Here is a 288,358-nt window from a genome sequence, read left to right as displayed (position 1 = left end):
AAAACATATTTAAGAGAACTGTTTTTGTGATGCCTTTTTTTGAAAATAACATTTAAAAATGATGTTTCTCAAAAATAAAAAGTCTTTCATAAGCAACTTTTTTGTTTAAAAAGAAACAGCTAAAAAAAGCTTTTAATATTTTGTTTTAAAAATTACATTTCTTGTGTCATTTAGAATCTACATTTATACAGATTAATCTTGAGCAAAAAGTAAACCACTCACACCTTCTGAAGGCTGACTTTCATTACTAGACCCAGATGGAATAATTTAGATGTTGACATAATAAAAAAGGGTTTATAAATAGCTCCACATAATTCACAAAAGGTGAAGTCTTTCAACTTACTAAGTCAATTAGAATAAAGCCAGAACTTCATTTTTTATTGTCTTTTGCTTGTATGATAGAAGCAAATTGATTAATATAAAACAAGTAGAGAAAGGTATTTAATAATTTTAAAAATACATTTTGGGTTATATCCAAGGGTTGGTTAAGGGAGTATAATCTCCTCTATCCTCTAAATTTATATCTATATTTCTCATAATGAAAATTGATTATCAAAGTGAAGACCATAAGCATCACAATATTATGAATCATTAGAAAAGGTTATACAATGTCCATTATCATTGTGTTTACTAAGGCAGGAAAGAATACTAAGACTTTGCAAATACATTCTACAACAATGACTGAAAGTTCACAAAGCCTCCGGTTAACCACAATGTTTATTTTATTAGAATAATATGTTACCTAAGGATCCTAATTAAGCCTAATTTTATTAAGCCCATTCTGCAGAGTACTTGAAAGATGAAATGCACCATGAAAATGGTAACATATCCCTTACCATTTGTTTCTGACTTTGGAAGAAAAGTAATTCTCATGAAAACATGAATAATTCTCAATAAACATGATGGTTTATTATCCTTCCCTCCTTAACCTAAGAGATTAACAACAGATTCCACAATTTTCTTTAAATACTGATGACCACAAAGTCTTGAAAAAAATCTGTGCCTTCTCACACTTCACCAAAAATACCACGGCCTTCACTTTAAACATTTCAGTGACTTAGTAAGCACATCTGTTCATTGAGGTGTTATCAGTATTGTTCCACAATATTAATTTATTCAATCAATATTAATTAAAAGACATTCACTTGCTTGACACTTCAGTAAACTTTCACAAAGCAAGCTTAAGTGCTTAAGGAGAAACATACGTGATCTCTCATCTCATGGAGGAAAACAGATCCCAGCAGTGAGATAAACATAAACAATTATACAATTGCAGCTCTGACAATGGCTATATTGTCAGTTTCAGTGGTCAAAAACTCTGTTACAGGAAGATTTGACCTAGCCAGGAAGTCCAATAAGACCTCCCTAAAAAATAGTATACAAGATTCAGCTGAGAAATGAGTAGAGGCAAACTTGACTATGGGGGAAAGAAAAAACATTCTTGGTAGAGATCATGGCATATGCAAAATCCCCATGGCAGGAGAGTATAGGTAATCAAGGAATTGAAAGAAGTCCAAGTGGTGGCTCTAGGGAAGAATTTAAGGAAGACAGGGTGAGAAAGGACCTGGAGAGGTTGACAGAGTTCATATTATTTATAGTCATAGGTCATTTTATCCCTCTATCCTGAGGTTCTTTAACAAAAGGTCATTCATTTAAGAGAAATGGTAAGCTGTTGAAAGGTTTTAAACAGCAAGTGCAGATTATATGAGCAGATCAGCATTTCAAAAATATCCTCCTACTATTAGGTTGGAGAATGAACAACTCTCATGCCATTTCCCTCATCACCTTCCAAAATTTATTATTCTCTGGAGGCCTCTTGGCTCTAAGAAGCACCAAGAATTTCAGTAACATCTCTCATTAAAACTGAGAGATCTACTTCTCCTCAAATGGTTGGGGTATTATTGGAGACACAATGACATGAGGACACATTCCTCACTCCCCCTAGTTTATGTCCTAGAAGTCTCACTTCTGACATCATCTCCATAGTCTGACTTAAGACATATCATTTCAAAATATTTTTTTTGATTTTTATTTATTTATGATAGTCACAGAGAGAGAAAGAGAGGCAGAGACACAGGCAGAGAGAAGCAGGCTCCATGTACCGGGAGCCCGATGTGGGAATCGATCCTGGGTCTCCAGGATCGTGCCCTAGGCCAAAGGCAGGCGCCAACCCGCTGCGCCACCCAGGGATCCCAAGACATATCATTTCAAAGCTCAACCTATTTCTACCACAAATTTCTTCTTGTGTCCTTGCCCTCTACTGTAATTCAAATGTCAATATTCTCTTACTTTCTTTATCAATACCCTTTATTCTCTCTCATTTATAAAGCATTTAGGTCCATATAATCATGTGGCTTTCACTTCTAATTGTGCCTTTCATCGTGCCTTTCACCATACCTGGGATGCTGATACATTTAACAGAATTTATTTTATTTGCTTTATATTATAATTATGTCTGTGCTACACTATTGGTCTCAGACCACGAGCTCCTAGAGGGAAGGGGACATGAAGCCTGGAGAATTTTTTTGTGGTGTAAATTTAAAAGCTTAGAAAATTATTTTTAAGATGAGAAGCTATTCAAGTATGGGTAATATAATGTATAGTATTGCCTGTATATTTATTAGAAGGACAAAATTATGTAACCATTTATTATATTTCTCAATTTTACAATTTTCTTCTTGATAATATCTGTGTGTTTTTATTATTTTTTTACATTCCACTAGGAATTTATTGTTTCAGGTTTGCATGTCTTTTTCTATAGCAAAATGGCATCCTCAATGGTGTAATCCTTCTAGACTTTCATAATGTTCTCTTTTGGGGTTCTCTTCCATAGCATTGATAATCTAGGCATAAAATACCATTTGTATTGAGCCTGAAAGGTCCTTATGATCCCCTGATCTAGAGGCTCAATTAGAGACATTGTGTTTGGTGGCAAATAGACCACTTCAATGCCATTCGTGTTAAACATATGGGGTTCTGGGTGGCCAGGAGCATTTTCTAAAAAAAATTTAAAAGATAAAAAACTTTAAAAGGCAGTGTCTGGGGTGCCTTGGTGGCTCAACTGGTTGAGTGTACAACTCTTGGTTCCAGGTTAGGTCATGATCACAGGGTCATGGGATTGAGCCCCTAGGTTGGCTCCATGCTTGGTGGGGAGTCTGCTTGATATTCTCTCTCTCCCTCTCTCTCTGCCCCTCTCCCTGCTCATGCTCACTCTCTCAAATTAATTAATTAATTAATTAATTAATTAATTATTTTTGAAAAGGCAGTGTCCTACTGACAAGGTATTTCCTCATTGCAGGGACAAAGTATCACTGTTTTCAATACAGAAAAAAAGTGTTCTCACTGTTTGGGTTACTATTTTCTTCTTGATTTATTACGTGTGTCCAGACCTAGATTAAAATAGATTAAAAGATGAACTTCATCATGCAGCATTGACCTGAATTGCTAGTGCCTCTCTTCCAAGGATACTCACACCAACTCCACTTTAGCCCACAGCCACCCATACACCTGTTATCATCAGGATTTGTCCACTGCTGGATTCATAAATTCTCACTCTCAGAGCACAACTTCCTACCCAACCAGATCTCTTGCAGTTATTCTCCCCGTCCATGCTTGCCCCTGTAAGTGACTGAAATGTCCAGATCCCAACCCCTCTCCTTTCCTCTACCTATCAGTACCTTCCTATTTTCACTTTCTTCTCATCTGGTTTCTATTCCATGGTCCGCTATTTCCACCTGCATTAATTACATGTAAATCTCATAGGAAATGTTAACTTAACAGGTTCACAACTGAGATCATCTTTATGCCAAGACACACTCCTCTTCCTACAGTCTAGCAAATGGCATCACTATTCATTCTGTTGTCCTGGCCAGAAACTAAGTGCCATCCCTAAATATTCCCTCTCCCTCACTTCACACAGGGAGTCCTTTACCCAGTTGATTTTATCTTCTAATATCTTTCAAATCCAGCTTTTCCTTCCTCCTGCTACTACCTTAGCTGAGCCCTGGATCATAATCTTCAGGGATTGCTGCAAAAGATTTTGAAGTAGTTTCCCTATTTTCAGTCCTGTCTCGCTCCAGGCAATTCTCCAGACTGCAGCAAGATTGACCTTTCAAAAATACAAATCTGATGATGTTAAATTCCTTCCTATTCCTATGAAGCCTACATGACTTCCCACTGCCCTTCCAATAAATTTGAAATTCTTTAGCATGGCTTGTGAGCCCTTTCAAGATCTTGCACAGCTTACTTCACAGGCTAGTGTCCCTCTGATCCACATCACCCACTTAATTTCTAGGTTTTAGTCCTATTGAACTTTCAGACTCTCCAAATTCCCACAATTTAAAAAAACAAAACAAAACAAAACTCCAGGGTCATACCATCTTCAGTTGTTTCTTGGGATTAGAACATTTCCTTTTTCCTGTCCTTTCCACCTTCAGGTCCCTAATTATTTCTCCTTCTTAAGATCCAAGTATAGTTTTGTTTCCTCTTCTTTAGGCCATTAAGTCTGATTTAGAGGTCCCTCTCATATGTTTTAATGTACACTAAATCTTACCAAGGACTTCACATGGAATTATATTTGCTAGTTTTCCTCATCACCCCCTACACAACTCACCCTGGAAATGGTCCCCACTGACTTGCCATGCATCTATTCCAATAAATTTTCCATCAAACCATCTTCATCTATTTTTGTATTTCTAGATGAAATTCCTTGTGTTACCTCCAAACCCATTTTCTGAAATAATGTTTAAAAAGTGCTTTAAATATTTTAGATCCCATAGGAAATATATTATATAAATTTAGAAAGTATATATAAAGCTCATCTTTGAGGTATACTTCTTCTGCAAAAATACTTGAATGACAGAATCATAAAATAAGGTAGAGTTCTCTCTTTCTCCAATTAAAGGTATCCAATTATGTTGTAAAATTGCAAGTGCTGTTAAGGTACAAAATATGTGTTTTGATAAGATGGGGTTAACAGGTATACTAAGTTATAAAGTCACCTAGAAGGACAATATTTTAAGTTTCTGTCTTACTGTCAGTGACATCCATTTCAATTTTGCTTAGCTTACAAACTGAAACAAAAAGGAAAGTTTTTTTTTTTCCTAATTGCTCACATAGCAAAGTTTGGAATATGAAAAATCAAGCTGTGTTCTCTCTGGTTCAATATCACCTCAAGTAATAAAGTTTCTGCAATTAGCACTTTACTGACAGTTTGGTTGATGATGCATGAGGCAGAATGGAAGCCAGCTCACTCTTCCATAGCTGTAATATCGTAGCATAGCTAAGGGAAGTGTAAATTTTGAAAGAAAAGCCAGCGGATATGTCTTGAAGACACCCAGGGAGCTAATATGCTGAATAAGAAGGTGACATTTTTTATGTAGTTAACTTTTCTAAGTACATCCAAACCACAACTGCAACTCATGGTTATCAGCATTTTATTCTTAGCAAATGGAGCTTGAATCTTTTAGGTTCTTATAACTCTCCAAATCTTTACAATATACATTTGATGACTTGTAACTTGTATATGCTTTATAATTGTTTCCAAATTACCTGGATCATTTTGACTAAAATTAAAATATTTCCAAAAGTCTATACCACCTCTGTGACCCGGGCCATTGCAAAACAAATTTGTTTCCTTTTCCACTCTTTCTCAGAAACAAAAATAATAATAATCTACCTTTACAAAACCATTGCAGCAGAATATATGCTTAATCGTAAACTAGAAAGTTCTCTGGAAAGTAATTGAAAATGGACTATTTTTAGTCATGTCTTTCTGACCTAATTTTAAATCTACGTACATTATCATCAGAACTATACATGGAATTCACTACAAAACATATGGCACAGTCCCTTAACCTTTCTCCAATTTACTCTTTCTCTAGATTAAAATTTTCCTTTGTGTATCTGTCATGACACTTTATAATAACAATCACCTCACTGATATACAGGTGATCCTAGAATTTCATTTGACTTTCAAACTGTCCTCCCTTTCTTAATTAGATAACATCTGCAAAACTAGCTTTCACACTACAAAGAGGACTTTCATACAAATTGGAACCATGATGAATTTGAAATATCACATGGAGGCACTGCCTGCCGGGATCCTTTTAAGATTCATTTATGTTGAAATACAAAGCTTTACTGTTGCATAGTATTCCAGATAGCACATACTTCCTATAAAATTTAGAATTACATACCTACTCGTAAAAAAATATTCTCCAAAATTAAGAAGACTTTGGTGGAAAAAAGTAAACATATTATGCTAAAGAACTTGGTGCAGTGCACAGCATACCAGAGCCACAAGAAAAGCACTTTAAGTTGGTTTGGTAGGCTTTCACACTTGGTGTTCTAAGGTTTTTCATACACAAGTGTCAATATGCTTTCTCTTTTTTTAGCCAGAGAAATAAGTCAGGCTTAAAAAGCTGTGAAAATTATTTGAAAACTGACTATTTTTACTCATTCTTTGCTGATTTGTTTTTAATTTACATTATCATAAGAAGTCTGTTTTATAATTCACTTCAAGATATTTACTCCAATAATTTAGCTCACTTCTCTTTTTTGTCTAGTTATCATCGCTATCTATTTAAGAGAGTCTGTTAAATCACTTATCAGTGCTATGTCCTACTGGCCAATACATATACCTTAGTCAGAAAACACATTTGAAACTTAAATTTCTATAAAATAAGTCTGTGGACTGCTTTGTCAATTTTTGAAAGTTCAAATTGCAAATAAAATCATTTGATTTAGAATAAACTTCTTTTCTTTTCCCCCGATCTCTACTAAATTTTTCATAGCAGTATCTCAGAAGGAATTATAAATAGAAGTTTAGTTTTGATAACACTTTCCAAGACTTAGGTTTGCAGATTTTTTTACATTATTTATTTATACAGGTATAGAATGCTATAATACAAGACATTTTTTTGAAAAAAATGTACTGAAAGCGAGAGAATTTTTCTATATCCATACCCAACACTGAATAATACTGAAGCAAAGATTTGGTGAATGAGAGGTTTTCTATCTATTATATTTAAGCTACAAAAGTCAATTAAAAATGCTCTATAGTAGTGTTGCTTGTCATCTGGATCACTCAACTTATAGGTATTTTTTTGCATTACTCAATTACATTATGGAGGCTGGGTTCTGCACAGATCATTCTAATGGTTATATATAAAGCACTTGAAGTCTATTATTTTATAATAGGCAATACCTCGATGAATAATGAATTGGACTCATCTTTCTTATGTGACTCTAAAGGTCAAACCACACCACCTGAATATTTTTATCCTCTATGAATATTTCCATTTAAGAGTTTATTTAAAAGAATTTTTAAATCTTCTCATTATGTCTTAACAGCATGATATCATACTCTACTTTTTGACTTCTCCATTTGATATAGAATAAAATTGCATCATATGGTCAAAGCACATTTATTTAAAGTCTTCAATTTAGAAACTTTCCAGAATCAAACTGAGTCAATCTATGCTTTAAAAGTCCCTCACAAAAAGAATCCTACATAAATTACTATATGTTTAAAGGTTTCTGATTTTAATCTAATAACTGAAATATCAAAACTACATTTTAATTCAGGCATCTGCACATCACTAACAGGTGTTCTCATCAGATTTAGGAACCCTGCAGCAAAATTTATCAGTGTCAAAATGCTAAAATCCTAAATTTAGTGCAAGAATCCCTTTCAAATGGCATTTTTATTTTGATATCTTAACCTACTTTGAATCCCCTGAGCATCTTGTCTATTTTTATTAGTAGATTTTGCTGGGTTTTTTTAACTTTTCAAAGGCTCTTTAAATTATCTTAAAGTCATATATTTACCAGAAGAAAGCAGGTGTCTTTTTAGAGTGTAGATGCTTAAGTCGCTCATAAAATTAATTTCCTCAGGTTGGAAGAAGGTTTTTAAACTCTAATTTGAAAACCTTAATCTGGCATTCTGAAAACACTGTATCAGCATTCAGATATAATAAAAATGGAAACATAACAGCATAATAAATTTAATTTGCTCTAGTATAGCACAAGTGTAGGGCATTTTTGCATAATAAACTAGAGTTTTTAGAGTAAAACACAGAACAACAGTGTTTCTGTTTGGGGGGACCTATTGCCACAATATGCCTTGATGATGCTACCCTGCTCATCAATTCAGTTTCATTTCCTGCTAACACCTGGATATAGTGGCCTATGCTCTAGACGGACAGAGGTACTTGACATTCAATGAATGAATTCAATAAATGTTTCTATTTTAAATAAACAGCCTATAAAATAAACAAATTTAAAATAGCAATTGTCCCAGAAACTGGAATGTATTTTGTTCTGTACCCATTGCATTTGAGGTTTTCTTACTTTTATGTAATTAGAATGCAATATCTTATATTGAACAATAAAATTATACTGTACATAATTTAATCTTTGGTGATTCAGAAGGCACTTTAAGCTATTACAGTTTCTCAGAGTCAACACTGGGTACTTTATAATTTTTTATTGCACTGGTAAAACATGGAGATATTGATTAATGGAGATTTCCAGTAGATACAATGTTTTATAAACTGTCTTTACTATATCTTTTCTTTTTTTTTTTTTACTATATCTTTTCTTAACATAGAAATAGTAAAAACACAATGAACTTCAGGCATCTCACTTTAATTTTCCAAAAATAAACTGAGCACTTTGCCCTTAAATCTCCTCCTCCTCCTTCATTTTGACCCCATATCTCTAAGTACCTAGTCTCCAAACCTCAAAATATCAGGGTTGTCCTTATCTGCTTTTCTTTTCTCATTCTCTGAACCCAAGTGGTTACCAAAACCTATACCTGCTACCACTTAAAAGACATTTGCAACCATTTTTTTTATTGGATTGTCCACTGTGTCTCATCTAAGTTTACTTCAACTAGAAATAAAAAGGGTTTAATGTATTGCATGTGTAATACTTGCAGACTTTAGGTGAAATGCTGAACATTCACTATTTATTAAAAACTTTAAAAGAGCTATAATTTTTATTCTCACTTAAGAGATGAGTTTATCAAGGGAGAGATAAGTTTAGTAATTTGTCCAATTTCAGAGAGCTAGATATTTATAGAATTGGAAGCTGCTCTTAACTTTTATAATCTACTGCAACAACCACCAAACTGTGACCTTCTCATTCAGAGAAAACTCCTGACTTTTGGCATGGTACCTAACTCTTTAATGAGACTTCTCCTTTCTCATCTCAACTGACATACTATACTCCATGTATCTGATACACCTGTAAAGAAACTTTTTTTTCCAAATCCAGAAAATATCACCAACTTCCAGGGCTGTATCAATGCACAGGCTCTTTTGTTCACTTCCTTTTGTCAAAATTCTAGTCATTTCTCAACATTCAGTTGAAATGTGAATTCTAACACTGTAACTTCCAGACTTTAGAAGGCATAATTTAAGTGCTCACCGGAGAGGAGCATACAGCATAGTGACACGCAAACCAGACTTTCTGGGTTTGAAACATCACTATAGTATCAACCAGTGTTTTGACCTCAGGAAAGTCACTGAAACTCTCTCTCTCTTTATATATATATTATATATTATATATTATATATATTATATATATAAATAATAACTGATATTATAGGTTATATATATTATAAATAGTAGGTTATATATATAAATAATCTGTAATATATATTAATTACATGTGAGGAAACTAAAATATATGTTATTAGTTTCTAATAATATTAATAAAATCAAGGTCTATTATAGCACTAACTTCATATGGTTATCATTAGCATTCAGTCAATTAATATATGTAAAAAACATAGAACAGTACCTGACACAGTCTAAGCCATCTCTAAAGGTTTGCTGCTACCATTTATTCATTTCCACACCTCATTTCCAAAGTAGTTGGAAAGATATACAAAATTTACATATGGTATAATAAAAAAACATGGATTATGAGTTCAATAATTATAAACACATATGAAAAGAAAATGTAAAATAGTATTTATATGTTCTGAAAGAAAAGATTAATGCAATCAACTATATGTAAATTTTAACTGTTTTTATACTCAACAAAATTTATACTAAAACAAACCAGAAAAGTGTATTTGCAGCATATATCATAGGTAAGGGTTTAAAACCCACATCAAGGATGCGTGGGTGGCTCAGCAGTTGAGCATCTGCCTTTGGCTCAGGGTGTGATCCCAGAATGACAAGATTGAGTCTCACATTGGGCTCCTTGCAGGGAGTCTACTTCTCACTCTGCCTATGTCTCTGCCTCTCTGTGTGTGCGTCTCTCATGAATAAATAAAATCTTAAAAAAAAATCTTAAAAAAATAAAATAAAATCCACATCAGGTAGAGAACTCCTACAAATAAATATAATTTTAAAACAAAAGAATAACCAAAAATAATCAAAGATAAATAATATGCAAATATCTAGGGAAGATTTAAAGTACATATTTAAGTGATAATATTGACCCTTAAATGAGGTACATTTATAAAGACCATCATTGATTTTATCCTAGCAAGAGTTACAAAGTAGTCAATCTTATGGTGTAAATTGGAATGTTAAATGTAGAATCTATCAAAACTTTGGAATTGGATATATCTTTTGTGTGTCTTACACACACACACACACACACACACATACACACACACTTCATACGTTTGAATCAGGATCCTAGCTGCTGCTCCAATCTTGTGTAACTTCCTATTGTTCTTCCTGTCTCTCTCTTATTGTATAACTCTCATGTTGCCTTTCTTCCTGTCATTTAAACACACATAATGCTCTGTTTTTTCAGGGTCTTTATATTTGCTATTACCTTGTCAGAATTCTGTACCTTCGATTATTTGCAAAACTCACTTCATTTCTTTCAGGTATTTTATTGAACTATTACTTTCTCAAAGATGTCTTTCCTAAATACCCTAGATAAACAATACCCCTGTTATCTTTATCTCCCTCTTCTGGTTCATTTTTATTTGTGGCTTTTATTAATGTTATCCAGTAGTTTATCTGTTCTCTATTGCCTTTATTTGAATGTAAGTTTCATAAAGACTGTGTTTTGGTCAGAGCTGAATCCTTATCGCCTATAACAATGTATAATATGTAGTAGGTGTTCAATGAATATTTGTTAATCGAGTGAGCAAATCCCCAGGCTTTCTTGCATCCATTGACTGGGATCAAGAAAGAGCATCAAATACCCATACTCCCTACTAACCCATGCTTGCACACCTGTCACCACCATGTGCCTTGAATCCATCAGAATTAATTTCTTTTGTCTTTTATCTTTACATAGTTTCCAAGGCATCTCTCACTTCCTAAATTCAAATCCCCATAATGCTCTGTACACCCCACAGTCATACACCTTTTTATACCTTTCCATCTTCAGATAGTCTTCCATTGTGTTCTCTGGAATTCACAGTTGATCCTTAGAAAAATTCCTTACATCTACACTCACTTTTCTACTGTTTAATTTGCTCTCTTTATCTAATGAAAACTTGGCTCTCTCCCAAAGGTTCTGGTTTCCCTGCAAATCTGTCAGATGATGGCTCTTTTTACTCCCATAACCTTTCGCTTATTGGAGCTGGTTTGGAGATAGGTGAATTTTATTGTTCCACATTGTCCCATTACAAAGCAGTCTCTTTGTCCTCTTTCTTCAAATTTCCTATTTTTGAATCTCATGTATCTGGTCCTATCATCCAGTATCCCTCATTGTTACTTCGCCTTACATTCCTAGACCTATCTCTCCTATTTGGTTCTTGACTTTCAACTCCTGGTTCCTTTTCTCTTTTACACAAGCCCTGTTTTCAATTGCAATTTCAGTACTTCAGGTAGGTCATGATGATACTGTAAATTCTCTGATCCTTGAATTCCATTTACCAATGATCTTGTCCACCTGCTTTCACTACTCTGTCACATTCATTATCAAAAAGTACAAGTCCTCCATAATTTCAGTTACATATGTCCCTCCCTGACCACCATCTCTCTTTTTTTTAAGTAATCTCCGTTCCCAACATGGGGCTCAAACTCTTGACCCCAAGATCAAGAATCACATGCTCCACCAACTGAACCAGCTAGACACCCCTCTGATCACCATCTTTCTTATTTACTTTCTATAGTTCCAAACACCACATGCTCTGATCCCCCTAGAAAGTCTAATCAATTGATTCAACTAACTTTATATACTGTCCCTTGCCCCTTTGGTGTTCTCATCTCTCCCCTTCACCTTATACAATTTAAATTCCATTGGTAATCCTTATAATCACTTCCTGATTACACCTTTAACTGTATGCCTGAGTTTTATTATTTTTGCTTATTTGGCAAGACCACAATTTGGCTAAACCAGATCACTGTTCTCTATGCCTACAACTCTGCAGTTAAACTTATAGGGAAAAATACACAACCATCTTTACTCATCCCAATTTAAAATCATAACCACGAAACTAATGGGATCTCTTAATGCTAGTCAGGCAATCATGCAATTTCCAATTAATTAATTCCTCCACTTTCCTGTTTCAGTTTCACATTTTCTCTTCCTTCTCTATAATTACAATACCTCCTCCCCTAGTCTTTACTTTCAGCTGATAACTGTACATCCAATTTCATGAAGAAGACTGAAATGATGATAAAGATAAAGATAAGATAAAGATAAAGGGGTGCCTAGGTGGTTGAGTCAGTTGAGTGTCTGACTCTTGATTAAGGCTCAGGTCATGTTCTCCTGGTCGTGGGTTCCAGTCATGTGTAGGGCTTCACACTCAGCTGGGAGTCTGCTTGGAATTGTCTCTCTCCCTCTTCCTCTGCCTCTTTCCTCACTCATGCTCTCTAAATGAATAAATAAATAAAATCTTAAAAAAAGAGAGAGAGAGAGAATATCATACATTCCCACTACCACACCTATCCATTTACCATGTATAAACCCATGTTCTCTGTTATTCATCTTGTTGCCAAAGGAGAATTATCTGTACCACAATCTAAAGCCAATTCCTCCTCATATATTCTAGATTCCAGCAGCTCCTATTTACCCAGAAAGCTTTTCCAGCAATGCCCCTTCTCTATTAAAACGTCATTCCCCCCACCTCTATTGGATCATTGTCATTGGCATAGAAATAACCTATTAGTTGTCCTCCAATCTAACTACATTTTCCCACTTCCATTTCCACTACTCTGGTCTGTGCTCCATTATCTTTTTCCTAAATTACTGTAATGGCCTCCTCCCTGGTCTCCCTGCATGATATGTTCCTTGTCCCCAGTATGATCTATTCTCAATATGCCAGTAAGAGAAAACCTTTTAAACAGAAGTCAGGTCATGTGCCTCTTCTTCTTCTTCTTCTTCTTCTTCTTCTTCTTCTTCTTCTTCTTCTTCTTCTTCTTCTTCTTCTTCTTTCTCCTTCTTCTCCTTCTTCTTCTTCTTCTTCTTCTTCTTCTTCTTCTTCTTCTTCTTCTTCTTCTTCTTCTTCCTCCTCCTCCTCCTCCTCCTCCTCCTCCTCCTCCTCCTCCTCCTCCTTCTTCTTCTTCTTCTTCTTCTTCTTCTTCTTCTTCTTCTTCTTCTTCTTCTTCTTCTTCTTCCTTTCTTCTTCTTCTTTTTTTTTTCTGTGCCTCTTCTTCTAACACCTTCCTTGGATCTCCATGTCACTCAAAGTAAACCCTTGAGTTCTCATATGTCCTTCAAGACCTTACATAATCTATTTCCTTTTCTACCCAACAAACTATCTGATGGTCTTGTGACTGCTCTCCTCATTTACTGCTCTGCTTCTGCCACTACAGTTTATTGCTCTTCCTTCCACCTATGTTTCCTTCCCTTAACAGAGTTTTCCTACTTATTATTCCCATGTTGGAAGTGATCTTCTACCAATGGTTAACTTCCTTGGCTCGTTCAAGTCTTTGTCCAAGTGTCACTTTTTCGATGAGTTTAGCCCTAATCCTTTTATTTAGATTGGTAATCCACACTCCCACTTCTTACACTTCAAAGTTACTTACCTTGAAAAAAACAAAAAAACAAAAAACAAAAAACAAACAAACAAACAAAAAAAAACAAAGTTACTTACCTTGCTCTGCTTTTGCTTTTTTTTTTTTTTTTCATAAGATTGGTCAGTTTGCAACAGATTATATAATTTTCTTTTTACTACTTATATTTTTAAATTACCTGTTTCCAACATTAAATTTTAAGCTACAAAAGGGCAAGATCTTTGACTTTCTTGCTCACTGATGAATCACACACATACACACACACACACACACACACACAAAGAAAGAAAGAAAAGAAAATGAAACAAACAAACAAAAAAACCCTAAAACAATTATCAGCCAGAGAGTCACCATCCATTAGTACTTTTTAATTGAAGGGCACCTGAAAGACTCAGTCAGTTAAGTGTCTGCCTTTGATTCGGGTCATGATCCCAGGCTTCTGGGATTGAGCCCCATATCAGGCTCCTGTTTAGTGGGGAGTCTGCTTCTCCCTCTCCTTCTGCTCCCTCCCTGCTTGTGCTCTCTCTGTCTCTATCTCATGCTCTCTCACACATAGTCTTAAATAAATAAATAAATAAAATCTTTAGAAAAATGTTTTTCATTGAAAAAAATGTTTTTTGCTAATATGTGTATAAGGATATTTGGTACACACTTGTTTTAATAGGAAAAAACTGGAAAATATCCACAGTGGAATGATTAAAGGAGGTTTTATTTATTACATGAATATAATATAATTTAAAAAGATGACATGGAAAAAAATTCCCAGACATACAACTTTTTAAAATAAAACATAGAATAAAACCCTGTTAACACATTAAAATTATGCATTTATATTTCTCTCTTTCTATAAACAGCTCTAGAAAGACATACCAAAGTGGTTTGTACCTGTGAATACAATTAGGCAGAACAGAAATTTGATGAGGTAAAGAGAGAAAGGTGAACATAGAAATTTTTATTAATTTTAAATTGTTTGAATTTTTAGACTGATACTTATTCATCTTAAATTTCAATATTTATAAAATTCATAGTGTTCAGGGGTACTTGGGTGGCCCAGCCAGTTAAGCATCTGATTTTTGGTTTCAGTTCAGGTCATGATCTTGGGGTCACGGGATCAAGTCCCATGTCAGATTCTATGCTGGGTGTGGAGTCTGCTTGGGACTGTCTCTCCCTCTCCCTCTGCCCCTCCTCTCCTCAAATAAATAAATCCCTAAAAAATGTATAGTGTTCATAAATTTAAAAAATGAGAAAATTAGGGCAAAGAAAAAATAATATAGAAAAAATAAGATGAAATCAAGAGTGAAATGAATACCCAAATATCCATATAAAATTCTATATACTTTATAAATACATGTCATAAATTTTACTCTGATCTTTTCTGCCAACAATGAAGTTAAGTCATGGTGTCAACATTATTAAAAACAAACTATTCACCGGGACACCTGGGTGGCTCAGCCGTTGGGCATCTGCCTTTGACTCAGGGTGTGATCCTGGGATCCAGGATCGAGTCCCGCATCAGGCTCCTTGCAGGAAGCTTGCTTCTCCCTCTGCCTGTGTCTCTGTCTCTCTCTTTCTCTCTGTCTCTCATGAATAAATTTTAAAAATCTTAAAAAAAAAACCTACTCAGAAGACATACTGAAAACAGTTCCTAGAAACAGTAACTGAAGAAAAGATTCTATTCTGAATTTCTGAGTGACATGTGAACAACTTTAACAATATCTTTATAGAAACTTCAATGCATTTCTTAGAGCTTTTTCTTTTTAAATGTTTTATGGAGACTGACAAAGTGTAGCTCAGTAATACCAATCTTGTAGGTCTTGAGGGTTTGTAGGAGAAGCCTGGCCATGGACCACCAAATAATGTGATCAAGAAACATGGCTGTGATATCACCTTGTTTATTCAAAGAGCTATATTTAAGCAGGAGGGAGAGGGAAATTGGGAAATGTTGGTCGAAAGACACAACGTTTCAGCTACATAAGATGAGTAATTCTGGAGATCTAATGTACAGCTATGGCAACTATAGTTAATGACACTGTATTATATACTTAAAATTTGCTAAGAGCATAGATCTTAAGTGTTTCTATAACATACACACAAACAAAAAGTGCCATGTTTAAAGGGCCTTAACCTATAGCTCATTACTTTGTATTCTGCAAAAAATAGATTCCTTGGTCAAATATTTGAAAAAAAATCTATATCAAATCAAGTTAAATATGTTTCTTTACATTAGGGATTTCCTAGAGCCTTTAATATGCAAATACGTATTATAAATCTTTCAGAGTGGGATAGAAAATATTGTGTTTGTCAAGCAAAATTAAGTTTGGGACTCTATTTTTGAAAGAGCATCTCTCAGGGCTTTGGTTCCATGCAGCACACTTTGGTAGAGCAGTATGAACAGATGTCCCTCATGTTAAGTGAGTCTCTACAAATAGGGTTTTGTTGTCATTGTTCTTTGTTTGTTTTTTTTCAATGAGGCTATTGAATGATAGACCTTCTCTTGATCCTATATTTAATTTTTAGTTCATTATTATATTTTCTATTTTTGTTGAATTCTACTTTTCTTTACTAGTTTCTCTACCACTTGGGAAGTTCATCAAGAATAGTCTTTGTTATTCAGTAACTAATATTACCAGTGCCTAGCACAATGTTTATTGAATATTTATTGAATGAAAAATCTAAAAAAAATTGTTCACAAGAAGAGCAAAAACCCATGGAATATTATTTATAGGTCTAAAGTACTTTCTATACCGCATGGCTTTCTATGTAAAGAGAGTCAAAAGACACTTTTTTTTTTCCCCTCAAATTATACCAACCCAATGTGTCAATTATCATGTTAGAAACTCAGATTGGCAGCTGTAAATTTATTTAATAATAGTTGGGAAAAAATAATTAACATAGTTCAAAACAAAATCTTTTAAAATATAAGATCTGACAAAGAAAATTAAAATATTTCGTGGCGAAAGAAAACATTTGAAAAACTAGTCCAACTCTCTTACTTTACAGAAGAGGAAATTAAGACCAATGGAGTGAAAGAGATTTGTCCACTATTCCATGAATGCTTTAGAGTAGAATAGGTATTAAAATTCCCAATTCCCAATTTCCATGCAGCAGAGTTTTTTTCTCTCTTTTCTAGATCTGTTGTTTTCTAGTTTCATTGTAACAGTCTCTTTCTCCTTCTCTTGTCATTTTTCTTTCATTTGCATAACATGTGACATTCTCTTGCACATATCAAGGACTCTTGCCATCTCAGAGCTGGGAGGCCCCATGAGTTGGCAGTTGGGGAAGCTGCATTTCTGCTCATTTATTGATGGGAAGCACTGCTCCTGACAGAGCTGATTCACAGTGACGGGGCAGACTGGCTGAAAACTGGTAGGAGGACTTGGCAACAGCTCTGGGGCCAAACCAAGGCCACAGGCCATATGTCTGGCTCCTCTGTCATAAACAGACGACCAAGTGTACACATTCCCAGGTGTAATGTCACTGGGACCTTATTTGCAAACATATAAACGAATGACATTCAATTATGTTCAGAGGCAATGTTGTCAAAACCACCAAGGAAACAATTTACTCTCTTACACAGTATGTGATTCAGAGAGTGCATTAGCAAGGTTTCACTGCTTAGTTGTGCAAGATGCATCTGAAGAGGTTCTTTTGCAGCCTGTTGTATAGTATGATACATACACTTAGATAACACACATAGATATGATAATGTTGAGGGTTATTACAGAATTGGCTCCGGTGAAAAGGGTATATATATACACACACACACACATACACACATACATACATACATGTATTTAAATCAGTTATTTCATTATAGGCAATAGCCAATTAAAGGAAGAAAGGTAAGGTTTCTACAACTAAGGAAGTTACCTGCTTACACCAATTGGTGAAAATTTGATGAAAGACTTAAAATTTTGGCTCCATGTAATTCCATTCTTGCTAAATGGACCACATTTTCTATGGTAGAAAAAGAAGATCCCTATTTTATATAGAATGTGGTTACAGAACAAGCAATAATGTTTTTGACTTTATAAGAGGCCTCATAATATCCTTATAATATTCTTAGAAAAAATACCATAAAGCTTAAAGGGCTCATGACTAGTTTTCCTTATTGACACTATTACCAATGCTCATAGAAAACACCCAGAAAATTCAATCAGGGAGGTGAACCAGAGCTTCACATAACAAATAATAATGATGATGATGATGTTCCTTTACATTGGCATTATGTTTTCAGGTATACATAAACTTGAATTATGTCCTTTAATTGTGTGTATTAAATGAAATACAGACTGGACACAGTGCGGAGGCAGCTCCGAGGGAGCATATCATGATTGGAATCATTTTTTAACATTTTCATTTCACAGATTACATAACTGAGATTCAGAGATGTTAAATGAGTTACCCAAGATCAGACCCAACAGTACTAGAATCAAAAGCAGATATGGGGTGAGTCTTCAAAATCCCAGGGCGGAGTATTTTCTCACATGATACTATCTCTCCCATCAGTATCAAAAGGTCTGTCTTGTAGCTGCCACTGCTGTAAGGGTCAGAAAAATAAACAGAACAGGAGAGGCAGGAGGGAGCTGAATTAATAGAAGTCTAAATCCTCGAAAGATGGGCTGTGCTCAGATGACAGAAGAAAAGTGAAGGGAATTCTTACCAAAGCAACAATTTGGATAATCGTTGGAGAATGAACACTAATTGACTGATTTAATTAATATTAAGCACTAATAGATACCAACTGGTGTTCTAAGTACTGTGATTCAGCTTTGAGCAAAAACAACAAGATCCTCAACCTCATGGAGCCTCCATTGTAGATGAAGTAAAATAGACTATAAATAAATAAGCATATTTTTAAAAATCAAATGTTAATGTCTATAAAGTGAATGCATAGGGAGTGATAGAGGCAAGGAGTGTTTTCTCCAAGAGGTCAGTGTAGGCCTTTCCTGAAGATGACCTTTGAGTAGATACTCAAAAAAATACTCATCACAGCAAGTGTCCCTGTGAAGCATTTTCCAATAGATGAGACCAGTCATACAGCTATAGCTTGGGAAGAGCCTTACAAGTGATGGGGTTCAGGGCAGGCTGCCCAAATATGCCACCTTAGCATACTGATTATTTTGAATTAAAGTTACTTAAGAAATAGCCAGTGAAAGAACACTGTGACTCTCCTCTGTCTCTCTGAAAACAGGAAATAAATTCCGCCTGGAGGACAGAATGCATCCTTATTACCAGATACAGGGGGTTCAGGGCTGAGAAGACTGTGTAAACAACCCTTCTTACTTCTTCATTAATTTGCTAAACTAAGCCCAACTTCTTTGTCCTGTCAATTCTTCAAAAATTTATTGTTTCTTTATCCAAAAGGTATAGAAGCTACTTTGGTCACTTCTTTAAGTCTCATACTTTTATGAGTTTCCATATGTATGAAATTAAATTTGTTTTTCTCCTGTTACATTGTCTATGTCAATTTAATTACTAGACCATCTAAAGAACCTAAAAGGGAAGAAAGGGGATCCCTGGGTGGCACAGCAGTTTAGCGCCTGCCTTTGGCCCAGGGCGCAATCCTGAAGACCCGGGATTGAATCCCACATCGGGCTCCCGGTGCATGGAGCCTGCTTCTCCCTCTGCCTGTGTCTCTGTCTCTCTCTCTCTCTCTCTGTGTGACTATCAGGGGTGGTAGAAGGGGAGGAGGGCGGGGGGTGGGAGTGAATGGGTGATGTGCACTGGGGGTTATTCTGTATGTTAGTAAACTGAACACCAATAAAAAATTAATTAAAAAAAATAAATAAATAAATTTTAAAAAAAGGGTGGGGGGGAGAAAGGAAAAGGTTTTTTCCGTACATGGACTACAGTTAAAAATATTTTTTCATCAATATAGTAAGAAGCCATTAAGAAGCTCTGATTTACTTTTTAAAAAGAAAATTTAGCTTCCCTCACAAAAGTCCAGAGGGTGTCATGAATGGAAGCAGGGAGAGCAGAAGGAAGCTGTCAGCATCGTCCAAGAGAAGCACCTGCATTGTGATGGCTGTGATGAGCATGGTGCTGAACGATCAGTCTGGGTATGTATTCTGAAGGAAAGACTGACAAAATTAATTTTTGGTGGATTGGCCAATGTAGGATTTTTGGGGTGAGAGGGAGAGGGTGAAACGGCAGATCAGGGCTACCTCCTAAATGTTTGGCTTGAGTATTTGAACAGATGAGATGAAGAAGACTTTAACTATGTTATATGTAGTCAAGTACATAAGACAGAAAGGTTGTGAGGCTGCCCGGGGCTACTAACAGTATATATACATTAATGAAGTTAGGAAACAACAGCTGCCTCCATTCAGGGCTGTGTGTTCAATGCCACTGGACTCTCTTAGACTGGGCCATGATGAGGCATGGACAGAACTGAAAGAAAGGAGATTGCAACCTAGCCACAGCTTCCCAAGCAACAGCCTTATCTCTTTGGCACTCATTGTTATTGTCTATTGATGAGAGATTTAGCCAGCTTAATAATGCTAAATTTATTTCAGGTTCTAGACTGCTTTTAGGAATCTAATGATTACTAACGTCTCTCCAGGAAAAACAAAACAAAACAAAACAAAACTACACATACATTCAAAACCTAAAGACTGGCTACTAAACATTATCAAAGATTCCTCCAGTTTGAGATGCATGATTCCGTACAATATCAAAAAAAGCCCCAAATCATGCAAAACAACATCGGCCCACTGCAGTGTGGTAGAGAGCTTGTAGCACAATTGGCTCAGGCATGTGAACTGATAGAGGCCGACCACATCTTTGTAGCTGTAATGTCTGGGACATTCAGTTTCTTGTTCATTGCTTATTGAGAAAGAATCAAGAGTCACAGGTGAGTTTTTCACTGCCTCTGACTGGAAATGCCACATGTCCCTTCTAATCATATATTATTTAGCACGATTTAATCATCTCGCACCTGGTCCCTAACTGCAAATGGGATAGAAGACAGAAGTGAACACATTTGGTGGGCATTATATTCTCTTTCAGTATGCCTTCTCCTTACACAGATGTTTTCCTAGATAATGTAAAAATTTTTGGTTAAATAAGTATAGACTTTATCTAAATAATGGAATAGTACGAAACTATCAGAATATTTGTAAAGACCTCTAAGGCATAAAATTATGTGAAAAAGCAAAGTACAAAACAATGTGGATGGCATGCTGCCACTCATTTAAGAAAGATAAAATGAGAATTTAAGTTTGTATCTGCTTGCATGTGTACAGAAAATCTCTAAAGGATAAACTGGAGAAGATAGCAGAAATGATTACCTGGTTATGGTGATAAGGACCATGGATGAAAAAGATAGGTGAGAGAAGGAGACCTTTTACTGGATATCTTTTCGTGCTATTTTGATTTTTTACCTCTATGAGTATATTACCAACTCAAACTATTAAAAGTTGATAAAAGAGTGGGGAATAAAAAAACACGGCTTCATCCTACATCTGATCCTCTTTATTTTCAGTGGTAGAGGGTATAAGAACATGAATGGCTAATTCCGAAGCACTTTTAAAGAATGACAACGTCCGATGGAGTAGGATGTTAATGCATCACCAAACAGCTCAAGCATGGCTTCATTACAGTATAACGTGCATCGTGTCGTGTGTTATTGCTTACTTAACAAATCTCACTCCATCGCATGGATTGACCAAGATAAAGTAGCTAAATATTGCCTGAGATTTCCTGTCTATAGATAAGGCTTCCATTTGTCAGGATAAGAATGAAAACTAAGCAATAGATTGGTAGATTTCCAGCTCATTTTATCGTAGTGTTAATATATAAACCTATAAGAATTTCTGAGCCATAGTTAGATATGGTATTAATCTTACAAAATTACGGACCTGCATGAACAAAGCTTCCCAAGAGGAAATAATTTCTCTTGATAATTTAATTTTGTATACTATTCCAATTTGATATGCATGAAACTCATTATGGTGGTACTATTTTTATTATTAATGGCTTATAGTTTTCAAAGTAAAAACAATATAAAATTGTAGTCAAGAGTATAAAATGTTGAATTAGACAGATACGGATTAAACCCCTACCTCCACTAGTTGTGTTCTTATGAGCTTTTCGCTTACTCTTTCAGAGTTTCCATTTCTTCATCTGTAAACTGGGGATAACATTAACTACTCTAAGTGGTTAACATTAACTACTCTAAGTTGTTGTTAAGAATTAGGTTAGTTTTTTTTTTTTTAAGATTTTATTTGTTTATTCATGAGAGTCAGAGATAAGAGAGGCAGAGACATAGGCAGAGGGAGAAGCATGCTCCCTATGGGGAGCCCTATGTGGAACTTGATCCCAGGACCCTAGGATCATGACCTGACCCAAAGGCAGATGCGCAACCACTGAGCCACCCAGGTGCTTCTAGGCTAGGTATTTAAAATACTTAGCACAACACCTGATATAAGAAAGCATGCTCTGGAACTGGTTGCCATTACTAATATTACACATTGGCCAAATAATCACAATTTAGTAAAATTTATTTGAACTTAATGCTACAAGAAAATTCAGAAATGAGGCAGGTATTATTTCTTTTTCCCAAAATTATAGTGAGACTTTCAGGGTAGATAACAGGTTCCTTTACCCCTACAATAATCTGCAAAGTTAGAAGGAGTTGCAAGATATGAAGGACATGATGGAGCAGCATGATATACAGTAAACAGTGTGGGCTGGAGACTCAAGAAAAACGCTGACATCTGGAAAATGTGGATTGTTGTTCAGATTAATTGAGATATTTTTGGAAATACACTTATCACATTGTAAGCCCTTACTAAATAAAAGTTCTCCGTAGCATTTTTTTGGTAAAACGAGAGGACAGATAATTGAGATCATTAAGTCAAACCACAATTCTAAAAGAGTCTGTCATTTGGGAAATGGTCCATATTTGGGAGAAGTTAGTAGGGAGTAAAAATATTTGAATAATGTGCCATTATAGTTCAATCTTACCATATTATTAAACTTTAATATTTTGTTTTCTAAAATCTTTTCTCAAAGTTTTGAGCTCTATATTATTTTAAACATGTTTCTTCTTTATTTTTAAGCCAGTGTCTCTCAAGGGAAATTTAATTTGTATGTTTCTGATTCTTTTACACTTAACTCATCCAAAAGTTATTTTGTAAGAATTCTTTGATGTCCAGAAAGCCTTATCATTTTTTTATAATATATTCAAGATTTTTTTTCCTTTAGAAAATGGAAATCATGTCTTGCTTAAAGTAAACAAACTAGAACATCCAGTTTGGGGAAGGGTATAAAATCCTCCCTCACCCTTATTTCCTTTCTCTTTATAAGCTTTCTCTGTTAATATCTTGGCTTCCAGCAAGGATCATTCTAATTCAGGAAGGAATTGGAGAGTTTAACCTTCCTTAAGTCAGTAAACTCAATAAATATTTTTTGTTACTTCTGATGTATGGAGAAATATGCAAGTTTCTATGGGTGATAGCAATGAAAATGATACAGAAAAATAAAATACAGTGCATATTCTCAAGGAGTTTATATTCCAGTGGTAGGGATAGGTATATATTAAAGAAATTATAATATTTGGCTGAATAAAACACTCTGAAAGAGGTAAAAGCAAAGTTTTGTATAAATAGTACAAGAATTGTGAATTGAGTCTGAGGAACTAAGGAAAGATTTTCACATAATAGGTGAAATTTAAGACAGCCTTATTAGAATTTCAGAGATCATTAGAATTTCAATAAGTGAAGAAGTTGAAGAAGGTGGTCCTCTCTCAAAGCCACTTGGGCATAACACAGGAATACAGAAAAAAAAAAAACAAACAGCACTTAAAAAGACAAACAGGGAAACAACCTGAATGCTCTTGAGGAGGGCAAATAATACAAATGCAGCATGGGCTTTAGAAGGATAAAGCTGATGGAAATATGAAGGGTGTGGAAGAGATAAGGATGTTGGGAGGTTCAGAGACCAAGTCTACTTGTGACTACTTCAGTAGTTAGAGTGAGTATCAATGAGGACATGAACTATCGTATTAGGAAAGAAAGATGAAGAATGAAGAGGGAAAAATTAATTATGATTCCTGGATTGTTAGTTAATGTGTACATTAGTTAGAATACAGGCCAAACTGACTACAAAAAAAGAAACCTTCAAAATTAAATAAATAAAAAGAAAGAAAAGAAATGTAAAACCAGGGCAGTTCAAACAAGAGAGAATTTTATTTTCTTCTCAAGTAATAGTACAGAAGTAGGGGCATGATCCAGAACAGAGAGGTGACTGCTCCCTAGGGTCATGCACAGGGTTGTTGATATAGTGAAAGCTGGCTTTTAACGAGCCTCTCAATCCAGTTTTTGGAAAGAGGAAGTTGAAACCAAGCAGCTTCCTTTCAGGGAAGTGTCCCTGAAATTGTATGCATTGCATCCATTCATATTCCATTAATCATATGATTCCAAGAGAATTTTCTATTCAGAATCTAAAACTTGGCAGAGTTCAGAGTTTAAGAGATTGTTTCCTATATTTATATCACTAGCAGTGTTTGAAATTATTCTTGGTTATATAAAGAGGTAGGCTATAAATCCCATGGATGGCAAGGTGAAGGGGAGCAAGAAGGATGGAACAAAAATGAGATAAAAGCCCAGATAATGCAGTTTATTTTTCTTGGTTTGAAGCCAGTGGCTTGGTCCTATATGAAGGCTCAGAAGCTAAACAATCACCAAGACATAAGTTTTCAATGCTAGACTGGACCAGTAGAGGCAAGAATCCAGATGGATCCTATATAAACATCAGACTCATTCATCTCACTTACCAATACTGATTTTAAAACTTGTGTTAACTCGGGGTACCTGCATAGCTCAGTCGGTTAAGGATCCGTCTTTGGTTCAGGTCATGGTCCTGGGGTCCTGGGATTGAGCCCCACATTGGGGGGTCCCTGCTCAGTGGGAGCCTGCCCTTCCCTCTTCTTTTGCCCCTCCATCCATCTTGTTCTCTTTCTCTCTCTCAAATAAATAAATTTTTAAAATAAATAAAAAATAAAAATAAAAATTGTGTTACCTATTGGCTTAATGCCTGTCACCTGCATAATATCATAAGCTCCAGGGGGCAGGAACTTTATTTTTTTGTTCAATACTGAATTATCCCAGTATCTAGGGAAGTACCTGATATATTTTAGGAGCCTGATATACATACACACTTTTTTTAATTTATACCTTTAAAAATATCCAACCTACGGAAAAACTGAGAGTAGTATAATAAACGTAAATGTTCACTAATTTTTAACACTTGCCATATTTGCATATTTTTTCTCTTTCTTCATCCTGAATCTACTGAAAGTAAATTGCCGATGTTATAACACTATTCTTAAATAATTCTGGAAGGAAGGAAATAAAGAAGAAAAGAAAGGACAAAGACACCTTCTAGTGATCCTTTTAATTCCTTTACTTTTGAATTTAACAAATCTTTGTGTGTTATCTTTACTTCCAGGATAACTTAGCGAAAATCATTTCTAGTTTGCTCATAGACACTTTTTACAAGATAAACTGAAGTCATTTACATGAATACTATTTTTAAATATTCTACAAAAATATATCAGTTTCAGAATCACTTAAGAAGCTATTATAAACAAAAATTAAATTTTGTGTTTAAATGGATGCATTTTACCCAAAGAATAACTGCTGGTTAAACAAGAAGAGAAAAATGGAAAAAAGGCCAAAATTGTGATAACCTAGTTTTTCTTCACTTTAAGCTTAGAAACAACCTTTGCTGGATGCTTTTGCTTTGAGACGGGTGATTTAAAAATTGAGGTATTTAAACACTGAACTAAGAGAAAAAAAAATCATTTTCAGAAGTTTCAGCAGATCCTATAGAATTTCGCTCTTTTAGAGAAATAGGCCAATAGCATTTTGATGGCATTCAGAGGTGAACCAAGAGGAAGTGATAAAACATCAGTAAATTCAGGACAATATTATAATTAGACTTTAAGAGGTTTGTAGTGGGGAGAAAAATCAAAGGACTTGTAAAAGCACAAAACTGATGTTAGGAAAATAAAGCTATAGTTGGTTTCTTCTATGGTATAAAGAACACTGTCATTCATAAAGGACCTATTAACTTCCCAGGGACCCAGATCTAGTAAATGATAAGATAGAGATAAAAGCTTAATTTCATCTGATTACATTTTTCTCTACCCTAATATAAGCCTCCAATACACCAAGGAAAATACTAAAGAACAGAAGGGAAAGTCCTGTGTTGGGAAGGCTTAAATATTCTGCCCTCAGATTAAATGGAACTATTATATTATATATGAATATTCAATATCAGAATGTCGGCCAACAGATTCATCGATGAACTGCTATAATGCAATACTTGCCTTATTTACACTCAGGGCTCAAAACTTTCATATATATCCATATTGATATACATATGAGTTGCATATACATGTTTTAGCTTTTTATTCAATTTTATCCTTATAATAATCCCACAAAAGAAATAATGAAACTACAAACATGAGCATTTCAAGATAAGGTAACCGAGGAACATCAATATTAAATGATTCATCCAACATCACAGTTTGTTAGTGCTGCTGAGAAGACCATCCATATACCACTGGCCACCGCCTTGTACCTAGGGATTCAGAATTTCCACAATCTTTCTTACTAGTATTAATGGAGAGACCAAGCACAATTAAAATTACAAATAACTACCTTTCTTGGGTGGAGAGGGTGCACAGAGGCCTCAGGCACATTCCAAGACCACACTCCACCCTGAGATCACCTGGCAAACCTTTGCACCTAATCATATTGTCACCATGTCCTGCTTCTGGTACTTTGTATTTCACCTGAAGAAGATGAAGTCTTCAGGGGAAGTTGACATTATGGACAGGTGTTTGAGAAATCCCCCTTATAGTGAAGACCTTCAGCATCTGGGGGTGCTATGAACCCACAGCGGCACCCACAACACATACCAGAAGTACCAGGACCTGACAACTGCAAGCACTGTCATCCAATGCTACTGAGACATGGGCACCCAGTGCTACACACCCGGGCCCCCCAGATTCAGATCATGAAGGTGGAGGAGACTGCAGCCAGAGAGTGATGCCCATCAGCAGTCACACAGTTCCATGACTCCAAGATCAAGTTCCTGCTGCCCCACTGGGTCCTGTGTGGCCAGCACAAGCCATGCTTTACCATCAAGAGACCCAATAATTTCATTTAGTTGTAGAACCTCCCTGTCCCTAAGTCTGACCAAATAAACTTCTTGGGAAAATAAAAATAATAATAATAATAAAGTAAAATAAATATGAAACAAACATCAAGAGAGAGTGGAGGGTGCCTACAATCACTCAGGGTTATTACAAAGATCCTAATTATTACCTAGAATGAACTTTCGTAGTAGTTTTGGAGTCTCTTTGAAAATCTGATGGAATACATGCTCCCTGTTCTCAGAAAATAAAATAAATAAAACAAACAAGCAAAACTGGAAAAAAAAAAAAACAGGAAATAAAAAGTTGGGGCAGATACAGATGGGCCAGTTCATTCACTATAGGTTAAGAAACCCTGGTCTGGGAATATGGGATTGAATCAATGCACTAGCTTGGGAACATAGTAAGAACTGAAAGACTAGTAGATGACAGAGTGTTACAGATGAATTCACAATGAGTCACGAAGGAAAAGGAGACCAATGGCAAGGATGTAGAAGAACCTGGGCCAGAAATATGATATTCCTTCAGTAGCATGACTTAGATAACAATCTGTATCACTCCCTTGGCTCCCCATTTCTTATGGAGACTATACGTGGGCTATTTCACTTACCTGAATATCTAAAATAAACATTCAAAGGAAAAGCAATAAAAAAATAACATAACATAGAAATCAATGAAGAAATCTTAAACATACTTTAAATCTCTCCAAATGAAAAAAGAAAAAAAAACTAGATCTCTAGACTAAAAAGAGAAGATATTTTTATAGTTAATGTAGTTATAACCAGAAATAAATAGAAGTCATACATGTCCATGCATTTTTGTAAAACTTAGTATATACGCTCACACACAATCATGTCTGTGTATGGGTGTGCATGAATGTATAGTATACCATTTATCCATCTTTCCAGCTCTTAATATAATTTTTTTGACAATCTCATTGCCAATAGATTCAGGTACAGTCTCTCAAGGGAAGTGATAGAAAATATAGCTCTTTTTGTAGAATGATAAAATAGACCAGATATTTCGTGTATACAATGTTCAAGTAAATTCCAAGGCAGTAAAATATGGAGATTAAAAAAATAATAAAAACAACTTGCTAAAAAGGTGATGGAATTCTGGAAGCATATTTAACTCATAGGCTATATTTCCATATACCCAATTACTATAAATATGCCCAAAATTTTAGCCCTTAATTAAACTGGAGCTATAAAATAAAAGGCTAGTCATTTTAGAATTTTGCCAGAGTATCTCGGTAAACACGAATATAGTTCTAACCCATCGTGAGATGAAGAACAGGCTGCCTAGCAACCGTTTTAACTAGTTCCCCAGAGGTTCTCAAGAGAAAAATGGGTGCTTGGAGGGGGAGCGTTTGTTTTTGTTTTTGTTCTTATATCAAAGTTTCAGGATCATTTCTAACTAGCTTCTCTAGTCATTTTCCTTCTTGTCTTCGTCATCTGAAAGAAATAATGAAAATGAGGAAGGAAAGAAGGATGAAAGGAAGGAGAGAGAGGGAGAAATGAAAGAAAGAAGATACAGATCAACATAGGCCGTCTGAAACATTCACTCAGGAATTCAAATATAATAATGGAAATAGAAGTCAGGCTCTTCTGTTTATCATATACGAGCATATATATACCTTTTTGTGGAATGCTCACAAATCAAATTCAATGTAATGACATTGGCTTGAGAAACTACAAGTTCATTGAAATGTGTGACAGGAAAGAATATATGTTGGTGGCATTTTTGACCCAGGATTCAAGGGCAACTTTGAAACTCTATGCCTACTTCATGAAGCCATAGATCACAAGGAAGATGTTCTCATAAAGAAAATGTGGCAGGTTAGGTCATTCTCCTCCTTCCAGACTTCCTGGTTAAGTAAAAGCACGCTCATAAAACATTCACAGCATATTTTCATAGGATGTCCTATCATGTAGGTCCTGAAAGGGAGGGGAGAGAAAGTATTTGATGCTGATTCCAGAAATAGTAGCTCTAAGTGTTTCTTTTGAGAAACAGAAAGAGAGACAGGAGACAGAGAGAATGGCCCAGGTTTACTATGTATCTCTTATATAGCCTTTATGAGTTTGGGGGGGAAGAACAAAGGATGGATTTCAGGTTAAATTCCAAAGTTAACTATATGTTAATGAAAATGTAGGGAATAAAAATGATGAGATAAAAAGGTTATAATCTCAAGCAAAGCAGAAGTGGTGGGTCTGGAATATGATGGTTAAAATTATATAAATGAGATGCTTAGGAACATAAATTACCTATCTTCTCACTTTATGCAATGGTTTGCATAGCTTTTTACTTCATTTTAAGACTGTCGCCAATTGGGTTTAGTAAACATCATTTTGCAAACCTACAATAAAAATTGGTTTTTAGAATCATTGTGAGGAATACAGAAACAATGCTCCTTCTAGAACTTATTCTGAGCCCTGGGTTCATTTGCAGTTCTATCATTGACCCCATATGAAACAGAGAACTTATTTGCTGTTTAGTACTTTCTTGAAAAACAAAAGAGAAAGTAGTTCCATTGCTTTGAACTACCTGAGAAAATTGCCATAATTTGCCACTTCACAATGCAAGGCTGGATTTCATAAGTTAGATTCTGACCTCAATGATGAGTTTAAGTGCCAAGACTTATTTTGACACATTATTTTATGTATTTCAGCATCTTATCATCTACTAGGACATTACCAAAACAAAATCTTTTTTGAGGTAGGGAGGCTTTTTCCATTTTCATATTTCTTATATTCTAGTTCTTCATGTTTCCTAAAGGTAAATAATGCATGAGAAAACCTGCAGTACCTTGACTAGCATTTTTCTTTAAATATTAAATATTGCTTTGGAAAATGTTTGAACTACGAATAGTTGTGCACAATAATTTTCTGGTTGGAAATAAAGCCTGATATTTATCCATTTTTCCTTTGATGTCCTAGCATACTAATGCTATATAGAGTGGTTGACTACTGAATTCCTCCCAAAAGTTATGAAACTTACAATTTCATGAAAAAACAAGGATACAGATACTCTTTGAAAGAGTGTTTTACATGTTTAGTAGAAGGTTGTTATTTTTTTGGCAGTGGCTTTGGTTTCTTACTGATGTAGTTTTCACAACTAAGGATAGGCTTGATTTTTTTTTTCAATAAATGTCAATGACAACCTCATATTAAGTCCACTAATACTTAAAGGAAGTGATTCCATGGATAATACCAAAGAGCACTTCATTTAAATTGCTATAAACCTTCCAAAGGACAGTTTAAATTGCTCCTACCTAAGGTAAGTATTTTATTTGAAAGAGTCTACAGCTTTATCCAGATTTTCTACAAAGATTGAGAAAAATCCTCAATTTATACAGTTGAGAACTTGATAATGAGGAAAAAAATTACAGTTGTTTACAAGTAAGCTAAAATAGGTGCAATCACAGATGTCATTGAGGTAAGACATGAGCTGTGTTCTAAAATTGTTCCAATTCATCCAGAATACTCAGTACAACCTGTTTCCTCCTTTAAGGTAAGGTATTCCTTTAATGTCTCACCATTGGGGACTTTTTGTTTTTTTAAAGATTTTATTTATTTATTCATGAGAGACACACACACACACAGAGGCAGAGGGAGAAGCAGATTCCATGCAGGAAGCCTGATGTGGGACTCCATCCCGGGTCTCCAGGATCACGCCTTAGGCTAAAGGCAGGCACTAAACCGCTGAGCGATGCGGGCTGCCCCATTGGGGCATTTTTTCATAGATATCTCATAAACAGCATAGGATGAGTGGTAACAGACTGCATGCTGGAGCCAAACTACCAAACTTATCAACCATCTGATCTGGGAAAAGTTGTTCAATCGTTCTGTGCCTTAGTCTCCTCATCTTTAAATAAGGATAAGAGTAGTACCCACTAAGCAATAAATGGATTCATATACACCAAGAATCAAACAGTGTCCGAAACATTAATCGGACATAACATTAATATTATGTTGATAAAATACTTTATCAGTCTTATAATTTATTGTTTTGGGGTGCACCAAATATAGATTTTAATAGGTCAAGGCAGGGAGAAAAGTCATCATTCAATACCTTTCATTCCTTTAGCAAATATTTATTGATGACGCACATTTGAGTTTTGAGATAGTTAGGAGGATCAACTTGAAACTATTGATGTCATTAAAGATTTCAGAGGCATAGTGAAAGGAACCTATCACTGTTGCCCATGTCCCAGGCCAATCATTTAGGATCTGTGTGTATCTGATAGACAGAATTAAATTTCTTTTGAGAGGAACTATTTTTTTTTTTTTTTGTGGGGAAGTGGCCACATCTTTAAAGACATTTTATAACCAATCAAATCATAGTCAGGGCTCCACTTTAATAATTGAGCCAATTAGAAAATATCAGGTTCTATGAAGGTATAATCTGAAATAATAGTTTAATCACTTTGTATAAATAATGCACTTATTAGGAAATTTGCCAGATATCCTATCTTATGTGCTTTTGGTAAGTAGTTTCGTTGACAGCCCAACAAGAGCTTATTCTGTGTTGGCCTCTGTACTAAGTTAGGCCTAGTTATTCAGAGACGAGCAAGACTAGTTCCTCCTGGCAAGATGCTTACAGTCTCACAGGCGGAGACAGATGAATGCAAAACTAATGTTAATACAAAATTCACTGCTATACTTTTATAAGGTGGTGTTCTGGACTGTACAAAAGGCAGTGAAAATGTCGTTAGCTTAAACAAGGGGTTAGGAAAAAACAAAACAAAACAAAACAAAAAAACAAGGGGTTAGGTCATAAATATTCGAAGAAAAGTTTACCATGTGCTGAGCAGATGAGCATTCTACTGGAATATTCAAAATCCTTCTTAGTCATCCTACAAAGTTTAGGGCCCGTTTAGATACACACAGTCACATCTCTTAATTTGCCACAACCGTATATGTGTGTAACTATGTAAATGTGTCGTGCTCCTCCGACTGGCGAGACCAGGACACCTGCAGACTCTATGTCACCAGTGTGAGCAGAGCTGTAGTGGGGAGGGGAAGGAGGGATGCAGAGGGGGAGCACAGAGAATCTTCAGGGCAGTGAAACTATTCTGTGTGATACAGGAGGGGAGGCAGCACTTTACCTTTACCCTGTTTTTCTTTTTCTTTTTTTTTTTTTTTCTTCTGGGCCTGAGAGTTAAGCTAACATAAAACAGATTAACAGGAGAAAAGCACAGGAACTTGTGCAAATGGAGTGGCCCGGGAGTCCTCTTAAGGAATGAAGACCCAAAGAAGTGGCAAAAACCTACGTGCCTTTATTATTGAGCTACACAAAGAGAGGCGATTATGGAATAATAACTATACAGGAAGCTAAGGGAGGTAAGAATTGTTTCAAAAAAGTTTGTTTTTCAGAATTCTTTGGCTGTGATTCCTCTTCACTGGAGATGGTTGCTTTTCTCCCAGGACAGAGAGGCCATCTTTCACATGGGAATTTGTATCGCCTGTTTTCAAGAAGAAAAGGAAGATTAGAATGCCATTCTGACATCCGCTGTTATTCAGGTGTCTTTAACTTAAGATAATCCTCATGCCAAAGGGGTGTAGTTTGGGATGCCATGATCTGCCACTCTTCAAAACTGTGATGGCAGATACATGTCATCATATATTTGTCCAAACCCATAGAATGTATAAAACCAAGAAGGAACCCTAAGAATAACTATGGACTCTGAGTGATTATGATTACATGGGTCCTCACTTGTAAGAAATGTACTACTCTAGTGGGGGATGAGGATGGGGGTGTATGTATATGTGTAGATAGAACTTTTATGGGAAACCTCTGTACTTCCCTTTCCATTTTACTCTGAACTTAAAACCACTCTAAAAAAATAGTCTACTAATTTAAAAAAAAATGTATGTATAATAACTTCTGAATCTCTCAACCAGACTGTTGCAGTAATCTCCACCCTGTGTTTTACTCATTGGTTTCCCCTCATCCTCTTCATTCTCTTCACTGATTTTCTTTTCTAAAATAGAAATGTCAGATCACTTGTTTAAAAATCCTTAACGTTTAGCTTGCTGTTACTTTTAAGATATGCTCCAAATTCTTCACTGTATTAGTTATCCATAGCTGCATAACTATGTAGCCACAAACTTATTGCCTTAAAACAATACGTTTATTATGTCAAGAATAATACTACGTCATAATAAATATGTTTCTGAGATGCCTTAGCTGTGTCCTTGATTCAAGGTCATCTCAAAGGCTGCAATCAAGGTGTAGGCTGGGGCTGCTATCTCAAGATTTGAACCTTGAATGGGGAAAAATCTATTTCCAGGTTCACCAGGCTATTGGTAGTATTCAGTTCCTGTGGGCTGTTAACCAAATGTCATTCGCAGTTCCTGGTTGGCTGTTGGCTAGGGGCTGCCTCACTTCTCAACATGACTATTTGTTTCCTCTAAGCCAGCAAGGGAATCTTCTGAAAAGATGAATATTACTATCTTATGTAACATAATCATGTATATCCCATCACCTTTGCCAAGTCCTCCTGGTTAGATGCAAGTCCTAGGCCTTGTTTACCCTCAAGAGGAAGAGATTACACAAGGCTGTGAATCCCAGAAGGCAGTCTTAGAGTCTATCTGCCACAGACTCATTAAGTCATCCAAGGTCCTTAAAAGCTACTCTTAAACCTCATCCTTCTCTCTACCCCAGGAGTGCCTATTTTAGTCACACTGGACTGCTTATTTCTCTAGGAATTGTATTGGAGTGCACAAAAATCTATTCTTTTATTGCCTCCATGTTTTTCTCCTGTTGTTTTCTGTGCCTGAATTATGCTTCTACACCCCATTTGGCAAAATCTTACCAAATAACTTGTGCAGACTTCAACTCTAATTAGAACTCTTATGGTCCTATGAGGCTGAATTAACAGCTCCTTCCTCTGTATTCCTACACTTCTCCTTCCCTCTCTCTATCTCTGTCTCCAGCTACTTAATCCTGATTTCATTAAGGCATAGTTTTTAATCCCACTGCATTTTAAGTATACTAAATGTAGATAATGTTCTACCGATCCTGAATCCTCAGCACCTGGCACAAGATCTGCAACTCCTAAGGACTTAAATATTTGCTAATGAAGTAAACAAACATTATGCTAACTTGAAATGTTTGTGAAAATGAATTGTTGAACACTCTGCTGACCAAACTATTGTCAGGGCAATTTGATAATTCAATGCTTTGCTTTAAAAAAAAATTATACCTTTGCATTTCAAACACAACCTTATCTCTTTCCCAAAGTTCTATAAATTAACTGAATTGCTCAGACAAAAATAAATACATAAAATAAAACAAAATTAGCTAAGTACTGTAATCAAGCATAAGCTATTTTTCTGTCTGACATATTTTTTACATTTCATATTTACTGAGGCATAGTAGAAATGTGACTACTTAAATTATATGATAACCTGTTTTCATCCCTATGCTCTAAGAAATTATGAAAAATCATTTACTGTTATTTCACTATTATTTTTAATATTTCAAATCTGTGTTATCAGTGTTTCACATATTAATTTCTTCTCATGATATATGAATACTTCAAAGCTTGAAAAACTTAAATAGCAGATCGAGGTCTTTTTAATTCAGTCTCTTCGAATGAAACTTCTGTATATTTGAACTACAACTGTTCTAGTTTTACAGTAGGCAATGAGCTAAGTAATAAAGATAACAATATTTTTTCTGTTTTGGGGGAATGAAGAAAGTCACATAAGGACAAGTTCCCAGGTAATTGAAATTAATATTCTTTATTGCTAAACTGTTTTTATTTTTATCATTGGGAAGAAAGCATTTCTTAATTGGACTATCCATAGTCTGGCCTCTGGACCAGAGTTTAAGGTAATTTGAATTTTTAAAATAAATATCAATCATAGCACAGTAGCGTGCTATAACTATACTTTTAAAACCTATTACAGGGAATCTAAGCTACAGACCAAAATGACTATGATTTTCTTGTTTATGCCTGTTTTATGTTTCTTTTTAAAATTTGCTTCCTACCTGTCAATCTACCTGCCCCTAGTATTGCCCCCTCCTCCACCTCTTCTTAGAAATTTGGATACATATATCCATTGAGAGTTAATATAACACTGAAATAACTTTAACGCTGATTTTAATGTTATTAGTAATAATAGGGAACATTGAGTTCTTCCTTTGTGCCAAATACTGTTCTAAATCTAAATACTTTTTAAATATGTATAAACTAAATAATCCTTACAAAGACTATGGTGTAAGATAAAACAGTAGAGAAGTAATATTTCACTAAGCAGATGATCTACCTTGTGTAAAATAAACTCTGGGGTAAGAGAGAATGTAGTTAGATGCAGAAACAAGTCCGGAAGAGCTAAAGTGGAAAGTGTCTGGAGAGAAATGGCTAAAAGTAGGAGAAATGGCTTAAAAGATAGGCATGGGATGCCTGGGTGGCTCAGTGGTTTAACACCTGCCTTCAGCCCAGGGCGTGATCCTGAAGACCTGGGATCGAGTCTCGCGTCAGGCTCCCTGCATGGAGCCTGCTTCTCTCTCTGCCTCTCTCTCTCTCTGTCTCTCTGTCTCGAATGAATGAATGAATGAATGAATGAATAAATAAATAAATAAATAAATAAATAAATAAATAAATAAATAAATAATAAATAAAAGGCAGGTCAGATCTTTTAAATATCCCACTCAAATCTCACATTCTAGAAACATTCTGTGATACTAATGAGCACAAATAAAGCATCCTTTTTCTTTTGTTCTTTAAAAAAGATGTTCCTACTTTGTATTATGTTTGGCTATTTCTGTAATTTGCCTTCATTAGTTTGGCATTTTCTCAAGGATCAAACAATATCTTTCTTTTTTTCTTTTATTCTTTCTTTCTTTTTTTTTCAAAATACACTCCAACATCAGTTACAGTCTTTTATGTTATAAATGTGCAATCAGTGTTGCTGAATTTATGCCTGCATTGCTAAGTTGCAATTTGCTGGAAGTATGGTCTTTAGTATAAAATGACTTCCTTGTTTCTTTCCATGTTTCATTTGAGTATGATTATCTTACCTCTTTCCTGCATTCATATTTACTTCTTCCTCCACTTCATGCACCAACTCCCCCCCAACTTCCCACATGCATATTTAATCATATTTTTCATCAGAAAATCTTGCAAACTCCTTCAATTTAATAATATAATCTAGTTATGAAAATTACTCAGTCCAAGAATGCATTGACATTGGATTCTCCTCCAAAGTGAATCTTGTCGGTTTTCTTCTTTAGACATCAGTGTGTATTTTCACTTTAAACATGAGAGTGTGCTGCAGTTTCCTTTGATTTGGTTGCATATTTGCAAAATTAAATGTAAAGCAAATGTAGCTTTGTAAAAATCACTTCTCCCATAAAACAAGATAATGTGAGAGGGGAAGAAACAACATAACAATTAGAAGCAAACTGTCTTAGCAAGGTGATGAATTCTTTGTACAGTAGAAATGTATAATCATCAAAGAGTTTTATCTCTGTCTGAATGCTACATCACATAGGCATGTGTAAATGCCAACACACCTGCCTGAACATTGAGAAAAACACAAAGGCTCCATCATTCATTCTTATACTGGGCTCAGTTTTTACCCTGAGGTGCTGTAGGCACTCATGTAGCACCGCATATTTTAAGACATTCAACACCTTGCATGAGTGTTCCTGCGCCAGAGCAGATTATTCAAAATAATAGCCTGGAGTGGTGCCTGTACACTTCAGAGGACTGCCTAACCCATTGTTTGTTTCAAAAGAGAGGCAGGTCCCTGAGAATAGATATTGCCAATCACATTTCAGTGTTGTACCAAATCCTCTAAGGAAACCAGAAGGTTGAGAGAAAGGTAAGCATTTTCTTGCTAGAACTGCATTAAACATTCTAACCTAGAAAGGGGAAAACCAGGAATAAATAAATAATCCATTGACTATAAAAGAGCATATTGATAATCTAATCAATTGAAGGTAAGAAAAATGTTTCTGCCAACCTAAATTTTTTTTTATTGAAAGAAGAAATCAATGACAAAAAGAAAAGAAGAGAGAATATTTTCCTCTAAGAAATTATACCAGAAAAATATCTACAAGAAATTTCTTCCTTCAGATTGTTTTAGTTTTGCTCCAACAAAAAGCTGCTGTTTAATATTCATAGTTTTTCTTGTAATCAAATTTGAAGAACACAGTGGATGATGTTGTGGGGGTTATGGGAAACTGTTAGTAATGGTACAGTTGAACTAAAGCATCTTCGATGTTTGGCCTTCCACATCTGAAAACATATATTAACTTCACTAGACTAAAACTGCATGACTAGTCAATATGACTCTAAATCAGCATTATTCCTCCTTTCCTCCCAGGAAATGTACACAAACAACAGTAAAAATATGTAAAATTCATTTTCAGAGAACCTAGGAAATATATGATCTACTTCTAAAAGGACATAGAGTTCCTAAAAAGCAGCTAAAGAACTAAATGCATGTGGGAATATTAGAAATAAAGAAGCTTAGAAAATAGGAAAGGGTTTAGTGGTGGCAGACTTCACAATGTACTGGTAAAACTCTGCTTCTCAAGGTTAAGGACTCATCTGAAATTCTAGCCAGATTCCTTGTTTGAAATAAAAAGTGAGAAAAGTAGTGTGAGCACATTTGTAACAAATGCCGTCCCAGAGTTGGTTTGGATGGAAGAAAGAGAGACATCAGGAATCATATAATAGAGCCATACTGATGAGTAGCTGTCCATCTCTGGACAGCAGAGAAGAGAACCTCTAGGTTACACACCCTAGAAGGCTACCCTGCTCCCTTTTCTTTTACAAGAATGAACTCCAAGTAACCAGTGTAGGAAAATTCAAATCATTCAGTAAGAATTAGTAAAAGAAAAATGGAAACTGGCAAAAATTGATACAAAGATACTGCAAGAAAAATGGCAGAAAACAGTGGCAACCAACAAAGGAGAGTCATCAGAAAGAGTACAAAGCTACAGTTTTTAGTATGAAAGACGTCAGGTAATACTATTTCTGTAACCTTGAGAAAATTACTGGAGTTCACATTTCAACCAACCAAGAAATTCCTTTTTTTTTTAAATTTTATTTATTTATTCATGAGAGACACAGAGAGAGAGGCAGAGACATAGACAGAGGGAGAAGCAGGCTCCATGCAGGGACCCCAACGTGGGACTCGATCCCAGGACTCCAGGATCACGCTCTGGGCTGAAGGCAGGCACCAAACTGATGAGCCACCCAGGGATCCCCCAACCAAGAAATTCTATAACTGGAAGTACTGTATAGCAAATGTGTAGTGAAAATTGAATATATTCAAATGAAGAACTAATATTTAAACAAATTTGGAGAATACTGACAGAATTAATGTAAATAGTACCTAAGTACTTAACTGATAATAATTCAGCAATAAGACAACTTATATACAAACTGGGAAAACAAGAAAGAAAGAAGGTAGAAATAGAGTAAATTTCCTAATTGTCTCTTGTGTAATAACTGGAATACTATTCTTTCCATTGTTTGTCCAGATATAATTTGCATAGAGAAAAAGTGTCATTTTTTTCACATTGTTGTGCATTTTGACAAATGCATGCAGTTTTGTAAAGACCATTGTATCAAGAGATGGAACGATTCCAACACACACACATACACGCACACACAAAATCCCCCTCTTGTAACAGCCATTCCTTCTAACTCCATATAGTTTGTAGTGTTTTGAATCTGGCTATTTTTATTTAGCATAAGCCACTTGAGATACACCCATGTAACTTTGTATGTCAACAACAAATTCTTTTTTATTGCTGAATAGTATTCCTTATATGATTCTATCCCAGTTTGGAATAATTTATTCATTATCCAAACCTAGGAAACTTTTATTTGTTTTGAATTATTGGTAAATAATAAAATTGCCATAAAACATTCATGTACAGGTTTGTGTTTGAACAATTTTTTAAAAAATTTCAATTAAATAACTACAAGTGAAATTTCTAGGCAATACGATATCTTTATAAGAAATGCCAATTTTTTTTCCCATTTGTCTGAACCATTTTGTGTTGTCACCAGAAATGAATGGGAGTTTCAGTAGCTCCACACCCTCTCCAACACTTGGTACTGTCAGATTTGCTTGTTTGTTTTTTGTTTTATTTTAAGTTACTCTAGTTTGTGTGAAGTAATATTTCATTTTTGTTATAGTTTGCATTTTCCCAATTCCTAATGATATTGAGCATCTTTTCATGTTCATTTGTCATCTGTATACCATCTCTAAAGTGTTTGAGTCATTTGTCCATTTTTTAAGTTGGGTTGTTTCTTTACTAAGATTCTAGAGTACTTAATAGAATATGGATACAAGTCTTTTATCAAAAAAAAATAATTTGCAAGTGTTTTTTTCCCAATCTGTGGTTTGTCTTTCTAAAAACAGAAGCTACTACTTTTAAGGAGGCCATTTTATCAACTTATTTTCTTTATAATGTTTTTGTGTGGTCAAACAAAAATCTTTGTTTAACTCAAGATCACACAGGCATTGTCCTGTTTATCTTTGAGAAGTTTCATAATTGTAGGTTTTAGAGTTAGTTGTACAATCCATTTTGAGTTATTTATTATGCCATATAAAGAGTGAGGTATTAATTGAAGTTTATTTTATGCATTTGAATATCCAATATTTTCGGTGTCTTTGTTGAACTATTTCTGCACTTTTGTTGAATATCAATTGACTTTATATGTTTGAATGTATTTCTGTATTCCCTATTCTCTTCTATTTTTCTGTAAGTATATCCTTTTCAAGATCACACTGTCTTGGTTACTGTAGCTTTGTAATAAATTCTTAAATTAGGGAATAATGAATCCTTTCAGTTTGTTCTTCTAGTTTGAAACCATATTGGTTTATTAGTCTTACACATAAATTTTAATATTGGCTTCCAGTTTTTGAGGAATACTAGCTGGGATTTTTATTGTAATTCTATTTAATTTGCAGATGGGTTGTGGGACATTTAACATCTTTAACTTTTCTCTGTTCCTTTAGCTCATTTTTTTAACTTTTTTTCATGTTCATGGTTACTTTTCTCATATGAGCCGTTTGAAAGCTTCTTATTGTGTTTGTCACATCTAACGATTCCCATTTAATTATCTCTTAAAGTTTCAACTCTCTGAAGTTACTTATATAATAATGCTTTTTGTTCACCTTCTCCACTCAAGACTTAAACATATTGATCACAGTTGTTTTAAATTGTTTGATAGTTCCAATATCATAGACATATCCAAGTCTGTTTTATTAATTTTTTTTCTCTTGAGAGTGTGTTGGTTTTTCCTCACTTTTTGTTTCTCATAACTTCTTCTTGAGAACTAGACATACTGTATAGGGCAGTAGAGACTATGATAGATAGCATTTATGCCTGAACAATGGAATCACCCCATCCTTTATTATGACGTGAGAGAGTTATTCCCTGTTGTTCCAGTTTAGCTTCAGCACTTGGCATGTACTATGTCAGTGATATCAATGACTGGGACCTTCTAAATGATGTTGCCTTTTCCCTACAGGAGACCTCTAATGGTCTAGGCTTACAATGTGTTTCTGTCTTTCCCTGAGTAGAGTTTTTGTCTGTTCCCTATCCATAGATTCAGTGGGTCCTTCTTTGTTTTATACGCTCCACAGCAGATTAATGCTTTGTTCTATAAATGTGATAGGGGAGTAGAATCTTGACAGGGCTAATGCCTTTTCTTCTACTATAGCTGCTCTTGTTTTTCTTCCACCCTGAAGCCCAATGGAGGTATTCTTGCCTATCTTATCCTGCCCCAAATATTCCTCATGGATCGCCCACCCAACACAAGGGTTCATGAAGGAAACCTTCCTAGTGGTTGAAAATTCTTCTATGTGGTTCTTCTAGCAATTTGGTACTATTACAGTAGCCCATTTTTATGTTAACCTTGAGGAATTCATTAAAAATTTTTATCTGATTTCTTACAGATTTGTAAGAATTAAATTGGGGAAACAAGCCCTTTCATGCTATCTCTCCTTGAAGATCTCTCCCTTAAATGTGTTGAGGTTTTATTATGGTACAATCTATAATCAATAAATTTCCATATGTAGATATAATACTGACAGTATTTTCTCACCGCAATGCAGAGCCAGAGAACAAGCTTAGAAACTATTGACAAAATATGAAAGAAAAAAAATGTTCTATAAATTTAAAAGTCTGTAACATTCTTGAGTCAAAAAGAAATATAAAATAAAAGAATTAAGGGAGCCTGAGTGGTGCAGTTGTTTCAGCATCCGATTCTTGATTCCAGCTTGGATTCTTTTTTTTTTTTTTTTAAGATTTTATTTATTTATTTATTCAGAGACAGAGAGAGAGAGAGATAGAGAGGTAGAGACACAGGCAGAGGGAGAAGCAGGCTCTACGCAGGGAGCCCGACGTGGGACTCAATCCCAGGACTCGAGGATCACGCCCTGGGCTGCAGGTGGTGCTAAAGCGCTGCGCCACCTGGGCTGCCCTCACCTTGTGTTCTGATCTCGGGGTAGTGAGATCAAGTCCTGAATCAGGCTCTGTACTCAGCATGTAGTCTGCATGTCTTTCTCCCTCTGCTCCTCCCTCTGCTGGCATGCTCACTCTTTCTAAATAAATAAATCTTTAAATATATATATATATATATATATATATATATAAAATGAAATAATTACATTTAAAAAGAACGTATTACATATTCAAATGTATGTGGTATTACTAAAAGTGCTTCTAGAGGAAAACTTAGAGCCATAAAAACTAACATCAATGAAAACATAAATGGAAACAAGTGAATCTAGCATTCAACTAAAATTTTTCAAAATAACAATACAACAAAACAAAGAAAATATTAGAGAAGTAATAAATAATCATGGCAGGAAGAATTCCAAAATGGCCTCCCAAGCTTTTCCTCCCTAAACCCTGAGACTGTCAAAATGAGAGCTCTTGCTCTGATTATGTTATATTATTATAAAAAGATTTTGTTTTGTTTTGTATTATTTTGTGGGTGTATTTATAGGAGACTAATCAGTTTTAACTTTTGGTTAATCAAAAGAGAGATTATCTGGGTGTGCCTCTCCTAATTGCAGGAGACCTTTAAACACATTTTCCTTTCTCTGGTAGCAGAAGGGGAATTCAAAGAGTCAAGAATTTGATGTACTGTTACTACCTTTGAAGATGGAGGAAACTGCCCTGGATGGACTTTAGAGTGTCCTTGAGGAGCTGAGAATGACCTCTGGCCAATAAAAATACAAGCAAACAGGAACCTCACGCCTGCAACACCAAGGAACTGAATTTTGCTAACAACCTGAATGGGTTAAGAGAGTGATTCTGTCCCAGAGCCTCCGGAAAACAGCCCAGTCCAGTCCAGCAGACCCCTTGCCTTCAGCCTACAAAACTCTAAGCAGGAAGCCTACCTGAGCCTATCTGGATTTCTGACCTAAAGAGCTTTGAAATAATAAATGATTTTTGCTGTATGGTGCTAAGTTTGTTGCAATTTGTTACATGGCAACAGAAAAGTAATGGAAAGAGAGAATGGAATTTAATGAGTTAGACAATGGAAAAGTAGAATGAATAAATAAATAAGCTGCTACTTTAAAAAGTTTGCAATACAGATAAATCATATATAAACTAAGCAAGAAAAAAAAGGAGGGAGACCAAATTCACATTATGTTGCTTGGGGGAAAATAATAACAGAAATGGAGGAAATCAAAAGAAAGAGAAGATATTACTTTGCAGAACAGAGAAAAGACAACATATATTCATTTTACTGCATATGCTTAAGTAAACTCTGGAAGAATACAGAAGAAATTATTAACTAATTAATGATTAACTATTAACTAAAGCAAGTGAGGCTGCCACTGAAAACTGAGTCAGTGACAGTTGTGGGAGGGAATATACATTTTTAAATATCTGTGTATTTTGTTCTTAAACTATGAGGAATTACTTCCTTTTGAAAAAAGTAGTGATTATAAAAGAAGTAAGTGGAGAAATAAATCTTACAACATAACTAGATTACTTTTTGACCTATACCACTGTTAGTGTGATTTAATTACATATATTTCAATTGATCTCATTTAAAACAAATGTAATTCTTTTTATATAGTTTTCATTACATTAAAGTAAATCTATGACAGGTAATTGTCAAAGCCTACATACCTTCAAACACCTAGGGAGTGTTTTTTTGACAATACTTCTTTTAATTAAACAAGGTGTCCTTTGGAACAGCTAAGATAGAAACATTTAGAAGGCTCTTTTCACTCCTCTGTGGAAAGTGTGGGAAATGAATAATGGACACAGGTAATTAAAATGAGAGTTTTTGAATTACCTAAGATGACATTCAGCAATACCAAGAGGACATCCTAGGGAACATGCAGAAAAATCAAAAGTCTTCTTAATAGGTATGGGAAACAGGACAAGAACAAGAAGGACTCTTTTATTTAGACATGATGATAATGGTATTCCTTCTAGATTTGGTTCCTTGGTAAGAAAGAAGAGCTTCTTGTTATGTGGAAAAGGAAATTATTCTAATAAGATTAATACAGCAGGTTGATACAAATAAGAAAGGAATGCGATTGTCATTGCTTTTGTAACTTTTTATCCTAAAATATATCATGAAGATAGAGGAGGATGTGAATGTCTTTATAATGAATATATGCAGAGACCATATGGTAAAACTGTAGCTCCCAAATGGCATCAATTTCTAGATGGCGCTTTAATTTGGAATATTACTGATAACCTAATTTTGGATCTGTTTCAAATCCATCATTGTGTTTATTTCCAAAAGAATCAAGGGAATGCTTTTTGAGGAAAAAAAAAAAAGAAAGAAAGAAAATCAATCTTCACTCTGATGGTTATTGAATGCATTTAAGAAAAATATGCAAATGATACAGGTTACACGATGTGTAATGATACATGGCATGAGGAAAAAATGATACATGGAATAGTAAGAAATGATGTCTGAGAACATACTGATACATGTTATTTTTTATAATGTTATTTTTTTAATCCAATTTTTTTTTTTAAATGAGGACTCTCTTTGAGAAAATGATTAGGTAAAGGAATAATCGGACATAGTAAGTTCTTGGAGAATATGTGTGCTTATCATGCACACACACACACTCACACACATTATAAGTTTCTTTGTTTTTTTAATAGCCAAAGATGGACGCAGGTAATAAAAAGCCAACTCGTCTCTACTTACAATAAAGCCCTAAAATAAAGAACAAACCTTATTATAAGGACATGAAATTTCCAATGAAAGTATAATTGGCTTGCTGCATTTTAAGACTGCATTACTGAGCTACATTATTGTTGTAACTTTATTACATACATTTAAAATTGAGCTTATTCTAAAGCAGTTTGGATTCTCTGTCTCTTTCTGACTGCTTCATCATTCAGCCTGCCTCTTCACCCCTATCCCTGAAAAGAGCTCCCTTTACTGATTTCTGAAACACTGGGTCAGAGTTTACTCTCAATTTCCAAACAGTGCCACATGGTTTCTCTAGGATTTTCAGTCATAATCATTGCTATATATCATATATGGACCCTCACATTTCTAAAAATTTCTAATTTTGTTAACTATCAGTTCTCAGCTAATAATGCAATGAAGAAGATATCTCCTTGTCATGACTGTTCGGAAACTGGAACATGTTCAAGTATATGAGTGTTCAAAGTCTTCTGACTTTGTTTTGAAATGGCTAGAATCGGTCAGGAAAAACGAGTTTTACCAAACTTGCTGTTATGTGTTATACATATATACTTGTATATTCTTGTTTACATACATACTTATTTACATATATGCTTTTTTACTGTAAAAATTTGTCATGATCATAAAAGAGCTTGATCATTTTCATTTTAGTTCCATGCTGATGAACGATAACCAAAGCAAAACAAAAATGTTCTGCTTGAGGAAGAAATGTTTCATTCTAAGTGTAAAAACTATCCTGAAACAACATTCAAATTTGACATTTGAATTCAACATTCAACAAACACAAAACTTAGGGATTAACAGTTTATGATTCTACTAATCTAAGTTTAGGGTACTCCAGATTTTTTATTCAGACTGTCTGGTCTCAAGTTCTGATCCACTATGTGACCCTCAGCAATTTCTGAACTGTAAAATGAAACAAAAACAAACAAAAAACAAAACATACAAAAAACCCAAAAAGCAAAATACAGAAAAAACACTTCATAGAATTGTTATGAAGATTAAAAGAGATAATACTTGAAAAGTGTTTTGCATAGTGCCTGGCAAATTAATTAGCACACACTTAATGAATGTATTATTATTTTATAAACATAAGAGTCATCTAGAGAAGACCTGAACCCCCATGTCACCTTCAGGAACAATTTCTCCTCCGTTTTTATGTGAAATGGGAAAGGCGGGCTGTGAAGGTGAGCAAAAGAAATAAGACCAAAGAAATAATGTGCACAAAAGCCCGGAGACTTTTCATAGTTAAAGGCTTTGGCGATACAGTTCTATGTAATCTCAACACATCCTTATCCCATGAAAACTTCTCCAATTAAGCTTCACAACTAAAACAAACAACAACAAGAAAAATCATAATTTTCCTCTCTTTTGCCCTTACTCTTTGCAGTCACACCTCTTTAGATATATGAACCTGGATGCCACATCGATTTCCTCAATGCCTTAGGGCTCAATGACAATATGGTTATAACCAAAATGTTCTCCCTATATGCCACTAAATTTCTTAGAAATATTTCGGTCCTTCTCCTCCTTCAACCTACTCGTTACCAATCTAACCCTAGTTTACCTGAGACCTACCTCTTACAACAGCGTTGGATACAGTAACAACTCCCTCTTACTTGATTTCCATAGCCTTCCCTATTTTTACTCCTACCTCTCTGGAGTCTCTCTCCTTGCTGATCTCTTCTGCAATTTTCTTAAATAGTCATGTTCTCTTAGCTTTGTCTAAACCCTCTCTTTCGGCCTGATCCACATCAGTAAGATCTATATTTTCTGCTTAGACTTATCTCCTGAGCTGAGAAGTCTGCCCCAAAGCCTTTTGAAATAGCTGCCTAAATGTTTCAAAGTACCTCAAAGTTAGTGATTTCAAACTGAATTATTTCACCATCCCTTAACCTTTACAATTCCTGCTCTTTTAAATTTCTCCAGCTCATGAAATGGTCACCAGCTGTCTGGCTACTCAGGCAAGAGGCTGAGGAAGCGTCTGTGACTCCTTCCTATACCTTAGAACCAACGTCTAGTCATAAATCACTAAGCCCTATCTCATATCTCATAGTGCCTATATCTACTCCGTTCCATTCCTGGGACTGTCATCATAGTCTAGCCGACAACATTCTACCTGGATTACTGCAAAACTACTTGCTTCCCCTTGCTCCATTCAGGCTTTCTCCATTCATTTCCTACCCTTACTAAAATTGCTACTCTTTAAAAACAAAAATCTCTGAATGTTTTCCCTTAATACAAACTGTCTTATGCCTCTCTGTAGTTCCTAAGATGAAGAACAAAGCCATTTTGCAACTTGACCCTTGCTTACATTTTTCCAGAGTCATCCTTTGCCACTTTCTTACATTTGTTTTGCTGTTTGTGTAATTGCCCTTTCTGTTGTTTCATGGTCTTTTCATAGGTTGTTTTCCCTGTCTGCAGAACTCCCTTTCCTCTAGTCTCTAATCATCAGGCGCCATTGTTGTCTCTCTTAAGTTTAATATCACTTCTTTGGGGTAGGATGGAGATTTTTCTCTCATGAAGGTATGTCACTCCCCACTGTCTCAACCACCTACTGGATGTTCCCATTATACTTCGGAGCAGAGACTACTATTTTATTCTCCCAATGTTCATTATTAATAGGTATATTTTAATTAGTAGAACTCTCATGTTCTAGTATATAAACATGGAAATCCAGCCTACAACGGCATTTCCAGCTTCCCATTCAATTCCGAGAGGCCATGTAATTAAGTTTTATCTATGAGTTGTCAACAGAACTAATGTATGCTACTTTCCAGTTGTGCCCCTAAAATTGAATATGGATCCATACCTCTGGCTTTTTTTCCTTCCTTTCTTTTGATGGGAAGGTAATGAAATCTAAAACAGCCAGCAAGGACTCAGAGATGGAAGCTACATATTGTCCCATGAACCCCAAACTATTTATCTTCTCACATTTGTATGTGGTTTGTATCCCTGTATTTTCGAGTCTTGTCATAGCAGCTTAGCCTGCACTTAATTCATACTATATTTCTTTTATTGTAACCTATATTACATTATATTATGATTTATTTTTAATGTCTATTTAATATCATACTCCATGTTTGAAATACCACAATGTTCTTGATGCTAGATAAAGAGGAATTAATGAATGAATCAATCAATTAAAGGAAATCTATAAGGTAAAGTTGCAGCATGGTGGAAATTGAACCTTAGCAGTCTCCTGATTCTTAGTCCACTACTCTTTACATTTCAAAACATTATTCCCCACAAATAAGTGTCCCGGATAGCTTGAATGCATAACATTGCTAACCCTACCACCTATACAGATATCTAAGAACCTTGTGCTGAATTAAAGTTCCAAATATTTCCTTGCAGAGATTGGATGATCCAAGTAATAGGACCCCTTAAATCAAGGTTCAACTCGGGCCATTTCTTGCTGACATGCTACATTTCCTTTTTGCATTGAGTGAGATTATACAGCACACTGAAATGATACCTTCAGTACTGAATGATTTGGCATTCAAGAGAATTAAAAAAGGCTTTCCTTTATGGTTAAAAAGTAAATTACAAAAAGAGGGATGCTGGCAGGCAATTACTCTATAAGCTATAGAAATGAAAGGGATTTCGCAATGTGAGTGGTTTAGATTCATATAATGTGAAGAGCTGTTGGCAAGTGGGAAATCACTCAGCAATCTAAAGGAAAGCACTGAGGCTATGAATGCAATCTGTCTGTCTCTCTCTCCTTCTCCCTTTCCCTCTCCCTCTTTCTCTCATGCACACTCACACACCCTCACACCCTACATGCACTAAATGCAGATGTTCCCAGGTGAGGATGCTCAAAATGTATTATATTTAAAAACAGCTGAGAATATATATAATCTGCCTATTTGGTATCTAAGAAGATAAATATTATAGAACTAGAACTAAAATAAGATCATCTTTATTCTGATGATATTATGTAATGGAATTTAACATCTAAAATTAGTAAGTATGATGACCTTGGAAATACCTTGCTATGGATTGAATTGTATACCCTCAACATTCATATTTTGAAATCCTAACCCCCACTTACCTCAGAATGTGACCTTATTTGCAATAGGGCCTTTGCAGATGATCAAGTTAAGATGAGGTCATTAGGGTGGGCCCTAATCCAATATGACCAATGCCCTTATAAAAAGGGGATTTGGGGACACAGAGATGCACAGGTGGAAAACATATATGAAGATGAAGACAGATGCATCAGGATGATGCATCTACAAGCCAAAGAATGCCAAAGATTGCCAGCAAACATCCAGAAGCTAAGAGACAAGCCTGGAACAGATGCACCCTTGCAATTCCTGGGAAAGAATCAACCCTGCTGAGATCTCATACTCAGATTTCTACTCTCCAGAACTGTGGGACAATGGATTTCTGTTACTTAAGCCATTCAGTTTGTGGTTCTTATTACAACAGCCCTGGCAAACTAATACAAACCCTGATGACTTTATGATTATTCAAATGCCATCTTTATTTATTTTTTTAATGTCTGAAAAAACTCATGGTCAGCTCAGCAGAGCCTCCCAATGCTATACTCAGCATTACTACCAAAGAAAGAGCATCAAGAAGAGCTAAATATTTTAATTCTGTGCTGGAGGAAGCATGACTATGTAATGGTCAAGGAGCCTAAAAATTATTTTTCAGAGTTGTGACATATCGTTGTGCAGCCTGAACACTGCCCAACCCTAGAGGCTGCATTCCAGGCTGGCAAGGATAAGCTGGCAGCTGATGGTAGTCAGGTTGAGTATCTACTCATCTCAGCCTCACCACAGTCCTAGACACCAAGGCTGAGTACCAGGTTATAAGGCATCAAGTTGTACCCTTGTTCATCTTACAGTAAAACAAGCAAATAAACATATTTCTCTGGTTACATGTCTTAACTAAAGTGGGAAAACAAAATAGACTGACATTTCAAAGAAAGTGAAAGATCAGCATTCTTGTTTGTGTCTCACTGGATCCTGTGTTTTAGTTTGAGAACCCAGCTTAAGGCATTATTCTGCTAAGGTACAGACACTCCTGGGAGGAGCCATTTAAACTTATCAGTCATTAGCACCTCCCTGGGAATGTGCTTATCAAATACACTGCAGCCCTCAGGCAGGTGGTGAGAGCAGGCTTGATTTAAAAAAAAAAGAGAGAGAGAAGGAATGAAAAAGTATCCAGAGCAAGGTGTCTGGAGAAGGCCATCCTGGGATTGACCCCAGATCATGAAGCCTGTTCTTACTGACATTCTTGTAATAACTTTATCTTAAAATTGGAATTATTTCCTTTTCAATATATCAGAAAAATCATAATATTTTTACTGGTCTCCTTAAGCCTCTTGGTTTCAAGCTTCTTCCCTTACCTAGCACATACTCTTAAATAAACATTAGAATTGATTCAGCAATATCATAATCTTTATATCCGAAATTTCATTGCTGTTGTGATATTAGTTCTATAAATTAATTATTGTTCAATAGGAACTCATGTATTTCTCCCAATGCCATGTGTGCATTGAAACAAACATGTTTAAGGAAAGTATAAAGGTACTTATTATGAAAACTGTTAGCATCTGAGTCACCAGTATATTGATCCAAATATGAAACAAGAGGAAAACTCGACCCCAGAATCAAATGATCTAATATGCAACATACTACTTGTGTGGATTTGGCCAAATTATTTAACTTCTCTCAGCCTCAGTTTATCTCTGCCTATATCCCAGTCTTGATTTGAGCATTAAGAATAGTGGATGAGAAGTGATTTGTAAATGACAATGTCTGGTTCTGTAAATACAAAGCATCAAGCATCATTATCAAATCAAGTTTACCACAATTAGGAAACTTCCATGAAGATAATTTTCATGTGTGTGAGTGTGTGTATGTGTGTGTGTACGTGTGCATGCGTGCATGCCTGCACATGTGAGATAACTCAACATTCTGAGTTAGATTTTACTCTCGTGTTTATACATGTGAAAATTGAAGCTGAGAGCAAAGAAATTTGCACAAAGTTATGTGGTTAATAAGGGAAGTCTCAGGCTTCAAAGCCAATTCTAAACAAATTGTCAACACACCAAACAAAAGTTTCAGTGATTCTCATATTCCACAGTAGTACTTAAAAAGGCTAAATAATAAAGAATATCAGACTATATCTGCCACCCCACAATATACTACTTTTGGCATATGGATTATTTTGAGATGAAGGCAATTGAGAAGTAACAGATGCAGAAAGAAGCCTTCTCAGAGCTTTCCTTATCTGACTAAAAGCAGAAACTTTTAAGAGAGGAGAACTGCCTTAATTCTCCTTTCCAGGGGAGTTTTATTGTCACAGTGAATATAGAAAGTTGGCATCCAAGATGAGCCTGCACAGACAAATCTTACTAAAATAAACTTTATCTTCCATTAGTTTTCCCAAACATTTATCTTCTCACAATTTACCACCCCTGGGAGCCCCAAACCCCTTTCTTTTGTCTAGACACAGCTTTATAAATTATTATCAATTATCAAAATGGCATATAAGCTTCCAAGTCTAATTGCTCTTTGGGTTGTCTATTCTTTTCTGTGTAGAAATCATCAATTATATTTGTACACTTTTTCTTCTTGTTATTCTAATTTTTCTTTTTATTCTCTTGTTTGCTAGTTTAATTCACAGCCCCTGGAAATAGAACTTAAGAGGGTAGAGGATATAATTTTCTTCCAGTACAGTGACATTGTATATCATTTGATATAATTATGCTTTTAGAAATATCATTATTGTTCCTTTTTTATGAACAACATTTCCATCATCTTCTTTTTTAAAAAAATATTTTATTTATTTATTCATGAGAAACACACACAGAGAGAGAAGCAGAGACACAGGCAGAGGGAGAAGCAGGCTCCATGCAGGGAGCCTGATGTGGGACTTGATCTCTGGACTCTAGGATCGGATCATGCCCTGGGCTGAAGGCAGGCGCTAAACCTCTGAGCCACCCAGGGATCCCCATCGTCTTGATTCTGACTAGAATTTTATCTTTACATATACTTTTAAGAACACTGTGTCAAAAATGGCCAATACACAACAAACATGTAGATGTATACTTAATTTCAATATAAGTCAAGAAAATGTAAATTAAACCATGATAAAACATTTTTCAGACTGACAAAAAATACAGGAACATTCAAATCTCTCAAGGATGTAGGAAAACAAAACTACTAAATATATTTTTATTGAGGATTAAGTAGAAATGATTTTAGAAATTGGGCAATATGAGGTCAATTACAACAAAATAATCTTCTAATCTGTGTCTAAGCATTCTACTTTGGAGAGTCAGCCCTATAGACATAATAAAATCAAACTCACCTCGATACGTACATAAGAATGTGTGTATGACAATGTAAACTGTTAGTATTGTTTTTTTTTAAGATCGAACAAGCACCGAAACACGTGAGCACGTACCAACCAGGAAAATAGTGGAAATAATATAATTTATAGATCTATGTGATATCCTACAGCTATTTAAAATGTATTAACTTGGAGAATGCCTACAAACTTAAGTGAAAAGGCAAAATAAAAAAAATAATCTGTTTTTCATAATCCTATTTTTATAACAAACTAAAAAAATAAGAAAACACCTTTTCCACCCTGTCTCAGCTTATATACATATGTGTACATATATAAATAGGCAAGAGTAAAAAATTAATCATCAAGTTCTTATAAACTGAGATAAGGCATCAAAGAGAAGATAGAGATTTCTTTCCATAAAAGTCTTTATTTTTAACATAATAGAGCAAACACATTTTATTTGGTGATTTGTAATGAAACAATAAAATTTTGAAAAAGTGGCTGGCTCAGAGTTTTCAGTCTTTGAAGAATAGAAATTTTGAGACAGCCCAGCATATGCCCCATTTAGACCCCTTCTGGGAAATGATATAAAAGCAGAAATTAGAGGTGTCTTGGATGTGTCCTTACATAAGGAAGGCAATACAGTTATAGCAATACCACAACTTAAGAATAGTATTTTTCTCACGGCCTGTGTTGGTTAGTTTTATGCATCAATTTGGCTAGGTAATAGTACCCAGTTATTTAATTAAACATTAATCTAAATGTTGTAGTGAAGGTATTTTGTAGATATGGTTAATATCTACAGTCAGTTGACTTTAAGTAAAGGAAACTACTTCAATAATGTGAGTGGGCATCTTCCAATCAGTTGAAGAACAAAAACTAAGGTTTCCTATAAAAGAAATTCTGCCTCAAGATTGCAGCATTAACTCCTGCCTGAGCTTCAGTCCTACCAACCTCCTCACAATTTTGGACTCTCCAGTCTTCATAATCATGTGAACCAGTTCACTAATGTGTGTGTGTGTGTGTGTGTGTGTGTATGTGTGTCTGAAAGACAGAGAGAGAGAGATACTATTGTTTTTGTTTCTTTGGAGAACCCTGACTGATAGATTACCTAACTTTAAAATGTAGCCTACCTTTTATAAAATTATTAGTCTAAACAGATTTTAAGCATTTATTTAAAATGTTTTAATAGTGAACATCTAAATCAGTTATACATGGACTAAAGTGCTGATTCCTTTTTGTAGTTTTCAGGTAAAGTCTTCTATGGAAGCTAATGCTGTCTATAGTGTGACATCAGCAGCAGCCCTTTTTTTTTTAAGATTTTATTTATTTATTCATGAAAGACACAGACATAAAGAGAAACAGAGACACAGGCAGAAGGAGAAGTAGGCTTCATGCAAGGAGCCCAATGTGGGATTCGATCCTGGTACTCCAGGATCATGCCCAGGCTAAAGGTAGGTGCTAAACTGCTAAGCCACCCAGGGATCCCAGCAGCAGCCCTTGAAACAATCTCCTGGACCTTCAAAGAAGAGATACCCATCTATTAACAGAAACTTCCTGAGTCTCCCCAGAAATGTCAAATAATGTTTTAATAAGGGCAGTAATTTTTATGAGATATTTTTAAAGTGCCTCTATATAAACAATGACCTAAAAGTGAAGAAAAGCAAACAAATGAACAAACAAAAACTTCACAATAAGTCCATTTTAAAATGATTAAGATGACAAATGTCATAAAGTAAGTTAAATATGGGACTAATACTCTGATACTTTTTATGTAATTAGCTTTATCTTTCAACAAATTAGTAAATAAAATAACATAATTGTGAATCAATCTTTCATCAAGTACAGAAATTCCTCTAAGCAAAGATTGAACTAGACAGATAAGATTTTTAAATTTTTGCAATTTCAGTGAAGATTGTAATTTTTTTTCATGTACTCAAAAAGGCCTTAAGCACATAGACCATTATAAATAGTGAATCAGAAAGATTGTTTGACATAGGGTTATCTCCTTTTCATTTATCTCCCTAGACCCATCTCCTCGTGCTAGTGCCCTCTGGCCTTATTTCCATTGGTAATAATCTGTAATTTCTGCCATTTTCTCTTTTCAATACCTCCAAGAGTCAGATTTTCCTTAGGACATATTACCTATTTATAGCCATTTAGAACATTTTACACCAATTGGCACTTTGGAGCTGTATCTGGCGGTGTAACTAGCATTTACAGGGTTTCTGTAGACTTTTATTACATGGTATGACATTAGATTGATGGACTGTCTCAATCTTATTCTCTGTCAATTGTACACTGATCCGTGACAGCATAATGGATATGTGACAGTGTTTGGAAGGGTGAGAACGACTACAATAACATTTTGGGGAGGATGGATATCAGAGTTCCTTTTAATACTCTTCTTAATTTTCCTCTCATACTAAAATCTTAAAAAGCTGCCAACATAGGATATGCCAATTTTCTTTATTAGAAAAAAAACTGGTACCTGTTTTAGACAAACAGTATTAAGTATGATGGCAAAATAGCTGTCGATCATGCTGAACAGGGCTATCAGGCATTCCCTGTAGCAAGGAGACTTCCAAGGACCCTCTTCTTGGAAGGGAATCATGTTATGCTGCAGTCTGGGTCAAAGGTTATTACATCTAGGAAGATATTCTCTGTTGAAGGAGGAGGAGAAGAAGGGCTACTGCTCTCACAGCAGGGAATTACGCAGGACTTGCCTGAGGAGATAGTTGAACCTTCCCCTAAGCAGACATTTGGAGGCTGTGCCAAGGAACATGCTTCTATGACTAGCCAGAGAGCCTTTGAACACACGACAATTTCAAGTTTATTTACTGTTTCAAAGTTCCACCGATGTCCTCCCTTGAGGGGCAGGAAAAAGAGAGCAAAAACATTTTCAGCTCTTTTCTCTCTTCTGAAACGTCATAAATAATACCCTTAAGCCTGTGCCTTTTGGTTTTGTTGGTGAGACAGGTGCCAGGAAGCTTCAGGGTAGTGGCAAAGACAGGAGAAGTTAGTTGAGCTGTTAATAATAAGTGAAAGACACTGAAAGGGAGGAGCTCACTTACCCTTCCTTGGCTTTTGTTTCAGCGGGAACAGGAGTCATTGTTAACAGAGCTCAAACAGGTGGGAGGGCAGCCTGGAGTCTGTGATATGGTAATGAATACAAGACACAGAGACTTGGAAAGGTGCTCAACTCAGCAACGAATAACCAGTCAAGGATGCATGTGCTCTAGTCTTTGTCCAGAGAAGTTCAACTGAAGGTTTGGAAACTGTGTGAATCAGTCTTACTCACTTAAACTTTATTAGGAGCCATGTGATGCTTTTATTTTTGGAGCGAATGCGTATTCTGAATTTTTTATTCATTAAGAGATGTATAATAAAAGATCTTTTATTGCAGTGGGTCGATGCTAAACATGTATGCATATACACAAGTATACACACACCTGCCTAAGGTTCTCTCAGTCTTAAAAGAAGTGAGAACAGTACATAGAGCACAAAGGTAATGAAGGCCCTGAATGTGCCAGTGGATTGGGTCAGAGAACAGGAAAGAGCAGGACTCAAAATCCTTGTCAACACCGGCCAGAGAAGGCTTAACCCAAGCTGTCGAATACTGAGAATCCAGCTGCAGAAGGGTCAAAAGACTATTGCACTCGTGATCATCGCATTCTACTGCTCTCCAGGACTTGTTTCCACTCGCAAACATGTTGACCCCCATCCACATAGGTACAATTCCCCATGGCTCCAAACACAATGGAAATGATCACCATGACTCTAATTCAGGTAGATAATAGAATACCCCACACAAAATAGCTTAAGCAATTAAGAATTGATTTATGTGCTCAAAAAAGTTCAGAGGAAATGCTGGCTGCAGAGAGACTACTCTATAACAGTGTGACCAGATCCTTTCTGCTCTACTTCCCCAGAATTATTTTCAAAATGGCCATCAGCAGCAGGCTGGACTCAGGTTTTCTCTTTAACATCCGATAAAGTTTGTAATAGAATGGGTAAATACAGAAGTCATAGGAAAGAATGGATATATTTTGGATGGAAAGAATGGATATATATATATATATATTTTTTTTTAAGATTTTACTTGTTTATTTGAGAGAGACAGAGCAAAAGAAAGGGGAAGGGCAGAAGGAGAAGGAGAAGCAGACTCCCAGTTGAGCCAGAAGCTCGATGTAGAACTTGATCCCAGAACTCTGGGATTATGACCTGACCTGAAGGCAGATGCCCTGGGTATTTTTTTTTTAAATGTTTCTATCAAAAAAAAAAAAAAAAGAGAGAGAGAGAGAGAGAGAGAGAGAAATGGATACTGGGGGCAATAAGTAAGAAATGTCAGCTGCTGATCCTGTCATTATGCTTCCTCCCACCATTTTGCATTTTAAGTTTCATCCTCCTTCATATCAATGATTAGTTGGCCAATCATTCATTTAGCCAATTAATCAGTCTACGAACAATTATTGAGCACCCACCTCATGGCTTGTGTAATATACTAGGAGTACAGTAATGCATTTCCACTCTTGAGGAACTCTCACTATAGTGAGAAAAATACCAAGTTTAAATTAAAATATCATGCATAAGTGCTGATTATGAGGATATATACAAAACAGTGTGGCAATGTGTCTGTGCAGGAAGATGTCAAAAGAAGGTTTCGCAGAAGCTGGATTTACACTTGGAGCCCCATGGGAGTTCTGCAAGCCAGGGAGCAATTATGGGCACAGGAAGGAACCGGCATGATAAAAGCACCCTGTGTTTCTGAGGAATAGTGAATGGTACACAGTAGCTGGAGGAGAGATTGTAAAGAAAGGAATCATGGAATTTAAACCTATGGAAATGGGCAGGATCTTACAACTTCTAGTCACACCAGCTGACAACTGAGTCTCTGCTCACTCCAGTCATGCTAGACGATGGCAGCCACAGGGAACTGTTCGATAGCGATCCAGAATGGGTCCAGCCTGATGTGGGATTGTTCAACAAATGTTTGCCAACTATCTGCTATGTGCAAAGACCTGGTCTCCACAATCTGACTGCACATGGAGGCTTCCCACCAACTGGAAGTACTCTGAATCATCTCTCGCAAATGTGTCTTCTTTTTTTAAGCCCCTGTTCACTTCCTTTGTTCTTTTCCTTTTAAGATGATCTTGCCTTTTTAGATGACTAAAGATATTCACACCACAAAGGAATTTTTGTATTCACCCAATTTAGTCTTCAATATGTGTCTACCTTTACATTCTTTTTCAAACCCTAGCATCCAATTTCTAATGATATTTTTCTCCTCCTCTTCCCCGGTTCCCAGCTGTCAAGCTCCCCACAGGAATGCTCAGCACTTTCTGATGAAAGATGTTCAGCCAACCTAGTCACTGGTTATTTCAGTGTTAAATATGCTCACGATTATGCCTGAAGGAGCCCGACATGGCAAGACCCTTCCATCTTCTCTTGCCTCCCTGGTGCTTTGCTCCATCATTTATTACTTCCCATTCTTATTATATTCCTCTCCACTGACTCCTGCCCATTGACATTCAAAGATGTTCAGATAATTCATCCTCCCCAAACAAAGGAACATGGAAAAGTATATATTGATTCTAGTCTCTTTTCAAAATCCTTCTTTATGTGAGAGTGGTTTATCGTTGCCCATTTCATATCTTAACTATCCACTCATTCCTTAAACTATTGAAATAAACTTTCTAAACAGGTTTGACCGCATGATTTGTGGGGCCAATATACCAGAGGAAATTATAAGGCCCTTGGTTCACAAAGCAGGAGAAAGATTTCTTTTTCTCTAATTCAAGGTGTCTTTCTCAACCTGTCATAAGGCTTTTTGTCTTTTAATGTCATATTTTCTTGGGCATAGGGATATTCAAAGAATGAGTACAGATCCTCCCAGGTGCCCAGGGTTCTACCTTGAGACTCAGTATACAGGGCATATGCCCAGCCTCAGCCTTCCCTACTTGTGTCTGTACCCAGGAAACCTCTAGGGTGAAGCCCAGCAAGGACAACACTGTAACCAGGCAAAAACCCTACTTAAATGTGTCATCAGCTTCCCCTGATTATTGCAATAGCTTTCTACTCATCTCTCTACATTACATCTCCAGAATATTTCCAACAAAATTATCAGTCATCTTTTTAAACATTTCTGTGTACTGAACCCTCCAGTGACTGATTTCCCTCTCAGTTGGGGTAAAAGCCAAATTCCTTAGAAAGTCTGCTAACACTGTGTGTTTTGGCCCCATGCTATATCTCCCTTTCCTCATCCACTGACTTTCTTCTGCTTCATAAGCCACATTGGCCACTCTGCTATTCCTCAGCCATCCAAACGTGTTCCTGCTTCATGGGGTTTGCCCTTGCTGTTTATGCAAGAAAAAGAATTCTGTTGTCTCACATATGTTAAAGGTTCAGGTTTAACAACCATCAGGCAAGGCTCAATCTTGATATCAAGCAGTAGAATGAGGAATCTGGCTCTCAGTGCTGCAATCAGCTTCTCACTTCTCATTAGTGATCACTCCATTCTTGCCTCTCGCAGGAGCCATTGGCTTATCAACCTAGAACACTGACAGAGTGTCTCTTTACAGTAGGTCCAGAACATTTGTTTGAGAGTTCACATTGAAACTTTTAGGGTTGTATGCCCATCTCAAAAAAAAGAAAAAAAAAAGTGACTAAAGTATTTGATACTTTGACTATCCAGAACTGAATTATGTGCTCACACCTGGAATCCATGGGAAAGGAAAGAGAGTAAGAGACAAGTGCTTCCTGAAAGGAAAATATCTTAGTTCTTAACATAAAATATATGTCAAATGCAGCTATGTAATGGAATATTGTGTTACGATTAAGACTGGTCTTTTGGAGAATATTATATTTAACGGCATAAAAGTCTCATGATATAATATTAAATTTAAAAGTAGGATATTAAATGAGTAAGAATGAGTGAGAGAAAAAAAATGCAAATTCTGGGGGCGCCTGGGTGGCTCAGTGGCTGAGTGTCTGCCTTTAGCTTAGGGCGTGATCACAGGGTCCTAGCATCGAGTCCTGCATCGGTCTCCCCACAGGGAGTCTGCTTCTCCCTCTGCCTATGTCTCTGCCTTTCTCTCTGTATCTCTCATGAATGAATAAATAAATAAAATATTTTTAAAAATGCAAATTCTGGAAAAGAATAAGTATATTAAGAGAATAATCCTTGAATGTAGGAATTATGCAAGGAATTCATTTTATTTCCTAATGTTAATATTTTCTACTATGATCATGTATTTCACAAAAACAGAAATATTCTTAGATGCTTAGATGAACAGATGAGGGTAAGCATAAAATGCAAAGAGTTCCTGAAGATAGCTTTTGTAGTCTTGGCTTTGTGGGTGCTAACCCTGGATTCACCAATGACTACATATAACCTTGTACAAGTGACTTTACTTCTCATACCTTAATTTCTTTATCTGTAAGGTACAAATGATAGTGCCCTCTTCATGAGGAATAATTGATCTCTATAAAGTGGAGCATTCAGCTCCATAGTAAGGACTTAAAAAATGTTATCATCACTAAGGATTAGACCTGGAAAGAGATGGGCAAAAAAGAGAAACATACTTCAACATTTTATGTGAGATTATCCCTTCTTATAGAATGCTCGTCTTATAACTTTTCAAAGTAACTTTTGGGTTTGCCTTTATAACCAGTGGCTGAGTTTGATTGATCCAGGGCAATAAGAACCCCAGCCATGTGAGAAAAAGAACACCCAATGGCTTAATTTTACTTTCCTGCCAAGAATTAATCTAGGGTCTTTATTCAAACACTAAGAATATCAGATTGCTATCATCATATCAGTCATCAGGAGATCAAAAAAGAGATAATATAGGCTATTTAAGCCACGGCTATGGGCATCCTTCAGGTAATTCTACAGAACTCATTCTAGCAAGAATCCTTCCACACACACTTGTTTTTGTTTTTTTTTTTTTTTTTTAATTTGCTTCACAGTGAAGTCTTTGTGGCCCTTGCGTCTACTACCCCAACCATTAAGCAGGTGCCTAATTTTTTAAAGAAAATAATTTTTAACTTGTGCCTATCAGATGAGAAAACAAGAGAGAAAAATGTCACTGGCTGCTGCCTATCAAATAATTGGAGTCCTCCTGAAGAGGCCCTAGATGACACAGCAGCGTTAAATAAAAGATAAAATGGAAACAAGACTCTTTGAATAATACTGCCTGAAAGCAATTTCCTTCTTGAACTAGGGCACTGCGGATCTGAAAGCCACAAATTTTAGAGAATCATGCAGGGCCTGAGACTTTGATTGTATAGTTAATAAAGGATAAAAAAAAAATCTTCATCTCAGGCAGTTGATGACATGCAAAACAAATTCAAGATGTTCAGCGACAAAGTTGCAAGAATTCCAAATAAAAAATGAACAGGAGCTAAGGCTGTTCTTTTAACTGTTCACAAACTTAGACCTATAGAATCAGATGAATTTTTTTTAACCACTACATTGAAGTTTGGGGACAGAGACTTATTTTAGATATTAATTCTCAAGATGCCTGTGTCATCTTTATACTGCCAGAGATTTCACAACAAAAATAAATGCCTAAGGATTTTTAATGTATAAAAAAAAAAAAAGAAAAAGAAAGAAGAAAGAAAGAAAGAAAGAAAGAAAGAAAGAAAGAAAGAAAGAAAGAAAGAAAGAAAGAAGAAAGAAAGAAAGAAAGAAAGAAAGAAAGAAAGAAAGAAAGAAAGAAAGAAAGAAAGAAAGAAAGAAAAATGTTCTCCAACTGGGAGTGTGTTTTAGGAAGACCTCTCCTCCCTTTCTTCTACTCATTCTCTGGAGTCATTGCCTCTGTGTGAAGGAAGCCAGTATATTTGACTTTTAGCTCAAGCCAGTAAGCCCAATGCTCCCTGATAGCTTGTGTTCTTTCCCAGAACTGTAAAATTTGAACTTGAGAGAAAATATATTTTATATTTTTAAATGTAGTCATTCTGTTATAAGCACATTCTTCTGCCAATATTGATGATATTAAAAGGTTAATGACAAAAATATAAGGAATGAGCCAGCCAGTAAGACTCCAGGCAGAAAGAGAATTGTCTGGCCAGATGATATAATTCCAAAAAGATAAAAGGGGTTAAGACTCCATTTAGTCAAGTACAGCAACAGGATACCAAAGCTCTAAAAATTAAGTTTGATGGGTATAAGCAAGAAAGGAGCATACCATAATTTTTAAGAAATGAAAGAGGAAATTTTGGAGACAGGGCACAGAGTTGAACAATGGGATGAGTCTTGCCTTGGTGGCAAGATCTGCGGCCTTTCCTGCCTGATTGTGTCTGTAATTGTCATAATCATTTTAGAAAAATATCTTGAAAACATTCTCTTAATGTATATATTTTTGCCTCTTTTTCTAAATTCTGGGGAAATCCTTAGATGCGACAAAGGTCACTGAACTTTTTTATTTCTATCTAATGAAACTCTTCTTTTATGCTAAATTTCTATCAATGTGAATATTATTTCATGTTTTTAGCAATCACAGAGTGTTTATGTTCTACTCGTTGCATCTTCTTAATGAAGAGAACTTTGCTATAGTCTTGACCTCTTTTTCCCCCAGATTATTTTCAACCAGGATAAGCCAATTGAACTCAGATCCGTTTCTCCTCTGTGCTTCATCAAATCCATAATGGGGGCAGTGGTTGAGGATGAGAAGGGAAGAGTAGAGGCCTTTGCTGTGAAAAATAGTAAATGAGTTTAAAGGTGGTGTCCTCACAACCCTTTTTATCTTGTCAAGTCATTGTTCTTTTTTTTCCTTAGGAATTATTTATGGGTAGAAATCGAGATTTTATTCTACTAATATAATCAGACCATTCAGGGACAGGAATGCAAGATTCTGGACCCTTGGGCAATGATCTTATTTGACTGATACTATCACCTGGTCTGCCCTGTGGAAGTAAAGAAATCTAAAATCTCTTTGCTTAATTTTTCTTGTAAAGAGAAATATGACTAAATGTCTGCCAGCTGATAAGAACTAATGCTGCCATGGGGACAGTTGATGGCTGGAATATTTTAGTTTTAATATGAAATTACATAGACTTCAGGGAAAGACAATCAAAACCATAATAAGATATCACCTCACACCAGGCAGAATGGCTAAAATTAACAAGTCAGGAATTAACAAATGTTGGCAAGGTTGTGGAGAAAGGAGAACCCTTTTACACTGCTGGTGAGAATGTAAGCTGGTGCAGTCACTCTGGAGGACAATATGAAGGTTCCTCAAAAAGTTGAAAATAGAGCTACCCTATGACCAGCAATTGCACTACTGGGTATTTACCCCAAAGATAAAAATGTAGTGGTCAGAAGGAGCATCATTGTAGTGTCAATATTATATATATATATATATTACTCAGCCATCAAAAAGATGCAATCTTACCATTTGCAATGATGTGGTTGGAACTAGAGAGTACCATGCTAAGAGAAATAAGTCAAAGACAATTATCATATGATTTCACTCATATATGAAATTTAAGAAACTAAACAGAGGAGTATAGAGGAAGAGGGAAAATAAAACAAGATAAAATCAGAGAGGGAGACAAACCATAAGAGACCCTTAACCATAGGAAACAAACTGAGGGTTGATGGAGATGAGGTGGGTGGGGGGATAGGGGTAACTGAGTGGTAGGCATTAAGGAGGGCATGTGATGTAATGAACACCAGGTATTATATAAGACTGATGAATCACTGAACTCTACCCCTGAAACTAATAATATACTATATGTTAATTAATTGAATTTAAATAAAATTAAATTTGCAAAAATTACTTAGACTTAATTGTAAATAGGGCTTCAGGTATATATCCAATTTTATCTGTATATGTGTATATATATGTATATACACATATATATACAAACACATATATTAAAATTACATATTTTAATATATAATTAAATCAGTCTTTCAATCTGATTTAGTTTTTTCAAAGTTTCATAAGGAATTTCTTTTGTATGACAGAATGAAAGAATCTATCTTTTCTGTGAATTTCATAGGTAAGTAGTTGAGAGAATTTCCTTTTATAAGAATGACTCATTATGAAAGATCTAGTGGAGGATCCCTGAGCAAAGAACCGTATAGCAGTTACCAGTCTCAGAAAAGGACACTAGATGTTCTGGCCACCACATCTTGATATTGGCATTGCCAAGGAGAACACAAATCAATCAAACACTGGATGGGACAAAGTTTTGCTCACATAGAGAAGAGAGAGCAAGATCAGTTTCCATAGTGGGCATTGATTCCCCTTGGCTAGTGGGTTTCTCCCAGCAGCCCACACAGGATAACTCATGTATCCCTCTTGTATTGCAGTAGAAGGACCCCGTTTTCTTCACGTAGAGGATAGATATAGCAGTGGGGTCGGCCAGGTGTCATAAGAACCACATGCTTAAGCAGAACAAAAGGGGACATACTGAACATGAAACAGCAAAAGATATTCCCACACAAGTTGATAAATCTGGCATAGGCTGTGTAGGCTCTTTTTCACTTTGTAAGGAAGTATTTCAGGCCCCAGATCCATTCTTCTGTGGCTGAGTGGGAGCCAAAAGACACAAGACTGCCTTTCCCAACAAGGATGAAAACAGATCTTCATCCATTAGGTAATCTGTTGCAAGGATAGTTGTCCCCCTGGTTGGGAAGTTTTGGTTATAACTGTGAAGAAATGGAAACATTGTGAAGAGACATGTTAATACAACCTTTTAATGGTCAGAGCCATGCCATAACTATGTTGTATACTCTGATTGATGGGACCAGTTTCTCATCAAAATATCAGGACCATTTTCTTATTCCAGACTTGATTTACTATCAATTTCTTTTCTATCCATGGGCACCAAGATGACTCATAGTTTCTATTTTGAAGGAAGGCTTTGTTATATATGACACTGATTAGAAGGGAGGTCCAAATCCATGCCGCTCAGAATTAGGGTCAGGACAAAGATAGATACTTAAGTATGGGGGAAAGTTAAGTAGCAGATTATTTAAGGTCTTCTAAGGAATATTTTATCCAGTTTCCAGTTGAATTCAAGATTTAAGGCACCAAGTAGTCATGAGAAAAGCTATCTGCAGGAAATTGTATAGGTAGATGATTGCCAGTGGGGAAGTACAAAAAAGGGAATAGGATTTCATAACCAAAGATTAGAATTTAGTAGTAGAACATTTACTCCTGGATTATGTTGGGTTTTTTTCATTTTGTTTTGTTTTGCTTTATTTTTTTGTGGCTACACAATTGGGATTTATTCTCAAGAAAACAACTCAAAAGTTGAATCATCAAGAAATTAGGGCATCAAGACCTGAGTAGAACTAGATGTAAAGCTGATCATGTTTCACCAGTGATTTAGAGTCTCTTAAATTATCCATTTTGGGGACCAGGGTTGATTGTAGAACTTCAGATAAAGAAATGCAGAGAGCATATCAAAAGCAAGGGTGAATGAACTGGGCATGCCAAAATGGCCAAGCAAAATCAGTGTGTGTGTACATTAATTCTTACAAAAACTACTATCCAGTGCTCTCTTCGACAGCACATATACGAAAATTACCATCCTTACTAAATCTTATTTGGTTTAGTTAATATTCTAGATAGGTCCCACATTTTTCTTAATCCTAGAAGCTCAACAAGTACTGAGATTGAGAAAAGAAGAGATTGAAGTTAGGAATTTTCCCGCAGCATCCTTAATCCTAAATGGTCTGTTCTTGATTTAGAGAGACCGTCATCCATTGCCTATCTCATTGATTAAGGAATTCTCCTAGCAAATGATTGTCTCCTCTGAGATTCCAAATCAGCAGAATTCCCTTTCTTCTCTAAAGTTAGAGTCAAAATCCTAACAAAGATCTTAGCACAGGTGATAGGTTGAGTTCTATGAGAAGGAAACTGAGGTTAATTAAACTTTATAGAAGGGAGAAGACAGAAAGATGTAGCAAAAGCAGTAGTTGAGCTATAATCTTGGCCTGATGGCAACTTTTATCAGTGACCAACCCCACAGAGAAACTCTGGAGCAAAGCAACCTGTTAATGTTGTTCTGCACCAGGTAGACTAAAATGACCTGGCGTTTATTTACAACACCCATCAGTCAGTTGGTGTGAGCTGCTTCCATAAGGTCATGACCATGGCCTTGAGCAAGAAGTTGTCTGCAGCTGAAGCCATCCCTGAAAGTGCTGCAACTTGAGCTGACCGGCCAGCGACAGCACTAGCGACTGGGACAAGTTTTCTTTGAAGGCAGCAAGTATTGCCTTGAAGGAGATCTGGAGACAGCATCACAGAGACTACCACAAATTCTCTTTCTGTCATGATAATGGCTGTGTTGAAAAAACAAACAAACAAACAAAAAATGCACATAAGAGTAGGTCTCTAGTTACATCTAAAAATTCACTAAGTAGGGATACCTGGGTGGCTCAGCGGTTGAACATCTGCCTTCAGCTCAGGGCGTGATTCTGGAGTCCTGGCATGGAGTCCTGCATCAGGCTTCCTGCGTGGAGCCTCTTCTCTCTCTGCCTCCGTCTCTGCCTCTCTGTGTGTGTCTCTCATGAATAAATAAATAATAAAATCTTAAAATAAATAAATAAAAATTTAAAAATAAAAATTTACTAATTAAACTATATCATTATTTTCACCTTTCAACTAATATTAATTTCTACATACATTTTCTTCTTTATAAAATAAGGCTCTCTAGGCATTTTTCTCCCAAGTAGTGGTGGCAAAGTCCCTCAGTCATAGAATATATCAGTTTATGGCTATGGACTCGTTTTTTGGTTTAGTTCTTTGTTTTTTTAATGTGGGAGGTGTCAGTTGGGAAAATTTCTAATCAAGAGAGACTTGGGGCAACAGTAAGTGTTGTAGCAGCAGTGTACATATGCACAGTGTACAAATGCACAATGTAAACTTCATGGTTCAAAATCCACTCAAAGTTGTAACAGTTTTAGGGAAAGAAGTTTCAAGACCCAGAATCTAAGAAGGAAGAGTCTCTACTATTCCATATTTCTAGCCTATCTGATGTAAGTTCTACCATTAAAAGACCATTCATTTTATTTTTTAAAAAAATTAATGAGACATTTTCTTTACAACTTAAGATCAGAGCTGGCTTAATACTTCGCAAGTAAAACACCATCAGGTACAAATATTACAAAGGATCTGTGAGCTTTCTAAGTGATCTATATCATGTTGTGCAATTCAAATATACACAATTTATATAAATAAGAAAGAACCATTCACTTTAAATACACTTTTCTGAGCATTCTTATACTTGTGCAGTAGTTGTTGCCAAGGATCCCAGTTGAAGAATGGCTCTGCAGAAACACTCTTTAGAAGAAAAACCTGTCTCCCTGACTAGTGGCATGAAATGTTAAGTGTAGAGAAGTAGGTAAAGAATTGCTCTTCACAGGCCCCCTGGACTGAACTCCTTCACAGAGTCCTCCTGCACCCATGGGGACCATAGGTAAGTCTACACTGCCTAATCCTAGGATCCACATCTGGGAGAACAGACCAAGTTGATCTCATCCAGGACAAGTGACTTTTCTCCTTATTAATTCCTTATTTAGCTGAACTATAAATATTATTAAATATTTGCTTAGGAACAGCCAGAGCACCGTACTGTTCAACAGATGAGGTTGGTGTGTTTTAATTGTATGCACTCTGAACACGCTTAGTTTAGCTCCCCCTCTGTACTCCACATTTTCCTAAATTCCAGTTATTGGAAAGACCTTTTTCCTTACAACTCAAGGCACAGATTTTCTTAATTTTTTTTTTTTTCTGTTGCTGGCGGGGGGTGGGGGGTGGAGGTTGTTTTGGGGGCATGTGTGAGAACAGGAGGATTATGGGGGTGGAATGGGTTATGACACATTTTCATTTGCAGCTGCTACAACTCCCCTGCCTTAATCCAGCCCAGATCTCAGCAGAAACCTAACACCATTCTGGTGACCTTAGAACTGCACCAGTGCCTCACATCACCAAATAAGGTAAGTCGTTTGTTATCTGAGCCATAAATATTTACATCCACTAGTGACAAATGTATAAAGAGTGTGGAGTGACTGTGTAATTTCAGCTGCTCTCCTCAAGCCTGTCAATAGTTTCTCTTATCTCCTGAAAGCCCTAATGACTGATGTGTGCTAGTTGAATAAAAATGTGCTCCTCAGCTTGTTACCCTCCTCTAATTGTTCATTATGACCACATTAGTCACCTCAGAAGTTTTTATTTTCTTTTAAATTTAAGGCCTGTTACGTGAAATTGTTCAGAGTGGCAGACGTTCAGTGGACTCCTGGCCTCCCTCATTCGTTCATATGCTCTATCCCCATTGTTGCCCTAAACCAGGAAATCATCACCATTCCTTCTTCTTTCTTTACTAGCATTAATAGTGACAAAACAATTCCTTTTTTGTTCCATTCCCTCTTGCATATATTTGGCTTGGGAGGCTAAGTCTTAATGATGTGTCTAAGCAGTGTTTAGACATATGCTGATAACTTTCTAAATCAAACAGGTAACCACACCACAGAGTGGTTATGATATTAAAGTATTTTGGAGCAAGCACAGTGAAAACTCTTTCAAATATGAACTGGCCTGAAACTGAGCATGCTAAGGGTAAAGTGGATCCTCTTTTATTCTTCTATCAAGAACTGGACTAGTAAGAAAAAATGGAAAATCAGTAAGATCATGCTGTTGGTCTTCTCAACCAGGCCATTATGCAGAGCTTGTATTTCTATATAAATACTAAAAAAAAGAACCCCAAAGGTTAGATAAAGAGATAAAAATATACTTAATTAATTTGAAAGATGAGAATTAACAATAGCTAAACATTTGGATAATTCAACTTTATTTTTTAATTTACTTTTAGATTTTATTTATTCATGAGAGACAAGGAAAGGGAGGCAGAGACATAGGCAGAGGGAGAAGCAGTCTCCCTACTGGGAGCCTGATGTGGATCTCGATCCCAGGACTCTGGGATCACAACCTGAGCCAAAGGCAGACGCTCAACCACTGAGCCACCCAGGTGCCCCTGGATAATTCAACTTTAAAAGACCTAAGTCGGGCAACCTGGGTGGCTCAGCGGTTTAGCGCCACCGTCAGTCCAGGGTGTGATCCTGGAGACCCAGGATCCAGTCCCACGTCCGGCTCCTTGCATGGAGCCTGTTTCTCCCTCTGCCTGTGTCTGTGCCTCTCTCGCTCTGTGTCTCTCATGAATAAATAAATAAATAAATAATCTTTTAAAAAAAAGACCTAAGTTATTTTTGTTAAAAGGATGAGTGAACTACTGCTGACTAACTACACAAATGCCTTCATCACAAGCATAACCTTTGAGAAAAATAGCTACAGATTTCCCTAAAACGCTGTGATGGCTTGATGGCTAAAATTCAAAGGCTAAATTTTAGATCAGCCCCTGTAGGATTGTTCCTGTAGATAGAATTTGGATTTAGCAAGAACTTTAGCAAACCCTCAGAAACAATGAAGTTGATAACTTGCAGAAATCATACCTGGAAGGAAGACTCAACTCCCAATGCTTTGCAGATAATTTGAGTGTAAAAAATATTAGTTGAACGAATGAATGAGAAGAGAAGTTGAGAAAAACAGGAAAGAAAGGATCTTAAGAGAAAGGGTGATCCTTAAAAATCTTCGTTAGAAAGCGTGTGTCAGGAATTTAGCTCTTCTCATCTTTGTGTGTGTGTGTGTGTGTGTGTGTGTGTGTGTGTTGTGAGTTTGCATAGCAGTGACTGATCAGGATAACACTGGTTTTCATGAGTCAGTGGCTTATAGAAGATTAAGCTAGAATGGACTGCAGAGATGGAGTTCACTTAGGGGGGTTTATGTTTATAACCTTAAAAATTATTTGGAATTCAGTTACCTGAATTAACAACCATGTGCTCAAGATAATTTTCAGTAATACGTTGGCTGCTATTCAGGCTCAGGAACATAACTTGCCTCTAGAACGCAACTCCGTTTTCACCTACTGCTCAGCCCTCTACTTTCTAAATATTCAGTACCCTCTTAATGTTTCCTAGCTGAACAGAGTTCTTGCCTTCCTACCAGGGCTTTATATCCTCCTTGCTCTCAAATTATCTTTTCTTCCCTGCCCAGCAAAGGGCCCATTTCCTAAATTACTTCTTTTCAGCTTGATATTCGTGTGATTATTAAAATAATTGTCACTATGACTTACAGATTTGATCTCCCCAGGATATTTGCTTTTAAAAAGAGGAGTTTGCTAATCCAAATTAATTTCTAATTGTTCAAATATTTATATGAGAAGAGATAGAAATATTTTAATTAGAAGACCTTTTGGTGGCTCCATCTACTCATCCCTCTTTGGACTGGGCACCCACTCCAGCACTTACTCAATTCCACCAAATAGTACAACATACAAATCAACACTGTTCAGTTTCATACGGTCATACTCTCCTATGTTCTTTGGCAAATGTCTTTTCACCACAAAATTCCCAGTGGTTAGAGAATTATGGTTAGACAAATGCAACAAAGCTTAAAGGAGTCAACATTCAAAATAGAAGTTACAAGGGGTGAGAGTGTCCATTGTTGGAGATAATGTTCCATGGAGGCAGACCACCTGAGATCAAGTTATATCACCTTGGGACAGTCATTTAACTGCTTACTCCCCATTTCCTTATCTGTAAAATGGGAAATATGCCATTGCTCTATGGATCTAGGAACTAATGAATGTGAACATGCTGAGAAAAATAAAAATCTCAAATAGAAACCATTGTTATTATCAGCCAGTAGAGAGTTTAAGTAGAATACTTAAGGTATAATCACTATTCTTCAGCCACATCTCCTTTGAAGAACAAATCTTCTGAAAATATGATCAGTATTTCATATTTTTATCAGTTTTAATTATTTTTTTGCCCTTAAAATGCAATTCAGTGTTAAGACTTCAAAATAAATAAGCAAATCATTTTTGTCCATCTTTATTCCACTTCTCAGACTTTTTTTTTAAGTTTGGGAATGAATATTGTGAGATAGTATGTAGAGTATGCAGGGAGACTTAATAAATTGGCCAGAGCACAGAACTCACAAGTCATAGTCAGAAGCCCTCAAAACTAGCCTTGATTATAGTTTTTCAACTATAGACCTTGGGAGTGTCACCAAATCTCACTGAGCCCTGTTTTTCTTATTGTTTCAAAGGAGATAATTCAGCCATTTATTCAAGAAATACCTTAAGCACAGTCTATGGCATCAATGATGGACACATAATTTAAAGTTTAAGTCTGCTCTTTCCCCTGAGGGTTCATCTGCCCTGTCTATCTCATAAGAATTTTTTGAGTATCAAGTTAGATATATAATATGACTTGGCAACTCTAAAGTTGTCTATAAATAGATAAAATTAAGTCTTCATCGTGCAGAGAGCTACTTTTAAGAATGGCAAACAGCAATTTTTAATCTTTAGTGAACATATAACCAAAGGCATAGGTATTCACATATTCAAATAGAGCTTCCCAAGAAGGTCCATGGAGGTTTTGTCTTATTTTTTAAATCAACAAAAGACTTAAATGCCAAAAAAAAGGGGGGGGGAGGGCAAGATAAATAAACACTTGAACTTCGTCCTCTTTTTCCTTTCTATGATCCTCTAAAAGCAAATGTCAGCAACAATAGTTGCGCAGTATATTTGAATAATAATGCTACTCTGTTCTTTATATTATTTGAATGTGTTCTAAAAAGAGTCATCTTAAGTGGTCACTAGCAACTTAAATAAATCCAATTTTAGTTAACTTCTTCGGAACTTATAAGTCATGAGCTAGGCATGCATAATGACAAAATCCTTTCTAAAACTTAATTTAAGATTCATTAAGTAAGCTAGGTTATAACATATGATAATACATTTTCATAGAAAATGAAACTTATGAAAATACATTTTCATAGAATCGGGTTTAAAATCAAAGATTTGGAAATAAATAAAGAGAAAAATTATACTTAGACTAATGAGTGAGCAGGACATGCCTTGAGGCCTTTTGGTCTGAGTCACGTGTTAATGATGAAATTTGATTGTGTGTGGGATTGGCTGTCAGGAGTTACATGTTGCCCCATTTGGAAGGAGGCTGATTTTTTTTTCAGTCAATGTTCCTTCTTCCACTATTGCCTTTGAAAGTCCCCAACAGTTCCAGTTACATGTGCATGGCATATTTCTACTTTGAAATGATTCATTATAGTCTCATACTTATTTCAGACAAGATTTCTACCTGCTTTAATACAATAGAAATGTGTTCTATGTGATTTGAAAAACAAAAGGTGAAATTAAACAAAACAAAACAAAAGAACTGTGGATCAGAGTGTCATGAAGAAAACATATTGCAGATCCTGAAACACCTAATCACATTGCAGCTAGAAGGGTTCTCAAAAGTATCAGTGACACAAGAAATGTCTTTGGGAATATCTTCATTTTTATATATGTTTTTTTTTCATGAAGTGCTTCATTATTCATATATTATGAACTGTTCATAAGATTTGGCATAGATTCTCTCCTCCAGGCACTTTGGTCTCCAGTGACCTGTTAAAATGGTCTTAGCACGTTCACAAGGCTTTTCATTGCAGTCCAGCCTGTTTGTAAAAACGATCCATCAATATCATGTTCAGATGACAGTCTATGTAGAACCTGCCTTTGCTTAAGCAGCCTGTCTAATGCTGAGAGCGTAGAATTCTATCCAGGAATGACATCTTGAATAAGTTTGGGTTGGGGCATATTGCATTCTTCTTCAAGACTATTTTTTTTTCCTTCTCTTCAGACATTTCCTTGCTTTTACAAGGCTATAAAAATAGGAACACATTTTTCTTTCCTTTGAAATTATGTTGGCCCCAGTTTTTCTCTTCTCTGGGGTACGAGATAATTAAATCTGCATGCAAAGAAGGAAATGTTTACAAAGCCATGATTTTGATGTCATGTGCTGTATTCAGCCCAATATCTGTGACAGCCCATCCAACCTCTGCTTGTTGACATCAGCTGAATTATCTGGGCTGACATTTATGGAGGCTATCATTTATAGGACTTTATGGTTGTCTTCCAAAATAATATGCAAAGGAGTTCTCCAAAGGTAGTTTCACAATTGTTACCCATATTCTGACTGATTCCTGTACTTGCAGGAGAAGACATGACTAATTAGACTGAATTAAAAATAGCCCAGAAAGCTGTCAGTGACAGATATGCATTACATGCACTAGCTCTAGTCCAGATGCTGGAGATACAGCAAACTCTTCCTCCCTTTTAGCAGCCCTTAATTGAGCTTCAAGTTGGTTTTGTGTATTTTTGAAAAGTTTTAATGGTTCCAAGAAAAAAAAAAAAAAGGACTCACTTTTTATTCTTTTTAACATTACTACTCCATTAGTAATCTTTTCCTCTCCCAGGGTGGGCTGGCTGACATGCAGCATGTGCCTCTTCCCTAGATGTGATGCTGTTGAAAGGGGTCCCCACCACTTCCTTTCTCCTTCAGCACTCTTCACTGCATGCCCTAAGTCAGCTTATGTTCTTAATAGTAAAAATGCAAACAGACCCCAAAAGGTATGAGTTCATGTGCCAGGGAACTGAGAGGAGGAAGAAATCCAAGAAGAATATAAAAATATTGTTTGCCACACACCCTTGTAATCTATGGCATCTCAACCTTTTATTCTAGGGGGTAGAAGGCTGAAAACAGCTTATTTATTTGTCGTTCTTACAAAGAAGTGATACCAAACTTGGATCCCTTCTTTGTGGCTTGCCTAAGAAAGCATTATTCACCATAGCTGCATCTAATTTTATGAACCTAGATGCCAAGACTTGCATTATATACATTTAGAATATCACCTTATTGTTAATCCTTTCAACAACGCTGTGAGGAATATATTATTATCTCCATTCTACAATCATTGAAACTGAGGCATAAAGTGATTGTTTCCAACCCCTAAGGTAAGAGACCTAAAACACAGAAGAATAAAGACTCTAAGCCTATTATGTTTTCCCCTAAAGGTCCATGATCTTAAATGCTTTATTATATTCCATTCTTAGAGTAACAAAGTGAAGAAAAAAATTTATTTTAAGGGCACCTGGGTGGTTCAGTGGTTGAGCATCTGCCTTTGGCTCAAGTCATGATTCCAGGGTCCTACGATCGAATCACGCATTGGGCTCCCCAGAGGGAGCCTGCTTCTCCCTCTGCCTATGTCTCTGCCTCTCTCTGTGTGTCTCTCATGAATAAGTAAATAAAATCTTTTTAAAAAATCTATTTTAATACCATCCTTTTATAAATCATGAGAGTAAGAGTTGATGAGGTATTCCAGTTCTTTCTCATTTAGTGGCAGAACTAGAACTCCAGTATTCAAGTCACCAAACTTGAGTACATGTTTTGGGCAATAAGTCCTCCAGTAGTAACAGCACATCCTTGAAAAAATAATCCTGTTAAAGTACACTATCTAGATTAAGTTTAGGTTTTACATCTGTTTGCCGTTTTATACCTAAAAACTAATAGGATTTCATCATTGCGCACGTTAAGATCAGAATTCTGAAATTTAAGACTGAAAAAAAAATGAAATTTAAGACTAAAAATCGTGGCCCCCTTCACCTTGAAGCATGTGAACTAATACATCTCTGCTTAAACACTCCTCTCTGTCATATGGCTTTATTCTTATCTTTCTGAATATTCCAGGTGCATTTTCATTATATTAGTAACTCTGGAACGTTTCCCCATTTCTTCTTCCCAATCTTATGACTTATCATTACCAGCATGTTCCAAAGGAGGAAACTGAGGTACCTAGAGATAGAATAAGTTGCTTAACTTATTTAAATTATAACTTCCTTAAAGAAGACAGTATGGTTCTGTAGTAAGATCAGCGAGTTTGAGCACAAGAGAGACCTAAAGTTCAACTCTCAGTTCTGAAAAGCATTAGTTATGCAAATTTAGTTAATTACCTCTACCTCTCTGAACCACAGTTTCCTCATTTGAAAAATTGGGGTAATAAAGCCTAACTCATTGAGTCATAAGGCTCAAAACCGAAAGTGTTAGACCAGCACTCAATACATAGTAGGCTCTCAAAAATGTTTAGTTCCCTTCTATTTTGTATTCCATACAAACACCCAGGAACTGTTTGTTGTCAGCCATAAAATTTTGACTCAAGGATTCATTAACATAGAGAGCAGCCTGAGTAAACCACTTTTTCCCCAGCACTTAAAAATGCTTAGTATCCAGTTGGGGATATGGATTCAAAATGGAATAAAACAACTTGGCAGGAAGATCTCCTCTTTTCACAATTGCTCCCAGCCTTAGTGAGAAAGCAGGCACAGTAAACCATTCCCCTGTTTCTTCAGGAAGAAATATAAATCTGGAATGTCAGATGGTCAGGAAAGAAGAGAGAGGAAGATAAGAGAGCTACCTGATGGAAGGATAAATCTCCACTTGACTTATGCCCAAAGGAAATCTGGGTTAAGTTATTGGGGTTCAGGTCCAAATGCTTTTTTAAAGCATCATCCACAGACACAGCTTCCCCAAACACACTATTTCATCAGATACTAGGAATTGGATTTGGATTATATAGAATTGTTTATCTTCAACTACAATTTTTAACAACCATATAAGCTAAAAATTCAAAACTTCAGTGGATAGTATTTGACAGAAAGATAGGAGGAAAAATATCTAAATCACTAAGCATTGAACTCCCATATATTAAAGCTGTGAATGATATATATTCCCTTATACCTGCCTCCCAGCCAACAACAATAATAATGGCAATGAACTCTTATAGCCTTCTTATAGTGAGTACCATTACCCCTTTCATAGAAGAAGAAATTGAGATTGAGGGAGTGCACTGTGTTTCATAGTCTCAGTGAATGGACTAAACTGTGCCAAAACACTAGAAAACATGTTTTCTTTCTTTTCTGAATCAAAGCATCACTCTGGTTATATGATCTTAATATTCTTAACTTAATATTCTTAACTGCAACCTTTGCTCCTCAGTCTTGAAAACCACAGAAATAAGATAGTTAACCAACTTTTTTTTTTTTTTTTGCTTCCTATGTGAAACCAATGTAAATCTCTTCTTAAAATCCTTATATAAATTTTATTAAGTAAACTTTTTCTGTGTAGGACACATAGGAATATTCAGAATTCATTTTCTAAAGAATTCTCTCACCAGTAATTTGTAGAAGTTGCTGAATTGCTAAACTATATTTAGGACATTACTAAAAATTATGTTGTTTTGAAATGAAATTATTTAAGTGTGAAATTGCTCCCTATCAGTTTCAGTTGGTCAGGTCATCACCAACTATATAGTTTCTCCAGGGCCAAGTTTCCCCCCAAACCCCCAAACTTTGTGATATACATTGAGCTTCAGAGGTGCCCGGAAAATCAATTGAGATCTAAGTCAACTCTTCCTAATAGAGGGTGGCTTGTGCATCCATTAGAATAGGCTACATTATGCTGCCATAGTAACAAATGACTTCAAAAACTCAGTGTTCTAAAAGAATAGATTTTCCAGTTGGGCTACATGAGCAGAACAGTTCAGCAGGAAGGCTACGTTCAGGATAGTCATTCAAGGGACCCCAGATTGCAGATGCTCCTCAACACAGACTGCCACAATTGTCGTGGTAAGTGGAAGGGAACATAGCAAATCACCCACTGGCTCTTGAAGCTTGTACCTGGGGGAGACATACTTCACTTCTGTTCACATTTCATTGGAGAGAGCAAGTCTATGGTATTACAGGTATTCCAACTTCCCTTGACTGATGGGTTTGGTGCCATTGACCTTGCAGGCCCTCTAACAAGGAAAGGTCAAGATCCCTACTTCTGAAGAGTCTAAATACTTTTTGCCAACCCATAGGTGGCAGCCTTTAAATTTCAGCAAGGTGACATGTTTATTTGGCCATGCCTAGGATGTGAACTTGTTTTATCTCTTCCACCAAGCCCACTATGAGAGAAAGCAACTTATTTTATATATTAAGAAAGAAATTTGAAGAAAAAAAAATTTAAAGATGCTTAACTAAATGTCAGTCACTTGGGACTCATGAATTCTTTCTTATTCCATCCATGGCACCTCATTTTGACTAACTTGCATGTAATGAGATAAGCATGAAGACCAAGGTTAGTTTCTACATTCAAGGAAAATATGAAGGTACAATCCGGTAATAATTACTTCAAGTTTGTAACAAACAATTACTAGAATAATTCTCTAAATTTAAATATGTAAAATAATTGTTTCTTAAATGTAAAAAAACAACAACAACAAAACTGTTAAAGCACTGAACCCTTGACTATAAGATAAAATACAAGATAGATTAAAAGAAGTATATTGGTCAAACTGGGTGATCACAACACACACAGAAGTAATGGAATATAAATAAAATTTTGAGAGTGTCAATATAAAATTAACATTTAATATTTGTAACCTTTTAGTAATTTAACTGTTATTCTTTTAAAAAGAGAATAAATATTTATGATATATATCTCAAGAAAAGTGTGCTTATTTTTGTTCAGACTTCATGTATCCGGTTACATTGCCTTTTGGTTCCAAGGCACCCTCATGTCAGGAACACAAAATAAGGACTTTTAATTGCCTAATATGAACACCTAAGGTAACGAAGTGAGAGTTAATGACAAAATAGCTATCATCCCCGTGAGAAGCTTCTATTTCTGTTATTCCCAACATAATAATATTGAATGTCGTGTAATAGTTTTGCCCTTACTCTGTAACACATGTGATTATGTGACAATAACATACCCTTATGTCTAAGGTAGCCTACCCCTTTTTGGATGCAATCCAAGACAAATTCCTGATATTCTTTTTTTTTTTTTTTTTTTTTTTTGGTACAGCTTTTAGCAAGACCTCAACAGATTGACATTTAGATGGTATTTGTCCCAGAAGAGTTGGAATACTTCAGTACCCTTAAAGTCATCATCATTGCCCCACAAAGGGAAATGAATTCACCAAAGGAAATACATACACCAAAGACAATTCTTACAAGTTAATATTACTCCATACCACAGCCCCAAATCCCAACATAGAATTTCTATGAGGTAGACAACCATATGTGCAGATATGATTTGTCCTCGAAATACAAATTATTCTAGAACAATGTTGAAAGCAAGCTCAACTGTCAGCTCTTTTTTTCTCACTAAAACTACACACTAATAATAATAAGAAAAAAATCTCTAATTTAGGTGGGTCTTTGGAAGTGGTAGTGATTGACAGTAGAAGGGGCTCTGAGGGCTTGCTCTTGTCACTGTTTTGACATCCTAAGAGAAGAAATGAACTACTAGATGTTTCTTGGGTGTCTCTTTGGTTAACCTTTAAGATGGAGTTGAATTAACCAATTGGCGAGGGGTGTGTAGATGAACTGTGGCTATAGAAGGAATATGCTATAGTTGTTCTGCACTTCTTAAAATGATTACAAAATAAACAGGCATTTATAGGGGCTGGACAAGGATGGTTATATATTCAGATATATGACCAACAGTGTCTCTACATTACACACACTTAAAAACTTTGCCTTGATTTATTTAAATTAAAAAAGTAATGTTTACAGAATAGCTTGTTTGCAACTCTGGCTTTCTAGACTCAAGAGTATACCAAATATTTGCAGAAATTAACCATGTACTCTTTGCCTCCTAATTGCCAACTGTGAAATTGATCTTTTAATTATTGCCTAAAGCCATATGTATTAAAGTTACACGGCAATATCCTTTAAAACAATTTGGCCAGGCTGCTTGCAACAGTCTTAATTTGAGCATACAAAATAGGCATCTGCTTCCCCCCTACCCAATGTCTACATGTATTAATCACAGTGAGGTTATTTTTTGATAAATCCATTATTTGGATTTATCAAAAGTGTATGTTTCAGACCTAAATGGTATAGCAGAAATACTTATGAGCATTAGATATCCAAATCACATCTTCCAATTTAGACAAATTATTATAGAGGAACTTGATAAATTTATATTACTAACTATTGAGAACTGTTTAAATGTTACTGACTGAAATCAGTTACTTAAATATACAGTATTTCTCATGCTCAAAACTGCCCTAATAAGTACTTACATTTAATCCGTATGTTATGGTAAGGGTCCTGAAACTGGAAAAAATAATTAATTTGCTGAGTCAAACTGCAACACTGAAGTTAGATCCAAATCTGTTTGAATCCCAGGGAACAGCAAGATTATATAATAACTTCAAAACCCACCTCCTTGTCTATCAAATGGAGATTACTGTATGTATTCATATGGATAGCATAATGATCATGTTAAATACTATATCTGAACGAGTTCAATAGCTAAAATCTTCAAGAGGGACTTATAGTCATACTGCTAGTCAATAAATTGGGCATAATAACAGTACTTTTTCCGTAAGTTTTTTCATAAGAATAAAGTGAGGTTAGATATGTCAACTGCCTAGAATTAGACCTAGAATAAGAATAGTAGAAGCTTAATTAAAGGGACACCTGGGTGGCTCAGTGGTTGAGCGTCTGCCTTTGGCTCAGTTCGTGATCCTGGGGTCCTAGGATCAAGTCACTTTGGGCTCCCCGTAGGGAACATGCTTTTCCTTCTGCCTATGTCCCTGCCTCTCTCTGTGTGTCTCTCATGACAGGATGAGCACTGGGTGTTTTACTATATGTTGGCAAATCAAACTCCAATAAAAAAAATATGCAAAAAAGGTGGAAAAAATTTCTAAAAAATAAAAATAAAGAAACTTAATTATTTATTATTAAGTATTAATAGCAAATTTTAAAATACCTGCTATCACTTTATGTAATATCAAACATACTTAATAAAGGATGAGGATGAATTTGCTTAGGATTCCACAGAGTTCAAAGTCTTATTTAGAAGTTTGGTATTACTCTTTATTTTTATTTCTTCATTTTGATTTGAGATTGGAGAACTGATTTTTATCTGCAGGCTTTTTCCAAAACATGCTAGCCTTCTTGATGTAATTTCCTATACATCAATCAGTGTATCATTGGATAATGTGCTGAGGAGTATAGTAACAGCGTCTCAAGAGACAGTGCAAACTCTAAGCGCTCACAGGGGATCTCATTTTGTCATGCTCTTTAAAAATAATCTCTACACTTAATTCCCTGCTGCCATCCATTCTATCAGTTGGAGTTGCAAGTGACACTCAGAGACTAAAATTTTTTGAGTTCTGGTATTTTTATATTCTAATTTCAAAAAACAGATATATATGTGATAAAATTTATGTGCTAGCCTTACTTTTGAGCCAGCTGGTCCAACATGGGGCTTTGGGAAGACTTTAAACTACTAAGCTTAATAAATTCTTTAACCACTTTTTTGCATTTCATTAAATTACACTTGGAAGTGCTTGCTGATTAGCCACTTCAGAGAGACAGTGAAGTTAAAGTTATTAAAATATCTTCAATGCCTTGGAGGAAGTATGTTATTTAGAGAAATAACAAAAACTGAATTGCTTATAATTTTACTCAATGAATGTTGTACCTCACCCTACTTTCCCTCCCTGCAATGCTTCCATAAGTACAAAGAATCTAGGTATTCAGGAAGATTTTGTTTCTTATTCTTGTATATTTTTAGAAATGCTAATGGACCACATTTAAATATAATTTTAAGGGTTCTGAGAATCTGTACTTAAAATTAATTTTAAAATATAGCATATAGCATGTCTCTATTCTTTGGCATGTTTAGACGTGAGAGATACCATATGCACACCAACATGCATTATCAATCAATTTTCAAAAAATTAGAACAAAAAAAAACCTAAGCTGTAGATTTCATGTAGTACAATCTCTCTTTAATGATTCAGAAAGCATTTAAAGACTGAAATGCCATGTGGTCAATATTATGAATATAATTTATCTCTGTAACCCTTCTTTACTACAGATTTTTAGAGGTGCCAAATGAATAGCATACTCCAGTTAATCAACTATAATATTCTTTCCTTTAAGAATTCTAATTTAGAGCAGTTATTCTCAGAATGTCCCCAGACCAGCAATATCAGTATCATCAGAGAGCTTTGGGTCTTTCCTCAGACCTCCTGAATCAGAAATTCTAGGGATGTGGCCCAGCAATGTGTTTTTCAAGCCCTCTGGGTGATTCAGATATAGCTAAATTTGAGAGCCACTGAATTAGAGATTCACTATGGAATAAAAGAAACATGTGCTTATGACCTTGATCCTTTGTGTTATTGACTATAGAGAAATGTCAGGCATTGGGCAGCCCCTTTAAAGTGTGGGCTTAAGCAGCAATAAATTTGGAAGGAGAAATTCTATTTCTACTAGGAGGAGTAGATAGTTATAAGGCTTGAAGAGCCTCATGGGGAATGTTACTCTAGATTAAAATTTTTATGAACTTATAACCACCCATTGATCCCATCACCTCAACTTGGCTTCAGTTTTAGGGCATCCCAGAAAGGTAGGCATACTTAATAGGGCCGTGGTGGTTATGGATTTCACCAGCTGCCTAAGGAGATTCACTTAGATTTCTCCTATTTCTTTTGCATGAAATAAAGAATGAGGAGCCATCTAAGGTTTTTTTAAAATTAGAACTGAGGACAATTCAAATGACTATAGGAAAAAGAAAACATTAATTGAATGTAGAGTTGCCAGATAAAGTACAAGATTCTATATTAAACTGAAATTTTGGATAAACCACAAATGATTTTTTTAGTACAAGCATGCCCCATGCAATATTTGGAGGCATACTTATATTAAAACCAGTATTTTGGGAGTGCCTGGGTGGCTCAGTCAGTTGAACAACTGACTCTTGATTTCCTTCATCTCAGGTCATGATCTTAGGGTTCTGGGATTGAGCTCAGCAGCAGGCTCCAGGCTCAGAAGGGCATCTGTTTGCATTCTTTCTCTCCTTCTCCCTCTGCCCATCACCCTGCTCACATGCACTCTCTCTCCCTCTCTTTCTCTCTCACATAGGTAAATAAATCTTAAAAAAAAAACAAACATGTTTGTTATTTACTTGAAATTTAAATTTAAGACAATTTTCTGTCCTTTTATTTGCTAAATCCAGCAAACTTAACCTTGTGCCTACTATTTCTAGTTAATCCCTTTGATGATCTTTTGGTAGTGTCATATTTATTGCATTTAGTCGAACTAGGTATTTGCTGTTGTGTTGCTAAGTTAATTAACAATTGGTTTTTGTTATTTTGTTTTGTCAAATATATCAATAATATGCAGAGTTTTTATGTATTTATTTGGTAGAGGAAGACAAAATATATATCTAAACAATAATTATATATTTTTCTGTGAATTATTTTCACCTAGAAAATGATCTTGTATCTTATATGACTTTATTTGATATGAAAACTAAATATGATTCCATTTATCTTTCTAGTTTGTAAGAAAGTAGCAAACACAATTATTTTTACAAATCTAACATTATTTCAAATAAATTCTAGAGGTTTAATATTTCCATCATAATTGGTAAACAGTTTTTAAAAGTAAAGAGAATCTTACATTTGAATTATTGCAAGAACACTTTTCATTTAAACCTTATTATAGTGCACAAGACCCTTTTACAGATACTATGTCTTTGATTCTTATCATTTTGTTTTGTGAGATTTGCTGTAAAAGAATATGTTACAGAAATCATGTTTTACCAATAAAAAAATTGAGATGGAGAAATGCTAAGAGATTCTTCTAAGATCATATTCTGGGGGAATTATTCTTTAAAAAATATATATATAAGTTTTTATTTTAATCCTAGTCATCCAGTGCTCATCAGGACAAGTGCATTGTCTAATCCCTGTCACCTATTTCACCCATCCATCACTCCCCTACTCTTGGGAACTATCAGTTGAGATGGTTATGGAGATATGGTGAAGAGTGTCTTTGCTTATATATCTTTCTCTCTCTCTTTTTTCCCCCTTTGCTCAGTTATTTTGTTTCTTAAATTCCACATGTGAGTGAAATTGTATGGTATTTATCCTTCTCTGACTTATTTCACTTAGCATTATACTCTTTAGCTCCATCCATGTCTTTTGCAATTGTAAAACTATTCTTAATGTATGTCTGGTAAAAAATGATATTGTGTACTTCTCCTGAGATTAGCACTTCTGCATACTTATATCATTGACATCTCTTAGACACCCAATGTGGAAAAGAAGCATATTATACTTTGCCCTTTTTACAAATAAATAAATGTAGGCTCAGAAAAATAACTTGCCCAAGTTTATAAGATCATCACATAATAAATGAGAGAGCAGTGACATAAGTATAGTGCTCTATCAACCATGCCATAAGTAGAACCCTGTTGAAGCATAAGTAATGAATCTTTTATTTATTAATTTTGTGAAGTTCAGAAGTTGTTTTATTTTTAGAAACTATAAACCACAATTGTCTTAGGTGTCTTTTTTTCTGTAGTGAAATACCACAATTCATTTAAAACTTAGGAGGAAATAAAATATAGCATAGGACCTTGATTGATAATAAATTCTCTCTGTGACAGTACTGAGTCAGATGACAAAAGGCTAAAGTTAGTCTTTAAATAAAGATCCATAGGTTCATAAGGCCAGAAGAATTAAGATATTACCAAAAATCCATTTAAGTTCTTACTTCTGCATGGGATGTAGAAAGCTAGAAAGAACATTCCTGCCACCCTCACAACAAGAAAAAGCTAAACAATCTATAAAATCATAAGCTTTATAGACCCATCAGAGAGTTGAAGATGCAAGACAACCAACTAGTCAAATCTAAGAAAAGACAGGCTCCTTCAAGGAGATGGGGCATGGAGATTGGCTTGTCTGGGGTAAATAAATAGCATAGGAGGAAAATGGGACCATCATAAAAGGAGGTAATGATTTCATGTAAAATATTTGATCAATTGTTAATGTCGGAGTATGAGCTACCATGAAAATATAGAATTCCTTGCAACTGTAGACAGAAGGAGAGTTGGCAACCAGCCACAGACCCTTCTCCATAGACCTAGACATATATTCACAAGAAAGGATGGGAGCTAGCGGGTAACAGAGACAGCTTCCATTGGTGGTGAAAGCCTTGGAAAGGGGAACAGAGTCTGTGCAGGAGAGGCATGACCCCAAGACTGGATCATTTTCTTCTATTTCCCCTATGAAGCCAAGGTTTTGTGCCATTGAGGGAAGGGCAACAAACCCTCTTTGGGTCTGCACAGGTTAAAAAGCATTGAGACCAGGAGAAGAGGACAGGAAAGAGCCCTCTACACTGGTGGAAAGGCAGGAAATGAGTTTGGGTCCAGACCATTAGAGATGGTCTCACCAGTGGGAGAGTAGCCATAGAAAACTTTCTTCCAGGGATCCCTGGGTGGCTCAGCGGTTTTGCACCTGCCTTTGGCCCAGGGCGTGATCCTGGAGTCCCAGGATCGAGTCCTGCGTCGGGCTCCCGGCATGGAGCCTGCTTCTCCCTCTGCCTCTCTCTCTCTCTCTCTCTCTCTCTATCATGAACAAATAAAAAATAAATAAATTTAAGAAAAAAAAAACTTTCTTCCACCTAAGACCTATTAAAGATACAGGACAGAGTTTGGCTGCCATGGGGAGGAAGAACAGAATCACTGAGAAGACCTCTTCACGGGATATAAAAACACAGGGCTTGACTAAGACAAACTCTGAATCAGAACAGCCAAGAAAACCCTCTGAAAACCCCCACTAGGCTAGCAAGCATGAAGAACAAGTAAATGTAGTCTACTGCTAGAGGAGTTGGAAGAACTTGGAGCTCTCTCTGAGATACACGCCATATGAGACAGTCTAACGTTGATCATAGAACAGAAACATTGAGTAAAATGTTCTGGCAACTTGACCTCCAATCCAAATACAAGGAATCCAAAAGGATTTGATACCTATAGTAGGCTGAAGCTAATAATAGGAATAACAACAGCAACAAAATAAAATCTAGCTCATTTCCTAACTAGATGGACTCAGTCTGCCCACAATAGAGACAAAGCAGAAGAGGCATGCTCATTTGCAGACATAACTACAACTTATCTTAGCCTCTACTGTCCTGTGTGTTATGTCTAGTTTTGGATAAAAAAAAATACATGGCACATGAAAAAGAAAGAAAAAAATATACTATCAGAACTCAATGCATCATCTAGATCAGACTCAGCTATATCCCAGATTTTGAGGTTATCAAACAGAATTTAAATATATGTGCATGTACAAACAACCTTGAAAAGATCGTGCAGAGCAAAGGACAGCCATCTCTCTGCTTGCAAGACGTGTAGAAAAATGGACACCAGTGGAGAATTGCCAACAACATACATTTCTCATTTCTACGTTTTCTTGGTTTCTAGTGATATTTCTCTTGAGTTCCCATTCTGTTCACCACTCGGATTATTTTGCCTGACAGAAGCTACGACCAACTCCATTTGGCCTATGTCATGTAGCAGAATCTGAACCAAAAGCATTTGAAATATCTATACCTTCTTTTGGCCTGGATGATATGCAGAAAGTGTACCAAATAGGCTTGTATAATATTTCTATCAGTGAAAATAAAGAAGAATTATGCCCAGGAATGGTTAGGACAAAATATCAAATTTTCAGAATTGATCTCTGTCCTCATCCTTTTCATTCTATTACCTAGGAAGTGACCTAGGAAGATGATCCCTTTCTGAAGATTACCACATTCAGTGACTAAGCTATTTTTGTAAGGAAGAGGTAAGGAAAGTTGAGTCAGAAATATTTCTTTTTATTTTTTTAAGATTTTATTCATCTACCTTTCACTGAGATGGCGCTGAAGGCTAAGAAGGAAGCCCCTGCCCCTCCCAAAGCCTAAACCAAAGCAAAGGCTTTGAAAGCTAAGAAAGCGGTGCTGAAAGGTGTTCACAATCACACAAAAAAAGAAGATCCATGTCACCTACATTCCGACGACCCAAGACCCTGCATCTCCGAACGCAGCCCAAATATCCTCGAAAGAGCACCCCCAGGAGAAACAAGCTTGATCACTATGCCATCATCAAGTTCCCCCTAACTACTGAGTCAGCCATGAAGAAAATAGAAGACAACAACACACTTGTGTTCATTGTGGATGTCAAGGCCAATAAGCACCAGATCAAACAGGCTGTGAAGAAGCTCTATGACATTGATGTGGCCAAGGTCCACACCTTGATCAGGCATGATGGAGAGAAGAAAGCATATGTTTGACTGGCTCCTGACTATGATGCTTTGGATGTTGCCAACAAAATTGGGATCATCTAAACAGAGTCCAGCCGGCTATAAATCTAAATATAAATTTTTTCACCATAAAAAAAAAGAAAAGATTTTATTCATCCATTCATAAGAGACACAGAGAGAGGCAGAGACACAGGCAGGGGACGAAGCGGGCTCCTTGAGGGGAGCCCAATGTAGGACTCCATCCCAGGACCCCAAGACCACATCCTGAACAGAAAGCAGGCTCTCAATCGCTGAGCCACCCAGGCATCCCAGTCAGAAATATTTCTAAGTTAATTTTTGAAGAAGCTCTTTCAATGCTTAAACTTACCAGATACTTGTGGATGATGCAGAGCTTGCAAGTCCATCAGCTTTGTTGAGTGGATAATCAGACTACAGCTGATTCAGAGAGCTGCAAGCATGATACAGATTAGGATCAAGGACCACAGTAGTGCGGCCAGAGTTGGCTGATTGGACTGGATGAGCAACACAGTGACCTGAAAAACTAAAGACATCAGTAAGGCATCACTGGTAGCCCATAAAAAAGTGAAAGGTCTGACTTAACCCATTTGTCAGGAATGAGTGAAGGCCATGCCCCCTGAGATGTGGTGGCTCTCACCATAAGAACACAGGTCAACTTTATGAAGAGTCACAATTTCTGACATGCACTGGTAGTTTCCATGTCAGAAACACAACCTTTACTTTACTCCAGTCTACAATGATGGATATGTAGCCATACCTGTAGCATGACAGATCTGGGTAGCAATGATGACAATTGGGATATGCAGGATTTAATTCTACTCAGTCTCACTGGAGAATGGAATTTTACCATGGATGTGAGAGACCCATACAGTTTGACCTGTAGCAGTGATTTATTTCTGTAGTTCACAGAACTGCAGAAAAACGGTATGTTCCATTTGTGAGTTTGGAGTTTTCTATAACAGCTACATCATTAGCAACAAGTCAATAAAAATGTAGCAAAGTTCATTAAAGGAAATAGTGGCTAGAGCTGTGACAGTGGCTTTGAATTCCATCCACAAAGTGGTGTGACCACATCCATTATTGATTCTGCATAGCTGACACTGAAGCTGAATGGCTACAGCAGCCCAAGGGACAACATCAAGTTTTGGCCTAGCCCAACCACCAGTGAACCCTGCCCAGACTTTTAGGGGGCCTCTGAGAATTGAAAGCCCCTTGGACCAATGGCTTTTCTTCACATGGAGGAATGGCATATAAAGTTTCTCACAGAGGAATAGTTATCACTTATTCTTATAAAGCCAAGATGCCTCTGAGGCCAGCTGTGTTTTAAATATACCATTTACAATGCAAAGCCAGCTGGGCCTCCCCACCTTGTTAGTTGAGTCCAAGCTGATATGTACTCAAATGGAAATATCAGGCAGGAGTGTCACAAGAGTTCCATGGGTCACGAGTTCAGTTTTGACAAGAGCCCAGTAGCAAGCTAATAGTTGCTTTTCAGGAAGGGTGGTAGCTGTATCAAGGAGGCGATAAGTCCAAACCCTAAAACAACTCTCTTGAGTGGAAGTTGCCTTTCTTTAACAGAAGCCTATAATTGGCAGATTCATTAGTCACAGAGACTTGCAATTCAAAAGGGTCATTAGGGGAGTGGAGCCCCAAATGTACGGAGTGTGCCACAGCTTCCTGGACAGCTTCCAACACAGCCCGTTGTTGGGACTGACCTGTAGCTCAGCCAATATAAAGAATCAAATAGAATGCCCAGAGGAGGCACATACTAATCCCCAAGCAGTCCAATAGAGGGTTTGGACTCAATTTGTTGGTGGGAAACTGAAATAACATTTTTTCCTTGACTGCTGAGGGGATGACATTATGAATCTGCCCAGATAGTCTCAAGAAACTTTACTTGATGACTCATATAATCCCTTATCATTTTTCGAGGGGAAAGAGCTCAGTCTTCCAAGGCTGCTTGCTATGCAAACATGCTTGAAAGATAGCCCAGAAGAAAGGACAGTCAGTGTCTCTGCTTGAAAGAAATACAGAAATATGAGAACCCTTGGAGAATTGTCTCTCAGTACTGTACACTAAAAAGGATGAATTTTATTTCATGTAAATTATACCTGATTTATCAAAAAATCATTTAAACTTTCATTCAAAAAATCAGGCAAGATAGGAGTGTGAGGTAATCTGGAAATTGTTTCTTCTCTGTTGTCAAGAGATTTATTTCCTATGTAAGTTAAAAAAAAAAAAAAACATATAATTGGATTGGAAACAAAACAAACAACAAAGCATGTTCTTAAGTGAAAGGACCTAATAGTATACTAAGCTCTCGAATGCCATTAGCACTAATTCATTAAATTGAGTTCAGTCAGCTCTATATACCTTGAGAAATCTACTGAGATGACTGAATACACCTCCCTTGATATTACAATCACTGATTATTCCCAGAAAAGGCAACATTTATGATGATGCATTTGTTTATAGTCCACAGGATCTTATATACAATCAGGAAGAAATAAGTCTTGAAGAATTCCATGAGAAGAATAAAAGTTCCTATGATTTACTACTCTGAAACTCGGTATTTTGGTAATACAAAAATCAGTTATTCTAGATTATTTCACAGACAAAGGCTTTTTGGGTCTTTGGCCCATAAAAATGATCTGGGCTTCTTAACAAATAGAGATGCCAGACTTCATGCCTACAGATTCTGATTTAATTGGTCTGGGGTGGGGCTCATGCCTTGGGTTTTTTTTTTTTCAAAATTCCTCTAAGTTATTCCAGGGTTATGACCAGAGTTCAGGACCACTGGCCAATGCAACAGAATATGCTGCCATGTTATTCTCTTCAGCGATTTGGTCTGTGAGAAAATTTCTAACACAAACCCTTAGTGTTATTTAACTAAACATTTTTATCTATCACTTTGACTTTAAAATTCAAAATGCTCAAAATATTAATGCATTTCAGCATTTCTTAATTGTGAAGGTGGAGGTGGCAAATCAGAATTAGTTTTTCAAATTAAAATATCCATGCGTCCACCAGGAGATTCTAATATTTGCAAATTAAAATATCCATGCGTCCACCAGGAGAATATGAGTGGGAGAGGGAGAAATATGTAAGAGTTTCCTACATGATTCCGATACTCACTATGACTACTACCACTCCATCTCTTATGAAAAACCACTGATTTATCTCTTTTGCTTCTAACCTGCCAAAGGAGTTAGATATGCTAAAACCATCAGTGGTCACCCTCAAGTCTCTATCTTCTTATTATGTAATCAAATCAATTATTTGGGAAGCCCTAAAATACAAACGTGACAAAGGGAACTCTATTGGCTAAGAGAGACACCACAAATTAAAGAATTTAGGCCCAGAAATAGCCAAATGCTTCCCTACTCTAAGAAATATATAACTAAATTCTACGGACAATCACAAATTTGTGCTTAAATGTAAAACATAAAATTTCTACAATGAAAAAAATACCATATTAGTAAACTAAAAGTATCATATTCTGAAGCCCAGACTTTTCAATAAACTTTCTAAACGAACTCAGATGAATTAGCTAACTCTCTGAACTCTAAACTCTCTAACTCATCACAAAAAATCTTCCATTACTTTGAAACATAAATAATAATAATTAATAATAAAATTTCAAATCTTCCTTTCAATGTATACACTATGCTTATGCCTTGCTTCTAAAGGAAGGTGATCTCTCTAGAGTCTTTTAATTCTTTGCTACCCAAAATATGCTGTATGGACCAGCAGCACCCTATCCCTTCAGGACTTGTTAGAAATCCAGAGTCTCAGGCTCTACCCTAGGCCAACTGAATCAGACTCTTCATTTTAACAGTCTACAAGTGGTTCTTATGCACGTTAAAACTTAAGAAGTACTGTTCTAGTCCATTGTTTTTAAGATGGTCATCTAAACTGCTATCCAGAAACATACAGTAGTGCCTATAAGTTATAAAACAAGTAGCACACAAAATAATCCATTTTAAAGAATTATTTTTAAAAGACATAAGAAATTTAAAAATCTCTTTAGCTCTTTTCTTAAACCATTGAATAAGATCCTTACCATAGAACAGGGTGGGATTTCAGTCTTTCTCTTTGAATGAAGTCAATAGATGATGGAACTGGAGTTAACTTCTTGGTGGAGATGGCAGTGGCAGCATTATGTGTTTTGTTGCTACTCATTTTATCTCTGTTTCCAATTTCTATTTCAGAAAGCGAACATAACAGGCTGCAATTTGCTAACAAGTGCAAGTCCAAAGTGCTCTTGGGGGGAAAAAAAGAACAAAACACAACCATAGCTTCCACCTGTCCTTTTTATTTCATATTAGTGCTACATAATGTTATTTGTCCAGATAATGAACATCAAGGGGAAGAGGTGGGACAGAAAACTTCAAACTTAGTTGTGTCACTTTAAATAAACGGCCTTATATTCTCCAGAATGGTAATTAAAATCAAGCTAATTTCCAAAAGCAGCCCCGATTTAAACAATAACAGTAATATTATAAAATCATAACAGCAATGGCAAAAATATTTAAAGGCCTTATTTGTTCTTACTGGTACATCTGGACATTGCATCATGAGTTTTCCCACTTCTATTAGCATCCTCTGTATCCCCTTCAGTTCATACTGTGACCTCCAGGTGAGAATGCTTTTATATAATTTTTCACACCCAGTTAAGTGATGAATATTATCATGAAAGTAAAACTCTAGACTTTATGTTAAGATCTCTACAGTAAGTATTTTGAGCTGGAGACCATTATGTCATGTACATAACATTTTCACAATCTGGCAGCCAAAAGATTTTTTTTTCTTTTAATAATGCATAAAACACAGAATTTAAAATTTTCCAATTTATATAATTTGGTCTTGGTGGATAATTATGTCACTAATAAACACCATGCCTGAAAGTAACATGTAGAAAATGCATTTAGTAAAACCCTTGGCAAGCTGTGCCAATACGTGGACCATGTATGATGTAAAAGGCCAAGCCCTAATAAAGACCATGCTTTAGAAAGAATGTAGTGCAGATTGGCCTGATATACAGAGAAACAAGTCTGCCCTCTCGAAGTAACACCTTGTGCCAAAACTCATAATATGAGATGCTTGGCTCAATGCCACCAGAGTAGATTCTACCTATAGTCATTGTATTTCTGCAATGGCTTGAGGCCAGTCTCCTAATCTCCATAAATAAATGATTAAAAAATGCAAGCTGTGAAAAGAGAAATTAGAATAACACATTTAATTAAATCACTACTTTGTTTTGTTTGTTTGCTTATTTTTGCCTCCTGTAATCACCTACTTTTTTCTTGTTTCAAAGGAGCAATTTTGCATTATTTGGGTTTGGAAAAGAAAAAAAACAGCTGGACTTTCTTTATGCCTTAACTTAATGATTCTATTTTCCTAAGTCTGTTCCAGTCTGATTGTGGTTTCATGCCCTTATCAATGGTAGGAGAAATAGAAGTTTATGAAATGCTACTCTTTTGGGAAAGGGAAGGGGGCTGGGATGACTCTATCATTACAAAAGGAAATTTCAATAGAATTGGGATCTAGAAAGTTATTGGCCTGAAGGTTACTATATAAATCAAAATTAGATTATTCAGAAAAAGATTAGTGTCAGATTACAGATATAAAGTTTAGCCTGCAATAAGAAAATTGAAAGGACAAAAGAAAGTATTTCTAATAGTGCCTAACACAGCTTGTAATACCTATTATTTATTGATCAAGTGAATGAATGAATAGGAAGAGCAGTATTCCATCATTTTGCATATGTTTTAAATTATAACATATTCCAATTGTACTGGCTAATAAAATTAAATTACAATCTGATGGAAATATCACTTTTTTACCTTATGCTACTTTTTGGCAACTTTTGACACAGTGGACCACATGCTTCTCCCAGTGCCCTTCTCTTTTGGAATCCATAATTCCATCGTTTCCTAATTTTTTGTTTGTTTTATCTCACTAGCTATTCTGAATGCTTTTAGCAAACATTACTCTTCTACTCTATAACTAAATGGTAGTCGCTCTCTGAAAAAATTCCAAATCTATATCTTGTCCATAGCTCTCTTCTAAGCTTGAGTCTTGTAGAACCAAAAGCTCAATTTTCTTACTTAGAGTCCCATTGGTTCACAGGTATTAAAATTCACATATTTATGAAGACTATAAAAATTAGTCTCTTAGTCTTTTCTATTTCATAAAATGGAACCATCACATACACAATTATTTCAGCTGAAAACCTAAGCAGAAACCTATGCTTGGTATCTGCCTTGCTTTACCCCCTCCCCAGTATATAATCCATCAGCAATTACTATCACTTTTAGCTCTGTAATATATCTTAAATCTATATGCACTTTCTCCATCCTTAGTTTCAATCCTAAACCCTTATCATCTTGCTGTGGGGTTACTGCCAAAACCTATGTTTGCATGTCTATTTTCTACCTCCAGTCTACTCTCTCCTAGCAACCAGAGTGGTTATAATTTTCACTAACTTCCTTAAAGCAGTTCCATGGCTTCTCACTAAAGTCAGGAAAAATAAACTCAACTGCTTGACCTTGGGATCTTGCACATACTGCCTCCTTCCACCTCTCCGACCCTAACTCATGTCATTCTCCCCCCTTGGTCCCCAGGTGGCAGCCACTTTGGCCTCCTTTCATGTTGCATGTGCCAAAATATTTCCTTTTTCAAGGTCTTTCATTTCTTGTTCTCTTTGTATTGTATCTCCCTCTACTTTTCCTCTTGACATGGCTGGCTTGTTCCTAAACTTAGGTCCCAAATTACCTCCTTGCCTTCTCAGACCATTCTTTCTATACTACTGCCATGGCACTTTTTTTTTTTTTCCCTACCATGGCTTTTCAACCATCATGGTTACTCTCTGGTTAACATTTCTGATTTGCTTCAAGATATTTATCACAATCCATAAGTATCTTTTTCCTTCCACTTTTCCCCACTTCACTGTAAGCTCTATGAGAATATGAAGCTTGCTTGTCTTGCTTAATGTCCAATGTCTTATAGATTGCAAATGTTCAGTAAATAATGGTTATATAAATAAATGAGGTTGTGAAAGAGTACTTCTCAGTAGTACATTATTTAATTTCACAAATTATCACTCATTTTTTCTTTAACATCTCAAAAGTAGCAGAATGAACACCTTCCTTCCCTCTCTCCCTCCCTCCCTTTCCTTCTTTCTTTCTTTCTTTCTTTCTCTTTCTTTCTTTCTTTCTTTCTTTCTTTCTTTCTTTCTTTCTTTCTTTCTCTTCCTTTCTTTCTTTCTTTCTTTCTTTCTTTCTTTCTTTCTTTCTTTCTTTCTTTCTTTTCTTTCTTTCTTTCTTTCTTTCTTTCTTTCTTTCTTTCTTTCTTTTCTTTGTTCTTTTCCTTCCTTCCTTCTTTCCTTCCTTCCTTCCTTCCTTCCTTCCTTCCTTCCTTCCTTCCTTCCTTCCTTCTTTCCTCCCTAACTGTACCATGTCTAAAAACTTCATATTGTGTGAATTTAGAAGGAATTACTTTCTTCTCTTTGGGATAAGTGGTGGTGGTAATGGTTGGGAATGATTACTTTTATTACATAATTTAGATTGTTTAAATATTGAAGTGTTTAGATAAAAATTTGCAGAGAGCCTCCTTGCTAATTTGGGGGTTCCAGTTGATTATACCTCAAATACCAACTATATAGTAACAAATTATGGTAATACAATTATTATTGTTATTATTTGCCATTTTTTGAGTTCAAGTAGTAAAGTAAGCTCTGTAGAGAGCTATTCAGGAACAACATAGGACTTGATACAAAGAGCTATAGATGATTCAAGGCTTGCTTTTCTACTCCTCCCATATCTCTGGGGTTTTTTTTTTTTTTTTTTTTTTTTTTTTTTTTTTTTTTTCATTTCCTTTCCTTTCCTTACATCCTTGTAAGGCTAAGATATTCTGAGCATCCTCAGTGCTCTCTTCAGCAGATGTTACCATGCATATGCTAATTCAACATACTTCCTTCCTACTCATCCCTACATTCACAACATCTTCAGTGTTTCTAAACAAAAACACTCGAAGTATCCAGATAAAAAATACTGATATATATATATATATATATATATATATATATATATATATATATATAAACTTAGCCACAGGGAACTGCATTTTTTTTTCCTGACAAGTTTTGAATTTCCTATAAAATTGCTGAAGGTCTAAGTTTGAGTTTTCTCAGAGTTTTCATTAGTGTGTGGGTATCAAGAAAGGGAAAGATTTTTATCTGATAAGAAAATAAAACAATATGTGTTCTTACATAATTATTTAAAACTATTCCTTCATGTAGAGAATAACTCATGTGATAAGGAATATACCCAAGCAAATGACTAAAACAACATGAAGCTGTACCTTGAAAACCAGGCTTGAAACACCTCTCAAAATTAGCAATTTTTTCATAAGGTATTTTTATAGTTTTACTCTTCATACCCTGAATTAGCATATTTGTTTATACATTTATTAATTCAACATTTATTAAGCACCATTTTGTTCAATAAAGGGTATACTTTATAAAGTATAAAAGACTCAGGAACTCTCCTCAAAGAGCTTATATTTCAGGTGAATATACCATTCAAAGTTAAACAGGACCATTAACAAGTGAGAAATATAATGATTTCATTTGGATCTTCAAGAAGTAAAAATATCTGATGGATATTTGGCATTAATAGATGGAAGGAATATGATAAGCAAAGTCAGAGATGAATAACCAAGACAAAATGTGCTCAGAAATAAATAGAATAGTTTTCCTGGAAATAAAATATAGAAAAGAGAATAATATGAATAAGATAAAAATAAACTATATACTGAGACCAACTTAAGAAAAACCATTAATGCCAGCAAATTTATATACTTTATTCTATAGGAAATGAAGAATCATTGATAATGCTTAGGGAGGAATAATGCTTGAACTACATGTGTTTTTATAGGATTAAGATGACAGACAAGATTGATTATAGGGAAGTTATTTAGAGAAAAAGAGATCAAATAAGTAACAGAGTATAACAGACAACTGAGATGGTAATTAGGAAGTCAACTGTTAAATGAATAAAAGAGAATAGATGTGATAAATATTACAGATGTAGAATGGATTTGGAAATGAATTAGACATGGATGTAAAGGAAATGGAGATTTTGAACTTGAATGCATGTGGTGATCCATCCCTATAAATGATATTTGACAAGTGAAAAGAAATATACTTGTATGAGGGTGAAGATAATAAAATCATTCAAGGCACGTTATGTATGTAAATATATCCAGTTGACAGATGGTAATGTTGGACTCAAACTGGGATGGTAATTGTGGGAATAGGGGACTAGAAAAAGAATTGCTAGTTCTTAGCTCACTTTCATTTCAGGAGTGCCTCCAAGTGCTATAACTTCTACAGAGCTTTTTGGGGTTCAAGGGTTGCTAGAAATTATTTGGCCCAATTATAAACTAGGAAAGTGCCATTCCTCTTTTATTTTTGGCACTGCCCTAGCCAATAGAAACACTTTATATATCATAATTATCATAAGAAACTCCTAAGACAAGTACTAAAATTATTGGTATTTTACAATTGAAGGTAATAAAATCATAGAGTAAGTAAGTTCCTTATGATCACACAGCTAGTGAAAGGCAAATCTATAATTCCTACTGAAAGTCTTTGGTCTATGTTTAAATCCCACCAGGAATCTTGAGTTTCCCAAAACCAAGACTGTCAGGAGTCATTCCCACCCTGAAAATATTTTTTTTAAGATTATTTATTTATTTATCCATGAGAGACACAGAGAGAGGAAGAGAAGCAGAGACATAGGCAGAGGCAGAATCAGGCTCCCTGCAAGAAGCCAGATGCAGGCTCGATCCTGGATCCCGGGATCACACCCTGAGCCAAAGGCAGACACCCAACTGCTGACCACCAGATGTCCCCACACCCTGAAATTAGTCTCATGGCTCTAAACCTGTTACTAGTTTCATGGAGTGTGAGTTATTGGTTTTCTTTTATCTACCGAGCTTTAGCCTTCACCATCAACTCTGTTTAGTTTTCTAAGTGAGGCTCATTTTACTTTGTGGCATTGGGGCCTACCCCATTCTCTTGGTTGGAAACTGACTTATCCTGGCATAATTTTTCCTGCCTCTTTCCACAACAGATTAGACCTTGATCTTCATAACCCTAGTTAATAGCTTGAGACTTCCTTCAACCCCGTTTAATGATGTTAGAAGCATAGTTCTGTAACTCATCTCACTTTGCTTAGAGATTCTATACCTCCCTCACCAAAGAAAATCCTGTAAAAAACAGACAATTGACTAAAAGAGAGCTGAGTTGCCACCTCCTTCTTTGAGGCCAGATTGTAACTTTGACTAGCTTTATTCTTACTCATGTAACACTTCTGTAGGCCCACCGAAGAGTACAGTTAATTTTGCGTTGTACTGAGTATGACAGAAAACTTAAAGTTGATAGGAAGGTGTTTAATGGCCTTATCCAAGAAATGCCTTTTGGGGCATGTTTCTGCTTAATAAGGGCAATATTTAGAGATACCTGGGTGGCTCCATCAGTTAAGTGTCTGACTCTTGATCTCAGCTCAAGTCTTGATCTCAGGATCATGAGTTCAGACTTAAAAATAACATAAGGGTAATATTTTTCAGCTCAGATACCAAAAAATAAGTATATTTTTCTCTTAAAGAAGCATTCTCATCAGTCTTGCCATTGCTACAGCACTAGGCAAAATACAAAGAAAGATGACTGAAAGACCCACAGAATAGTGTGAGAAGATAATACAGCTTAGGAGAAAAGCAATGGACATTGAAATTTGTTTTATGACCCTATGCAAGCAAATTTCTTCTGTCAGTTTACTTAAATGTAAACTGAAAATAACTATTTTATATGTTTTCTGTGAGACTTAAATGAGATAATTCTTATAAAGTACCAAGTATAGTTCTTAGGGTTTGTAGACTCTAAATAAATGGCAGCCATTATCTTCCTCATCATTACCTTTATTATTAGGCAGAGGTTCAGTCCATGAAAAGTGAAGCTATTTATCAGTGATAAGAACTAGCATCTGGCAATTTCAAAACCATTTGGAAAGGAAACAACCTTCAATATAGATGATAATCATTAAACTTAAAGTTCACTTTAAGCAATCCTAAATGGATAGATGCAGAATTTTCTACAAATAGGAAAAAAAATAAAAAAGAAATACAGAAAAAAATGACATACTGGCATAGAAACTCAGAGAAAAAAAATAACATGACACAGTGAAAAATTCCTGTAGAATTTGAATAATGAAAGGCTGGGAGAAATCTATGTTATATTAATAAGCAAACACACAAAACAACCACAAATTATTTATCAAGGAGTGGAACTAAGGTTATCAGAACCTCACTACAACATATTTTAGTAGATATGATTATGCTTAGATACTTTTATCATTTAGCTCTATACACATTAATTCCCTAGTGTGGATTGATTTATTAATTGCCATAATGTCTTCATGAAGTGCATAGATTGCTACCTGGAGAAGATAGACATTATTTGCTTATTAGATTTTCAGGTTCTTACTGAACAAATTAAGTGGCTGTATCTTTGTTTTGTGTGTGTGTGTGTGTGTGTGTGTGTGTGTTTCTGTATCTTTGTACGATGGACATGCTATTAATTGTTAATCAAATGAGCCCTTCAGAAGACCTTTATACGGTGTTCATAACATTGAGTCACCCAGTTGTTTCTTTAAAAAACGGTATTGATAAGATCTTTTTTTAACTCATAAAAAGTGTATCAATAAGCATACGGTAGGGTAGGCTGAGTAACAAACACTTCAAAATTGTATTGGCTTACAACAATAAAAGTGGTTTCACTGACGCCCGTATTACATGCCAGCTGAGAAGCAGCAATAGCTCTGCTCCATGCGATTTTCACTCCAGGATCCTGGCTAACAATATAATAGTGTCTATCATCAAAAAAGGAAAAGAGATTTGGAGTAATCATGTATTGGTTCTTCTTTTTCCTCCTTTTTTTTTTTTTTATAGTTGACATACAATGTTACATTAGTTTCAGATGTACAACATGATGATTCAACATCTCTATACACTGTGCTATGCTCACAAGTGCAGCTCCCATCTGTCACCATACAACCCTATTAAAATATCATTGACTATATTCCCTATGCTGTGCCTTTTATTCCTATGACTTTTTCATTCTACAACTGGAAGCCTGTATCTCCCACTCCCCTTCACCGATTTTGACATCTCATACCCCTTCCATCTGTCAGCCATCAGTTTGTTCTCTGTATTTACAGGTCTGATTCTGGTTTTTGTTTGTTAATTCAATGTTTTGTTTTTTAGATTTTACATATGAGTGAATTCATATGGCTATTTGTCTTTCTCAGTCTGATATATTTCACTTAGCATGTATTAGTTCTTACAAGTTCTCAGATTTTAACATTTCATTGGCCAAAGCAATGTGTGTGGCCTAGCCAGACAGACATCAGTCAGAATGGGATGTGTAACACTTTCAAAGGGAAAGACAACAAATATTTTTTAACAATACCGCAATCACAGGAAGTAATGTTAGCTTTTGTCCCACTGAAGTGTATATTTTAAATTCTTCTTCCTAGTCACACTTTTTCATGTTCCTATAAACATGCAACATTTTAATGTCCTTTTTCATTAAATATATAGTTGACATCCACAACCTAAGCATTATTTTTCATATTAAATGATTCTTTACATCACTTTTACTTATTTTTTTGGAAGCCTAGAAGCATAGCAGTTGAAGGATAATATCTAGTAGTAGGTTTTCTATGCCTCAAAAATCATCTGTGAACCATCTATGGACCAGATTTTCACTCTATGTGAAAACTTGGTAATTTTACCACACATTTTGGGAAGGGTAAGGTCATAATTCAGTAAAAAACAAAAAAAAAAAGTGTTGATTTCAATGAAGTGAAGAAACAGATAGCATTTCTGACCCTTATTTTTTAAATAAAGTTACTTAATAAAAGGCACACACAGGCAATTTAATGATGGCATTCAGTGTTAAAATTAAGTAACAGAAGAAGTTTACTTTGAGGAACTTAAATATTTTCTTATGTAAGCAGACACTTTGATTAGGTCAAGTCTAGTCCCTTGACATGTCTCCCAGTCTTAGGTGGAAACTTCTCATTCGATCTATGATAGGCATTCCTAGAAGCAGTACCAGGAAAGAAATAGGTGAAAGGCAGGAAACTAGGCCACTAAAGAATAATGCTAGACTTTCTTCTAACTTTTCCAGATCTGTAGTATATATTTGTTTGTAGGGTGAGATCTTGGCAGCAGATTGTTTGTACACGAGAGGGAAAACTATATTAGAATAAGGAATTTTGGGGTCCATATGGTAAACTTCTATTTCCTTTCTTATTGATACCAAATACTGAATTTTGCTCATCCATATAAATGAGAGTAGAATTAATGGAGATTGATTACAGGACAAGTGTATTACACAGCACACACACACACACACACACACACACACAGAGCTCTGTCAAGAAAGCAAAGAGCAGTACTCTGTAAACTGTCCTCCCCACCAAATGTGGTCCTCCACCACTTTTTGCCTGACTACCAAACTAAGAATGTTTTTTATGTATTTAAGGGACTGAAAAATTAAAATAAAAAAAATTTAATGTAATGTGACAATGATATGAAACTCAAATTTCAGTATCTATAAGTGAAGTTTTATTGACACCACTCACTCTTGCTTCTTCTTACATTGTCTATGGCTGCTTTGACAGAGACTATATGGCCAACGAAGTCTAAAATATTTCCTATATGGTCCTTTTCAGGAAAATGGTGCTGACCTCTGACTTACAGTCTTTTTAAAATTAAAATTACTAATCATTTGCAGATAGTTTTCTTTTCATATATATTTGGACAAAATATGGAAAATATCAACTATCTAGTACTTTTATTTTCTAAGAAATTAAATAATTGACTAATTGTGTCCTCTACTATTAAATGTGAAATGTTACTTAAGTTAATGGTTAGGTTAGGAATTGTGGAAAATGAACAATTTAAATGTTTCTTCTCCTTATTCTACCATTTATTTTGGAAAATTCTTCATTATTTTCTGAAACCCAATAATAATAATTATTATTACAATTATAATGATAATTTAGTTATCATTACCTTTATACTTATAGTTACTAAATGGCACTTCTATTGTCATTTTCCTAATAGTTCCCAGGGTTTTTTGTTTGTTTTTTAGCAGCATCTTTCTACCAGGAACACCTTAGTGTCATAGTTTGGTGAATGAATTTCATAAGTTCCTTCTTGAGTGTGCCATAATGAAATGTTAGGTTCTGTGAATCTAGGGTTAGCATAATATAAAAGGGGTAGAGGATAGAAAATACTTATAAAATGTATGAACATTTACCAGTTTTTCCTGCATTCCAGAATGCTATAGGTTTCAGAAGAAGATGTCAAAACAATTATGTATGTATATTCTTCTTTGCGCAATGTATAAAGATATGAAAAATTTTGTAGAATAGATATGACATAATAAGAAATATATATTTGGTCTCTGCTCCTGGTTCTTGACACAGAGCTACTAAATTTTTTGAGTGATAGAATTTCCTGAGTGATACAAGCATCTTTTGTTCCAATGAAACAATTTTTTATGGACTTCCAGGTCACTTCATGATGGGGAGACAGTCACCAAAATACCAGGTTGTGATTCAAAACTTAGAATTTTCAGCTCCACCTCCATCCTCTAGGGAAGGTAGAGGTGCTAGAGATTGAGCTAATAGTTGATCATGCCTATGTGATGAAGCCTTCATATAAATCTGTAAACCGTGAGATTTGGAGAGCGTCTAGTTTGATGAACACCTTGAGGTGTGAGAATGATGGCATGTCTGTAGGGCATTGGAACCTTTGCATCCCTTCCCTGTACCTTGCTCTGTGTACCTCTTCATGTAGCTGTTCATCTTTATACTTCATAATATCCTTTATAATAAACTGGTAAATGCCAGTAAATGTTTCCCTGGGATTTGTGAACCTTTCTAGACAATTATCAAACCTGGGGAGGAGGCTATGGGAAACTTGACTTATAATGGGTAGGTCAGAAGTACAGGTGACAGTCTGGGACTTGTGATTTGAAGTGAGAGGCAGTTTAAAAAATAATTTTGCTGGGTATAGAATTCTAATTCTTTTTTTTTTTTCCTTTCAACATTTCAAGTGTTTCACTCTATCTTCTTGCTTACTTGTTTCTTATGAGAAGTCTATTGTGATTCCTACCCTTGTTCTCCTATGAAAAGTGTTCTTTCTTCCCTTTGGCTCCTTTCAAGATTTTCTCTTTGACTTTGTTTTTCTGTTGTTTGAATATAATATACCAAGGTGTAGATTTTTTAATATTTATTCTCCTTGTTGTTTTTGAGCTTCCTGGATCTATGGCTTAGTGTATGCCATTGTTTTGGAAAATTTTAACCATTATTCCTTCTAATATTTCTTCTATTCTCTTCTATTCTTAGTATTCTAATTACACATATGTTACATCATTTGAAATTGTCCCACAGATCTTGAATATTCTTCTGTTTTCTGTTTTATTCTGTTTTTAAGTTATTATTCATTTTCCTCTTTAACTTTCTCTTTGGGAAGTTTCTATTGACATATTTTCAAGCACACTGGTTCTTTCCTAGGCCACTCCTAGTCTACTGCTGAGCCTATTAAAAACATTATTTGTGTTATGTTGTTTATGATATCTAATATTTTCTTTTGATTCTTTCTTAGATTTGTCTCTCTGCTTACATTATTCTTGTTTTCTTATGATTTGTCAACTTTTTATATTAGAGACCTTAACTTATTAATTATAGTTATTTTAAATATCCTCTCTATTAATTCCAAAACCTACATCATATCTGAGGCTGATCCCAATGCTTTCTTTATATCTTCAAATAGTTTTTTCCCCTTGCCTTTTAGAATACATTTCAATTCTTTGTTGAAAGACAAACATGTCATATTAAATAATAAGACGTGAGGTATATAGGCACTTAGTATGAGGATTTATGTTAATCTGGGTAAGAACAAACATGAAAGTTTGCTGTAGTTGTAGGTTCCAAAGACTTCAGATTTCTCTCTGGTGTTCTTATTTTTATTATATCCTTCTTGTCTTTGGTCTTGAGTACCCCTTCTTAGGGAAAATCTGTATCTCGCAGCTTTTCAGATGTAATCCACTGTATTATATTGGAGCATTCTTAGTGTGATATGGGCGCAAGTAATCTACAATCTTATGGTTAAATATCAGTCTTTTAAAGGTTCTGTATCTCTGGTCTGTGACCTTCACAGGCATTTTTTCCAGTTGAATAGCTTTTTCCTTCTTAAGTGAAACAGAAACACTAGTCAGATAGATAGAAGGGTGAAGTGAACTTCCTCCAGTTGAGATATGGCTCTGGTAAAGTCTGTTTTGTTTAAGAACAGACCTTTGATACGGAGAAATCTCTAGTTGTATTTCATAAAAAGATTAATTTTCCCCTACCAGAGGCAAGAAGTATCTCTCTTGAATCTTCATTATGAGAATCTTGAGGGTTTCCTGGTGGTGAAATCCAACATGGTGTCCCCACTGCCAACATTATAGCATCCAATAGTTTCTTTCTCAAGCTAGTCCATACTCAGGCTCCCGCCAATTGTCATAATTACCATTTAAATATTCATACCAATTCATGGCTCTAGTGGCTTCTAATGTAGTTGTATCTTGCCTGTTTTTTTTTTCCTTACTTTATGTCTCTCCAGATTTGGGGTGTCAGTTTGTCTTGCACCCTCAGTTCCCTGAGGAGTCCAAGAAAAGTTGTCAATTTTCACTTCATCTTTTTTTATTCTTGTAAGGAAAGAAGTGACAACTTCTACACTCTTTACATATCAGTGATGAAAACAAAAGTATCCCACTCCTTTTTTTTTCTTTTTCTTTTTTCTTTTCTTTTTTTTTTTTTGCATAGCTCTTTCTTCTTTAAGATCTCAAGCTCAAACTGCACATATTTAAAATTGTCTTTCTGTCTAAAATAGATACCTTCTAAGATTACCCTGTAGCACATACCTTTGTTTAATAAATAAAAATTTATCATTTTTAGGTTTGGCCTAATTGACAGGAGGAGTCTGATCCCCAAATTAATTTCTGAAATTACAAAGTCTCAGAAAAGTTATGACCAGAATTGAGATTTATAAGATTAAGAAATAAACATTTATTGTGTAAAGTTGTTAACATTTCAAAAAAGACAACTTTTATATGGTTAAAGTGTATGAACTGTACTTCTCAGAAGCACTAGCCAGCTTCTAACCAGTTATATGATTAGCATGTGTTTTACTTAAATAGATGTCAAAAATATACTAACATTATAAATTTTTACAAAATGGAGAGAAGCCAGCAATTAATGGGATTTTCTGATGGATGATAGGAGAGAGACTAAACCGTAGCAAAATTTAGCCAATCTAGAACATACATGAGGGTAAGATGTCAGAGGTAGAGAAGAGAAAAGTAAGAGGTAATGTGTCTGAATATGGTTGACCAATACCAGCATCCCATGGAATCCCTGTGTGCTCTATAATCCTAGCATAGGGTAGATGTGTTTTTAAAAGTAGAAATTTATTTGTAGGTAGGATGAACAATCAAAGATTAGCTGTACACCCCAGATAGCTACTCCCACTCTCATAATTATGGAGGTAATCAAAGATTAATATTCTCTTCATGAAAAATGGAGACAGAAAGAACATGCTGGCATAAATCTTGTGTATAAACCAACAGGAGTTCAACAGTCTTAAAAAGCAATTTAAACTAAAGCACTTCCCAGCTTTGATTTACATTATATAGGCAGCCTGACTATAAAGTTGGCAGTTCTTATTACAAATGTAACTCTACCGTGGTTCAATGAAACATTTTCCTACTTCTAAACCTAAACTTCTTCTTAAAAATAAATTAACATTTTGGTTCTCAATACTGTATTTAGATGCTTTACTTTAGAAGCAATATAATTTCTTTCATTACTCCTCAAACACTATAGACAGCTAAATTTATGTTTATTAAATTTTGTGTAATCATTAATATAAGCTGCAGCAGCCAAGAACCTCAATTTGGATTATTGGCAATTACTTGAAACATTGTAGATAGGATAACAGAAATAAGACTTTCCCTTGGTGACCCTTTTAAAATCAAAGTACCGGTGCTCACAGTCTGGAACTTACCACTTCAAAAGACAACAGAGACAATTAGAGTTGAATTACCCAAGTACAGGGATGGCTGGGTGGCTCAGCACTTGAGCATCTGCCTTTGGCTCAGGGTGTGATCCTGGGGTCCTGGGATCGAGTCCCACATTGGGTTCCCTGCATGGAGTCTGCTTCTTCCTCTGCCTTGTGTCTCTACCTCTCTTTCTGTGTCTCTCGTGAATAAATAAAATCTTTTTTTTAATAAATAAGATCTTTAAAAAATAAAATTACCCAAGTACTATGTTTTTTTTTGTTTTTGTTTTTTTTGTTTGTTTTTTACCACCTTTTTTGAAACAAATTTTTATAACAAATATGGCATACTGGTTAGGAGCATGGATTTCAGTTTCAGCTGGAATCAGGGGTGAATCCCTGACCCCGCTACTTCCTAACAGGTCTTATGAATTCTTCCCTAAGATAAATGCTAACAGTGCTTACCCCACAGGAATATTTTAAGTATGGAAAAAGGTGATGTCATTAATGTGTTAGCACTGGGACTAGAACAGAGTAAGCATTCAAAAAATACTAACATTATTTTAATAATATTCTTTTAACTAGAAGCCCTAAGAATTGTGAGTTTCTTGCTCTCTGGGGAATTGGTCATATAAAATAAAACTAGGTCAGTTTTGCAGGAAAAGTTTACCAAGTAAGTTGATTCTTTAAATTTTTGTCTGTGACATTTTATCATACTATTGGTATGTGTGCGGAGTGGGGGGGTTCCTTTTTGGCAGGATAGCCTCCATTTCTGCTACCATGGATACTCTGTTCATGGGATAAGTGTACTAGCATCAGCATAGCTAAGGACAGAAGCTGGCTGACACCTGGTGGTTGAATCATTCTATCCAGTGGTTGTCCAGCATCTCTTCTGAAGTAGGCACTTCCTACTGTGGATACTGATGCAAGACACAAAAATATATATATACACACATAGTGCCCATCTCTGAATCTCTATCCCCTTCCTCTATCCACTGCCAACACAATTCTGACAATCTTGCCTACTGTAGACCATCTTTGTCTCTAAGCTTCAAGGAGACTTTACAGGCTCTTGTGAGGATACTGGATTCTGAATCACAGAAGATTGCCTTATTTTTTAAATCTCCCCTGCCTTGCCTTATACTTTGAAGCCTCCTTAGTGCAACACTGTGGGAATATTTTCATAAGTAATGTCTTATTTTCTTCCACTACATATTGTAAGTGTTCTTCAGATTTTTGGTGAATAATCCATACCAAGGATGGACCTACCCAATTATGCCAGGGGGAGACTTGATCCCCCTATTGATCTAGAATTGCTGGGAGAGGGGCAAGTACAGAGCCTGAAGAGGGCAAATATCCTGTCAGGCACTGACCTCTCATGGGACTTGTAAATGCTATCCAAGCAAGGGGAACAATGCTTTCCTCCGGCAATGATGAGGCGAGAGATATGCATTGAAAATTCTTAGGCTCATTTACCCATTAAATGTCTCATCCAAGATCGTGAAGTCTCACTTCTCTCCTATCATGGCCCTGACTTTGGCACAGAAGATTTTCTGGGACTATGAATTTAGATTCATTTGAAATTGCACGTCTCCTATGATCAAATGAGGGAACTAAATCCCAGCCTGTTCTGCACATCAGCTGCAGAAGAGGATCTCAAACACTGCCATGAAAGTACTCTGCCTTTACAGCTCTGGATTGATGGTTGGCTGACCTAAGGCTACCATTTCTTTTTCAAGGGTTTTGTGTCAGTTGTGAAAAGTCCATCTGCTCCACAATTCTCATATTCTTAATTTTTTCACGTTCTAGAGCATTAGCTCTTAAACCTTGCACTGCATTAGAATTTCTTGGACAGCTTTTGAAACACAGATTTTGGGACCCCAACCCTTGAGTTTCTGATTCAGTATTCAGTCTGGGAAGGAGCAAGTGCCCATATGATGTTAATGCTGGGGTTGGGGAACCATACTCTGGGAACCAGTGTGCTAGAGCTATTAAAAGCCGGAGCTTTCTCTTCCTTGTTTCTCTTCCTAATTTACCATAAGTGAAAATGTATGTAACTGTGAGGCTAAATCATGCCTGAATTATGACATTCCACTTTCCATCAAAAGTGTGATTCTTGTTTCTCTCTGGTCAGCAAGCAATTCAATTCTAGATTCTAATCTAGAATTAGACTAGAATTAGAACAGGCTGGGGAGAATCTGCTTTCTAATATGTCTACTGTAACTAACAATTTCAGTTTGGATTCCTCCAAAAGCCAACCCTGAGACTAAGATTTGGGTACAAGTAGTTTATTTGGGAGGTATATGGGTCTGTGTCCTGTGAAGACACAGGACTCACACAGAAATTTAAAAACAAAAGGCTTTATATAAAGAAATATTAACTATAAAATGAGATTGGAGTAACAACAATTAGCTACTAAGGAGTAAAAAGAACTATAAAGAATGCAGAAATAGCAGATAAAAGGTGTAGCCTCTATCCCCAATGCTGATGCAGAATGCCAAAGTAAGAATCTCTGGTAGAGGGGCTCCACCCTCCACCACACACACACACACACACACACACACACACGCACTTCTCCCCATGACTAACATCCAGACCTTTTTGAAGGGAATGCACCTAGGTTCCATGAGTTCCCTGAAGCTGGGAAGATGAAGATGTCTGAGTTGTGCTAAGGAGAGCCATCCACAGGGAAATGTTGAACCAATACCACTTCACTACAAAGCTTCTCTGGGGGCTGCCATGGAAAATTATTCATAGGAGGTGCTGTGTTTGAGGCACTTTGTTGCAAAACCATCAGAGAGGTATGCCAGGAGAAGCTAGCTGTTCATGGAGAGTTGACTGCCACTTGGTATGGAAGCTTCATGTGCTGCTGTAGCTCACCTAGTCCAACATTCTGGCATCATGGGGAGAAAACTCCCTTCCTCTCCAGTATGTCTCTCCAGCTCCCTCTACTGAAACTGCTTAATATTATGACAACTGGCCGGGGAGAAATTCTAAAGGGTTCATCTCTATTCTCACAGAGTAGGAGGTAGAAGGTAGATTTGGAGCAAATGAATTGGTAACTGGCATAGGAAACAAAATGTGGGAATGAGAAAGTTAGATGGGGAAAATATAAAATTCACAAAAGTTTCTTTTGTGAGCATGTTACTCTTTTGGGAAATGAGTCCATACCTACTGGGTGTCATCTGATAGGATTTCCAGAACACAACTCAGAGTTGCCTCATAAAAAATGAAGCTGAAGTTCTTCCTTTTTTTTTTTTTTTTTTTTTTTAAGATTTTACTTATTTATTCACGAGAGAGGCAGAGACATAGGTAGAGGGAGAAGCAGGCTCCTTGTGGGGAGCCCGATGCAAGACTCAATCCCCAGGACCCTGGGATCACAAGCTGAGCCAAAGGCAGACGCTCAACGACTTAGCCACCCAGGCATCCCAAAGCTGGGGTTCTTGCTCACAAATTTCCTTTTCTCATTAGTTGAAGTCACTCCCGGGATGCTTCTTGGCTTTTACTTCTGGTCCATCCATGCAAACCAAGGTCAGATCTGTAGCCTGAGAATGATCTCAGTCAGCAAGATAGTTAGCAGTAGGCTCACATGGAAACCCTGTGAAGTCACTACTTGGAAAGCCCAAGCAGACACAGGCAGGCATGACATCAACAGCATTAACTGCATCATCATAAAGCCCTAAAACAATACAAAACAGGACCTACTTCACTCAAAACTAGAATAAGTAGAAAACCAAAGAAGCATATATCTAAAATTCAGGTTAAATAAAACTGTGTAGGCATTTCAGATGGTCTATATAAATTCTACAACTTCTGTCCAAGCTCTAAGACTTTCTGATAATGATAATGGTTAACACAACAAATACTTGTCATGTTCTAGGCCCTGTGCCAACTAATTTGCTTACCTCATTTTTTTACTCACAGTAAAAGAAAAAGTTAGATACTATTATTATTATCACATTGCAGCTAAGGAAACGTTGGTTTAGAAAGTCTAAATTAGTTAGCTGAATCTCCAAAGATAGTAATTGCTGACTCTTACTTACCTCAGCTCCTTAGATTCCTAATCCCACATTCCTGACCACTGGGCTGGGTTCCATTTGTGTTTGCTTTGTACCTTGTACTCACTCAGAAAATGTTAATCAGTGATGATGGTCTTCAAAATGAGAATTCTGGAATTCAATCATCTAAGAAATATTAAGTGACATTCTCAGATACCATGAAAACTGCCAGATTTGTCTCCTTGCTTCTCATCTCTTTAAATTCAAACATTCTGTATACTCAGTCTGAATACTGAATACTCTGCATTCTCAGTATTTTTTAAACACTCGTTTCTTATATCTTCTCTCTGATACAAATGAATGTATTCTGACTCAGTTGTGCAAATCTATTCCCATCCAAAATATTTATCTCCTAAACCATAGAGTGGTCTTTTATTTCTATCTAGTTGCATGCTTCCTTATGTTATTGTTTTATTTTTATTTGTTTTTATTTATTTTTTTAAGATTTTATTTATTTATTTATTCTCCATGTCTCATGAGAGACATGGAGAGAGAGAGATAGAAAGAGGCAGAGACACAGGCAGAGAGAGAAGCAGGCTCCATGCAGGGAGCCCGATGCAGGACTCAGTCCCGGGTCTCCAGGATCACGCCCTGGGCTGAAGGCGGTGCTAAACCTCTGAGCCACCCAGGCTGCCCTGTTTTATTTTTATTTAATGTTATATGTTATGTATCTTTTAATCTCTAAGATAATAAACTCATTAGAGTTGAGAATTCTATATTATGAATCATTCATATTTTCTACTGTCTCCATAATTGTTGAGTCCATATTAATTCAATAAGGGCTATTTGAATAGGCATTATTAAAAGTAGGAATAGCAACAACAAGACATGGACTTTTTGGTCTTAAAGAGAATTAACAAGAAAATCCCATTATCCAAATTCAAAGTGTTTCATTTAATCAAGGTTCTACTGTACTATGCTCCTTCTCTTTTCTGTGTAATTAAAGCCCTCCCAAGCAGATTAAATAAGCAGAAGTAGGGTTTACCTTAATTTTATTTTCTCTCTTAAATTCAACCAGCATTAAACAGAGATGTTCCAATCTCCCAGTCAGAATTAATTTCTTCCTCTTCTAAAACAAGTCTTATAGCCTCTAGATTACAATTGCTCAGTGAACACCACAGAGCACAGATTACCTTCTGTAGGAGTCATCTGTGTACTTACTCCTGTTACTCACTAGATTGTGAGATCCCGGGGTTCAGAAACCCAGTGATTTTAATTTTGAATCCACAGGCAAAGGGATTAGTACATAGAAGCCCTCAATAAGTATATGATGGATCTAGTTTGATTTACTGATGTCTGGAAATATGCCTAACAAGATAATAGTAACTATATGTGACAAGCAAAGCTGTAAATGTTTTTACGCACTTTCCTATTCTTAACTTCTCATCAATATGTAATAAAAATATACAATTTCTATTTTACAAAGGGGGAAACTAAGTTACATAGAAGGTGAAGTTAGGAGTAATAACATTTTGAAACTCCAGCAGCACATTGTGTCCTCTACCATATGTTTTATTTAATCACTCTATTTTGTACTACTACCCAGAGTACCAAATGCTCTTGCCTATCTCGTACTTAAGTATTCTATTTTTATCAGATGAATGCGATGAGGTTCAAAAAGGTTAAAGAAGTTATCCAAGGACAGGCAGTGAAGGTCAAGTTGAAACTCAAGTGTTTTTGACCTCCAGCACCACACACTCCTTCCATGGCTACATACGGCCAAGTCTGAGATACAAACAAATAAAAGGCATGATTCCTGACCTCAGAAAGTTTACAGTCTTATTTATGAATGGACTTGGAAGGCCAGTAGAGTTAGGGAAAGGCAGCTTAGGTGGTTGTTTTTCTTCCTATAAAACAGATTCTCATCCCAAAGGAATCATCTCATTATGGTGATTTTAAAGTAAAGGTCTCAGGTTTTAGTGTGCATAGTGATTACCTACAGCACTAATTAAAATGGCAGATTCCTAAGCTGCATCCTCTTGGCATCTACCATCCATGTGAATACTGACACGGGTCACCTTTTTGGAATCTTGTGGAAAGAGAGGTGATGAGCATTGAGTTCTATACTGAATGCACAGCCACAACAAAAAGCATGAGTGGATAAATTGCCTCCCATCTCCCCAGACTCAAACAGAAAGCAGAAGAAACAGAGCTCTCAAAAAAACAAAACAAAACAAAACACACACACACACAAAAAACAAAACAAAAACAAAACAAAACAAAAAAAACCCAGAAATAATAACAAGCAAAAACACATTTATTTCTTGTGTACAAAGTCAGACTCTTTCATACCAAGTCACAGAGGCTCAACTTTGCAAAGCCTAGCAGGAAAGGGAGCACCATGAGGGCTTCTGAGAACATTGTGCTGCGGAAGACTTGTATGAGCACAAGGTGAGCATCTCTTCAGCTCATCATTGAGATACCAGCCTTAATTAAAGGAAAACGAGAAGGAAGGCTAAGAGGGAGACAGAGAGGTAGAAAGGAGGAGATTGTAGGCAAGCCTGAAAGAAGCAGCAGAAAGGGAGGGAGGACAGAGGAGAAAATGAGATGGTGAGACTGTCAGAAGTGGCAGTAACAGAAAAACAAGAATAGATTTACAGAAAAAGGGAACAATGCCGCGCTCCACTATTATAATCTGGAGAGCCAGAGAGGGCAATTCTACTGCATGCTTTATTAAACTGACTTCTCCATTTCTCCCCAGGCTGGACTGCACAGAGGAAATTCATTAGCTCCATTTAAATGCACACCCCAGAGCCCACCTTCAGTTACCAGCAGAGCACAACACATTTCACATTGGATAAACCGCTCTGACTCTAGAGAATGATTTTTTTTTTAACTTAAATCAACCTTCATGGAACAGTTTGTATTCTTATGATTTTTTCATTATAAGTGAAGAACTACTCTATAGACAAGGACTGGGTAAAGTCATTATACTAAATAATTCATAGTAGAGGATTTTGTTGTAATGAGATCAACAAGGCACTAATGCTCTAGGCCATTGGACTGGGCTTAGGAATAATTTTATTATTGCAAACTTTTTTTCCCATATTGGTTCTTATTGAAATGGAATTTAACTGTACAAATAAACTTACATGTATTTACAACTCACCAATGAATACCAGTTACCCATTGTCAAAACTTTAGAGTCATTTTTAACTACTCATGTGTTATACCCACATCCAATAAATGAGTTCTATTCTCTACTGGTTTTCTTTATTCCTCTTGGATCTTCCAACAGTGTTCTCTCAGACTATCAGTCCTGGACTTCCCCTTAAATGTTGATGATCCTTTGAGACTTTTTTTCTCTGACTATAGACTCCCTGTATTAAGATTGTCCATTCTCATGAATTTAATTACCATTTGTATCCTGATAACATCCACGGTTATGTTTCCAGACCACACCACTCTCCTAAGATTTATTTGTATATTATTAACCATCTACTGGTTATTTTATATGGACGTAAAAAAAACTGATGGCCCCCAAACCAAACTTACCATTCAACTCCCAAGGCACACTTTTATCTCCCCTTGAGTTAGGGACAAATGGGGCTATGCAGGGCTGGGTAGGGAGCCACGGAAGCAGGCTCGCAAAAATTCCAAAGATGCTTAGGTGTAAGGAAACCAGAGATAAAGGAATAAGCCAGACCACCCTGCCCTAGGTGTGGGCAGGGAGGGTGTCTTTTTATGACAGTCATCCATGACCAACAAAGAATAAACGATCCCAAGGAAGAAGTAAGCCACTAAAGATGTTATCACTAGTCCTTAATGGTGATATCAATGGATATGTTAAAAGGATTTAAGTTCCCTGATTAGGCTTCCAATAAAAGACCAACCCTACAAGCCCTCAGTGGCAACCCTGTCAGGACCCTTCTCCCTCCTGAGAGCTTTCTCTGTATCTTTACTTAATAAACTTCTATCCCTTGATTCACTCTCCTGTGTCCACGAGATTCATTCTTGGACTCCGTGAGACAAGAACCAAGCTCTCCTGTATCACCCTTATAATCATTAACTCAGAGAATGACATCACATTCCTCTAAATGGCCATGCCAGATGCTCTTTACTCCATCATCCCTCATTCAAATTACCACCATCGGAGACGTATTTTTTAAAGGTGCCTCCCAACCCTGGGATCCACTCTACAGAGGAGGATATTACAACAGTAACCACAAATTTATTGGAGTGACCTCCTTCTAATCCCATCGACATTAAAGATAGGATGGTGTAAACAAGGGAAGGATTTTTTTCTATGAAAGACCTGTAGAAATCTACTCCTGAGCTTTTGTGAGGAATCCTTGGGGAACTTTCAGAAAAGTCTGAAGTGATACTTTGGGAAGAACAATATCCAGCAAGTAAGTCTGTAGGGGTTTACACCATAATATGTAAGTTATGTCAGTGAAATGGGGCATCATCCTTGAGTCAAAGGCTGGAGAAATTGACTGCATCATTGCAATCAAACACATTTGATTGTGGAAGCAAGGAAGTGTAGGCCATAGAGACAGGGAAAACACCATAAACGAAAGTAAATATGACTTACATACCTTTTCAAATCAGTTTATTTGATTTTAAGGAGAATCTATGCTATTTTTGGAAAGCCTAAATACAAGTTGAAGAGTTATAATAATTGAATTTTTATTTCAGTGATATATAGGGATGGGTTAAAAGAAACAAAGTTTGATAAAATAGGGCGTCCGATGTAATTCGCTTTCAGAAATGGGTGAAAGTACTGCCTCGTTAGTTGCCCAGTAACATTCTGAGAATAAAGGTAGGATTCATCTAGGGAATGGAGAGCTACTGGGAAGCTGACAGGGATGAAACCCATTGTGACAGGCACTTGACCTCCATGAGCAAGTCAAATATTTGGAAATCAGATTTAGACCGGACAGCCTTGGGAAATGCAGCACCCAGGAAACAGGCAGTAAGTCACCTTCCTAATTAAGTGGTTGCTACACCTAACAGATTCTTCACCATCATACATCCTCTCCCACATTGCCAGAGCCCTAGATATTGACCCCAAATACCCACATGCCCTGAAGAGCTCTATCGGAAAGAGTTCTTTCACCAGGTATTCAGAGGAAGCGCTATTCATTATTGACCTTGCATCAAAAAGAGTTTTAACACTTAAAAAAAGAAATGCTAACCACGATTTTTGACATTAGAGACCTATAGATTGAGAAATTTTAGGACTAATCTACAACAGTTCTTCTTTTTTTTTTTTTTTTAAATCTACAACAGTTCTAACTGGGGGCAGGCAGCTTGCACAGCATGAAGTATAAGATGCTGTAATGACTGGCACGCCACGCTCCAGTAGACATGTTTCAGTGGAAGACAATTTCTTTAAGGCTGGTGAAATTTGCAAGCTATGTGAAAATTTATATTTAACGATCCCGTGTGTGGGTGCGCGTGTGTGCACGCGCTTCTTGTGGAGTCAATGAGTCATTTGCCTGAATGCAATCAAAGCAGTTCCAATCATCATTGAAGTTAGAGTCAGAGACTTCTGGAAGGAATGACTTATTTGCAGCCTGTTACCTGTTAGGGAGGGAATTTTCATGGGTTCTCCACCAGGGATCAGAGAAATCCAATGTCCCTGATAGTGTTCGCAACAAGAATTCATCTTACAGATAAAATTTATGAAATAATGAGGAAACCTTATTTCATACTTTCTGTTTGTTGTTGTAATTTCTGACTCCGTAAAGGATGTCCACGGCCATTACTCCCAGGTCCTTGCCACCTTCTTCAAAGATTTCTCTGCCTAATAAACTTCTCTAACAGATAAGGGAAAGTGTTCTGTCCCAAAGTGTTATTTTTTTTTTTTCTGTTACACAATCAGCAGCTATCAAACATCGTGAAATACCCTATATGCTTTTTACCTTTATATCTTTAGATTTCTCAGACTAGAAAATCACTTCTACAATTTTGGCCCTGGAGACCAGAGAGCTGGCAATGTTGCAGATGACAGCATTTCTTGGCTGTGACATCCACATCTGACTGCCTGCATTTCTCCTTTTCCTGAGCTTAATGGGAACCTTGAAGCCATAGTCAAAACACAATAAATGCTGTTCTTAGCCCTCCCTCCTGCCCTGTTGATACTTTTCGTGAATATAATATATTTGTTTCTATTTCTTCTTTCATCCCTTTTCCTTTTTTCTTTTGTGATTACCTGGAGAGTTATTTCTTCTAGTTCCAGAAGAGCAGCTGCTGCTATAAAAGTCCACTGAATTTTATCCCTGTGACAAGGAATCTTACGCTGTCATAAAGATACCTTTAGCATCCCTCTGCATCCTTAGGCACAGAAGAAAGGAATGCATCTGGGAGCACATAGTTGCAAATAGCCTGAGTGTTGCCAAGCATCAGAGAGCTGAGATCTGGCTAGTGGTCAGCCCAGACCCTGGCATTTAGCCAAGGAATGCTGGGAGACCTGGAGGGGATTTAAAGCTATTAATGACCCCAGCCAATGTATTTTTTGCAGTAAAATTAGAATAGTGGTGTCTAGTTGATATCAACATTACATTTCAGGGTTTATTTCCTTTTGCAAAGCTTTTTGAAAGTCCACCAATCACAGCAATTTACCAATTGGTAAGCAATATGATTCCTACAGGTCACCTGGGAATTATTATGCTTAGACAAATTAACACAGAAGCAAAATAAATCATCTGTATAATGCTTCCAAACCACCACTTCACTGTGTCAATGTAGAGTTGATGTAACTTATTGTAGCATGTATTAAAATGCCAATAATTGTCTACTGAATCCCATATTAAAGTCTTTACCATCACTGCTTTTGATTGGCCTCAATCTGGAAACTAGCAGGCCCAACAACACTCTCAAGTCCCCATTTAAAGTGTTCCATGTAGCAGGAGATACTGTGTACCTCCAGATTAAAACTCACTCTCAGAATCCAGTTGCTACCAGAGCAGCCTTGACTTAGTGCTGAGCTCTGACAACAGGGTCTATCAACTCCCCCACCCCAAGCTATTTGATGTGTGATGTTTTTACAACTGAACTCCATTCTTTTTTTGAGTTCTGGTAAATGACCTCATAATCACTTCTTTTTTAATCAGTGTTGTGGGTTTTGTTTTGTTTTGTTTTGTTTTAAAGCATTGTAAACCTCATATGCTTATGGAATCTGCCATTGTGTATGTCTGGATGAGAGATGGGTTCCTAATGGGCATCCAAGGAAAAAAAAAGATATTTTCTGTTTTAAAGTAGAAAAAACAGCTAATGGGAACTCACATGTGATTTAAATTTGTCCCACTTGACTCCTCCTGCCAGGGCATTTGACATAAATGTTCAAAGAAGCATGGGTGATTCAGAATTCATTTAGTCAGAAGTAGCACAAGATCCTTCATAGAGGGTAGTCCCAGCAAAAACCCAACTTCTTCATTCCCACCCATGATGCTCCAAGTTTAATTCATTCAGTTGATTGCAACCAAGAGACAAATCCGAACTTTATTTTTGCAGCCCAGATCCCAAAATCTACTTAGCAAGAAGCCGTTGGCTGCAGAGACAACTTATGATTGTCATCCAGCTGGGAATCTCCCAACCTGCAGAAACCAGCCACTAAAGCAACTATTCCATGTTGGACTCCTGTTGTCAATTCACTGTATTCATGCTTAATGCAATTTGTGTCTGATTTGACCTATGTGCCTGCCCTGGATTCATCCTTCTCCGGAACCACCTGCAACTAGGACAAGTCTTCCAGGACTGATCCTGTTAAAGTGAGTGAAATTTGGTCAGAAAGGGGCTTTTCTCAGCCTGACCCCTTCTTGGGAAACAGATACATTGTCTTCAGAGAATCCACGGTTTCTAAGTGTTGAGATAAATGTGGGAGGTGGGGGCAAAATAGATATTTCAGGAGCCTAAAGGAGGCTGAGCTCCTCAGAGCCAGTCTCAGAGTGGTGTTGCTTCAAAATTATAGGGTTAACTTTCAAAATTGTTAAAGAGTAATCGAGTTTTATTATGAATTTTCTTGGAAGGGCAGTATTAAAAATATATAAAAATGTACACAGTTCATCCCATAGGAAAACTTCCTAATGTTCCCTTTGAAGCTGTTTTCTCACTGCAGCTGCTCCTATTCATTCCATCTTGCTTACTCCATCCCACCTAGCCACCAGGCACAGCCTCTTCCCTCTAGTTACACACTCCAGTCAACAACCTCTCCCAAGGCCTCAGGCAATATCCCCTCCAGTAATCTCTCTGCCCAGTTCATTCCCACTTCCATCCCCAAAAATGATAGCCCCTGAGGCGTTGCAGTCTCTTTTTTTAGTTTGACTTACTTGTTTTTGCTAGGAGTAGCCCCTTGGGAATTCTGGTTCACCTTGGATAAAATACTTGTTGATCACCTGCCATATGCAGGTGTAGCTCCGTTATACATAGAAATTAAGTAAAAATTATAAGAAATTTTTTAAACATTTTGTTTTGTTCTGGTAGATTTAAATTTGAAATGAAAGTTTATTTGAGTGAAATTATTCATGATTTTTATTCTATCCTAATTTTCATCATCGCTGAATTAAGGATTTTATAATAGAAAATTTCAACAACATCTAAAAATGAGAAACAGTTCCCTGCATTTGGGGTTTGCTTAATTCTCCCTTTCTGTAAATCAACTGGAAATTCATATAGCTTCCATCATCAAATAAAATATAATAGGTTATATATGAGGACTGAGAAGCAGGACCATGTAGCATGCTCACTTGGTGAAATGGTTTTAAATGGTTGAGGAACTGGGGAGTTTTGGACCCTGGAAAATATCTAAAAGCTGCTGAAAGAAGAGAGATAGATACTGACTCTGACATAGCCCTCGAGTGGATCTGGATCCGGGAAAAACCAGTAACAAAAAGTTATTTTTGTCAACAAAATAGCCACACAATTTCATAATTTATCAGTACACATGTATAGAACACATGGGAGAGCCTGTCACCTCACTGTTACCTCACAACCTTAGTTCTTGCTCTACAGGCACCCTTGTGAGCCATCTGTTAACAGAACTCACTTAACAGATTATAGAGAGGTCGACTCACTAATGTAGATGGAACTAATTCTGTGGGGCCTCCTGAGCACTTCATAGAAGAAAGAACTGGGATCACCAAGTGTACAAGGAAAACCCAGAAGGAGGCATCCCTTATTCCTTCCCTAATGTACTCTTGGAGCAGCTGACACTGCTCTGTGGTTCCTGGGATTATCTGTTCTGACTAAATCCTGGGGATCGGCCAATGCAACATTAACACGGAAGACACATGGATATTTTGCTCTAGGAATGCAGAATTGTGCAAGAGTCCACGCAGGCAGGGAAAAGAGAAGGTAGGTGTCAAAGACTCGGTGATTGATGTGAAGAAGATGAATTGGGAAGAGGATGAGAGAGAATCTCAAGAGAATCACACCTTGTTACTCAGCCTGTGATGAATAAAGGTCAAAGTGGCACCACCATCTGTAGAGTAAACATCCCTGGGAATGTTATTAAAAGACTATACAGCAGGAGCTGCTTAGGAAAGGAAAATGATTGCTGAGGCTATTCAGGGCAAGAAGAGATGATATGGTGGTGAGCAAAGTAGTTTTTAAACTACTGAGTCAGGGACCACCAAGCATCCGCTGGCATGGAGTGAAGAACTGTATCTTGATAATTACACCCTGCTGGAGAATTCTTAGAAACAGGAAATGTTCTAGGAATTAGGTTTTGAAAAACCAAGTGCACCTCCTGAATAAATTGTTAACCTTACCATAAGCAAGGCTTCCCAAAGAATGATGTGCAGTTTACAGAGCCACAAGCCTATTCCAGATCCTGGATCCTGGATACAGAGTGATACAGCTGAGAGAATGGATCCACTCTCATTAGTAAGTGTCTAAAACTATATACATCGTAACTGTAATTTCTTTCTCTTAAACATGCTCTTTATTATAGAAAAATTCTATATGTATTTACTTAGGGAATTTTAAACTTATTTAACCAAAAATTCTCCAAATATCAAGATATTCATATAGAGATCATAACCCAAACTTAGTGTTGCACGACTTTGGCAATGTTATCTAACCTCTCTGGGGCTCAGTTTTCTTATCTGTAAAATTTGGAAATACAGTGCTTGCCTCACAGATTAACCAAGAATATCCATGTAAAGAATTTTGAATGTGTCAATACCTAGGTATGAGCTCAATAAAATGTTAGGTAGTGCTGTAAAATTTGCCAAGATTCTTATCATTACAATTATTTCACTAGAAAGACCAAATGCAACTATGTAAACATATGTTTCTTGTTTTATTTCATTATAGGACCTGTAGAGTGTGGAGTTTGGGAAGTGATAACCGTGGGCAAATATGCTTTGACATACTTGCCTTTAGTAGAAAGTGTGATATATAGTTAGAGATGACAGTCAGTGATTTATGATCACTATTACCAAAAAATGATACTCCATTAGTTCAAGTCATAGAATTTGGGGCAAAAGGAAAAAATAAAGAAGAAAGAAGAGGCAAAGAGGGAAAGATTAAGAGGAAGAAACAAAGGAGGAAGGAAATGAGAAAGAAAAAGGGGAAGGAAGAAGTTATGTTGTTCTTAGGTTACTGGAAGAATTCAAGAAAATATTACTGATTATCCATCCGTTGGAACTTGAAGAGAAGATTGGGTTTATCTAACATAATAGGATTGCCATTTGCTATGGTCTGAATCTGTCCACCCCAAATTCATGTTGAAATCCTAACTGCCAAAGGTAATAGTAAAGGTGGGGTCTCTAGGAGGGTATTAGGTCTTGAGGGTGGAGCCCTCATGAATGGGATTAGAGATCTCACAAAAGAGATTCCACAGAGCTCTCTAGGCCCTTCTGCCATGTGGAAGTCTGCAACCTGGAAGAGGGCCCTCATTTGACCCTGCCGGTACCATGATCTCAGACTTCTGGCCTCCAGAATTTAGAGGAATATACTTGTGTTGATACACTACTGGGTCTGTGGTATTTTGTTATAGCTGTCTGGATAGACTAGGACACCACTTCTTTCAGAAACTGGAGATACGTGGAGCTGATAATTCTGCCTTTTCTTCACAGTTTGCTCCACTGACAATCACACAGACTTTTCTGCTTTCCAAGCTTCCTCCCAGAGTTGGTAGACTGGCAGCTGGTGAGGAAGAAGTAGTTGGAACTAAGGGCAGGCACTTCAAAGTAGTTATTTTAGGAGACAGCTGCAGGGCCACAGGGTTTTATGGGGTGGGCCTTCACCTCATAAAACTCAAGAAAAAAATAAAAGGAAAGATAAATGTAAAATTTGTGTTCTAAGGGGAAAAAATAAACTGGAGTCAAAGAAAAGCAAGTTTGGGTGGCAATAAAGGAGGAACAGACTAACTAAAGGGGGGAAATGCAGCTTGCAATCTTGAGTACTCCGCAGAATGTTGGCTTGTCTCGTGGAGGAGGGAGGGACAATATACAGACTGAGCTACGCCAGAGGATCATCAATCCAGCCATCACCACTTAAGATACATTTTATATTACTGAAAAAAAAAATTAGTTTTAGTTAAAGTGAGAATTTATAACAACAATTTCTTCAGGGGAAAGACAAAACAAAAGCAAAGCAAAACACAGAAATCCATCTGATCCCAACAGCTGCATCAACAAGAGAACAACATTTAAAACGAATTCTGCAAATGTTAAGAATTTTATTAAAACATTTACCCAGAAACCATGCATAATTTCCTAATGTTGCCCAGAAGTGATTGCCAGACAGATCTTAGAAACCAACATGAGTAGAAATTTTGTTTTGCGTGCAGAGCCAAATCAAGTTGTGTTTAGACAGTCATGTTCTAGAACATGGAGTTCAGTAAATACGACATGAGCACCTAGCATATGCTGAACATTGTAGGAGAAGAGAAGAAAGACGGTCTCACAATGAATCTGTGAATGTGGCAAATGGCACTACAACATCCTACAGGAGCCTCTGAAATCTGAGTGCCATTGCGTCAGTATCCAGAATGTGACAAATCCAAAAGATTTATCAGGACCTGAACTTGGTGTTTTTAGTCACTCTATGTTTAGGCAGATGTTGACCTTCCTGTTATTCTCCCCATAGACTTAGAACTACTCAGCTGTGAATTTTAGAGAATCTCAGTGGAAAGGACCCATATTTTATCATATATAAAATCCTCTCAATTGTAAACTGCAATATTTAACGTTCCTCTCTAAACAAAGCGTGAGAAAAAGTAGAGTAAGGGGAGGAGCGCACATTCTGGAATCTAATAGCTGATTTCTGCAAAATCCATCCTAAATCCTCACTGCAGAAGTAAATAAGACTTAAACCCAACATTCAGAAAAGGACGATTAGGGAAACTTGTAGTTTCAACATTGACACTGGGTGGAGGAAGGGGGAAAGTATCTCTCATGAAAATATGAACTATAGTTCGCCACTTTTGCAGGTATACAGCCTGAATTCACAGTGCTCATGTGGTCCAGAAATCCTCAGGAGAGGATTTAATTTGAAGTGGTCTCGGCTTGATAGTGCCCTCAGGTGACTGGCAAGAACAAACACAAAAGCTTCCCTGGAAGAAGGACAAACCAGAGTTCAATCCAGGATAGTGCAAGTGGTAAAATGCACCCAATGGGAGGGGCATCTTGATTTCAGAGATATGCGAATGTGAATAAAGTGCATCCTAATCTGAAGAAATCTGGCAGCTGGTGTGACATTCTGCTTGGTCAAGCATAGTGGTTTTCATACATGCTCAGTTATATGAAGTCCATGTGTTTTGTTTTTGTTTTTGTCTTCTGTCTTCATTGGACCTGACTTGAGGGGATTTCTTTGTTCTCAGGTGCTGTTCTGATTTGGGTCATCCTGGAGCTTTGGCCTATCACACCTTTATTTGTTTTGAGTGCATCCTACTCTGGTTTTCTAATACTTTCCTGAATTTCTACTTTTTCATTTATTAATTCATTCAAGAATATTTATTCAGATGACTCAGAACTTCAGGAGACAGGTGGGTTCTTGTCTTCATGGAGTTTGAAAACCTACCTACCTAAGGATTTTCAGACTCTAGTAAATATTAAGTTTACCTAGGAAGACTCTTAAGAATGAAGATGTTCATGTCCCATTTTTGGAGGCTCTGCTTCAGAAGGTCAGGGACTGGTTCTTAGTATCTGTGTTTTTAGCAAAGCTACAAGTCAATCTGATGCACACTAATGTTTGAGAACTCTGAGTTAGCTGTATGTGCTCCCATCTCACCTCCAAAATCCCAGAGTGGACTCTGCTTTATTTCTGCACATCACTGCTACTCATGGTCCTGGATCTAAAGAAACAGTTAGAATTAAGACTCCTCCATGAGAATTCATTAAGGCATTGGTTTGACCCAAGCCACCAGAATTACATTATTCTATAATTAGCTAGATTTGATCAACATAATGGTCTCAGCCATGCAATTCCTACTGCATTGTTTGCTCCAACAGCATCTGAATTCTTGGAAAATGGCTCCAATCTTCCACACCCCCATAACACAGAGCCATGCTCTCTGGAATTCCTATTATGTGGTGATTTCTCAATGGGTGTGTATTGAAGTGAATGACTTAGAGTCCCTAGAATATTCTTCAGTCCTTTCTGAGTGATTAGGGAAAAGTTATATCAGAAAATGAGGTACTCTGCTCATAGCAGAGAATTATGGTTCTGTGAGGTGAATTGTATTCTTATTCCCTGAGGGTACATGACTAATTGCTACTGTGCATAGAAAAATCAGAAAATCCCATTTTATAATCATGTCAGACATCAGACACTTTCCTGTTTTGCTTGTTATAAGCAAATTTGCAAAGCATGCCATGTCAAACACCCTGATCATTTTTCAGCTTGATTATTGAAGTAGAAAGAGAGGGAGAATGAGCAAGGTTTCAGAGTTCTAGTCCTGGCTGTGTCACAAACAATCTCTATACTTGGGGCTTCAATAACTACACCTGTAAAATAATGAGACCGACTTACACGTAGTCGAAACCCTCAGGTTTACTATAAAATTCCTATAAATCAACATATGACAAACGCCAAATGCAAGGTAGAGCTATCATTACTAATAATGTCATTAGAATGAAGGAACCAGCTGTTGTAACTTGGTTACTCTCAATAATAGAGATTCAAAATATGACTGGGAGCATATTACTACCAGTTTGCATGCTGAGTGAATCCATGCACCTTCATTCATTTAGCACCTCTGTAGGTTTTCAGGTTAGGAAATAAACCATGATACAACTTTAAACATGACATTGTTCGACACCTCTTGATCAGGATGATCATATAACAGGTTATTAAAAAAGACACACCACCCACTTTCTTGGTGACACCTCCAGTCTTTTATTTTCATTGCTAGCTGTTCGACACACCGTGCTTGTGGCTGAATTCTAAAAAACAAACAAGGGGAAATTGATTGTCAGGCCATGTAGCTCTGCGCTTAAGGGCAAAGCAACTTTTCTGGATCCACCACTTTTCTTCATCTGTGTGATATTGTACGGACCAGAGAGCAGTGTGAATAGGTCCTCAAGGTGATGGCAAACCGGTTGCCCCCGAAGAGCACTCTTAATGACCTTATATTCTATGACAAGAAGGAGATGGCATAAGTCGGCATTTCAAAACATTTCAGAAGTTTCACATTCTATCTTAAAACCAACACAAATCATTTTCCTTCCTGCAATTCCAGGTCTTGAAGACAATTTTTGCAAATTGTCACATGCTTTCCTATTTGGTTTAACTACTTAAGTGTCACTATTATTACTTTTGTCACAGTTATTACTAAAAAAACAAAACCAAAGAGTTCCTCTCTTCAAGTCAATGAGGAAACCCCAAATCTGGGTGTTACACAAACTTTCCCATAGAGGCACTGTTGCCTGGGAGAAAGGGAAGAAGCGTGTTTCACTGCAGTGCTTATTGGAGAGTTTTCCTGATAATATTAATTTCCTAAAAAAGGGCATCCCATCTTGTGCTGGGGAAATTGGAAGCCTGGCACCACAATCCCATAGGGATTGAAACAGCCATCCATAAATCTGCACAGTGTGTCTGATTCTGCCCCCATTGAGCAACTGTAATAGGAGTTCTATAGACACGGCAGGAGCTGAATCAAGACTACCGAGTGAAAGAGGGCTGCTGTCAGCACTGTGTATGCATTAAAGACAGTAGACGGCCGGGCATGCATCCTGGAGCTGTACAGTTTCCCAGTGAGCTAAGTCCTAGATTTTAAAACCATTTGTGTTTATTTACCAATACCTTGCTATGTTATTTATTAAGTTTGTCACTAAACCCTGTTTTGCATACACTAGTACTTGCTCATGCATGCCTTATGAATATAGAAATTAGCATCTCATTAACTTGATAATTAGGCCAATGATAAACAGCTGTTTGGTTGCCGTGTAGGGCAAGATTTCTACCGAAGTTACTTATCTGCCATACACAATAGCGGTGCAATTATTTGTCACACTATCAATTATAGACAAACAACAATAGGAGATAAACTTTTCTTTTACACATTTGCTTTCATTGTAATTAAGATCCAAATTCATGCTCTGCTTTTGGAAAAACAATAATGCAGTGTTGTCTAACAATCTTGATAATGTACATTTTCAGCTTGGCTTTTATATTTCACATGCAGTTCAAACATCTCACGTTGTGCATTCTGCTATAAATGACTATTTCCAAGATGTCTTTAAAAAAAAAAAAAAGGAAAGAAACAACAAAACTCTCCTGTTTCCATTTTATGATGTTGAGAACATTGATCATTGAGAATTTCTCAAGTTGTCTGGTTTTGCTCTATTTTCTATCTACCTCCCCCTCCAAGATTAAAATCTATACTTTGACCTTCCCTTGCTTATAATAGGTTTTGTGCTGAGAGAAATCATCTGAGAGATGTTAGGAGTGCAATGAAAGCTATGAGAATGTTTTCGCGATTGTTTATGCATAGCTCAATCCACATTATTTCTGAAAGAAAGAAAAAAAAGAAAGAAAAAAAGAAAACAATGTGTTTCCCTTCAATCCACATGGATTTAAAACTGGAGATATAATTAAAAAAAAAAAAACCCACAAAAACAAAAAACAAAACCAGAAACTGGTCGTTCCAACTAATAATAAAGGAACTTGGTGCTGTGCTCACAGAAAAGTCATGGAAGATAATTTGAAACTTCAGTTAGCTTCCTGTAGAGAAAAATAACAACCACCAAACTAATGGGTAATCAATGGCCAATTGCTTCAGAAAAGAGGCACCCCACAGAATTCCCTAGAAATTAATGTGCTACATAGGAGGCATTGGGAAATGTCTTAAGACTATCCTAGTGAGCCCACCTTTCTTAACAAATAAGGAAGGTCTAGGGTGCTATTTTTGCTAATAAAGACCTGGAGATGAAATGCTGTCTTCATTTAAGTTTCCCTGTGCAGTTCTCTGAACCACTATATTAAAAACAATCTTCCCCCATGATTTCTAGTGCTGTAGTGGAGTATAGTTTATGTGAAAGTAAATCTGGAAAGATTACCTTTCAAAACTGCCAGATGCTTCGCATTTTCTGGTAGAAATCTGGATTCTAGGTCTGTAATGATATTTCCTGCTGTGCTCAACACTCAATCAGAACGTATGCTTCTTGGAGGGCAATATAAGGATTCCAAGGCTAACTTGGCCGTTTGGCTTTTATATTTTTCCAGTCCAGCTGGGGGGTATAGATTTAAATTTGGGGCCTCCCAAGCTAAACTTCAGAAGAGGTCTTTGTTAATTTTAGAACTCCTGCAGTTGAAGCCCCTCCTTTCACAAACTTTCCCAGGCAATGCAGTTTATGATTATATTTATACCAATGAATAAAACATACCTTAAAAAAAAAACAAAACTAAATTATTGCATTAATGATACAGGAATGTACGGATTCTCATTGCCCCTGGCTGTCCCATGTTTAGATTCAAGTTCCTTCCTCTACCCAGTCTGAATTACATTAATGTCCCCTTCCCCCTCCTCCTTCATCCATCTTGTACATTCTTTAATAGGGTATGGTGGTTCTCAGCACATATTCTGGAGTCTGCACGACCAAGGTTGGAATCTCAGCTCTTTTATGCTAAGCCTGATGGACTTTGGGGAAGATTAACTTAATTTCTCTGATCAGTGATGTGCTCGTCTATAAAATGGGACTAATATTAGCATCTACTTCTAAGAGTTATTGTGAGAATAAGGTGAAATAATACAGAGACAGCATTTAGCACAGTGCTGCACATAGCACACATAGTGGTTCATGTTAGCTGCTTTCCCTAACTGGGGGGCAGCCTTATGGAGAGGCAACATAGAGGTGGGGGTACCTGGGACCTCTTCATTGAGTTAAAATCCCTACTTGAATGCCACCTTGCATAGCTATCAACATCTCTGTGTCTCAGCTTCCTTATTTCAAAAATGGAAATGATAGTAGCACCCACCTCAGGAAGCTATTGTAAAGATTAAGTGAACTAATAATTGGCCAATAATTCTATACATTTTTATTAAATAAACCTATTAAATCCTTGGTCCAACCTCTCGCCTCTCCATCTCCATTTGATCCAGACTCTTCCCTACTCCAGTGTTGTCCATCCTTTTGTCAACAGTGCTCCTCTTAGAACTGTGAGGAATTACCTAAAGAGGCTCTTCCTGTATGGAACAGCATACAATGGTGTCACCTGAACCAGAAGTGCTGGTGAGGCCAGCGGGTCATTGAACGTAAGCAAGCTAGCCTGGAGGTTATGCAATTATGCACTATAGACTGATAGGAGCTACTTTCTCTGGGGATTCTTCTTTTTTAACACAATTTATTCATCCAGGGACCTTCATTGTTCTCCAGCCTTTGACCCTATAAGATACAGCCTAGGTTCCTTACTACTAGGGTGCTTCTTGTGGTACTTCCAGGCTAGACATACTAGGCCTTAGACCTCTAATAAGTCTGGAGCCTTGTGTATTCTCTGCCTCTCCCCTGCTTATAAATTTCACCCAATAAACCTTGTACCATGATATTAGTATCTCTGCCATTTTTGAATGATACTTGTATCATGATTTGTCTTATTTAATATATGGATTGCCTCAAAGCCTGGCACAATCCTCAGGCTATCACAGGTACTCAGTAAACTTTCATGTTTCGATAATCCTAATAAAACTAGTTAGAGTTAAATTTGGTTGTAAATATCAGAAAAAAACAAATAATTATGGTTTAATTAAGAGAATATATTTCCCTCTAAACCTTATAAAAGATGTAACTTAAGGTTGATGTGGTGGCTCACAGTGCAAAGGACCTTGGTTCCTTCTCTCTCATTCCTCTGACTTCGGATCATGGCTTTAGCTCCTGAGATCATCTCATGGTCCAAGAAACTGTTGAAACCGTAGCCACTGTTTTCCCATCACAGAAAAAAGGAGTGAATACCTCACTTGAAGAGAACTCACTGAACACGAGGCACATTTGCAGGCTTTCCACTGGCTAGTGGACCACACATAGCCACAAGGAAGACTAGAAAATAGGGCCCTTGTCCTGGGTACTGATGAGCCCTACAAAAGGTCACAATTTGATGATTAAAAAAGAATGAGAGAGTAGACACTGGGGATGACCATCCTGCTCCGGCCTAGCTGTCATGGCCTTTTAGCTCCTGGTCTAGATCCTTCCCATTTCCCTCTCTTCTTGCTTTTTGTTCACAAAAAGAAATGAATTTGAATTCTGTGATTAAATGTAACTAAAGAAGTCTAAGCAATAAGCAGCGCATCTATGTAACCATGGGCAATTTACCTTATGTTTATTGGTATTCAGAATTGGCAACATAATACCTAGCTCACCTGCTTATGCTTGCTGCGTAGAGTTGTAAAAAGTAAAAATAATAATAGCTAATGTTACATGGTAGGGACCAAGAGATACCTATTTTAATCCTTACAATAATCCTACGGACCAGATTTTTATTACTTACGTATAAAGATAAAGAAACTGAAGAGATTAAGAGCGTGCTTCAGCCATACTGTTCCTGAGGAGCATAGGTAGGATTGGAGTCCAAGGCATTCTAATGCCTACATCCACTATGTAACTTCTTTGCAATGCTTAATAAAAGCTAACTGTTGAAAAGCACTGTAAATCATGCAGACATAGTTCTGCATCCTACACATTTTAATTATCTGATATGTGCTTATTTTTCTTAATGACAATTCTAACTGTTCTTGCAGAGCACAGCTACATATGGAAATCTGACATGGTAATATACACCTTTTAAGAATGAAAGCATAATAAATCATCTTAAAATTTCTCACAATTTTGCTGCTCTTATCATTAGAACACCCTTTATTTGAAGTTTGTGTCTTACAGATCACACAGTGAATTAGAGACATTCTTCTTTCTTTCTTGATTTTCAGCTATACTCTCGCATGGTTAGAATGAGCCAGAAAAGATCATTCAAGTTCTCAGACCTTTGCTTACAAGGACAAGAGCACATGAGGCATAATAATACTGAATTGCCATAATTATTTACTCAGCACTTGCTCAGGCATAAACCATGTTCAAAACTTCCCCATCTCACCCTTTGCTTGGTGTGACCGTATCAAAACCAAAAATGAAAGTAGTGTTCCAGAGGGGGAGAGAAAGGCTCGAGTTTCAAAATAAAGGAGTACAGAATACTCCTGTCTATATTAATATCTTTTGCATGGCGATGGAAAATAAAATGCAGAAAGCAACTACCAGGGCAACCGCTCAACTCAGTCTCCATCCTTCACACTTCAACTCCATACTGGAGGTCTGATAACAGGGTTTGCACGTATGACCCCACAACCCTGGCCATAGGTGACAGGACGTGTCGAGGAGGTTCTTTGGACTAAAACTAGAGCAATTCAATTACTTTTGCCTCAGGAGTTTGTAATTTAGGGATGAAAGGTCATCAATCATTTTAGATTTAGAAATGACTATTTTTCTTTCCACTGTGCAATGAGATGGAGAGAGTTGGACTGTGGACAGTCAAAAGTGAAGCACATGCGTTTAGAGTACCAAAGATACAAGATGAAAAGAAATGCCCTGCATTTCCTAAGGCTACTTGCCTCCTGGTTCCCTCATTTCTTTCCTTTTTGCTTGCATTGGCTTGATTTGATATCTGTTATTAAATGTGATCCAAAGAACCTTAACTAATTCAGGTGGGAAATAGAATACTAAGAAAGGCAAAGTGGGAGAACTTCTATAATCATCTGCTACTGCACAGAAGTGAGGCAGAAAAACTGAGACCCCCAGAGATCTAAGGCAGCCTTGTTGGCCGTACCCCTCCCACCTGTCCCCATTCAGAGTAGAGAAGTTTTCTCACTTGTCAGGCTACTCATGACAGTATCTAATCACCAAAAATCTCTTCTGGAAAGGCGTTCCAGGATCTTTGCCCTGATAAATATTTGAAACAGAACTGTACAAGCTTATAAACAGACTCCCACTATCCACAGTGTGATGGAAACAACAGGACTCCCTGTGTATATCTTTGGGCAGGGAAATCTCCTAGAAGCTATGAAGCCTGAAACCAAAGATTCTTTGGAATATAGTGTATGAAGATGATCTTTTCCTTGGCGCTCTTCCACAAGCCTTCAATCACTCTGTGAAGTAAATTTCTTTCCATATGTTTTTCATTCATTTACATTTAAGATAAAAATTATTGGCTCTGAGAGCCATTTGATGAGTGGTGATTCAGTGATTCTTTTCATTGTGATCTCAGCTCAGTGATGATGCATATCGTCCACAAGATGTTCCAAGAAAGTGGAATCATTACTGATGCCGACTAAAGTCATCACTTGGTAATAATAGACTTGCATAGTTTCTTTTACTCCCCGGCAAAGAAGTCTGAAATAGGATCAATATCTGTTTCATTGCTCTATTTCAAAATCATTTATTGAGTTCATTTACTGACAACCTAACATGCTAACTAGGACAAAGACTCCCATTGTTTATTTTCTGGAAATTATAAGTATATTTTATGCCGATCGCTGCTCCTGAGAACATATTGAGACACGATCCAAATCTCACAATCTAATTTTGGCACCTCTTGCCTTAGTTTAAATTCTAGGAACAGTTTTATTAGATTTATTTTTCATTATTAGAAACAATGGAAAACTTTTTTAATATGGTCACATTTATGCTACACTGAGCTGTTTGTCATGCAATTACTTCAATTCTTCTTCTGACATTACCAGTACGTATCATATTAACATTCAAAATGTAAGTTTAAAGAAAACTTCAAAAAGCAGCCAGTTGATATAAAATATTTGAGTTATTCACTCTGATATCCACCTGCCCATATCCTCTCTTTGATGAAATACAATTTCTCTCTTGCCTTCTCTGGAGCTATATTTGTCTACCTGATGCCAAAATACCAAATCATTGTGATAAGACAGTTCAAAATCAATGAAAAACATCCATTTACCAAGTTCTACAGTGACGTACAGCCCTACACTTTCTTCTTGATTGGGATTCTATATAGGGGAGTTTGCCTGGTTGTAAAGATAAAATAGAGATGGTGTTGGAGAAACTATTTTCATCATTTAAGAAAAAACTATATATTCCTGAGCCTTCACTGAAACTGTCCCACTTGGGTTTTTAGAATGACAAAAGGCATATTTTGCCTCATTTGCCTGTGAAAATATGCCTTTTTGAGTGCATAGAAAACCTATATTATTTGAAGTGCAACTTGATAAGTGTTTCATTTTTTATGAACCCCAGGAAAAGAAATTTATTCCATTTTTACAAATAGTAAAGTTTTTTTTTTTTTATTCTTAGAACCATCTCTTCACTAGAAATTGGGATCATATGCTGACTATTTCCTATGTAGATGAGAATTATTCATAAAAAGTAGCAGAATACAATTTTTCTTATGACAAGTATTAGAGCTAACAGTGAGGTTTCAATAAGTGCTGAGTATTTCACAAATATTATCTCATTTAATCTTTCATAACTGTACATGCCCAATTATTAGCCCCATTTTATAAATTAAAAAAAATACAATTGTAAGGAGTTTAACTTGCCTGTAGTCACCTAGCTGGTAAGAGAAAGAGCTGAGAATCAAGCCCAAGTTTCATCAAAGTCCAAAAGCTTAAGGTGTGAGGGTATATCTATTATAAGTTTTGAAAACCACTATTAAGGAGAAAAGATGCCAGGATGCAAGCCTGACTCTGCCATTTTACTTATAAAGTGGGCTTGAAAAAAGCACGTACTTCTGCATATACCTTTTTGTCTTTCTATAGCACAGGGATAATAATAACTTCTGTGCCTGAGAGGGTCAGAGGAGATAGTTTCTGCAAAGTACTTTGATTTTGCCAGGTGCTCTTCATAGGTACGAAAGAACTATTAAGTTCATCTGCATCTACGGTCTTAGAGCTTTGCATATGAGTTTGCTGTTTAAGGTCACAGATGAGAACCAGTGTGTGTCGGACAGCAGGGCTGTGCCTTCTTTTTGAGTGAGGAGTGATTGGTACTGATTGCTCCAGCTTTTCAAGTCATCTGTAGAAATAGAAAATATTGTGTTTTATCTGAGGAAACAAGATACTGTTTCACAGTATTCACATTCTCATCAATTTCTCTTGAAGAACATATAATTACACAATGGATGGCTCTGAATCCTGAGAGTAAAGAGTAAGAGATGGAATTGCAGAAATCTGTAAGATGTGAGGCGTGCAGTGGAAGATGCATATTTGCATCCACTTCCTTCCCGGAAATGATGGTTTCATTTTCTCTGAAAGAGAAATGGTAATGATAGTTTATGAGAGAAATAGACTGTTCTCTGAAACATCTTGAAGAATATTTTTGCTCAGAATAAAAAGTGATTTGAGAACTGATCCTATAGATCCTAATTCTTTTGTCAACTTAAATGTTTAGAAAAGTTTATTGGATGAGCTAATTTTAGTATTGGCATTCTTTTTCATATATATACATATATGCATATACATATGTGTATATATATATATATATGAAAGAAGGGCAGCATTAGTATTTGGAAAGCCACCTCTTAATGAGCACTTATTATTGTCCCAAGCAAAGACATTCTTTTCCCTCATCTTATTTAATCCTCCCAATGATGTTGTAGGTGTTATTAGATGAAAAGCAGAGGCTTGGAGAGGTCAGTGACCTCCACTCCTTACCTCTGCTAATAACCATATTTGAGAGTCTATTATGTGCCTGACATTTTACATACATTATCTCCAGGCCTCACAACAACACTGCAGTGTAACTAACTAGCATTGTTCTTATTTTGCCGTTGCAGACACTAATTCTCAGAAAACTTGAAAAAAAAAAAAAAAAAAGAAAGAAAGAAACAGAAGTCATACATCTGGTAAGCCACACAGTTAAGAATCCATGCCATGCTGGATTAACCTCAAAGCCCAAATCCACAGATCATGGTGCAGATTATAAGTAGTCAGTAGGTTCACCAGCTATTAGAATTCAGAATTCAGTTCCTCAAGGCATCACCTCATCTTCTCTGTTGTGTAGTGTGCTCCACAATATAGCAGTTCACCAATCAAAGACCAGCTCCAGAGCATCTCTCTTTCGGGTACTAAAACCGTCCGAAAGACCATAACATATAAGTAGAATCACATGCCATAACCTTTGGCATATAGTGTAACCTCATTAAGAGAGTGACATCTCATCACTCGTCACTCTAGAGTATGCCTACCACAGCCAGTACACCAAATAATTTCACTTAGATTAGAAATATCGTATAACCTAAACCCCATTCTTCTGTTTTGTATCATTAAATTTACAAATAGTTGAGGGATCAAAAAAGGATACAATTTTCTTTATAAAATTATGTGGTCAACATAATCTATATTGTTTTTCTTTTTCTTATCACTACTTCCTCACATATCTAGTTCTTGAGAACCATTTTGTACATAAAAGTAAGTGCTCACAAGCATCACTAATTACTGCGGTATTTTATTCTTTCAGTGATATTTTCAGCATTTATACTTCAGTTGACTGATACAATTTACCATATAAAATCCAAAAGGAGATTTTTCATTCAAGTTATATTCAAAATGTTTACCTGTATTTAAAAGTGAATATTTGGATATTAACAATAAATGTAACTGGTTTACCTTGTCCCTACTAACATAGTTACAGTGATTACTTGTAATAGGAAGCTATTGTCTATGATAGGAAGCTATGAAATCACATAAGCATAGATAACTCAGAATTCCAGACATGCCAAATATAATGTTGAAGTAGGCGCTAAGCTATTCAGCCCCCAAAATGCTGAGTTTCAAATTGGACCCAACACCAAAGCAAAAGGCATCGGTGTTGTTTCTACTGATTTTCACTCATGGTGGCTTTAGAATTGCTATTGTAGCTGTAGTTCTGACCCATATTTTCATTTACTCGTTCATTCTGTTATTTCCTCTTTATTAATTTCACCAAAGTTTTGCCTTTTGGTTTTGTTAAAGAATTCCCTTTGGATTTTTTAATTAAATTTTTTCTATGCCTCAGATTCTTTTCTTGTAAATTGGGGTTGATAATAATTCTCCTTAAAATTTGTATTTTATTTCAATTGCTGTTCTTCTTATTCTGTTTTTTTTTTTTTTTTCCCCTCCTATGTTTGGGCTTAGCCTACTCTTCCTTAAGTTCAGTCCTTTACTTTTTAACTTTCAGTCTTTCTTCTTTTTAAATACAAGTATTTGAGGGATCCCTGGGTGGCGCAGCGGTTTGGCGCCTGCCTTTGGCCCAGGGCGCGATCCTGGAGACCCGGGATCGAATCCCACGTCAGGCTCCCGGTGCATGGAGCCTGCTTCTCCCTCTGCCTGTGTCTCTGCCTCTCTCTCTCTCTCTCTCTGTGACTATCATAAATAAATAAAAATTAAAAAAAAATTAAAAAAAAAAAATAAATACAAGTATTTGAGACTGTATCATCCTCCAGCTACTTCTTTAGCTACTTTGGACATGTTTTGACACATTGTAATTTCATTATCTTTCAGACCCAAGTGTTTAAAATTTTTAGTAATATTTACTTCCTGACCTAAGAGTTATTTATAAGTCTGAGTTGCTATTTATCAGATGCCTTGTTTTAACTGACCTTTTTGTTGCTTTCCAATTTAATTGCACTTTGGTGAGAGAAAATGATCTAACATTTCTTTTTCTGAAATTCATTGAGGCTCCCTTTATGGACTGAAGCATGGTCTGTTTTGTAAGTTGTTGACCATTTCAAGAAGATTAGATATTCTTCAATTGTTTTTATTTGGTAACCTATGGAAATCTTAAGGAATTAACTTATTAAGAGCTTATTTCTCACTCAAGTTAAAGACCATAGAAGATATTGATAGTCACTTCAAGCTGTGATTCAGGGTTTAGGCTGTTTCCAGCTTTAGATTTACCATTTTTGAAATGTGATTCTTAAAGTGATTTTGTAGATTATTTCCATTTTGAGTTGCAACAGGGGAAAAAAGTCATGGAGACCAGCTAGGTCACTTGGCCACAAATGACTACAGAGGAGCTGAAAAATGTAGTCTAGCTCAGAGCCAGGAAGAAGAGGTAATAGATCTTGTCAATTTAGTTACAATACTACCTCAGTTCTGATATTTTTTAATCTTACAAATTAAACACTTTTATTATTTCTTTTTAAATACAGAGCTACAAATATTTGCTTAGATTTTCCTACACATCTACTAACACCTTTGTTCATCATTTTCTTAATTTGGGCTTTTTTTTTTTTTTTTTGTAAAAGAGTAGGCAGGTGATATGGGAGAGACCAATTAACCCTGAAATATCAGTGGGCTAACTATTAAAAATTTATTTCTCATTCACACTAAATGCCAAATGAAAATAACAGGAGCTATTTCTCCTTAAAATCAGTCGGGGACCCAAGTTGATGGAGACCTCATCATAATGTGCTGCTACTCTGAGACTGCATGCACCACCAGGCCTTTATATCCCTCCCTCTCATTGCTCATTAGTCAGAATCTGTGGTATGGCGTCCAGTTGATTGCCATCACCTCATAGCAGAAATAGGGTGGTGAACACACAGGATTGTCTCTGTCACTCTTACCTCTGATTTCATTTTCTTATTTTCTTTAGAAATTTCCTCCTATGGGGTGCTTGGGTGGCTTAGTCGATTAAGTGGCTGATTTTGGCTCAGGTTATAATCTCAGGGCTGTGAGATTGAGCCCTGCATGGGGCCCTGTGCTCAGTGTGGAGTCGGCTTGAGATTGTCTCTCTCCCTCTCTCTCTGTCCCTCCCTCCACTTGTGCTCAGGCACACATGCTCTCTCTCTCTCTCTCTCTCTCTAAAATAAATAAATAGATTTAAAAAAAAAAAAGAAAAAGAAAAAGAAAAAAAGAAAGAAAAAGAAAGAAAAGAAAGAAAAGAAAGAAAAAAAGAAAGAAAAGAAAGAAAGAAAGAAGAAAGAAAGAAAGAAACAAAGAAAGAAAGAAAGAAAAGAAAGAAAGAAATTCCCTTCCATGAACTTCTGTTGGTTATAAGCACTCCTTGTTTTTTTTTTTTTTTTCTGAATATGTCCTTATTTATCTCCATTATTTAAATATAGATAGTTCTGTTAGAATCACAATTATAACTTTTTCTTAACATTTTAAAAGTATTATTCTATTATCTTCTGGCCTTCACTGGGCTTCTAGAAGTTAGAAGACATTTTACTCTTTTTTTCTGTAACTTTAAAGTTTATAAATTTTTAGTGCAATGCATATGTGCGCCTTGTCAATGATGTCTGGAACTCAGTGATACTTTCTGGAATTTCAAGTTTTTTTCTTCAATTCAGTGAACTGATATCCTACTATTTCTTTGTTCATTATTTCTCATCTGTTCTTGTTGTCCCCTAGTAATTATATCACTCATATATTAGATATTCCAGGTCTGTCTTCTGCATCTCATATTATTTTGATTTTATAAATTTGTTCTGCATTGATGGTTATTTCTTCAATTTGATCTTCCAAAGTAATTATTATCCAAAATAACTATTTCCTACCTATTTCCTATTTTCCTACCATGTTGTCTTTCTTTAGAACTATTATATCCCTGTGGCACCCAGTGGCTCAATTGGTTAAGCCTCCAATTCTCGATTTTGGCTCAGGCCATGATCTCAATGTGACCTGCTTAAGATTCTTTTTCTCTCTCTCCCTCTACCCCTTCCCCCCATTTGTAGGCTCCCACATACTCTCTCTCTCTTAAAAAAAAAAAAATTGTTGTACCTTCTCACTCAGGGCAACCACTATCCTTCTCTGAGTACTAAAGCTATTGGAGAGATCTTCTTCATCTACCTACTATAGAATCTGAAGTAACTCTGATGCACTTGTTTTCTTTGCTTTTGCCCCTATTCTATCTGTACCATAAATCCTCATATACTTTTCATATTATTATTACTTTTGGATTATCATTCATTTCTCTCTGATATTTGCTTATATCAGCATACAGCCATACTATGGCAATATAACATAGTGCTTCTGGAATCAGACTATGGAGATTTAAAGCTTAACTGTGTCCAATTTCTAACCCTAGGAACCTGGATAATTTAATCATGTTTGCTATAAATCCCTTTTCTCTTAAAAAAAAAAAATTTATTCATGAGAGATGGGGAGAGAGGTGGGGGGGAGGCAGAGACAGAGAGAAAAGCAGTCTCCCAGTGGAGCAAGGAGCCCAATGCAGGACTGGATCCCAGGATCATGGGATCACGACCTGAGCCAAAGGCAGACACTTAACCAACTAAGCCAGGCAGGAACCCATCTTTTATCTTCTAATAAGGGTGGAAATACTCGTACTTACCTCCTGGTATTGTTAAGATGAAATAATTTATTAATTTGAAGCAATTGGCACAGTGTCTGACCCATAGCAATAAATAGACACTAATATTTTTCATCTTAAAAAATGTTACTTGACCTACAGAAAGCCCCAGTTTCTACCCAGGTTTCTATTCCCTTTCACATAAAAACTGTTCTCACAATGTTTCCACATACTCTCTCTCTCCTTCTCTGATCATTCCATACATTCCTTGACTTGAAATATAAACAGCATTCTTGGTAGCTCTCAAATCTCTCTCCATCCACCTATCTCTTTGGCATCCTCGACTGGTGTCTGCTTATTCAATATCTTTATATTTATGACTCTTTTGCATCTCACTCTTACCATGGTCAGAACTCAATTCCTGACATTCCCTTCTCCCCACCAAATGTTTTCTTTTTCCAGTCTTTATGATCTACTTAAAAATCACCATCACATAACCAATTTCTTAAACTAGACTCTTAAAAATTATCTTCAGTCCCTGCTTTTCCCTTACCAACCACATCAGCATGTATACTAGATTTTACCTCCAAAATAGATCTTGAATCTGACCTTCTACCACTGTCTTCACAGCAACAACCTTGTTCAATCCAACATCATTGTACACACATTGCATTTTGCAATAGCTTTCTAATTACCCTGTCCATTTCCATTGTTGCACCAATAACCCATCCACCTATTCTCCAGATAACTGCCAGATAATATTAAAATATTATCATGTTGTGATCCAACCTAAAATGTTTTGTAGTCTAAAAGTTAAACTCATGAAACTTACAGATCCCTGCTTGATCCTCTCCTACTGTCTATCTCTTCTACTTTATCTTTATCATTCTCCTTACATCCACTGTCTTCTAACCACCCTGGCCTATGATAGTTCATAGGGCATTTGAGCTCCTTCCTGTCTCAGGGATTTCAGGCATGGTTTCTTATGATTAGAATAATACCCATTTGCCAAATCCATCCAATTCTTTGGGATTGTTCTGGCAGCTATGTGGAAAAGATTTTCCTACAACCCTACATAAAGTGAGACTTCCCTCTTTATTCCCTGTCTTAGCACCCGTCTTCTTGTCTTCACAGTATTTCATACATACATCTCATTTTCTTGTATTGTGGTCTCTTCTTTACTTCCTGTATTCCCACTTGAATGTAAGTTCCTTAAGGGCGGGGCTATCCATCTTATAACCTGTTAAATACATTGTGCCTGGTACACAATAAATTTAAGTGATTTGTTTATTAAACAAATGAATAAAGAAATGAAGACTAAATTGTTTCTGAACTATATTATTTTGTTAATTTATCTTTCAAATTTTAAAGTAAAATAATGTCTTATTTCATTCCAGAAATACATTTTTGTATTTTAATTATCTCTTATCAAAAGATTTTATTACAGTTGTATTCAGTTTTTCTCTTTCTCTCTTTCCTTCCTTCCTTTTGTTCTCTCCCTCTTTCTTTTTCTTTTCTTTTTCTTCTTCTTCTTTTTTTTTTTTTTTTTTTTGGTTCTATTCCAAAAGTTCTACTTTCACAGAACCACCAAGCTGGTTCTTTGGCTTTGGTTTACCCCTTGTAATTTATTGTATCAACTTAAATTGATTGTGGTGCTTCCTTGGCTGGTCATGTTTGAAATGGCCAATGGTTGAGGTCTCTCAAGCAATGGTGGACTGGGAGTCAGTGAAGATAAAGAAGTAAATTGTTTTTCAGTAAGTCAAATGAGCTGTAAATCAAATGAATTGTGAATCAGGGAACTCTTTTAAATCATGTGTGGCAAGATCTCCATGTTTTTCAGTTGCAAGTACAGACAGGCTGTCCTCATCCCAGCACTGCAGAAGGTACTAGTGCTGCCTCTATTAAAAAGAACAATAATATTAGTCTTTCCCAGAATTGAGCATTGTACACTGACCAGAATAGTTCCCTCCTTGTGCTGAGAGGATACTCTTAAGTTTGCATTTTTTCTCACCCTTATTGGCCTCCTCCTAGACTTAAAACAAAAACAAAAACAAACAAACAAAAAACAACAACCAAAAAACCAACAGCATATTTCCAAGTTTCCTGGTTCTTAATATTTTCTGCCACTTTCTGTTTAAACAGTTAAACACCATTCAGGTACCTACTAAATTAAGTCTAAATATGCAGACATATCAGGACTTCCTCCATTATCAACTATGATAATTTCAGTGGGAAATTAGGAGAGAGTAAAGGGTCAAGAACAGGTTTTCAAGCCCCCATTCCCATTTATGTTTTATTTTGAAAGCCTGGATTGAATCAAAAAAGAATAAATGTCCCTACATGTCCTTACAACATAAAACATAACTCGGGCATGGAATGAAATCTAGGTTTGGGATGTGGGTAAGCATGGTTAAGAAGGAGTAGCATGAGGAATTTGCTAGAAAATTTAATGGCTTTCCAGGTGTTTTCAACAGTGAAAATATACTTTGATTTCTGTTAATTAATTGAAATCCAACAACATTTAAAATTTTAAAATCTGTTGCAATATACCTTATAATGTATTATAATGTATATTATATATGTAGAATATAAATATGTCAAGATCAAACACTTTGAAATTAAATAGATTCTACTGGCTGGTGGACTGCCTTGGATGTTAACCTTAAGCAGAGAATATCAGTAAAAATATGTTGGAGAAGTTATACAGAACTCTCCAATTGTGATTTAAACTGGACCTCCAAGATAATAAATTTGATGTTTATCTTGAGGTTTTTTCAGTGAAAGGTATCGAAAGCTAGATCATAAGACAATTACATAAACAATATGATTAAAGGAACTAGCACAGTTCAACTAATAGTACACTTCTCTGCCATTTTTATAGTTACTTCCTGCTTGATTTACTGTAATTCCAATATTTAGTACAAAGCATGGGACACAGAAAGTACTCAATGAGTAAAATGATTGATCTGTGCTCTAGAATGGAGAATTTAGTCTATGAGCTAACCATTATGGATTCTATTCTTCATTTTAAAATGTAGCAGTCAGAAACAAAACTATACTAATGTTCAAAACTAATATTGATTTTATAAAAGTAAATAGAATGTGTAATAAAATAATTACTGGGAAGAGTGACAAAAATATGGACTTTCAGAAAGTTGAAATTCAAACTAAAATCCCAAGGGTAAGAAACAACCAGAAACAATAAAACTTGGAAGTAAAAGCTATGTTATAGAAAGCAAATTATAAGCATTAAAAATATTAGGATAGCTCCCTCTTCTATATATAATGTTTGCCTGTGCAGTTATTCTCATTTATTTTTTTTTCTCATTTAATAAAACTAATCAAAGGAGTATGTTTGGGTAATATAATTTGATAGGAGTTCCCAGTTTGAGAGGTCACTGTTTTAAGGCAATAGGTCTCTTGTTTTTCTCTTATTGTTAAACTAACCCAGAAAAAATAATTAAAGAGAATAATATGAACTAGGAGGTCTGTCGGACAGAAACTTTTACTTTTTCAAAGTCTTGATTACTACCGGAACAAGTTTCTTTTTTTAATATACTTTTGAAAAAAATTAAAAAGTCAGTCTTGATCTTTTCGTTTCCTGATAACTGGCTTTATTGACACTTGAATTTTGTAACAGAGCCCACCAATAAATTTTGATGAAGGGTTACAGACTACATGGGTGGCAAAGGATGACACATTTACCCTTAGTTTGTTTCTATTTAGAGAGGATGATTTTTGTTGGCTGAATTTCTGCTGAGTAGAGTAATTTCTGGACCAAAATGCACTGCTTTAGAAGTATTCCTAGCATTTGGAAAGGGTTCAAGAGCTGGTACATTATCTTAAATGTTATTTTGATGGCATAATGGTATTTAGATTGATGTGAAAATACCTCCTCCTGCATCCTTTGTGGGAAGGCACTGTGGGAATGTGCATTTGGAATCATCTCATGACCTTTTGCATGTTTATAGTGATAGCTGCTTTAGGACAATGAGAATCTGAGTTCGTGGACTATTGTAATTAATCCGATAAAATACAAAACCCACTGCCTAGAAATGAATATGATCAAATATGTCTAAGACATGGAGGCTAAGCCAGAGAATTCCAGGACAGAAACATTAACAAACTAAGGATGCCAGGTATTGGCATATGTGGGGTTGGAAACATTCACTTTTGCTAAGGCAAAAGGAACAAATATATTGTGTCTTACGGTGTTACTGGAGATAAGATGACTGGGCTTAAGAAGAAAATCTAAATGACAATGAAAATAAATGTTGAGTCCTTACTAACATGCCCAAACAGCACTGGGTGGTCAGCACTCTACAAGAAATAATAGGTCATTTAATTGTCTCAAAAACCTAATGAGGCAGAAACTATATTATACATATTTTGAAGATGAGAAAACTGAAATTTAGAGAGATTTAATGACTTACTGAAGACAACAAAGATATAGACACAATGTAGCTGAAATTTTAACCCATGAGTTTCTGACTCCAACATGCTTACTCCTATAGTCTCAGTAATACGCAAGTATTCATCTATATACGATCCAAACATCTGCCTATTCTCCTAAATTGAATTGTCTTCTGATGTCTACAAAGAGCAGCACTTTTGAATCTAGAACAAAAAGCTGCCTTTTCATTTTGGCTTAACTATGGGTTGTAAAATTTTAATTACCTTTTGTTTAGAAAGTGCTATAGAACCTGAACTTGTAATCAGTGCTGGAAGTAGGCACACCAAGGGGTTGTTGATTTCCCTAGTGAATTTGAGTATCATTTATGGAAATGTAATTACAGTGGAATCCTGTTATAACGATCAATTTGGGCAACCCCTATTTGATCATTACATCCAAATGATCACCACACACAGACCATAAAACAGCGAGCCTCTCAAACCAGACAGGCTCAACAGTAAAATATCCATCTTGCAAAAACAGTATTATTACCACTAAGTACTTCAGAACCAGCACAGGTCAGTCGAATTATAGGCTGTAATTAGCCCTTTTAAAGGCTGTAACGTTCTTTAGCTAAATCATAACGTTTTATATGAAAGGTCTGAAATTCAACTAAGTCAACATGTATTTATTATGTACCTGCTGTGTACTCAGACAGGGGTGAGGCACTGAGGAGAATGTAAAATAAACAGGAGTTTTCCTTTTGAAGCTCACTATTCACTTCAGGAAACAAGTTGCATAAACTCCTCAAAGTCTTGCTTAAAATGGATGGGTAGTCACAAACCGCCATATAATACTATAGGTTAGTTTCAGAGGTGAAGACTTTGGCACCAGTAGAAAATAGTTTGGGGAATAATCTTTTGCCACAAAAATGACTGCAAAAGGAAATGGGATAGGCAATGGAAATAAATAGTTTCTTCCCCCAGAGCCAGCCCCTTAAATCAGAGACAGCAAGGAGGGGATCATCTCACATTCCAACTTCAGTGAGGTGTTACCGAAGGCAGGGAGTGCAATGAGATTTTATCTCTCATATCAGTATCAATGACCTGCTAATGGCTGAAGGCATTGTTGGGCTGAGAAGGATCTTGAGGCCAAATCAAGACTCATGGGAAGGTGTAATGTTAAGGGTGAGTAACTCCTGGCAGGGGGATTACAGGTGGAAGCCACCCGGTGAAATACTGGGCACTGTCCTTTCTTGAACTTCTTTCATTTCAAGATCTCTGAATTGACATGCCTAGTATCTAACTACTCTCCTAGAATCAAAACACAGAAAACACTTTACTGTGCTTTGCACATAGAACTGTTCTCTTTCTTGCCTTTTTTACTTTTTCTTCCTTTTTTACTTTCCTGTTCACTCACACTCTGCTGTAAACATAAGCAGAACCCAAATTGCTACTTTGTCCACATTCATAATCCCCAACTGACCACTCTTATTTCTGTACTCAACCCAGATACTGTAATCAGCCACTTTAACATTCTTCTAACACCTTATGCCCTAAGTCCTTGGTACTTAACATTTTTCTCAAAGCCTGTTGCTCAAGCCAATACACATACAGAACCAAGCAGAACACCTCACCACTCTACTCAGGCAGATACTTTCTCTCTCTTCTGACTCCTAGGAAGCCACATTTTATGAGAGTAGTGGTATCTGTCTACTTAAACTGCTATTTGTCCCTGTAACTACATGTTTCTAAACACTTGTCTATTCCTTAGGGTAGAAAGCAGTTGCCTTATACTTTGATTGTTTCCAATACCCTACTTATTTTCCTTTCCTCTCCAGAGAATCCACTACAGAATATTCCCTGATGAATCTCCAACGTATTATATTCCTGAACTTTAGTCCCAATTCACATATGTTATATTTTAGCACACGAGACATATCCTGTGAAGCTTCCCCTAACCTCTCAATCTTTTGTGTAACCATTATATCTTGAAATGTGCTAATATGGTGTCAGTACAGTGCATTATGATGATATTTTTTCAAGTCTCTTTCTCACATAACTCTGGGCTATGTTTTTTTTATTTTGGGATGCTTACCACCTGCATGTTTTGGAAGTTTCCGGACAGCTACCAATTTTCCCAAGGTACTTTTCTCAAGCTCTCTGGGCACTTTAAGAAGGAAGTCTTAACCAGACTTCTTAGTCATCATTGTTTTTGTTTTTTACCACATATCTTAGAGAAAAGAAGTATGGCACACACATATACAACAATCTTCTGGAATAAACTAATATAGTTTGTGGATAATGCTTATTTTATGGAGCTGTGCACTGATACGTGACATACCCATCAATTATCCTCATTACTATAGCAATCAGTGATAGATTCCTCAAAACTCTTTGATAAGAATAAGATCATACATGAGGACTAATTCCATACTGAGGCACAACAGAACAGGAGCAATGACTACATTTATCTCAGCAGCTTTCATGATTATCAAGGTCCTAGTGTTTTCAGCATTTAAGGGCCCTTCTACCCAGACCTGCAGTTCTGTAGGGTAAAACTCATAGAGAGGCATGTAGTAGTCTGTGTTTGCTCTGAGGGTAAAGCAGTAATAAAGCAGGATTCAAAATGAAGAAATATCTTGCTAAAATTCAGAAGAAGAGAAACAGCCATTTTTTTTTAAAATAGTGAAAAAGAGATCAGTAAATTTCATACAGACAAGAGAACAGAGGAGGCTAAGACTGCAGCAGTGAAAATAAATGTGTATCATCTTGGCAGTCCTGTGGGCTGGAAGGGACAGTCCAGATAGCCTGCGCTGAAGCTAGCATTTTAAGAAGTGTATTTGGTAATTGCATTCCTTCTCTTAGAAGCCCTAAGACGGGAAAAAAAAAGACAGATTGGGATCAATTGAAACTAGGACTTCCTCCAATGCTAATAGTAACTGTGGTAAAACCACCACATCCCATTTTTGCTTGTGACTTTTCCCACATATCATTTTCAGAAACATGGAAAGCTTTTCCACTTTTACAGATCCTTGAATGCAAATTACTCCTTCTATTCATTTTTGCTCATTTTCTATTAGAGTGGTTAGACCTGAGGGTACGGGCTGCAAACTGCTCGAATAGTAACTATAGTCCTGAGCAATTAAAAGAAGCACAAGGATGTGGGAAGATTTAGCAAAGGTTAGCTTTGAGCTCAGCCTCAAAAGGACAAGAGAAAGACCTTTGACAGCCTCCCCATCATCTGGCCAATCACTGAGGTAGGACAGCAGACTTGGGACAGATACACAATCAAGAAAAAGCACTGGGCATTTGGTTCAGGTGTTCTGTCTGTTGTACTTCTTAGCAAACTAAGAACAGCATTTAGAAATTGTTTTCTCTATTGAACACCTAGAAGTAAAAAATAAATAAATAAATAAATAAATAAATAAATAAATAAATAAATAAAAAGAACACCTAGAAGACACATGATCCTAACATAATTCCCAAATTCAGTTATTAGTGAGTGAACTTTCAGGATTAAATAGGTCTAGAAATGGAACCACAGACTAGGTCAGATTTGTTGAAGATCAAAATGGTCAACTGGCAAGAAAAGTTTACTTTAGGGGAATAAACAGGGAAATAAGATGGAGGTGATGGAGGGATTTCTTGAGCACATGTTTCTCCATCCACTGCAGACTGTCTACCTACCATATACAGCAAGAAGCAGGTGAATGAGACATTTCAAATGGAAATTATAGGTCTGCAAGGAGACCTTCTGAATGATAAAAATGCACAAATAGGGCTTTCATATCAGGGTTGTGAGGACTCCATAAGACAGTGGTATGCAAAATGACTGGTACAGAGCTTGGTATATATGTGGCAATCCATACATGCCATTTCCTTCCTTCTCTTCATTTCCCTTTATTTTTATTAGGTTATGCAGAATTAATCTTGAAGATATTTGTGATTTTGGGTTGAGTTCCCAGAGCTGCTAAGTCAAGGATCAAGGAATCCTGAGGGCTGGCACCCCTTTCCTTGCTACCACTTGCACTGCAGGGCTTGATCCTTTCATGTCTGTTGTTTATTCCCTCCACTGATTTGCATGAGAGCAAGAAGATAAGAGCCTTGAATTTGTGGAAGCACTTGTGAGACTAAAGCCAAACATGTGATTTCTGCAGGTGCTAGCCCCTCCTTGAGTGAACCAACTTAGCTTTAAGCAGAGTTATTATGTGTGTCATTTGGTGCCATTGCTATACCCAAGATGAATATAAGATATCAACCTCAAGATGGTGAAGATTGTGGAATGCAGACATTGATGGATGACAAGGACTCATTCAATTACAATTAGGACAAAACAAACAGCTTTTTGAAATGAAGCTCATAGTGGGAAGGGAGGGGGAGAAATTCGTATCCTATTGTACTGATAGGTTTCCTTTTCTAAATGAGCATGGCAGCAGACAGGTTATACAGAAATGCCTCTGGCAGTGGAGATGACAGTGACATTAGCAGCATTTGGGAAAGAAAACAAATTGGCATCATCAAAATACAGCATGCACCTTGTAAATTTATTTCTTTATTATTTCTTTTACAACTTGCATAGAATACATATGTATCCATAATAGCTGTTGAAAGTAGTAACTATGCAGTACAGAATATTCCAGAACTGCACATGGATATATAGTTCAGTGCACTAATAATGGCAGTAAGTAGTGCCTCTTTAAATAGAGAATTTGGCACAGTAAGAGTCAATTTTTTAAAAAAGAGAGAGAGAGACAATAGTCTGTGTTTTTATTTTTTTTTAAGATTTTTTATTGGGATCCCTGGGTGGCGCAGAGGTTTGGTGCCTGCCTTTGGCCCAGGGCGCCATCCTGGAGACCCGGGATCGAATCCCACGTCGGGCTCCCGGTGCATGGAGCCTGCTTCTCCCTCTGCCTGTGTCTCTGCCTCTCTCTCTCTCTCCTCTGTGACTATCATGAATAAATAAATAAAATCTTAAAAAAAAAAAAAAGATTTTTTATTTATTTATTCATGAGACACACAGAGAGAGAGAGAGAGGCAGAGACAGAGGGAGAAGCAGGCTCCATGCCAGAAGTCCAATGTGGGACTCGATCCCAAAACTCCAGGATCTTGCCCTGGGCGGAAGGCAGGTGCTCAACCGCTGAGCCACCCAGGCGTCCCTAGTCTGAGTAGAGTGACTCAGATCTGGGCTCAAATTCTGCCTCTATCTCACAGTAATGTTTTTTTTTCCAAGTTCCTTCTTTTTTCTTTTTTAATTGGAAAATGAGAATATTAACACTTGTCATGCAAAGTAGTTGCTCTTAAAGAACCCTAATGAACTCTGGCTGCCTTGTTTACTCCTCATTAACTCCTACTCTTCATAAACGGAAATAGAATCCTGGACATCCATCCCTAAGCTCACCAGAGAATTAAGTGGACATTAATTTGAGAGGTTTATCTCAACTACTCTGAATTATAAATACCTGTTGATTTTGCTGTCTCCTCCAGCTAGACTGGGAATTTTGAGAGAAGGACCCAATACGTATTTTCTATGAACATAAATTAGTGTATGAGTACCTGAATTAAACAGTCAAAAGTTAGGCACCTCCTGCTTCCTATTAAATGGTATCAACTCCCTGACATTCAGTGTTAAAAGAGGTAACACAAAAATAGTATCTTCTAAATCATTTCTCCACCGAGCCATCAGGGAAAATCAGTTACCAATATAACTTTAGCTGACCTTCATGCTTAATTCACCCTCAGCTAGATGGGCATAATATGAAATAGGTTTTCATATTTATTTTGAATATAGAAACAAGATCAGAATCTGGAACTAGAAAGTTTCAACATTTTCATGAATAACCACTTTTTTTCCAGAATTGTTTGTCTCATTTGTATATATAAATAATAGTATGTCTTTATGTGTAAATTGTTCAATATAAATCCAAGTGCTATATATTGAGATTAGAAAAAGACAAACATTCATTTTTAAATTTTTCTCCAAAGGACTTCAGAAAACTGGTTATATAAACACAAAATGTTAAGAAAACAATTAAGGGACACCTGGGTGGCTCAGCGGTTGAGCGTCTGCCTTGGGCTGGTGTCGTGATCCCGCGATCCCAGGATCGAGTCCTGCATCAGGCTTCCCGCATGAAGCCTGCTTCTCCTCTGCCTCTCTCTCTGTGTCTCTCATGAATAAATTAATAAAATCTTTAAAAAAAGAAAAGAAAAGAAAACAATGAAAATAGATCTATATATTTTTAGGCAAGTGACCGGATGACTGTCAGCAAAATTTTACTTGGGCCTGAAGGCAAAGGTCTTTGCATATTTTATGGAAAAACGTCAAGCTTATAAAAACATTAAAATATTACATATGTATGTGCACATACATATATACACATTATGTGTATGACATATACATATATACATTTTAATGTTAATCTGTTTATGTATATATGTATCGTGTGTATATGCATACATACACAAATATACACATATGGTGGGGTTATGATCACGCGGTCTTCATCAAAGGAGATAATTATGGGACTATTCTGTTCATGACATGACACCCTAGTAACAAGAGTGTGGCATATAAATGTAGATGCTGGGAATAGAAGTGCTTTTTTTTCAGTGAAATTACATTCTTTCTTAGCTTAGATTAGATTATTTTCAAAGTTCTAATCAAAGTGTATTCTGAGAAAACCAAGAAAGAATAAGACATACACACAAGGAATCATAATAAAATTTCAGGATGAAAAATGCTGCTCAAATTAGTCTTTCTCACGAAACGCTGTACCACTTAGTTGTGTTTTATCCCATTCAACTAATAGTTTTCCACACTAGGCCTCTCTATATTTTAGACAATTGAGAGGCTAAGAAGACGATTTGCAAAGGTTTTTCTTGACCCTGTGGACTGCCCTCTTTGCGGCCCCTGCCAACTCCCGTTCCTGGATCAGTATTCACTGTGTGGAGAATGAATGGCACTGATAACACTGTGCATTCCATTTTCTTCCTCTTAGACTTGTGTTATTTAGATGCACTGAACCCATACAGTGTTATGAGGTAAAAGCTACACTCATGACCTGTAAAAATAAATGTCACTTTCTGAGATACTGAGGAAAGGTAGTGCCCTAGGAGAATGTGCTGCCTTCCCTAACAGCAATGCATGCATCACTGTGATGCTCAGAAAGGAACAATGTTCTCTCTTTCCAAGGAAGAATGGAACATATGTGAAACAGTCATTTTACTCACAACAAGGTCAGAGAACAAAGCACTGTGAAACCAAATGAGGAAATTGGGGCATGAAGATAATTATTTTAGAATATTTCTGGAAATATGTTAACCAGTCAAGACAGCATTTATTCTAAAGTGTGGCATTATAATTTTGCATGGGAATTTTTTATAAGCATTTTTTGTCACTTTCAGAGAGATCTATTATGATATGTAGTGCTGAAGGGAACATGTTGACATGTCTGAGAGCTAAAACAAACGTGAAGAATGAAGCTGAAAATAGCAGGCTGTGAAGAAAGCATTAAAAAGCACTGGGTGGCACTCAGCATTGTACATCCAGAATTCAGAGATGTGTTAGGGGAAGGCGTTAACATGGCACTCGTAGCACGCTTTTCTGAGAAGGAATTAAGAAGGGCACATCGTTTGCTATTACAGACTAAGGTAATTGGTGTCTACATCTCTATGCTCCTCCATTGCCAACAGGGAAACACATGAAAAAGATGCAGTGCATCTCACCTTGCATAGTGCATTCCTGAAGGCTCTGTGCAATCAGACCCTATTATAAAACCAGAAACGGTTCTTCTTATCTGATTAATCTAAAATAGAAATGGCTCTTAATATTTAACCTTTAAGATTCTTTGTCTAAGCCGCATGAGGTTTAACTCCTTTCTTATGCTAGCAGTTCCTAAATATTAGTTCCTTTTTTTAAAATTGAGATATGGTTGACGTAAAACATTAGTTTCAGGCATGGAACCGAATGATGCAATATTTGTGTACGTTGTGGAAAGATCATCACAATAAGTCCAGTTTCCCCAGGCACCATATAAAGCTCCATAATAGGTAATATAGTATTACTGACTATAGTCACCACGCTGTACATTACATCCTGGTGACTTACTTATTTTATGAATGAGAGTTTGACCTCCTTTTTTGCCCACCCCTCCCCTCTGGCAATCCTCAATCTGTTATCTGCACCCATGAGTTCTGTTTTCTCATTTGCTTTTTGGATTTCACATATATGTTAAATCCTGTGATATTGGTCTTTCTCTGATGTATTTCACTTAGTGTAATGCCCTCAAGGTCCATTCATGTTGTTGCAAATGGCAAGATTTCATTCTTTTATATGGCTCAGTAGTATTTCTTGTATATCTATCTATCTATCTATCTATCTATCTATCTATCTATCTAATCACATCTTCTATCCATTCATCCATGAATGATCAATGTATACTTTGGTTGTTTTCATATCTTGGCTATTGTGAATAATGCTGCAATGAACATAGGGTTGCATATATCTTTTCAAAATAGTGTTATTGTTTTCTTTGGATAAATACCCAGAAATAGAGTAACTGGGTAATATGGTAGTTCTATTTTTAATTTTTTTTAGAAATGTCTGTACCAATTCACATTCCCACAACCAGGGCATGAGGGTTCCCTTTTCCTCATGTCCTTACAGATACTTGTAATTTCCTCTCTTTTTGATAATACTCATTTTGACAGGTGTGCGGTCATATCTCTTTGTGGTTTTGTTTTGCTTTTCCCAGATGATGAGTGATGTTGAGCATCTTTTCATGTGCCTGTTGACCATCTGTATGTCTTCTTTAAAAAACTATCTATTCACATTGTCCATTTTTAAATTAGATTTCTTGGGATTTTGTTGTTGTTGTTATTGAGTTTATATGAGTTCTTTATATATTTTGGGTATTAAGGCCTTATTGGATATGTGATTTGCAGATACCTTCTTCTATTCAATAAGTTCCTTTTTCATTTTGTTGATAGTTTCCTTGGCTTCCTTTGTTGATTGCACAGACGCGTTTTAGTTTGATGTCATCCTATTTGTTTATCTTTGCTTTTGTTGTCATTGCCCTGGAAGTCAAGTAGTCTTGGGTTCTAAAAAAGTATCTCGAAGAGCAATGTCAAGGAGCTTACCACCTATGTTTTCTTCTAGCTGTTTTATGATTTCTGGGCTTATGTTCATAATTATGTCCATAATCCATTTTGAATTATTTTTGTGTATAGAGTAAGATAGTGGCCCAATTTCATTCTTTCACATGTGGCTGTCCAGTTTTCCCAGGACCATTTATTCAAGAGACTGTCCTGTCTCCATTATATATTCTTGTAAACTAATTGACCATTTGTGTATGGGCTCTCTATTTCTGGGCTCTCTATTCTGTTCTACAGATCTGTGTGTCTGTTTTTATGCCACTACAGTATTATATTTTGATTATAGCTTTGTAATCTAGTTTGAAACAAGGGAATGTGATACCTCTTTGTTCTTTTCTCAAGATTGCTTCAGCTATTTAGAGTTTTTTGGTGCCTCCATACAGATTTGGGGATTGTTTTGTCCTATTTCTGTGAAAAAATGCCATTGGAATTTTGATAGGAATTGCACTGAATCTTTAGGATGGGTGCCTTGTGTAATATGGACATTTTAACAATATTAATTCTTCCAATCCATGAGCATGGAATAGCTTTCCATTTCTTTGTGTCTTCTTCAACTTCTTTCATCAGTGCCTTGTAATTTTCAGTGTACAGGTCATGCAATGCTTTGGTTAAATTTATTCCTAGGTATTTTATTATTTTTGATGCAATTGTAAATAGAATTGTTTTCTTAATTTCTCTGATAGTTTATTAGTGTAAAAAAATGCAACAGATTTTTGAGTATTGATTTTGTGCGCCGAAACTTTACTGTTTCATTTTTTAGTTCTAAAAGTTTTTTGATAGCATCTTCAGGGTTTTCTCTATATAAAATCAAGTCATCCACAAATAGCATCAGTTTAACTTCTTCCTTTCTAATTTGAGTGCCTTTTATAGCTTTTTCTTGCTAATTGCTCTGGCTATGATTTTCAATACTATGTTGAATAAAAGTGGCAAGAGTAGGCATCTTTGTCTGTTCCTGATCTTAGAGGAAAAGTTTCAACTTTTCACTGTTGAGTATGATGTTAGCTGTAGGCTTGTCATTTATGACGTTTATTTTGTTGAAATATATTTTGTATTTGCCCACTTTTTTTAGAGTTCTTATTATAAGTGGATATTGAATTTTTCAAATGCTTTTTCTGCATCTTTTGAGATGATCATATGACTTTTATACTTTATTTTGTTAGTGTGGTGTATCATGGTGACTAATTTGTAGATATTGAACCATCCCTGCATCCCTAGAATAATTACCACTTGATCATGGTGTATGATTTTTAAAAATGTATTGCTGATTGGGTTTGCTAATACTCTGTTGAGGATTTTTACACCTATGTTAATCAGAGATATTGCCCTGTAACATTTTTTTTTCTTAGTCTACTTTCCATATCAGGGTATTGGCCCTGTACAATAAGTTTGGAAGTGTTCTCTTCAATTTTTTGGAAGAGTTTGTGAAAAATTGGTGTTAAATCTTCTTCAAATGATTAGTAGAATTCACCAGTGAAGTTGTATGATCCTGGACTTTTGTTTGTTGGAATATTTTTGATTGCTAATTCAATCTCCTTGCTGGAAATTAATCTATTCAGATACCTGTTTCTCTGTGGTTCAGTCTTGGAAGGTTAGGATTTGTTTCTAAGAATTACCCGTTTCTTTTAAGTTGTTTAATTTGTTGCTGTATAATTGTTCACAGTTGTCTCTTATGTTCCTTTGTATTTATATAGTATCAGATGTGAGTTCCCCTCTTTTACTTCTGATTTATTTGAGTTTCCTCTTTTTTTCTTAGTTAATCTAGCTAAAAACTTATCATTTTTGTTTATTTTTTCAAAGAACCAGCTCTTGGTTTCAGTGATTTTGATTCTATTGTCTTTTTAGTTGTCTCCATTTAATTTATTTTTACCCTGATCTTTTTTTTCTACTTTTCTCTTCTAGTTCGCTTAAGTCTAATATTAAATTGCTTATTTGAGATCTCTCTTGTTTCTTGAGGTAAGCTTGTGTTGCTATGAACTTCCTACTTAGAACCATTTTTGCTGGAACCAAATTAAATGGCTCTTTTATTCTGAGCTTATGTTTATGTTTTTGTTTTTTTAACTTTTGATATTAAAAAGACAAGACTTTTCTTTTATGAAATAGTGCTGATAAAAGACTTCATTTTGTTGTATTGCTTAGAATCTTACTAGTTTGTGAATTCCAAAACTATTTGGCCCAAAATATACAATGACATAATTTCAATTCAGAACTTTATCAAACGTTATTGCATTTTTTAACAAACAAATAATTACAGAACATTTTTATAGTGAAAATACATCATGCCAATTTTGTAACACAAAGAGGCATCTTCCAGCATTTCTGGTGCTTAGCATATTCTTTTCATTTTTTCTTTTTAGGAAACTCATCTGACTGGTGATATGATTAATAATGAGGTCTATACACTTGAAATATAGTATTTAGCCATCTTGAAGTTTACATTATATGGGTTACATTACTCAGTGCTCTTAGTAACAAGTTTTTCCTACTATGTAAGATTGTTTATGAAAATTAAATATGATAGTACATGTAAAACACATAGTCAAGGCTAAAAAATGTTCTGTATTAGCACTTCCCTGAAGAATTATCTGGTAGTGAAAAATGTTGGTTATCTTAGCAGTCATACTACTTACAAGAAAAACCACCAAAACCACTATTTTTAGTAGACTAAAAATATAATGCTTATAGTAGCTAGTATACTCTGATTTGCTGTACAGAATCTGTTCTGGCAGAGCTTAACATAAGATGTTGAGTGCTTTTGTTCTCAATCATGAGTACAAATCACCATTTCTCCTCCCCTAAAGGAGATAAACCTAGTCAGCGCTCTATACCATAATGCATATTTTAGTGGGAATGATAGATATTAATCCATCACTGAAATATATCATTGTAAGTGACAAGTGCTATGGCAAGAAACATGCATAGTAAAATAAAAATGTACGACCAAAGAACCTGGTGTGTATCAGCAACCTCTCTGAGGAAATGACATTTGAACTCAGTTTAATAGGACAATTAGAAGTTAGTGCAATATCCCCTTCAAGGATAATAGTCAGGATCAGGGTCAAAGAGGGTGTAGGGTGAATTAAAGAAATTAAAGATCAACAAACATTGTAGTGTAGTGAGTTAGAAGCCAGAGAATGGTGTCATGATAAAGGAAGAGACAACTTCTCAAGCAGTATAATGAGACAGACTTACTTGAATAAAAATAAATTTCCATAAGGCAGGGATTAAGAGATAAATGAAAACTGGAGTGGTTAAGATTTGTACTATAGTGATCCACTAGGTTTTCAGACCAGATATTGACCATTTCTAAAGCCCATGTAGAGATAAGAGTCCTATCAGAGGACTGTGTGAGATGTGGGAAGAGGCAGTTTTACCAATGAAGCTAAAGAAGCTGACATTTCAAGGCTCTTTAGTTGCGTATGTCTCTTCAAAGGTCATGGAAAAGGCCTTGATAATATGTCTTCGTGGCCATATATAGGCAAAATTTTCAAGTATGATCTCTTAAGTGGAAACAATTTAGACTGTTTCCTCTTTTTTGCATTAATTTCCCCTCCATCACAGTTCCTCTTGTGTTGAGTGGTGGTAGAGTGACCTTAGATATTTCTTGGATCCACCTAAAGGAAGCCTATGTTTACTTGGATATACTCATGTGATCCTCAGACACTTTCTCATATATGTAAGTTATTACTAGTTGACCCAGTTTAGGAATGGCTTTCAGACATACTCCCATGGCCCATTGGATCAGCTCACCTGATGTTGTGACTTTAAGGTACAGGACAAAAGTTTGTATTTCATAGGTTGTCTTCCTATGAAACCAGGCCCTCCAGGTATGCAGGTAGCAGGAAAAGAAAGAGAGAATACAAAGTATTAACAACTAACAAATCAAAGTGAATGATATATAGGAGTTCATTGTATTGTTCTTGCAACATATCCTAGGAAATAAAAATAAAGTAAGTGTAAAGTTAGGAAATATGAAATTAAAAGTCTTACAATTTATTGTTTATCTTCTTAAAATTTTTAGTTAGTTAACAGACGATACAATATTGGCTTCAGGAGTAGAATTCAGCGATTCATCACTTATGTACAACACCCAGTGCTCGGCACAAGTGCCTTCTTTAATATCCATTGCCCATCTAGCCCACCCTCCACCCATCTCCCTCCCTCAACCCTCAGTTTGTTTTCTATCATTAAGAAAATTTTGGGATCCCTGGGTGGCGCAGAGGTTTAGCGCCTGCCTTTGGCCCAGGGCGCGATCCTGGAGACCCACGATCGAATCCCATGTCGGGCTCCCGGTGCATGGAACCTGCTTCTCCCTCTGCCTATGTCTCTGCCTCTCTCTCTGTGTGTTTGACTATCATAAATAAATACATTTTTTTAAAAAAAGAAAATTTTACACACACACACACACACACACACTCACACATATGCCACATCTTCTTTATCCATTCATCAGTTGATGGACATTTGGATCTCTATAGTTTGGCTATCATTGATAATGCTACTATAAACATTGGGGTGCATGTACCCCCTTTGAATCTGTATTTTTGAACCCTCAGGTAAATACCTAGTAGTGCAATTACTAGATCATAGGATAGTTCTATTTTGAGCTTTTTGGGGGAACCTCCTTACTGTTCTCCAGAGTGGCTGTGCCAGTTTGCATTTCTACCAACAGTGCAAGAGGGTTCCCATTCGTCTGCATCCTCCACAACACCTGCTGTTTTTTATATTGTTAATTTTAGCCATTCTTACAGATATGATGTGGTATGTCATCATAGTTTTGATTTGTATTTCCCTGATGATGAGTGATGTTGAACATCTTTTCATGTGTCTCTTAGCCAATTGGATGTCTTCTTTGGAAAAATGTCTATTTATGTCTTCTGTCCATTTCTTAAATGGATTATTTGTTTTCTGGGTGTTGAATTTGACAAGTTCTTCATAGATTTTGGATACTAATCTTTTATTAGATATGTTGATTACAAATATCTTCTCCCATTCTGTAGGCTGCCTTTTAGTTTCATTGATTGTTTCCTTCTCTGTGCAAAAAGTTTTTTTTTTTTCTTGATGAAGTCCCAAAAGTTCATTTCTGCTTTTGTTTCCCTTGCCTTTAGTGACATGTCTAGTAAGAAGTTGCTGCACCCAAAGTCAAAGAGGTTGCTGTCTGAGTTCTGTAGGATTTTGATGGTTTTCTGTCTCACATTTCAGTCTTGCATCCATTTTGAATTTGTTTTTGTGCATGATGCAAGAAAGTGGTCCAAGTTTCATTCTTCTGCATGTTGCTGTCCTGTTTTCCAAACAGCATTTGTTGAAGATACTATCTTTTTTTTTTTTCATTGGATATTCTTTCCTGCTTTGTCAAAGATTAATTGACAATGTAGTTGTAGGTCCATTTCTTAGTTTTCTATTCTGTTCCATTGATCTTTATGTCTGTTTTCTATGCCAGTACCATACTGTCTTGATGATCACAGTTTTGTAATAGATCTTGAAGTCTGGAATTGTGATACCTCCAGCTTTGGTTTTCTTTTTCAACATTCCTTTGGCTATTCGGGATCTTTTCTGGTTCCATACATATTTTATGATAATTTGTTCCAGCTCTGTGGAATAAGTTGATGGTATTTTGATAGGGATTGAATTGAATGTATAGATTTCTCTAGGTAGCATAGACATTTAACAGTATTTATTCTTTCTATCCATGAATATGCAATGTTCTTCAATTTCTTTGTGTCTTCCTCAATTTCTTTCATGAGTGTTCTATAGTTTTCTGAGTACAGACCCTTTGCCTCTGGTTAGAAATCTTATGGTTTTTTTGGTTCAGTTGTAAATGGGATCAACTCTTAATTTCTCTTTCTTCTGTCTCATTGTTAGTGTATAGTCAGATTTGTAATATTGCTTGAAGTCTGGAATCATGATGCGTCCAGTTTTGCTTTTCCTTTTCAGGATTGCTTTGGCTATGTGGTTCATGAAAATTTTAGGATTTTTTTGTTTTGTTTTAGCACTGCAAAAAATGCTAATGGTATTTTGATAGGGATGAGATTAAATGTGTAGATTTCTCTGGGTAGTCTGACATTTTAAAAATGTTTGTTCTGCCAATCCATGGAAAGAATGCTTTTCTATTTCTTTGTGTCCTCTTCAATTTCTTTCATATGTGTTCTCTAGTTTTCAGAGTACAGATCTTTTATCTCTTTAGTTAGGTTTATTCCTGGGTACCTTATTATTTTTGGTGCAATTGCAAATAAGTTCAATTTCTTGATTTCTGCTGCTTCATTATTGATATATAGAAATGAAACCATTTTCTACACATTGATTTTATATCCTATGACTTGGCTGAATTCATGTTTTAGTTGTAGCAATTTTTTGGTAGAGTCAGATTTTCTACATGAAGTATCATGTCATTTGCAAAGAGTAAAAGTTTGACTTCTTCCTTGCCTATTTGAATACTTTTATTTCTTTTTGTTGTCTGATTGCTGAGGCTACAACTTCTAGTACTATGTTAAATAGTAATGGTGGAAGTGGACATCTTTGTCTTGTTCCTGACCATAGGAGAAAGGCTCTTAATTTTTCCCCATTGAGGGTGATATTAGCTGTGGGTCTTTCATACATGACCTTTATGATGTTGAGGTATGTTGCCTCTATTCCTACTGTATTGAAGGTTTTTTTTTAATCAAAAATGGATGCTGTATTTTGTGAAATGCTTTTTCTGCATCTATTGACAGTATCATATGGTTCTTACCCTTTCTTTTATTAATGTGGTTATCAAAGTGATTGATTTGTGAATATTGGACTACTTCTGCAGCCCAGGAATAAATTTCACTTGATTTTGGTGATTAATTCTTTTAATGTATTGTTGAATTTGGTTTGCTAGTATTTTATTGAGAATTTTTTCATCCATGTTGTGGCGTCTTTGACTGGCTTTGGAATCAAGGTAATACTGGCTTTATAGAATAAGTTTGGAAGTTTTCCTTCCATTCCTATTTTTTTTTGGAACAGTTTGAGAAGAATAGATATTAACTTCTCTTTAAATGTCTGGTGGAGTTCCCCTGGGAAGCCATTTGGCCCAGGACTTTTGTTCGTTGGAAGATTTTTGATTACTGATTCAATTTCTTGCTGGTTTGGGGTCTGTTCAAATTTTCTATTTCTTCCTATTTCAGTTTTGTTAGTTTGTAAGTTTCTGGAATTTCTTCAAGATTGCCCAGTTTGTTGGCATATAATTTTTCATAGTATTCTGTTATAATTGTTTGTATTTCTGTGGTGTTGGTGGGGATCTCTCTCGTTTCATTCATTATTTTATATATTTGGGATATATGTAAATATATAAAAGAATATAAACTAATCCATTCTGTTGTTTTTTGTTTGTTTCTATATTGTTTATTTCTGCTTTAATCTTTATTATTCCTCTTCTACTGTCTATAGGCTTTATTTGCTGTTCCTTTTCTACCTCCTTTAGATGTAGCGTTAGGTTATATATTTGAGACTTTTCTTGCTTCTTGTGGTAGACCTGTATTTCAACATACTTCCTTCTTAGGACTGCCTCTGTTGCATCCCAAGTGTTTTGGGCTATCATGTTTTCATTTTCATTGCATCCGTGTAGTTTTTTATTTCATCTTTAATTTCCTGATTAACTCATTCATTCTTTAGTAGGATGTTCTTATCTTCTATGTAGCTGAGGTCTTTTCAAGATTTTTCTTGTGGTTCTTGTGGTTCATTTGTATAATAGGAGTTTCTGTCTCTTTCTCCCTCTCAAGAAAACAAAACAAAACAAAAATGGAAAGAAATAGTAAAAGAAAGAAAGAGAAAAAGAAAATCTGGTTTGTCGGATATAAGTACAACTACTCCAGCTCTTTTGATGCCTTTTACCATGACAAATGGTTCTCCATCCCCTCACTTTCAATTTTCAGGTGTCTTTAGATCTAAAATGAGTCTTTTATAGGCAGCACATAGATGTATCTTGTTTGTTATTTTAATCCATTCTGATACCCTATGTCTTATGATTGGAGCATTTACTCCATTTACATTCAAAGTGATTACTGAAAGATGAATTTAGTGCCATGTGTTACCTGTAGAGTTGATGTTTCTGGTGATGTTTTCTGGTCCTTTCTAGTCTTTGTTGCTTTTGGTCTTTTTTCTCCACTCAGAGTCCTCCTTAAAATTTCTTGAAGGTCTGGTTTAGTGCTCACAATTTCCTTTAGTTTTTGTTTGTCTGGGAAACTCTTTGTCTCTCCTTCTATTCTGAATGACAGCTTTGGTGGATAACAAATTCTTGGCTACATATTTTTCCCATTCAGCATGTTGAATATATCCTGCCACTCTTTTATGGCCTGTCAAGTTTCTGTGGACAAATCTGCTGCAAACCTGATCTGTGTTCCCTTTTAGGTTAAGGACATTTTTTTTCCCTTGCAGCTTTCGGGATTATTTCCTTGTCTGTCTATTTTGTGTTTTGACCATGATATGCTTTGGGATGGTCGGCTTTTGCTAAACTTAATGGGAGTTCTCTGTGCTTCTTGGATTTTGATGTCTGTGTCTTTCCTCAGATGAGGGAAATTTTCAGCTATATTTGTTTAAATAAATCTTCTGCCCCTTTTTCTCTCTCTTCATCTTCTGTGGCTCCTATTATACGAATGTTACTATGTTTTAATAAGTTGCTGATTTCCTTAAGTCTGCCTTAGTGATCCATTATCTTTCTTTTCCTCTTCTTTTCAGCTTCATTATTTTCCATAATTTTATCTTCTATACCACTCATTTGCACCTCTGCTTCATCCATCTTTGTTTTTATGGCATCCGTTTGGGTTTGCATCTCAGTTATAGTATTTTTAATTTCAGCCTGATTAGATTTTAGTTATTTTATCTCTGCAATAAGTGACTCCCTGGTGTGTTCTTTAGTTTTTTTCAAGCTGAGCTAGTAACCTTAAAATTATTATTTTAAATTCTAGTTCAGACATCTTACTTATATCTGTATTGATTAAATCATTGGCTGTGAGTTTTACTTCCTGTTCTTTCTTTTGGGGTGAATTTCTCCATTTTGTCATTTTGTCCAGAAAAGAAAAGAAAAGAAAAAAAAAAAAAAGCAAAAAGCAAAAAACCAAAGAAGAAAACCCGAAAAAAAAATAAAACAAATCTGCCCCCCACCCCCCCGCCCCAGTCCTGGGTGTGTTTTGGTCTGCTTGTTAAAAAAAAAAAAAAAATCTAGATTCAAAAATTTTTTTTAATTAATTAATTAATTAAATAAATTTTAAAATTACATATATAAATATATAAATAAAATAATGAAAACATAAAAAAGAATTTAAAAATAAGAAAACAAAGTGACAAAATGATGAAAAAATGATAAAATATAAAAAATAAAAGTAAAAGGAAGCTAAATCCCATTTCCCCTAAAGCTAGAGCTTTGCAAAACTCTATAATCAGTAGACTTAGTGCCAGCCAGTTGTGCTGGTCATTTGGGGGAGGAGCCTGTTGTACTGATTTTCAGGTGGACTTGCCTGAATGGAAATGCATCTCCAGGGTACTGCCAACTGGAGCTTGGTTTACTTGTCTCTGGCCTCCAACTCAGTGATGCTGTTTTGCTCCTGAAGGCTTTCATTGCTGATGGATAGGATGAATATGGGGCATCCTACTCTCTAGCCCTGGAGCTGAAAGTCCACAACCCCAGTTCTTCAGGGAGCACTCACAGAAAAGCAATCAATCACCCCTCTTGTGTCATCAGTTTTTGTCTGAACCCTCTGTTCACCCTGCCTGTGTCCAAGGTGTTTTATCTCAGGTTCCTGAGTTTCAAAATTCCAAATTTTAGGGACTCCCATGGTGCAGACCCACACTGTTCCTCTGGGGGAGGGAGGATCTCACCATGCTTTTGTGGTTTTCCAGGCTGTCCCAGAGAGTCTTGGTGCTGGCTTTTTGCTCTGTTTTGCCATAAACTCCAAACCACTGTGCATCCCACTTCTCCACCTGAACCTCTTTAAGCCAGGCACGTCCCTTATGGTAGTAGAGTTCTAAAAGTTCAAATTTTGTGCTCCACTGCTTATAATATTTGTGGTAGGCTCCATAATCAGGGCTCCCTCCCTGCCACCATTCCCACAGTTATATCTCCCCCAAATTAACTCTCCACACCTCCTACCTTCCAAAACGTGGTCACTTTTCTACTTATAGACTTTTAGTTTTTATCCTTTCAGACCTCCAATTGATTTCTTTGGTTTTCAGAATGATTTGATAATATCTAGTTGTATTCAGTGCATGACACAAGCTTAGAGTCCCCCTATTCCTCTGCCATCTTAATTCCTCTTCCTACTAATGCTGTGTTTATCATTTTAAAGAAATATTTATTTTGACATCTAAACTTTTATTAGTAATTTTATATTATTCCCTTATAAAAAGTCCTAAAACTTGTACAAATGTCAGATCCCACAGTACCTGGGGATAACAACAAAATAACAACAAAAAAGAATTAAAACCTAAGTAAATAGAAATAACCACACCCCATGCCCAAGAAAAAAATAATAATTTGAAGTATTGTAAGAGAAGCATGTTTTACATGATTAAAGAGGTATTTGAAGGAAACTGAATCATAAGGAAGAAATGTACTATATGAAAAAACTATACTATTTTTGTAAAATAATCAACCCGACCTTCTGAAAGACACACACACACACACATATATATATATATATGTGTGTATGTGTGTGTGTGTATAGTCATGGAAATTTAAAACAAATGGACAGGATATATAGACATCTTTGAATATAGAATTAATTAACTGAAAAATGTCAATATGAGGAGATCACTTTGAAGGAAATAGAGAAATGAAGAATAAAAATTATAAAGAATATTAATATATGTAAGGTATTGAAAGTCACCATATATGTTTAACAAAGTCTCAGAAGAGGAGAATTTTTAAAATGGAGGGAAAAAGCTATTTGTAGAAGGAAAAGGTAAGAATTCTTTAGAATGAAAAATGATACAAGTCTTCACATTGAAGAAGTACGTTTAATCATAAGGAAAAGTAGCAAGAAATACCAGCGTGGGTACATCATGCTAAAACAGCAATTCACGAACACAGGGACTATATAAAGTTACTAGGAGGAAAAATAATTTATCTATCTTATTAAAAGAATCAGACTGATGGCAGACTTCTCATCAGCAATGATATATGCCAGGAGGCAGCTAGAGTAAATGAACTATCACTACAAAATTCTATAAAGCATTAAAATTTGAGTGAAATAAAGATACTTGGAGAAAACAAAAGCTAAGATTTTTTTTTTTTACTTCTTACAGACTCATACTAAAGAACTACTCAAGAAGAAATAAGTTGCATACAAAAAATAATGGTAACAGAAGAAAATGTACATATTAGTAAATCTAAATACTGTATACATTAATAATCATCATTAGTAGCTTGAAAAGGTATAAATAGAGGGATATAACTTACTAATATATGAGAAAGTGCTTCTTTCATTGGTTCGAAAGATATAGTGATTCATTTAGTTTTCATGAAGCTAGGTAAAGGTGCTAAATATTAAAGGTACTTGTAAATAATAAATTTAAAGCTTCAAAACCAAACAGAAGAAAAGTAGAGGGGAATGATTAGAGAACTTATTTGTCTAATAGAAAGTAGGAAAAATTAAAAATGCAAATTAAGTTGACAGTAATAATTCCAAATATGTCAAGAATTATAATAGAAATGATCACATGTACCTATCTAAAAAATAGGGTTCTATGATTTAATGAACAAAAACCCACTACCGAACTATATGTAATTTGTGAGAAACACATAAAATGTTAAGAACACAGAAATATTGACAGTAAAGGCTTGGATAATCATATTACTCAAATAACAACCAAAATTAAGGTGACATAATATGCTAAACTAATGAACATTAATTTTTAAATTATTATTAAATGAAAGAGATAATTACATAATATAACGGGGAAAGGACTGAAATAATATTTATGACATTGTAATGTTTAAAATGTAAGTTAAAAATAAATAAAAACATTTAACAAATTATAAGGAAAAAATTAAATATTCATAATCATAATGGGACATTTTAACACAGTTCTTTCATAATTGAGACATCCATTAAGCAAAATATTATTAAGAATAGTAATTGAACAAAACAATCAACATGCCTGATAGATAGATATATATCCAAAAACTCCAATTTAGATAACATGCTTATTTTTTTAAAGGATTATCTACAAACATAGACAATTTTTATAGTTTTTTCTGAAAAGAGTATATATATATGAACATATAAAAATATATTTTATTGAATTTATATATTTGAAAATAATTGATAGACTACTCAACAGAAAAATTAGCAGAGAATATAACCAGATATTTTTTTATCAGAAAATCTCTAAAACAATTTGTACAGTCAATAAAAATGTGAAAAGTTGTTTATTCATAAGAAAGTTACAAATTTAAATGAGGTAAAATGTCCTATCAGGTTGTCCAAAAATATCTGACCATCCTGGTTTTTGGACAGTAGACAGAGAACCAGGAAATTTAAAGTCAAGAGGAAAAATTGGAGCAACAACTTTTAGAAAAATTGTCAATATCTACAAAATTTGAAAATACCCTGTGGTCTAGCAATTCTACTTTTAACTTCTAAAAGTTACAAAGGCAGCTTTCAAACTTTTCTGACATTTACCACTGTAAATATATATATTTATTATTATATATGTATATAAATACATATTACATAAATAACATGTAAATAAATATATAATAAGATATATAAATAACAAAATAAGTATACAGTTAACTCTTGAACAATATAGATTTGAACTGCACTGGTCCACTTATACTCAGGTTTTTTTATATCTCAGTACTGTGAATTGTAGTTTCTCTCCCTTACTATTTTCTTAATGACATTTTCTTTTCTCTAACTTACTTTATTATAAGAATACAATATACAGGGGATCCCTGGGTGGCGCAGTGGTTTGGCGCCTGCCTTTGGCCCGGGGCGCGATCCTGGAGACCCGGGATCGAATCCCACGTCGGGCTCCCAGTGCATGGAGCCTGCTTCTCCCTCTGCCTGTGTCTCTGCCTCTCTCTCTCTCTCTCTCTCTGTGTGACTATCATAAATAAATAAAAATTAAAAAAAAAAAAGAATACAATATACATATTATATATAACATACAAAATATGCATTAGTCGACTATATTATCTATAAGGCTTCAAGTCAATGGTAGGCTATTAGTAGTTAAATTTGTGGGGAGGAGCAAAAGCTACACATGAATTTTCAATTGTGTGGGGGCTAGACACCCATAACCTCTGTGTTCAAGGGTTAACTGATACAAAAATATATATGTATTTTTTTAACATTGCAAATCAGTATATATATGCAACAGCACAGTATAATACTTAGCCTTTTACATCCTATTTGATGAATGAATGATGAATCTCCTCTCCTCTCCTCTTCCCACTTTCCTCTCCTCTTCTTTTCTCTCCCACCCATTCCACTCCTCTCCTTGAGTGCTCATGAGGCACTCAACTGATTCCATGACACCAATTGGTTATATACTTCAATTTGAAAATTTTCCTGTTAGAAAAATTCTCACACATGTGCAGAATTGTCCAAAGGTGTTACTGAAGTAAACGTTATTACCTGTAATAATGAAATGTACGACCAATCTAAATGTCATTAAGTCAAACAATGGATCGATAAAAAATTATATAATCATACAGTGGAATTGGCGGGAGCAGTTAAACTCTCCTGATTTACCTGGGACAGTCTCTGTTTCCTCCTGTCATCCCAGTATCCCACGTAGTTAGGACCTCCTTCTGCTCTCAGATGTGTCAAGTTTGTATGATAAAGTCAGCGCCAGTCTCATGGTCAGTTAACCAGTACAGTTGCACAGGGTCCCAGTCTCAGAGGAGGCTCCCACATGGGGTTTAATACTCTGTAATATTATCTTTGAACTGGCATTTTGGGAGGAGGTTGATGACTTTGAGATGACAATGGACAATAGAATACATTTGGGGGAAAAGAGGCTTGGACACTCAGGTCCTACATTTGACCTCCTGCCACCTCTTCACCTTCACCAATGCTTTCTGGCTGCCCCTTTCTCTGCCCACTGGTGCCACAATTCCCACCTGGGCCCCCATTACCTGGCAATGGCCATTAAGTGCTATCACTTTCTTTTGGAGGTCAAGGAGGCTCAGGGTCAGTTGATCTCATAGCACGTGCAGCTCATAAGCCTCTGTCCGTCCCTGATCCATGTGCAAGCACAGATGCTGCAATCCTTAAGGGTTACCTGTCTGCTATGAGTTGGGGCATCAAGGCAGAGGAATATCTCTATGCCTGAAGGAAAACATTAAACAGCAAATAAAATACACAATGGCAGGGAGAGAAAAAGAATGTAGAAGAAAGACAGCTTTCCACTTTACTGTATTTTACGGGCATTTGGTATCTTTCTTCTTCCTGACTTTTGAACAAAGGGGTCCAACAAATTTTGTAGCTAGAATTGGAAAAAATATATGATATCTTATTTTAGTCTTTCACAGAGCAATGAGAAGGCATCAAATAGTCTTCATCATGGAACTGATATAATTTGATTTATATTCTACAAAGATCACCCTTTACCTGTCCCTGCTGTGGGTTCTTGCGTCCATCTCCCTACCTGAATGTAGTGCACTGAAACATCCACTGCTTGAGCACTGGTTTTCAATTATTATGAGCGTGTTATAATCCTACTATAAACTTGAATCACTAGAAGTCAGAAAAGGAAAGAAAGAGAGCAATCTTTTGCCACTTGTCCTGCCTTCTTCCTACTCCATGTCCACTCCCTTATCAGAGGTGTCTCTTCACCTCTGATTGTCATCCATTTGAGCCCCCCTTGTCTGGGTGGAGGGTCCTTTAGCAACACTGCACCTGGAGCACTTAGTGTACGTTTAGGTGATTACCTTTGTTGATTAGTTTTGTCAATTCCTCTCATCCTTTCAGCAAATTTAGTTGGGTCACCTTGAGGGTACTTCAGTTTTAATTTAAATAGATTTTTTTGTACTTACTTGTATTCTCTGACAGCTGCTATCATTCAGTTTGCTCTGTGAGATATTCTGTAGGTTTATTCTCCATTTTTGTTTCCCTGAAGATATATTGAGTTCAAAACCAAAATCATAAAATAAAGCTGAAAGTTTGGCTTCCAGAGTTATTAAATCCCTTCCCTCTTCAGAAAGACTGCAAGGAAGCCACGTCTAAAAAAGAAAGACACTATTTTCAGAGATTTCTGGAAAAAGGAGAAATCACAGTTGTTTTCCATACCCATGTTGGGGTTAAAGTGGCTTGTGAGGGAATTTTTCCTTCTATCTAAACTAAATCTAGCTTAATGTTCCTTTTAGGGCAGGCAAAGTACACAGTGTTCATTTAATACTCAAACTAAGGCTTTCTTTTTGCTCTGACATGCCCCCAAGGTTTTAGGATGGTGGTTGAATATGTCAGAGAGAAATAGGTTTTTTGTTATTTGGTCTGAATTTCCATTAGGTGCCTATTTGTCTGGACATACAGGCAGGAGAGCCCATCTTTAAATAATGAGCTCAGAGTTATCTGGAGAATTATTTACCGATGAGTGTTACCTTTAGGATGAGAAAAAATAGCTGATAAAATCATTACTAAGGGTTATAAAATACCCAGGTGGGTAGTATGCACAGCTTCCACCTGGATAAATCATGGCTTTCTAATCTATTTGGAATTTTTGAAAGAGTTAACAAATAGTCAAGTGTAGAGAAGTAGTGGGCATTAAATATTTAGACATTCAAAAGGCTTTTGATCAAGCCTCTAACCAGAAGACATTTAGGATCCATTTCAGGCTTATGTAGGACCCAAGAGGTGAGAGGAAAATTTTGCTTTGCAAAACCTTGAAGTTAAAAAAAAAAATGGATAACAATGAAAATGAAAGGTAGAAATAAATGATGTTGTTAGCCTGAAAGGAGGTTAATAGAAAGGTGCCCCAGGGAATGGTATTGGAACCAGATTTCTTATATATGTTAACACCAATCAATCTGGAAAGCCTTCTGAATAATGAGGTTGCAAAACGTGTTGGTTACAGAGAATTATTTAGCTAGTGAGGAATGGGGAATATTTTGAGGAACTCCGGAAGGACCAACAAAAAACAGGTAGTTGAATAATCTTTTGTCAGATACAATTGAGCCAAGACAAGAGAATGCTACTTTATATTAGGAGGCATAATTTAAGCTACTGATGCACACTGATAGATTTTGAATTAACTGCAACCTTTCAGGAAAAAGGTCTCACAGTCATTATGCACATCTCAATAAAAGTATCTGCTCGTAGCAGAAAGACTGGAGGAAAGGTCTACAGGAGTACAAGTGAAATGATTAGATGCACATGAGAAAAGATGGAGAAGGTCAGGATTATTTCATTTGGAAAGGAGAGAAAGTAAGAGGAAATTTGTTAGAAGAGGGTAAAATTTGAAATGTTAAAACAAAAAGCCCAGTTGAGTAATCCTGGTCACTCTTTCCCACAATACTAGGAATTCAATGAAATTAGATAATGGAAAATTTAAATGAGAATGGAGGGAAATGGGTATGTTATTCATAGTTAACATTAAGGACTTCCCACATAGAGTGTCATTGAGCTAGATACCAACTACTGAGCAAGGTGCCAGATGGGTTACACATTCACAGGGGTGGGCTGAGATGAAACTCTTCCCATAAAGTTCCATTAGAGATGTGTATGAATGTGTATTCCGAGCAGTCTTCTGTCTCCCTTATAATTGAGTTAATTTATGTCCGTCTCCCTTCTCAGGTTATACATTCCTAGAAAGCAGGGATTCTTGTCTTACACATTTTTGTAACCTTTCCCCTTCCCTCTTCGGTGTCTAGTAATATGCTGTGTGTCTGTAGGGTACTCAGTAAATGCGTGTGGACAGATTTAGAGCATGTGTGGCTTGGGGTGGAGAAATGAAAGGGAGGATCTCCTTCCTTGAGTGTATCTGGCCCACTAGTCCCACTAAATGTGTTTAACTCATACTGCAGCCATTGAGCAGAAATAAAATGAGATGACATCAGAGAAAGGAAAGGAAGCAGAGAAGTAAAATTGGAAGCCATTAATCATAATTAACAATCTGTGTGTGCCAAGCACTTTGCCATCTATTTCGATGCATGTCCTCTTATCAACACCTTACAAAAACAGTTTTAGTAAGGACTAGTCATCCCTTATTTGGCAAGCAAATGTTCCTAATTTTTCTCCCTGTGCTTGGCCCATTCATGACAATACGCAAGGGCTCAGGCAGTTGACCTTTAGTTCCCTTCATGGAAGTTATTCCCTTAAATAACAAGTACATAATACAGAACCAATAGGGTGTGTGTGTGTGTGTGTGTGTGTGTGTGTGTGTGTGTATACATTTCAGTTTTAAGGAACTGGCTCATCTGCTTGTGGAAGCTTGGCAAATCCAAAATTTTCAGAGTGGGCTGACAGGCTGGAGATCCAGAGAAGAGTTGCAATTGGAATCCAAAAGCCACCTGCTGACAAAATGTCTCCTTTCTCCAGGGAGATCAGTCTTTTCCTTGTAAGGCTTCAACTGGTTAGATCAGGCCCACTCATATGCTGGAAGGTGATCTGCTTTCCTCAAAATCTGTTTATTTAAATGTTCATTTCCATCTGAAAAATATCTTCACAGAAGCATCTGGAATCCTGTTTGACCAAATATCCATTTAAGTTTACACATAAAATTGACCATCGCAGTAGAGCGATCCTAGTCAGGCATTGGTAGAGAACAGCCTACAAGAAGTTCATCCTTGGCACAGATGCAGCAGTAGATGGGAGCAGGGCAGCAGCGACTGGGGCTGTCAGTCAATTATGTATGGTCTCTTTGGCAGATCTGAGCAGCTTCTGTTCGTGGCCATCATACACACTAAAGCAGTGATTAAGGCAGCATCAAAAGTGGTGTCCAGTGTGTAACGATAAACATGTGCTATAGATTTGAAGAAAAGTAGTAGACAGACGAAGAGTGCATGTAAAGTGAGCCAAACAGATCGCCACAAATGAGAAGCTGAAAGGGAAGCAGAAAATCAAGGAGTGGCAGGGTGAGCAAAACCATTGTGTAACAGGCACCACGCTAGGTGTTTTACATGCATAAGCTCATCTAATTCCCTCCAAAACACAATTCAGCATAAATTAATATCATTGTGGAAAAAAAAAAAAAGACATTGGCTCAGAGAGTCTACGTAACTTGGCCAAACTCATCTGGATAATAGTAAAGAAGTCAGATTTAGAATTTCTTTTCCTGATCCCAAATCTCATCCCTTTCGACTCTATTATACTGGCTTTCTCATCTGTGTCAGGACTAGGAGAACAGTTATGTGAAGAAATAGGCATCTTTGGTATGAAGCATATCATCCACCTCAACTGAGAAGCATCTTAATTTATTTCCTCCTGAGGCAACTTCCAGTCCCTAAGGAAGTCCAGGATCAGGCCTGCACGTGAAAGCAAGAAAGTAACTAGATGCAGTCGGTGGAAGCCGAGGTATGAGGGCAGAGGCATGGGCTGATCCCAACGTAGCTTTGTGAAATGGGAATGAACTATCAGAAACAGAAGGCAGTTTTCCTTTGAAAGTCTGTCACATTCACAATGAGAGTGATGAAAGACTTTGCTTCCTTGCCTTTTAGGTGACTTCAATATGGCCAGACTTTGAAATCTAATACTGTACTGAAATTTGTATTGAATGTGGTGGTGCGATATTGAACTATAAAGAAGGGGCTGGAACAGTACTTTTCAAATACTTGCTGCTCAGAATCCCTTTGCCCTTTTCCACTTACAGGTATGATCTTATCTATTGATATTTTCTGTCTGAAAAGACCCTCTGTCTATTTTATCAGGTTGCCCTATTTTTCATTGTGGAATAGGCTGTATTTTGAAAATGAATAGCCCAAACAACTTCGATATATTGCTATTACTGTGCCATCCTTTTGAAGAAATTCTTCACTTGGCATTTGCACTTTAATCAGACTTCAAGCTGCTATGAGAGCAGCGTCCCTCCATTGCCAGATCCCATCACCACCCAGGCACTGCCTTCTTTGTCAATCTCAATGACTTCTGTCGTCCTTAACGCTGAGAGTGCTTCTCCTGACATCCTGAGTGGGTAAGGCGCAGCCCGAGGCTCTCTCCCCACCTCTTCCCAGCCAAGGCCACGGCTGCCACTCTGCAGCAATCAGCACACGCACTGTGGGGCTTGCTTTATCCTTCCCACTGCCCTACTCTGCCCAACTTTGCTCTTGATGCCCACTCGAAATCCTTATGCATCACGTGTGCAGGTCCTCATGGGCACTGAGTCTAAAGAGAGCATGCCAGAAGGAGCTACGGGGAGACCATGAGTCTGTCGAAAGCTATTTGTGTTCTAGAAGCATACTGAAGAGTGAGCCCACTTGTGTAAACACCGAGCACATTGCAACGGTGGTATTTTAGCTGCAGTTGGGAGAACTCCTAAATATGACCGGTCTGGGTACAGAATATAATTATACAGATATGAATAGTAGCAGCAAGCTGTGGTCCCAGTCGTGGAAGAAAGAAGTGTGTGTTGAGCATCTCTTTGGCTGCTGTGATTGAAGACTGGGACCCCAGCTCCCACACTCGGAGCACTCAAGTCCCTGGCCGGCACCACGCTGGCACCGCAGGCACTCAATCAGTGGGTATTTAGCAGAATTTAATTTAAAAGCGAGGGAAATTGTGGTTCCTAAGCTTATAATGTGGGATGTATTGCAGCGTTTGGGATGATCCAGTGAAAGCTAAGAACCCTCCCTCCAGAAACATGCACACATAAAACTTTGCATCGAATTCTTAAGCGGTCCTGTCACCTACCTGAGGTGCTGCCATGAACCTCACTTGAGGTTTTCATATACTCAAGAGTCTGATGTAAAGATTTAGAAATCAGAGCAAGACCAATGGAATTTCAGTAACCAGGGTGACATCCTCATCTGGCAAAAGGTTGATGATCTGACATTTAGATACAACCCCGACATTTACTGTTTATATGAGGACATTTCCTAACCTACCCCAAGTTATTTAATTCTTCTCTATGCTGTTGTAGCATCTAATGTAATAATTAACATGGAATAGTTATGCTACCTCTCCAGAAATGGTATCATTATTGAGAAAATCTAAGCTGCCTATTTTATTTCTTGTCTGCTTGCTTTTCACCCTCTTGTTTTTCTTCTTCTCTTCCTTCCTCTCCTCCCTTCCCTCATCTTCTTTCTCATCCCCTGCTCATCCACATTCTTATTCTTTTGGCTTGGTATTTGATGAAAAATGTTAGTACTTTAATGGTTGTTTGGTATACATGAAGAGTCATGAGTAATGAAAATACCTAGATGTCGGGGCACCTGGGTGGCTCAGTGGTTGAGCATCTGCCTTTGGCTCAGGTCGCGATCCTAGGATCCTGGGACCGAGTCCCTCATCAGGCTCCCTACAGGGAGCCTGTTTCTCCCTCTGCCTATGCCTCTGCCTCTCATGAATAAAATAAATAAAATCTTAACAAAAAAGGAAAGAAAAAAAAAGAAAAGAAACGAAAAGAAAAGAAAAAAAGAAAAGAAAGAAAAAAAGAAAAGAAAGAAAGAAAAGAAAAAAGAAAAGAAAAGAAAGAAAAGAAAAAAAGAAAAGAAAAGAAAAGAAAAGAAAAGAAAAGAAAGAAAAGAAAAGAAAAAAGAAAAGAAAAGAAAAGAAAAGACCTAGATATCCCATTAGTATTTAAGGGGTATTCCTTAGCTCACATCACTTATGCAAAAACTTGGAATCAGAGCTTAAATGATTGTAGATTTGAACACTTCCTTCCGTTTATTTTGGGGAGATTACACAGTAATCTTTTTGTACGACTGGACTTTGTAAAGCTTGCCCACTTGGAAAAAGGGGGTAATAACAACAGGATTATTTGAGATTTCAAGAGACACTATACTTAAAAACGACCCTTTGTAAATTGGAAAGCACTCTGCAAGAGTGTCTTACCATTAGCAAATGAAGATGAAAGAGTACCAGTCCCACTGCTCTTTCACTGTCTGGATACTAGGAGACTGAAGAGGGCATTTATGATTTTGTCTGCCCAGCCCCTCTAATGAGAACTGAATTGCCCTTCAGAATCCATCCTGTCCCATCATTTATGGGAATGAGAACTCCTCTGTACTCTTCTTCCTGGCCACCGTGATTGGTCCTGGATTGGCTCAATCAGAGATTGTCTCTACAGATTTCCAAATTAGAGTTAACAGAAGACGAGCTTCATCTTTCAAGGAGCCAAGCTGGGAAGTTGTAAGTCTGGAGCTTTAAGTGGCCATAGTTTAGCCTCAAGTGAAAAGGCTGTTTTGAGAGGAAAAAGCTAACATACAACAGGAAGCGTTGAAGACAGGACAAAATGGATCCTAAAGTGATTTAAATCCCTGACATCTCAGAAGTCATCCCAATCCCTGCTTTCTCGAGGCTTGGTTGTTCTAATGTCTCTTTAATGATAAGATATGTTTCTGTTACCTCATTTTCGGAAGTTTCTTTGAGGTGGGTTTCTGGCACTTGCCCACAGAAAAAAATGCCTGCTGACACAGATCCTACATGTGCCTTCAGGAGGCACAGAATGTAACTATCATGATGTCTTTGCAAACCTAGAGATAAAAACCTCTGCAGGCCCCACTGTGGTCCGAGGCCAACTGAACCCATTTTTCAACTGTTGACTCCCAAGGAAAGCAATATGATTGGTATCATCTGCCCAAAAAGCCAGCAAGATGCATCTCCACAATTTACAAAATGATGTGTTCCTTAGCCCAGAGCTCGTGTGAAATAGCACTGGGCATCTTGTGAATTTATTGTGCTTCTTGCAGCCAGAGTGCATCTTTAAGAAGCCTCAGCTCCAGCTGAGGGAGACCACATAAATAGGGCAATTTGGATTGATTGGAGAGGAGACAAGCATAAGGAGGGGACAACAGCAGGAAAGAAATGATTTCTGAGCAAGAGTAGATTGCCTCAGTTTGGCTCTTTTAGCCCATGGGACCCAATAATAATTTCCCCCAGGTTTCATATTCCTTTCCAATCCAGTCCTATAATCATATGCATGTGCAGTGAGATCTGAATTACTTTGCTTGTCAAAAAGGAGTATTGTTTATAAGTGGAGTGCTAACATACTTCTCTGCCCTCAAGTCAAGTGAAGACAGATCCGTCTGAATAGAAATAAAGGAATACCTAAAAACTCGTACTTCATGTCAAAACAATCTGGAATTTTTAATTATTCTAAAATCTGATCATAATATTTTGTTTTAGGCCTCACCAGAATTAATCTTGTCATACTTTTACATCTGAACTGTGACAAAGCAATATATTTTAACTTAAAATATATATGTAAATTTGGAATTGCCTGTGTAAACCTATCTATAGGATGCGTCACTCTCAAAACACAACAGATACAGAGACTAGGGACAAATATTATCATAGGCTTGTTAATTTTCCTTAGTCTGGGAACTCTTTCAAAATGCCATGAAATAAAATACTACTTCATTTCTCAGGCCTACCCAGTACAAATCGTCTATAGGAATTCCTAAAAGTGATGGCCTTTTATCCCATCCATCAGCACCTACTCCAGATGCCTACCCTCATCCACTTTCCTGTCACTCTATTTGTGTTTCCTATGTTGGATATTCCAGAACTTTATCCATGCTTAAGGAACTAGCTAGTCTAAGGATCTCTGCATGTTTGTTCCTATCTTTAGGTATTTAAAAAACATTTTGTTATTTTAGCCACTTCTCAATTTCAAGAGTCTCTGAAATTAAATGAATTTATAGAAGTAGTTGCTAATTCCTTATTGTTGTACTCATTTTTCTTTAGGTATTATTGTATATATGTCTAGAATTAATCTTTAAGGTAATTAACTTTATCATTTGCACATGCTTCACCTCTTATATCTTCACATACTCATTAAAAATTCCTGAGATCTTAAAATTTAGTTTTGAACTTCAGTTTATAGAAAATAAGCATATTTTTTTCTTTTAGTTGTCTAATTTTCTAGTAGTATTTATACTATACACTTTCCTAGTAACCCCACTCTACTAAAGGTAGATTTAACTGTCAGAACAAACAACTGTATCTTTATAAGTGTCATTTAATAGATTTTTATTTCTCTCTTTCAATTTTCCCTAGGTCCACTCAATTTTTTTTCTAGACAATTAGATTTTAAACATTATCCTTCAGGTTTCCAAACTATATTGATCTAAATATGATTCATGTTGTCAATTGAGTTTTAAAAAATTTATCAGCCTGTATTCACACATAATTCAAGATGGGTAGAGTTTTCTAGTCTTTTGCCCTTTTACCCTGCATAATGTATAGTAAATCTGTAAGTACAAGTAGCTTATGTCAGGGTGAATTACTGAACTAAAAGCTTAATATATAATCTGGGGAAAATACAACATCTTCACTGAAGGCAAATCATGAATTTCTTTGGGGCAATTCAAGTTGACTCCTTAGATGCTTATTTCAAGTGCTTTTGTTTCTTTTTTTTTTTTAAAAAAAAACATGCAGTTATATATCTAGATCTTTATGCTTACAGGTATTTTTTATTTTGCTGTTAATAAAAGTATGATAGAAAATGTTAAAGAAGATATTTATCCTTCTGTAGAAACTTTAAAATACGTTGGAGTGCAAATGAATGACACAACTAATCTAGTGCTTATGTTGACTTTCCTGTGATTTGCTGTCATGTTTCCCAAACATTTTTCCCACAATGTAATTTTATTATCTCAATAATACACAACACAGTCCTAAATTTTAATGAAGTAGAAGTATGTAATAAAAATATGAATATTCCTTTTTATTTATCATCCCCAATCTCACATATGCATACACATGTACACACACCTCAAGCACAACTGCTGAATCCTACTTTCTTCTATAAATATGATCACTTCTGTGATTTAATGTGCTTCCTTCTGGAACATTTCCGTGTATTTAAATACACATATGCAACTAACCCCAAATATATTTCTGTTCACTTTATTTTGACTTGTATGGGCTTATAGCTAACACTTTCATGCTTTCTGTTGCTCTTTCCTCTTCCTGAAATTTTGTTCCCCAAGACCGACACTAGGCACAGTTCCTCACCTCTTTTAGGTCTAGTCTCTCCCTTTATTAAGACCTTTCCTAGCTCCCCTGTTAAGAGCCAGAGCTTCCTCTCTTCTGTATATTCTTTTCCATACCATCCTTGTCCTTGACTTATGTGTCATCAGAGCTCTTATCACCTTATAAGTGATGTGTTATATAATTTATGTTTTTGTTGCTATGTACCCACTAGAATGCAAGATCTATCACAGCAGATTTTTTTCATCTTGTTCACTTATTACTATTTTCTCAGCACCTAGAAATGCCTGATGCAAGTAAATATTTATTGTGTTGATGAATGAAAATTGTGGTCACTAAAAGGGATTGCTTTGGGGCCAAATTGCCTGGATTCAATCCCAGTTCCAATATCCACTAGTTGTAGGACCCTGGAAATTTATTTAAACTCTTTGCACTTTGGTTTCCTTTTCAGTAGTATAAAAATCATAGTGCCTATCATCTGGGTTGTAAGAATTAAATAAACTTACATGTACACAGCACAGTGCCAAACTTCTATAATCGTCACTAAATTGTTAGCAAGAAAATGTGGCAGCAATAGTTGTAATGTCAATGGTAGTAATCCTATGTAACTAGTTGTTTCTTTCAACTGTGTCTTAGAGGCATTTCAGTCATTAAATATAGGTCTACCCATATTTTTATTGCTACAGAGTATCCCATTGTATGGACTTTTATGATGTATATGACCACTCCCCTGTTGTTAGACATAAGAGTTCCCCACATTTGTATATTACAGAGAAGTTGTAATTGCAAATGATATTCTTGTACACTTGTGTTTGTGTGCAAATTTATGTAATGCCATCTATATGCATTATGCGTATCTTTTGGTCAAAGAATAAGACTATTCCAAACATTCTCTCTCTCTCTTTTTCTCTCTCTTTCAATTGTCTTTGCTTTATAGAAATTTTGAAATGTTAGTCAACTGAACTAGTATTTTATTTATGACTTCTAGATTTAAGGATTATAAACTCTTCTATATTTTCTTCAAATGTTTTTATTGTTTTCTTTAATTGAGCACTTAAATCCATTTGGTAGATATTGTGTTTGTATGTGTAGCATGAAGCTGGTATCTGATTTAGCTTTCCCTTAAAGAAATAGATTCGTTGTTCCCACGTAATGTATTGAAAACCATTTTCTTTCCTCACATAGTCGATATTATATCTCATTCATATATTATATCCCAAATACCTGTTTGCTTCTTTTTATTAATGTCCTACGATATTCCTTTGCAAGTTGCATACTATTTTTTTAAAGATTTTATTTATTTATTCATGAGATACACAGAGAGAAGGAGAGAGAGGCAGAGACACAGGCAAAGGGAGAAGCAGTCTCCATGCAGGGAGCCCGACGTGGGACTCAATCTGGGTCTCCAGGATCCCACTCTGGGCCGAAGGCAGGTGCTAAACCACTGTGCCACCCAGGGATCCATAGCATACTATTTTAATTACTATAGCATTATAGTTTGTTTTGAAATCTATTTGGGTTTTCTTTTTTAATTTTGCATATTGTGCTTTCATTAAGGAAATTCTTGGGAATTACTGAAGTCTAGAGTAGCTTGAATAGTATTACTATCCATATTTTTTTCTAAAAATATTTAACATCAATTTTATTTATTAATATTTGCAAAAATAATTCCAAATCAACTGAAATACTACTAAAATAATTCATATTAATTACAATATTATAATAAATTAATTTATTAAGCATTCTCAAATGATCTTCATAAAGAACCACACATCAAAACAAACCTTCTAAACCAAGGTTTCTCAACTTTGGCACTGTTGTCATTTGGACCAGCGAATTATTTGTCCTCTCTTGTTATATGTTGCTTACAAGAGACTAACTTAAGCTTTAAGGACACACAGGCTGAAAGTGAAGAGACAGAAAAATACATTCTAAGCAAGTAGAAACCCAAAGAGAGCAGAGTTATCTCTACTTGTATCAGACAAAATAGTCTTTAAGTCAACAACTGTAACCAGAGATAAAGAATAAAGATAAAGGGGCCGTTTCAACAGAAAGATATAACTATATATATATATATATATATATATATATATATATATATGAACCCAACATCAGAGCACCTAAACAGTTTAAGGAAATATTAACGGATATGAAGGTGAAATAGATGGCAATGCAACAAGAGTAAGAGGCTTTACTACCCCACTTTCAACAATGGATAGGTCATCCAGACAGAAAGTTAATAAAGAAATCATGGACTTGAACCCAAATTTAGATGCAATGGACCCAATAGACATATACAGAACATTTCATCCAAAGGCAGCAGAGATACCAGAGATATGATTTTTTGGCTAACTTCTGTTTCTCAGTGTGCCATTTACACAACAATATGTGCTCAAAGAATTTACCACTTTTTAAACTCCTGTGATGTTGTGTTATAATAAGAAATGTGAAATTGGCCTTCTTCCCTGGTTCCTGACACAGAGCTACAAAACTTTTGGAATTTTTGTGATGGGGTAAGAAGATCACCTTTTGTTATTCTAATGTGCCCTTTTCAACCATACCTGAGTTTATGTTAATGAGGTAAGTCTTGGGGAATGAGAGCATGTTGCCAGAGAAACCAACTATGTGAGTAAAGGGTGGGAACTTCCAGTTGCACTCCCAGACCACCAGAGAGAGGAAAGCGGCAAGAGATGATGCTCTATCACTAATGGCCAATAATTTAATCAATTATGCCTGTGTAATGGACTCTCCATAAAAATTTTAAACAATGGATTTCAGAGACCATTCAGTTGCTAAACACATCAAGTAAGGTGCTGGGAGTGTGACACATCTGGAGAGAATATGGAAACCCTGCACCCCTTTCTCCATACCTTGCCCTACCCATCCCTTCCATCTGGCTGTTCCTGAGTTGTATCTTTGTATAATAAACTGGTAATCTTATAAGTAAACCACTTTCCTGAGTTGTCTAGCCTTTCTAGTAAACTATCAAACCTGAGGAAGGGGTCATGGGAACCCCTAATTCTGGTTGGTCAGAAATACAAATGACAATTTGGGACTTGTAAATAATGTTTGAAGCAGGGGAGTCTTGAGCATCAGCCCTTAACCTGCAGGGTCTGAACTAACTGGACAATTCGTATCAGAAGTGGGTTAAATTGTAGGACACCCAGTCTGTGTCCACTGAGAATTAGAGAACTTTTTGGTGTGGAAAAACTCACACTTCTTGTATTATGAGTGTTAAGAATATAGAGAGAAACAGGACAGTTTACCTTTCTTTACCTCCACACTACATGATAGGACATTCCAAGAACAAGAAATACTATCAAATGTTCTTGAATATTGCTAAGGTATTTTGGAAGTGCAGAAATCTTTGCTTTTAGTTTAAATTTGACTCTTTCCTGGAAGCTTGCCTTTGATCCCATTCCAAAGTTCCCTTGATTGTTATACAGTATATTCCTATATAAGAGGACAGGGCTGAACCTTATCAGAAAGTTAACTGGCTTAGACTAGAGAAAAGTTTCCAGTGAACCTAATAGCCTATTCTTTTTGAAAATTATTTCAATTTTATAAACTCTATAAAACTGATTTCCTAAATCTCAATAATATCTCTATAACATTTGCGATTTTCTTTAAATCAGTGATTTTATAAAACACTGGAATACCAATCTGTTTTATAAATCACTTCTTAAAATCTTAGCAAGCATTCTTAGACATTCAAATTCTGTGAATCAGTTTGAAAGCTTGAAATAGAACACAATGGTATTGGCACTAGACTACGGACCAGACAATTTGGATCTATCCGAAGATCAAAACCTATCAAAGAGCAAAATCTTTGACCCTAAGCAGCTGTCTCTCAGATTCATTATTTTGTCAAAGAAGAATGAAGATCTAGTGTACCATTATATCCCTTTTCACAATTTATGGGTGGAGAAGAGGGTTTTGCAAATGAATAGAAAAGAGAAAAATATAAGAAGAATTTATTTTAACATACATGCCCTCTTGCCTGGAAATTGGCAAAATTGTATTTACCTACAGAAAAAGCATTACTTAGCATACTTCCAGCCTCAATCTGACAGTAGAGAAAACAGTTTAGTATTAACATCGGCCGGAGTACACCCCAAGCCTTCTCTCTTACAGTTGCCATTCTTGCCTGCAATACCCAGCGAAGAGATCCCTGTGGTCAATCTTCATGGTAAGTGTAGCCAAGATCAGGGCCATGTGGCACTGGTAGGCTTCCTAAGTGACCCAATAGGGGTTTCCCTATGGATTCAAACTAGTTCCCCACAAGTCCCTGTGGCCTCTCTTCTGCAATCTCTAAGCCTAGGCTGCAATGTAAGAGTATGTAGTGTAGTGTAAGAAATTCCCTAAGCTAAGATACTCTTATTCCAGGCTTTTTTATTTTTTAAAGATTTTATTTATTTATTCATGACAGACACACTTAAAGAGGCAGAGACATAGGCAGAGAGAGAAGCAGGCTCCCTATGGGACTCGATCCCAGGACCCCAGGATCACATCCTGAGCCGAGGGCAGATGCTCAGCCACTAAGCCACCTCAGTGCCTTTGAACATGCTATTTATTTACCTGGAATACTTTTTTTTTTTCCCCGTATATTCAGAAAATTGCTATCACTCTTTAAATCTTAGCTTTAATATCCTTTTTTTAAGGTACCCTATATGTTTCTGTTATAGCCTATATTTTCCTAATTTTCTTGGTTAGAAAAGTTTACTCATACATACTCACAGAAAGGTAAAGAGCATTATAGGAAATTGATCTACAACTGAGAATTAATTGATATTTAATTTTATTTCCTTCTAGTGTTTTCTTCTGTGTGGAATCCACTTTAATATCTATAACTAGTCCTGTTTACCTCCGGATCTGACCTAAGAGAAATACTGTAATGGGTTCGATTTACGTACTTCAAATCCACTCCTAATTTTTATACACATATACACACAAAAACACCTCTAATAATAATATACCATTGCACTATATATATTATAAATTTACAGAAATATACCATTTTACTGTAGAAAACATATTTTTGAAATATATCCATGTTGATGGTTCTAGACATAGCCCATTCTTTTTAATTACTACGGCTTATTCTATAATCCTTCTTATGTCTTCCATGTGTATGTACTAAATCTTATTAACTATTTCTCAGAAAACTTCATGAAGTCATGAATTCCCTTCACCATTGTTTCTTTTATTGCATAGCACAGTGCCTACTATTCTACTGGCAAACTGTAGAGTACGGAATCAAGTTTGCTCTTACGTTTACCTTGAAATAAGGTTTTTTATATGTATGTCTGGAAATCCAATTATTAGGTTGCTTCCTCTTACTTTTACTAAAGTTTATGGAATCATTCAGAGAAAATGATGATTAAATTTTATTGATTTATCTTTGGTCTTGATTTAGAGGGATTTTTGAGAATCTTATTAGTGTTATGTACTGCCGGGATACCTGTAAGTTATGGTAAGCTTGCTCAAAATGCCTGCTGAGTGCAGGAGAGCTCCTGAACACAGTCTGTCCTGACTTGCATGACTCTGGACACACTACTTATGCTGTCTCTGAAACTTCAATTTTATCTGTCAGATGTGGTGGAAGGTGATAAATACTTCACCTCCAGGACTGAAATGAAATAACCTATGTCAAGCTGTTACACAGTGTTCAGAATAGCATATGTGTCCAGTGGACATCGGTGGTTACACAGATTACAAATAATTAAAATTCTCTCCATTCTAAAATGCTGAGAGATTCCATAAATAAACTTCTTTTGTGGGACAATCTCATTATGTTTTCTTTGACAGATTTTAGAAACTTACCTTTAAGGTTCACAAATAATACTCACCATGCCCTGTCTATAAACTATGATAGTGCAAAGAGTAGAGGCTTTGGACTCAGTCAGACCTGAGTCCAAGGTACTACTAACAGGTTAGTCATATGACATTAGCCAAGCTATTTAACCTCTCTGAGACTCACTTTTTCATCTGCTGATCATGCATTCTATCAAGGTGTGGCAGACTTCCTTAGTCATCTAATGTCATTAGTCTCACTGCCTCTAGTCTATCACAAGAGGAAACCCTGATAAGAAGAGCAAGGACAAAATAAAATTCTCAAAGCACACACGATAAAACTAATGAGGAAAGTATTTGTGAATTAATTGAGGACTTTACAATAAATCTGGACAGTATCTTCTTTTTCTTTCCACTTCTATATTTGCTATGACTTATGTGGTGAGGTTGGCATTAGGGATTTGGGATCACTCCCCACCCAGAAATCAAAAGTAGGTAATAGATCAAAGCCAAAAAAATACATGGAGCAGAAATCTCAAGGCAGCATTAGGACCAAGCCTTAAAGAGGAGATGGGGGCAGTCTTCCAGAACCTTGTATGGTTGTGGTTCAGCCCCCATCAAGGCAGTGTAACAAGCACAGATAAGGGGCAGGTACTCAAGCTGTAAATAAAATATGTCCTTGCTTGCAGTAAACCTTGCCTATAGAGCCTTTGGGAACTAAGTAACACATGGACAGTTGGTGGCTGAATCAAATTGTAGGAATGTGGGGTCCACATCTTCACCATTTACTTTTCCATGGACCTCATGTTACCACCAATTTCAGAGATGTTATAGGATCTAAAAGAATTAATATACAGGAAGTATTTGCTTATTCTCTTTTGCTGCAAGTTCTCATTCTTAAGGCTCTTGATAGAGGCAGATTCTAAGTGAAATGTCAAAGTGAGTGGTGTTGTCTTTGGCATTTTCCCTTCTACTTCTTTGTCCCCTGATGTTTTATCTTCTCTCTGCTCATTTTTTGCAGATTCTTTGTCTAGCTACACCCAGGAGTAGGGTTTCTCATTTGTTTATTTCACCTTTGTAAATATGAGACTTTAGGCAGCCCGTGAGTAATCAGGAATGTCAGCACCCTTGAGCAAATAATAGCATTTTGCAAACTTCTTGCTGTCCAACCAGCTAATCATCATGTCTTATCCAAAAGTCTGCCTGTTGCAGTTATGATTGAGTATAGACCCTTTAAGAAAGAATTTTGCCTCTTCACCCACTCACTCAGAACTAGCTATTATAAAAAGACAAGCATCTACTGATAAAATAGCTCTTCATAGATATTTATTTTAGGGGAGGACTATTGAAGAATAAACAGGATTCAAAGCAATGAGTGTCTATGTGGAATTCCAGGAATAGTCTGATGGGAGCAATTAAGGTTTCTAGGCTGTAGAAATTGCTCAAAGATGAACAAATTAATGAGAGATATTTTGGAATGAGACACCTTGATAGAATCCCTTAAACCATTTAAAGATGGTACCCCTGGATCCGATGGCTATTTGAGAAACTAAAAACTCTAACCTATCTTCTACATATCTTTGTTTTCCAAGAATGCCCGTAGGATATCTGGCAGAAAAACACATACCAGGGTGGTAGAGGGGAATGAGTCACTGACCTGGTGTGATACCTGGAATGCGACCTGCAGACTGGAGTACACCTCTTTTTTAAAATATTTCATTCTTACAAAGCTTGTGTGCATTTATGGCTTTAAGGCAGGAATTCTCTCAGGCTTAAGACGTAAATTAAAGCCATACAGTGTCAACTTCAATAAGGGCCTCGGTTTTTCAAATTTTTGACTTCCACTTAGAGAGACAACACTGCACTGGAAGGTTACTCTTTTTGATCAGTCTCAACATTTTTCCAGTCATTTTCAACTCCCCTTCAAAAGACTCTCCCGCTAGAATTATATGAATATTGTGCCCCCAAGGTGAATGCAATGTTTGGAACAACAAAATATTGATTTCCCATTGTGTAACTTCCATTTAATTTAAACCAAAATGCAAGAAGGGGAAAGAGTTGGTAAGAAAGTACACTGATATAACCCTTTCCAGTGATCCTTAAAAACTTCACACATTTCCGGTGTTGAGTTTTGTTGACAGATACTTATTTCAGTCACATTTTGGCCTTCTAGATCTCTTCAAAGTCTGGTTTAAAAAAATCTAAAATTGTTCTTAAAGCTTGGCTTCTCTAGCCCAGGGATTCTAAGAATTGGTATGGTAAACATTAAACCCTAATGCCCAATTCAGTCTAATTCATTATAGTTGGTTTAATTCTTAGGACTTACTCCAAAATAGTTTCTAAACTTATTTGCTGTTCCATAAATGTATGAAAATAACAGGTCTATGCTAACCTATAGCAACATGTATTTTGTTTTTGCAACCTGATTATTCCAGGCTAAGAGTAATTTGGAAATCTCCTGAGCAATGTTCTACCATTTTGTATATTCTATTATCTTGCTAAACAGTTCTGATCTGCTGTTCTCCTCATTCTCAAAGATCAGAAGCATTTTCCTATGATATTTTTCTAACATTATTTTCTAAAACCATAGTAAACAAACATATCCTTGGTTATTTTTCTCAGCTTTTTCTCTGCTTCTTTTACCTGGATTGTTGAAGTCCTTACTTATATCTGATTGCTTTAGGTGGGAGATATACTGGGTATTTTTCTCAGGTTTTATAATTTTTATCACTGAATGAATAAGGTAGTCATTCTCATTATTAACTTCCAGATTTTGTAATTCATTCGTTAATTCACTTATTTAAAATGTCATCTAATAATGAAAACAAAAAGACAACCTACCTTTATTGGACTGTGCTAAAAGCACTTTATATACATCATTGTATATATTTTTCACAATGACTTTAGGAGGTTAGGTCTATAATCCTCATTTTAATGGTAAAACTGAGGCTCAAAAAACTTAGGTAATTTACCCAAACTTACCCAGTAAATAGTAAAAGCAGAACTATAACCAATAACCTTTCAAAGCCTAAGTTTTAGCCTCCATATTATCCTAAATTTATCAGTGGATCACAATTTTGGGACATAATGTATGTAAAAAGAGAAAAATAAATTTAGAAAAGACACTGCTTTTTTAAAACTTGCAATAGAATAAAAAAATCTATATATACCAAAATCTATAAAACATGGTATAAATATGACACAAGCCTGGGGAAGATAAAAGCTTTGGAAAAGGGAATCCCTGGGTGGCTCAGCGGCTTAGTGCCTGCCTTTGGCCCAGGATGTGATTCTGGAGTCCCGGGATCGAGTCCTGCATCGGGGTCCTGGCATGGAGCCTGCTTGTCCCTCTGCCTGTGTCTCTGCCCGCCCACCCCCCCTCTTTATGTCTATCATGAATAAATAAATAAAATCTTAAAAAAAAAAAAACTTTTGAAAAGAGAGGCTAAATAGATTCCTGATATTCAAAATGGTAGGTCTAAGGAGTCTTTTTATAAAAAGGAGAAAGAAAGGTAGGTCAAATTTATTAGTTTACATAATTGCAGGTTCAAGAGTAGATTAGGTGTCAGAGAAGCTTAGTCCTCTGTTTCAGGGATGTGACCAGACCCCATTTCTTTTCCTCTTCCCACTCTCTTAGACATGTCTTCAGTATTGATCCCATTCTTCTCTGTGGTTTCAAAGCTTCAAGGTAACATGGTTCCAGGTTTACATCCAGCAAGAAAGAAAAAAAATTCCTCCCTGAATAACTCAATAAAGAGACATGGAATTTGGGGAGTGAGGGCATGATTGGCCTGACTTGAGTCATCTCTCCATCTCTCCTACACCAATCACTGTTGCCCAGAGGAGAAGGTATGTTAATAGGTTTAATTTAATTAGCGAGATTACTGCTGAGTTCTGGATGGGATCAGTTAGACTTACAAAGCACACAACAGAGAAACTCAGGATATTATTAGAAAAGGGAAGAGAGTAAAGTCAGTCACTAAGGATTTGTGCCTTAAGATCTTATGATTTGTATGTACTATATCTTAAACACAAAAATGATATTTAATAATTTAAAATTATGAAGTGATAGTCTCGAATGCCATTTACCAATATCATGAAAACATGCTTTGTAAGTTCATCTTCTGAGTTTTTCTTTGCTCTTGCTGTTGCCCTCAACTGAACTACTTTCCCTCACTCCTCTAAATTCTCAGCAAGCTAAAGAACACAGCTTAAACCCATCCTTAGAATGTCTTTCCTGGCCACCTTTCCCCAGAGTGCTAATTCTAGTCATATTTAATATCTCTGCTTGTACTGTTAGTTCTTTGTCTTTGTGTATATGAGTTGTCTCTTCAACTTGATAATAATCTTCCTGAAGACTCTCACTAAATATCCAGGCTAGCTATATCTTAATAATCAGGGGCATTTGTAGTTGCAATTACAAACACAGTTCATTTTTAGTAGAGCAGTGCTTCTTAACTGGTCTGGAGGCAAGAGACCTAGAAAAGCATTAAAGTTATGTTGTAAAGACATGAATATATCTGATTTTATGTAACTAGATGTATTATTTTATGACACATTAGTTACCATCCTAAAATTTATGTAGATAAGTAATAATAAGAGGCAACAAAAATATAAGAAAACAATTTGAGAGGAAAAATATAAAAATTCTACCAGTGTGTATGTCTTATTGATATCTTTCTGTCATGTTTTGCCTTGCTTTGTTTTTTGATGAGGAAAATCTAAGCCTTCTAAAATATTGGTGATACAATTCCTTGACTTAGTTCAGTAGGCCTTGGAATTCCAAGGGCTCACTGTTTGCAAACCTCTGCCACAGTGACAAAATATATTTATTCTTACATCAACCTGTGATATAGGTAATGGTTACACATGTTATTAATTACAATAGAATTCCAACAAGCTCAGTTATACTCTTAAGAGCTTGATCTTAAATCAAATCTAATCACTAATTCCAAAGACAGTGTTCTGAAGGCCTAGTACATCTTGTTTTGATCTTTCAGCTATTTAATCCCATCTTCCTATTTTTTCCAGAACTCTGAGGTAGCATATAGATAGGCTGAAAAAGTGGTAAGCATTTTCAGCACTGTTGTTATCTACCTAGAAACTTTTCATTTTCAATAAACAGACAGGAGATGAGAGAAGGAACCAATATTTATTTAGCCCTAAGTATGTGCCAGGTACTTTGAATGCCTTAATTCATACATTCATTTATTCGTTCTTTAACAAATACCTTTTTGAGGGCTGGAGCACAACCAAAAAAGAAGAGTATTATTGTGATGAGCAAGAATAGACTCACACCCTACATTCACGAAGGGCTTATATTCTTAATGGGGAAGTCATATAATAACCAGATTCATCATTGTAAACAGTGAACAGTGTTGGGAAGGAATAAAATGTGATTTTATCTTCAACAATCCTTTAAAGAGGCATGCTGCTCCCTATTCATGAGTGAGATTAAGAAACTTGTCCAAATCTACAAGGTTAGTGAAAGTCAGCTGGGCTGCCAAGAATTGCTGGGCAAGTGTTGTCCTGCACCTCTCCTGGGGGCAGGGCCCATCATTGACATCAACTCTAATGTGGCTGATGCTCCTAGAGTTGTGCAGTATACCACCTGCACAACCATACGCAGGGCCTTGAGTCAGAGGGGATTCAATACTTAGTTTGACCATATTACCCTAGTTAACGTAGCTTTTCAGAGTAACCAGACCGAAAATGTGTTAATTTGTTCATCACATTCATCGTATATGAAGGCAAGTTTTGTGGACAACATCTAAATGATACCCTGAGATATAACAGATTGTTTAGATACACTGTATTTGTAAAATACACACACACACAAAAGATGTTCCTCGGCCTCGCAGAGTTTGTAGACCAGTAAAATAAAAGGAAATGAGATTTGCTATTATGACACAATACACTTAAAAGGCATGTTATTGTTAGTAAAGGATTTTTATTTGCTTCTCGTAGTAGTTCATAGTACTGACAGGAGAAATGGTTGACAAGGTAACCAGAATGTTTGGATAAAAAGTCTGAGTTTTCTTACTCTGGCCAATGATGGACCACTGCCAATTTGGGGACATATTCAATGCATTACACAATTAGGATGTTTACTCTAGGCATGTAGACACATGAAGGGAACCAAGTCTCAGGGAATTCAGTTATAAGGTTTTCACAAGGGTCAATTTAATGTGATAAGTTCTTAGATTGTGACAATGAAAATTAAAAAGAAAAAGAAGGGGGAGGATAAATGCAGAAAAACATATACTATTTAGAAGGACTACTGAAGTCTCTTTTCTTCTTGTTTTCCTACAGTTTCAACTTTATGTACAAGTAACACTTAGTAAATCTTTCTTACTTTTTCACTGTAATATAAATGAACAATCTTACATAGCTCATTTCTCAGCTCGTTTTAATTAGTATCAGAATAGGAGAATGGGTATCTCAGGCTGTTAGTAATTTGATATAGAACTTTTCACCTCCAGGTCAATGGTAAGTGAAACACATTTACATATTTTTAAGTGGATTTATTGCTCTTGAAGGGAGCCCCGTTGTAATCCTTCACTCCAGAACAAGTTATTGCCAGAAAGCCCACAGGCGTTGAAACATTGATCAGGAAGTAACAGGGAGAAAGGGTTCAATTTCAACTGCTCTTCAATGTTTGGCTTGCAAGATCTTCTTAAATTGTTTTAATTAATCCTAATTATGATTCTATTTTTAAAGACATATCCAACTGATGACAAATTGGATATGGACCAATAAGCTGGGTTTATTTCCATTTCCAATATGTGCTATGCAGTTACTCAAAAATAATTATCCATATCAGAAAAAAGCAAGAAATTTACTAGCGAGCTCACTTTGTGCTAAGGGGGAAAAAAATGAGTGGTAGAAATTCTATTACAAATTTCAGTAATAGGAATATGGCTTTTACAATTAGGAAACAATAGTACCATTTACATTGATCTTAGCATCAAAGGAATTAGACGTCACTTTTTCTGGATGTGTGTGCCCACTTAACACCCCTAGAAATGGCCATAATGGATTCAACTCTGTCCGATTTCCCAGCCTCCAAGGCAACACATCCATGGCAACACCAAAGCATCATTATAGTTTCTCAACTGTGCAAAAAAATAACCATTTCTTAACTTCCTTTAGCCCAAGCTCTTCTTAGGCAATGAAAAAAACAAAACAACAACAACAAAAAAACAACAACAAAACAAAAAACCCAAAACAACAAAAATCCCAAATGTCAGTTGTTACCTTATTGTTTATATGCTCTGTAAGACATGTAATTATGAGATGAGCGTATAATAATAAATAAAGCACAATACCTGTGTCGCAGCTCAAAGTATAAGGAATGAAGGACCTGAAAAAAAGAGTTTGCATGCAGATTACTTATCAGAGCCACGATTCCAAAGATCAGCGGTGAGAGAAAGTGGAGTGAAACAAGGAAGAGGTAAAGTGAAACCAAGGGTTAATGGATTGGCCGGCACTCCAAATGGTGTTCCATCCCACCAGATTTTCTCAGGAGACTCGTGAAATGTGTCTCAGGACTTTTCACTTGGAAGACAAAAGAGGGATGATTTTACTCATTGGCTCCAATTGTTAAGTGTGACTTCGTGACACAAATTTCCCCACATTGTCCCCTGGGCCTCTGTGTGACTGACACAGAGGAGCGACCATGTGGTAGTGTCAGAGCGGCCTCATGGGGTCTAAGCAAGACATGGTCAGGTTCACCTGGGTGAGTCTGGTCAGGACCTACACGCAACCGGATACTATAGCAAGACTGAAGGAAGAGATCATTGGGGCGGGGAAGGATTTGACATGGTCAGGGATGTGTGTCTAACACACTCTGCCCTCTCAGGACTCAGTATTAGATGTCACTCCAAGGAGCCATACATTCTTTGGAGGAAAGGAAGTTGAAAAGAAGGAAAAAATTTTTCAATCTTTAGGAATTTTTAAAGATGCACCTTTTAAGAATCATTGTAGAGTGGACAGATAGAGATAACATATATGGGCATTTGAGTCAGATTAATTCTAGTTTGGATACTGTCAATTTTTACTCACTGTATGGTGTTCATCAACTCCTTCAGTTTCCTGATCAGTATGGCAGAGGAAGGGGGGTAAAATCATTTCTATCCCATGTGAGAATTATGAGTACTAAATAAGATTAGGTGTAGCACCTAGTCCAGTGTCTTGCAGGGGTACCATATCCCAATAAAAAAAAAAATAGCTCCTGCACAAGGTAAAGATTGACAATCATGCTGTTTTCTTCTCTCTTCATATTTATGCATCAACTGATGCCATGAAGCATATAACACCTTTTTAGTACAACTTGAGGATTCCTAGGGTCAGAATAAGTTCTTCTCATAGTACTGAAAGCTGAAAAATAGAGAAGCAAAATTTTATCTAAAGTCTTTCATCAGAGTTCAAAACAGAAATTGTGTTTACCTTCATTTTCAATTCACAAAGTTGTTCTAAAAGTCTACCTTATGAGAAGAAGCTGGCGGATGATTTGCTGTACTAGTTGTTAAACTAACTTTTTAAAAATTTAAGAAAAAAATTGATGTTTGGCTCAGTTGTTTCTTGAAACATCAGTGACCCCAAATGCACAGTCTTTACAAGCTAAGAATTCCCTGAAGCTCAATAGGAGAGTTGATATCTTAACCTACACAACAGAACAGCAGGATCAGGCAAGTCGCTGTGCTGAGACACCACTTGGGGCCAGATTTTAATAGCTGACAACTCATAATGGATTGACAAAAGCATAACATCATTAACTTGAATCTACAAAGTCGACATTTCCATATGCAAATAGGAGCTAGCACATATGTGCCTGTGTACAAGTCTCATTGCTTGTTTAGTTGTCTGTACGTCCTTTAGGTTGCCTTCCTTTGTCTTGAGGATCCCAGTGGACAAGAACCACGTCTGGTAACCCACTTTGCAAAACAACAACAGGTGCACAGATTGGGCCTTGCTAAATGTTTTTTATGGTAATGATGGTGGGATTGTGGACTTTCTTTCGCACACGAGTGTTTAAGATCTACAATGTAATGTCAGCACCCAGGAGTAAAAGGACAGTCATGAGTAATATGTTTGAGCAGTGGACATGAAAATTACTGATTATTTATATAACAAGGACCACTGAGCTGACCCCTGGGGGCAAGAATACTAGAAATAACACTCGTCCTAATTTTCTACATCTTGGTTTAAATTCTTACTATTGATCCTTACAAAAGATGCTTCCCACATTGCAAGCTAGGTAACTCTTATGTATCTCTCTTGAAAATGATGGGGCTGTAGCATATTACTTTTTAGTGGAGCTCTGCTTGGTTCAGTGACATAAAAAATTATAGCCAGCCTAATTCTGGCCCATGGGAAAATGAGTTAACCTCTCTGAGCATTAAGTTCTTCTTGAATAATTGCAACCTGTCTTAGAATCTTGTTGTGTGCATCAGATAAGATCAAATAAAATAATATAAAAGGCTATAAAACGTAAGCTGCTGTTAACCCCCAAAATGCATCCTTTGGGTTGTGCTTATGTGACTCAAGGAAACAGCCAATTATGCTATTTCCTTTGTGAGAATATGATCTTGGACTTATTGTTCAGCACGCCTGTATGAACACACCACAAGGCTCATCAGCCTCTTAGGATTCTTTACTCATTACTTTCTCGTTCTCCATTTTCCCCAGTGAGCTGTCCTTTCTTGGCTTGTCGTTCCTTTTCTGTTGTGTATACAAATGTTGTGTGTTAAGATCAAGGGGGTGGACACCTGGTTTGCTTCTCTGAGTTCTATCACTCACTCTCATAAAGATTTTGCTTTGGGCATTGCAGCTGGCATTCCTCTCCTTTCTTTTCTTTGCTGCCGAAGAATTACACAGGAAAGAATAATGAAGGCTTAAACTCTCCAATCCTGCTTCCTATCTACCTCGCATCCTCCCATTACCAAAGGGGAAACACATGTTTTTCAAACTCAATTTTTGCTGATGAAAATTTTGTTCAATTTCACAGCTTGACTTCAGAATTTTCCCAACTGATGGTAAATTCCATTCTCTTGCCAAACAAGGAAAAAATCTACAAGCATGCTTGGAAGGAAAACTCAGATATCTCCCTCAAGCTCTAGTATCAGATAAATATAAGAAAGAAAAGAAATTGTTATGCCAGCCTCTCTGTCATTCAAAGCACTAACATGTTTATAATGATTGTAAATCTGGGGAAAATATTTAACATAGGTCAGTGGAATTTATCGTTACAGAAATGTAAACTTCGAAGCCCAGAGATTTATAGCAATGGTGGCATTTGGATGCTGAAAAGACAGAAGTGAAGCTTGCAGGTGGGTTGGGGTTGAACGCATATTTGTTGAATCAATTAGAGTCAGAAAGAACGCTCCATTAGATTTTCTTCCTCTCGTGCATTCTATTATTTTGCTTAGAATCTGTTTTTTTTTTTAATAACTTACCTTTCCTTGTGTAAACCTATTTCTCTTATTCCTTTTATCTACTTGATAGTTACTTAAACCACTATAATTCCAAGTCCCTTTTTCTTTCCTGAGTGCACCACAGCCCAGATCAAAACTCTTTCTATAGGTCACTTTCATTACAGGTGTTATAAAAATAAATGGCTTGTAACAGGTAGGGAAAACATGAACCAGGAGGAATGGCGCAGAATCTTATTTCGCAGCAGTGCCACGGGAAGCCTTCATGTTCTTTGGGGTTTTATTTCTGTGTTCAGTTCCGGCCAAGTAAAGCCCCCTGCCTGGGTGTCAAGGGCTAGGACTGAAAGCTACAAAAGGCGGGAGAGACCTTTCTCCCTGAAAGGGGTTTTGGAAGTGAGCTAGTTTATTTAATCCCCAGGCAAACCTGTAGTCAAGCTAATAAGAATGAGAGAAACAGCTTCCTATGTGGGAGCTAGGACTGTGAGAAATTGTTTTTCAGGGTGTTTTATAGCCAAAACCCTTCAAGGGTATGGAGGAGCTCTCCAACGAGGGGCACAAATATTCAAGGAGAGCTTGTTTGTTTTATGGTTATCTTTATCCCACAATAAACAGCTTAAATTTGCAGACTATACTTTTTGACTATAAAGTGGGTTATTTCTCAAGATGCCGGTGCTTTCCCATAACAGATGGAATAAATAGGAGAAAATGCTGAGAATACACCACTGAAATTCTGATTTATTCAATCATTAACAAAAAGAAGTGCAATTTCAATGGTAATAGAATGAAAACCCAACTGTTTCTGCTTTCCTTCTGAAAACTTGTTTTCTATGGAGAATGCCGCTCTTAGGCAAACACCTATTTAAACCTCAGCAATGTATAATCTTAACTTCAGGCAGCATGGTTGTATAGGTTCAGTAATTTGTAATACCTCTGCAACTAGGGATAAAATATTAACTTTCAATAATATAAGCACTCTCTGCAGTACAAATAGTGGGGGGAAAGTACCACATGTATTATCTCCCAGGAAAGAAGGAAAGATTATATATGTGTGTATATATCGTGTGTGTGTGTGTGTGTGTGTGTGTGTGTGTGTGTGTCCGGCATTTGCTTTGCAGTTTGTTAGAGAAAACAGTCCACACACAACCTATGGGGACTTGGCAGTAAGCAGACAAGCAATCAGTCCAGTGTCTCTTTCTCAAGACACAGTAAAGACAGAGGAGAAACAAAAGCCATTTAAGTGCAACAATGCTTAAAACAATCATAGTGAAGTCACTTCAAGGTTGGAAACCGCACTAAATGCTTCCTGGGACAATTGTTTGAATAGAATAAAGGCAAATGAAACACTGCAATAGGTTCCCAAGAAAAACAGAAGAGTTAACAACGTCATGACACACATTGATGTACAAAGGGTTCATGATACATCAACGCGTGTGCACACACATAGGGTGTATAAGAAGCAGAACATTTCTGTTTTCGTTGCCTATCATGAGAAGCCTGTGGCATATAAGGATTTCAGTATTGGTTGGCTGCAACTTTGCCAAGAATTTGAAGCTCTTTTGTGATCTAGGTGAACCTAACAGAATTCACCCGGTATGCACCAGAACCCTGAGATTGCAGCCTGGCTGTGTGACATTGGCTAACTCATTCATTTTACATTCTGTTTTTATTTTTATTTTTATTTAATTTTTATTTTTTTTTTACATTCTGGGGTTTTTGTTTTGTTTTGTTTTTTGATAACTGGATTCCCAAATGATCTTAAGGCCCTTCTGGTTCTAAAATTGTACCATCATAAGTTTTTCTTTTAATTTGTTTTCAATTGAATATCTCATGCCTTACTTTAAGCCTCATATTAGTTCAAAAGAAATAAATATAGACTTAGGTATATGCGATACAACCACTTGTATTTACAAAAGAGAGGGATGTTTGTGACAGAAACCCTTCAGTTTTGTCCTTTATTATCTTTGGTTTCCATCGGGTGAAAAATTCTCCAGTAGTAAGATGGCATTTATAATCTATTAAGCTTAGAATGAAAATTCCTTACATCGTTTTATAGGGGACCCAATTTAATAGATTCACTTCTCCCTTGCTTATCCCTCTCTTTCCCCTTTTATCTCAGCCTTAGCTCGATTCTTAAAATCTTAGATAGGGAAGAGACTTTCACAGTAGTCTTCCTGGGAGTTTTCACAAAGCTATGTATATAAACAGAGGCTAGTTAAACATTTTCCACGGACAGATTCTGAAAGGCGATGCGGCTTCTCCTGTTCTAACAATGTGCGCAAAACTCAAGATTATTGCTCAAACCAGTAAAATCTTTGAAAACGTGCTGCCCATTTCCTTTCTTAATCCACTGAACAGTTGCCGGTTTTTAAAATCTTTTTCGGCTGTATGCTTATTCAATCGTTTTAGTCCTTTCCACGCAGAATATTGTACCTTTTCATGCAGGTGTGTCTTTTGCTGGGGTCTGTTTACAATGGTGGGGGCTTGATTGTTAAAGCCCTGTATTATGAATAACCCAATGGCTGAAAGGAAGTGGAACCTTGATTTATTTGGGTAGGCCTGTTTTCCAGGGCTGTAAATCATATTTTGGTGTTCATTTACCTTTGCATTCTTTTTGAGCCACCGGCACCGAAGCTGACGAATGGGAATCAAATGAAGTGTGCTAAGTGCTTCTGCTGGAGGGTTTCATCGCCCCACATGCCGGGCTGTGATTTATCTCTGCAATACATCACGCAACGTATTTCCCTTTACTTATTTTATTTAGTGTTGTCACAAATAATATCAATTGGCCATTGACTGTGAACTCTAAACAGTAGTAAATTAATGAAATAAGCTACATCTACAGAACTCATCTGTCCCCAATTTGATTAGAGCCACTTTGGTTGCACCAAGCCATTTACTATAGATGAACCTCATTTATTAAACAAGCAGCTTCATGAGTTCTGTGTAAATTGTTATGCATAATATTTGCAGTGATTTTAATGAAACTCTTAAAGCTGACTCTTTTATATCTCAATCACTAAGAGAACTTTATGTTTGTAGAATAGGCATTTTCAGTCATCCTATGACTTTAATCTAAGTAACGCTATCTGAAGTAACTGTCCATTTATGGAAGGAGGTGTTCATTCTTTTTGTTTCTGGGGGAGACAGTAGGAGCAGGGAAGGAGCACAGGGCTTTTGTAGGGTGAGAAGCATGAGCATGGTTACTATCCATCACAACACAGAGAAGGCACTCAAGTCCCTGCCCGAGTATTCCAGCATTTGGCTGCACTAGCATATCAAGAATTTCAGACCACAGGAATGCAGAATTCCAAGTATTCAGTTTACCTTGGAATTTAGAAAGGTAAGTTTCGCAAAAGGAATGGCTTTATGAAAGCAATCCAAATAATTCAAACAGATAATGCCAATGTTTCTTTGTAGTGGCTTCAAAAATGTAGAAAGGCCAATCATGTCCCAGAAAAAGCACTGGAAGTAGGTAAAAACTGTACTTCCAAAAGACAGGAAATGTAAGCAAGTCCAGGTGACAGCAGCCACAGAAACAAGAGAAGGGGTGAGGGCTGAGGGGAAAGGATATCTAGAGTCTTAGAGTAAAAAGGCCTCACTGTACAATTTCAGTAACAAGGAGAGGAACAAAATAGAACAACAAAGAAGTCATGGAGGATGAGATAAGAACATTCCTGGGAAGTATCTGTATGGGACTAAACCAGAGTAAAAATTAGAAACATTTGGTAGGGTTTGTCTTTTTCCAGAATATAAATGAAGGTGGGTGGTGGTGATAGAATGCAGAGTTATCCTACACATTTGCTAAGGACATATGCCCTCCTCATGAATCCACTTGATGAGATCTACTACAGTCAAGATCTGATTAAAGAGCTGTGAGACAATCACAGCGAAGCTTAGTGTTCAAGTTAAAAGCATATTCAATATCCTTGCTTTACAAAAGAATTTGATGCATGCCAGCACCTCAAACCCTCATACGTTTTCAAAGAAATTTAGAATCCTACAATTCTAGAACTTGCAAACTGTACATGAGGATTTAGGTATTTCAGTGCCACAGATTCTGTTGAGGACGTTTCCCAAGAGCTTTTTCATATTTTTTTTCCATATATGGTTGTTAATTGAAATCCAATTCACTGGTACAAGCTCTTTATTTTAAATAAAACTAAGAAGTCCATTGAAACAATCACCTGATTAGAGGGAACATATCGAGGAAGGAAGGAAGGAAGGAAGGAAGGAAGGAAGGAAGGAAGGAAGGAAGGAAGGAAGGGTTGAGGACTTGCAGTTGATTTAAGTATACATTTTTCTTATTATTATTATGAATGGGTTTTTTTGGTATTACATTACACAATATATAAATACAATGCAACATTTAGTTTGAGGAAAAACTAGTTGGAGAATACTAAATAAAATACATCTAGGACAGTATGTCCTAACTGAGTTTCATAACAAAATGTTTCCTGGCCAAAACATTTGGAAAACAACCACAACTATAAATACTTCTTCAATGTATACAATGTACATAGTTGAGGTCCTAAGGAGTCCTGCAGTAAAAGAAAGCTGTTTGAGTTTCTTTTAACTTGCATTTCAAAAAACACATTTGAGTAGATAACTTTATGCATTTAATCCCTATTAACAACTATAGAACTGGTGGTGTTCCTTGGTACACATTTTGGAAAATTGTCGCTCTCAACCCATTTGCAGAACTCACCTACAAAGTCTAAGTTTTTCAGAGATTAGACATAAGAAAATGTGTTGAAGGGTAGAGTTATCCATAAGAAAAACAAGGGTTATGAAAGGAATTCTTAACCCTGAATTCTTCAGAAGTGACTGATGAAGAAACAAAAATCTCATTTGGGGAGTTCCCAAATTCCAAATTAGTTTTATTTTTCCCGTAACTGAACTAGAAGTGACAAGTTTAGCCTTTAGAATGCAGTAGTATTCTACCAAAACAAAACAAGACAAAACAAAATATTGCAGATCAGAGACTCCACTTAACTACATTTTTTGCCAGTTTTTGAAGTTGTAGACATGACTGAAACCCATTTTTGAAAATTGCAATTTCTGCACAACTTTCTTTGTTATGTGAATTCCACATCTTCTGCCGCAATCACACTGCCTAAATCTCCTTCTCTCAAATTAGCAATTACTTCCTTGTGATTATTTCTCAGCTTCAGCTCCCTTGATGTCTCAGAGGCCTTTGATAGTGTTGTTCATTATCTTCTCGAATGTGTTCTGGTCCATGTCCTCTGTGCCACTCACCTTCTTCTCATCTCACCTCTCAGATTACTCTCCTGGTCAGTGACTTCACTGCTCTCTCATCTCACAAAGCCTAGGTTCTAATCAAATGTTCATTGCATTCTTTATTCATTCTGTAGAGTCCACACCTAGTCTGTTTTCAGTTATCTTTAAAAATACACTTGCCCAATGTGTATCTCTCTCCCAGCTCAAAAGCCATCTTTGTAATACCAATAATTACCAGAATATATTCTCTCAAACACCATTTTGACATATACAGTTTAACACATGAACACTAAACCCACCATCTACCTAACCCAATTCCATTTATCAATGATCTTATTGCTCTATGTAGCAGCATTGCTGTTTTTTTATGTTTAAAATATAAGTTTCTCCAGTGCCTTGTCTATATTTGCCTTCCATTTGATCATGAAATTCTATGTATCATGCACCAACCATTGTTAAATCCTTAAAATATGCCACTACAATAGCAGGTACTGATACAAAGTTATTTGACCTTCAAGAAACTCATGATTTAACATGAGAAGTAGGAATATAAACATAAAATTTAAATAAGTTCAATGCTACAAGTACAAGATGTTTAAGTTGTTAAGGAAGGAAGAAAAAAAGGATCCCAGGGAGACATGGAGATGGGACAGTATTAGAGAAGATTTAAAAGGAACCAACATTTGAAGTAGGTCTTGAAGGATGAGTTGAAGGTCATATGAGGCATAGGAGACAAATTATATTCTAGGTTGTGAATATTCATAACTTATTTAAAGAAATGACAAGAGCCTTGGTGTGCCTGTGAGGTGGGATCAGGATTCATACAACTTATGTTTGGAGGAAATGTTAGGACATGGCTGGCAAGATGTTGAGCTTACTTTACTGTGGACTTGAATGACTTACTAAGCAGTTTAGATTTGACCGTGAAGGTGAGGAGATGATCAGACTTTGAGCAGACAAGTTCATAATCATGTCTATATCTTAAAGTTATCATGCTGGTTAAAAAATAAATAAATAAAAGAATGGAAAATAGAGGATGGGGTAAAGGACATAGAAATAGTCTCCCACCTAACTTTCCTTATTCTCAGCTCTTTACCTAATTCCAATCCTCCTGGATGACTCTATGATACTTTATTTCACAAACACAAACAGCATTTCAGCAGTGTCTATCTCTTTCTTGTTACATCAAAATTAAACTCTTCTGCATGCCTTTCAGTGTTTGATAGAGACTAAATGTTTGTGTCCCCCAAAATTCATTTGTTGAAACATAATATCCACTGTGATGGCATTTGGAGGTGGGGCCTTTGAAGGTGATTAGACCATGAGGATGGAGTCCTCATGAAAGGGGGTCATGCCATTATAAAAGAGACCCAGAGAGTTTCCTCATTTCCTCCACCATATGAGGATACAGTGAGAAGATGTTTACCTTTGATCCAGGAAGATATTCTCACCGGACACCGAATCTACTGGCACCTTTATCATGGACTTCCCAGCCTCCAGAATTGTGAGAAAATGAACTTCTGTTGTTTATAGGCTATCCAGTCTTTGGTACTCTGTTTTAGGAACCTGAATGGGCTAAGAGAGTGTCCTTTATGCTTACTGAAGGATTTGTTCTCCTGCATATGGCAAGTTTATTCCTCTCCTAGATGCCCACCTCTTTTTCCCCCCAATCAACTCCTTTCTTGCCTTTGTCACATGGCTATACTGACCATTCCAACTGAACTCTGCTTATTTGCCTTGTTCTTCTCCCATGGAATGTTATTCTTCATGGACTCAAATCAGATCTATTCTCTAGTATCAAATTCGGATCCCCTCTTCTCTCACAGCCTTTCCTGAAGCTTTCCCTATCTCTTGCTCTTGATCTCATTGTTTTGTTTGGTTAATTTTTTGAAATTTTCCAAGTGCCTTGGGATATGCTTGGTCTCACAATTCGTGCAATGTCTTCATTGTTTGAGTGTAATTTCAATTTTTTTTTTTGTTGTTCCTTAAGGACCAAGATCATGTACTTGTTATACTTCTAAGTTTCTTACTTTTTATTGGACAGATTGCAAATAATTAACACCCTAAAAAGAAATCTATAGAACTCCTGTTAGAATGTTGGTTTCTATGTAAGAATTTAATAAGAAAATCAATGTCTAAATTTACCTGAGCACATATTATATGCAAACTGTGCTAGGTGCAGCTATGTGTAAGCCTCCTAATACTACTATGTAGTAGGCTTTATTATTTTTGTTGTTGTTATTAATATCATATCACTACCATATCCATATAAAAAAGTAAATTTTAAATTAAATTTAAATTTGGCAATTGCTTAAATCACTAATTCATTCATCCAATCAATACATTTTTACGGGACACCTAGATGGCTCAGCAGTTAAGCTCTGCTTTCATGATCAGGGTGTGATCCTGGAGTTCAGGGATTGGGTCCCACATTGGGCTCCCTGAGGGGAGCCTGCTTCTCCCTCTGCCTATGTCTCTGCCTCTCTTTCTCATTCTGTCTCTCATGAATAAATAAACAAAATCTTAAAAAATACATTTTTACTGAGTTTTTAATAACATCCCAGGCATGATTCTAAACACCATGTAAGTAATAGTGAGCAAAACAAAATTCTGTCCTAAAAGCAGGGCATTTTGCTTGGAGAGATAGACCATTAGCAATTTAAACATTTTACTAAAACAATTTAAACATTTTAATAAAACAATTTAAACAAATGGTCTTATAACAATGTCGGTAGAGTGATGCATGCTATAAAAAATCAAACAAGGCAAGAGCATAGAGTACAATGAGTAGTAAATCATCCAGCCAGCATGGAAAGGCAGGCTGTCGAACTCTATGTCCTCTGTAATAAGTCCCCTATTATTTATCAGCCTCAGGTACAACTTCATTACTAGCATTTGAGGTCTGCAGTAATCTCTTTCCGCACATTTATTCTAGTGTAACTCAAATCCCATCAACATCAAATCTACATTCTAATGGGACAAGTCTACTACCTTCACTTAATATGTACTCATCATGGCTTTTGTGTTCAGCTCATGCTACTTTTTTTTAGCACATGAACACACACACACACCTTTTTTACTTTAATACAGATTTAAATTACTTATTCTGTAAAATATTTGTTCTCTATTAGAGCAAGAGTTGCAGGATGCCTGGGTGGCTCAGCAGTTGAGTGTCTGCCTTCTGCTCAGTGTGTGATCCTGGAGTTCTGGGATCGAGTCCCACATCAGGCTCCCCATGGAGCCTGCTTCACCCTCTGCCTGTATCTCTGCCTCGTTCTGTGTCTCTCATGAATAAATAAATAAAATCTCAAAAAAAAAAAAAAAACAAGAGCTGCATTTTCAATTTTGTTTGCAATTTCCATCCTATGTGTGTATTGTTATTCTAGGCAGTTTATAGATATCTATCACTGTGATGGAATTTATCTGAATTCTAGTTCCTGAAAATGATGAAATGACAACAATATGTCAATATTTGAAAAACGGAAGAATTACAGCTTTGAATCTAACTTTCTGTAGTATCTGCATTGACAATTATCTTTAAAATTAAGTTATAAAGTCTAAAAAGTTCTTTGACATATTGGACTTTCTGGTTAAGAAAATGCATTGAGGATAAATACAAATATGATATGCATTTGTTAGATTTTGGGGAATTCAAAAGCATTCAATTTGAGGTAACCCTTAAATGCTTATATATTAATATTATTTAAAGTCTTCTAATTATGAAAAATATGAAGAAATAAAATGGTTATTTATGTCATTTCAGCCATTAAATGTTTAAATACATTTGAAAGTTATAGCTCAGTTGCAGTGACGAGAATGATTTCTTTCTAAAAAAAGATAAGGAGTGCCTTGGTGGCTCAGTCAATTGAGCATCTGACTCTTGGTTTCTGGCTCAGGTAGTGATCTCAGAGTTGGGAAAACTGAGCCATACTTGGGCTCCACGCTCAGTGAGAAGTATGCTTGTCCCTCTCCCTCTGTTCCTCCCTCTGCTCTCTCAATCTTTCTCTCTGTAAGATAAATACATAAATATAATCTTTAAAGAAATAAAATCTTTTTAAAAAGATGAAGCAGGTGTATTCATAGCTAAATGGGAGAAAACCTGTCTGAGAAAAGCAAAATGCTGAGAATGCATGTAACATTTGCATCATCTCAAACTAACGTTCAAGTGACTTTGCCAATAACATTTATTCTGAACAACCACACAAACTGGCTTCTCAATAGAAAATAGTACTCGTTAAAAATATTTTTTAAAAATATTTCTAACAATAATAGTCAGAGATAGGCTTTGGCTAAACTGTGATTGCTATTCCTACTTTCCATACTTTTCCAACTTTAAAATATCATTTGAAATACAATTTGTAGGGTGTCTTGGTGGCCCAGTCAGTTAAGCGTCTGCCTTCAACTCAGGTCATGATCCCAGGGTTCTGAGATTGAGACCCAAGTTGAGCTACTTGCTCAGCGGGGTATCTGCTTCTCCCCCTGACTATCCCCACTACTTGTGTTCTCCCTTGCTCACTTGCTCTCGTGTGAATAAATTTTTAAAATCTTAAAATATAATTTGTATATCTTTGTAAGCAAAACAGAGTCAGCCACTGTACTCAGTAGCAACTAGCATGTGCTGTTAAATTTAACAGGTTCAACTAGAGTAAGAAACACAAATAACACTTAATACGGTCCTAACTTATAGCTGCTATTATAAACATTGCATCTGCTTGTTAGGGCTGCCACAACAAAACACTGCAAACTGTTCGAAATTTATTGACTCATAATTCTGGAGGCTAGAAGTCCACAATCAAGGTGTTGGGTGGAGTTGGGGGAGGGGGTTGGTTCCTTCTCAGGACTATGAGGGAAGGTCTGCTCCAGGCCTCTCTCCATATTATGTAGTTGGCCATCTTCATGTTCACATGGTGTTCTCCCTGTTTATGTGTCTATCTCCAAATTTCCTCTTTTTATAAGGACACAAGTCATCTTCAATAAGGGTCCACTTTAATGGCCTCATTTTAATGTGATTATCTCTTTATAGACTCTATATCCAAATAAGATCACATTTGGAGTTACTGGAATTTAGGATTTCAACACATCAATATTGGGAGAGGAGATTGCATTGAATGCATTGATTGCATTGATTGATACTCTAGCAATGAACTATCCAAAAAGAAATTTAAAAAAAATCTCATTTACAATAGATTCAAAAACAATAAAATACTTAAAGATAAACTTAACCAAGAAGGCTAAATATCTATGCACTGAAATTCTAAGACACTGATAAAATAAATTGAAGAAGACAAAAATAAATAGAAAGATACATCCTATATTCATACTTCAGAAGAATTAATATTGTTTAAATGTCCATATTACCCAAATCTATAGATTCAGTTAAATCCTTATAAACATTCCAATGGTATTTTCACAGAAATAGAAAAAAATCCTAAAATTCATATGAAGTCAAAAAATACCCATAATAGCCACAGCAGCCTTGAGAAAAAGGAACAAAATTAGAGGCATAACACTTCCTGTTATGATTTCAAGCCATGTTATTAAACTACAGTAATCAAAACAATATAGTATTGGCATAAAAACAGATACAAAGACCAATGGAGCAGAATAGATCCCAAAAATAAGCCCAAGTATGTAAAAAAAAACTCCTTGACATTGGTCTCAGCAATGATTTTTTAGGATATGACACCAAAAGCACAAGCAACAACAACAACAAAACAGTAAACAAGTGTAACTACATCAAACTAAAAAGCTCTGATCTCAAAGGGAACAATTAATGAAATGAAAAGGCAATTTATGGAATGGGAGAAAATACATTCAAACCATACATATGATAGCATATGAGTCACTTTCTGTCATAGTTATTTCGTGATGTATGCATATACTAAGTCATGGGATTATACATTTTTTAAGAAATCGCACTATATAACCAAAATACATGCAATTTTTCTTTGTCAATCAGACCTCAATGAAGTTGAAAAATAAGGGATAAACAAAAACAGGGGTACCTGGCTGGCTCACTCAGAAGAATCTGCGACTCTTGATCTCAGGGTCATGAATATGGGCCCCACACAGACTGTGAAGATTTCTAAAGAAAATAAATTAAAACTTTTAAAAAAAAAGAAGCAAAACAAAGGGAAAATTAAAAATCTGAAAAAATGTAGATTTGAAGTAATAAGTGAAATACTTAGAGTCTACAGTTGCTTGTTTTAATTTTGACACATTCCAAGTTGAAATGCATTATGAATCGAACAGTAACTGAACACTGCTATTCAAGTTTATAGGATAAATAAACAGCTGCCTATCATTTGAGATGCATTCAAACTACTAGAAATTGTACCTCCAAAATATGTACACTGTCCATGCCTGACTAATACTTGATATTTCACTAAAAGATTGTCTCACAATGAAATGCATATATTTCAGCAAGTAGTGGCAGATCAAGCCAATCATCAATCAGAAAAATTGTCTACGGCCATCACCCTGTCTATGGCCATACCACCCTGAACACGCCCGATCTCATCTAATCAGAAAAATCGTGCTGAGCATAACAGCAAGGAATTTCTTCCAAGCAGTAGCTCTTCACCATCCAATAGCACAAAGTCCTGTTACTTCCCCCAACCAAGCACTTCTATCATATGTCTGGGGCTCGCTACAGTGACAACTTATTTCCAGTCCAACATACTAATGCCTCTTACCTCAATTACTCAAATAGTATCTTAATTGGCTGAATACCTTAATTCCTTTATTCAGCCATTATTTATGGGGCTTGTACCATGTACCAAGCACTGTCATAGATGCTGGAGCACTTCTGTGAGGAGTTTATCTAGATGGACATAGAAATGCCTTTTTGTGTGTGTGTGTGTGTGTCTCCTTCCAATTTGTTATCCATATAATATCCAGAGTGATCATTTCAAAAGGAACTCTGGTCTTGTAACTGCCTACTTAAAACCTTTTCATAATTTCCGATTGCTTTTAATTAAAACCCCAAAGCCTTGATGGAGATTTCAAGGCCCTGTATTTCTAGTGGATTTGCACCTCATTCCATCTGGGGCTCTCCCTCACTTACTCTATCCCAGTCACACTGGCCTTCTATCTAATGGTGACTGTAACTGAATCTCTCCCTCAGAACATTCGCATGCTTGCTTCTTTCAGGATTTCTCTTGCTTTTCATATGTCCATTTGCAGCTCTTCCTTCATGTCTCAGCAGAAACACTACTTCCTCATGTGTTTCCCTAACTCATCAAATTTACCCAGTGTTCCTGTGTCACCTATTTAGACCTTCCCATGTATAACAATTGTAAGTAATTATATGTATAATGTATATGTATAATGTTTATCTCTCTAATTGAATTCAATTAGTACAAAACTCAGCAGCTTCACAATTTCTATACCTACCACAGTACTGAATAAATAGAAAGTAATACATATTTATTGAATATAAGAAGAGAAAAGAAAAAGAATGTCCTGACTATTGGTAAGGCCTACATGAAAATAGAATGAGCTTGAACTGAGATGAACACTAACTTAAAGGGCAAAGGTTTGGATTCTGGGCAAAAATAACTTCAGGGAACACAACAGTTTATCTTAGCCCACATTTTCCAAGTATATTTAATGGCCGGCCAATCTCATAGAATGCTTCTCAAAAGTATGATACCATGGTCAAAGAAGTTCTCACAATATTTTCTGCCTCTAGGCATTCACAATGCATATTATAAGCTCCTCCTAAAAACTCCAAGAAGTCTCCTAGTTAAAAAAAAAAATCTGTTCAATAAACCTTTCCCTTCCTCTTGAATAACTAGCAACACTCAGAAGCACTTGCTGGGAAATATGATTGTGATATGTAACATGCCTCTTCCACTCCCTTGCTTTCCCCTTGTTATTAGGGCAGGAAAACCTCATTCTGCATTTTTCCCTTGTCTCAAAAGACAGCCATGATGCCTTACCTTCAGCGGTTCTGTTTTGACTTATTGATTGAAAACTATCATGTAGCATCAGGAGTCTTGGCCCCCTCTTTACAAATAAGGATTTATATAATTTTGTATAACTGGTGTATCGGTGCATGTCGATTTGTAGTACCATAACAATGGTCACATACTTCCCACATAGAATTCCTTTAGCCTAATCATATCATAGACCAGGAGTCCTCTAACATTTTTGAGTGCAAATTCCGAATATTTGTATATTTATTTATATATGATAATATAAATGTACCACTATATTTACATATTATTTTATAAAACATACCCCCAAATAAAAGCTTTAAATGTTGAGGTAAAAAAAAATGTAATGAGAGGTCCTAATATATTTTTTTTTCACTATTCCATGAATCATTTTGCATACTTCCTGGATTGCATGGGTGTACTTTACTTTAGGGGTAACTCTTGTAGATTTGAATAGGGTTAGAGTTCACCAGGGAATGATAGGGTATAGGACTGCTGTTGAAGAATAAGTGACAATGCATTAAAGGACTCATAGTTTTCATTTATTCTGAAAACGACTCAGCTGTTATCTATTGGATGTAGCTTGTTTAGGTGGGTAGAAGGAACTGAATCTTTGGGGAAGATATTGGAATGTGGACAAAAAATTCATTTTTATAAGATTTGTGTCAGGATTTGAGATGTTGCATAATTTACTACCATAATATTACCAGATAAAGCCCTATCATCTTTACCCCAGCCAGGGATGTCAGAAGAGCGTAGTTACAAAGGCATATGGTCCTCTTGGATGACTAAACTACAAAAGTGGTTTGACCACTTAGGCATGGATCTACTAGGGGTTCAAAGTGCAAAAAAACAGAAGTTATAAGGATGGATTCTAAGATTGAGTCTTTTGATTTTACTAAGGAGAATCTGAAAAAAAGCAATTTGAAAGTTAGTCAACATGGAGAACCTTCACAACAGTGCCTGGCCAAATATACTTGTCATATTTTACAACCAACTTAGTTTAATCCTCTAAACTGGAAGACACTACATTCAGAGAAGCCCTTAGACGGGATTCATTGCAGGCTTATATAAAGTTATGAGTTTAGAAGCTCCTTGAGTTCCAGAGTTATTTATCCTCAGATAAAAGCATCATAATCATCTAAATGAGTAGTATTACAGAATGATTAAGGATACAGACCTTGAAGACAGATGAGTCTGGTGTGAATTTCTACTTTAAACAACTGAAAGACTGGATGATCTAGGATAAACTACTTCATCGCTCTGACCTACCATAAAGTCTGAATGACTACAGTGTCTCAAATCCCACCTTAAATTAAAACACTTAGTGCAATGGAGTTATAAGTAGCACTCAGTAAAAGGTAGTATAAGTAGTTTATATTTTTTTCTTCCTCCCCCTTTTTCTCCTTCCTTCTCCTTTTACTTTCTTCTTCCTTCTCCTCTCCCTCCTCCTTATCCTTCTTTTTCATCAGTATTATTTTTGGTTCCATAAAGGAAATGAAAATATTCTATGATCCAAAGTGTTTTCTAGATATGTAAGTGAACCCTAAATTTGTTCTTTACATTTCATATAGATGCACATTAAACCCAGTGACCCCATATAAGCTGACAACTTTGATTAAGGAATTTTCAATTTGAATTTGACTTAATCTTTAGTTTAAGTGGAAAAATCTGGTACGGAAGGCTTTCTCCCCTCTGCAATTCTGTCAAACACTGTGATCCATAGAGACAGAATGGGGAATTAAGCCAAAGAAGCACACCAAAAGTAAAAAAAAAAAAAAAAAAAATTGTAGAATTGAACCCAGAAGCAATTATTAAAGAACTGCAGCAAAAATACATAATCAACACTGCAAAGCCAAATGACTCCAGTATCCTATATTGGGTGAATTTGAGAGTGAAATAACTTCCACAAAATAAAATTCTTAAGGATAATGAATTATAAATAATACACTCATTAATCTTGATTTTGAATGGGGTTCTAGAATATTTGAGTTCTAACACCTCTAGAACAACTGTCAAAGTTCTCCACTATATACTGGGTTAAAAATTAATCAGCAATACGTTTTATGGCTTTTATGTGTCATATTAGTCTAATCAGCTGCTAACCCTGCAGAGATAAGGGCCAGAATTAGAGCTGTCAGAGGTGAAGTAAATTGGAAAGAGAAATGATCAATTCTTCCTTTCATAAAAGACAACATAGATGATTAAAAAGTAATTTTTCCTTTTTTTTAAAGATTTTATTTATTTATTCATGAGAAACACAGAGAGAGAGGCAGAGATACAGGCAGAAGGAGAAGCAGCCTCCATGCAGGGATCCCAATGCAGGACTCCATCTCGGGTCTCCAGGATCACACCTTGGGCCGAAGGCAGTGCCAAACCGCTGAGCCACCCAGGCTGCTCGTAATTTTTCCTTTTACAAGAAGGACCCAGTCTCCAAAATTTCATAGGTTGAAATAGGCTCATTTATTCCTTTTTAAGGATCTGGAACAGTCCATGAAGCAAACACAGAATGGAACAGAATAGGTTTAGCGGAGAATGGTGTTCCAACTCATGCTCTGTAGAATTACAAATGGCAGGGCTTTCCATTGTGATTCATTTCCTCCTACACATCTGCAAAGAATTGTGCAATATGTTTAGATAAATAATACTCATTGTGATTTTATTTTCAGGGTCTAGGAGATTTTAGATTTCTTAACTCTTTATTATACTGAGTTAATCAAGGCGATGATGGTCTCCTGAAGAAATTATTTTCTTAACATAAAAGTGCAGTTAATGGAGAACACCTGTAAAACTTTAAACTTTTGCAAACCAACATAACTTCCCATGCATGCAGCAAAGATTGACCATCATCAAACACTTTTGGGTAGGGGGAACAAGTTAGAAAATAATGTACATTCAGCTTACACCACTAGAACAGGGCCATCTTTACCAGGGTAAGCATGGGATTCATTAGCCTAACACCCTCAAGGCAAAATTGTAATGACCTCTGGATCATAACAAGGTGGAGGTCATGGGAGAGTCATTTAAATCAATTCCTAACATAAAGTTATTTATAAAAAAAGACACAATTGAATTGTTTTGCGCATGAATGCTATAAAATATTTTTATTAAAATAAAAAGAGTGATAGAAAAAAACAGAAAAGGAGAGAAAATATCTCAAAGCAACCAAACATATTTAGCAAAGATGAGGCCCATTCTATTTCCCTGGGGTGAAAATGTGTGGTTTAACATATGAGAAGGATATTTCAGTAGGTGTATGTTACCCATCATAGCTGTACCAGCAGGAGCAGCTAAAGAAAACGGTCCATTAGTTTTGCCATAATAAACTATTTTTTCACTGGAACACTCTTGGGATTCTTTGACATTACTTCAATGTAGTTATTGGTGGATGGCTTCAATAATTGGAACTCTCACAATCTGAAATTAACATTTTCCATATCACTTTGGTATATGTTAAATATGAAACTTGATTTTAAGGGCATCCTCTTCACTATGTGTGACTCTAAAAGGCAAGATTGTAAATGTAAAATGCTCTCTATGTTTTTGCATTTTAGATTTGCATTTGTTTCTCAAATTAGCATGTCAAGCCACCTATTCAGTATAACTTTATCATGCTCAAGGAAGGACTAATGAATGTGAGTTAACAGCTCCCAGTTGGAGTCTCCAATGTGTCTAACTTATACCTAAGGCAACAGCCTCCACACAAGGGAGTTCTCTGAAAATATGTGCCCTAAAATGTACAGGCATAAATGAGAATTGGATGAAAGTCTTCACTGAGGTTAAAAAAAAAAAATTCAGCACCTAATTTTGCCAAGAAACAGAGTTCTTATGATAAAAAGAAATCATACTCTAACACAGAAGTCAGGCACTGAAGCAATATAGATAGGTTCAGTTGGAGAAATATACAACCATTTAAGGAAGAACAAAGAAGAAATGTGATTTGTGTATACCAAACACTGCTTGGAAATTTTTCTTAAAGCGACAAAGGCTGTGAGACTTCATCTGACTTTATGTCCTCTCTAAATATCATGGATAAGACTGAAGCTCAGAGAGGTAGAATGACTCCTGCTGGTACCCACAGCTCATTTAACTCACATCTCCAAATTCAAATCCAATGTTCTACTAATCACAGCAGATGCCTCTTTGGGCAATACATGGTAGCACATCCCTACTTGACAAAGTCTTGTTGTGATGCACACTATTACTGTCTTCTCAAGACTACAGTGAATTGGGGGAGGGTGTAGCCTGAGGGATGACAACTAATTTCTTACTTCCTTTACCCTTCAGTTGCGTGATTTAATAAAGAAATAATCACTGAGAGACCAGGAACTTAGAAATGAAGTCTAACTGAAAGTCTGAGAGAATAGGCAAAAAAGAAAAATAGTCATTGTATTAGCTCCATGGGGTATGAGATGACAGTTTCAGAAAGAGAGAAAGAAAGAAAGAAAGAAAGAAAGAAAGAAAGAAAGAAAGAAAGAAAGAAAGAAAGAAAGAAAGAGAAAAAAAAGAAAAAAGAAAAAAAGAAAAGAAAAGAAAAGAAAAAAAAGAAAAGAAAAGAAAAAAAGAAAGAAACCTTCCCATCTCTTAGAGAATGATCTTTTGAGAAAAAATAAAAGAAAAGAAACAACAGTCGGGAAAATTTAAACAGCTTAAGTAATGTCATCCAAGAAATACTTATTGACCATTTATGTTCCGTGCACAATGCTGGATACTAGGTATTGTACAAGAGATGGCAAAGCTCCTGTTTTTAGAAGTAATAGTAGGACCTTAATTGAAGAATCACATTATTAATTCAACCCACATCAAGTGCTCTATGAAAGGAACATGGTTCTACGAGGGGTCATAACAAATAATTCTGACATAGCCTGGAAGGTCAAAGAAGTTTTCTTGTACAAATGGATATTTGATCTGAGATAAAGGATAAATGAGAATTAACTAAGCTAAATGGATGAGGCAGAGGAAGCGACGTCTAAACAGCTAATAGGAGAGAACGTGTGAGATGGGTCTGTGAGCCAGAGACCATGTGAAGAATTTAGGTCTTTGTAGTAGATTGATTGCATTAATGACCTCACTCTATCACACTTTCCTAAATCCATGCCTTTCTTTTACTGCCTTCCTACGATGACTCGGAGCTTGCCATGTGACTTACTTTGCCCAACAGGATAGTGGTAAACTGGATTTAAACAGGCTTCAAAAAGCACTTGCATGTTGCTACTTCCTTTTGCTCCACCATGAGAACATGCTTCGGCTAGCCTGTTGAATGAAGAAATATGAAGCAGAGTTGAGTTGCCAATTGTCTTTGCTAAGGCCCACCCAGACAACCTGACCTCTAGCCAAATACCAGAGAAAGTCTAGCAAAGTTCAGCAACTCAGCTTCGCTTATTGGTAACTAGTGATTGAATTCTGCTAAGCCCCCAAAATCATCCAATCCATCCACAGATTTGTGAACTAAATAATTATTTAATGTCTTAAGCCACTAGGATTTGTGGTTGTTAGGCAGCATCAGTATAGCTCTAGATGGCCGACACAGTGGTAAATGCAAAAAATGAGTATGCAGTGGTATATGGTGTGCATAAGAGTGGAATGATTTTCAGGCTGTTGTAGGTGATAATAGCAACTTGGACTAAGTAACAATGAGGATGAAAACAAGACCACAGTATCAAGGCAATTTGGATTTAATTCTCTAGAAAATGATAAGATACTAAAAGCTTTTAAGCAGACAGACAGTAACATGAACAAAGCTCTACATAATTTAGGAAAATTAAATTGACTATGTTTTCATAAATGGATTACAATAGAAAGACAGAACAGAATACAAGAACAAAACATTTAAAGAAAAAAAAGTTAAATGCCAGAAGAGTATCTCTTCACAACATGAACTTCAATGAACAGCTTAATACAATGAAACCATTCATTCTGAGGCCCGTATGTAAGAATAGCTTCTCACTCTTAAAAAGCTATTCTTTCTAGATGTCAGTAGTTTTATTAAAGGCCCTTTAATAGACAGCCCAATCTCAATTAGTTGGAATCTTGAAAGTGGAATGGAATCCATGGATTTATAAAATGAAAAATTAGTTCCAAGACCCTTTTCCATTTGGTGAGCTTGTAGATAAGTCATTAATATTAAGATATAAACAATTTAAAGGATATAGAGTTTGTTTTAATGTTCAAATTCATATTTTTGGCAAGGGCTTTTTAGAGACTGTGAACTTAATATGTTAACAAGTTATTCCTTTCTGACTTACTAAGATTTTCCCAACCCCATCTTCACAACCATAATAGAAATCATATCCCTTAATCTAAAGAGACACTTTATATTCTCTCAGTGAATGTTTAACCACTCCATAATGTTCATGGGTATAATATGGAACAGAAATTGCTTAGAAGACTAAGCAATGGGTTTTAATCTTTTCTCTGTTTGAAGCCAATCCCTCCAATTGTGCATAAATCCCATTCCCTTTTGCCTATTTAAAGACATCAGTCCAGAAATTCCTTGAACAGCATAACTTCAACCATTCTTCCCTTTTCCTCCTACGTTTACATTTGTCTCTTTCTCCTATGTAATTGAAATCAGTGTTCACACATACAGTTATATCTAAATTCTTAAAGAAAATCTCTTGTTCCATCTTCTTGTCACTTTATCTAATGTTAGGTTGTACTTATTAAACAACTCTAAGGAAGTAATCTGTTGTTTTAGTTTCTAATTCTCTCTTCCCCTTCTCTCTCACTCAAGTTGGGTTTTTGCCTCCATCATCCCATTGAAACTATTCTCATTATATTTAGTACTGATTTCCATATTGGCAAACCAATGGCCACTATCAACAGCACACCCACTTCCTTGAGAGATTTTCCCTGTTTGTACTTCATACCACTCACTCCCTTGCTTTTTATTCTTCTTTACTGGTTTCTCTTTCTCAGTTTTGCTTGTTGGGTTCTTTTTTTTCTCTCTCCAACCTCTTAATGTTGGAAGACCCCATGGTCTTGCCCTTGGTCTTCTCTTCATTGCCTCCATTCATGTCTTTGGTGAGTTCATTCCAATCACTTGGATTTAAATATAACTCCTATGGCATCTGCTCACAAATTTTTATCTCTAGCCCTGCTCTCTATCCCAAATATTAAAATTTTATCTTTGTCTATTTAATTATCCACTTAAATGTCTAATGAACATCTCGAAATACACATGCCCTAAAATAAACACCAAGATACTCCACCTGCAACCAACTATATATAGGGATATGTGTAGTTGGTTCATATATATCCTAAACTTTTCTCTTTTCTTTTTCATGCCTGCATCTATCCTATCAGTAAATTCTGATATATATCCAGAATCTCATCACTTCTTTTTATCCCCACTGCTACCATCCTGGTGTGAGCTACTATCATCTGTCACTTGAATTACTGTGATGTCTTCCTGATTGGTTTCCACTATTGTCTTCTGACAGTCTATTCTTAACACAATATCCTGAGAAATGCTTTTAACTATTTGAAGCAAATCATATAATTCCTCTATTCAAAAAAGTTTAATGGCTTCATTTTAATCAGTCTGAAAGCCAAAATTCTTTAAAAATACTGATTGGCCCCTACCCCTGTACCTGAATCTAGTTATCTTTTAATTCCTCTCCCAATGTTTTCCCTTCAGTACAGCTATGAGATCTCCTTACTTTTCCTTACTCATGATGAACCTACTCTCACCTTAAGGAGTTCATTCTAGCTGTGTTCTTCCATTAGAATACTTTCCCTCCATATTTATACGTCACTAATTCTCTTTCTTTTAATGTCATCTTCTCATTGATGCTACCCTAACCTCAATATTTAATATAACAGTCTAGCTTCTCTCCTTAAACCTGGGCATTCTTGATTCCCCTTGCCCTACTCTACTGTTTTCTTTCTCTCTTCTTTTTCCATAGCACTTATAACCTATGAACAAACTAAGTATTTTTCTTATTGCTTATATGTTTATTGTTTATTTTCTGTCTCCTTCCTCTTCAACATAAGAAATCTGAGGCCAGGGCACCTGGGTAGCCCAGTGGATGAGTGTCTGCCTTTGGCTCAGGCTGTGATCCTGGGGTCCTGGGATCGAGTCCTGCATTGGGCTTCCCACAGAGATCCTGATTCTCCCTCTGCCTTTGTCTCTGCCTCTCACTCTGTGTCTCTCATGAATAATTTTTTTTTAAATCTTAAAAAAAAAAAAGAAATCTGAGGTCAGAAATCCTTGTTCCATTCAGTGAAATATTGCCAATAGCAAGCAGGGTAATAACACATAGAAAACACTAAATTATATGTTGAATGAATGAATGAGCAAAGTGATTTTTTGATGTATTTCAAAGGACATCATTCCCAACTAAGCTCTATGCGTGTGTTAGGAAATATTTCTGTGGTTAAAATTAATACTTTTTCTATTGGCTTATATATCAGAAAACTTCTTTAATGTGAATTAAGGCATCCTTGCCTCACTTTTCTCCTTTTTATAATTTAATTGCCTACCATTACTGCCACTTTGTATGCAATGTGGAGGCCCTGCCCTCACTGAATATAAAACGTAGGATAACTGACAGTACTGAGTGACTTGTGGATGTGGGGAGTGTGCAATGACAAATAGAAGTCAAAACCCTCTGAGATAGATAGGACAGAAATCTAGCTGAGTGATTTACCCAGAGTTATATAGTGAATCACTAACAGAAATCCAAGAATGGGATTTGTATTTCCCGGTGAAGGTTATTTGCACTGGTTGAACTTACCACTTAAAGTCGCATTCAAAGTTCAAAGAAGTTAGTGGCTTGCTTCCACCAGGATCAGACACCTGAGGCTATAAGCTCCAGGTGATGTGTCCTGTTCATCACAGGTCCATGTTAATTAGCCTCTATGGTTCGAACTTCATCATCCCACTTGCTCTCTCTAATTATATTTAGATTGAGAGCCCAAGGTGTTTAAATCCATGCATTTCCAGGCATGCTTTATAGCAATGCACTTGGTATTTATGTGTGTGCATACACACACACACACACACACACACACACACACACAAAATCCATGATATGGTAAAAATTCAAAGAAATCAGAGATGGTGAAGAATAGTCTATGGAAAAAATGAACAGTATCATGCTGACTTTAGCAAAAGGCACACTTCAACTTTGCTGTTCTACCTTTCTTCTTGTATCTATCATGTATGAGTGCAAGTCCTTATATTTTATTTACATTTTCTCTGAATTTTGCTCAAGAGTTATTCTATGCTTAGACAGTGAATCCTCACAGAGACTAACCCACTAGATCACAGAATATTTCAGCTTCCCATAATCTGACTCCTGATTCTTATCCAGACATAACATTGATGGTTATAAATGCAAAATTAAGGATGGAAAGAAAACCATAGAATAAATGCAAATAAGTGAATGAATAAGCATGTATGATTAAATACTGGGCAATTCTCTTTATTAAACAATACCAAATAAATGGTGGCTAATATAATAAAACCAAATGGTGGGAAGGAATTTCTCTTTCTTACAGTAGTTTATTTTCAATATTTTAGTATTCAGCATGTTAATAACTTTTACATGTTCACATGTAATCTACTGCCCAGTTGATACTTACTTTATGTTGAATATTGGATTCTGTTGAGGTTTAGCAAACTATTTACTTCGAGGATGACATTTGTAGAAACAGTATTTGAAACTTCTTCAATACAGTGATTCTAAATTTTCCACCATATATATCCAAAGGTTGTGCTTCCTTTTGTTCACAACTTCTCAAGGACCATATCATTTCTTTTCTTTATCCATTTTTCAGTAAATTATCCTCTGTAATACATATTATTTATCTCTTCCCAGTTTCCCTCACAATTTTATCTTCTGGTCCTGAATCTTCATGCATTATTTGTGCTAGAAAAATAAAGAGATGGGTAGCCCTTCATTTATTCAAAATTTTAATTAATTTATTTAAATTATACATTTGTTTAAAGCCTGTCTCAAATGTTCACCCATGTCATTATTTTTATAATGACAATATAATTCCTACTAGGGAAAGAAAGAGCACGTTAAGTGATTTTATAGAGTGATAGCATTCTTTATGCAAATAAATATAAAACATTTTAATAGTGATAATAATGGTTATATTAGATTTTCAAATTCATTTTGATAATATTGAATCAGTCACAAATCAGCTATGATGAGTTCTATAGCATAGGAATATTAAAAAGAGGGCTGAAAGTTCATATTTTTTTATGAAGCTTGCATCACAAGAATAGTGAGAGGCTGCCTCTCTCCTCCTGAAATGTGGCTTGATGCTGGCAAGCTTGTGCTGTTTGATTTGAGGGACCTTAGATAGAAACTAATCTCTTACTTTTTCATTAACTTATCCTGTAATTGGAGTGGGGTCTTACTGTCATTTCCCTTTTTTCTGCCTTTATCTTTTAGGTGGTTATAGCAGTACTTTTAAATAACTGGTCAGATACTAAATAAATAATAACAGCCTTTTTAAAGTACAATGCTATAAAAATAGAATTCTTAAAAATCTCTCTCCCTCCCCTCCCCCCAAGATAGGAAGCTTACTTAACTTCTGTCCTATTTGGAAAGAATTCTGCAAAAGAACTCTGTAATCCATTCTACAATCCACTTACCCAAATGCTATCTGCAACATTGACACAATTCCAGGTGTGGTTTTGTTTTTCCTTTTTTAGTCTATAAGAAAAGAAGTGGTTTTTTAAAATATATTTTAAGCATAGGTTTCTAGACACAGATAACAGATATCTGGTGTCTTGAAAAATTGCTTAGTCAGGTCTACAATGAATACTTTTAAACCAAGGGACAGATTTCAGTTAAGGAAGAATGAAGATAAAAGCATGGAAATCTGGCAAAATGCGTTCTGGAGTGGATTAGAGAACGTGCTTGTTAATCCAGTGTAAAATGTCAATATAAGGGCAAAACTGAGGAAGCCAGAGAGTGACGGTGGAGCAAGGCTTAGGACACATAATGGGGCCAAATCTAGATAAAATTTAAGGTCAAAGAGAGAGCTAGAAGAGACCCTGACTCCGAGTCAAGCACACATCCAGATAGACTGAGGGAAAATTTAGGGGCTGTATGTTAAATTGCTTTTCTCTGAAAGAGGAAGAAGTGAAAAAGTCTGCTATGAATGAAAGAATAAAGATTCTAGAGAGAATGCTATCTGGATGCTACAACAAAAGAATAAAATTATCTACAGGCTAATAAGATGGTTTTTCTAATATGTCTAGCATGTCTTATTTCTTAGACTCTGTGTTTCCTATTATTATCAACATTTAGCTATTCAATTAATATTTAAATATTTTGTTGATATTGCCCTTCAATATGTAGACATTCTGGGAAAACAGGCATGTGAAATAACTAGGATGATCTGAGTTACAGTGCCCTCCCCCCTATGCAGGCCACACATATCAGGAATATGGTGCCTAGTTGCAGATGTCTCATTGGAGGGCAATTGACAAATGAAAAGCATCCACAGAGTTAGCAGCATGTTGAGGGCTCTGGCCAAGCCATCTGAGAAACAATTTAGAAAAATAAAACTCTTCTTGCTAGAGAATCAAAGAATTGGAAGGACTCCTAAAGGTCATCAGTCCAACTGCTTGCTATGAGAGCTCTCAGATTCTCCTGCAGATGCAACACAGAAGTTTTTACTGTCGTTGCTGAGATTAACCCTTCCATTTAAATTCTTTTTCCTTTTTCCAGGAAGAAAGGGTCTGTAATAGAGACAGCTAGATAGGGGAATATAATTCCCTCTTTCTTTCTCTAAAACTGTAATGTTGAGATTTCATTATACAACAATTATCTTTCTGTTCTTTGAAACACAAGAGTGTCTTTTGCCTAGTTTTCAAGATCCTGAAGCTTTGCCCTACACTATATATATAAATATATCTCCTAATTTTACTTCTCTCCACAGTAGTCAGGCTAATCTCCTCATTCCATTCTTTATGTCTCATAGGCAAGTTGTTCTAATTCTATCTTAGTGGCTATTTTGGGTTTCTATTGCTGTGTAATAAACCACTGCAGATATTAGTGGCTTAAAACAATATCTTTATTTCTTATTCTCAAGATTTGGTAGATCAAGAATTCAAGGATTCAGGTGCAATGTTTTGGCTTCAATTGGCTTCACTAAAAGTCATTCATTTTGTAGTCATCTTTCAGTATGAGAAATAAAGAGTACATCTTTTAGTATGGCTTTACTGCATTATCTTGTATGAAGGTATAAACTTATTTAGCCAGTTTCTTATTGATGAGTATTTAGATTATTTCTCATGTTTTCACTGTTGCTGACACTGCTGTAATTAATGCCCTTTGATGACTCATTTGGTTTTCTGTTGGGTAAAGTTGTAGAAGGGAACAGCTGAAGAAAAATATAAGTTCATATAATTTTAGTATAAATGGATAAACCAACCAATAAAAGGTAATTCAGCCTGGACCAGCATAGGAGGAGACCATAATTGCTTTCCTTCTTCATGCACAAATATGAACTGCTTTCAGTTCTCTTGCTCTAGAGTATTTTTTAATACCAGTGACACATATTATTGTCGAGATTTCTGGGTATTCATGTAAATGTGTTCTTCTAAATGACACTTAAAATGTTTATAGTTGTGCCATATAGTACCACATAGCTTTTCACCAAGTTAAATTTATAGATTGATTTATGGCAAATAAAAATTTTTATAATATTGAATCTCCTCACCAAAAAAACATATAATGATTGTGTTATTTTACATTTATATAAATGTTTCTTTATAGTTCCAAGTTTTCTGGAGTTATTTGATATAGTTATTTTCTTTTATGCTGCAATAACATTTTTTCTTATTATATTTTCCTATTATCATTAGTCTGTTTCTATTAGTAGTATATAAGAAAACTATCACTTTTTTAATTTATCAAAATTGTGTACAATATCAGATTTTTATATTAACCAAATATTGGACTACTTCAATGACTTAACTTTTCATTCAGCTTGTCATTTGACTAATAAAATTTTTTAGGCAAGCATTTATATTATGCTTAAATAATGATCTTTTGAAATCTGCTTTTAAATCAATAATGCTATTTACTTTTTACTATTTCAATGTTTTATCACATTGGTTAGATGTGATAAAATCCAGTTGCATAATGTTAAATAGCTTTTAACTCATTTGATACTTATGAAAATGTATTTCTTAAAAGAAGTTAAATTTTGTTGGTGTCAGTGACTTTATGACATGATGTCAGGCACTGTATTGATTACCATTGTGTGGAATGAAAACTGAGACTAGCTGGCCATATTTCTTCTAATGTGCAACGCATGCAGTGGTATTTTAGGAAATCATAAGACTGAGAAAAAAGAGCACTGACTTCTTTGAAACAATAAATGGTTCAATTTGAGATTTGAGGATTGTAATTAGTTTTTATTTTTATTTTGATTATTTTGTGTTTGTTTCTCTTGGATAAAAAGTAGTGTTCTAAAGAAAAATAGAGGAAAGTTAGAATAGTGGGCAAGAACTGAGACTGATGAAGAAGCCATAGATAGAACTTGAGTGATAATCATGGGTTATGAGTTGATAATCAAATAAGAAAAGATGGAGAAAAGATGTGTGTAACTTAAAATAATGTCTCTCTTGTTATACTATTTAATTCTAGCAATTCACAGTATGACCAGCCCATAGAAAGTGCTTAATAAATATTGTTGAATGAATGAATGGATGGATGAGGAATCAGTGCAACTATATGGACTAGGTGCCCATCTTTAGCCCAAATGACAGGTCAATCCCCATCCAAATTATTCCCGCAGGTGCATTAAGGTCTAGTGTTAACATCCTCACTCCCAATCCTGGTGAATATGTGACTCAGCATCCTCTTCTCCAAAACTGAAAGCTCTAATTCGTATTTTAGGACTGCATCTGGTTAGAAGGGAAGATATGGGCAGGACAAGAAAAATAATTATCTAGTTTAACTGAACAGGTTCATGGTGTTCCATGCCATTTTTCTCCTACTGAGTTCTTTTAAAGAAAATGGGAAAGTAGAAAAGTATGCAAGTTGATGATAGGAGAGATATCAAACTATTTACCATTGGTTCAAAGTTGCTTGTGATCCATAAAAATACAATACTTTAAACAAACGGGGGTAAAATACATGCATCATGTAAAACCTAGTACCGTTCCTCTGAAGCAAGACTACAGAACTATTCACATGAGAAATTTGTGTAAGGAAAGTTGCTATCCATATCACACCACCGAAGGAAGCTTTTAGTCAGGACCTGAAGAAATGTGTGTCGAAGATCTCTGAATTGCAAAGTACATTTCTAAGGCTCAGTAACTTGGTAATGCCTAAATACAGACTTTCTGACCAGGAAGGTTTGGAGCCAGAAATGCACTGATGATTCCGCCAAGCTTTAGGGTACTCCTTTCAAATGCCCCAGTATTATACTTCCGCATAAGCCGAGAAGCAACATCAAAATATATTAATTATGACAAAAAGTTCTGAAAACTTAAAACAAAATCCTGTGGCAACAAAAACTGAATAAGGAGATTTCACATGCTCTGATTTACTCATAGCTGTGGGCTTCTTTAATGCTTTTCATATGGTGCATTAGTTCAAACATCCCAGATTACTGAAATGCATATTACTGATTTAAGTAAACTTCTGTATAGACTTCTTTGTTCTTTTTGCTAAATTTTGTCATATATTGGAAAGAATGTGGAGATAGAAAACTAGGTTCTACACTTAGCTCTGATTAGCTCAGTGTTTGTTGAACATGTGATTCATGGAGCCTAATTTCTCTACGACCTAAATATGAAATGAACTGGTTTATCTTTAAACCTGATCCTAAAAGGCCTTTCTCAACTAGGTAAGAAGACCAAGCAGGAGAGGGCCTTGATATGTCTGACTTTTGAAACTTGAACTTAATAGGGGGTAACTGAACTCACTGATGTGAAACCGCTATATTTTTAATCAAGCAGTCTAACCAGAAAATCCAAATTAAGGGGAATGGAGTAGGTCATAAATTGAGATAGGGAACGTGGTTACAAAAAAAATGAGACATTATTTGAAGCAGAAAAACATATATGATGTTGCTCTACTTAATAGGTCAATTCAGGGCACTCTGAGCAACTTTATTTAGGTGTGTGCTTTGAGGGTTGAGTGGGAGAGAGTTGCAGGTAAAAACACTATCATTCCTAAAAAAAAAAAAAATCTGACATACCGTTCTCCCAAAACTATTATGCCTAGCTGTCAAACCCACAATTCTCAGCAACATCTGAAAAGCCTCCAAACCACAGGTTGTATTAGCTGGGTTTGGCTGGGCCAGATAAGCTCACAACCTGCTCTATGGTGGGCTGCGGTGAGGTAATTGCAAGAGATGTGGAGGAGATCATGTATAATGACACCCACTGGCTTTATCTATATGACCAGGCACAACAAAACAACCCTAAAATGGGTTCTGTCCAGCCAATTCTGCTTCTTTGGCCATATCCATTGCCTGTTTGGATTGTGGGTACAATCTGTTTGAAACTCTGTTGGAGGATAACTTTCGAGAAAGTCTGAATCAGCTATGCCAGGATGATCTGTTGTGTGCTGTCAATGGGGTCATTACCCTCACTTCTGTGGCAGAACTGTTGACTGTGAAAACTCAGGTAGGGGGAAAGGCTCTTAGTACAATCTGGATTGGGCTACTGATGATGCCTGGAGGTTTCTGGGAGGCTGGAAGATTAATAGAAAATGCTCACTTAGAACCTAATGGAAGATTTCCCAAACACCCTGGGGAAGTCTATACTTCACTTTCACACTTGCCCACTTGGGATATGGGAAAGAGGAGATGGAGGAAACAAAGCCAGGAGTAGAAGGGCAAGGGTTCAATATATGTAAATGTTTCTACATAAGTTGATATAAAACACATGACTCTGAATGACTTCCAAAATGCTTGAATCCTATAAGACACACAAAAAAATGAATGATCTGAACACCATCTGTTTGTCCTTTTGGTACATGTGGTAATGGTCACTTATCTGACTACCTGTGGATATGGAAATGCATTTGAAATAATGAAGGACCCTCTGCTCTATTATAATGACAACTACCAGTGACATTTGTAACCTTAGCAGCAGGTTAGAAACTATTTATGTCCACTCCCATTAAGAATTTTACCTCTTTTGACACATCCATTTGGTTCTGTTTGAAAGAGAAAATCATTAGTCTGACCTAAAACCACAAATGAAGACCAACTACTCTCAAGTAATTTGCATATGCTTAACTATTTATGAGTTCCCTGCTGAGCATCAAAAGTGGTTATCAATCTACCTACACCCCAAACTTCTATAGAACATTCAGTTTCTGTTAAAAGCATGTTCAATTCCCTATGAAATGAAACTTGAGGTCAGAAGCATAACAGACAGTACTTTCGTTTCCTTGGGGAGCATTTTGGCATTTTCTGCAATGAATAAAGTTTATCCATTCACCGAGCAGATATTTATTAAGTAGCTACAATATGCTGAACACATAGTTTAATTTTGGAACATGTTTAGATCGTCAATAGAGTAGTGTATTAAAATCGATCTTGTTTAACACCATCTATTTTTTGACCAGCGTTCACAACCATTCCCTCCTCTTACCATAATTCAACTTGTCATTTGTTGATAGATGGGCTAGATGACAAAATTTGGCAAGCTACAAAACATGGAATATCTCTTATTTGAAGCATGTGTAGTAGTAGAATATTGAGTCTTTAAACCTATTCAACATAACCTGAAATAACAGTACTTCAATATGTACTTATCTTTCTTACTCATTTATTTATTTCAGGTTTTCTTTTTTGAGGGGAGGGAGGTTCCATCTGATCTAAAATAAAAGCAGCAGTTAATACTGTTGTATTTAATATCATTTCAGTACCTACAGTGATGATGAGGCAGCAATCTCAAGGAAATTACTGCTGTTGCAAGTAAATAAGTTATTTATTCCTTTGTTGAAGGAGTTACACTTCCAACACGCAATGCCTTAAACTTTGTTTATTTTACAGTTTTGATGCAAATGACTTGCCATCTTAATCTGGGAGTACATCAGAAACAGAGCGTTAGAGTCTTTGTCAAAGCTACTAATGCTCAGCATATTTTCTTAAATCATATGGGTCAAATAGCAAGAAGATTGTTTAGAAAGTGCAGACTAGTATCAGAGAGATTTGGGAAAAGATAATTTTACTTCTGACCACTAATGACTTCTGAAGTCTTTAGTTCACAACAGTAAAAATGTTTTAGAAACAAAACAAAAACATGTTTACTGATACTTCTTTCAATAAGTCTTTGCCTTTTAGTATAAAAAATAGAGTGCATTTCGGGTTTTATTTCAACAGTGTATAGGGTCTATTGCATTCCAGCTGACACTGCTGAAGACAAGTTTTAAGATTTTCTCTTATGTGATAAAAATTCATATATAAATTACTTTGTATCACACTTTTGTGCTGTATAATTATCAAATAAACTATTTAGGAGTTATATGGGGGAAAGGTGGGGGGAGAAGAAAACCTAAACCACTTTCCCTGGGTTTTGTTTATTTTTGTTTTTTCTCTTTGTTCATAAAATGTTTATAAATGGGCAAGTCTAGGGGAGCTTTCTAATTTGTGGATGGTGGTTCCAAGCTGTGCCTATACAGTTTTATGACTGCTTAGTTCCAAAATGTATAAACACATTACCCTTCTACATAGCAAAATGCCCAGGAGAAGGCAATGTAAAAGAAATGAAGCAGAGGAAAATATATTGCACCATTTTCTTTCTTTCTTTTTTTTACATTTAATTTAAAATTGATATAAAGTGATTTCAGCTTTGAGGAGCTACTGAATACTTTCCACTCGCTGTTTCCTTGTTTTATCTCAGCTGCACTTGTCCAACAAGCGAATCCTACATAACTTTTGAGAAAGTCCTCACAAGCAGGTATTGAAGGAAGACATAGTATCTTCTCTGAGAGTCAGCAGTTGAAATTCCTAGTATTTATTTTGAAGCTAAATGATTTTTGGTTTGAAGGGTGTGTGTGTGTGTGTGTGTGTGTGTGTGTGCGCGCGCGATTCCCCATAGTCTTAACTTTGCAATGCAAACCAATTTTTCAAAAGGACCTGCAAAGTTCAGCCATCTGCCAACAAAATGCTTGCACATCAGCTTCAGAACAAAATGACTGGAGGTCAAATTGCTGTAATGTATACCAAATATACTAAAATACTATATATATCCGAGTAGTTGGTATGCAACTAAAGGAAATTTCCATGTTTAAGAAGTGTTATTGTTGTTGTTGTTGTTGTTGTTGTTTGGCTGAAAAGCGTGAATTTTCGATGAAAACCCATGATTCTGTGTTGGTTAATATAAAATACGTGAGGAAGAATCCAGGAAAGCTTTTGACACATAGTAGAGTTCAGGTAACATACACTGAGTTTGAAGCTGAATGTTATAAGTCCTCAACGTATTCCATGATTTTCAGAAAAATAGCAAAGTATATTCCTGCTCATACAGAAGAAAGGAGGCTACTTCTTATCCAAACCATAGAGATTAGCTTAACAAAACTTTTACTCTGGTACCAATTCTACTGGGAATGTGGCTGTGCAAAGAACAACAAATAATCCAGACTTGGTTCATGAATATGAGTGAAATTTAGAGACATGTCACATGGTTATTGCCCATCTTGCCCTGTGCAGCACAAAAACAATTCTTGAAAGGTAGTTGATTGCCACTTTTTCTACCTCCCATTTCCTCATCAAGGAACTGAATAATCTGCTCACAGAGTGGCTTTTGCCTTCACTCTTTGTAAAAAATTGTTCATTCCAAAATCCACATGTAGGTCTGTCAGTGGTCAATGAAAAGATTTACTTTCATGACTCATTTTTTTGAGATCCATTTGATACATTATCTTCTCTCTGAAACACACTCTAGGGACACTGGATGGCTCAGTGGTTCAGCTCAGGGCATGATCCTGGCTCCCAGGATACAGTCCCAATTTGGGCTCCCCACAGAGAGCCTGCTTCTTCCTCTGCCTATGTCTCTGCCTCTCTTGTGTGTCTCTCATGAATAAATAAATAAAATCTTTAAAAATAAAAAAAAAAGAAACTCATTCTAACCCCTTTAACTGATTTAGCTACTTCTTCCTTTGTTTTCTCATAACAAGTTGTATAAACAACTTGTATAAACAACTCTCCTGTTATAGTTATTCTAACAATAACTATATGTTATGATTTATCTGCATATACAGTGGCTGCTCTGGACAGATGTTAGACTTTTAAAAAGCAAGAAATACTTATTCATTTTTCAACACTAACATAGAGTACTGGCCATACTGGCCATATTGTAAAAGTACAATAAATACTTTTTTTTTTTCAATAAATACTTATTAAGTGAGGGAATAATGGAGAGATTTCTGACTAGTTTTGGAATAGTCTTGTTGTGTTGTTCTGTGATGTAGTGTGTTTTATCATTTACATTTGAAAAAGGAATCAGATGATGACACCAATGGCAATGGCATGGCTTTCTCTTACTAGCATACAGCCTCCCTGGAATACCATGTTTATCATGTTGAACCTCTGCACCATCATACATGTAACTAGTAAGGTTAAGCATCTATGAAAGGCAGTCATTAAAGACTCCTTTTCATAGATGTAGGTTATACAATCAGCACAATGCTTTTGGGGATAGTCTAGCATTTTTAACATGCTTTATTTTTGCAAATACATTCCACCAAAACTCATATATTATATAGAGGAGAGTGGTCTTTGATAGTATGAAGTACAATTACTTTACTGAATGTTCCAAAGATGGTGAATGGAAGGAATCAAGGAAGAAAGGAAGGAAGAAAAGTTTCCTAACTGTATTTCTATTTTTTTACCAGAATAAGGAAAATATTTTAAATTATAAAATCAGATCAACTTGATGGTATATATGTTTAAAATGCCTGATTATCAAAAACACCAAAATGTAAATTAAAAGCAGAAAGTCAAACTATAAAATAATTATAACAATAATTCAGGTAAAAAGTTATATCCTTAAAGGAAAACAAAAGCCACTTAGAATTAAATTTAAAAATAGACAAACACCACAGACACACACACACATACACACACACACACACAACCAACAAGTCTGAATGAGAAAAAAACAGTTTAAATGAGATGATATTGTTTTATCTATAAACATGGTGATAAACGTGGTGAACATGCAAACATGGTAAAATTTTATTTTACTTTAATCTTTAAATATTTTTGGCTTGTTTGAGTTTTATTTAAGTTATAATAATCAGTGGGGACTGGCAGATGCTGAAACAAGAATTCTCATAAACTGTTAGGGAGTCTAGTTATAACAATTTTCAAAATTGGAAAAATACTTGATATTATTCTACTTAGAAGCTGAAATTCTCTATACTGTGCCACAGAAATTCTTCATCAAGTAACAACAAAAAAAAAAAAAAGAGAGAGAGAGAGTAAATTCTCAGGTCAATTTTTTTTTTAAAGATTTTACTTATTTATTTGAGAGACAGAGAGAGAGAGAGAGAGAACTGCAGGGGGAGGGGCAGAGAGGAGAAGCAGACTCCCCACTGAGCAGGCAGCCTGACACAGGGGCTTGATACCAGGACCCCAGGATCATGACCTGAGCTGAAGGCAGACACTTAAGTGACTGAGCCTCCCAGGTGCCCCTCTCAGGTCACATTTTTGAAATAACAGTGCAATAAAAGAAACAATTTTTTGAAGTATAGAGCTCACAAGCATACACACCCTGCATACGTACACACACACTACAATAACTTTGAGAATTTTGAAAAAAGATTATTAAAAAAATTCTTCCTTAAATTATTACTAAAAGGGACTAAAAGGGACATTTAAATGACAAAGCTAGAGAGACTGTGTAGACCATAACAAAAGGTAAATACTACATTTTAAAACTTATTTGTAGATTTGATGATGAAAACTTCTATTTCAAGATGGCATATTGACCACAGATATTATTTCCTTCCCACCAACGATCCTTTTGAAATGATAGTAAAGAAATAAAATCATTTAAATCAAAGTGACCAGAAGAATCAGGGGCAGTGTTGGAGTGGGGATGACCAATAAGACTCAAGAAATTTCATCAAATTTCTGTAATGTGGAAAGCAAATACAGCAGGACTGAACAAGAAACAAGCCAGAGGAAGCTTCAGTCGAGACTATAGAGTCCTAAGCCAATTTCTTTTTCATAACCAAGGCAAACAGAAATTAGAAATATTAGATGCAAAGGAAGGTGAAAGTCAGGGAGTCTCATTGACTATTAGTAATGACTGCAGCCAAGACACTTTGGACTTCTATATATCCAAAGACTAACAGCTGGAAGGTGTCACTATTGTGATAGGAATAACGGACTCTGATCAGCACACAAAAGTTGGGCTCCATCTACGCAATAGGCATAGTACTCTCTTGAAATACTGTGTGACGAACATGAGCAGCCATCCCAGCCTAAAGGGTATGACTGTCACATGTTATGAACTGAATGTTTATGCTCCCCAAAAATTCATGTAAAAAATCTAATCCCTAATATGCTGGTATTTGGAGATGGATCTTTGGGAGCTAATTGGGTCATGAAGGTGGATCTCTCATAAATGAGATTGATGTCCTTTCAGAAGGGAGCTGAGAGCTAGTTTTCTTTCCACCATGTGAAAATACAAGAAGTCCACTGTCCACAGCTTGGAAGAGGGATCTCACCAGAACGCAACCATACGGACATCCTGACCCCTGACTTCTGACCTCTAGAACTGCTAGAAATAAACATGTGTTGTGTAAGGCATTCAGGTGATGGTGCTTTGTTAAAGCAGAATAAACTAAAACAGCAACCTAGGGCTCAGATCCCATAGAAATGAAGGTTTGGGTCATACCATGAGGTAAGCCACCAACACCTTGTGAGGTGATAGATGAGAGAGTGAAGATAATTTGGATGGATATTGGGAGAGGAAGAGAATGAGCTCCAGTTGTGACCCTGAGGCTGCCTGAATAGTGGAGGCTCCAGTTCAGCCTACTAACCTCTATTTTCTATTTCTCCTCAAAAATTAAGGCTCACATGAGTTATAGAAGGCACGCTCCCCATCCTAGTGATCTGTAAGACACATGGGAATAACAATGGTGATAACTAAAAGACTGTTCAGATATCCTGCTGTAGGAAGCAGACTTGATTGATCTTAGCTGCTGCCCTTGTGGTTCTCACCATTTTGTTTGCACTAAGGCCACACTATTCATGCTTCAACCTAATGCATGAGCATAGTGGGGCTTCCAACGCAAGCCCAATCCTGTGAGATACAGGACCCCTCTAAGATGGATCTTTTTGCTCCAGAACTCCCCATTGTCAGGGTCAAATTTTCTTAGAACTGAATGGCCATCTGAGACTATTTCCCCAGCCCTCTTTCCTTCCCCTTCTCTGTCAAACAGTACAGATCTACCTCATGGTCTGAAGATATCCCTATGTCATGTGCCCCCCTCCCCCCACTTTTTTCCTCACCAGTGTTTTACCAATGAATCTCTTGCATGTCTTTTCCTGCCCTGGCATCTATTTCTCAAAGGACCCAAACTAAAAACATTCCAAATTCAACCTAAAAAGAACCATTGTAGAATAATAAGTAGATACTAATAGTAAAACATTCTATGAAAAAAATTCTCAATATTTTTTTAAATCTTAGACTATTAGTGCTGAAAAATGTGACAGAAAAGATAATAGACATAAAGAATTGATACAGAAGGACCAACATCAAAGAATCTAGAAAGTGAACAGAACAGAGAAAGAAGAGGAAGAGTATTTCTGAACACTGATAAGAAACCCAAAATTTACATTGAAAAATGTCCTAAAATAATGAAAAATGATCCACTTACAATTGGGTGTTTTGAATTTTCAGAACACTAAATATAAAGGCAAGAGTCTAAAGCTTTCATATGACAGAACATGTCAATAATGTGATTATGAATCAAAATGCCATGGCCTTCTCAACAGCAGTAGTAGATCCTAAAAGATTATGAAGGCCTGAATTCTAAATTCTGACAATGTTCAGCCTGAAATTCTAAGCCTAAGCAACCTAGTAATCAAGTGTGAATATACCAAGAGCCTGCATTTACTAAGTGGCAGGAACTATGTGAATGATTTATTTAATCTTTAACAATCTTACGAATAGATGCTCTTAATATACCCACTTTGCAGATGAAGAAACTAAGGAAACAAAGGTTTATGAACTTGCTCAAAGGCACAGAACTAATAAGTAGTAGAGTCACAATTCAAGACAAATAAAGTGTAAGTTGAAGTCAGTACTTTGAACTGTATTACATCTTAGTACAAGCAATGTAGTTTATAGACATTTTCAAATCTGCACAATCAGAAAATTTATGATCTATGAGCATTTATTTGCTTACAGAGTTTTTTAAAGATATTCAAGAAAGAAATGAAAAGAAACATAAAACACAACTATGGTAGAACAACTACACGTCTTTCCCCTGATCTCCAAAGATGCCCATGCCTCATTCCCAGGAGCCTCAAATATGTTACTTTATATGGCCTGGCAAAAGGGATTTTGCTTACAAGATTAGGTCAAGGATCTTGAAATAGATTATACAGGTAGGCCCAATGTAATTACAAGCTTGTGGGAGAGACACAGGAAAAAGGAAAGATTTCAAAGGGTTATGCTGCTGATTTTGAAGATAGAGAAAAGGACCTTGAGCCATGGAATGCAAATGGCCACTAAGAATTGGAAAGGGCAAGGGGAGACTCTCCCTTAGAATTTCCAGAAAGAATGCAGTCCTGCTGACCTATTTTGGAATTCTAAACTCCAGGACTATAAGATAATAAATAGTGTTATTTCAAGCTTCTAATTTGTGGTAATTAATTATAGCACTAATAGAGAACAAGTGATAACAAGATGGAGAGTGACAGAGATATGGGGTTGAAGGGGGAAGACAACTCATCTAGGAGAGTAAAGGAAGCTCAAAGTGACAGCTTAGCATAAAGCCTAGAAGCAACCATCCTGAGTTGGAAAAGTTGGACACATGGATCTATAAGGTAATGATTTGAGGGAAAAAAGGTATTATGGTCCTATTGGAAAAAAATAGCTGAGAATATAAGAAAGACATAGCATGAATAAATAAAAAGTGATTAGAAATTCCTGGAAAAAAATACAAAGCAAAGGAAATGCAAACATATGCACAATTTGCCTTGGCATAGAACAACACCCACATCATCATAATGTGAATACTCTTTATTGATTTAACTAAAAATAGCAATATAATTATATTAGAAAGATGAGGAAATGTGAGGTAAGGCTTTTTTCAAATGATAAATATTCATCTATCATTAGATAGTTAATAAATAGTATCTAAAATTAGCAAATCAATAAAGAACAGCAACCACATATTTAGAGACATAGGGGTAATCACTTGAAAAACAGAGTTCAAAATAGTTCCTCTTGAGCCTAGGGGATGGGAAGAGAATGGAAGAGAGGATATTAATTTTTTGTTACTATATTAGTATTATTTTATATCATATTGGCATCATTTTAGTTCAATTACATGAAAATTGATTTAGTGTAACTAATTGACATAAAAAATGAAAATATAAAATTAAAAAGTATGAGAGTTTTCAACTGAGATTGTAAGCACAGAAACAAAACAAGAACAAAAATGAAATCAGTGACTGGGATTCTCCAAAACGTTTAAATTTTTTGAAAAGACCAAAAAATACATAAAATTAGAAACAAATGGCTAGAGAGAAAATATATTTGCAACAAATATGAATGTATACCTTTAATATAAGGAACCTTTTGCAGATCAATAAGAAAAGTCCAAACATGTTTATAAAAACTCTGGACTAGTACATGGACAAGTCATGGAAGAATTAGGAATGATCAATAAACATGAAAATAGGTTTATCCTCTATAATAGTCGAATTTGTGTATATTGAAACAAAGAGGGTACCCTTTTTACTCAGTATAAAGATTATAATGATAAAATTGATTGATGGTGGGAGTTTAGTGATGTGAAAACTCTTATAAATGATATGAGAAGAATTAATACAGCTTTTCTGAAAGCAATTTAGCAATATAGACAGTCTTGAAAGAGTTCTATCCTTGGAATTAGTAATTCCATTTCTAAAAATCTGTTCTGAGAGAATAATAGCCAACAGAGACAGAAATTCATATATGCAAAAACAGTTGTTTATAATAGTGAAAATTGCAAACAATTTATAATTATGATAATGTATAATTATTTACAATAATTTAATTTAGGAAACTATTTTAAGAAACTATGGAACACGTACTGTGCAGTCTTTAAGTATCTTGTTTATGAGGATTATTTGGCATTGAAAAATTATAAAGTACACAGTTCAGTTTAAGAAATCTTCATAGAAACATACTATACATTTCATATGTATTCATATACATAAAAAGGAGTGAAAATATTCCAAGTATTACATTCTTTCTATGTATGATGTTAACATTTTAAATTTTATCTGCATGTTTTTGTCATTTTTATATAATGGATTTTCATATATATATATATATATACAAATTAATGAAAAAACAGTGAATGAACAGAAGTACAATACAAAGACTATTTGTTTTCTTTTCCACAGCTTATGATTTTTGCATTGGAGGACAGTAATTCTTCTACCCAAGAAATTGATGACCTAAAGACAAGAAATAGCCTCTTACTCAAGCACAAACTTCAGAAGAGAATACATCTTTATTACTTGATTTTCCTCATGATTCCATTATCTACCAGACCCTGCCTTTACATCCCTCTCTAGCTAATGTCCCCTAGGTCACTAATTTCAATTTTTTTTACTACTGTCTTCAATTTACTCTCTGTCTTTCTACCATACCCATCAAGGCACTCTCTAAACATAGATAAATAAAACTCTTTGCTTCTTTTTTCTCCTAAACACTGAAAATATTCAAAGAAACATATGAAAAATTACTAATTTTCAAATTTACATTTATGCCCATCCTTCTCAGATGAGAAGATAATCACTCTTCCTTTCCTTGGCTCCTGTTCTCTTTCTCTTTATTCTCTCTCCCAGGACACTCACCCCTCTCATCCCCAAACCTTTTTCCTTTCAGTGCCAAATCCTTCCTTCCTAGCCAAAAAAGGACAGATCTTGCCTAAGTCATATCCTAGGAGGTCTCAGCAGTAAAGTATGCAGAACCAAGGTGAGGGGCAAGGGTTTACCAGAAATGGCAAGTTTGGCCTAAGGCCTGCTACAAACTGCTCCTTGGAGAAAAATCTAGCAGTTCTGTTACCAGTGTGCAAACAGATGGGGGTGGCTAATATTCCACAGATTGGGAGGCAATGTACCAGCATGATCTAATTCAAGAGGAATATACTCTAGGTGTAAGTCAAGGCTCTGCTACTTCTTCGCCCTGTGACTCTGTAATAGTTACTTAACTCCAGGGTCTCAGTTTCCTCTCATCTGAAATGGGGCTCATGTGACTCATGTTGCTATTACCACAGAAAGTCTATGTGAGGATCCAAACAATTTAGTATAATAAATCACACAGTAAATACTCAATAAACATTAGTTACTATTATTAATTCTGTTATTATCTTTACCTGGCTGATCTGGTGCAGTTTCTTTAATCAGGTTCATATGGTCAGACAGCAGGCAGTTGTGTTGTCCTTACGTTTTCGATTTGAGTTGAAGCCAGAAGTCAGCGAATCACCAGAGTGGGGGTAAATACAGCTCCTAGGGGCTGACTGTGCTACCTGGCTTGACTAGAATAACCCTGGATGAGCCTGTTAATTGAGGAGAGCTTGTGAGAGTTTGTAATGAGGCAACCAGCATATCGTGGGCAAACACAGAAAGCTTCCCTGAAGAAGAAATATTTAAGATATCAGTGGGAGCTGGCAGGTGAAGATGGAGGAAGAGAGAGGAAATGGCAGTTGCAAGGGTATTGTGAGGGCAGGAGTAAAACATGATAGCAGTAAAAGGCTGACAGAGTTAGCCTCTGGTGAGAAGGGAAAAGAGGCTCAGGATGAGGCTAAATGGACAAAACCCAAATCCCTTGGATCCCATAGCCATGCTGAGGTAGTCAAAACAAGATCTGGCGAATGGGGAAGGGGAATACATTCTTCCAGTTTGACTTCTGTGTTCTCTTTTACTTAGAGAAGTAAATAACCCTATTGATTCTCAAAGTCATGTCCTGTAACCAGGCCAACATTGACAAGTACAAGCAATAGAGCTGAAATGTGCACATGCACGCGTGCAAATAAAGGACAGATCTTCTGAGACTAGGAACAGACAAACTCAAAGAGATGAACAGATTCCTTGTCATCCCTTGTTGAAAGGTAACCCTGTGTGGTCCTCTGTGGCACAGACGGTAACTAATCTCTTACTTGTGAGACCCAGGGTGGTAAAGAGTATGACTGAGGTCCAATGGTGCTGCCAGTTTAATGGGACACAAAGATAAAAAAAGGATCAGGAAATAGTAGAGCTGTTGACATAAAAACATAAACCCATGTCATCTGCCTGCCATTGCATACATACAGTGAGATGAACTCTGCTCTGATGAATACACTAAATTGACCTGATCTGAGATGCCTGGGTGGTGTACTCTGTTGGGCATCCAACTCCTGGTTTCAGTTCAGGTCTAGATCTTAGGGTTGTGGGGTTGTGGGGTTGTGGGTCCAGCTCCGGGCTCTGTGCAATTTACTCAGATGCCTTAGCACAAAAGGATCAACTTCTGAATGCTGCTTGAAATAGTCTCTCCCTCTCCCTCTGTCTCTCCTCCATCCCCTCTCTCAAATAAATACAAAAGTCTTTTAAAAAATTAAAAAACAATAACTTGGCCTGATCGATCAGCAGACAGTTTGAGCTATACTATCTCATCCTCATCAGAGGAAAGAAAATTCTCCATATTTTCAGAGTTTATCAGACACAGGCTCTTATTTAAAATAGCAAGTTTTCAAAGTCAAAAGACAACTGCATTTTGTTTGCATTTGTCTTAAATGAGTGTAATGAAACCTCCAGATTTTCCTAGTTATTTTCCCTACCATTTAGTATATAACTGGAATAGAAAAAATTGGTAAGTCAAAGAACTACCACATAACCCTCAAGATTATTGCCTATTCTATTTGGACACAGCAAGTGGAAATTGTTGCAACTTCCCAACCTACTAATATATATATATATGTGAAACATTGTTGTAACATTTTGGAATGTGTTTTTGTGCTCATTAAGAATTTATCAGAGATTAGTGTGTTTTTGTTAAATTACAAAGTTTGAAAAGCTCAAAACATGGAGAAGCCATAGGCAATGATGGTTAATTAGTAAATAGTTACTAAATCATGGAATGGCTTCCTGTTTATACTTTATTCAGCAAACTTTCATTGACAGCCTACTGTATTCTAGGCTCTTTGCTTTTATAGAACTTATATCCTAGACTAGAATTTAAAAATAATCACATAAATATAAATATACTTGCAAATTACATTAAAATATGATTTTAAAATACATAAAAGACATAAGTAGTTATATATTGTATAATTTTTTTAAAATATAAAAGGCTTAAGGATAATTTTAAAGTACATAAAAGGCATAGGAAGTGTCATTTATTAGGATAAAGAAGTCCAGAAAAGTGGCAGACTTGAGGAGGTCATAAGTTCGGTTTTCAACACATTTAGGAGAAGATGCCCATGAGACTTCCAACAGAGAGAGATTACATCAAAATTTGCAGTTATACATCACAAGCTGTGGGTTTGTTTGTTTGTTCCAGAGAAGATTGATACAGTGCAGTACCTAGAAAGCAATTGTTAATCTAATAAGAAGATCTTTAAACCATTGGTAACATGGTTGTTGGATGTGTGTTGGGTGAGGGCTGGAAGTAGTGAAATATAAACAATAATAGATGGCCAGAGCTCAGCTTTACACATTCCCATTTGGCAAAATGCAGTACAACGGGGCTGTTTCTTCAAGGTTGTTTTGGTTCTACAGATCAACATAGTGTGTTTGGCAAACAAAATGTATTTACTCTTTTTCAGGGAAAAACACAAAGATAAATACCAAAGGATCTTCATTTGACACTGCTTCATCACCACTACCCTGCTCTCCTACCAATAAACTATTACCCCACGATCACAGATCCCTCTCTGAGAAGTTACTCAGATGCCGCGGCACAAAAGGATCAACTTCTGAATGCTGGGTGACTAGCAAGTCATCCTAGGAAAGTCACAATGAATATTCTAATCAAAGTGAAGGGGTCTAAACAGAGAATGGAGGCTGAACCATGAAAAGCAAAACACTTTGGCAAAAAAAGGCAGAAATCAGAGTATTTTTCTGAATTTCCACCAATTTGGTGGAAAGCCAACTTCTAAAAGAGTAGCTCTTCAGTAAGCAGGTTTTGTACTAGCTCTGTAATAGAAAGCTTAAAAGATCATTTACTAATCTGAATTTCTATGAGGAGAAGCACAGCTACACTTGCGGGCAAGTGCTTCCTAGACCATGAAAGATCTTAAAGGTACCTGCTCACACTTTCAACTGTGATGAGCTGGTGAAGACTGGCTCAAAACCTCAGCACTGGTGTTGTGAGAGATGTTTGACAGCCCTGGAGTTCAAAGACTGATGTGCTTTCTTCTACTGGCTCTACGTATTGGAACTAAGTAAAAATCTTGAAAGTGAAATATTCTCAGAATAGGATCATTCACTTGATAAGCTTATTTTGACTTCCTGAGAAAGGAAAGGGCAGAAAAAGAAAGAAAAAGACATTGAATCTTTACTTTCTCTGTTGACCTTGAAAGCAATGATGTTAATTGGAGTATAATTTAATTTCAAACTATTTTCATTTAAAAACAAGAAAGGAAGAGGGGAAAAAAAAAAGGGAAAGGAAAGGAGGGAGGTAGAGAGTGAAGGAAGGGAGGAAGGGAAGGAGAGAGGAAAAAAGAGAAGTCTTAAGATAAAATCATTAAACTCCTAAAACTGCAAGGAACCTTACAAGTGATCTGGCCCAATTTGGTGACCAGTTTGGTAATCCCTTCTTCCCCTCCCCCTGTGTTGTTCATCTATCTTCCTGCTCAATCACAGTGAAAAGGAACCCAGGCCCTTCTACCGTTAGATATATCCACTTTATTATTCAGTTTTTCCCTTATGTTGAGTTTAAATTTGCCTTCTAATAACTTTTACTCACTTGTCTTAACTCTACCCCTTAGACTGACTAAGGCATGTCTATTTTCCTTTTCTCATGAAAATCCTTTAGTACCTGAAGCCTTATATTCTCAGATGCTCAGAACCCTGATCCATGAGGAAGCAGACCATCCTTCAGTGCGAATGCAGCTTTGAGAGCAGACTATGACATCATCCTGATTAGAGAAAATGTTGTAGTTGGACCCCTGTGTGTGGAGCATTTGTTAACCATTAAACAGTGAGGCCCATCTCCACAGGGAAACCAGAAACAACTGCAAATGGGGTCAGACTTGCCCAAGGGAGCCAGAGGCAGAAGTATTCTTGACATGAACAGAAAAGATTGATGTCTCCGACGCGGTTTGCAAGACAGTTCTTACGTTTGCAGTTGGGTTTCAGCAACACTGGACTGGTTTGATTCTAGTGAAGCTGAAGCAGAAAGTCTGCACACAAAGGCATTGTTCTGTCCTGTGCAGGGAGACGGGAGATGCTGAGCGCCGTGGAGCATCCAGCTCAGGGCAGCTCAGATGTAGCCTTCCAGATGATGGACGAGCCCTGCGTAGGCACAGCAACCGTGGGGTTCTTAGTGAACCCAGAGCTCGATCACAGAAAGGGACCGATGCCGAAGATAGAATTTTCCTTATCAAAAAAGATGACTTTCTTTTTTTTTTCCTCCAAAATTTCGATTACAGGTTTTCAGTTGAAGTTGAAGTTGTGACATAGGATTATGTCCTATACTCTCTGTGTGTTGGGCACAGAGAGTAGGTTTGGAGTGTGGCAACTAACAGATTTAGAGTCATTATTTTGCTTCTACAATCAGAAAAATTCTCCACTTAGAAAACCCCTGGATAAAGCAGAGGGAATGAAATATTTGATAAATTAACCCCAGATTAAAGCAACAACAACAAATACAACCACAGATCCAGTCATATAGGACTAAACACACATGGATTACAATGATGACAAGAGAGAGGTTACATCTCATGGAAATAAGTCACTGGGTTATAGGCTCCCTGATGAGTAAGATAGATCCTGATGGACACGTACATAATCCTAGTGAGAGAAAAGGAACTGTGTGGGACCAAACATCAGATCTGGCATAGGCTCAATAATGTTGGTGCAGCACCTATAGTGGGAATAGCTGAGGATATTGTCTATAGCTATATGATTACAACTGAAATGTTATTAGAATTAGGAGAGATAATTTTTCTAGTGAAGCCAAACGTGAAAAAAAATTCTTTGCGCTCACAATACTTGTCTTGGAATATTAAAGGTGGTAGGTGGTTTTGTGTTACCAAAATAGGCAACATTATTCTCAGAAATTATATCTTTTGAGCTGATTTCTCAACTCACAAACTCTTCACTGATGCCTCTACCTTCTGAAACAAGCCCCTGATAACCTTGTCTATAATTGTCCCCAAGAGTAATTCTATTTTTCATAGAAATTGAGCAGATGTAATTCTAGTTCAGTCTGGGCTTGTGTTCTGAATGGGGTTATGGAAACTCAGGCATCTGCCATGTGGCCTGAGGAGCAGAGGAAAAGCCTTCAGAGGAAGAAATCTGCAATGGGAGTGCAGAAAGAGGCAAATATGAGATACGCAGAGTCCTTTATAGTTTATGGTTTTAATTTTACTTTAGCGTTCCAATTTTTTTCCGGACGATGGGCAAATATATGCCTTCCAGTATCTTTCACGAGCTACCTCTATATTTTCTTAATAAACATCTCTCTTTTTTAAAATCTAATTTAGGGGTTTTTTTGTTGTTGTTGGTATTACTGATAACCAGCGTCCTACATACTGTAGAATAGAGCTGTGTTCCTAATTTGAGCAAGATTTTCCACAGAGCTAACTTCAGATGTAAAATCATGGTTTCTTATCAGTGCTTCCTGGAGTTAGTCTGAAGAGCCTAGCGTAGCCCTGGGTGGTTAGAATAAGCTCCACAAGCCCCTCAGAGAAGCCCTCTGGCAGAATCAAGCATGTTGATTCAATTCACTTTAGTAAACATATTCCTACTGGAAGCACCTGTTAGGTGATGAGTTGGGACACCTGTCTGGGAGCCAGAGTTTCACTGGTGGACAAGATGCAGTCCTAGCTTACAAGGAGACCATGGTGGAAACTAAGGGAGAAACTTCAGTGCACTGTGGTGAGTCCTAAAATAGAAGTAAACCTGGGTGACCTGAGAGCACAGAGAAGGGACATCTATGCCCTTTAGAAATCTAGAAAGGGTTTCCAGGAGAAATGAGGCATAAGAGAATACCTGAAAGATCAGTAGAAGGTAAACTAGATTAAAGAGTTAGGGTACAGTGAGCAGATTTCTAGGCCACCAGTAGAACACATTGCAAGGCTTATAGGCAAGAGTTAGTCTGGGTAAATTTGCATGATGGCTGAAGAAAATTCAGAGCAGATTTGCTGAGAAATAAAGCTAAAAGGTTAGCAAAGTCCAGCTCCATGTGAGGACCTTGGATTTGATGCTAAAGGCAGTGGGATATCCTTGATGAATTTCAAGCAAGGGTGTTATGTGATCAATAGGGTGCTTTACGAAGATCACACTCCCCGGAACGGGTTGGAGGATGGCAAGTCTGCCTTCTGAGAGCCCTGGAGAAGTAAACTGGTTTACTAACCCATGCAACACATGGTGATACTCAGGATTAGTAGAGGAAGCAGGAAGATTGAGAAAATGAAAAAGCCCAGTGAGCTTATCACTCAAGCAATCTGCAAGGGGCGGGGGGGGGGGGCGGGGGGGAACTGTACCAAGACATTTGAGATGAAGGGTCCGATCACTTCTTACCATGATCCCAAAACCAAAGACTTTGATACCAATGGAGACCACACCAGAGTATTTCAGGGTTGCTTTCCATTCCAGAAGAAAACCTAGTGTTGGTAAATTTTATAGTTATCCGAGCCTCAAAGAGCTCCAAGACTGGATTGAAAACTTTACTTAACCACTTTGCTGCCACAGAAGTTACAAAGCCTGAGGCCGGCCATAAAGATGTTAATTTAATGAATATTCATAATCAATAAATATTCATTAAACAACATTTCCGTTCCAGGCATGCTGTTGCTCCTGGCAGGTCCCGCCTGCACGGCAGAGTGCACTTGTTAAATGAGTGTTGCTCATCGCGGAAACACCTTATGGGATTTCATGAAAGAAGCTGCATTCATCTACAATACATACAGATGTGTAGAGACAAGTTTGAACAAATTCTGTACAAAAGAAAAAAAAAAGCTCTTCCTCTTTAGTACAATGCTTGTGTTTCACACGTCAAATGTGTGGCCAAATATGTGCAATTCTATGGGGGAAACCAAGTAGACTTCAAAGGGTTTTATTTCTGTCTCTATATGCTAGGTAAGTGCAAAGGCAGTGGTCCCTAACCAGCTCTATGGCTGACTGATAGAAGCTAGTTTTTAAATGCAAATGGAGAGTTGTGAACATAACTGTTCAAAAATATTTTTTTTCGTTGTATGATGGCTTCTGAGAAAGCCATCCACTTAATGCTTGATGCAGTAGCTCTGCTGCACTATACATTCCAATTGGAGTATGTGGGTTCTAGTAAGATAAATTATTTTTCTAAAACATGGAAACCACGACTCACAAGGGTTTCTTGTTAAGAGCCCCAAGGACATCTTCATGACCACCACCCAGAGGATCTTCACATGTTCCTACACAGTGATACTAACTTACAAAACCTACTGAATTGTGATGGCAAGCAGGTAAATGCCGCCACATGTCACTTGCTTCCAAACTTCCTGTTTGAAAAGACCGTGTAAAAACAACCACAACAGTCATTGGACAACTATTTTACGCTTTTATGATCCCACAGGACCCTTGCTTTCTGTTCATTCAGCAGGTTGCCTCAGGGAAATAATTCTGTCTCAAAGTATGATGAGCTTCCAGTTAGCAGATTGTAGTATTATCCTCCTTTCTGAGACCTGGGACTCTTCCCCCAAGCCTGTATATCCACGGGCATTACCCTAACTGGTGGGCAGATGAGCAGACACAAAAACCTCCAGTTGTTCTGCTACCACGCTGTCAATTCAATGAGAAAGAAGCTTCGCTTGGCAACAAGCATCTTTACGGACTCCAGGCCTTTTGAAAGTGTGAGCCAAGTACAGTAGTCTCATAGAAACTTTGTGGGAAATTCAATGAGTTTTGTTTGTTGTTGGGGCCATTGTTGTCATCTCCATTGTTGACTTTCATTATTCTGTAGGTCCTCTCCTAAAACTCCCCTCCCCGTACTCTTAGCAAACTTCATTCCAAGAAAAATGAGAGTCTGCCTGGAGGGGTAGGTTTCTCTGACTCTCACAATTTGACTTTTTTTTTCTTTAAATCTTAGAACTTTGGGGACGTCTGGATGGCTCAGGCATTGAGTGTCTGCCTTTGGCTCAGGTTGTGATCCCAGGGTCCGGGATCGAGTCCCACATGGGGCTTCTACAGAGAGCCTGCTTCTCTGTCTGCCTATGTCTCTGCCTCTCTCTCTCTCTCTCTATCTCATGAATAAATAAATAAAATCTTCAAAATCTTAGAACTCTGATTAATTCTTACCTACTTAGGTGAAGTACTAAGGTTCAAGATTCAGTAGAGCCAGCACTTGCTGCCATTTGACTTGACAGTCTTTGGTTAGCAAATGCGAGAGGGGGGAGAGGTTGGTGGGAAGGGCTTATTGCTTCAAGCCTGCAGATGGAACAAGAAGTCTCAGCTAGGACACACTCTCAAAGGAAAAATGATATCCTTATATTGGCTTTCTAAATGAGCCTTCTCTTAATAGTCCTTATACCACATTATTTTCCTTCTAAAAAGGATAATGTAGAAACCACAGGACTCTCATAACCAAAGTAACTGCCTGTCAAATCCAGGTCACTAATTAGCCAAATTAAGTTTTTCATATATACAACAAGCCCTCTCACTATTGGGCACTTGTTATCCCTCCAAAGGAGGCTCTAATGGTCATCCTATTACCTAAGCAATTTTAATTGCATCTTGTGGCATACCATAAGTTTTATTAGTGGGTTGCTTAAGCTTGCTCATGAATAATAATTATAAAATACAATAAATTTTTAAATACAAATTACAAGAAACGTGAACTCAAATACTTTTCCTGGAGATGAATTTTAACCCAGGTTTGTCCATAAATTTAATTTTCTTCAGTCAGAGAATTGAAAGCTGCAGTGGAAAACTTCCATCTAATTTGGTTCTGTGTGACATTATATTCTACAAAATTGTATTTTAAGAGAAGTGTAACGAAATGAATTTAAAAGTATATACTACTCATAGTATCTTTGTTATAATGATGGCTTTAGACTTTGTCTAATCAATTCTTAGATCCTAGATCTTAATGATCTGTGTATCTTAGCAATACATACTTTATTTTTTGCTCCTAATTCACAGAAACATACCATTGCAGAGGACAGTTTAAAAAAAATGAGTTAAAAAAAAAGCTAGAAATATCCATCCTAGCTCACAGAACAACTCCCTAGTCACCATAGGTATTGCATCCCATGTAACAAAGGTCATTTGTTTGGAATATTGTCTTCTGGAGCAATGCAACAAGATGGTAAGGATGAAGGAATTGTATTTTTACGTTCAAATCCTGTGTTGCTTACCTCAGATCTTACCCAATTCAAAATGGTAGGAGAGAATTAAATATGGTAATATTCCTATTGAGGTAACCAGTCTTTCTGTTGATTAGAATTCCAATATTTTTCAAATATGATTCCTAAAGTCCTCTAATCAAAAACTTCTCTCAGCTTTACTGCTCTTCACTGGTATGTTTTTTCCCCAAGTATATCACAGATATTCTTGCCACCTTGACTTTGCTCCAGATGTGTCTCTCCCCACTGTTTGCTCTCCATTTATCTAAGCCCAGCAGCTACAAACCCAAAAGTGTGAAATGGCAGCTTGTAAGCCACTGAGGTGTCAATACAGCTGGGGAAATGGAGTCAGATTTTTTTTTTTTTTTGAGCGTTTGTGCTCACAACTCAAAACAAAACCAAGCGTAATGACAACGACAGCAACAAATCTTACCAATAGCACATGTTTTTAGCTATTTTCATCCCATGAGGAACCAGCCAGTTTCCCCTGGTCTAAATCCTAGGGTTCACAGCTTGTTAACTCTTGAGGCACTGCAGCAGATGGAGCCAAAGAGCTGAAGCAAGGCTCTTAGATAACAAGATGGTTTCAGCTCTCCTGATTTCTGCTGTTATCAGGACTTGGAGAACCAAGGACATGGAAAAAAGTGGTGTCAGAGCTTGTATCCTGAGGGACATTGTCTCTTATTCTCTCAACATCTTTCAACAGATCATATCCAGTGGTCTCAGGATCTTCGCTGGGCTTGTTTGGAAACATCTCCTTCAAAAGCAAATAACGTTTAATTGCTGTCATTACCAGGTTACTGATACAACATATGACAGCTATCAGCCAATCGTGCCTATCATATATTTAATGGGAAGCCTTATCAGCCACAGAGGAACTTTAATTAATTAGGTATTCTCCATTGTAAAGTAATACACAAACATTCAGATCACACTTACATGAGATAAGCAGCATGAGTCATAGTACAATTATATACTGGTTATGTGAATGGAGAAACTGAGACTAAAATTAAAAATGATTCATTCAAGGACACAGAAATAATCAAGGACGGAACTCAGAAGGCAACTTGGATTTTCCTGCTTCCTGTGCTGGTTCTCACAAAACTCTTCCATTACCACCAGGGGCAGCAGTAGCATTCAAAGGCCCTTTGGAAATATAAATGTTTTGCATACAGATTTAAAATTCACAGAAATGGAATTTTAAAAGCAGCTGCAGGATATAGTAGAGATAGCTGACTCTGCTCACTGTAAACTGATAATCTAGTTGGTTTTCTAATCTCCATTCTCTAGATTCCCCTAACTGAAGGAACAGTGGCATCTATAGCACCGTCAAGCATGGCAATTTGGTTCTTTACACAGATATAGTTTGGAAAGATGAAGTGTGTATGTCAGTTTGCAAAACAGCATGATTCTGTTAGCCTTTGCTCACTTTATCCTGAGCCAAAAAAGTATGGATCTGATAGCATCTGTTTCTACTACCCATGCTATCCCAATCATCAAAAAACCATAAGGATTGGGAAGGAAGTTCTGAAAGCTTTCACATGCCTGTTTCTTACCAGGAAAACCACTTTTTTTTTTTTTTCCATGCATTCATTCTGCTTCCCTTTACTTGTGTCTAACTCACATGTTCAACTGGGAGATAACTTTGGAGGAAGTCAAGGGGAAAAGATCAAGGGTTAAGGATTGTATTAAGTTCTATAATTACAGAAAAAAAAAAGATGTCAACTATTTTGAAATGAAAGTTATACAGAGTCATCTTTAAAAAGAAAGAGAGAAAGGAAAAGAAACAACCATCCCCAGATCCTGTGAAAACTGCATGAGAACAGATTGGACCAGACATAAGAAATTTAACTTCATTGGAAAATTTCTGGAGACAGATCAAAATGTCTTAAAATGCAGAGTAATAAAAAAGAGAAGGGAAAAAAATGTGTTTATGACATCGGTTTCCTCGTGGAAAATGGACATGGAGAAGTCAGGATTTCTGTGTGTGTGTGTGTGTGTGTGTGTGTGTGTGTGTGTGTGTTATTTAAGACTCAGGATTTCTAAAAGTAAATGTATACAGTGGCATTCTCTCCTTAATGTTGGTTTTTGGTTCATTCTTCTTTAAGCAAATCCAAAAGTAATTTTCCAATAAAGAATGGGAAAATGTGAATTTATTTAGAGAAAAGAATAATTTGTGTAATGTAGTCAAACCACTGTGCTTAATCTTCCACCTAACGTAACTCAATCTATGTGATAAGAACATGGACAGAGAGACACAAAAATGGGCACTTAGAGGGGGAAAAAATGCTTTTTTTGTTTTATTGCATATGACATTGAAGAATCTGTCAGCATTCGTAACTAATGAGCAATGTTAAAGGATATATAGGAATATTTGGGGCATTGGATTATTATGGAAATCATGTTGCAGAGCTAGTTTATAGGAAAATAATCACAGAGGTATAAGGATAACATTTAATTTGTGTTTTGGAAATAAATGTACAGAAATTAGCACATATTGATATAATTTCAACAATTGTTTATTTCTTTTATGAATATTAATAAATTCATATAAAATAAAGACCATTTTAAACCTTAAAAGTTTAGAACTCTATGATTATTTTCCTTTTAACAAACTTAGAATTCACTTTCACTTTCCATAATAATCCAATGCTCGAAATATTCCTGTATATCGTGTAACATGGACAGTGAGTTAAGGTCAGTGTATTTCTCAAGGTTATACACAACAAGCACTTGTGTCTCACTCTCATTATACACTGAGATTAGATTTATTCATACATATTCAGATCTGATTCCTCTACACTTACAAATCTTTCACTTAAAACTTCCAGTGCCATATTTTTAATATTAGAGAATAGCCTGATCTAATATACATGATTTTGCTTTATATTTATTATTCACAGCTCTTCCTCTTTCCATCTGAAACTTAGTAATAAAAATCTAGTTATATGAGCCAATAACTTTGTGACATTAAGCCATCTGTCTAGCCTTATATGTTTTGACTCAACACAACCAATGACTTCCCAGAAAATTAACAGAGGTTTTCATAAGGGATGGAAGGAAACTTGTGCTTAATTATCATCTTTGGAGAAGTTAACATACATTAACCTCCCAAATGATACACATTCCGAATACTAAATTCTTACAAACTGTACATGTATCTATCATTATCCTCTATGTATGGTCATAAATCCTCAGTATTTACCCAAATATTTTAGTGCACTATCAAACTAAAGAGTAAGTGTGCAGAAAATGTTTCTGGGTAAACTATCTAAAGTATATATGCATGCATGGCATTTGGCACATTTTGTTGCAGTTTTTAGCATATTTGTTAAAATTTAATAAAATAAATATGTTCTATAAATGTGCCAACTCACCAAGTCACTATTTACTGAAATTGCTCATTCAGATAAAAATAAATCCAATCATAGGGTACCCTACATATAAACGGAATGTTTTGTTTGGATATATGTATCTTTTTGTGCCAGGCCCTTAAACACAACTTCCAAAGATAGACTAATGAAATTGGAAGAAAAAGGCCACATTGCCCTATTTTGCCCAGGTGCTCACAGAAATCGGACTGGTTCTGACCATGCATTTGCACTAATGCATTATGAACTCAGATCGTTTATAGATACCACAGTCTAAATATGCAAGCTAATCTACTCTTTATAGTTAGTGTTTCAAATGAATTTTTCCTCGTCTATGCTTACAAAGTAATGTAGAAGCCATCATTTAAATAATTCACACCAAAAGAACATATTCTTCTGAAAAAGGTAATGGCAAAAAAGTAAATTTATTTTATTTTTTTACTGAAATTATTAAAATAATTATTCCAGTTCATTTCATAAGTAAAGAAGAGAGGGAAAAGTTGCTTCAGGATGTGACCAAAACAAAATTTCTATATATCTGTGAGTCTTTTAATAATTTCCAAAAGATTAACATTTAGGAAATAAATAAAATTAGTTATAACTATTTGACTGATTTTCTTTAGGTATTTGGACTTAGATATTTATGACATAAATTTTTATTGCTTTTCTCCAAAGCTTGGAATTTCAGAAAGAAACAAAGAAACAGAAAACTTGGACCAGATCTATATCCTTTCAAAAAATAGTTTTTTACAAAAAAAAGAAAGGACGTTGGAATTTCTAGGACTTAGTTTTGACTCAAATTGGATTATCTAATATGCCTGTGTGATTGTGAAAAACTATACTAACCTTCCTGGGCCTAGTTCAGTGAGCAAGTATATTATAAGGAATAGGAATAATTTAGGTGGTGGATGTAGTACAGTATCCCACACCAAGTAGGAGCTCAAAAACTGATAATTATTTAATTTTTTTCATTTTAAAAATACAATTTATATAATATTTAATTTAGTCTAGGTTGTCAACTAAGATTTTAAATATAAAATCAAAATAATTTAATTAGTGGATTTTTAGGGTCACACATCTATAGCAACAAAAAAAAGGATATTAGAAACATGGAGTACTGGGACCCCTGGGTGGCGCAGCGGTTTGGCGCCTGCCTTTGGCCCAGAGCACGATCCTGGAGACCCGGGATCGAATCCCACGTCAGGCTCCCGGTGCATGGGGCCTGCTTCTCCCTCTGCCTGTGTCACTGCCTCTCTCTCTCTCTCTCTGTGTGTGACTATCATAAATAATAAATAAAAAAATTAAAAAAAAAAAAGAAAAGAAACATGGAGTACTATCCTTGTATTTCACATTATTTTTAGCTACAAAACTTCTAATCGTCTACCTGTAGTCACAGGGTGCTTATACCTTGAGGGTGTGACATGGTGAATCTCAACTTTCTCAATTCCTGACTTTCTTATGTCTGCGTGTTAATAAAGTTTACAATTAAATTTATTGAAAGTAGCATATCCAAGAAGATGTTCCAGTGTTAAAGATATGCATTCCACTTTTACTGTGTGATCTAAACCACAATGCTATCTCAGACTTGGAGTCCTTTGAACTCTTCTAGGGAGATAATAAAGGGAATTCCTGGGTCCTAATATGTTGACTTGGTGGGTCTCATTTCTAATCATTTCAGAAATTTTGTTGTTTGAGGGATAGTAGCAAATATTTTTGCAAAAATCCAAGACCACCTAACAATTTCATTAAGAATTAGCATGAACCTATTATCATGATCACTATAATTCTTATATTAATGATGTAGAGGATTAAAGAAAACACTATTAGAATGACAAGGGGGTATGTGGAGTAGAACCAGGGATGTTTTCTCTGATTGGAGTACCATTCATAAGTACTTAATTTCACCATTTCATTGTTGTGATTTTGCAAGATTTTACTCTTAAAAATATCAGAACTCTTAAATTAAATTAAGAAATTATTATGAAAATGTTAGATGAATAAAAAGTTCTTTGTTTTCTTTTCAAAAACTTTTCCAGCCTGTCTAGTAAGGAACTCAATATAGCACAAAGGTAAAGAGCTTGTGCTTTGAGACCAGAGTGATATAAATGGGAAACCCAGATCCGCCACTTGGGGAAATTATTTAACTTTGTGAACCTGTTTCACCATCTAGACCATAGCATAATAATAGCATCAATTTCATTTAATCATTGGAAGATTAAAATAGATAATGAATAAGGTATTAGCACAGTGGTTGGCATATAGAAAACAACAAACATTAGTTATTATTATTATTAATATAATTTTGCACTACTAGCTATAAATATGGTCCATTTGACCAAAATAAAATTTTATAGGCAACACATTTCTACTACATACTTTCTCAGGTAAAGATATATCTTATCAGTGGGACTTGATGACAATTGTTGCAAAATGAGGATTAAGCAGAAGATATGACGGCATGTCTACAGTCTATTGAAGAATGAAAACACATATGTCCAACAGAGCATTATGGCTCTGTGAGATGTCACCGCTGTGACAGGATATGAACTTCTCAATGTAAAAACAAATAGATGTGATCTAGCCAGACCTGCCAGATCATAATTTTTCTTTCCATTAAAAGGTTTAGGTCTGCTTCCCCTAAAACACAGTGAAATATACATTGACATTTCCTTTATAAGTGAAAAGTTAAGGAAAAAATAAATTCCTTGCAAAATTGAGTGGTTCTAAAGCAAAACAATAAAAAGGGGCTAACTAACACATACTCATTATTTTTCTTTAAACTTTACTGAAGTGACCGACTTTGAAATGACTTAAGGAAGTGAATGTCTTTCTGTGTGTCTAGTACAATGATGTAGTAGTCTCAAAGATAGCATGCAATGTGGCAGTTGCTATGGTAACAAGATGTTTTTCATTGAACAACAGTAAAAAAATGGCATATAAATAACATATGTACAGTATATTGTCTTTGAGTGAATGGCCTTTGCCCTTGGACCGTAAGAACATGTTTTCTTCTTTTCTGAAATTCTTGTCTATTTTTGATGTGCATATGTGTCTAATAGACTGGTGATCAAACCGCCCTCTTTGAAGCTATACAGGGTACAGATCTGTGGTGAGGAAATAAAAGGTGGCTTGATATTGTATATGTGGTTAAAAAGAGTTGATAGGTTGGAAATTAAAGGACTTGAATTGGGTGTTGTGATGAACACATTTCACACTTTACAAGACCACTTTGCAGTTCGAACTTATAGTTTATCATTTGATAGGAGGACTACTATATAGCAATTAATTGTTTATACACACACAATCCCCACAGTATAGCTGTAGGCAGAGAAGTTAAAAATCTCTTCTGTTCAGAGAGTTAGTACAGCTAAAGAGACAAAGACACTGCATTTGAAGTACCAAGACCACTGGCCTAGGTTTTTCCCTCTCCTGCTCTCTTGCTCTTTGGCCTTGGGCAAGTCATTTAATGACTGTCTTATCTGTAAGATGGAGATAGGGCTAAGTATCACAAAGGTATTCAAGGGTATTCAAGGTAGCAAATGCAGATGAGACTGCTATGCAAATGCAAATCATTATTCTTCTCAAATATTATGAAAATAAATACTTAGTAGAGTCAAATTTTAGAAATAGCCTGCCTTGCTTGGCTTTAACATGATGATTCATCTATTTTCTTATTTCATTGTCAACTACTCAATGTTACTCAGCTAGTAACCTTTGACCTTTTAGATTATGATATATATATGTGCTAGTTTTATCAATATAAACTGACTTGCATATTTGACAGTATGTCAGATATTCTGAATGCTTCTGACTGAAATAATCACAACTGGAAATTAAAATTACATGTTTGTGTATATATGTATATGTGTGTATAAAATCTATTCATCTACACATATAATAGAGAATATATAAGAATTACATATTACACATGCATATATATGTTTGTATTGTATTCATGTACATAGATATATACACAGAGAAAGAGAGATGATAGATGTTATACATCTACATATTTTATATGTAAGTTACTTGGAGTTTCTGAATCCAATTCCAATGTGGGAGGAGATCCCCCTCACACAACACTGAGCAATGCTCAGACATCAACAGAGTGGCAACTAAATTTTGACACTTTCTACTCATATATAGCATCAGATTCCACTGGCTAAGGGTTTAATCCTACAAGACTGCCCCTACCCCTGACTTCAAATGCCAAAGATAAGCCCCAAGCTGTTACCTGTGCTTTGATGGATGAGCTAGGTTAGAGTTTCCAGTGGCTTCCTTATTAAGTTTAATTAATTTGCTAGAGCAGCTCACAGAACTCAAGGAAACAAGTTCATGAGTTTATTAAAGGATATGATAAAGATACAAATGATACCAGATAAAGAGATACACAGGGTGAGGTCTTAAACAAAGGAGCTTCTACCTTCATGGAGCTTGGAGCCAGATTCCTTGGCAGATGGGAATGTTCTGGGTCCCCAAGCATGGAAGCTCTCTGAAAAAAAGGCCAAAAAGCTGCCCTTGAGTTTTTATGGAGGCCTTATTATATAGTCATGGTTGACTAAGTCATTGGCCATTGGTTGATTCAACCTCTGCCCCTCTCTCCTTCTCAGACATCACAGAATGAAACTGGAAGTTTCCAGCCTTAATCACAAGGTTGGTCCCACCCTTGGGCAATCAGTCCCCACCCTTGGGTGGGGCTTAAAAGTCATCTTCATTAATAATAAGATAGCCATTGTATCTTTATTGCTCTAAAGTGTTTTCCATGAAGACCAAATATAGCTGAAAAATACATCTTGGTCATCTTAATGACCAAATATATATTTCTTATAAATCTTTCTATTGTAGGATATATAGATATAGATATAGATATAGATATAGATATAGATATAGATGATAGATAGATAGATATGGATATATAGGTATATACATATTAGATATATAGATATATATGTATATATACACAAAAATGCATATATTTCATTACTTGTTTAACACACAAAGCTCCAAAGAAGCTATGAACAATGTAAAAGCAGGCCATTTGGGAAGGCACTTATTTGGCCCTTGAGTTTCTGCCCAACTCTAGGAAACCTGTGATTTTGTGTTGATGGAGAACAGGGAAGAACAGAAAATAAACTAAAGGGTGGAATGTCTAAAAAGAAACCCATTACATAGGTAGGCTCTATAACAATTATAGAGTTAGTGTATAAGTGAATAAGAAAAGTCAAGCTTCAAAGTATGGGTATACAATAAGAGACTGTAAAGAATGACAATGTAGATTTGAAAATGATCCAAGGACTTGTAGAAATAAGAAAATCAATAATAATACTATGACTTTTTTTTTTAATACTATGACTTTTATTCATCCCTTAATTGGAAGTCTGAAAAACACTATAAGATATCAACAAAGAAATAAAATAAATACATATTAGAAAGGAAGGAAAAAAACATTCATAGTTATTGAATGATGATATGATAGTCAATATAGAAATTGAGGAAGAACCTGTGTGTCAGTTACTAGAATTAATAAGAGGATTAGCAAGATGGATCAATACAAAACCAATATATAAATATATTAAATTGTATTGAACAGCAACAATATATTAGACAATACATTTCAAACATAAAATATTCCACTTAACATCAAACTGATAAAGTACCCAGGAATAAATCCACAAAAAAATGCAAGCTTTTGATGTAAATAGGTATTAGATTTAATACATTAGATTTAATGTATTAAAATACATTTTTAAAAAAAATCTAATTGAGTTGAAATATAGCCAGTGTTTATGATTGAAAGACTCAATGCTATAAAAATATACTTACCCTAAGTTCAATGATAATCCAACCAGAACTCCAACATAAAATTGTATGGAATTTAATGAGCTGAATCTAAAATTTGCTTGGAAAATTTGGTTTAGATTATCTAAACCAAAAATAGTTTAGATAATTCTGAGAAAGAAGATTCAAAGTAGATAAAATGAATATAGAAAAAATACAAATATTAAATTCTAATATAAAACTAAGATATTAAGACAGTGTAGTGACAAAGTGCTAAACAAATAGTCAAATGGAACAGAATAGAGATAGAACAGACATGTGCATATATGGAATTTTGATTTATGACAATGCAGATATTATAGATCACAGTGGAAAGAATATTTTTCAAATTTATTTTTAAATAATTTATCCTAAGATAATTGGCTACCCATAAAAAAATGAAACTGAATCCATAATTCATATATGCACAAAAATCAAATCTAGGTAGATTAAAAACTTAAATGTGATTAGCAAACTATACAAATGTTAAAAGACAAATTGAGGAAACATTTATTATACATATAATGCACAGAAAAAAAAATTTTTTTGCACAGAAAATTAATATCTACAAGTCATTAAGAAAAAGAAACAACTCAGTAGAAAATTGGGCAAAAGAGTGAACAGACATTTCATAGAAGGGAAAACACAACAGGTTCTTAATCATACAAAAATATGTTCCACCTAGTTATCAAGCAAGAAAATTCAAATTAAAACCATCTTGATACCTTTTAACATATAGAAGATTGGGGGAAAAATTGAAATGGATAATTCCAATATTGGATAGAATGTGAGTTGACTGGAATTCTCACTTATCCAGGGGATGTGTATAATTGTACAACCATTTGGACACAGTTTGGCATCACCTAACTAAAACTGTACATTTATACATTCTCATTATCAGCATACACTCTATTATAAGCCTGTAAAAAAAAAAATCTTGTATGAATCCATGGCAACTTTTTTCTAAGTTATAACAAAATTTTTAGAAATAGTTAAAATGTTGATCAACCATAAAATAGATACATGCATCTGAGCTATCAAAAAAATGGAATATTATATACTAGTACAAAATTAAATTTCAGTTGCAAACATCTATATAGACTAAAGGAAAAATTATAAACCAATTGGAATATGGTTCCATTTATACCCATTTCAATTTAGATAAAATTGAACCCTATATTATGTAGTATTTTATGGAAATATAAAAAAGCAAAGTGAAAGCAAGAGGATGATCAAAATAATATTCAGAAAGAGAATAAACTTGCTTGGTAAGGAGGCGATAAATTAAGGGATTCTAATTGACTAGTTAATATTCTGTTTCTTTGGCTATGTGGTAGCTAATAGGAAATACATTTTATTATTCTTTTAACTGTAATAGACACGTTTTATACACTGTCATATACATATTTCATAATAAAGAATAACAAGATGTCATCCAAATTTAGTTTACTCCTACGTTAATTTAACAGTTATTGAATGTCTTTAATCTGTCGTTGTATTGATGTTAAATTGAATAGACAATTCTGTCTTTTCAAAAAGCTAAATATCTAGTATAGCTATAGACAAGCACACCAGAAACAACTTTACAGTATTATCACACATTCCCTGATAAACCTGTGCACAGAGAAAAGACAGTTAATCTGGTCTGGAGTTTGGAGCTTGGTGAGTTCATAGAAGACTTCCTATAGATGTGACAGCTGAGCTGAACATTGAAAAATGCATGAGAAAGTGTTAACCAAGAGAACAGTCCCAAGAAATGCATTCCAGGAAGAGGCAAACGTATGTGAGGAGACATACATAGAGAAAGCAGGCTTTTTAAAGAACCTGATAAAACTGGTAATTTGCTGGCAATCACCATCTGATTGCCTAAGTCCTTTGGAATGAAAAAACTATTAGATTCTTGAGGGGCAAAAAATAAAGTCTTAGAAGCTGTCAGCATCTAGTCCTTTTTAAGCATAGTGACATGGCATTTTCCTATTGACCCAACACTTAATCAGGAAGCTACCAAAGGTATCAAAAGTTCTAAACTTCTTTTTTTTTTACCTTGATGTTATACCAACAGAGTGTGTCTGGAAAGTTGATTAGGCGAGAAACGTATGTTTTAAATTAAAACTGGTTCAACACCTTAAAAAGATAAAAGGATTTTAAAAATTCTCTTCTACTGTCTTATCATAGAAGTAGAGTTACTCAATAAAATAAAGGAAATTATATATTAAAAAGAAAAACAAAAACAAGCATTGGAAGGTTCAGAGAAGGCCAATGTTATTCAGAAATAGATTCACAAGGAAGGCAAGAAGCTAAATTAAGAAATCTCTTCCTCTTAACCCTAACACATCCAACTTAAAGCACAGTGATTAAAATAGTGAATATTTTAAAATGGGAGAGGGAACTTACAAAAACTGGCAAAAGTACTGAGAAAAGTTTATCCTAGAAAAAGAGAGACTCCAAAGTGAAGAAAATTGGTCTTCAGTCCATTGGTCTTGGATAAGTACAGTGAAGTAAATTTTGGAGTAATATAAGGAAGAACTTTCTGACCATCCGAATAGCCTAAATATGAGATGCCTGGGTAGGGCAGTTGGTTGAGAGGCCGACTCTTGGTTTTGGCTCAGGTCATGAACTTAGGATTGTGAGGTTAAGTCCTACATTGGCTCGGTGCTCATCAGAGTCTGCTTCAGATTCTCTCTTCCACTCCCTCTCCCCCTGCCCCTCCCACTCATGTTCTCTCTCTCTCTCTCTCTAAAGTAAATAAATAAACCTTAAAAAAATAGCCTAAATAGAAGATGAATTTAAGTTTTCTGGATGTGGTGAGGTCTCTATCACTATGATTATCTTAGAAGAAACTAGATAACAAATAGGCAGAAGTGATATAGAGGTGCTATCAGATTCAATGAATATTACAGTCTCTTCTAAACTATGGACTTTTTGAGTATTGGTTTTCATATTTTCTTTCCATATTTTTATAGTATCCTTTTGTAACAGAGCATTTCATGACAGAGAATTTTAAATAATGCCACTTCTGAGATGAATACATGGTTATATATAAAATTTTATAGAAATAGGAATTACAACAATGAACACAAGTCATCTCTTCGCTCACATGAAGTTTATAATTTGAATAGTACAATATGATAAGACATGAAATACCTGTTGAGATATTCTTAATAATAAATTGACTCAAAGCTAAATTGCTATAAAAGCTGTACAATAACTTTAGTCCTTGTCTAGGCCAGTACAGGGAAAATGGTTCAGGTCTCTGCTGCCCTCTGACTCCCTAGACCAGCAATAACTTTCCCACATGGTAAGAATGTTGTATGAGGGGGCAGCCTGGGTGGCTCAGCAGTTAGGGCCACCTTTGGCCCAGGACATGATCCTGGACACCCGGGATCGAGTCCTACTTCGGGCTCCCTACATGGAGCCTGCTTCTCCCTCTGCCTGTGTCTCTGCCTCTCTCTCTCTCTTTCTCTCTCTCTCTCCCTTTTTTTCTTTCTCTCTCTCTCTCTTTCTGTGTCTCTCTCATAAATAAGTAAATAAAATCTTTAAAAAAAAATGTTGTATGAGGAAGTTCAAACCTGTTGCTCAGGATTCCACAAAGTTACGGAAAAAGAGAACCTAAAAAATATAGACTGTCTATGCAATTTATTTGTTATTATTGCAGAAAAGTCACATGTATCAGTTGATGGACATCTACAAATGATAGTTATAATGTAAAAGGCCTTTACAACAACAAATAGTATTTAAAAAAAGAACAACACATTCTTCTGAATCTGTAGAGGACTTAAAATAGTTCAAAAAGTCAGTGCTTTAAAAATGTGCAAATTTAGTACATCACAGTAAAAAGTCATGACCTAAAAATCCAACCACCCTAAAGCCAATTATGTTTTTGCTTTTCTTTGCAGTAACCAAAAATCATTCAAATCCTTCACATCCTGCATGAATTCAAGCTACAATATGAGAAAAGTTGTCTATGATTTCCAAATACACCTGGATGGTATATTTCATACTTCCTTCTCCATCTTAAATTAAGCTGTTAATTTATGTTCTATCTGAAATTTCATGTAAATTTGTATGATTAAAGGATATTGTAAAATTTCTCTTTGAAAACCATTGGACAAAATGATCTTTATGATCCTGTACAGCTTTAAATTCCATGAGATCATGAACTGTGCCTGTCTTTCACACCTCCATTCCCACTTCTCAGCACTGCCTAACAGTACTTAAGAGCTATTACTGTATAGAAGAATGAATAGATAAAAGGTGAATTAATTCATAGTGCTATAGTTAGATCCCATAAGGGATACACAGAGCATTACCAAGAAGTATCCTTTAAATGTTTTGTTATAAACACAAGTTCATTCATTTACCAAAATTAGATTGAATACTTACTGTGTGCATGTGCTATTCTACAAGGGTGGAATACATCAACAAAAGGACAGACAATAAATAACAGACAAATAAATGCAAAGCTTGGAAGAAGGTGATGGCCACTGTAGAGATTAATAAGTAAAATGTGGAACAGTGTATAAGGGTGCTCAAGATGGCCCAGGCTGTGGAGGTGGCAGGTGCTAATAGTAGTGTGGGCTTGGAAGACTTCATTGAGAAAGTGACATATGATCAAAGATCTGAAGATGGTAACCAAATCAGCCATGCAGGATACCTGCTAGAAAAGAATTCTAAGCAGAAGAAATAGCTGGTGCAATGTCTCCAAGGCAGGTGCACACAAGTTATGCACAAGGAACAGGAGAGGAGGACAATGTTTCTGGATTGGAGTGAGCAAATACAGGATAGCAGAAGATACTATTTTCTTAGTCTGCTTGAGCTGCCACAAAAGAAAGGTACTGTGGCTTAAACAACAGAAATGTACTTCTGACAGTTCTGAAAGCCAGAAATCCTCAATCCACATCCCACAGAGATGGCTTCTGAGAGCCCTCTTCTTGGCTTATAAGTGACCAACTTCTCACTACTCTACTACTTAACTAGAAATTACAATCAGAATATCATCCAGGTTGGATGCATCCATCTTTGCAAAACAATCATCCTTTGCTTGGGGCACATGAGTGGCTCAGTTGGTTAAGCGTCCAACTCTTAATTTCAGCTCAGGTCATGATCTCAAGATGGTGAGATCATGCCCCAAGTCCAGCTCTGTTCTCAGTAGGGGGTCTGCTTGCGATTTTCTCTCTCTCCCTCTACACCTGCTCCCATGCTTGTGGGCGTATGCTCTCTCTAAAATAAATGAATCTTTAAAAACAAAACAAACAGCAAACCAATCTCTCTGTGTGCTCACATGATTTTTCCTTGGTGAGTACATGTATAGAGAAAGGGGGAGATCTTTCTCTCTCTTCCTCTTCTTCTAAAGCCACCATTCCCAGGACCCCACCCTTACAATCTTATTTTGTGCTGACTACTACCTTAAGTCCTGTCTCCAAACATAGTCACATTGGGGATTAAGGCTTCAATATATGAATCTGGATGGAGATGGAGAAGAATCTCCACAGTAGAGATCAACAAAATAAAGTTTGGGGGCAGATCATATCATATAGGGCCTTGTAGACCAAGATAAAGGTGTGGGCTCATTATCTGTGCAATTTTCTATGCAAGGGAGTCTTATAAATCTGACTTCTGTCAGGCCACAGAATTTATTCTTCCCATTATTTTTGTCTTTTGACTTCAGGGCTGAAATGGCAAGAGACAAAAGCTAAGAAGATACTCAAACTTGAGTCTCAAATGTCAACTTTGAATACTGGTTTTGAATATAATTGGAATAATTTGCCTGAACTTATTAATTGAATTCTATATCACAAACCTTGGAATTAAAGTCCTTTAATTTAACATGCAAATCTATGCAGAAGCATGCAAAACAGTATTCATAAAGCGACTGAAACATATCTTCAGGCTTTACTATAGGGGTCAAATAATGGAGGTGGCAGGGAACACAAATTATTTAGGGAGAGTTTTTGTGTGACCTACTATCCAAAACATATATTGGATGTATACTGGCAAACTGACCAGTTACGCCAAAAATGAGGTGAGATTGTGTTCAATTTAATTACATCAATTCCTACTGCATGCTTACAGTGTATACTAATAGTCTAATAGATAATGTACAAAGATGCCTAATTGCCACCAAGGATCAACTATCGAGCGCATATATGCCAGGAGTTTTTGGCAGAGCATCCCTCCATTTAACTAGAAAGTACCCTGTCCACTAAAAGAATATAATTCAGTTTTTATTCAATGTCACTAAGAAAAAAATAAATGTAAGGTAGAGGAAGTACTTACTGTTGTACCTCAGAATTACTATCAAAACTGAGTTCCTTGTAAAAATTTTATAAGCATGTATTATTTTCAATCTTATAATAATAATAATTAAAATAATAGTAATACGGTCATCAAGAGTGACTTACAATGTTTTATTCCAAAGCCAGTTTTCTTTACGTGACAGAATAATAGCACCTCCCCGTCAACATCCGCCACTGCCCCCTTCCCAACACCTCCTACATACACTGCAAATCTATGAGAAGGAGAAAAGGAAGAAATTGCACTCATTTGTATAGCAGTCCAAGCAGTATCTCACAGATCAACTGTTTAATCTTCTCATTTTACAGATGAGGAAAGAGACCCAGAGAGGTTAAATAGTGAAATGCGAAATTGAGATGATTTGCTCTCACACAGATTGAATGGCTTCATCCCTTTACCACCCATTCAGCTCCATATCTAGTCATACAAATAAATGAATAATTTTTAAAAAGCGATTTTTACACCATAAGACTGACTAAAATATACTCTTTGCTGTAAGCTTTACCAATCAAGCACAGATTTCAACCCTAAATAAGTGGAATAACATTTTCTCACGATGGTCAGACTACAAAATTTCTATAATTTCTGTGTGTTAGCTAGACCTACAAGCTATTTCATTGGCATTTTTTTTGTTAAAGTTCACCCAGGAAAAGCTGGCTAGTCTTCCATCCTATCTCAGACACATCCTCCAAATCAGTTTTCAAACACTAAATGGAGAGAGAGAGACATTCAAATAAAAAATTTGCATCCATGCATAGATTTCTCTAAATGAGGAATTTTACACAAGGTAGACCTGTGCTCTTTATCTACACTAGACCATATTACCAACAGAATGCCTTAAGAACAAAAAAGGAAGGCTGCAAATGACCTTAGTTACGACCCCATGCACCCAAGGGTCATTGCTCTATTGCAATCAGTGCTTATTGTTACAGTAATAAGGTTGTGACTTCCATAACACTGTCATGAGTTATAACCCTGAAAGCAATATGAAGCAAAGAAACCAGCAAAGCTGACCCAACAAAGACAGATATAAAATTAGCACTGGACTAGAGATAACTTTATGCCAGTTGCTAAGGGCAACGTACAACTGATGGATAATGTAATAACACACATTAAGCCACACTTATACTAAATAAGTTCACAACATCATTAATATCCGTAGCAGCAGGGGCACCAAGCTGACTGAGGCAAGCAAAGGTGTTGATGATGACTATACCTTAGGGAAAGGCCTAACCACTTAATGACCTGATCGGATGCATCACAGGAAGGGGACGGGGGGGTAAGGACACTCTGGTTTCTGCTTTATTTGTCCTTGCTTTTAAACTTAAACAGCCCCTGTAAGTCTGTTCCTCTCTATTGCTGCCACATTTTACACGCCCCTCTTCCTGAAGATAAGGGATACATCTTTATTTTTATAATCTTATGGACATACATCAGCAAGTCCCTTAATTTCTAGTGTGTCCGACTGCTCTTCCCCACACATAGGCTGCTTCTTTGGTATTCCTATTATTTTCCTCTTTATCTCTTTTTTTTTAAAAAATTTATCTCCTTTTCAGAAAGATTGAAAACTGGTTTCTGTGAAGCACACCCCTGACTGTCTTATGCTCTACATCAGAATGGAGTTGGGAGGGGGAGCAGGTGAAAAGAAGAAAAGAAAATAGAGTGTGCGTGGACCTTGTATATGTATGAAGGCTATCTCTTGACAAAATCAAGACGGCAAAAGCAGTCTGGCAACTACCACTTCTTTAAATTCATCGTTCTCTGTTCTGAGGTTTCCAGCAATGTGGTTAACTAGACCATTCAGTATGGCATGCCAAATCTGGACCCTTCTTTGTCCTTTTTCCCTATGAATGTCCTCACCATCATCCCCTTAGGAGCCAGTTGACAGAATAACTTGATAACTGGTGCTAGTTATTTTGAGTCCTTCTGATAGACAATGCCTTGATGAGAAGGAGTGAATTAAATCACAGTAACTTTAGACCTTATGACAGAATCTGAAATCTGGAACAGAAATGGCTTGAACATGGGATAGTCTAGCTTCCTTAAATAATACTGTCTAGTAGTCAGCAGTCCTGTGTCCTGTAGAATGGGCTTGACTTATATGAAACCACACAGACAGAGGATGTTAAAACTTTCAATGACCTTAGAGATGAGCTAGTCAACCACTCTTGCTTTGCATTTGAGAATCTAAGTAGCTTGGCCAAAATCAGATAGCAGTGATTGTAACCACAGCAGTCCTAGGGGGTTCTTAACAAATAATAACCTCAGAAACAGGTGAGCATTTTGAGATCTGTTGATGAAAAACATGGGCTCTGGATGTCTGATTGTCTAGGTTTGAATCCTGGGACCAGCATTTCCTAAGGTTCTCTAACTTTGAGCAAAGTACTTAATCTCCATGTGTCCTTTTCCTCATCTGCAAAATTGGATTAAAAAAATGATCAATTTCATCAGACCAATGGAATGGCTATGAGGATTTAATAATATAATAAATGTAAAGCACTTAGCCTGGAACATGGTAAGTGCTCAATAAATTTTATGTCGTTATAAAGGAGTGGCAGAGAAGTCGACAGGGGTGGTCCGTACTCAGTGCCATCTTCTTATCTCCTTCTATCTTGCATCTAAGTCTTCCCTCTCCTTTCACTACAAGTTCATTGCTCTCTTCCAAGAATGCTTCATTAAGGTCAAGACTAGGTTTTGTTCATGTTGTAAATGCAATTCCTAAAATAATTCCAGACATAGAGGAGGTACTTGATAAATACTGGTAGAACAAATGCACACTAGGTCTGAAACCTGCACTATCTTCCATAACAGATACAGCTGTGTTAAACTTTGTCAGAAAGACCATGTCTCTTTCATTTTTTTTTTTAGTCTTTTGCTGTAACAATTTATTCCTAAGATATTTTTGGAAATTTGCCTTTCCCTCTATAATCCCCAATATCTGTGGCTAAATCACCTTCATGTTTCCCCAGAAACTGGCACCCAAACAGCTCCATGCTTAAAGCATATACGAAGGCGTGGTGACATGCCAGCATTGCTGCACCAAGTACGGTGCTTTGTCGTCTGCAGAAACTAATATTTTTGCTGAATTGAGTCAAAATCATTGAAAGTTTAAATATCAGAATTGGAGTCTCAAGTTTACAATTAAACATGCATGTAATCTTGGACAATCTATAGTTTCTCTGGTCCTTAATTTCTGTCTCCAGAAAAGTGAAAAATTAAATTAGATGATTTACTTCTTTTTTAAAAAAAGATTTATTTACTCATTTTAGGAAAAGAGAGGAAGTGAGAGAGAGAGAGAGAGAGAGCATAGGGGGGTAGAATCTTAAGTAGACTCTGCACTGAGCATGGAGCCCAACACAGGGCTCGATCTCACAACCCTGAGATCACGACCTGAGCTAAGAACCAAGAGTCAGATGCCTAATCGACTCCAACACCTAAGCGCCCCTGCATGATTTATTTCCAAGGTCTTTTTCATTCTAAGGACCCTAGGCTCCTTAGGAAATATACTTGCTTTGTAACTAACAAGCTTTTATAAATGTATGTTTGGTATCCTGGAATTCCACTTTAATAGCATTTACTCTGAAGGCTATAGAACCTCATGGTCTTTTTCCAATTATAATTTTGGAGGGACTGCATTGTTGTATCCTAAGATACTGTCTTCTAATTCATACCTCAGACTCCCAATTACACTAACTGGAAGTCCTAGTTATAGACCACACATTAACAAGGCTTATGAATGACAAGAAACATTGCCAGGAAGATATTTCTGACATGATTTCATGCTCAGGAGCACAGCAGTTTGTCGTTCCTATCCATTAGAGACATCTTATTGAATATTGAGGACACTAGCAGCCATATTACAAATGCTATTCATGACATAAGAACCTACATAGCTAATTCCTTCATTCTTCTTTATTAAACTTCCCTATTTCACTCTGGCTCAAGTAAATTCTTAGTATGATCTACCTCGGTTTCCTTGACTATAATGAAACAATAACAATATCTATTTTATTAATTTGTTCGAAGGGTCAGGAGAAAATAAAACTGCAACTTCACTATTAAAACATACTATAAAATGTTGAGTATTTCCTCAGCTTTCCTTCTGTTCCAGTTTTGCACCTGCAACAAAATCCTAGGATCACGTTATTTACTATAGTGAAACAAACGTTGAAAGAAGTAGCACAAAACCTAGTATCAATCCAAATTGACAGCAGTCACTCGAATGTGAAGCCTATAACCTTAAATGTGTATTTAGATTTTCTGAGACTTGTGTTTAAAAAAAAATCTATAAAATTGTGATACAATTCTATCTAGAATGATGATCACAAGAGATAATGTAAGTGAAATATTTTTAGCTATAAATATTTTCTAGAATAAAATACTTATTTTTCATTCTGAGGCTTAAAGGTTTAGCTCTGGACACACATTAAGCACTAAATAAGAATGTGACAATACAAACAAGCTGAGTGGGAAAGAACCATAAGGATTAATTAATTCATTTTTATTTTCAAGTGCAGAGACTTAGTGATGGATAAATTTAAGCCTTCAAGAGTTATACTAAAACATATATGTCAAAAAAAAACATATATGTCAATATACTGACTGATAGTTCACTTTGTTCTTCCAGAAACGTCCAGGGGTCTGGATCCACTCATGATGATGCAGGAGTAGATAGATAATCCACACAAGGTCCCTAAGTCATGAGAAACATGAAGTAATAGTGTGTTGACCTAAAATGATTTATGTATGTAAAATAAGAAATTGTTATTTAAAAAAATGAAAGACATGATGGCACTAGCACAACTCATGGAAGGAGAATAAATGGGCACTATGGGAATTCTATCACATAATAGAAAAATCTTTGATATACAGTAGATCATAATGAGACCATCCATCAAATCAGTTTGGGCACTGATCACTTGTATGAGCTCCACTGTAAATTAATTTAACACTCATTTTATAAATTTCAGTCTTAGTACTGTTCAAAGCACTGAGCCTGACTTTGTCTAAAAGAACTGCCTCTTCCAGTACCAATAATGTCTCTAATCAATCTGTTAATGGAGGCACCTCAGACTTTCAGTTTCAGCCAATTACTTATAGGGAAGTTGGTGCACTGCCTCACTTAAGACAGCGTAATAGTACTGGGGCAGATAATTTAAATCTAAAGCTTCTTAAGCCAGCTGCTTCATTAAGAGGTAAGCCAGTAACTGATATTTTTAATTTAACATTCTTTTCTAGAGATCTCCTATTAATTGGGATGTGTGCCAGGGTAATACAGTCATAAAGGAAGAAGTAAAACAGGCTTGAAACTGTGTAGTGGAGAAACAAAAGAAATTGATCTCGGGTTATTTTTCACAATCCAAATGATTCACTTGGTAGTTACCAAATACTGAATCTAAACTCAAATGCTTTGAAATGGGAGGAATAAAAAGATTGTAAAAGAGGATGCAGGGGCTATGGGAATTCAAATCAGCAGCAAAAAGAGGGGGAAATGACCCCAAATAGGGTACTCTCTGAAGGTTAAAAAGATAATGAAAAATCAGATGATGTTTCTCTATATGAGTTTACCATCTGGTTTTTAGATGACTCACACATTAAAAGTTTCTGCCGGACACCTTAGCTGATCCATATGGAGATTAGACAGAGGAAGAAGAAACAATTAGTTAATACAAGATGGAATGTATTAATGTGCTCAGATACACATAAACAGAATGAGTACAATCACAGTTCAGAAAAGAAAGAGCATAGTGTGGGTAGGTCTTCAAAAAATTTCTGCTTACATATTGGCTAAAAGAGTTTTCATCATAGTTAATTGGTTTCATAAAATGAAATTTTTGGTATATTGTAAAACTGAACATTTATTAAAGACAACAGCTGGATCGTTTGGTAAAATGTATCCAAAAGAACCTAAATATCATGTCAGTTTGATAGCAAACAAATCCATTTGAAAAGTTACATAAGTAAGCTTTCCTCTAAATCAGAAATTTTATACTATATCCTCCACCTCTTGGATTCATATTCCATTTCAATTACCATATACAGTCATATTCTAATGTAACATATTCTATGCTTGTCTTCTCCGTCACAAATTGTCAATGAAAATGTAAATTGAAATTTATTTTTATTAAATTTCCTTTGGTTCTGACTTAGACTTACTATTACAATCTCTTTGGCTTGATATTATACAATTTGAGTTATTTATTAAATATGAAAAGTAAAGCACTAGAAATGATTTCTTAATGAAATGGGTAGATTAGCATTTTTGATTAAATTATGTATCATAAAAGAAAATTATTTGTAAAATGATAGTGGAATCAATAACAATTCTATTCCTATTTTTTGTTTGTTTTCACAATGTTTCTGCTGAGAAAATGCATTCCTATAAAAAAGGAGAAGTGAATAGGAGGGGTTTTATCGTAGCAACACTACTCAACTCTATGAATGTTTGCAAGGTACATATACATAATCACATTGTGATCTATCATCATTTTTAGTGATCTATTAGCTGACAATCCATTTAGATTTTTCTTCTATTTTGTTGAATGCCACAAATGGTTCCATAAATGCATATTATTCAGTCACTTGAATCTTTTACTTTCTCTGTTTCAGCGAAGAGTCTGCTAACACTTACCAAAAAACTATGAATTAGACCTGTTCCTCTTCCACTTAGAGGCACCTTGTTTGACTGGACAAATACAAAGCTAGATAAAAGTTTTAAATGCTTTTATGTCATCACATGGCTTTAAATACAATTTCATCAAAAGCTTGGAGCTACAGATTTAGTTCATTCAGTTTATGGAAATTGCACATCATATGACCTGATTGGTATGAATTACAGCAAGTATTTATTTTCAAACCAATCAGCCAAGTCAGATTTAATTTCCAGCACAGCAAACTGACTTGATTTTTCAATCCACATAAATATGTTAATATTCATGCACATGACAAGCAGCTAACTTCTGAATTCTCCAAGTAAGTAGGTAAATAGATGATAGATGATGGTACATACTTAAGTCAAGAAAACTTTGTCATAAGTTTGTTTCTGGACAAAATAAGTCAAATCAGTGTTTCTCTCTTTTTTTTTAAGATTTTATTTATTAATTCATGAGAGACGTTGAGAGAGAGAGAGAGAGAGAGGCAGAGACACAGGCAGAGGGAGAAGCAGGCTCCATGCAGGAAACCTGATGTGGGACTCAATCCCAGGACCCCAGGATCACGCCCTGGGCCGAAGGCAGGCACTAAACAACTGAGCCACCCAGGGATCCCCTCAGTGTTTTTTTCTAATACTTTCTTCTGTTTGCTTTCATGAGTCTCGCCCTGAGGATTAATACATCCTTTAACAAAATCAGGAGATGAAATAGGAAAAGTAGTTAAAAGGAAATTGCCACCATTTCCATTGCTCTACACTAAAGATATCCAAACACATGTCAAAATATTCCAATTCTAATCCTACATTTTTCCATATAAATATATATATATCAGAAATGAAACATAATGTTCCTCCATATACATAGATATTTTTGTAGCAGAGATTATTAATTATCCATATCCATAAAGGGAGGTAATAATGAGAGAGCGTCCAAATGGGAGACTAAATAGATCACATGTGTAGTATGACTTAATCATTAAAGTGACTATAGTACTAATACTCCCCATTTAGAAAATCTGTATCATCTTTAAAGTGTTTTCCCATCAGTGTCAGTCCAGGTACAGCCAGGAAACACAGAGCATTCTTGCTCTTTCAAAATGACTGAATTTAATACAGTGAATTTGGTATATAGCTAGTAAGAGAACCAAGAAAGCATTTAAGACATGGTGAGGCAACAAAGAGATGAGCAGAAGCTGGAAGCTGCTACACCTAGGGCTAGAGAGACAATAGGAGGAAGTGATACCACCAAAATGTGGAAGCGTTACCACTTGGCAAGAATGCCAACCCAGCGGGAACCATACTCCTGGAGGTGAGATCCTAGAGAAGATGGCTGGCTGGTGTAGGCTGGGACCAAGGAGGAGCCCCAGCCAGACATGCTATAAAGAAGGGGAAACAGAAGACCAATATCCAGGCCTTTCCATAACACTCCTTACTGAATTTTTAAAATCTGCTTCCTATTGGCTGAAACTATGAAGTCAGAAAACAAGAAAGCATTTATAGTTTCCTGAAATACAGAGGGGCAAGGAAAGAGCAGAGACTGGATCAGAGAGCAAACACATAATTGGCGGGCACAGCATCCATCATTCGATTCTTGCAACCACTTCATGACCTAGATGACATATTCCAAGGATTCTTTGGTTTCTTTTTTTCTCCCCTTTAAAAAAAAAAAAAAAAAAAAAAAAAAAAGATAAGGCCATCAGAGTTGAAAAAGTTCAAGCTGCCAAGAAGAGTTGGATCTGAACCTCAAACTTGGGCCTTTTATTCTAGGGCTCTTTCAAGAACAAGACAGAGCTTGATATACCATTTTACTTTTTCAGATTTAGGCTTACAGGGGAAAATATGCCTTGTGGACATTTGGGTTAAAAATAAGGAAAGGCGACACAATGAAATGAGCTCCATTGTTGCCAGTGTACTGTATTGAGATTATTCATTCTGCTTATGAATCAATAACCTAAGTATAGAATTTGTAATTAAGGACATGATAAATATCTATAGTGTTAAAGAACCTCTAACCAGGACTATCATTTATCTTCTCAGCAGAGGAAGAAAAAGCCAGATTCACTAATGACTTAATGTTGCCCCAGCCTTGTAAGTAGGCTATTGCTACAAAAGCATATTCTCATGAGTATTCTCTGAAATAACAGAAAGGTGGTTTACTGTGGAGATAGATTGGGGATGGTTTCTCTTACAGCCTCCGCTGTAGCTCTTCTCTCTGCAGGATAATAGGACACTCTAGAAGAGAAGAGATAATATCAACTGTGAGAATCCTTAAGCAGGAGCCTGCGTGTTCCTGAAATTGTGTGTGTGTGTGTTTATCTGTGTAATTTTTGATCTGCAATAACTGTTGCATTATTAGGATGCACAGCAAAGATTCTATATTGTGTAATTCTTTTGCTTTTATCACACATTTTATTCTGACCTGAACTTGGAAATTTTGAATCTTCCTGTAGAGAAAAAGAAAGAAAATGGCAGACACTTGTTAGCTACTCCCTCTAAATACTGGCTCCCCATGCTACAGACCTTGGCAAATATTACAGTATATAAAATGACTCTCGGCTTTGAACTCCCAAGAGTTATTAAAGGCAAATATCTGAGTGATTTACTATCGTGCCAAGAAGAACCCTCGAAACCATAGGAAGCAGGGAGAAATATCACTGATGTTCAGAATTTTTGTCAGTTGTCTGCTGTTGACACTCAGGAGGTGACATTCAGGGAATGTTGAGTTTGTGGAGAGGATCACACAAACATTGCTGCAATTAATTATAGTCCTTTTCAGGGGCTTTGAGGACAGAATCCATTGTCAGAAGATACTGAACTTTCATAGAAGGAAATTAATTCAACATTTCCCCAATGGTGTTTAGGGCAATGCACATTTTTTGCAAAGTAGGGAAAGTTTAGCATCACTTATGAGTCTGAAACCTGTGAACAGTGAATCAAATTCTGAGATATGCCTAACCAATATCTTCCAAAGTCATCCAAGAGTGATTGGTAGTGTCATTGACAATGATAATGGCGTTTATCCAAAGAACAGAAGGAAGCAAAATTATGAAACTCTTGTTTTCCTTTTTAATTAGCAATATTACTTGGGGCTCCATAATTTTTTTCATTTGCCATGAAGGATATCATGCTTTGTGGACTATTATAAGTCTGCAGCCAGATTTCATTAAACAAGAAGAGTGGCTGTTCTCAGTTAAATGTATTCTGCAAGGATCAAGCCAGATTCCTTTTGGTATTAATTTTCTATTGCTGCTAACAAACTGCCATAAATTTCAGTGGCTCAAAACAGCACAAATTTATTATTTCATAGTTTATGTGAGTTAGGATTTTAGGGCTGGGTTAGTTAGGTACTGTGCTGAAGTCTCACATTTTGAATTCAAGCTGTCCACCAGACTGTGATTTCATCTGAGGCTTGGGGCCCTCTTCCAAACTCCTGTAGCTGTATGACCTAGGTCCCAATTTCCTTGCTTGCCGTCTGCCGAGAACCACTCTGTTCCTAGAGGCTATCCTTGTCTCTTAGCTCCCTCCTTTACAATATGGCTATTTGCTCTCCTCTCAGTTGGCAGGAGAAAATCCCTGTGACACTTTATGTTAAGGGACTCATCTGATTAGGTAAAGCCCACCCAAGATAATCTTGACTAACTCCAAATCAACCAATAACCTAATCCTGAGAGTACTGTCTCATCATATTCACTAATCCTGCTCAGACTCAAGGGGAGGGAATTATAGAGGGTGTGCACACCAAGGGGCATCTATCTTGGAGACTATCTTAGAATCTATCTACCACAATTTTCACGAATTCATTTTCCAGATTGTATATCTTAGCGTTCGTTAGAAAGAATAATTGTAACTATCTCAAAAGACCAAATATTTCAAGTAAATTCTTGCTAGGTGATATATCATAGTCACCATAAATTATGACCTTACATAGATAAATTTTGGGATTGTTAAAAATAATCACAACATCTGAATATATTTATACAGAAATATAATTGACCAATACATAATGCACATTCTTGATTAAACCAAAAATATACAAGGTCAAATGTTAGGTGTTAGCTATGTATTTCCATTTTTTTCCCCATGATCTGAGAAATCCTCTATTACTTATGATCACTTTTAATATATAAAATTTTAAACACAAGTAACAGCTCTATCACGATGTAAGTGGTCACTGCATGGTATTATTTGGCTGTAAGCATGTGTGTCTAGGGCAAATGGTAAATGTGTAAGTATTTTTAAGGTCAAAGAGTAAGGACAGAACTAAAAGTTTGACTCAGAGGATCAAGTCCTTAATCAAAGTGTGGTACTCCTGCATTAACACAGGCTTTGAGACCATAAGCTTTTGTTCTGTCGTGTGCAAATGCTTGCAACTAACAAAAGAGCTAAAATGGTCATTTTTAGGTCATACCGTCTAAAAGAAATGTTTTGTGTTCTAGTGTTTTTCGTGGTACTACTTACATAGCACTTATCAAAAGGAACAATATTCTTAACTAATGACCCTCATGGAATAAAATAGAATGGTGTCTTCCTACAATTTAGACATGATGTTGATCGAGCTCACGGTAGGTTCTAAAACAGCAATGAATGAAATATAGCTTTACGGTTTTATAGGCATCTTCTTAGGAAAAGCAAGAAGGGAAAAGCAATTATTAACTGTGTCTGTTTTCAGAAAAAGAAAGCAGCAGTTTGCTGTTTTCAAATGGGCCAAGGAAATCAATTAGCATTTTTTAAATAGACAAGCAGTAGTCTTGGAAGAGAATTCAGGTATGTGAAAATAGTCCTGAATTGCCAACTAATTTCTTTTAGTAGTATGGAAAGATGAGTGTTTCTGTGTCTGTCTATACTTTATGGAATAATTTAGAGTCTACTCTGATTTAATGTGCTTTGCCGACTCAAAGAGACTGATGAAAGAAGTTTTATGTAAAAGTTTGCTACTATGGTTATTGCTAAAATGCTACACGGTTGCTCTAAATTAATGATATTTAAACATTTCCCTCAGTAATTTTACTTCTCAATTGAAAGGAAGATACATTTTAGGAGTGTACTGTTTTTTATTCCTTTAAACTAAATGCTCCTCATAATACAAAACAGCACTCAGTGATCCATGCAGGCTTCCATTTATAATATTAATAGAAGACATGTTCCATGCTAATCCATCTCATTAATATTAAAGAAAGGACTCCAAGACTGGTGAGCACTTAATCATCTGCAATTAGCACCTAACTGTTAATTCTATGGAGGGCTCTTAGGGAGAGAAGCAGAAGAAGTAGCTCCCGTTTGCTAAATGTTAGTTGATTTAACTTAGAGTATTTAATTCTGGGAAAACTCAGTAATTAGAACAATTCATGTAGCTAGACAAGTTTAATTGATCAGTTAAAAATAAAAGAGTCCCCAACTGAGAGCAACCCGAGATATACATTTTGGAAATGTCCATGACATAGCCATTTTGCTAATTTATTTTATTAGGTTCTATGTACTTCTAGGCCAATGGACTTGGCATCTGAGCAGAGGTGAATAAACTTCCAGCTCAGGCTACCTCAACACAGATCCCAAAATCCAATTAGCGGAATGGGCAGGTTGTCTGGTTTGGCTCCAACTAGAGCAGCTTGCTTCCTCGATGTCAACTCAACCTGAAAAAAAATAATGCTTGTGAGGCTCCTACTTTAAGACTAAAAGAGCGTCAAGACCCAGAATAGGAGCTCTATGCCAATGACTTAGAGCAAAACCAAGCTTCCCACTGTGGTGTGGCCTCGCTGCTTTCCTTCTACATTCATCCTGCCATTTGATGGGCTCTCTCTCCCAGCTCTGAAATCTGCCTCTTTTATAGGAGCAGATCCTATTATCAATCATTTGTTGAAAACTTCTTGGAAGAAATCAAAGGCTTTGGGAGAATCTATCACAAAGCATTTGAAACGGACTTGACCACAGAGCAGCCATGCTTTAAGGACAGGAATCTGTTTGCCCTGTTTTATTGACCCAATTCTTCTTAAAGCTACTTCCAGCACCATTTTTTTTCTCATCAAAGAAAAGCTGAGGTTGGCAAGATTCCTTAAAAGGCAGTGGGATTCCTTAAAATGAGCGGAGACAGGCTTGTCCATCTCTTCTGCTAATGTCATCTACTCAATTAGTAGTGATGGAGTGCCCCCAGGACATACCACACCAAATGTTGTCTGTGGCGACCTTTAGCACCAGTTCCACTGCCAAGTCTAGCATATTAACCAGATCTAACTAAACATGATTCTGACAGTTTCTAATTACTGTGACAATCAAGGCATGTTTTTAACCAGTTGTTTTATTTAACATTTACAAAAATTCTCATCCTACTGGCTCACCATCTTTGCCACACACCTAGCTCATTTTGTGATGTGTTGTTATCTGGCAGTTGCTCTTCTTCCTTTCTGTGTATTTCGTTGTTATTGTCGTTGCCCTCTCCCTAGCCTTAAACTTGACTCTGCTTCTATTCACATTTGCTAACAAGGCCATCTGCTACCTTTGCCAAATGGTAGGCTCTTCTTTTACAGCAGCTCTCCAGATGTGTGCGGGCACTACAGCTGCATAGCCATTGCAGATGGCATGGAGAAATCTGTTTTCAGCCTTCTGCCTTACAATATACCCTAATCTTCACCAGCTGTATTGAAGTGCCTCAGCCTTTAAGGATTTGGATGAAAAAACATGGGTAAAGCAACAAAAGCCTTTACCGGCAGACACATAGCAGCCATAAGGCTACCTCGTGGCATAGGATAAACCAGAAGCAGCCCTCCAAACGAGTCCTGGTGAAGAACTAAGTGCATGCACAGAAGATTACTATTACTATGTAAACGGTATCTAAAAAGAGACTCCGTAGTTGGTAAATAGCAGGTTTCAGGTTTTGAGATTCCCATTCGTCTGGAGAGGCCCTGAGAAAGCCCATTAGTTCCAAGGGCAGATTTGGAGGACCCTCCTGAGATTCCATGATTAAGAGCAATATATGCGTGGGGGCAGCACAGAGTCTAACATATCACGGATTTGGTTTCATCTTGCAAGTTTACTTATGCAAGATGTTGAACCTATTTGCCGCCTCTTCCTCATCTATAAGATTAAGATAATAATAACGTTTGTATCATAGGATTCTCTGAGGATTATCTAATGCTCTGCACTTAGCACTGTGCCTGGCACATAATAAATGCTTGTAAGTGGCGGTTATCAAAATTACTATCATTTTAGGTAGATATTTAGATAGGTGGCTTCTGGAATTCCTTTCCTTGACATGTAGCAAATCCAAAAATCTTTTCTCAAATACTCTACTTAAAACAAAGGCAAGGAATAGTTGAGTTTTAAAAAAGGGCCCACTGCTGGCTGCGTGCAACATAAAAGGGCATAGATGTCAACCAAGAGAATTAAGTAAGGAAAAGTGCCATTACGTTGGAAAGTGAGACTTATCTTAAACAAATTTGATGTTTGTGTGTCTACTGTCTCTCACAAAGTCACTAGTCTGTGTTTGGGTTGTGATGTATTCAAAAAAATACAATGAAGATATTTTACTTTCTAACACTTTATATTTAACAAAGCAAGGCAACAGGAAAGGACATAGAGGCTTCCTTCCAGTTTAGGGGCCTGGGTGGCTCAGTTGGTTCAATAGCCAACTCTTGGTTTTTGGCTCAGGTCATGATCTCGAGGTCATGAGATCGAGTGCTGTGTTGGACTCTGTGCTCAACATGGAGGGCTTCACATTTTCTCTCTCCCTCTCCCTCCAGCTCACACACACACTGTCTCTCTCAAATAAATAAAATCTTAAAAAAAAAAAAAAAAAACATAATCCAGTTTCACTGATACTCATTGTGGGATATTAAGCAAATGTGAAAGTTCCCTAGGCCTTAGTTTCTACATCTTTAAAATGGGGGAAATGATGCCCATTTAACAATAGTTACTGAAAAGCCAAATAATTCTCTTAAAATGCCTACTAGTTTTCTGGAGCATAATAGCATTCACTAAAGGGAACTATTATTACTGCAATCAATCTTTATAATAACTTTATTAGATTTCTATTGCTGTGTAACAATTTGCCACAAAGATAAAAGCTTAAAACAATATCCATTTATTAACTCACAGTTCTGTAGGTCAGAAGCCCAGACATGCAGTGGCTGGGTTCTTTACTCAGAGTTTTACAAAACTAAAATAAAGGGAGCAGATGGGCTGTGTTCTCATCTGGCGTGCATGGTTTTCTTCCCCAGCTCATGAAACTACGGCAGAACTCATTGTCATAGGACTAAGTTCTCTGTCTCCTTGCTGGCTGTCAGCCTGTCTGTCTAGCTCCTAGAGGCCATCCACACTCCTTGACACACCCCTTCACCTTTGAAACCAACAATGGAGAATCTCCTTTGCATGGAATCCCTCTCATACTTCAAATGAATCTCTTCTGCCAGGAAAAGCCACATTCCATCTATGTGCTCACCTGATTAGATCAGGCCCAGGGAGTACAATTTTCTTTTCTTAGTCAACCGATTTGGAACCTTAATTACACCTTAAAAGATCCCTTTTTGTAGCATGTAGATTAGTGTTTGATTGAATATCTGAGAGAGAAGGTCTATATACACAAGGGGACAAGAATCTTGAAGGATATCTTAAAACTCTGCCTACTACAATAATTTAGGGAGACAAGTATTATTACTTTTGAGGAAACTAAGATTCCAAAGGCTTAGTTGACTTGCCCAAGGACATTCAGCTGAGAAATAGTTCTTAATAGAACACCCCTATGGGATATTTTACAATGGCTGGAGATATTTTTGGTTGTCGCAATTGGGGAGAAGCTGGAAAACTGTTATCTGGCCCAGGTTAAATTCTATTAATATACAAGAAAAAGAGAACAGACATTGGGGACCAGTGACAGTCTCTGCCAAATGTTACATTCATTTATGCCAGGCAATTCACTGAGAATGCAGCTGAATGTAATGGAAACAGTCTTCAGCCAGTTTCCATGCCCTACAAATATGTGTCAATAAGAAGCTTTCGGTGTGATGTAGGATTTCTCAAATTCAGCAATAATGCCACATTAGGCAGGATAATTCATTATAAGGGGCTGTCCTGTTTATGGTAGGATGTTTACTAGCATCCCTGGCATCTATCCACTAGATGCCAGTAGTGCTGCCAACTTCCCACCCTCCACGTTGGGGGAGTGGCGGCCATGTGGTGAGGTGCCATTAAGTGCCATTAAGTTGGAAAGTGAGACTTATCTTAAACAAATTTGATGTTTGTGTGTCTACTGTCTCTCACAAAGTCACTAGTCTGTGATTGCAAACATTTCTCCTGGTGAAGGAGTGAAATCACCCTTAGTTGAGAACCACTGCTCAGGGAAGAAGAAATCCTTCCCTCAATTCCCCTCCTTTTTCCATTGGCTTAAAGGCTGATACAGTGCCACCATCGTGGACCACATTTTGAAAACCAAATGCTGTGGATACTAGAACCAAAGCTGAGGGAGCCTGGTCCCTGACACCATGGCCTGGACTGCTGACACTTAAATTGTTAGAAGAGATGGAAACAAATTACGTCTTGTTGATATCACCCGACTATGGGTTTCTCTCTTACTGGGACTGTTGTTTTTATCCTAACTAATACAGACTTACCGCAAAGCTACTCTTCCAGAGCTCGTAAGTGTTACACATATTGTCCATTACCTTACAATTTTGTGGCTCCATTTCCTTTTTGTTATCCAGCACATTATCTTTATGATATAGCCTGTCCCCAAACAGGTGATACTTACAATGAGAGCCTGTACTTGATTCTTCAGTAAATACATAGTTTGTTTGACCTATTCCAACAACCCAAATGGAGGTTTCTGTTGTAAACATTTGTTTCACAAGCAAATGCATCCAAATTGAAATGTTCCTTTTCATTGTTGCAGTGAAATATCCATTTGCTTTCAGGCCATTAGGGACTGCTGAATGCTTTTGTAAATGTTTCCACAGACTGCTGGCCACCCCAGGCCTATCTCTCCCACTACTCAACAATTTCCTAATGGTCAGGAACTCCTGAGAGACTTGCCCTAGAGTTCAGTGGTTGCTTGATGGAAGTGATCATCAAAATGATCCTACATTGGGAAAGTGAATCCTGTTTTTTGTTTTTGTTTTTGTTTTTTTAATCAGAGCAACTTATTGTCCCAGTGAATACAGTACTCTCTTTGGATCTATTAAACATATATAAGAAGCTCTATTAATGCTTTTGAGCCATTCATCAGTTTCTTAAGTGATTTTTTGCAATCTTAAGAATTTACCTCCATATCACCTGCTAGACAGTTTTCTGCTATAACAACCAAATGTTTTTTATTTATTTTTTTAAGATTTTATTTATTTATTTATTCATGAGAGACACAGAGAGAGAGGCAGAGACACAGGCAGAGGGAGAAGCAGGCTCCATGCAGGAAGCCCGATGTGGGACTTGATCCAGGGACCCCAGGATCACACCCTGGGCTGAAGGCAGGTTTTCAACCACTGAGCCACCGGGCATCCCAAATGTTTTTTAATAGTACTTTTTAAAAGTAAAGATGAGGACCTAGGAGAGAAAATGAATTTTGATTCTTTATATCTATTGACACTAGATATTGCCTATGACTTGCCTCTGGAACTTACCTGAATGTCTTCCCCTCCCATATCCATCTACTGAAATGCTACCTGTACTCCAAGGTTTGGTCTCACTCCTTTTTAAAATAATTACAAGCTCAAAGCTCCTGCCAGCTGCCCTGCTCCCTAATGAAGAAAGTGGTGCTTGAGTGTGTGTGTGTGTGCGCGTGTGTGTGTTTTAAAATGTATATTTTTTGGGCAGCCCGGGTGGCTCAGCGGTTTGGTGCTGCCTTTGGCCGGGGCCTGATCCTGGAGACCTGGGATCGAGTCCCACATCGGGCTCCCTGCGTGGAACCTCCTTCTCCCTCTGCCTGTGTCTCCGCCTCTCTCTCTCCTCTCTGTGTATTCTCATGAATAAATAAATAAAATCTTTTTTAAAAATGTATATTTTTTGTGGATTTGTCTTTGTGGTGGATTAAATCTGTCCTACTGCCCTGGAAATATTATCACTGGAATTTAATATCACTGGAAAAGATTATTGCAAAGGTCAGAAGGAACCACTTTATATATAGATGCTGAACAACTACCACCAAAGCACCTTAGCTAAACCCTCTGCTCATTACCAGATGGTGGCAAACTAACCAGAAAAGGCTCTTTTTTGCAAGAAAGTGCAATAAGGCAAATCTTTCAAGTTTGGGTTATTATGTTCTGAAAAAGGAAAAAAAAAAAACTGTTGAGCATCCCTTTCCTCATGGTATTGAGACCCCTCCAAGTGAAAACATCACTGAAGGGAGCGATGCCCCATTATCCCATGTCACAGTATACTCTTGAAATATATTACCATAAAATTCCAGTTCTTAGGGAAACATCTTTCTTCTTTAAAAATATATACAGATTAATAAGTGGGTATGCATTACAGCATTCATCTTAATCTGCCTTCCATCAAAGTTAAATAAAAATAAGAAATTTAGGGATGCCTGAGTGGTGCAGTGATTGAGCGTCTGTCTTTGGCTCAGGCCGTGATCCCTGAGTCCTGGGATGGAGTTCCGCATCGGGCTCCCCGCGGGGAGTCTGCTTCTCCCTCTGCCTATGTCTCTGCCTCTCTCTGTGTGTCTCTCATAAATAAATAAATAAAATCTTTTTTAAAAAATAAGAGATTTAGAAAATTCGGAAATAATAGCTAGGATTTTTTCAGCATTTACTATATATCAAGTCTCACCTTCATTTTATCATTTAGTCCTCTCAGCTCAAAAAGTGATAGGATTATTATATTCATTTAACTGCTGAAAAAACTGAGCCCTGCAGAAGGTACATGCATATGCATATGTGTGTATAAGGGTGTGTGAGTGTGGGTGTGCCCACAGGTGTGATTTTCCCAAGATCCCATGGCTAGTAAATGGCAAAACTAAAAAGTTGTCTTAGAAAAATAAATACAGGGGCTCCCGGGTGGGGCATTCAGTTAAAATGTCTGACTCTTGGTTTTGGCTCAGGTCATGATCTCAGTTGTGAGATCCAGCCCCAAGTCGGGCTTGCAGCTTAGGGCAGAGTCTGCTTAAGACTCCCTCTCTCTCTGCCCTTCCCCTCACCTCTCTTTCTCTCTCTCTTTCAAATAAATACATAAGTAAATAAATCTTTCTAAAAAATATAAGCAAATGTGAAAAAAAATGCTAGAAGGGGTAAGAGATTTATGAAATCCAGTAGATAAAAAAAAGGGAGACAGTAGATTAAGCAAACAAAGGAGCTGTAGACATAGTCATCCTCATGCAAGTGGCTGTAAGGTTTCTGGGACCTTGGCCTTGAGGTATTTAATGGAGAACCTCAAAGTCAAACATAAAGGGTGAAGAACACAACAGAACCTCATTTTTTGCAAGTTTAGGACTATTAGGCACGTGGCTCTGCGCATTACTCAAAGTTGGCATGATCGGAGTCGAATAACCAGAGTATTGCAAGTCTCTGTTCTTCCCTTGCTCATCCAGTCAGATGGAGCTAGCTTACTCGGGTAACCTGCCCTCTTCTCAGAGGGGTCCATGGACCTGCATGACATCAACAGGCCTGCACATGTCTGGATCTTGAATCTTGGTTCAGCAACTTCCTAGCTGTAGAAACTCAGACAAGATTCTTCATGCACCTCAGATCAGACAGGCACAATGCTGCTGTGAAATTAAAATAAGATTTAAGGCACTGCTCACATAATGGAAGCTGTAATGAATGGTCAGGTGTGTGTCATCAGTACTCAAGGTATTAATCAAGTCACTTTTGTATTTGTGCCACCACAGTCAACTCCTATAGCCCAGCAAGCACTTGGGTAATGTTTAATTAAAACCAATTTACCACAGAGTTTAAGAAATATTCCTCATTCTTTATTTACCGTCATTGAATCTGAAGTTTTGAAATGTCGCCCTTGTTGATTCTTTTTTCCTGTCTTCTGGTTAGATAGAAGTTTTACGATAATGATACTCATTGTGGCAGGGTTTGACCTGCATGTTTCTTCTTTTATATTAACACAATGCAGGAGAAGAAAAGAATTAGACAAATGATCAACCCTGTGATTTAAATTTCTTGGTTGTTCTCATGCTATAATTTCCCAACTTTATGTTTTTGAAATGCTTTTTTTGTGATAGGTTTGAACTGATTATTTTTTACTCTTTAGCAGAATGGGTGTGATTTTCATCCAGATTTCTGCAAAGAAGAAAAAATTAATACACTCATACCTGGGGAAGATGTTCAATTATTTTGATTGTGTTTCCTGAATGAACACATTACTTCTTAATGGGTCTGACATTCCAAACAGTTCAAAGAAGAAATGTAAATGCAGACAGCCACCGTGCAAGTGACTCTTCTACCTCTGACAGCACTGAGAGAAAGGTGGTGATAGAGTTTAAAATATTGTTATTGTTTAGCTCAGCCTTAAAATTTTGAAAAAAAAAAAAAGTACTCTTTCTGTTTTGACAGTCACTCAGGCAATCACTCCAGGCATCTTTCATATTAGAAGGGGAGGTGTGGCAGGACCAAGCCCAGATTGGTAGGTCTCCTATACAAAGACCTATAATGTAAATCTAGTATCTTAAAAAGAGAGACAAAGAGAGAGTAGTGGAACACAGGTCTGACCAATTCAAAGCTATTTCCTTTCCGAGCTCCTCTCCCCACCCCCAGATAAGCATCATATCAATCTTCTACTGGCTAGATGTAAGAACATACATTAACACAGTGTGAAGAATAGATGCCTTGGGACAGAAATCTGTTGATTTGGATCCCAGACTGCCACTTAATAGCTATTTGGCCTTTGGAGAATTACTTATATTCTTTATGCCTAAGTTTTCTCACCTGTGAAATAAGATGCTAATATGACCCACTCATAGGAGGATTGAATAAGTTAATATACACAAAGCAGTTAGAACAGGAACTGGCATGTCATTAGCATATTAGCATACATGAGTAAGCTAATAAATATCAGCTATTGCCTCTCTGAATTCCATGACGTTACACATATATTTTGATGTTACTTGCCAGTTTAGAATGCCTGCTGCTCTCAGAATCCACGTTGTTGGTTCTTTAAGACATTGAAAAGAACATATGTAACTGCCAGTTTTGAGGCTGAGGGTGAGGAGTGAGAGGGTGTGTAAATATACCTACAGAAAATATACAAACATAGGCAACCAAGTACTCTTTTATATCCAGATATCATTCAGTATGGATGAATTTTTTTCCAAAAATAAAATAATTAGGAATATATTTCTGTCTCTTTAATATTAGCTCCAGCAGCCTCACAATTGGCGAAAACTTTCAATGACAACCCATTCATGCCTATCGACAAGCTTCGTGTTTGCTGGCTATACAAAAAGGCATGAAGTGCCTTTTAAAAGATCCTTAGAGGGTTCCCTTTTCTCCGTTGGTGGGAATGTGAACTGGTGCAGCCACTCTGGAAAACTGTGTGGAGGTTCCTAAAAGAGTTAAAAATAGACCTGCCCTACGACCCAGCAATTGCACTGCTGGGGATTTACCCCAAAGATACAGATGCAATGAAACGCCGGGACACCTGCACCCCGATGTTTATAGCAGCAATAGCACCCACAATAGTCAAACTGTGGAAGGAGCCTCCGTGTCCATCGAAAGATGACTGGATAAAGAAGATGTGGTTTATGTATAAAATGGAATATTACTCAGCTATTAGAAGTTACAAATACCCACCATTTGCTTCAACGTGGATGGAACTGGAGGGTATTATGCTGAGTGAAGTAAGTCAGTCGGAGAAGGAAAAAACATATGTTCTCATTCATTTGGGGAATATAAGTAATAGTGAAAGGGAATATAAGGGAAGGGAGAAGAAATGTGTGGGAAATATCAGAAAGGGAGACAGAACGTAAAGACTCCTAACTCTGGGAAACGAACTAGGGGTGGTAGAAGGGGAGGAGGGCGGGGGGTGGGAGTGAATGGGTGACGGGCACTGGGGGTTATTCTGTATGTTGGTAAATTGAACACCAATAAAAAATAAATTTAAAAAAAAAGGTATAACCCCCCCCCCAAATAAATAAAATAAAAGATCCTTAGACATTACTTAAACTGTTGTTTTCTGGAAATATTAGAATGAACCTATGAAAGATAGGATTAAAAAAAAAAAGAAAGATAGGATTAAAAAGAGCAGAAAGTAACCCACCTAGAGATATTGAAATAACGGGAAATTAATGTGAACTGATGCTTTTTTGAGCTAGAGCTTGCCACTGTACTGAGTTTTCATTCACAACATAAACTTTTTTACTTCTATTAAATTTTATTAAGTGCTTTATGGAAGAATTTAAATCAGAACGTCCTTATAGCAAGTATACACAACCTGGTATACTTGTTTATTCACACATGCACACACGTTTATTCACATACACACATATCTAAAATAATACGGTAGATGGTGCTGCTATATTCATTGTGTTGCTGACATGTCTTATTGATGAATCATTCATAGGATTTTTCTCACTTAAAACATTTAAGAGAATAAGCTTCCTTACTCTGAAAAAAAGGGTCTATAACCACACTTAAAGGATCTACCTTTTCTTTACCTACTTTATTTTACAAGTTATATAAATTTTACCGTTCCCATGAAATGATCCATCACTTAGTTCCTGGTCACTCCATGTTTTGTTTTGTTTTGTTTTGTTTTGTTTTTGTCACTCCATGTTAATGAATCTGTCTTCTGCTCTTATTTTTCAGCACTTGGTAAATGGAACAGATTATCTCCTGATAATCTAAACATTTTTTTTCTGGTGTTCCTGTATCTGATAACATCTAAAATGATGATAAAGTTTAACCAGGAGGCCTGGTAAATATCCTCATAAAATCCATCATTTCCCTAATTTAAATCTTTCTGTCTCACTCTGCCAGGTACATCCTAAGAGCAGGGATGGAGTCTTATTTATATTTGTATATTCAGGCCAAGAAGCCTAGTATATAACAGTTTCTCAAAATATTTTTCACTACCCTGCTGAATTGAAATAATCATTTACCTTAATTTTTACATATATATTTATTCTACCTCAAATATATTTGTCCTCTGAGTTAGGTAGATAATTTATTTATCTAAATAAATAAAATAATAATGATAATTTATTTAAATAAATGAATTATCTACCTATCAATAGTAGACAACTATTGTCTACTATTAGCTTGGCTGAAGTGTGTTGGAGATCAAGAGTGGATCATTTTGCAAACTGTCACCAAAAGGTATAGAAAGACAATGGTTCTTCCTAAAGATTTTTGGAAATCTGTTTAATTCATGAAAGTAAGATTTTAGTTCAACAGTTCCTTTGAAGAACAAAAAACAAAAAACAGTTCCTTTGATCATGTCCATAATCAAAATCAAATTTCAAAAGACTATATAGTTATGTGGGAAATGTTCACACCCCCTGTGTAAGAAGAATAAAACTAGCTTAGTCTCCTGCTTTTCCCACAATAGAAACTGCAACAAGCACATTTTCTAAGAAGATATGTCTTATAGCCCAAATCTAAAAGCTTTAGCTGAGTCTTCTGTACCTTAAGTTTTCTTAACAGGTACATGACTAACAATGTCGTGTTTCTTGTTCCCAGAGGCTGCCTGGTCATACTTTGAAAGCTGAGATACATATAAACCAAAGTATCCCATACTGTTCTGCCTAATAATGTGAACGATTTCTCTAATGTCAGAGAGGTGACTTTGCACAATATAAAAAACTAGGATTATATTCTACTTCCTCAACAGTGACAATACTAATAACACGTATGCAATACCCACTATATGCCAAGCACTAAGTGTATTACACTTATAATTCAGTTAATCCTCATAACATCTTATGAGGAAAGTACTGGCAGTTTTGCTTTTGGCACTTGCACAGAGTGGCATAGGCTGGAGTTTAGGAGAACAAGGTCAGAAACAGAAGACTGCCCTTGAATCCAAGAATGGGATTAGTTTCTTGGGTGCCTTTTCCTTAAATTATGAGAAAGTCAAACCGAGTAAACACTTTTTACAATTTTCTTCCTTTCATTGTAATCACTCTTAGTCACCCTAACACCTGAAAAAGTCAATTATATGGATATGAACTTGAGTTGATATATTGCGGAGTAAATGGACAAAAAAGCAAGGAAACAATGTAGCCTAACATACACACACTTGCCACGGTGTTTCAGGGTAGGAACTAGGAACAGCATTTCTGAGGGGGAAAATGTCCCACAGCTCCAGTGGGGACCAGCAGAAAAGTGGCTCCAAAGAACTGCTTAGAATAACTCAGCAAAAATAAATATTCTTCCTCATAGAACATTCTATAAATTAAAGTGGTGATTTTTGTTAGAGTGTGGCCATAAAGGCTGGCACTTGGGTTATGTGTTGTTAGGTGATTAAAAAAAAAAAAATCCAGACAATAGTCTGGTAGAATAAAGATGGAGTATTCTGAGCTCAACTCCCACGGATACACCAAGGCTGCAACTACATATAGACCAGTTGTCTCTAAGGATGACCTGAAGACTAGCAGAGAAGCTCTTCTATAGCTAAAGATGAAAAAGCCACTCTTAGATGGATAGGATGGCAGGGACAAAGTCTGATTGGGATGCACATCCCTGGCATAGTGACCCATAAGCATCAAGGGGCGTCTTGTGAAAGAAAAAAATTTCACAGGTAAAAACAAACACATAGAAAAAGTAATAGATTGACCACTCATAAAGCTAATATGAAGGTTAAATGATAAAAAGAATAAGTTCAACTATATCTATAATAATTAGTTAAGGAATACACAAAGTTAAAGATGTAAAGTAAATAACAAAAACAAAACATGGGACTCCTGGGTGGCTCAGCGGTTGAGCATCTACCTTTGGCTCAGGTCATGATCCTGGGGTCCTAGGATCGAGTCCCACATCAGGAAGCCTGATTCTCCCTCTGCCTATGTCTTTGGTTATCTGTCTCTCTCTGTGTGTCGAGAGAGAAGCAGATATATAAGCAGAGGGAGAAGCAGGCTTCCTGTGGGGAACCTGATGTGGGACTCAATCCTAGGACCCTGGGATCATGACCTAAGCCAAAGGTAGACGCTCAACTGCTGAGCCACCCACGTATCCCAAAATATAGTGCTTTTAGAGTGTAGTCTGTCTTAAGTGATCATCAACTTACAATCCACTGCTATGTATATATAGTGTTATATATTAGTCTAATGATAACCACAGACCAGAAACCTATAACAGATACAGAAAAAAAATAATAATAAAGAAAAAGGAATCCAAACATAACACTAAAGAAAGTCATCTAATACTAAGAGAAGAGAGCAAGAGAAGAAAAAAGAAACAAAGAAATAATAAAACAAACCAAAAACAATTAATAAGGAAACAATAAATGTATACCTATCAATAATTACTTTAAATGGACTAAATGCTCCAATCAAAAGACAGGATGACTGAATGGATTAAAAAAAAAAGGACTTCTCTTATATGCTGCCTGCCTGCATGACTCATTTCAGACCAAAAGATACATCCAGACCAAAAGTAAAGGGATGGAAAAAGATACTTACTACGAATGGAAATGAAAATAAAGCTGGCATACAAATACTTATATCAGACAAAATAGACTTTAAAACAAAGGCTGTAAAAGAGACAAATAAAGGTATTACGTAGTGATAAAGGGATCAAGCCAACAAGAGGATATAACAATCATAAATATCTATGCACCCAACATAGGAGCATCTAAATATATAAAGCAAATATTAAGAGATATAAAGGAATATATTGAAAGTAATACAATAAAATTAAGAGACTTCACCACCCCTTTTATTTCAATGGATAGATCACCTGGACAGAAACCAATAAGGAAACACTGGCCTTAAATGACACATTAGAGCAGGTGGACTTAATACATTCATACATCCAAAAACAAAATACATAGTTATTTTGTATAATGCACATGGAACATTCTTCATAATAGATCAGATGTTAGAACACAAAACAAGTCTCAATAAATTTAAGAAGATTGAAATCATATCTTTTCTGATGACCACATATGAAACTAGAAATCAACTACAAGAAAAAAACTTAGAAAAATTCAAACCTGAGAATGCTAGACAACATACTATTTTTTTTTAAAGATTTTATTTATTTATTCATGATAGTCACAGAGAGAGAGAGAGAGGCAGAGACACAGGCAGAGGGAGAAGCAGGCTCCATGCACCGGGAGCCCGACGTGGGATTCGATCCCGGGTCTCCAGGATCGCGCCCTGGGCCAAAGGCAGGCGCCAAACCGCTGCGCCACCCAGGGATCCCTAGACAACATACTATTGAACAACCAATGGGTCAATGAAGAAATCAAAAATAAAATAAAAAATACACAAGACAAATGAAAATGGAAACACAATATTCCAAAATCTGTGAGATGCAGCAAAAGCAATTCCAAGAGTGAAGTTGATAGTGATTGAGCCTACCTTAAGAAACAAGAAAATTTTAAATAAACAATCTAAAGTTACTTAAAGGAACTAGAAAGAAAAGGGGGAAAAGCCAAAACATTAACAGAAGGAAGGAGATAATAAAAATTAAGTAGAAATAAATGAAATAGAGACTAATAAATGAAAAAGACCCATGAAACTAAGAGGTAGTTCTTTGAAAATTGAACGAAATTGATAAATCCTGAGGTAGACTCATCAAGAAAAAAGAGAAAGGGACCAAATAAATAATATTAGAAACTAAAAAGGAAAAATTACAACTGATACCACAGAAATGCAAAGGATTATAAGAAACTTATCAAACAGTCACCTGGGTGGCTCAGAGATTGAGCATCTGGCTTTGACTCAGGTCATGATTCTGGGGTCCTGGGATTGAGTCCCTCATCAGACTCTCCCTGGGGAGCCTGCCTCTCCCTCTGCCTACATCTCTGCCTCTCTCTTTCTCTCTCTTTCTCTCTCTGTTGTCTCTCATGAATAAATAAATAAAAATCCTTAAAAAAAAGAAACTACTTTGAAAGCTTATATGCCAACGAAGTGAGCAACTTAGAAGAAATGGATAAAATCTTAGAAATATATATTCTAGATTATATAATCTCCTAAGGCTGAATCAGGAAGAAATAGAAAATCCAATCAGACTGATCACTTATAATAAAATTGAATCAATAATCAAAAACCTCTGAACAGAGGTTCAACAACAGATGACTTCACAGGTAAATTCTACCAAACATTTAAAGAGTTAAAACTTACCATCCTCAAACTATTCCAAAATTTAAGAGAAAGAAATGCTTGTGAGTTCATTCTACAAGGTCAACATTGCCCTTATACCAAAATCAAAGACACTGAGAAAGAAAAAGAAAGAAAGGAAGAAATGGAGAAAGAAAAAAGGGGAGAGAAGGAAGGAAGAAAGAGAAAGAAAGGAGGAAGGAAAGACAAAAAACTACAGGCCAATATCCCTGATGTACATAGAAGCAAAAATCCTCAACAAAATATTAACAAACCAAACTTGAACCAAACTCATTAAAGGGTGATACACCATGAACCAGTGGGATTTATTCCAGGGATGCAAGAGGGTTCAATATCTGCAAATCAATCAGTGAAAAATACCACATTAACAAAGTGAAAAGATCAAAATCATATGACACCTCGATAGATGTATAAAAAAACCTGACAAAATTCAAAATCAATTTATGTTTAAAAACTCAACAAAGTGGGTAAAAAAGGAACATACCTCAACATAATAAGGGTTATTTATGACAATCTTTCACTTAGAATTATACACAAAAATGAAAAGATGGAAAGATTTTCCTCTAAGATCAAGAACAAGACTAGGATAATCACTGACTTCACTTTTATTCAGTGTAGAACTGGAACTCCTACCCAGAGCAATCAGGTAATAAAAAGATATAAAAAGCATCCAAAATGGTAAGGAAGAAGTAAAACCATCACTATTTGTAGATGACATGATACTATATGTAGAAAACCCTAAAGACTCTACCAAAAAACTATTAGAACTAATAAATAAATTCAACAAAATTGCAGAATTAACATACTATAATCTGTTCTTATTGTATATACTAATAACAAAGGAGAAATTTAGGAAATAATCCCACTTACAATTTCATCAATACAATAAAATACCCAGGAGTAAATATAACCAAGGAGGGGAAGGACTTATACTCTGGGGCACTTGGGTTGCTCAGTGCTTGAGCATCTGCCTTTGGCTCAGGTCATGATCCTGGGTCCTGGGATCGAGTTCTAAATCAGGTTCCCCACAGGGAGCCTGCTTCTCCTTCTGCCTATGTCTCTGCCTCTCTGTGTCTCTCATGAATAAATAAATAAAATCTTTAAATAAAAAAAGAACTTACACTATGAAAACTAAAAAATATTGATGAAATAAATTGAAGATGGCACAAATAAATGAATAGATGTACCATGCTCATGGATTGAAAGAATTAATAGTGTTAAAAATATCCATACCACCCAAAGCAGCCTACAGATTCAATGCAATCCCTATCAAAATATCAATGGCATTTTTCAGAGTAAGAACAAATAATTTGGGGATCCCTGGGTGGCGCAGCGGTTTAGCGCCTGCCTTTGGCCCAGGGCGCGATCCTGAAGACCCGGGATCGAATCCCACGTCGGGCTCCCGGTGCATGGAGCCTGCTTCTCCCTCTGCCTATGTCTCTGCCTCTCTCTCTCTCTGACTATCAAAAATAAATAAAAATTTAAAAAAAAAAAAAAAAAAAAAAAAAAAAAAAAAGAACAAATAATTTTTAAAATTTCTCTAGAACTACATAAGACTCCAAACAGCCAAAGCAATCTTGGGAAAGAACAAAGCTGGAGATATCATGCTTCGATATTTCAAGCTATACTACAAATCTGTATCAAATCAAAATCAAAACAGTATGGTACTGGCATAAAAACAGACACACAGGTAGTGGAACAAAATAGAAAGCCCAGAAAAACTCATGCTTATATGGTCAGTTAGTCCAGAAAAAAGGAGGTAAGCATATACAATGGAGAAAATAGTTTCTCCAATAAATGCTGTTGAGAAAACTGGAAAGCTACATGCCAAGGAATGAAACTGGACCACATTGTTACACTATATTAAAAAAATAAGCTCAAAATAGATTAAATACCTAAATGTAAAACCTGAAAGCATAAAAGACCCAAAAGAAAACTGGCAGTAAACTCTAGGACATAGGTCTTAACAAAATTTTTTTTGATCCTAGGCAAGGGCAACAAAAGCAAAAATAAGGAAATGGTACTACATTAAGCTAAAATGTTTCTGCACAATGCAGAAACCATCCACAAAATAAAAAGGCAATCTATTTTATGTGAGAAGACATTTGCAAATGATATATCCAAAAAAGAGATCCAAAATACATAAAGAACTCATATAACACAACACCAAAAACCAAACAATCAGATTAAAAAATGTGCAGCAACAAACAAGATTGTTGAAAGGGAGGTGGGTGGGAGGACGGGGTAACTAGGAGATGGCCATTAAGGAGGGCACATGATGTGATGAGTACTGGGTGTTATATGCAACTGATGAATTACTGAAAACTACATCTGAAACTAATGATGTACTATATGCTGGCAAGTCGAATTTAAATAATAAAAAAATAAAATTCTTACATCTATTTTCATGAAGAAGAAGGAGAAGGAGAAGGAGAAGGAGAAGGAGAAGGAGAAGGAGAAGAAGGAGAGGAGAAGAAGAAGGAGAAGAAGAAGAAGAAGAAGAAGAAGAAGAAGAAGAAGAAGAAGAAGAAAAGAAGAAGAAAGAAGAAGAAGAAGGAGAAGAAGAAGAAGAAAAAGAAAAGAAGAAAGAAGAAGAAGAAGAAGAAGAAGAAGAAGAAGAAGAAGAAGAAGAAGAAGAAGAAAAGAAGAAAGAAGAAGAAGAAGGAGAAGAAGAAGAAGAAAAAGAAAAGAAGAAAGAAGAAGAAGAAGAAGAAGAAGAAGAAGAAGAAGAAGAAGAAGAAGAAGAAGAAGAAGAAGAAGAAGAAGAAGAAGAAGAAAATGGGCCAATGACCTGAATAGAGATTTTTCCAAAGGAGACATGATGGCCTACACACACATTAAAAGATGCTCAGTAATACTAGTCATCAGGGAAATGCAAATCAAAACCGTACTGAGAGGCACCTGGGAGGCTTAGTGAGCTGAGGAACTGACTCTTGATTTCAGCTCAGGTCATGATCTTGGGATGGTGAGATCGAGCCCCAGCCTGGACTCTGCACTGAGCAGGGAATCTGCACAGGATTCTTTCCCTGTTTTCTACTTCTCCCTCTGCTCCCACTTTTCTCTCTCTCTCTCTCTCCCTAAAATAAATAAATCTTTTTAAAAGAGCACACATTGAGATATCACCTCATACCTGTCCGAATGACTAGTATCAAAAAAGACAAGAAATAACAGGATTTTTTTCTTTTTTTTTTTAAATAACAGGATTTGATGAGGATGTGGAGAAAAGAGAAAACTTGTACACTGCTGTTGGGAATGCAAATTGATGCAGCCACTATAGAAATCAATACGGAGGTTCTTCAAACAATGAAAAATAAAAATACTGTAAGAGGGACACATGGGTGGCTCAGCGGTTGAGCATCTGCCCTTGGTTCAGGGTGTGATCCTTGATTTCCGGGATCAAATCCCATATCAGGCTCCTTGCATGGAGCCTGCTTCTCCTCCCTCTACCTGTGTCTCTGCCTCTCTCTCTGTGTCTCTCATAAATAAATAAAGTCTTAAAAAAAAAAAAAGGAATACTGTAAGATCCAGCAATTCTATCTTGGGGTATTTATTTGAAGAAAAGAAAAGCATGGATTTGGAAAGATATATGCAATCCTATGTTCACTGCAGCTTCATTCACAATAGCCAACATATGGAAGCAACCTAAATGTCCATCGATAGATGAATGGATAAAAAATGGTATGGCATGCATATACAATGGAATATTACTGGGAAAAAAGAATGCAATGTTGCCATTTGTAACAACATGAATGGGCCTAGAGGGTATTATGCTAAATGAAATAAGTCCAATAAAGAAAGAGAAATACTGTATGAGTTCACTTATATGTGATATGTAAAAACCAAAATGAATGAACAAGAATGACAAAAAAAACAAAGACAGAAGCGATTCATCAAGAGAGAGCAAACTGGCGGCTGCCCAAAGACAGGGGAATAGGTAAAATAAATGAAGGGGATTAAGAACTACAAATTTCAGTTGTAACATAGGTAAGTCATGAGAGTGTGAAGTACAGCGTAGGGAATACAGTCAATATATTGTAATAGCTTTGTATGCTGATAGATGGTAACTAGACACCATGGTGATCATTTTGTAATGTATATAAATGTTGAATCACTATGTTGTACATCTCAAACTAATATAATATTCAATGTCAATTATATTTCAGTAAAAAATAAGAGAACTGTCTGGTACTAAGTCTATGTACTTATGTTAACAGTGATTATGAGTGAAGGAAATATGGGTGACTTAATTGCATTTTGTGCTATTGTACATTTTCTAATATCATTATGATTTATGATCACTATTTTTTATATCAAGAAACTGCTATTAAAAGGGAATTATAGATACATAACCATGGATAACCAAACTTGGCACTAATATTTTAAAGATCCTCTCATTTAGAAAGGCACAAATGCTGTCTCTTAGAGAGCTAGGATATTAGTACCCAAAGTCTGCTCCATCACTTACCAGCTTTTGAGGAAGTAGTTCCAACTCCCCTTACCTCAGTTTCCTTACTTAGAAGATGGGGACAATATTCACTTCTCATATACACATTGCAAAAGGATCAAATGGCATAACACATGCAAAGCACTTAGACCAGGATCCAGCATACAGTAAATGTTAGCTAATATTTTTTTAATTCATATAATCACACTAAAGAGGATAATGAGGAAGAGAAGTTTTAGTCACTTGTCTAAGGTCAAAAAGTCAGGGAAATGTTGGAATCAAGATTTGAATTCAGATGTGTTGACACCAAATTCAATATTCTGTGTAATATTCTATTATTGCTATTGGTGAAAAACTTTAGGACTCATAATACGATTGAGTGAGTGCTTCTTTGGCCATCTGATTAATCTATTAAAATAGTCAACATCCTTTTCTAGCTCCTTTTTTCTTTTCTTTGCAATTTTTTTTTCGATTGTCTAGTCCAAACATGAGGGAAATATAAATATAGATAATGATAACATTGATATTGTACTAGATTAAGATGTTTAATTTTAAAAATACCCAAAGACACTGCTAACCAAGGCAGAATTTTATTTTTCTTTCACATGACAGACGCTACAGTCCAGACAGAGGTAAGCAATACAGACTTGGTGGGACAATGGCACCATCCTCAAAAGGTGGCTCCCAGAGTTAACCCTGGCATCATCTTTTCCTAGCCAGCAGGCGAAGAGGGAAAGAAGAAAGTCCATGGCAAGTATATTTTAAGAAATGATTAAAAAGTTGTGTATAATTACTTCTGTGCTCAGAAAGCCCCAAAACTGGATGAGAAAGGCCAAGCCTAGGAACTGGAAATATACTCTGCAGGTTCTATTACTAAATAATGAAGGAGAGAGCAGATACACAGCGGGCAGTTTCCAGCTCACTCATAAGAGTGTAGAGAGCACAGGACATGATCACTAACAACTCTGAGTTTCCTTCATATGGTCTGTTTGTCTCTAAAGACTGAGAGTAAAGAGGTCATGTCATAGCCATCCCGGAGTAGACCCATCACAGATTTTGTTACTTATCATTGCCATATTGATGAAACCAGCACCTTTCTTCTATGATGAGTCATGCATTTGCAGGATGCAAATAGGTAGTTGCAGGACTACCTACGTGAACAGTGCCTCCGGAATTGTGCAATGCAGCAACACTGGTAGAATTATTATGTATTAAATTGTACTATAATGTTCACAAGTTACGTTGAGTGATATTACAGGAAATTGCTCAGTGAAACATTCCAATGCCTTTATGCTTTTTTTGGGGGGGGGGTAGTATTAAGATGTAATTGACTCAATCATTCAGCATTCTATGAAGATCCTCAGGAGAAATTTCTCCTAGGCCTTGTTGGTGGTAAAATCTTCTCTATGACATTTTTTTTCTCCCATAGAAAGAAATGCAAACCCTTTTAACTCTTTTGTTTTGGTTACTAGGAAACTCAGCTTAATCCACAGCCTGCTTTCACGAATTTATAAGGCTTGTGTGTTAAATTTTTCTTTTGTCATCTTGTTACTCTGCATTATCTTCCCTCGTTCTAATTTAATCTTTTACATGTTTTTATAATTCACCTGTAGGAATAATGGGCGCATACCGATGAACAAATGCTGGAAATTTCATCAAATATGTCACTCTGAAATTCTATCACATTTGTCTAGTACACAACAATTAAATATGTCTGAAGGTCACAGTTTTTACTTAACTTAAAGTATTTTTAACATCCAGAATGAAAGGAAACTCATCAACAAGTTTGATCATTCCTTGCAAAAAGGCATGAATATAAAACTGGAAGTTGGTAAATGGAGAACTTATTTTCTGTATGGAACAAGTGCTATCAATTTAACTTATGTTTAATTAAGAAAAGGTAATGCTTACATATGGAGCTCTATCTTTGGTAGATTTGCAAACTAAAAAGGATTTTGCTTATGATAAAAAACTGAAATACCCATAGTGACTCTAACTCTTTTTTTTTTTTTTTAATTGTGAGGGTCAAAAGATGGATCCCTCTGGGAGAAAACTTGGGGCAAATGATGCAAGTTTCAACACCTTTCCTGTGATTACCTGTACCTCTGGCAGAAAAATCTCTTCTGACCCTATGGGTCTTTGCCATGGTTTAAGCCAGTCGGGACTTTTCAGAATGGTGGATAATCAATTTAGCCTGATTAAATGCAGTTCCCATCTTAAATTATGCAAAATGGAAGGACCCACGGGTCGAAACTGGGGTAGATTGAAACCCGTAGGCGTCCTAGCAGTTAAGCCATCCTAGAGCACTTACGGAAACTGAGCCACGGGAATGTGATTCTTAGTTGAATTGCTTTGAATAATTCTCCTTGCTTAGAAGCAAATGATGATGCATGCTGCGAAAGTCCAAAGAAGAAAAATAGTTTAATGATTTAGATTATGAACATCAATATGAAAAAACCTGAAACGTAAAGCCCCTTCAGTCGATAACAGGACAGTTTTGTAAACCACTTAAGGCTGTGATAAAATCCTACTTGACTGGCCCACGAGCAGATGTGACAAGTTGAATTTATTTCCTCTCTTACCAGGAAGCTTTGCAGGAAACTCTTAACATATGGTGCTTTTCGCTTCCATCTAGAGCTATAAATGTTATTGGAAAAGGATGTTCCCAAGAGCAGCGAGTTTCTGACGTCTCTGCCAAATGGAGTCCAAATGATCCTTCTGTGGTTCTGAATTCCCCGAGTTCTTAGGAGTTGGCAACCAAGGGTCTCTGATCTAAACACAGCTCACTAATTTAATTATTTTATTATAGATTTGTGGAAGCTCTTTCAGACCAGTGACTTAGCATCTGTATTGTATCTAGCTATACAGGAAGCACAAGTTAGAAGGGTGTAAATATTTTGTTTCTTAACCGCTTTCGTTTGAAAACTTGGAAATCATTTCACACAGAAACCAGGCACCACAAACTGAACACAAAAGAATGTGAAATTGAGATAAGTCAAATTTGCAGAAACTTTTCTCATGTTTAGAGCTTTTCATAGCATACTTAGCTGCGCAATCCACCACTACATGGAGACATGGTGGTAAATGCTTGCAATGATCAGCAATCACACAAAAGTGAAATATTGCTAAGTAAAAAAAAATCATTGACTCTGATGCCTATAGTTTATAAGACTCTGCAAAGTGCTAAATACACACCAGAGGGTATATCCTTATTTAATGTCTTTTTGGAGCATTTCATTTTAATAAATTAGAAGGACAACATTGATGCTTTGATCATCAGAAGTTTGCAGCTAGATGAAGCAACACCATGATTCCTAAAATAAAACCAGTGGCACCAACTAGTTTATATTGTCCATGCAAGGAGCTATGCTGAATGTCATTCAGTTTGAGACAGCAAAGGCATTAAACATTTGAAAATTGGCATCTTTAAAGTTGTGTTATAGGTGGCTATTCCATAACTTGGGACTGATCATTAAGTCATGTATATACATATAGAGATAAAACATGTGCATATATCTTTATAGTATTTTAATAAGGTTTTAGCATATCAAAATTAATTGTTTTATGGTCACAAATATTGGGTATTTTCTAGGATACTCATAATACATGAAATGAGTCCTAAAGACTCAGGTTCAATGTATGTGTGTATATACGTGTTTGTGTATTGTGTCTCTATATAATGATATATGTATCACCACGTACAAATAAATGCCTATCACTTATCTATTCAATGAATTTAGATACAATTTAACAGAAAAAGTACACATATACTAACCTGTACCTCTTATACTATAGTAAAAGCATTTTTGAAAATTTAATTGTAATTATAATTTAACAGCTCTCTTTGAAAACCTAAATTAGCATGTGAATCTTTGAACTCAAAGACTTAATATGCTAAAGGGGGAAGACAAAATTACAACAATAGCTATGCATTTAAAAACACTCAATTACAAAATCAAATGTTAATATAAACTAATAAGCAATACAAAACCTTTTAAGTCTTATTTTTGCTAATTTCTTAATATTTAAAAGTCAATAAACATTTTTAAATTATTAATAATGTTCACTTAGGGTATCTTTATTTAGAAATGATTTTAATTTCATTTTTCTTCAATGTGATGTAATCACCAAGCTCATTTTATCACTATGTTATTAAATGAATTTCTAAATTAACATAGCACTTTCAGAAATTCTGAGGAAACCTTATCCTTTTCTACTGGTATTTGCCCTTGTCAGGAGACTACATTCTTAACTTTAATTATTGTGAGCATTAGAATTATTTTTTGAAAGACAAGTCTACTATAGCAATAACAAAATTGAGGACAATTCTAGATAACCATATAACTATATCATTTTGTATATGCCGTTAATTAGATTGC

The 288,358-nt window shown here is 36.2% G+C and overlaps 4 long non-coding RNA genes across 13 annotated transcripts; 3 read left to right on the top strand and 1 right to left on the bottom strand.

The window, feature by feature from the left end:
- Positions 1-31,423: 31,423 nt before the first annotated feature.
- Positions 31,424-42,526, top strand: LOC140637540 (uncharacterized). Its single transcript, XR_012034634.1, has 3 exons — positions 31,424-32,453; positions 32,538-32,633; positions 42,211-42,526. It is a non-coding gene; the product is annotated as an uncharacterized lncRNA (long non-coding RNA).
- A 32,498-nt stretch (positions 42,527-75,024) lies between these two features.
- LOC140637838 (uncharacterized) lies at positions 75,025-236,069 on the top strand. Of its 10 annotated transcripts, none has more exons than XR_012034916.1 (6): positions 75,025-75,145; positions 114,324-114,580; positions 181,517-181,728; positions 227,066-227,253; positions 227,553-227,642; positions 235,938-236,065. It is a non-coding gene; the product is annotated as an uncharacterized lncRNA (long non-coding RNA). The 10 variants fall into 10 exon arrangements; XR_012034915.1 differs by lacking the exon at positions 235,938-236,065 and adding an exon at positions 230,470-234,328; XR_012034911.1 differs by having other exon boundaries at positions 227,066-227,642; positions 235,938-236,069.
- LOC140637840 (uncharacterized) lies at positions 107,483-109,973 on the top strand. Its single transcript, XR_012034919.1, has 2 exons — positions 107,483-109,256; positions 109,567-109,973. It is a non-coding gene; the product is annotated as an uncharacterized lncRNA (long non-coding RNA).
- Positions 210,978-224,432, bottom strand: LOC140637839 (uncharacterized). The gene is made up of 3 exons (XR_012034918.1): positions 224,323-224,432; positions 212,103-212,163; positions 210,978-211,365 (listed from the first exon to the last, which is right to left on the bottom strand). It is a non-coding gene; the product is annotated as an uncharacterized lncRNA (long non-coding RNA).
- Positions 236,070-288,358: the final 52,289 nt, after the last annotated feature.

Source organism: Canis lupus, chromosome 8, assembly GCF_048164855.1.
Source record: "Canis lupus baileyi chromosome 8, mCanLup2.hap1, whole genome shotgun sequence".
NCBI lineage: Eukaryota > Metazoa > Chordata > Mammalia > Carnivora > Canidae > Canis > Canis lupus.
The sequence above is the reverse complement of the archived record's forward strand: the minus strand, read 5'-3'. Positions and strand labels throughout refer to the sequence as shown.